At 40.0% G+C, this 273,280-nt stretch overlaps 7 protein-coding genes, 1 long non-coding RNA gene and 1 other non-coding gene across 28 annotated transcripts; 4 read left to right on the forward strand and 5 right to left on the reverse strand.

Annotated features, from left to right (window-relative positions):
• Positions 1 to 9,545: 9,545 nt before the first annotated feature.
• QPCT (glutaminyl-peptide cyclotransferase) lies at positions 9,546 to 34,861 on the reverse strand. 3 transcript variants are annotated; one of them, XM_045447119.1, is made up of 7 exons: positions 34,480 to 34,861; positions 26,463 to 26,609; positions 20,114 to 20,392; positions 14,944 to 15,120; positions 12,608 to 12,707; positions 11,101 to 11,217; positions 9,546 to 9,860 (listed from the first exon to the last, which is right to left on the reverse strand). In XM_045447119.1, exons 1-7 carry the CDS (start codon positions 34,597 to 34,599, stop codon positions 9,715 to 9,717), a joined length of 1,086 nt encoding a protein of 361 aa, XP_045303075.1. In that variant the 5' UTR covers positions 34,600 to 34,861; the 3' UTR covers positions 9,546 to 9,714. The 3 variants fall into 3 exon arrangements, with proteins under 3 accessions (XP_045303075.1, XP_045303077.1, XP_045303076.1); XM_045447120.1 differs by lacking the exon at positions 9,546 to 9,860 and adding an exon at positions 12,056 to 12,135 and having other exon boundaries at positions 11,109 to 11,217; positions 34,480 to 34,732; XM_045447121.1 differs by lacking the exon at positions 20,114 to 20,392 and having other exon boundaries at positions 34,480 to 34,741.
• Positions 34,862 to 54,940: 20,079 nt separating this feature from the next.
• PRKD3 (protein kinase D3) lies at positions 54,941 to 144,346 on the forward strand. Of its 2 annotated transcripts, none has more exons than XM_045447126.1 (19): positions 54,941 to 55,126; positions 62,192 to 63,151; positions 96,686 to 96,824; positions 98,137 to 98,268; positions 99,015 to 99,172; positions 104,345 to 104,537; positions 110,441 to 110,518; positions 114,303 to 114,486; positions 115,931 to 116,054; positions 117,734 to 117,811; positions 118,869 to 119,145; positions 122,013 to 122,065; positions 126,363 to 126,435; positions 127,490 to 127,596; positions 134,695 to 134,856; positions 135,094 to 135,192; positions 137,879 to 138,146; positions 140,293 to 140,378; positions 141,485 to 144,346. In XM_045447126.1, exons 2-19 carry the CDS (start codon positions 62,864 to 62,866, stop codon positions 141,656 to 141,658), a joined length of 2,673 nt encoding a protein of 890 aa, XP_045303082.1. In that variant the 5' UTR covers positions 54,941 to 55,126; positions 62,192 to 62,863; the 3' UTR covers positions 141,659 to 144,346. The 2 variants fall into 2 exon arrangements, with proteins under 2 accessions (XP_045303082.1, XP_045303084.1); XM_045447128.1 differs by lacking the exon at positions 54,941 to 55,126 and adding an exon at positions 61,033 to 61,138.
• A 1,487-nt stretch (positions 144,347 to 145,833) lies between these two features.
• Positions 145,834 to 170,581, reverse strand: NDUFAF7 (NADH:ubiquinone oxidoreductase complex assembly factor 7). 2 transcript variants are annotated; one of them, XM_045447137.1, is made up of 10 exons: positions 170,446 to 170,581; positions 169,993 to 170,153; positions 156,254 to 156,334; positions 155,150 to 155,260; positions 151,904 to 152,117; positions 151,005 to 151,063; positions 149,987 to 150,097; positions 147,444 to 147,587; positions 146,861 to 147,034; positions 145,834 to 146,129 (listed from the first exon to the last, which is right to left on the reverse strand). In XM_045447137.1, the coding sequence occupies exons 1-10, from the start codon at positions 170,498 to 170,500 to the stop codon at positions 145,917 to 145,919; spliced, it is 1,323 nt and encodes a 440-aa protein (XP_045303093.1). In that variant the 5' UTR covers positions 170,501 to 170,581; the 3' UTR covers positions 145,834 to 145,916. The 2 variants fall into 2 exon arrangements, with proteins under 2 accessions (XP_045303093.1, XP_045303094.1); XM_045447138.1 differs by lacking the exon at positions 169,993 to 170,153 and having other exon boundaries at positions 170,446 to 170,536.
• CEBPZ (CCAAT enhancer binding protein zeta) lies at positions 170,582 to 194,580 on the forward strand. Its single transcript, XM_045447125.1, has 16 exons — positions 170,582 to 170,796; positions 173,025 to 174,523; positions 177,585 to 177,816; positions 178,389 to 178,569; positions 179,557 to 179,645; positions 182,726 to 182,779; positions 183,346 to 183,448; positions 183,552 to 183,620; positions 185,018 to 185,084; positions 186,155 to 186,255; positions 187,062 to 187,119; positions 187,399 to 187,580; positions 188,572 to 188,658; positions 193,107 to 193,168; positions 193,372 to 193,453; positions 194,242 to 194,580. The coding sequence occupies exons 1-16, from the start codon at positions 170,641 to 170,643 to the stop codon at positions 194,379 to 194,381; spliced, it is 3,162 nt and encodes a 1,053-aa protein (XP_045303081.1). The 5' UTR covers positions 170,582 to 170,640; the 3' UTR covers positions 194,382 to 194,580.
• On the reverse strand, positions 178,353 to 202,900 carry CEBPZOS (CEBPZ opposite strand). 9 transcript variants are annotated; one of them, XM_045447142.1, is made up of 6 exons: positions 199,246 to 199,286; positions 196,364 to 196,479; positions 195,236 to 195,280; positions 194,421 to 194,505; positions 178,897 to 178,987; positions 178,353 to 178,512 (listed from the first exon to the last, which is right to left on the reverse strand). In XM_045447142.1, exons 2-4 carry the CDS (start codon positions 196,476 to 196,478, stop codon positions 194,423 to 194,425), a joined length of 243 nt encoding a protein of 80 aa, XP_045303098.1. In that variant the 5' UTR covers position 196,479; positions 199,246 to 199,286; the 3' UTR covers positions 178,353 to 178,512; positions 178,897 to 178,987; positions 194,421 to 194,422. The 9 variants fall into 9 exon arrangements, with proteins under 9 accessions (XP_045303098.1, XP_045303097.1, XP_045303103.1 ...); XM_045447141.1 differs by lacking the exon at positions 199,246 to 199,286 and adding an exon at positions 197,072 to 197,706; XM_045447147.1 differs by lacking the exons at positions 178,353 to 178,512; positions 178,897 to 178,987; positions 199,246 to 199,286 and adding exons at positions 194,043 to 194,282; positions 202,877 to 202,900.
• A 350-nt stretch (positions 202,901 to 203,250) lies between these two features.
• Positions 203,251 to 222,917, forward strand: SULT6B1 (sulfotransferase family 6B member 1). Its single transcript, XM_045447151.1, has 7 exons — positions 203,251 to 204,825; positions 206,495 to 206,607; positions 210,981 to 211,070; positions 212,198 to 212,324; positions 217,870 to 217,964; positions 221,379 to 221,535; positions 222,586 to 222,917. Exons 1-7 carry the CDS (start codon positions 204,627 to 204,629, stop codon positions 222,714 to 222,716), a joined length of 912 nt encoding a protein of 303 aa, XP_045303107.1. The 5' UTR covers positions 203,251 to 204,626; the 3' UTR covers positions 222,717 to 222,917.
• Positions 222,918 to 226,476: 3,559 nt separating this feature from the next.
• Positions 226,477 to 230,193, reverse strand: LOC123581244. Its single transcript, XR_006703684.1, has 2 exons — positions 230,027 to 230,193; positions 226,477 to 228,464 (listed from the first exon to the last, which is right to left on the reverse strand). It is a non-coding gene; the product is annotated as an uncharacterized LOC123581244 (long non-coding RNA).
• A 439-nt stretch (positions 230,194 to 230,632) lies between these two features.
• On the forward strand, positions 230,633 to 265,935 carry EIF2AK2 (eukaryotic translation initiation factor 2 alpha kinase 2). 8 transcript variants are annotated; one of them, XM_045447129.1, is made up of 16 exons: positions 230,633 to 230,770; positions 237,123 to 237,254; positions 238,116 to 238,236; positions 241,176 to 241,333; positions 243,721 to 243,847; positions 245,074 to 245,153; positions 245,314 to 245,407; positions 248,509 to 248,543; positions 250,103 to 250,165; positions 251,964 to 252,086; positions 255,513 to 255,632; positions 257,566 to 257,746; positions 260,479 to 260,607; positions 263,144 to 263,245; positions 264,240 to 264,293; positions 264,370 to 265,935. In XM_045447129.1, the coding sequence occupies exons 2-16, from the start codon at positions 237,136 to 237,138 to the stop codon at positions 264,490 to 264,492; spliced, it is 1,629 nt and encodes a 542-aa protein (XP_045303085.1). In that variant the 5' UTR covers positions 230,633 to 230,770; positions 237,123 to 237,135; the 3' UTR covers positions 264,493 to 265,935. The 8 variants fall into 8 exon arrangements, with proteins under 8 accessions (XP_045303085.1, XP_045303087.1, XP_045303089.1 ...); XM_045447131.1 differs by having other exon boundaries at positions 230,663 to 230,770; positions 255,516 to 255,632; XM_045447130.1 differs by having other exon boundaries at positions 230,756 to 230,983.
• On the reverse strand, positions 256,219 to 256,291 carry TRNAK-UUU. The gene has a single exon. It is a non-coding gene; the product is annotated as a tRNA-Lys (tRNA).
• Positions 265,936 to 273,280: the final 7,345 nt, after the last annotated feature.

Genomic DNA, 273,280 nt, shown 5'->3' on the forward strand with positions numbered 1-273,280 from the left:
CTCACGGACCGCGAGATCGTGACCTGGCTGAAGTCGGACGCTTAACCGACTGCGCCACCCAGGTGCCCCAAAACACCTTTCTTTTGAAGGACAAACGTAAGAGGAGGCAAGCAGGGTACAGAGTTCTCCAGACCCATTGAAGTTTGTTGCTGTGCTGGTTCCAAATCAGCCGCTTCTCTGAAGGCAGCTCTCTCAGAACCTGCTGGAAACTGATGGCCAGTTGCCAGCCTTGAGCCCAGAGCCTGCCTCTAGCTGCCCCTGGATAAGGAGGCCAGGCGCAGACAGCTCACGAGCCAGCATCAGGCTCCTGGCTCATGCACCATGATTTATTGCTACGTCTGCTTCCCGGGTGACTCAGGAACACGCTCAGCTTGTTTGGGAAAAGCCAGGAGGTCAGCGCGACCAAGGTGAAGCGAGTGAGAAAAAAAGTGGTGGGAGGTGAAATCAGAAAGGTACAGAGGCTGGATCACATGGGGCCTGGCCAGCCATGGAGGAGGCATGATTCTATTTCAGGTGAGGTGAGGGGCCATTGGAGGGTTTCAATCAAGCAGTAATATGATGTGATTGTAATGTAAAAGGATGGTTCTGGCTCCTGTGTGGAGAGAAAACCAAGGGAGCAAGGATGGAGTATGGAGGCCGGGTGAGAGGTGATGGGAGCAGTGCTCGAAAGTGGACAAATGCAGGACATAGTACAAAACACATAGGATTTGCTAGTGTCCTGAACAGAGAGAATGGAGTTAGCAACTGGGTCAAAAGCTTCCATTAATTGAGTCAGGAAGGAAAAGATTTAGAACCATGAGTCCAGTTTCACATGTCTTCATTTGAGGTGAGCTTGGGCCATCCCAGTGGACATGTGTGGAGTTCATGGAGAGACTGGGACTGGATATATAAATCTGAGAGTCATCTGAACATGTCAGAGCTGTCGGGGGAGGGGGGGATGCTGAATGAGATCTCCTGGGGAGTGAGTATAGGTAGAGCTGGAGACGAGGTCCAAGAACTAAGCTCCAGAATATTCCAATTTTTAAGAGTCAGAAAAACAAGGACTAGCCAACAAAGGAGATGGAAAAAAAGAGATTGATCAGGTAGGAGGATCAAAAGAAAGTGGTGACTCAGAAGCCAATAGTGAGAGAATGATCAGCCAAGTCATTTTCCCTGAGAACTGAGTTTAAAAATGGCTGAGAATGAAATCAGAGTCCCCAGGGATGCTCTGAAGTCCTGGGTTTCCTGCAGGCCCCGTGGGGGCTTAGCCAAACAGGTTCTAGGCCTTTCTCCCTGCTTCAGTTATATCTGCTCCTCTTTTAGATCTGGGATTCCATGTGAGAGTTCCTCTGAAGGAAGGGTTCTAGCACGTAAAACACAAAGCTTTAGAAACTGTTGGACACCTGCTACCATTGGGAAAGGGGCAGGAATATGGAGAGGGACTGTCTCTGCACTGCCTCCCCCAGGGAAAGAAGGAAAACCATTGAGTGGATGATTTCCAAGGCCTTTTTCAGTTCTAAAACACATGGGTTTCACTCTCTTGGTTTCAGTCCCCAGACAACAATATCACTTAAGACTCCACCCATGCTCTGGTCTGATAATAACCTTGAGGGACCTGGCTGGCCCTCCTACATGGGCTTGATAACAATTGGGGGCCTTTGAGGAGTGGTGTAAGAAACATTTATTTGAGGGACACCTGGGTGGCCCAGTAGGTCAAGCATCCAGCTCTCGATTTCAGCTCTGGTCACGATCTCACTGTTCATGAGATCGAGCCTTGCGTCAGGCTCTGTGTTGACAGCATGGAGCCTTCTTGGGATTTTCTCTCCCCCTCTCTCTGCCCTTCACTCATTTGGTGCTAAATAAATAAATAAATAAATAAATAAACATTTTAAAAAAAAAGAAAAAGAAACATTTATTTGATCCAAGGACTGCCTTGAACTCCGATTTTGAGGAGAAGTGCTGGACTGAAACTTCACAGACTTCACAGTGAGCCAACAGACCCTGCCTCCTCCTACCTCTCTGATCTTAATCAGCTTCACAGTCTGTCTGGAATCAGGCAGTGTCTGGACAAGGTCTAATCTGTGGCTGCCAGCCTCCTGGAGCAGAGCAGTTTCACTTTCCTGGTCAATTTTTAAGGATTATGAAGTTTTCTTGGTTTCTCAGATACCGTAGCCTCTTGGTCTTCTGCCAAAATGAAATGTTAACAAGTTCAGGTATTCAAAGATGCCCTTCCCTTGAATGTAATTTTCTAAGCTCTGTCGACTTGCAATCTAGGTCTAGGGAAGAAATGCAACAATGCTGAAGAAAATCCAAAGTTAGGGAAAGCAGCTTGGCTTTCCTTGGACAAACTCTCACTTCCAACACAGGATCCAACTACAAGGAAATGAAGTATAAGCAGTGGGATTCAGGAATCTCCTAATCCAGACTCAAGCCTGAGGCATAATTTAGTCTTGTAATTCCTGTGTTCCTTTTCCAAGATTTTGACCCTATATTTTAAGAACTTTGATGGAGAATCAAGTATGTCTTTATACTAAGAGATTATATAATGCCACATCCTATGCAAGGTAAGAATAAAGGCAGAGTGGTACCAGGCTTAGGATTGTGCATAAGCACAATAAGCAAACTCACTTGCTTAATGTGGTGACCATTTGTTGCCCTTGACTGTACAGCATCCTTTCTCTAGACCTTCCTTTGGGGAACCACCCCTGCCTCACACTCATCCCTGTGGTTTGGTGAGGCTAACCCTGCTCCCATCTGTAGGGTGGGCATGAGCCACAGGCCAGATTCACTCAGTGCAATCCATTCCCCGACCCAGAGACTAAGTCAGGAATGGACCTAGAACCCAACTTGGGCAATCAAGCCTACCACTTAGTGTTAGTGTTGGACAGCAGATGGATACTCTTCTTTCATTAAAACTAAAGTTAAGGGATGGGTGCCTGGGTGACTCAATTGGTGGAACGTGTGACTCTTGATCTTGGGGTTGTGAGTTCAAGCCCTACATTGGGTGTAGAGATTACTTTAAAAAAATTTGTTTTTAATCTTTAAATAAATGAGTATATCTCCTTTAAAAAAAAAAAGTAAAAATGAGAAAGCATATGGAAATATCTATAAAAAGTAAAGTTAAGGGGATATGATACTGGGGCTACTAGTCTTCATCTTGCCTCCTAGATAAAAAGCTGTCTTAAGTTTGGAGCCTATTCAGAGGTGGGAAGAGAAGAGAGTTAAGAAGGTATAGGATTCTGGATTCAGCTGTGTCTGAAACCAGAGGCACGAAATAAATTTTCTTTTGGCTTAGGTAAGTGTGAATTGAGTTTTCTGTCACTTGTAACAAAAAGAATCATAGATCTTGATATCTGAGCCTTTAGAATGAGGATATTTAAGACTAGTCAGTGTTTCTCAGTGTGGACACTAATAGCATTTGGTGGGACAATTCTTTATTGTGCGCACTGTTCTGAACATTCATCTTTTTTAATGTTTATTTCTTTATCTTGAGAAAGAGAGAGAGAGAGAGAGAGCTGAGCACAAGCAGGGGAGGGGCATAGAAAGAGGGAGAGGGAGAATCCCAAGCTGGCTCCACACACAACACAGAGCCTGATGTGTGGCTCAAACTCACGTACGTGAGATCATGACCTGAGCTGAAATCAAGAGTCAGACGCTTAACTGACCGACCCACCCAGATGCCGCTGCTCCAAACATTCATTTTTGCCCCCGCCCACAAAATACCAGAAGCACCTTTCAGTTATTATAGCAACCAAAAACCCACCACCTATCCCACTAGACACACACACACACACACACACACACACACACACATGCACATTTCCAAATGGCTCCTATGGACAAGTTATTTCCCAAGTTGAGAACAAATAAACTAGAAAATCTCTAAGCCCCTCTCAACCGAGCTGAAATTAGCCATGTCATGTACCAGAAATCAAGTTCACTAGAGTCTAGTCTTAGCATCAACTGCAAATAATAAAATTTTTGCATCCACTTATTTTTAAAATGAGGACACTAATATACAACTATAAGGGTAAACTTATCAAGGGATCATTGTGATAAATTACTTGAAGTAAATCTAGCATAACCTAAAATAGATCCATAACATTCCCAAGGGAAATATCTTAAACATTCTTTTTCCAAATTTATATGGACCACAGTTGATGTACCCATTCACTTACCGAAGGACATTTTGATTGCTTCCAAGTTCTGGCAATTATGAGTAAAGCTGCTGTAACACATGTATGCAGGTTTTCATGTGGACATAAGCATTTAGCTCCTTTGGGTAAATACCGAGGAGTCTAGAGACTTTTGAACACCATTGTAACTTATAATTGGTCCATAAAACGATAATTTTTTAGGAGCACCCACCTGCGCTAGGTGTGGAGTCTACTGAAGATTCTCTCTGTCTCTCTCCCTCTGCCCCTCCCCTGCTCACTCGTTCTTGCTCTAGCTCTCTCCATCCCCCCCACAAAAAAAAAAATTTCTAAACCCTGAAAGTTCATGGTTATATTTTCACACTCTTAATTCACCTACCAATAAAGAGTTAAAGTCAGTTCTAAAGCTATCCTGTGTTACCATCATTTTTCTAGACCTCTTTAATTGCATCTCCAGTGGGAGAGATTGGCTTAGGAAGTGGGGAGGGGTTATTTTAATCAACAAATGGGTTTCATTACTTCCCAAGTGTTACCGCAAGGATCGCTGTAGAACAAACAGTGAGGTTGATGGCTGGCAGTCAGCTAAATTCATGCACTTCTCCACACCCATCTCTTAGTTCCCATAGTTTACTACCTGTCATTCTTTGTTAGTCAACCCCACAAATGTTAAATCCTTGAATGCCAAGGTCCTCTTGTAGCCCATAGTGCTCTGTAAATGTAAGAGGATAAAGTTTTCAGTGCCTTTTAGAAGTCATCGGTTTGTAAATCGATTTTTTTATGGTACCTTTCTAATCTTTTCTCTTTTTTTTTTTTTTTTTTTTTTTTTTTTTTTTTTTTTTTTTGGTCTCTTCTTGGCAAGTTTGCGCTCTGAAGATTAATTCTCAAACAAATGGCCTCAACTCTCCACTGGCCAATTCGGAGATGTCGGGAGAGTGGGCTCAGTTCCATGTGCTGCCTTTGAAATCTGAGCACAATGAGATGACTTCACATTGCGTGAGCACAGCCAGCCAAATCCAGGCTGAGGGTTACAGCCACGACAGACCCTGCTTTCATCTCCACGCTCTTCAAAACGGCCATAAATTATTGCTGCTGAAAATAGTGCTGGGATCCTGGGGCCAATTTTCAAGTTTAGGAGGACTTGAGGGGCACCCTATCCCACTCTGCTGGCTCAACGAGCTAACGAGCTCTCCTCGCCACCTTGGCCCTTGCACAAAACATGGCGGCGACTTCTCAGGATGGTACCTGCCCCTTGAGACAAAGCAGGAGGGCAGCTATTTGAAGGCTGAGAGATGCACCATAGAAGCCAGAAAAGTGAGACAGAAGGCGAAGTAAGGGGAGGCAGTTAAACCACTTCAAAACCACTTTTTGACTCTCAGGCTGCGTAGAAAGCAGCCCTGAAACTCAGAAAAGTAACCTCAACCTTTCGCACATTCATCTTTGAAGCCAAAAGTTGGTGGGGAGGCTGGCAGGGAATGCACAGCCCCACACTTTCATGAGCAGCCAGTTTAAGCAAGTTCCCCAAATTTCCTACATAAGGATTGCTTGAAATTGCTACGGGTGCTGTAAATACTCCTCTTTGCTTTATGTCCTTCGTTCTCGCATTGAGGGTTCGCGAAGAAACGGAGATTTCGTTTTCAACAGAAGATGCCGTGACCAAGCACCACGTGGGGCCCTCTGTCCGTTAGAGAAATGGAAGAGTCTTGGGTCCTGCCCATCGCTCCTTCATACGAAGGAATTACCTCCAGCTGGGCCAAATTGATTCGGCAAATATTCCGTTTTCACATGATTTTGCTGCAGCACCATAATGAATGTACCTCTTTCATGAAAGAAAGAAGGTCCGTGAAAGAAACAGTTCAAGGATTTGGAGCAGGAGCTGGAAACATGGGCTGCTTTGTTCTTAGGGCAACGGCTTCCCCATCTAAAACATTCTCCCGTTTTGAAGGATCTGTCTTTTCTCTTCCAGCCGCAACCCTCAAGCTACAACAACAGACTCATGATTTTTTTTTTTTTTTTGATGCCAAGGTTATGAATACTCTTTCATGAATATTTTCCTTTGAACTCATTTTTCTTGCAGACGATAAATAGCCTCATGTATTGCAGGGCTGACAGTAATACACAAAACATACAAATTGTTCTCTCAGGGGCAGTAAAATGCTCCGAAATGCACATAGAAAAATTCCAAATACAACATACTGTTTATGGAGCACTGCCTTTGCAGCTATAATTTTTAAAAAGTAATATTTCTGACTGGCATATATTCCATAGAACATATTTCAGAGATTAATACCAAGATTAATAGCTTAAAATGTCTCCCTTTACGGCATCGTGATTGCTTTTCCCAAATCACTGCAAACTCTTAGTGAATAGCATTTTAGGATGTGCCATTTGGAAGGAGGGAAACCTTCATTGGATTAAGCTGCTTCTGTTTTATTTTTCCTTTTATCTCATTTCAACATATCCTCCAACTTCCTCCTCTAAAAATAATTCAACTAACGCCAACATAACAGATTATACCAGGTTTATTAATTTCATTCTGCCTCAAAAGGAAGTGATTATTGAGGCTCGTAATTACATGTGTAGTCCTGTCAACTAATGTTTACGTTCCTTATTAAACCTTCTTTTCATTCTGTGTTAGTATCATCAGTGAAATAATTTCTTTCTTTTCTGGTGTTAAAAATATATGTGCTTTCCCTGAGCCCCTTTCAAAAGTTTTATCTCATCCAAAAGTGAATCCAGAAAACCCTTAATCCTGCTTTGGGGCTTAGATTCTTTCACCCTGGAAGCATTCGTGTTGATTTCTGTTATATCCATGCTGGTGTAAAAACCTTTGCTATGGCAGAGAAATAATTCTGCGTGCAGATGATGTGCCTCTTAAGACTAACATTGTCAGGGGCGCCTGGGTGGCGCAGTCGGTTAAGCGTCCGACTTCAGCCAGGTCACGATCTCGCGGTCTGTGAGTTCGAGCCCCGCGTCGGGCTCTGGGCTGATGGCTCAGAGCCTGGAGCCTGTTTCTGATTCTGTGTCTCCCTCTCTCTCTGCCCCTCCCCCGTTCATGCTCTGTCTCTCTCTGTCCCAAAAAAAAAAAAAAAAAAAAAAAAAAAGACTAACATTGTCAGGTGAACTACGGCCAGGGTGATTTAAGAATACTTCTCCAGGGGCGCTTGGGTGGCTCAGTCCGTTAAGGGTCCAACTCTTGATCTCAGCTCAGCTCATGATCCCCCAGTTCATGGGTTCAAGCCCTGTGTTGGGCTCTACGATGACAGCATGGAGCTTGCCTGGGATTCTGTCTCTTCTCTCTCTCTCTCTCTCTCTCTCTCTCTCTCTCTCTCTCTCTCTCCTCTTTCTCTCTCCCCTTCCTCTGCTCTCTCTCTCTCAAAATAAATAAATAAACTTAAAAAAAAACCAAAAACTTCTCCAGACTGAGTGAATGACCTGTAAAAATTCCAAGATACAATTGTTGTTTGGCATTTGGCATTAAGAATATTCTACAAAGCTCTTTTCATGTGGAGAGGCAGTACTCTACAGTGGTTCAGAACATGTTCAAATCCCATTGTTGCCACTTACTAGCTGTGTGATCTTGAAGAAGACACTTAGCCACCCGCATCACAAAATAGGGTTAATTATACCACCCGCCGCTCAGGACTGTTGTGAGGGTTACGTTGGTAAAAAACACATACAGCACTTGGGACGCTGTCCAACATAGAGTTGGTACCCAGTGAGTGCTAGCTCGTAATATCATCCACCTCACAAGGCAGGACATCCTTTTATATAACTTTAGAAACAGACTTGTAAAATAAAAAGAAATCCTAGAAAAATCTAATTCCGTATAACTTACCAACATGAAATTACAGACAGAAAATGTTATATACATGATTTAATAAAACTCAGGCTATTCTTTTATATAATTGCATAGAGTCAATAGATAAAAATATATTCATCCTTTTTTTTTAACCTGGAAAAAATGTTTTCATAAGTAAATCCCTTTCCCTATGACTTCTTTTGTCCCAGAACTAAAGCTGTCATTGCTTCCTTATTCAGTTTGCCTGTCTCACATCCTACCCAGCCCCAACACATTAATTCAGTGAGTATTTAGTAAATATCTGCTCAGAAAAACACCACATGAACAAGAGGGGCACCAGCTAACTACATCTATACAGCAGGATCAATTTCCTAAACGTTTAATTGAGCAAGTTTGCTTTCTAGAGAATTGTTTCCTGTAGCTAAAGAAAAATCTGTGAATTCCTATGTTTTTCCAGCCCAAACAATTTTGCTTCCATGAATCTCTGGAAAGAAGTGTGCTATAATCAGTCCAAATTGAATGCCACATAACTTAACTACACAAAAATTATCATAAAATGCCACACTACTGTGTTACCTAATGTTAACTCTAGAGGTTACACTTAAAAGTCTTCATATTCATCTCAACCCATGATCAAAACAGCAAATAAATGTCTGGTAATTATGTAATTTAACAGAAAAAAAAAGGCTAAAATATTGTAGATACAGTTGGATTATAATCACATATTTTTAATTTGCATTGAAAATATGTGAGGTTGGGGCACCTGGGTGGCTCGGTCAGTTAAGCATTCGACTTTGGCTCAGATCACGATCTCACAGTTCATGAGTTCGAGCCCCGTGTCGGGCTCTGTGCTAACAGCTTGGAGCCTGGAGCCTGCTTCAGATTCTGTGTCTCCCTTTCTCTGACCCTCCTCTGAGAAAGTCCCCTGACAACTCGCACCCTGTCTCTCTCTCTCTTTCTAAAATAAACATTAAAAAGAAAATATGTGAGGAAAAACTAAAGAATGAATGGCGATCTTATTGGTATGAGACTGTGATTTTCTCCATTTTCTGATTTTTCACTGACTATATTCTTTTTACAATAAAAACGTTAAATTTGTAAAACGCTATCAAAATCGAACTATAGGAGTGCCTGGCTGGCTCAGTTGGTAGAACATGTGACTCTTGATCTCCGGATTGTAAGTTTGAGCCCACATTGGCTGTAGAGATTACATAAAAAATAAAATCTTTTTAAAAAATTGAACTATAAATTACATAAGTTTTTCATTTATGTATAAACAAAGGAATTCACGTGCCATTTAATTTTGATTTAATTTTTATGAAATAAAACCTACAAAGAGTTCTCAAAGAAATCTGAAGGTCTTCAAACTACATCTCTGTTTTGTATGATAAGCAAGAGATTCCCAAGTATTGAAAAAAATCATAAACCTAAGGTTACATGTTTCACATCACCATCATATTTAAGTACTATTTAGAAGACCATGATACTACATATATCAATCTGATTTAGTTTCATAGTTTCTTATCTGAGTTTTTTAAAGATACTTGTTTTCTGTTTTCCTAACATTTTTCTTCCTTTATCTCTCAATGAAAAGTAATGTGCAATTTAGGACATGATGTAAATCTAGGGTTTATTGATCACATATCCAAAGACACCTACAGAATGAATCTTTAGGATGGGAGGTTCCACATGGCATTTGTCTGGAGTAAGAATATTTTAGGTTGTGCCTTGACTTCTGAATGTGAAACTAGATATGATTACCATAAAGTTAAGACAGGATAATTACAAATGAAGATACTCTAACACAAAGACTTGTAGGATTTTGTTTAGATTGTCAACGGTTGTTTCATCCAAATTTTCTTCATTGTCATCCATGGTGTGCCAGACTTCAGGGAAAGGTGATGGTATCAGATGCAGAACTGGAACACCTAAAAAGAAAGAACCAACTTGTAATTAAGTGTTTATTTCCAGTGAGTAAAGAAGAGAGTACCATTCTTCAAGCACAAGTCTGAGTGGGAGCTCTGTACCATTTAAAGACAGCTGATAACCCATCATTTCCTGTGTACCTCCTTGTACCTTACCCTTTCACTCCAAAGTCACTTGGCCATTAAACAAATGTTCATTAATTCAGTAAATAATTATAAAGCACCTCCCACGTACCAGTCCCTATTCTAGGAATTGAGATTTCATCAGTGAAAAGACCAAGCCCTGCTCATACGGAGCCTACATTCCAGTAAAGAAAGAAGCAAGGAAACAAATATAAAAATAATTTTAGAAAATGATAAAGATTCTAAAGAATAATAAAACAAGATAAGGTAATAGAGAATGAGGGGCAGACAGCTGGGCCAAGAAATATGTATTTAAAGTCAGGGAAGGCTTCTTTGAGAATCTAACCTTTAACTAGAGACATGCAACAAAGGAGAAAGCAAGCTGTGCAAAGATCTGGGGATGAGCATTCCAGGCGGCACTATTCGCAAGTGCAAAGGTCCTGAGGTGGGAGTGTGCTTGGCCTGCTTGAGGAACAGCAGGAACACAATGTGGCTCGATCAGAGCAATAATCAGAGAGAAAAGCAGAAAGAGATGTTGGAGAAGAACAGAGTCAGAAAACGGAGGCCCTTGTAGGTCATGGTAAAGACTTTCGGTCTTATTCTACACGATGGCAAGCCACCAGAGCTTGAAAGCAGGGAAGAAATAAAATTTGATTTACATTTTTAAAAGATAACTCTAGCTCCTATGTAAAGTATGGGGAAGCAAAAGCAAAAGCTAGAGACCAACTGGGAGGCCGTGGCAAGAGTCCTTGAGTTGATTTAGACTTCCACCATCGACATCAAGGATATTGCTTCTCTATTAAGCAAAAAACACCAGAGTACACAGACTGTAAGAATATTGTCTTACTCTGTGAATGAGAAGGCAAGGTCAGTGGAATATGAGCTTTTATAAATATTCTAGAATGAGGGTGGAGGCTCAAGGATTTGGAATGACTTTCATGAAAAAATAGAAACCATAAGATGATTAGTAGATGATTTAATTTATCAAGAAATTAAATGTAGTGGCTCCTCATCCTTCTAGATTGTTGCAAATACACACAAAAGACAATAAATATAAAATAAGTAAAAAATGCATATATGCACACACATGTACACACACACACACACATATACACATTACCTCTTCTTAAAAATGGGATATGGTCATCCTGAATCACACCTCCATAACCGTAATTCTGGAAATACCACCTCTCCCACGAGTGATCCTTGAGCAAACCTAATTTGTGGAGTTCTTGTTCTGCAGATGATAGACAGCAGATGATTATCTGTTCTTATCTGATCAATACTCAGAATGCATAAGGACTTCGAACTCTTGGCACATGTGGTCATCGTTTTTTAAACAAATTACAGCAGTGGGCACAACTACAGCCATGACGGTAAACATCTAGGCTGAACTTGGGTGTGGACGTTCAGTAGTAGTTCAAGGAGAGAAGAGTCACACGTGGCTCTAACATTACAGGTGAGAACCTCCTTAGAGGTAGATACCAAGTAGGACAATGGAGAGGAATAGACAATGAGAAAACCAGAGGAAAATGGCGGCAGGCGGGGATGGGGGGTGGGGGTGGGATACATAGGTTTACCTGAGACTCTGTTCGAAGTTTCTCTTACAATATTCTAGATTTGGATATTGGCAAATTCTGAACTCACAGCAAAAGTATGAATGAGATGGCAGTGTTTTTCTCGCTTTCTCGCTGCTTAGAAAGAATACAATTCTATCCTGCTCCAGGAAGTCCATACAGCTCCTAAGGAATTCCTAGTCTGAAGTACTTGCCTCAAAAGCAGGCCTTCTGGCTTGGATTTTATCATAAAGATCTATCTCATCTACTTCATCTCTCCCTGAGGCCAATTGCCTTTTTTTTTTTATTGGTGTGTGTGTGTGTGTGTGTGTGTGTGTGTGTGTGTGTGTGTGTGTTATGGAGTAGGAAGGGATAGTGGAGGTATGAAGGGAAGAAGCTATTCCCCTTTTCCTTCTTCAAGCCCTATGCATCTGTCTTGAGCTATAGATATTTTGTTTCTTTGCCTGGCCTGGCTTGACCTGGTCTGGACTAGTCTACTCTCTTTTAATTGACACTAACCTGTCTCTAAAATGACTTTTGAAGGATCTTGGCTTTCTCTTGCATCCGATCTCTTACTTCCTTAGAAAATAGAGATTGTTCTAGATTTAAAGGAAAATCGTGTCTGAATAAGGCAGGAAATAAAAGATGACAAAGACAGAGATAAAAAAAAAAGAGAAAGAAAAATTAAAGAACATCTTTTGGTATCATAAAGACATAACATTCATCATTAGCCAGCATGCTTTGCTGACTGGTTTTCCCTAGACATGCATTCCATATGCTGCAAACAGGACTCTGGGAAAATAGTTTCAAACCATTGCTAGGGATGTGCAAATATTAAATGTAGCACTGTATGTTTCCATTTCCAAATGCAGTCTCATGCAGGAAAATAAAGGAGCCTACTAAAAAAGATAAATAGGAATAATAAACTAATAATCAACAAAGCGAGAAAAAAAGCCAGCAAAGTATATTACATCTTCAAATCACAAATTTAAATCATAACTTTTGAATTTTAAAATGTAGTTTGGTGTGTAGGAAGGAACTAAGTTGACTTTTAGTGACAGTGGTGCTTACCAATTGCTTCAAGTCTATCAAACCATCTGGCAGAGTTTGGGAAAAAATTGGGAAATGTTGGGTTGGGAGCTCCAATTAAATCCAATAAGACCAATAAATCCTAAGGGAGAAAATAACATTGTTTAATCACTGTCACCAAAACACCTTTCAGATCCACCAATGGGAGAAAAAAAAAAAAAAACAGTCAAAACTAACTGCACTTCAACAATTGAGAATAACCTAGAGAGCTGTCTAAGTGAACAAAAGGTTTAATAACATTGTAAACTAATTATTTTGAAGAACTTTAAAAAATCTTGCTTATGCCATATAGACAAATGGCAACGTGTAGATTGTTTGTGTCTGTAACCCCAGAAGGATATCACTCAAGATACATTAGAAAGAGAACATTTACATAACATTTTACAGATTAAAAAAGAATATTTATCTTTATTTTCAAGTAGGATTCCAAGCCTGTCTGATCATCTCTTCCATTCTAATTAGTCCTTGTATCCTTAGTCTGCAATGCTACAGCTGCGTATAGGAAAGCACTTGCGTAGTAACTATTTACTCCTCAAGGCAGCATCTTGGAAAAACTTCTTGACTACGAGCTCTGTGACCTTCTGTCTCTGGATCTCCATTTCCTTTTCCATCAAACCAGAAGCTCAGACTTGCTGGTCTTTAAAGGCGTCTCCTGACCATAAGCCTCCATCATTGCCCCAGGGTTTCTCATTTGAGCCATAAAACATCAGCAGGCTTGAAGACTCCCTGAAGACTACTTCCCACAGTAAGAACTCCTGATTTATATCAGTGAGAAAACATGTGGGTAGATACGTAGCACAGGTCCTGACCCACAGTACATAAATACTTGCAGAGTTTATGATTCTAAAGACATAAGATCTATTAACTTATGGATAATGATCAAATATATTCTTGGGGGGAAAATAGGTTTGTTTGAAATAAGAGTATGTTTACAAAGCATGATAAGCTACTAAGAGGTCCCTCCCCACCCCCCGCCCCCAGGGAAGAAAATAGTCTTCACCATCACTACGGATTCATAGATTTGGACTCATAAATAAATATGTTCTTCCTACTGATCAATCAGGTCTCTCTCCTCCTCCTCTGAACCCTTTTTAGCCACTTGGTCCAAAGGAATGAATGAGGTGCCAACCATATTCCCCTGACCCATTATAAGGTGCCAACAGATAACAGGATGGAGGCAATGCCAACATGATGTGTTAGAGCCACAGAGGACACTGAACGTGGCCAGTTGGACTCACAGGGTAAAGGTCAGTGATATGGCAAAGGACAAGGATGAATGGAAGGAGTTAGAAATAGACTTTCAGTTCACAGCACAGGGATGGATGAAAGCACAGGGAAGCAAGAAGTCTCAAGAGCAGGGGCGCCTGGGTGGCTCAGTCGGTTAAGCGTCCGACTTCAGCTCAGGTTACCATCTCACGGTCCGTGAGTTTGAGCCCCGCGTCGGGCTCTGGGCTGATGATGGCCTAGAGCCTGGAGCCTGCTTCCGATTCTGTGTCTCCTTCTCTCTCTGACCCTCCCCCGTTCATGCTCTGCCTCTCTCTGTCTCAAAAATAAACGTTAAAAAAAAAAATTAAAAAAAAAAAAAAAGAAGTCTCAAGAGCAGCATGAAGTTCCCAACTGGGGTTAGTGAGGACATAAGACCGAGTGAAGGTCAAATATGGGAAGAGAATCAGGATAGGAAGAGAATTCAAAGGTGGAGTGAGGGACTAGCAATGAGGTATGGGCTCAGAAATGGAATAAAAATGGGGCTGTGTGCTGCACTAATTACTTGATAATAAGAACAGGGTATTAAGGCAGCATCGCAAATGTTTCCATCCCCATGGCAACAATATTACACCAAAACAGCCACGTCCAACACAATGTCCCCTACACATTTGGAGTCATTATAACACTTTGAAGCCACCAAGGAAATTCTTCACTCCCATCCCTATACCATGTCTCACTCCCCCTCCAGTTCCCAAGACCCAAGCCTCCTCAGGCTTTGTAGAGAAGCTTCAAAGAAGGGATTTGCTCTCACCATCTCTATACAGAACCAGGGAATGTGCTCCCATTGGACCGAACTGAACCTGGGATGTTTCCTTAATCTAATTATTTTACATCATTTTAATTAAGCTCAGTCAAACGTAACTTCTAACCCAGAATCATTCTTTGTAGCTCTGGGATTCCTCAAAAGCCCAATGCCTGCCAAAGAATGTTCTATAATGAACGCTCTGTTCCAAGAATGCCGTGGCATTTTTAGGTCTTTAATTGGCTTTAGGTTTGGCTTCCTTTGACACAGAGCCCACAGCTGCAGCACCATGAAAATTCCCAGGACTGACCATGCCGTGCAGTTGGTTGGTGTCTTTGGCTCCAGGTGGGTGCGGTGTCGATGCCATCTTGGGAGCTAAGTGCCGAGATCCATACAGAGAATCTCGAGGAGACCAATGAAGAAAAGCCTCTTCCCCATCAAAGAAAATCAGCTGGAGTGAGAGATCTGGCTTGGAGTCTGAAACATTCTGGTAAAAAGAATAGTAAAAAGATAGCAAAAATACTGTGAGGGTTTAAAAAAATAGGATACGTTCTTATTCACTGGGCAAAAAAGACAGATATGCCATGAAGAAAAGGAAGATACCAAAGCAAGTGAGAATATGCCAAAATGCATTTTGTACCACTTTGCCTCCAAAAGTCATCCCATTCCCCGTGGTCTTCACCCGTGTAAGTCTCACTTTCTCCTACGCCCTCTGAAAAGAGAAGTCTTATATTTTTTTCTTACTCCTTAGAGAACTTAGAAACTATGAAACTGTCATGGACAGACGCAGAGACACCCACCCAGTTCCCTTCCAGAAGGATATGTTGCCCCTGCTACCAAGAGAGCTGTCCACAGGTCTTCGGCTATTAGTTCTTTTAGAGATTGCCTCAGCCATAGGGGTGTCCTATATCCAATGACTGATCTAAGCAGGTCCTGGCGGCTCTATGGGGTCACTCCACCTCCAGAGCTCCCCAAGGTTGGCTGAGCCTGTTGTTGAACCTGCATGGTGGATTGACTTCTGCCTCTGCCTAATCCCATTTCTCTCCCCTCCCTGCTGCGGGTGTTAAACCAGGGCCACTCCCTTAGGAATGACCTAAATGCTAAACTCCACGTCAGTGTGCATCCCAGGGAACGGAACCCGAAACAACTGCACCTTGTCCTTGCTGCCCACCTTAATTGAGTCTGCAACTTTTTCATTGAATCTAGGCTCAAGGATGCACCTTAGGAATACAACAGGGACACAAAGAATAATAATTACAGCCTCTCTTTTGAAAGAGTCTACACTTCAGCTGGGTTAGGAAAGATAAAACAACATGGACAACACGTGCCAAGGGTCACAAATGGAACACCAAAACTTTTGTGGGAACTGGATAGAAAGACAGGTCAGATCGCTGGGGTGTCAAGGAAGACTTTATGAGCCAGGATTCAAGCAGAACTTAGAAGGGTCAGGAAGATTCTGATCGATTTTATACCTTTCACTGTCTGCTCACACTTTTCAGATTAGTCCTTCTGGTACCTTAACCCCCACAGTCCTTCAGCCCCACTGAAATCCCTGATCTATTGAATCCTTCACTGGTTCACAGTCCTTCGCTCCCATGAAGTCCTCACTTCCCTCCATATCCACCTTAAATTCCACAGCCAATCATTCTAACCACTCCCTTGCATACATGCTCAGCTCCCTGGCCTCTCTCTGTCTTGGCCCAACTCACACGGCGAAAATATAACCTCTAGCCCAGCTCTCTGCCTACTCTGTGCCTGCACGCAGCCGGACCTCGCTGAAGAAAGATACACAACAATTTGGTCTCTGCACCTCAGTACAGCACTGGGGGACATGCTCCCGTCAGACCGAACTGAATCTGACATCTCCCTAATCTTTTATGGACGTAACTTCTCCTCTTATCTCTCTAAAGATATTTAAAACAGTGTCCCTTTAAGTTACCTCCTGCTCCTTACGCTCTATTTTCTCTTGAGTTCATTTTTCGTATTGTTCGTATTGTTCTACTCTTTCTTTCATGCGGGAGACTGTCCTCAAATGTCTGGTCGTCCTTTGTGTTCATTCATATCAGAGAATAAGGTACTAAAACACTGATCAGAGACAGATTGGTTGGCTTCAGCGCAGGGCAATCTGGTGCCCAGTTGGGTGTTTTTCACTGAGCACCTCCAGATCTTGCGTCTTTTTCATGAGGTAGTTCACACTCCCCAGAGAAGGAGCATCCGGTTTGCTCTCTGAGGGGCATAAGCTGCGTGCTGGCTTTCTCATGCTGAAAACAGGGAAAGGCTGGGGACCTCACTGCTCAATGCGCAGATTTTCACCTAATCTCCTTGACTTCCATGGGAAACTTCATTCCTATCCTCCTCTGTATCTGGTGTCCCCACATCCAGAACCCCCCCGGTTCAGTGTCTCCAGAAAAATTATCCTGTCCTCTCCTGCAAGGCTACTGGTGGCATACTCACCCATCTGCCAGAGATGGGGTGGGAATCTATATACCAACTGGTCCTTGTGCAGACTAACAAACACTCCCCTCCCCAGCCCCCGGCCTCACTATCTCCACCGATCCCTGAGCCACTCCAGGATTTTGTCAGGGAACCACTGGCTTTTCCACTTCCTCCTCGCTCTGGAGGCTGTGACTTCTCTCTACTTGGGTATGTCATTCTCCATTTACCTTCTGTCTTCATATTGTGGTTCCCATTAACACATGTTCCCTAGTTTCTTCAAAGATGGAACTTTCCTGATTGTTTTAGGGTGATTTCCTAAGATGGAAAAAAATGTCTTTATCGTCTGAAAACTAAGTTATCTTTGTATGCCAGTCATTGCAATTGTTTTAATATTGCCAACTGGTTGCAAAGTTCTAGTTCCAAATCAAACAGCATAATAACGAAACACCAGCACAGAATAAGACTGCCCGGTACCACAGACATTCTGCTCATGTCGGGGCAGAAACAAAAGCAGTTTTCATATTCTACAGGCTTGAAGGTTCAGATGCCTCCCTGAAATTTCAACAGCTGAGTGACTTCAGAGGTCAGCACAACGGCTCACTTTCTGTCCTCCAAGCGTCTGATCGTTAAGACAGGAGTAGACCGTGTAGACAGTGATCCTGAGTCCTGTGAGGCACTTTGCTCCTTTTGCTTCTTTTCAGGATTAGCAGGAAAATAACTGTGGCCTTCCATTTTTGGTAACTCAGTCTAGCACCTTGGAGCTAGGAAAATCTGGTTTGTGAGGGTCTTTCAGTCTTTCATGGTAATGTGATAAATCTAGTTACCAGTGTCAACGTAGCAGGTGAATTATCTGCAGGCTTTCCCCATCCAAGGTTGTATCAGCTAATGCCACAAGAAGAGGGTGTAAAAACCCACCCCTAACCCAAGTGGCTTAACACAACACTCATGTGTCCTCCCAGGTCTGTAGGTCAGCTGGAGGACTATTGATCTAGGCTGGTTGGAGGAGTTCTGCCTCACCATGCAGTCATGAAGGTTGGCTGGGCTCCACACGTCATATCCTCCCCCTGAGACTGGCAGGCCAGCCAGGGCGTGCCCTTATGGTGGCGGCAACGGCACGAGACAGCAAACCCAATTGTGCAAGCTCATTCCCAGCCTCTGCTGGTATCACATCCACTAGTATCCCATTGGCCAGGACAGGTCACATAACCAAGTCCGGAGTCAAGGAATGAGAACGTACCACCTGCTACAGTGGGAAGGCACAGCAGGGTTACAAGGGAAAAGACGGGAATGCATAACTGTAATCTTATTCCTGGAGGGGTGCATGCAGTTGGAACAATAATCCAGACTATTCTGCCATCCTCAACCAGGTCACATTCCACTCCCACGTACCCAATCCATGACAGCCGAAGAGCTTCCAACAACACCTTAGTACAAATTTAGTTAAAGTACCCCTGGAAAAATGAATCTGATACTCTTCATGTTTCCATCAAACGTGATCCATTTTTTTTAAATGCCCACATCACTGTTACTTCTATGAGAAAGAATAATTAAGAGAATGTGTGGAGCGCCTGGGTGGCTTGGTTGGTTAAGCATCCGACTTCAGCGCAGGTCGCGATCTCACGATTCCTGGGGTTAAGCCCCACGTCAGGTTCTGTGCTGACAGCTCAGAGCCTGGAGCCTGCTTCGGATTCTGTGTCTCCCTCTCTCCCTGCCCCTCCCCTACTCGTGCTCTGTCTCTGTCTCTGAAAAATGAATAAACTTTAAAAAAAAAAAAAGGAGAGAGAATGTGTGTGTGTGTGTGTGTGTGTGTGTGTGTCTGTGTGTGTCTGTGTGTGTCTGTGTGTGTTTTAATGAGGATGTCCACCTAACAACCCATTTGGTCCTTTCTGTTTCTGGTCACTATAAGCAGGTCTGAGCTCCAGAGAAAACACACCCACTATATAGACTGTGCCTTTCATTTAATGTCCTTAGAATGTAAACATGGAAAATTAAACTTTTATATCAGCTTCTGAACTCCCTCACCCAATTGCTGGGGAAGGGTACTAGTTAAAAGCAGGACAGAGGATGGGACAAAGACATTATAGAAGGTTCAGGAAACAAAACAAAACAAACTAAAAAAAAATAGTGAAAAGGATACTGAGAGGTTACAAACAATTCTTGCTTTCAAGTTCAGCATATCCAGCAAAAAAAAAAAAAAAAAAAAAAAAAAAAAAACCAAATATCTCTATTCCTTCCATTACAAGATAAACCTTTTACTTCTTTACTCCCATTGTAGCAAAGGCTGGCCCCTTCATAAAACTCTGAGGGAGAAAAATGCATTTGCTGCCTGCGAACAAAGTTTTTTGTTTTCACTTTGTTGTGTTTACTTGGTTATGAGTGATATCTGAACAAAATGTCTTCATCTAGGTTAGCACTTTTTCCCAATGTACCCTTCAGAACACAGAGACTGAAATAGCATCTGAGAGTCCCAGAAGTATTTTGAGCTGAGAACGTACAAAAGCTCTGCTATGCTACATAAAATTGAGCCGAGATTCACAGATAATAACAATAATGCATTTCTGCTCCAAGTTTTTCATCTTGATATGTCTGAAAAACCCACTCTCTACTTCAGAAGCACTTTTCAATCAACCCTTTCCCCCCAACTCAAGAGCCACACCTCTCAGATTAGGAGGTTGTGATGTTTCATGGCTACATGAACAAGAAGAAATAAACATAGTTCTCATACATACGCCTGTACCAACCATCCACCCTCTTCATTTTTTTGCAAAGAAATGTTGCATTTAATTTAATGTGCATGCAAAATTAAGCAATTAAGTGCCACTGAATAAATTCACTGTCATGTATCCTAGGTTTATCGTCCATGGTTGACATTTCAAATAGTATAATCTTCCAATTAATATTCATTCAACCTCATGTGTTTTTGCAACAAATTATTACAAAATGTACTGAAAGTCTACATTTCTAAATGGCCTTCTTACTCCCCCAAGGATTCTAGAATTCACTCTGCGTTTTATTCCCAGAATCTTCGAGACAGAAACAAATACCTTCAAGGAAAGGAGTTGCTTGTCTAAAGCCCGGGCAAGCTCCAACAACATCGCGCATGGCACTGCTGAGTCAGTGGCTCCCACAAACACCCTGTTGTCCCAAGGGGGAAAATACTTGGAGTCGTAGTGACAGGCGAGGACCAGGTGTCGTTTAGCGGTGGGATTGAGGGTGCTGATGATATTTGAGAAAGATCGGTACCCATAGGGTGTCTGACTCAAGAAGGTGTCTATTTCCAAGACCCAGTCGGCTTGAAGTCTTTGAATTCTCTGCATGATGTGCTGATCAAAACAAAAACCAAAATTTCAGATCTAGACAGTTTCCATTGGTTCACTGTATATATATATATATATATATATATATATATATATATATACACACACACACACACACACACACACACACACACACATAAATTTATGTGATGCCTTTCAACGTAAAAATGCAATACGTGGTTATAGAGTTAATAGCAAGGGTGATTAAAAGAAAAGCTATCCCTCTCCCTCTCCCTCTCCCTCAACCATACCCCTGCCAAGCAATCCCAATGCACTGTTGGTATTAACTGATGTTAATAGTCTGATGTATATCTTTCCACACCATCCTTATTGTTTATATATACATATACTAGCACACAAACATGTATTTGGCAAAGGGGTACACGTTTTTATAGGAATAGAATCTATACATTATTCCAACCCCTGCTGGTACTTAACAATACCATCGGGGTCATTTCTACATGTCAGGAGACAGAGACCAGTTCAGTATGTATTAAAGTCCACTTTCAATACTTCTAGGAGGCTGAGAAGGCATTTTGAGAAGTCAGATACACCGACGTCCTACAGATCTCAACTTCTACCCTAAGTTCTTTGAGAGCAAGAACTGCAAATGGTAACTCTTTTGTCCCAAGAGCCCAGCATGTGCCCCAAGTTCAGCAAATACTTCAAAATGTAATATACACTAACAAAAGATTCTGATGGTATAATGTCCCACAAGGGGATTTCTGGGGGATATCTGAGGTCCCGCCCACTTGAAGAATCAATAAACAATTCTGAACCATAGTGACACATCAAGTAGTTTTCCTCGGCACCAAAGGCGAGTTCAGACCCCACTACGAAAGGTAAACATAAAGAAGAATCTGTTTTCCTATCTCTCCTCATCACCTGGGAACTAATGAATCACACAGTGGCTGATAGGAAGCAGATGGAAAAGAAACACCACTTCCAAGACTGGCCGTGTCTTCCTTCAGAGTCTAGACTTCATGGTGTGGCAAGTTACAGGGAGGTCACTACCGTTCCACTCGCCCTTTCCTGCCTTCATTTCTCCTTCACTTCATGTTTCTCAACTAGGTTTCATTTATTTTATTTTATGTTGAAATATTGTGTACATCTTTGTAAGTGTGCCTTAAAGGATCTTTTAAAAAAGTCAGACGACAGGGGCGCCTGGGTGGCGCAGTCGGTTAAGCGTCCGACTTCAGCCAGGTCACGATCTTGCGGTCCGTGAGTTCGAGCCCCGCGTCGGGCTCTGGGCTGATGGCTCAGAGCCTGGAGCCTGTTTCTGATTCTGTGTCTCCCTCTCTCTCTGCCCCTCCCCGTTCATGCTGTGTCTCTCTCTGTCCCAAAAATAAATAAACGTTGAAAAAAAAAAAAAAAAGTCAGACGACAAACTAACCATCAACAGGACTGGCAATTTGTTGCACCATGAATATCCAGTAGGGAAGGACTGTGAGGTGACAAACATATAACTCATAATCACTGGAAAGGAATCGAGGCTTGGTTTTTGGTTGTTTTTTCCCCCACCCCCAAGGAAACACAAGATTTTCTAGCCTAGCCAACTCTTGTATGGCCTGTCATAACTAATGCGACAAGACACGTAGGCAAAGGCTTTGGAAAAACTGTGGCAGGAAGCTTCCAGGAAAATAACCAAACCAGAACGAGGACACTGATTCCCCATTCAATTCTGTAAAAGCCAAATAAACAAACGGTTCCCTGATACTCATTCCCTGCTTTCTGCAGTGACGCGGACTTTGGTCACAATGGCATGTGTACACAGTCCCTTACCTTTTGTATTACAAGTTCACAAGTTCTCTTTCCAAATAATAAAAAGAAATGTTAATAACCTTTCAAATAATTAAAAGAAATCGTCATTCATATCTCATTCACTTTGTTTTCATCCACAATTCTTAATACTGGGCTTTGCTCACAGTAGGCTATCACTAAGTATGGGCTGATTCTAACTAGTAAGTTATTCTCGATGAGAACAATAAAATTATATGATATCAAGCTTGGGGAGCTTGAATAGAGACAAATCACTGCGCATCCAAGATCGGCTTTCCACAGAATATGAAAATAAGTTATTCCCAGACTTTAGGGAAGAGAAATTTTTCCATAAAGGGGTCATCTTAAAAAAAAAAAAACAAAAAACAGGCGTATATTCCAGAACATCTGGTATCCAGATGATGAACGATTCCAAATCAATAGCAGCCCGTATGCTTACAGAAATGAACTGAGATTTAAAAATATGTATCTGTTAGCTTCATTCAGCTGAAGTCTCACACACAAACTCATTTCTCAACTACTAAATAAGTTGTGGACATAATTTCTGATATCTTATGTTGACACTAAAATCCACAAAAGCCTCAGCAAATGTCCCCAAAAGAGTCCTCTCTGAAGGAATCTTTTTTTTTTTACTCAGTGTAAATTTTTGTTTAATTATCTTAGCAACAAATTTCTTTATAAACAATCGTATTGGCTCCATATTCTCATTAGGTCACCAATATCCCTTGTTGTGCCTTTGGCTTTCAAGCTTAGTCTGCAAGTTCCCACTGCAATTCTCTAGAGTGGGCTCCCCAAACCACCGCTCTGCTCACTAGAATGCCCTGAAACCAGGTAGGGAGTGCTTCCTGAAACTAAGTAGCAAGAACCCAGGCCCGCCAGGAGTGCAAAGGGCAGTTCAGAATATAGATTGTATTTTGGACTATTCTAGATTTGTTTTTTGGACGGGGAAGGGAGAAAAAGACAGAGAGAAAGAGATGGACGGATAGAGAGAGAGAGAGATGAACACAGAGATAGACGGACATTGAGTAGAGCCAAAAAGAAAAGGATACAAAGATAAAGGTGGAGGCGAGGAGAGAGAGTGAGAGAGGAAGAGAAAGTCAGACATAAATATGACATTCTACTTCCAGGAGGGAAGGCCCCAGGCATTGTAGGTTAACATTAGTGAATGATCCTGGGTCTAATTTAATTTCACTTAAATTCTTATTTCCAGATTCCAAGAAACAATAACATTAGCAGCCCAGGTTTGTTTGGAGGAAGCAGATTCTACAATGTTTGTCCCAAGTCTACAAACATGTCATTCTCAGGATGCTGATTCCTGACACGGGGGACGTCAGGTACCTCCTCCTTCTTAGACATGTTGGTCTCCCAGGCTCCCTGCTGAGTGCTCTCCACACGGGGCCCTCCACTCAGGGACAGCCCCACCTTGGGCTGAAGAAGGCCAGCTGCCACTTCTCACGTGTACTGTGCATCTACAGGGAATTTTAACCCCACAGTTTGTAGCTTGCCTCTTTTAGACAAAGTTTCTGGCTTGCTCCTTACGAAGATTTCATCATCCTGATTTTTTAGTTATTTTTTTTATTCCTATCTCAGATAGAAATTACCAAAAAACCCCAAAATTTCATGCCTTCAAATTATTTATTCTACAAATAAATTATCTCCTAAAAAAATAAAACTTCTAAAACTCCAATAGGCGTCTTTAGGCTCCGTGATGAGAGGCAGTAAAAATGGAGACTCTGGGACATCGTTCTCATATTATTCTCTGAAAAAGAATCCATTGCAATGCACATCTTTATCGTCAACTGCACAGGTCAGTTCAATAACCAACTTTATACCAAGTCCACGTATCTTTAGATTTGAGGGTCTTCTCTAGCTACAACCCTGAAACGCCATAAATTATAAAACATGGAATCCAATGCTCCAAAAGGCCTCAGGAAAAAAGCAGATTTTCCACCATTCTTGTTTGGATTTAGTTCTGAGTGACAGGTCAAACTGAGTGCATTAGTGTGTAATTCCCTCATCAGAACCCAAGTGTCATCTACCTCATCTTTTTTTTTTTTAAGTTCATTTATTTTGAGAGAGAGAACTCGAGTGGAGAAGGGGCAGAGAGGAAGAGAGAGAGAATCCCAAGGAGGCTCTTCAGGTCAGCACGGAGTCCAATGTTGGGCATCGGGGCTAGGAGCTAGGATATCATGCCCTGATCTGAAGTCGGATGCTTAACCAACTGAGATGCCCAGGCACCCCTACCTCAGTTTTTTAAGTTTATTTTGAGAGAGAGAGAGAGAGAGAGAGAGAGAATCCCAAGCAGCACAGCTCTGCAGAGCCCAACACGGGCTCGAGCCCACAAACTATGAGATCATAAACTGAGCTGAAGTCAGACTCTTAACCGACTGAGCCACCCAAGTGTCCCCACCTCATCATCTAAAGTAGAAACCCCTCTCTTTCCACAGCTTAGATAGCAATCCTGGTGATTTTCAGGACACCTGGGTAGCTCAGTAGGTTAAGCTTCCAATTCTTGATTTCGGCTCAGGTTATGATCTCATGATTTGTGAGATCGAGCCCCATGTCAGGCTCTGCGCGGACAGCATGGAACCTGCATGGGATTCTCTCTCTCTCCCTCTCTCTCTCTCTCTGTCTGCCCCTCCCTGGCTTGTACTTGCTCTCTCTCAAAATAAATAAAAAATAAACTTAAGAAAAAAAGAAAATACTTGGGAGATGAAGTCCAGGAATATCATTGAAATGAGAGATATGTATCTCACTCTCCAACTTAGGCAAGAGAAGAGCCAGAGCTGGAGACGTTTATGAGCACACACTGGTTCCCCCCAGCCACCGCTTTTCAGTGATAGGATTGTGAAGTCAAGCTGATTTGGGTCCAAATTCTGGTCTCATCACTATTACGTGTATAACCTTGAACCAGTTAACTCATATACCTAAACCTCAGGCCTTTTGATCTGTAGCACTAGGATAATAATAGTACCCACACGACAGCATGGTTGTGAGGACTGAATGCAAAAGTCCATGCGAAGAACTCCATAAAGTACCTGACTTCAAAAAACAGTGCTCCATGAAAGTCAGCCATCATCATTATTATACCTCGCCCCGCCTAAAGGTTAGAAAGAACTAAGGCACTCTTTGGGTCTCCACCATCTAATTCCTTAGGAGAAACAGGTGCTTGGTTGGAAGACAGGTGCCTAATGGGGCAGCAGACAATGGCTATCTGGGTTGGATGTCAGAGGCAGAGTCATATACTGGGTACAAGGGATGAGCCCAAGGCTGTGTTGCTGGACCTTGCAGGTGTCACTCTATCACAGAAGGGGGGTGCCAAGGTCTTTTGCCTGGAGAGTTAGGCAGATGGAGTACTCTCAGAGGAGGATTTGAGGGGTCAGTCTCTCCCCATTCTTTCCTGAGCTGCCCCTTGAAATGGGGCTATTTTGAAAAACATTCATTCAGAGGTGGGATATCAGATTACTTAGGAAGACTGGCACTAAGGAGGCAGAGACACAAGGTCTAGCCCAGCTATGGTATAATTTACCCTCTATAGCAGTGTCTTTCAAACTGCAGTGGTAAAATCAGTGAATCTCGAAATCAGTTTACTGGGTCATGACCAGTATTAAAAAAAAAAATACAGAACAAACTAGTAAAGTAGAATTAACAATAATCACAGAGCAAATCACAGGTAATGCAGGTAATAAGAGTGCAGGTTTTTTTTTCATGAAACTTTGGTGTCAGTTAAATCTATTTTTATATTTGTGTGCACAAAATGTAAGTTTTTTTAACTTTGCTATTTTTTTTTTTAACATGGATCAGAATCAGAAGTTTGAGAAACACTGCACTAGAGAAAGTAGCTTATAACTGATCTTGACTTGCCCTCCAGGGAGAATACAATTTTCCAAGAGGAATGAAGGCCTCATAGGACAGTAAACCCACTCTTGGCCAGAAACTGTCAGTTAAGGACTGCTTAGGGCTAGTGACGTTGGGTGGTTAGGGTCCAAGAAAACGTGCTGGGGTGCCCGGGGGTGTATTATAGAAATGACCAAGAGTTGAATACTTAGTACCCTATCTCATGTTGTACCCCAACAGAGATTTCACACCTAAATTGATTTAGATGAACATGTATCACTCAGTTCAGAACAGACATTTACTCTCAGTTGTTTGGTTTTTTGAGTTGCTTATTTTGGTGGATGCTATGATGAGATGACAGATCTGACTATCAGACAACTCAGAACTTGGGACATAATATTATCTCCCACAGGCAAGCAAAGTGTTCAGCAACCTCCAGATTTGTGTGCTGCGTCCTCACCTGGCGAGCTGCATAGCTTCCAGGGGATCCCGGGTATCGCTCTATCAGCAACGGTCGTAAGTCATTTTGCCACATTGCTGAAATACTGGTGCCTTCTGCAACTTGTCGAAGAGACGATGAATTCAAAATGGCTGGTTGGTGATAATTCTGAGGATTAAATAACATCATTTAACTGGCTATCATTTCATAACACGGTCAGGACTTATCCTGAGACATTTGCAATAGAAAACTATTTTTTTTTTGAATCTCAAACTAAAGAGATAGGTCTTATGCCATAAAGTAAGTTAAACTACTCAACTTTTAAATTGGCCCATTAGATCTAGAAAGTTAAACTAACTGTTTTGGCAGCTTATTTTAAAAAGAAAATGGGGGCACCTGGGTGGCTCAGTCAGTTAAGCATCCAACTCTTGGCTTCAGTTCAGGTCATGATCTCACACCTCGTGGGTTTGAGCCCCACATTGGGCTCCACGCTGACAGTGCAGAGCCTGCTTGGGATTCGCTCTCTCTCCCTCTCTCTGCCCTTCCCCCTCCCCCCCATTCTCTCAAAATAAATAAATAAACTTAAAAAAGAAGAAAACCTAAAATTACATATGTACTTCTCATTATATATTTTCGTTGTAGAGCTCTAAACTAGATGATCATTGAAATTCCTTTCAGCCAGAGCTTGATGATTCTATAACCTGCTAAATAGTACACTTTTTATCTTCCCTTAAAATTATTTTAAAATTCTATTAACACTCACATTCATAGGAACATTTACATATTAGCTGAATTAACCTTAAAGAGCTAAATAAACCTAAAAATTAAATTTGCTTTTTTTTATGTATATACATATATTTTTTGAGAGAAAGAGAGACAGAGAGAGAGGGTGTACACACACACACACACACACACACACACACACACACACTCAATGTGAAAGCAGAGGAGGGGCAGAGGGAGAGGGAGAATCCCAACCAGACTCTGTGCTGGCAGCACAGAGCCCAATGCAGGGCTCCATCCCACAACCCTGGAATCATGACCTGAGCCAAAATCAAGAGTTGATCGCTCAACCAACTGAGGCACACAGGTGCCCCTCACATTTGTACTTCAGATATAACCTTACACACACTGTATTTTCTTGTGACACTAGTAATGATGAATCATCGATTCATTGCGTGTTTATCAGGCACTCAGTAATGGAATGTGTTACTCCTCCCCTAGGTAAGTGAGTGATTGATCAGCTGATTTCTGCCCTAAGGGGAATGATGAAGGTCATATAGGATATTAAGTTCTTCGGAATGCAAAACAGAAACTGAAGGAGCCTTTTCTTCTTCGCAGTTTTTTCCGGCACCAGTGTTGGTTAAATATGTCTCAGTAATCACATAGGTATTTCCTCTCCAAGTGGCTGGTGAGAAACTCTGGAATTAAAGAATGCTAATTGCCAATTACTTATACTCATCTACACTTTGCTATGTCTCAACATTACTCTCCAGTGTGATCATGCAGAGAACATGGGCTGTGGGTTCAGACAGACCCTCTCAACTCAGCCCCCCACCACTCATGAGGTGTGATTCTGGTGAGTTACTTAACCTCATTAAGGCTCAATTTCCTCATCTGTAAAGTGGAGGTAATAACACCTATATAATTACGTGAGCTAACATATATAAGCCACCATAGTAAACATTCAATAAGTTTTCATTCTATTACCTTCTATCATACATGAAAGAGGTATAGAATTTAGAGCTGGAAAGACACTTGGAGATGATCTAGTCCAACCTCCTGAATTTATGTCAGTGGAAACTGAGTTTTTCTTAGAGAGCAGATGATTTTCCCAAGGTCATAGGAGAGCTCCAGGTAAGTCCATGAAAAGATCCGGGTTCCATGGATTCCCCCTCCCATGCCCTTCTGCTCTGCCTCCCTGCCTCATCTATGAACCTCCAGTTACTCCCAAATGTGGATGCTGTGCCCAAACATCTTAAGGTTTATCTTTGTTTACTGATAATACATTTTTAAATATACGTCATAAATTTGTCACCTCAGCCTTTCAATTCCCTGGTACGTTCAGGATCTCAGTCCTTATGTTAACTCTCAGCACTTTGAAGTAGAAAGCTGAAGCTAACAGACAAAACAGAAATGTGAAAAGGGCAAAGAAGAACCCGGAGGCAAGAAGTGGGATGGTTTCTATGGTTAATTACTACTTGACCAGGCCAACAGGGGCCTGTCTGGTCTCTCCTGCTGCCTCACCACCCCCAGGCAGGGCCACTCGCCCCCAGGGCACCATGCTTCAGTCACCCTGGCCTCCATCCAGGTCCTGGGACCATCCAGGTCCCAAAGCAGTGTGAGACTCTGACCTGTTGAGGCTTTTGCCTCTGCGGTGATTTCTGGCTTCCAGGCTCTTCCCTCTCTCTTCACTTAACTCAGGTTATAATTTGGAGACCCCTTTCTTGTGTGTTTACTTGTTTTAACATCTGATTTCATATTGGATATCAGCTCCATGAGGGCGGGAACTATCTTTACTTTCTAGTCTTCCCAGGGCCACATAGTGCCCTGGGCATATTGAGTACTCGAGAAATACTGGGTGAACTCATCAAATAAGGAATTGACAGAGGAACTACCTCTCTCAAATTGTCTCCACTAAGACGATGCTTATAGAATGATAAAGTAAAATGGGCATTATACATATCAAGTCAGTTAAATGTACAAGCAATCATAAAAACAGGAAAACAAGAAGCTACCTACTGCAAAGGGCCAGGAAGTGCTATGATTCAAGTTTTGTGGTCTTTGCTCTTTTTACATTTCTAACAGTCAATGCTTGTGATGCTTTAGAGTTGGTTTGGCCCGGGGCAGTCTCTGCGATAACCAAGAACTGTTGTGTCGGGAAGGCTGTCTGACCAGTGACTCCTTTTCTGTTTAGTGTCCATTACTCTATCCCAGAGCCTACCTGGTCACCGTGGACAAGGTCCTTCACTGCATGTCCACAGCGGGAGGAAATCAAGCTCATGTTAAAATGGGCAGTTTATGGAGACTCTAGAGAGTTCTTAAGAGATTTGAGGAAAAGCAGGAACAAAATAAATAACCCTCCAGCATCACTAGCTGTAGCAGATATCCTACATGAAATATAGTTGAGAAACAGCACCAAAAAATGCTTAAGCCTTCCTCTCAGAACCCAATAAACATAAAAATCTCTGCAGAGATCAGAGGAAGGAAAGAGAGGAGAAACCTGGACAGAAAGTGTGGGCTGGACATGAGGAAAGTAAATGAGGCAAAAACAGTGTTGAGCCTAGTGCTAAATGCAAACCCCCAATTAGTCTAGGATTATTTCAGTTAAAAGGCACATCGACAAGTTTTCTTTAGTATAGGCATTCTCAGAGGAATGAGTCTCTATTACAGCCCCTGCTTTGTCTTTTCAGCCAGGCAGAAAGGACAATAAGTCTGCTTTGGGTGACAAGAATCTTTCAGCTAAAAAAGTGTGAACCAGATATCCTGAAACATCTCCTCTAGGCTAATCACATGATGCTAGGCCAAAGAGGGTTTTAATTACATAATTTGTAGCGCTGGCCCAGCTTGCAGGGGGATCTGAGGTCCCAAGCCATTGAATTAAAGAGAGATCATTACAGAAGCCCAGTGATTTCAATTCTAGTTCCCATCCCATATGAGTGTCTCCCAGACAGCACTCAGGTTAACTCCTGTGTCTACCAGTAAATTCAACCCAGCCAGCATTTACAGACACCCTTCCAGTGTGTCCGAAGCCCCTGGCATGACAAATGCAGTTGTGGAGAAGTTGAGAACCGAATAAGGTTAAGTTCTGCCTTCTTTGAATGCAATGAGCCCTCTAGCTAAAAGAAAAGCAATGTAGGCTTTGAAACGACAATTCAGAGTCAAATCCCAGGACCCTGGCTTACTAGCGGTGACAAGGAAAGGCTTACCTATCTGTAAGGATGTCAGAGTACTCACCTATCAGGTGGTAGAAACTAAAAAATGGCATATTTTGTCTTTCTTCCCCTACCAGCACCCAGCCTATCACTGACCGCCCTGTGCCCTGACTTGGAGTCTCCACTGTTGCTTCCCTAAGAATCATGGCGGGTAGATGGGAGAATGGCTAAGAGCTTTTAAAACCATGGAAGAGGGGAACCCTAAACACTCAGAATATGTGTGACTCCAGAAGCAAAAGTGTGAAGGGCTGAAGACAGCAGTAGCAGCTTGCCAGAGATGACCATGGAGGAGAACCCCTAGGTGAGGCCAACCCTCCTGTATGTCTGGCCTTGCTTCAAAAACTCTGCCCCTCCACATCCAATATAACTTGAAACTTTCTACGTCACCCTTGTTATAATAAAGGAAGATTCTACCAATACACGGAGTCCCAACTTTATGATAGAGAAAGTTTGGAAACAACCTAAATGTCCAACAATAAAAGGATAGGCAAATTATGGAATGCTGATGATTTTGCAATTATCAAGTGATGCTTTCAATGGGTTTTATCGGTTCAAGGTAACACTCATACTTTTAAGCGACATACTAAAATATAAAACCATATATGGAGCATAATCCCTAGTAAGAAATAAGTAGTCACATGTGTTATTTTAAAAATAAATATGGGGCGCCTGGGTGGCGCAGTCGGTTAGGCGTCCGACTTCAGCCAGGTCACGATCTCGCGGTCCGTGAGTTCGAGCCCCGCCTCAGGCTCTGGGCTGATGGCTCAGAGCCTGGAGCCTGTTTCCGATTCTGTGTCTCCCTCTCTCTCTGCCCCTCCCCCGTTCATGCTCTGTCTCTCTCTGTCCCAAAAATAAATAAACGTTGAAAAATAAATAAATAAATAGTGTTTATTGAGCATTTACCACATGGCAGCACTGTGCTAAGTGCTTTAGATGGCTAGCTCAATTCTCACAAAAACCTACAAGACTGATATAATTGTTGTCTATTTCTATAAATAAAAATACACACATATATACATGTGTATGTGTGTACATATAAATATGATATATATCTATAGAAGGAAAGAGGGAAGGAGAAACAGGAGGTAGGGGAGAATGAGAGAGAGAGAGAGAGAGAGAGAGAGACACTAGGAATCAAAACATCAAAACGGTTAACAGCAATCATCTCCAAATGTGGGATTATGGTCACAACAGTTTTCTTTTTAGTATACTTTTCTGTATTTTCCTGGTTTTCTAAAATGAGCACATGTTAACTTTATAATGGGGAGACTTCAATAGAAGCCATACTTTTTAACTAACAGCTTCCTTTAAAAAAAAAAAAAAATGCAACTTTCCTAACAGCCATTCATCTTCCACACCTAAGGGAGGACTGATTTAACAAGATTCCTTTTAACAGTCAGTTGACAAAGTTGTACCAAAGGAATGGGTCTGTACCAAAGAAATAGGATTGGGGATCAAGGATGGGACAGGATTCCAGAGAAGTAGTTTTGGAATAAGGCCCAAGCCCCAGATAATTAACCTTTAAGCTCCACGAGGGAGATCCGGAAAGGGGCTAAATAGGGAGAGAAGGTTCAGAAGGAAACAATCTATTCTGGAATTCCATTTAGGATCCACTCTGACCCAGGAAAAGAGAAATAAGCTCTTCCTCTGGTCCCCCCAACCCTCCCACCAGCCCCACCGTTCTTCACTCCCTGGACACTGTTCCCTGTACCCTCAGCCAGGACTCATCTACCTTGGAGAAGAGAGTGGAAGAGGAAAGATGAAGGCTCTTCAGTTCGCTGGTGTAGCCATAGTCAAGTGTCCTCACCTATAAATTGGGGATGAAACTTCTCTCCTCCCAGGGGCACTGTGAGGTTCAAGTGAGATGGTTATACATGAGCGTCCCGGAACCCAGATGCCAATGCCTCTAAATATACACCTGTGGGCCCACCTGAGAATCTAACCATTTATACTACTGCCTCTATGGGAAAATGTTTGCAGGTTTCAAACAACCCAATCACAGTCCCCCGAACTCAACCACCAAGTAGGGTTGAACTGTTTTATATAGTAGATGCCACTGAAAGAGACACGCCTTTACTTCAAAGCAAAGGAAACAGATTTCAGAATCAATGTTTTCTTTACTGTACCTCACCTTTTGGCAGACCAGTGTACCAAGGGCACACCCCAGTGATTAAAATAGTTAAATGCCATATATAGCAGGAAGGCATGTGTTTTAATATGGACCAACTCACTTCTTCCCAGGCCACAAGCTGTACTGGACATCTGAAGGACTTTATGTAGGCCTACCGAGTAAGGGAAGAAGGAACCAGAAACTGAGAACCATCATGGTTAATCTTGTCATTTGCTCACACCACTTGAATGTACTCTTTTTTTTTTTTTTAGTGTTTATTTATATTTTTGAGAGAGAGAGACAGAGTGTAAGCAGGGGAGGGGCAGAGAGAGAGGGAGACACAGAATCTGAAGCAGGCTTCAGGCTCTGAACTGTCAGCACAGAGCCCCATGCGGGGCTCGAACTCATGAGCGGTGAGATCATGACCTGAGCCGAAGTCAGACGCTTAACTAACTGAGCCACCCAGGCCCTTGCTTACATCATTTGAAAGCATCCGGTTTCCTAGTAGAACAGTATTTAGAAGCTTCTTAAAATAAACATAAAAGGGATTTACCCTTTCAAAGACTTTTCTCAAAAAGTTAGTCTCGTTAGTTTTAAACACGTCCAGAATCCAACACCTTCTCCCCCCTAGAAATACACCCTGCCTACAAATGATGCCTAAAGAACAGCTCATTCAAATACTCCCTATCTCACTTACTCACCCATTCAGATGTATCAGAAAAACACAGTTGGTGTGGCTCCACATTCCGGTTATTAACGCCCCCTTCCCAATTTCTGATCAGGAAGGTACCCAGGATGAAGTGAAGAAGGAAAGGATTTAAGTGTGTAATTCAATGTCCCTTAAGGGACCTTACTCCTTCTGAACGCCCACAGAAATTTTTTCTTATAATGCAGTTATTCTTGAGTTTGCCTTCCCACATCCTCACCAGGTTCCCTGTGGCTGGTGGTCTCCACGTGTAGGTCGGGGCACATTGTGGGGTCTGAACCGTGAAGCTAAGTAAGCATAACCCAGAGAACTCAAGCAGGCTATTCATATGCACATGCACGCGGCGGGGTGCGAGTCCACGGGTGACCACACAGGGCCCGTGCAGTCGCCAGTGTGCCCTGTATTCCCAACGTGCCAGCAAATACAAGCATACTGTAAGCATTTAAAAGTTCTGCTCAGCAACACGGTCAAGGTTTATAACCCTGGACTGCTTTTTCTTACTATTTTTAAGGGCATTTTACTCCGATATCGTTAACATATGCATAATTCCCTAGCAATTTCATGATTTCAAAACTGTTACACAAGAAAAGGAAATAATTTTGAACCTGTTTACTGCACGCAGAGGAAGCTTGCCTCCTAAGTTCCTTATATGAATTTCCACCTACAACCAGATACATTGCTCTGACAATTGCATTGACTCTCTTAAGGGGAAAAAAATTTTTTTTTAAGTGAAGCTGGTCTCCAGTTAGAGCCGCTCCGCTTAAAAAACCTAAAACAAACGGTAACACGCGTCTGTCTCGAGACTGCACGGAAAATCCAGCGTCCCAAGGGCGTCCGCGGCTGCAGCGGTGGGGGAGCAGCAGGCACACCCCCAGGCGCGCCGGGCACCCCCGCGCCAGCCGAGCGCCGCGACCGCTGGCCTCCCGGGTCCCGAGTGGGCGGCGGCGAGGCGATGCGCCCTCACCTCTCCGCTCGGCCGCCGCCGGCTAGACACACTTCCTGTGCCTATCACTACCCGCATCAGACCGCAGCCGAGGGGAGGCTGGTGACATCACCCAGCTCCCGAGGCTTCTCCAAAGCAGTCCCGAGGCCAGCGAGGCACCCCGACGAGGACGCAGAGCTCCGATTCCTCCGAGTGCCCGTTGCGGGCACGGCTGCCTGGGCCGCGGACGGCGACTCCGCCTGCCTCCCCACCCCCCCCTTGCGAAAGTGTGGTCGCCCGGTCCCCGGTCCCTGCGCGCGCGGCACGAGCCGCCCAGGTGCAGTCGCGCAGCGGCAGCCGCTCACCTTCTCCTGGGTCCAGTCTGCGGCGCCTCGGCTGACCCCCCGGGCAGCCAGGGGCAGGGCAGCCGCCAGCAGCAGCAGGTGGAGGGTGCCCACGGCGCGCCGGTCCCCGCAGCCTGCCATCTCTGAGGCTGTCTAGGCGCCGGCTCCCTGGGCCACCGGCGGTCACGAGCCCGGGAACGCGCGTCCTTCGCCGTCCCCCTTCTCCACCCTTGGGTCGACTGCGCCCGCCTCCCCATCGCCTCCCTGCCGCCTCCCCACTGCGCTGCGCAGGCCGGAGACGCAGCTCTCCTCCCCCCACCCCCAACCCCCGACCTTAGCAACCCGGGGGCTGGGCTGTCCTGGGAGGCGAAAGCTTCCGAAACAAGGGAAGGGAGCCGGCCACTTCCTTGTCTTGGAGAGGAAGGAAGAAAGGAAGAGACAGGGAAGAGGCGTTTTTATGATCTCCAGTGCCATAACTGGGAATAGAAAGGGGAGGGACAGTTCATCACACCCTATGAGGTTATGGAGTGTTTTCCCACAGCTCTGCAGGAAGGGATGGACAGGGAATCCACATTTACTGTACCAGGCACTGTCCTAGGTGCCTGGCTCTTCCCATGTCCCCTTATGTGATCTTCATAACCAACGAGGTGGGTATTAACCCCACTTTACAGATGAGAAAACCGAGACTCAAACCCTGTACAAAGCCTGAACTAGAACCCTCAAAGTATTTCCTTTACAATAGCCCATTATATCTTTTCTCTTTTCTCACAAGTAGTTGCCTTGCCTTGTAGGCAACAGATCGTCATACTCACAAACTGAGTATGGTTGAGTGAATCTCCATAATAAATGAGATCGAAAATGTTCACAGTGGCTCTTTACATAGTCATCTTCCCCAGTGCATGCTCCCAAAAGGAATACCTAAATATAATTGTATTTACTTTGTAATATCAAAGATCACTGTTATCAAGATAATCTTAGGGAAAAGAAAAACAAAATAATATTTCAATTTTGTCTGTAGGTATGTAGTCTATGTTGTCAGGACAATTATGTCACCATTCTCTTTTTCCACAGCGAGGATCAGGGTGTAACCTGCCTGAGTCATCTCCCGGTAATCTATAGATCCCAGAAAAATCAGGACAAGGACACTGAAATAGATATATTTCCCAGAGATCAAAGGTCTGAAGGTAAAGGAGGCAGTCAGAAGACTCACCTGCTCTGTCTCCTAAACTCTTTTCTTTTTTTAATGTTTATTAATTTTTTTAGAGAGAGAGAGAGAGAGAGAGCGGGGAAGGGGCAGAGAGAGAGAGGTAGACACAGAATCCGAAACAGGCTCCAGACTCTGAGCTCTCAGCACAGAGCCCCACGCGGGGCTCCAACCCAAAGCCAGGAACCATGAGATCATGACCTGAGCCGAGGTCAGACGCTTACCCGACTGAGCCACTCAGACGCCCCCCTGCCTCCTAAACTCGTGAGTTCAAAATGCCTGGGAATCCACTGTTCTGCCCTCATCTGGAGCTGTAGGGGAAGACAGGATGGTACCTACTTTCCTGTTTATGTTTAAAATTACTAATCCTATGCAGGTCTGAGACTTCTAAGTGAGTGTTGAAATCTTTAGGCTTAAAATTAAATACCTTCTTTATTATGTTCAGGGACAGTTCTTCCAATAATCAGACCACTTCGTAACTTTCTGTTAGTCTAATGTTCAGAACAAAACCACTGTCACATTTCCCAACATGTTTCCTCACTTGCTGCTTAGGCCAGCCTTGAAATCGTGGATTTCCTGAGTGGTCGGGGCAGAAACCACCTAACTGTTTTTCTTACTCTGTTACCTTTTCATCTTTCCACAGTATGATTCCTGTAGGAAAGGGGAAGTAGACATAGCAAACTGATAGGAAACAAAGTGTTAAAGTCACGCTCAGCGTAAGCAATTTAAAAATGTAAAGCAATTACAAAATGTAAAGTCACGCTCAGTGTAAGCAATTTAAAGTGAAAGACAAGTGAACCCTTGAGTTAAACGTTAACACATAATTTTATGATGATTTTCCATCCCCAAGCGTTCTCCAGTTTTCTTCAATTTTGCTTATATTTTAGTCAGTAGATGCTGGTGTAGTTTGGGATCTGCTGGAAGCTGACCCTGAGACAGAGTTTAGCATTCAGGATGTGCCCTTGGGACAAACCCCTGAGGCAGGGAGAAGGAGAGATAGGACTGGGCATGAGGGAAAAGTTAGCAGAGAAGGGGGTCTCCCTTCCACAGCCTCAGCCAACCCCACGGGGAGCCCTGGAGCTGAAAGCCGGGTCTGAGCGGTGAGCCAAAACGTCTAGGGCTTTCTCCCCCCACCTCAGTGGAGTGACTTCCTGAAAGCAGCTCTCTGCTGCCAAAGGAGCTGACAGCTCGAGGCCGTCTGCCAACAGCACTCCAACAGCTGGAGCAGAGTCCATCCCTGAAGGGGCATCCGAGCAGTGCCTCTCTGTATCTGCCACAGAGGCAGCCATGTGACGTATCTCATACCAATAAGTGAAGCTGGTTTTAGCAAACCGTTTCTTACACGTGTAGGCTTTTCTGACAACTCTGCAGAAAACTGCAAGCCTCCGTGTATCCCTACCTTCGTTATTCGTATCTTTTCTTGTGCCTTAGACACTAACTGTAAAGGGACTTTACATAAAGACACTAAATATAAAGGGACTCCTTCGCTTTTCCTTCACTCATTCTTCTTTTCTTCCTTCTTTCATTCTAGAAACTGTCAGAAATCTCTCGTATCTACTATATGTTTCCCTGTTGCAGCCTTTCCTTTCTTCACGCTCTTCTTATGGAAGAAAGCCTGTGACTATTATATCCAATAAAACCATTTCAGGCCCTGTTTTTCGTCATGGAAAATAATCAGTTGCGTACACAGTGATAGTACTAATCACAAGTGGGATGGTTATCATCTTTATTATAGTCTAGATTCTGTTCTGTGATTTGAACATATTAAGGTACCAACTGCTATAAAAGATCATATCTGTGCAGTTGCCATGGTAGGATTTTCATATTGCTATAGTCCCATCATTGGACTAATGCAGCCATAACCACAAAGTTTTGTTAAAGCAATAGTTCTTGGGTGCCTGGATGGCTCAGTCGGTTAAGCGTCCGACTCTTGGTTTCAGCTCAGGTCATGATCTCACCGTTTTGTGAGTTCGAGCCCCACATTGGGCCTTGTGCTGGCAGTGTGGAGCCTGCCTGAGATTCTCTCTCCTCTGTCTGCCCCTCCCCTGCTTGTGCTGTCTCTGTCTCTCTCAAATAAATAAACGTAAAAACATATATTTTTAAAAAATAAAAATAAATAGTTCTCAAAATGTGATTCATGGACCCTAGGGATTCTCCAAGACCCTTTGAATATCTGCATGATTGAATCAATATTTGTAATAATACTAAAGCAAAATTAGTCTATTTTACTATATTAACTCTACACTGATGATGCCAAACTGCTGGTAGCTTAGCATTTATCAAGAGAGGACACAAAACTGTACTATTAAAAACAACTGTTTACTTAGAAGTATTATTCACTGCTGCACAATAAAAAAAAAAAAAAAAAAAAAAAAAAGGAAAAGGAAAAGAACAGACAAAAGAAAGCAAAAGAGCCAATCTCACTTAAGAATATCACAATGAAGGGGCACGTGGGTGGCTCAGTAGGTTAAGCATCCAACTTCAGCTCAGGTCATCATCTCGCAATTCACAAGTTCGAGCCCCACGTGGGCTCTGTGCTGACAGCTCAGAGGCTGGAGCTGCTTCCAATTCTGTCTCCCTTTCTCTGCCCCTCCCCCACTCAAGCTGTGTGTGTGTGTGTGTGTGTGTGTGTGTGTGTGTGCACGTGCGCGCGCGCGCGCTCGCGCGCGTGAGTGTCTCAAAAATAAATTAACATTAAAAAAATAAAAAATAAAAAGAATATCACAGTGAAGCCATACAAATTGTGGTTATTATGAAATCTCAACCCTTGAGTACCGGTCATTTTTTTAAACAGCTTTATTGAGATATAATTAAAATACATTAAATTATACAAACAAAGTACATAATCTGATGAGTTTTAACATATGTTTACACCATGAAACAATCACCATCATCACGAAAATGAAAATATCCATATTTTACCCATTGGTTATTTAAATTGTGTTATTTAGTTTCCAAATACTTGAGGATTTCCCCGATATCTTTTTGTTATTGATTTCAAATTTAATTCCATCATGGTCAGGGAACAGACTTGATATGGATGAATCTTTTAAAATGTTTTGAGAATTGTTTCATAGCCCAAAATTTGATCCGTCTTGGCAAATGTTCCTTCTGCACTTGAAAAGAACATGTATTCTGCTGTTATTGGGTAGAATGTTCTATAAACATCAACGAGATAAGGCAGTTGATAATGTTCTCTGAATCTTCCAATTAATAACTGGTTTTCTTCCACTTGTTCTATTGATTACTGAGGGGCTGCAGCTTAAATCTCTGAGTATAATTGTTGATTTGCCTATTTCTTTTAGTTCTATTAATTTTTATATCATGTATTTCTAAGCTTTCTTATTGAGTGCATACATATTTAGGATTGCAGTGTCCTTTTGACAAATTGAACCCTTTATCATCATGGGATGACCCTTTTTATACTTGGTAATATTCTTTGCTCTGAAATCTACTTTTTTCCTAATATTAATGTAGCCACTCCAACTTTCTTTTGATTAGTGTTAGCATGGTATATCTTTCCCCATCCTTTTTACTTTTAAACTATTTCTCTTATTTACATATAAAGTGGGTTTCTTGTAGGCAGCATATAGTAAGTGAGGTCTCACCTTTTTTAGCCAATTGGACAATCTCTGGCTTTTAAATGGGGTATTTAGATTATGTATATTTAATGTGATTATCAATATGGTCAAATTTCAATGTACCACTATATTATTTTTTCATTTGTTCCATCTGTTCTTTGTTCATCTTTTACCACTTTCTCTGTTTATCTTGACTAACTTATTTTTTATTATTTCATTTATCTCCTTTGTTAGCTTGTCAGCATAACTGTTTTTAGTGGTTGTTTTTGGATTCATAATATATATCTTTAACGTATTACTGTCTACCATCAAGAACTATTATATCACATAATGTACAGTATGAGAATCTTAAAATAGCATACCTCTATTTCCCTTCTTAGTCTTCGTGCTCTTGTTGTCAGCTATTTTACTTCTAAATATTAACCTCACGATACACTGCAATTATCTTTGCATTAAACAATTACCTTTCAAAGAAATTGTTAAAATGAGGTTTTTAAAAGTGCTTTTCATTGACCCACATATTTGCCATTTCTGATACTCTTCCTTCCTCTGTGTAGATACATATATCCATCTGGTATCATTTCCCTTCTGCCTAAAGGACGTCCTTTAACATTTCTTGTACTGCAGGTATAGTGGCAATTTTTGTACGCTGAAAAAAAAATTTATTTTGCCTTCATTTTTGAAAGACATTTTCACTGAGTGTAGAATATTATGGTGACGTTTTCTTTTCTTTCAGTACTTTTAAGATATTGCTTCAACGTCTTCTTGCTTGCTTTGTTTCTGATGAGAAACTGACTGTCATCCTAATCTTTGTTCTTCTGTATGTAATGTGCATCAGTCTGCCTTAAGATTTCCCCTTCATCACAAGTTTTAAGCAATTTGATTTGATATTCTTTGGTGGAATTTGTGTTCTCATGTTTGGGGTTCACAGACTTTCTTGGATCAGTGGGTTTTAAGTTTTCCTCAAATTTGGAAAATGTTTACTATTGTTTCTTCAAGTACTTTTATCTGCCTCCTCCATTGGGGACTCCAATTATACACATATTAAATTGTTTCAAGTTTTCCCACAGTTCACCAGTGATCTGATAATTTTTTTGTCTGGTTCATTTGTATATATAGTTTCTATTTCTATATCTTCAAGTCCACTTCTTTTTTTTTTTTTTTTTCAGTGCTTAACCTGTTATTAGTTCCATCCGGTTATTTTTTATCCCAGACATTGCTGTCTTCCTTCTCTGGAGGTTTGATTTAGATTTTCTTTATACCATCCATGCCTCTCCTTAACATGTTCAACCTTTCCTCTACCTTCTTGAACATACAGAATATAGTTATATTAAGACAACCGGTTTTAATATCCTTAACTGCTAATTTATCATCTGTGTCATTTCTGTGTCTGTTTCTATTGATTGATTTTTGTCTTCATTATGGGTTGTATGTTGCTACTTCTTTGCATGCTTGGTAATTTTTTATTAGATATCAGATGCTGTGAATTTTACCTTTTTTGGTGCTGAGCATATTTGTTTTCCTTTAAATAATCTTGGTATACGAGACACAGTGGAGTTGGAAATAGTTTGATCCTTTGGAGACTTGCTTTTAAATTTCGTTAGGCTGGAGCAGAGCAGCTCATAATCCAGGTATAATTTGGCCCCCAGCTGAAACAATACTCTCTGGGCATTTACTTTTGCCCCTTGTATGTTGGGGTTTTTCCACTTTGACTGGTGGAAACATAAAATATTCCTGACCCCATCTGTGTCCTGGGGCTTGTTTTGTCTGCTTTTTGTTAGCTCTTTCCTCCACCTTGAGTAGTTTCCTCACCTGCAGTTGCTGTCCTGTACTCAGGTGAAGACTTATGGAGAAACCTTAAATGATCTCTGAAGTACTCTCTCTCTCTCCTCCACCCTGTACTGCAAATTCTAGCCACTTTCCCATGTTCTCAACCCCGTTCTTTCATCTCACAGAGACCACTTGGTTCTGTTGGGATTCCTCCTACCGACACTGCATCCTGGAAGCTCCTTAAGGTGGAAAGTGGGGAAAGCACCCAGCTCATTTCACTTCCTTTCCTTCTGCCATCACTCTTCTGTGATATTTGCTTCCCAACTTTGGAACAACGTTGTTTGATTTTTGTTTTTTTCAAGATGGGATGATAAATCAAGTCTCTTTTACTCCACTTTGACCGGAAGCATAAGTTCAGAGTATGAATCTTTTTCTGTTCTACATGACAAAATGGGAGGTGCAAATAAAGTACTCCTACTGCATACTGAAGGACAATTGTTGTCTCAAGGAGAAGCACTTGTACAATTGCTTGAGATGCATAGTGAACTACCTGCTTTTTCAGAAAATTCTACTTTTTCTGGTAGAATGATAAGTTACTAATAACCTATGATTATTTAGATTTGGATATTTGGCAGACATTTGTTTAAAAATGAATAAAGTATAGGGGCACCTAGGTGGCTCAGTCAGTTGAGCATCCAACTTTGGCTTAGGTCATGATTTCATGGTTCGTGGGTTTGTGTCAGGCTCTGTGCTGACAGCTCAGAGCCTGGAGCTTGCTTCAGTTCTGTATCTCCTCTCTCCCTGGCCCTCCCCCTCTCGCTCCCTCTCTCTCTCTCTCTCTCTCAAAAATAAACATTTTAAAAAAAATGAATAAAGTGTGCTTATGCCTTCAAGGAAACTAACTGGCAGTTTTTATCACCAATGAAAAAACTAGATCTTCCAAATAAACATTCGAATTTTGGAAAACTTGTATATGTTCCCATAAGCCTGACAGTTTCCTTATATGTGACAACTTTTCTGACCAAGTCAGTTATTTTAACAAATGTAATTTTTAAATAATACATAATTAAATTTCAACATTTGGAATATCTGTATAACTTAGTGAACCAATATGTTCCAAATGCTCAGTGCCTAATCACGGAGAGAAGATCGATTCAAAGTATAAGAGTGACTAACAGATTTTATTTATTTTAGAATTGCTTTTACACCTTTATTCTTCATTTCAAATATAAAAATGTTAGAAATAGCATACAGTGCTCAGAATATTATATGTGTAAGAAGGATATTATAACCTTAAATCAGTCTTACTTAACTAAGATAATCAAGATCAACAGATTTTAATGTAATGAAGTAAAAAATGTTTATTTATATGGTCTTAGATTCCACTTTGTGACTAACTTTTACAACATTACCTTCTATCATACTTGATTGAATAACAAAGATTATCCATAATTATCTAAAGAAGCTATTACAATACTTCTTTCTTTTCTGACTACATGTCAGCATGAGGCCAAATTTTCTTCATATCCTTCAACCAAAATAACGTATTACAGCAGATTGAATGCATAAATAAATCTAGTTATTTTCTAATAGGTCAGACATTCAAGAAAATTGTTAAATATTCAAGAATGTCCATTTTTTCACAAAATTATTTTTGTTTTTAAAAACAGCAAGTTTTCCATAAAAAATGTGTTACTTAACATACAGTGTTTTCGTTATTTTTTTTATTTTTATTAAAAAAAAATTTTTTTAACGTTTATTCATTTTTTTGAGAGACAGAGAGAGACAAAGTATGAGCAGGGAAGGGGCAGAGAGAGAGGGAGACACAGAATCTGAAGCAGGCTCCAGGCTCTGAGCTGTCAGCAGAGAGCCCGACACGGGGCTAGAACTCACAAACTGTGAGATCATGACCTGAGCCGGAGTCGGAAGCTCAACCGACTGAGCCACCCAGGCGCCCCTCGTTATTTTTAAATAACTCATGATTAAATATTTATAAAATGCCTGTTTTAATTTTCAATACAAGAGCTATTGATAGGCATAATTCACACAAGCAAAAGTTATTTTTGGTCTTCAATAATTGTTACTAAGGCGCAGGAGTCCTGAGACCAAAATATTTGAGAGCTGCTGTATTTAAGCTATTTCACCTGGGAAAGATAATACATTAAGCCAATGGTTCAATGGTTTTAACTTGAGCTACATAGTGAAATCATGTAGAAAGCTTTTTTTTTTTTTTTTTTTAAATAATGCTTGAGTGCCATCCCCTGAAGGTTTTGATATGATTAGTCTGGTGTGTGGCCTGGGCATCAGGTCTCTTCAAAACTTCCCAAATGATTCTAGCAGGCTAAGAACCATTGCAGTAATCCCATGCTCCGAGAAATACATTACCAAAAATCATATAATCAGATTAATGATAACATTAATCATCATGTTGTGAAAGCTCTGAGGGAAATGGTAGTGAAAAAAAAAAAAACTTGGTAAAATGGGACAATCCTAGACAAATTATGAAGTAGACAAGTTTATAATTTTTTTTTTAAATTATTTTAGAGAGAGAGAAGGCACGAGTGTGGGAGAGGGGCAAAGAGAGAATCTTAAAGAGGCTCCACACTCAGCACGGAGGAGCCCAATGCGGGGCTCCATCCCACAACTCTGGGATCATGACCTGAGCCGAAATCAAGAGTCAGATGTCAACCTACTGAGTCACCCACGTGCTCCTGAAGTAGACAAGTTTGGATCCAAACCTCCCACCCTTCCCCTCACTTTTTGCCCGTGCACAAGCCTGGTGCTAAAACACCTTGCCCTTTGTTCCTTGAATAGCCACAGCGACTATAAAGACGCCCACATTACATTCCTGCCCAAATCTGCCCACCACAGCTTTTAATAATGGAACGAAAAATTAGAACGTTTGCTTCCTCAGTACAGAGTCAGACCTTTGCTGTTCCTCAGAAATCTCAGGAATCCAGATTTCCTGTAAATCTTCCCAGCTCCCTTCACCTTATCAAAGGTCAAGTCAAGGTGGCAATAAAAGTTAGGAAAAAAAATCCCCTTTCCTCTGGTTTTCTGGCCCTCTCCCTTCCCAGCCATTTAGAATAACAACTCACTCTCCTCTCAAAGAAGGGGAGGAGAACATTCCCCTTGACCCCTGATTCCTTTCACTGACACTCATCTTGCTCCCAAACAAAATTCCTCTTACTCCTTTTTTAATTTTATCCTGCTTTTTTAAGTCAATTTTTCTCTGCAAGCTCTAAAAACCAAAAGCCTTTAAGATCCAAAGAAATGAATTTCCAGTAAGGAATTTTAATCTCCTCACAGAGATGAGAGCAGAGAGAATCAAAAGATGAAAAACCAAAAAAAAGTTCATCTCTTTACTGCTCACAGAATAGACAGCTCTGATCTGCACGCCCAAATTGACTGTGGTTTCAATTAACCGATTGTTATGAAGAGTATGTGTTCATATAGTGTATGTTTGCGTATCCATTAATTTTTTTTCTTTTTTTGCAGTTTAAGGATTAAGTAGGTGACAAGGCACCAATTTCTCGAAAATATTAATGCTACTATGTGAATGACAAAAAGCTATTAGTGCACGAACTTATTTGCATCCAAAATCACTAGCTAAATTTTTTGATGCAAGTTAAAAATATGATCAAAGGTGTCAGGCATGTCAATGATACATTTTTAAAAATTTTTTTAATGTTTATTTATTTTTGAGACAGAGCATGAACGGGGGAGGGGCAGAGAGAGAGGGAGACACAGAATCGGAAACAGAATGGTATATTTTTAAAGGTCCTCTAATTCTATATATGAGTATGATGAAAACCATTATTATCATCCTTGTTGTGAATGGTAAGAAAATAAAAGCACAAGGAGGTCACGTAACCTGCCCCCGGCGCATACAAAGCCAACCCAACTATAGGTAGTGTACTTTTGCTGTAGCCCATAGGATTTTCCAGTTTCAAAGGAGAAAATTTAAGTAGTTATAAAATCTAGTTTTTAATATGCTAAGGTAAGCTTGTCCTGAATGTAAACCCAGACACCTTTGAAATCATTTTATTTCTAAGTGTTAAGCAGAGTACTCATTTTGTATTGCTTTCTCTCCTTTCATCAGATGTCTAATACCATACCTATTAATTAGAAGGGGAAATCCTAATTTTTTTCTTAAAAAAAGATGAAATACTACAATGTAAATTAATACACTCTAAACCCAGGCACCCCTGAAGTAGACAAGTTTAGAACCAAACCTCCCACCCTTCCCCTCACTTTTTGCCCGTGCACAAGCCTCACACTAAAACACCTTGCCCTTTGTTCCTTGAATAGCCACATAGACTATAGACGCCCACATTATGTCCCTGCCCGAATCCATCCACCCCAGCTTTTAATGATGGAACGAAAAATTAGAATGTTTGCTTCCGCGGTACAGAGTCAGACCTTTGCAAAGACTAAAGCACTGGTTATCTTTTGCTTTGGGGTCATTTATGGATTTTCTAATGTTTTATATTCGATTTATTTACTTTCTAATGATAGGAAATTGTGAGAATTCTCTACTGATGAAGCTACACTGTCTGTAATCAGAGTTAATTGTAAAAGCACTCCTTTCAGTTTTGTAATCCTGCAGCAGTATTAATTGGGGCTGTTAATTAAGCCCTTCAAAAGAACAACAATTCCAAGAGTAATTTTCAAGTCAGAAACAAACAAACAAACAAACAAACAAAGAAAAATTGTTTTTCAGATTCAGGTTAGGCCCAGCGGCGTCAAATAAAGTAGGAAGAAAGGCTCTAAAATCTCTTTTTGCAGGATTCGAAAATAAAATGTTAAGAAAGCAAGTAAATATGATACAAATATACAGAAACTGGCAACAGTCATTAAACAAAAGAGTCAAGTGGACAATGCCACCATAGCTATTAATAATAATGATAGAAAGTTGCAACATGATACCATAACCCGAATTCTGCCTTAAACCACATATGTTCCTAAATATATCTTCATTTTTGCTTAAATTTAGGATGCATTCATTGTTTGTTTTATTTATATATCTGAAGACATTAGCAAAGTATTTCAAGTGTTTTAATAATTTTAAAACAGCATGGACTGTGGTCATAAAAAAATCCTTTCAACCCTACGATTTACATATACAACACTGTTCAGACCATAATAAATTAGATGAGCTAATCCACCTTCAATTTTAATGTTTGAAAACGCATTTCAAGAGAGCGGCCATTGGCACGAGGCCAAGAGTATACCTGACTTTCCCTTTAAAAGAAGCTTAAATTACGGAGCATACAGTTTTAGTAAGACTAATCCCCTTCTGTCACTCGCCAAACCTTGATTTGTGTTGTGTGTGGTTCTCACTGGGTGAAGTCCCATGCCTATTATGGGGAACACTAACGTTTGAATTCACAGATCTGTGAGAAAGTAGAAGAGATTGAATAATTGCCTTTCATAATACATTTGTTTAGTCTTTCAAGAAAATCGTTCCAACAGTCTAGGGTTGAATCTGTCTTACAAATTAGGAACAAGCAAAGTTGTAACTTTGGAAAGCAGGCTGGGAGGAAATTTTGCAGGCAAAGGAAGTGACCAGAGAAGAATGGTGCATCATCATTTCACTCTGAGGCAAGATGGTCTTCTTTCAACTCTACTCTTACAGTAGAGAAAAGGAACACCAAAGAGAAAACAAGCTAGTGGCTGAGACAGGAACTACATGACATTCAGGACCATGCTGTATATATAGGATACGGTAAAAATTATTACAGGGTTTTTAGAGACGAAAGATATGAAGGAAACATGGGATGGTGGCTAGGTAATAGCTTATTCCACGCATCTCTGTGTGACAGTGTTTCACATATTCACCTTTATTATATTTTGCAGCTAGTTATATAATACTATTATTTTATGGTACACACGCATCTTTAGCATATGCTTTATATGTGTAGAAGGCTTGATAACATAATCCTTACAAAAACAGGGACCTGGAAGCATACTAAATTCTCAGCAAAATATTGAATGTCTGAAAACAAATACCTTATGATTATTCAGAGTGGTACCTTCCAAAACATATGAGGAAATATTTGACTTGTCATAGTGCCTAAAAACACAGCCCAACCAATCACAACAGGCAATGACCTACCTTCTTTAATTATTGCCCTCTTTCCTTTAGCTTCCATTTTTAATGTAATGAACACCATTAGTTCCCAAATGCCGGTCCCATGTTAACACTTGTCCATGACTCTCCTTAATGAGAAAATTAAGAAAAATGTTTTGTCAATAAGGTAACTGTATTTAATAGTTATTATTACATTCTTCCTTCATATCTGATGCTAAATATTTTTAAATTAATGCAACAGTTGGTGTAAGTTCCTGAGTTAGTTTTGCTCTGTTATTGTTGTTTTTAACTGTGGCAAAATATATGTAACATAAAATTTGCTGTCCTCACCAATTTTAAGAGTGCAGTTTAGCATTAAGTACATTCACACTGTTGTGCAACCATCACCACTATCTATCTCCAGAACTCTTGTCATCTGGCAGAACTGAATCTCTGAATCCGTTAAATAATAATTCTCCATTCGCTCCTCCCTCCAGCCCTTGGCAACCACTATTCTATTTTCCGGTCTCTATGAATTTGACTACTCTAGGTACCTCACATAAGTGGGTATTTATATTTTTGTGACTGGCTTCTTTCACTTAGTATGATGTCCTCAAGGTTCATCCATGTTGTAGCACGTGTTAGACTTCCCTTCTGTTTCGAGATCGAATAATATTCCATTACATATAACCACATTTTGCTTTTCCATTCATCTGTCATTGGTTATTCAGGTTGCTTATGCTGCTATGAACATGGGTGTACAAATATCTCTTCAAGACTTTCATTTCTTTTGTATGTATACCCAGAAGCGGAGTTGCTGGGTCATATGGTAACTCTATTTTTAATTTTTTGAGAAACTGCTATACTGTTTTCCGTAGCAGCTGCACCATTTTGTATTTCCGTCAACAGCACCTGAGGGCTCCAGTTTCTCCACATCCTTGCCAACACTTGTTATTTTCTGTTTTTTGACAGTAGCCATCCTGATGGGTGTGACGTAGTATCTCATTATGATTTCGATTTGCGTTTCCCTAATAATTAGTGATATTGCAATCTTGCCTTATTTTAATGTTCTTAGTTGGTAAAACAAGAAGCTGGCAACTCAGCAAGGCTCTCCAGTTTTTCTTGTAAATGTCTTGGTCCTTGAAATCTGAACATCTGAGAGCCATCAATGTCCTCTCTGTCTTCTCATCTTCCATTTACCTCCTCAATTCATTACAGTATGGCTTTGGCCCCAATCTTCTCCTGACACCTCTGTCCCCAGAGTCAACACATGATGAACTTATCATTGCCAAATAGAATGGATCTTCTTCAGTCCTATTATAATTGGTGAAAAGCATAGAACTCTGGAGTCAAACTTTAGGATCCTCTCTCCTTCGACATAGTAGGACCCCAATAAGTGTAATTTCCACTCCTGGTCTTCCTGCAGGATAATTTCATCCCTTCCCATAGTTTCATTCTCCATCCTATGCACTGACTCCCAAATCTCAGGGGAGTACTAAGAGTGGGCAAAGCATACTGCAAAGAAGATAGGGATGAGTTATGTGGTCCCTGCTTTTCAGCAGCTTACAGGTGTTTGCTTGCTGAGAGACAGAGAGAAAAAGAGAGAGAGAGAGCGCACACAAGCAGGGGAGGGGCACAGGGAGAAGGAGAGAGAAAATCTCAAGCAGGTTCCAAGCCCAGTGCAGAGCCCGATGCTGGCCTTGAAATCACAACCCTGAGATCATAACCTGAGCCGAAATCAAGAGTCAGATGTGGGACGCCTGGGTGGCTTAGTCGGTTGAGCGTCTGACTTTAGCTCAGGTCATGATCTCACGGTTCGTGGGTTTGAGCCCCGCGTCGGGCTCTGTGCTGACAGCTCAGAGCCTGGAGCCTGTTTCAGATTCTGTATCTCCCTCTCTCTGCCCCTTCCCCACTCATGCCCTGTCTCTCTCTGTCTCAAAAATAAATAAACATGGTTAAAAAAATAAAGTCAGATGCTTAACCAACTGAGCCACAGGCACCCCAGGAGCTTACAGTTTAGTGAGAGAGAGGGTTGTGTGATAAAATGTCACAGGTGCTATGGAAGCAGCACGTCTGGAGCACAAGGAAAGTCATGGTGATTCCCAGTCTGTCTGAATCAGATAGGAAAGACCTCATAGATGGAGCTGGAACTGAAATAAGTTTCCAGGTGGAAACGGGGGAGACAAGTATCACATTAGCAAAAATACAGTGGGAAACTGTCAGTAGTTCACCACTGCTTGAGGTGGAGGTATGTGAGGAATTGGGGGTAAAGCAGGAAGGGGCACATTAGGCACCATGCTAAAATGTTTGCATAATGAAGGCATTGGTTAGCTCCTGAAGGACTTTAGCCACAAGGAATCATATTCTGCATTTTAGAACTATTACTCTGGTGGCAGAGTGGAGAGGGGGCTAAAGAAAAGATTCAATCAAGGGGGGAAATGTTTTAGAAATCTCTTAGATGGCTAGTGAATCAGGTGAAAGCTAATGGAGGCCTGAGTTAAGACAGTCATAGTGAAAAAGAAGAGGAATACAACACTAGAAATAGGACGGTCTGAAATTGACAGGACTTGGTCGCTAATTGGGTTTGAGAACAGGGAAAAAGAAGTCTAGGCTAACCAAGAAGTTTCTGTCTTAGATGACTAAATAGATGGTAGTACTGTGAACTAAGATTGGAAATATAGGAAGAAGAAAAGGTTTCGAGGAAAAGATGAGTTTAGTTAGGCACACTTTGAATTTGTGATCTTTCTATGGAACATTGAGGTGGTTATATAAAGGGATCAAGGCTATGGATAGAGATTTGTAAGTCTGTGATTGAAGCCATGTGAGGTGAATACAGCAGGTGTCCTGCAATATCCACCCCGCCCCCACCATTCCCCCCACCTGTCCATTTAAGGGCTTCCAACTGCAAGCACCTGTGACTCCATTGGGAGCCTCCTGGGGGGGTCCAGCCACCTCTGGGGGTCATGGGCAGTGACTGCTAACGGATACGGAGTTTCTTTTGGGGGTGATGAAAATATTCTGAAATTAGATAGTGGCAATATTGCATACCTTTGTGAGTTAACTCAAACCACTTTAAAAAGGTGAACTTTTATAGTTTGTGAATTATATCTCAGTTTTTAAATGACTGTGTGAGGACTGTCTGGTCCTATGGCTCAGCCTAACAAAACTATTTGGTCCACAACTGTGTGCCATGTTTCATACCTCTGTGCCTTTGCTCACTGTTGCTTCCACTTGGAATTTTCTTTTTTTCCCCTCATTTCCCTCCCCCATATTTTCCAATTCTACTCCTTCAAAGCTCAGCTAAAATCCTCTTTGTCCATATGTTTAGCCTTCCCCGGTCAGACATATGTCTTGTACTTCTTTGCCACCTTCTAACCTTTTATTTTGCTTCCTATTTCTTTTTTTACTCTTTTCTCTGTATGATAGATTTGACATACCTTATTAATAAATGTTAGTCCCCCAAGATCAGTAATTGTTTCACCTATAGGTCCTGTCTAATGCCTTGCACATGGCAGCCTCTCAAAAAATGTTTATTGAATAGAGGTACCTGGGTGGCTCAGTCGGTTGAGCGACCGACTTCGGCTCAGGTCATGATCTCACGGTCTGTGGGTTATAGCCCTGCGTGAGGCTCTGTGCTGACAGCTCGAAGCCTGGAGCCTGCTTTGGATTCTGTGTCTCCCTCTCTCTCTGCCCCTGCCCTGCTCTCTCTCTCAAAAATAAATGTTAAAAAATGTTTATTGAATCAATATATCAAGGACTGTAAAGTCTTTTTTTAAATTTTTTTATTAAAAAAAAATTTTTTTAACGTTTATTTATTTTTGAGACAGAGAGAGACGGGGCATGAACAGGAGAGGGTCAGAGAGAGGGAGACACAAAATCCGAAACAGGCTCCAGGCTCTGAGCTGTCAGCACAGAGCCCGATGCAGGACTCGAACATCACAGACCGCGAAATCATGACCTGAGCTGAAGTCGGCCGCTTAACTGACTAAGTCACCCAGGCGCCCCAAGGGCTGTAAAGTCTTAAGGGGGAGCTAGGAAAAAAGGCATGTAAGGCAAATTAACCTCAACTAGACTTCAGCTGCACACTTCATCATCATTTAAGGAACTATGAGTTTAAATCTAGGGTTATATAGTCAGAATTCTTTCTGGAGGTATCTGAGATTGTGAAATTTGAGATATATGATCAGAGTACAAATTATAGTAAAATGTTCATCTCAGTAGAGTCTGATTAACTTTATTAAAAACAAAACCAGGGGGCCTGAGTGGCCCAGTCAGTTAAGCGTCTGACTTGGGCTTGGGTCATGATCTCCTGGTTCGTGAGTTCAAACCCCACATCAGGCTCTCTGCCTTCAGCACAGAGCCTGCTTCAAATTGTCTGTCTCCCCCTCTCTCTGCCCCACCCCTGTTCTTTCTCTTTCTCTCTCAAAATAAATAAGCTTAAATAAATAAATAAATAAATAAATAAATAAATAAAACAAAAACAAAACCAACAAACAAAACCATGTAGTGATTTTATCCTGGACGGGACACCTGAAGCTATTAGTGGAGAAAGTGATGGTTTCTGGTCAACTGAGCACCAGTGCAGTAGGATATTCCCTTGATGAAGTGAAAAGGACTTTACTCCACGGTCACAGGGATTCCTGTGTCATTTAAACTCTTCGCTATTATTTTAAATTTCCCTTCACGGTCTCAAGCTTATTAACTTTTCTCCCTCTGTGCTCCCTCTGTGGCACTGTGAAGAGCTCTACCTCTTAACCGTAATAGCTAACATTTATTGAGCATTCACTGTGTGAATTCTTAAAAGCGTCTTCCATTTGTTATGTCATTTAGGTCTTGCACAGCTCATGGGATAAGGACCGTTATCATCCAAGTTAACTGAGGCTGAGAAGGAAGCTCACTGATGTTGGCATGCCCATGACCACACAGCCGTTCAGTGGCAGAATCGTGATGCGTACCTGGGCAGACTACCTCCGATGCTCATTGCATGTGTGGTACACTCAAGGCATCTCTTCATTCTCACGCCCCCATGGTGTACATAATTATCTCCCCTCATTTCACAGGTAAGAACACCAATTCTTAGTGAGATTGAGCGGCATGCACCTGTGACATGGCAGGGACTAGGTTGGATTCTGTCTTCTAAGTCCCATCCCAACCCTCTTCTAACTGGCTCTTTAGGGCTGGTGCAGTTTCCAGACTGTGAGTGAGGGAGCCCACTTGTCTAATTCCTTTGCTCTGACCAGTGTTGGTACAAGAGTTAATTTTTTTTTAATTTTTTTTAACGTTTATTTATTTTTGAGACAGGGACAGACAGAGCATGAACTGGGGAGGGTCAGAGAGAGGGAGACACAGAATCTGAAACAGGCTCCAGGCTCTGAGCAGTCAGCACAGAGCCCGACGCGGGGCTCGAACTCATGAACCGCGAGATCGTGACCTGAGCCGAAGTCGGCCGCTTAACCGACTGAGCCTCCCAGGCGCCCCAAGAGTTAATTTTAATACTGGCTCCTTATCCAGGTCTGTAGCACTTGTGTTCTCTTTCTCAGTTGACTTTTAAGATATATTATGGCCAGTTTACAGTATTTCAAAAGCAAGGTTTATAGTGAATATTTAATTAAAATGAAATCCAAAGGCACATTTATGCATTATTTTGTCCTTCTTGGAGAAACGTATTTTACAACCACAAAGATAAACAGGAATTACTGGGGATGAGCAAGGTAATTGGTTTTTACAAATTTTTACAAATTACCTGACTATTAAATTTTAGGGACACCATATGAAATCCTGGGTGGAGTATATGCAGTAGCTTCTCCCTATAGTTACTTGGTTTTTCTAATCCTCCTTTTAATTGGACAATCCTTTCTGCGATTCTTTGCTTATATACTATGTTCTACATATATTTGTAGATATAAACATGAATATATTTGCAGTTTATTTCTACAAATATATTAGAACATAGTATGTAATCAAACAGTAAATTATATAAAGTTAAATATAAGTGCATATAAAGAAAAGAGAGGTGTTATGTGTAATATACAGAGAAAGTGATGTAAAAATGGATGAATGTGACTGGCCCGGAGCTGATGTTCAATAAATGATAAATTTAACTTGCCTTTATATCCATGATCTTCTACAAGTTCAGTAGGGGGAAAGACACATTCCTATGAAGGGGGAATCCAGGTAGATCTGATATATACTCAGTTAAAGAAATTGTAGTTTCTGTCAAGCAAAAAATTGCAGCTACAAAGATAGTCTTATGCTAGAATGCATTGTTGAAAGATTCATCTAAAGTGGAGGAGACAATTTAGTTTTTAAAAAGAGAAGCAGAACAGTGGAAATGAAATGAATACTCTCTCTCTCTCTCTCTCTCTCTCTCACACACACACACACACACACACACACACACACACACACCCTTAAATCTCTATATAATACCAGGTTGATTCGTTTAGAAAAGTTACTTCTAGGAAGAGTAACTTCTGTCCCTTTAAGGACCACAAGAGAACATGGAAGTCACTAGTGACATGGGAATGGCTGTAAACTGCTCCAATGAGGTCCTGGGAATCTTGCTGAGAGAGAGTATTTGGGGCTGGACTAAAACGTCTGTTGGGAAGTGGAAGGAAGAAAATGGCAAAGTTAGGTAAGAGCGTTCTTTAAAAAGAATGTAAACTTGAGTGGAGTTACTTTCAATTTTAAAATAAAACAAGAGCAGAAAATAAGACTAAATATAAAATATTAGATCGAATTAGGTAGATACTACTGGATATGGGATATGGGACATTTAGCAGCTTCCAATTCCTGAGAATGTTTCAGAAAGGTCTTTTCTAAAAAATAGCTTCAGAGTACATTAGAATTATACACAAGCTTACTTGTCCCATCTTTAATATAATTTTTTTTTAATTCTCATTTCTTAAGTTTAAATACAGGGACATCGATTAAGATTGACAACTTAGTATAAAAAGAAAGGACCCACTTAACTTTTTCTTTCCGTTCTCAAAAGCTGCTTGGGAGCGTCGCCTGAGGATGGATGGATTGTTGACAGTAGCCCATCTAGCTTGTTACAAGATATTTTACTTAAGTATTTTTGAGACAAAATCTTGAGAGAAGGAGAACTAGGTCCTTTCTGGGACAACTGTCGGCTGCTCAGGGTTTTCTCTCACATTAAAGTTGTAATTTACCACGTAGTGTATTTTCCCTCTAGATCCTCATCCCTCTAGACCCACCCCTCCCTCTGCCCCTCCCCAGGCATTGTCACTCTCTTTCCCCTGGGGGTGGAAGCCGAGGTTTGTGATGCTTGACTGCACTTCAGTTTGATGGTAGGGGACCCCGTGGAGTTCCATGATGGACAGAGAGGAAACACGAAACACATGGAAAGTAGCCACTTCGATTTACTCTGTTTAGATGGAAGGCTCTTGATGTTTCTGCCTCCGGGGCGGGATGTCCGGGGCCCCGGCGCCAGGCGGCCACCTGGAAGGCAGGCCCGAGGGAGGGAAAGGCGGGGAGCAGGGAGAAGAGCTCTCAGGGGGGTAGCTGCTCTCTGCTGTGGACCTCTTGCAAGCCTCCCGTCCAAGTTGCCACCTCTTGGTTCCTTGCCCCCGTCGCCTCCGTCAGAGCGGACGACAAAAGAGCAAGAGGCAATGATGGGTATCAAGCGCCGTGTGTAACTGGTTCAAATACCCGGTGGCGCCCCGCTGCCGCGCGCCCACGGAGGCACAGGGATCTCCGAGCGCGCAGGGCCAGCCCGAAAGGACCCAGCGCTCGTGCTGCCCCTGCACCGCGCGCAGGCATAGCGTGACTGACATCCCCGCGCGGAAACTACAGCTCCCGGCAGGCCCCGCGCCGGCCGCGCGCCCCCGCCCCGCACGCCCCCGCCCCCCGCCCCCGGGCCTCAGGACGGGACAGGGAGGAGGGCGGGAGGGAGAGGGAGGAAGGGGCGCCAGCGGCGGGCGGGATCGTGCGAGGCGCGTGAAGCCTCGCTGGCGCCTCGTCCGGGACTCAGACGCTGGCGGCCGTGGAGTTTCTCACGATCGGCGGAGCTCTCCCTCTGTAAGTCGTCGCCTCGGGGAGCGCAGATCAGACACCGAAAAAGTTAGCGCCGCGGCGGCCGCCGCTTTGTTCTCGCGGCCCGTCGGGTGAGGCGGCGGCGGCCCCTCCCCCACCCGCACGCGGCGGCGGCGGGACTCCGGGCCCCGCGCGGGGCTGGGCGGCGACCGCCCGGGGCCGGGCGGGAAGTTGGCGGAGCGCTGGGCGGGAGGCACGGGCGGGGTTGGGGAGGGGGGGCGCCGCGGCGGGCGGGGGGCGCCGGCGCGGCCGCCAGATGGGGCCAAGTTCCGGCGTGGGCGCTGAGGCCAACTTGGGTCCGCGCTCCGCGGGCGACCACCGCCCGCGCGGCCGCCTCGGGAGCGGTCTGTTTCGGGGTCCCTCCAGCTGGCTTCCGACGCCAGACCCGCGACAGTCGAGCTGCCGAATTTGGGATGAGCCTTTTTTCTTTTTCATTTCATCACTCGGAGTTGCAGCCGTCTCAGAGCGGGGAGTAAATGGTGCTTAGAGCATGGGAGCCCCCACCCCAGTTTCCTGACTGTGCTTAGTTTTGCAAGTTGCAGCCTTGCTCGGAGTTGTTCTTAACCCCGGGAGGTTTTTCTTGAGATGAAACGCTGAGGAGTGCGACTGTTTCTTTGAGCAGCAACCATAACCGCGTACTACTCGATTGCCTGTTGGATATTTTATTTGAAGTCATCGCAGGCAGAAGCATAGGCCTTGCCGACTGCAGGCACGAATATAAATTCCAGGGACAGGCGTAAAACCTGCAGACTTTTCCATACACAGATTGATGGCTTGGACATAACTGTCTCTTCGACCACACCCATCCCCACAGGAAATAAGATATCGGTGTCATCTTTGATTAGGAAGAATAAGTTCCACCCTGAACTACAATTTTGTACTACCCAGCCTTCATAAGCTGTAGCCGCAAATGAAACAAAAAGTTTTCAAATGCCTTAATCTGTACCCTAGAAAATGCTATATTGTGTTACTCTTACAACTGCTTCTACTTAGTACTTAACGCTGCAGTTCTTTCCTACGTTTTTAGCGACTATGATTTTGCTTAGATCAAGCTTACTTACTTACCAACTTCTCATGCCTCGAAGGCTGGGAATACCTCTGGCTTTGCTGCCGAAGACGTCCATATAAAGTACCCCGATCTAGGTCTAGACTAGTTTAATTTTATCAAGGAACCTTTTCTTCCTCCCCTGTTAGGATCTGAATTGAGAGCAAGCATGAAAATTCAGCTAAAAAAGAAGTTACAAGTTTTAGTAAAAGTATTTTAAACATGTCACTTAAAGCCTTCACCTTACGTTTTGCTTTTTAGCAGTTAATATACATGTGGTAGACCTGATCAGATGAGTTTGGAGTATTTGACAAGCCAGTTTACATACAATAATTTGGTGGATAGCATTTCACTTTTTAGGATGATTCACATTCAAGATATCTGGAGTAATTTTTTAAGCATCTCAGATAGTAGTGAGTCTTTTAGATATACAGATTTTATAAGCTTTCAGTGTCATCAGACGACCTCTTTAAAAGAAATTTCTCTTGTGGGTTGTTTTTAATTTAACACTGGCATATGCAAAAAAAAAGGCTTTAATAAATCAAGTTTTGGGACAGTAAATTTAAAAAATTAAATTAGAATTGAAAAAACCTCATAGAGAAAAAACGAAATGATCATTTAAATGCACTTTTAAGGGACATTTTCTCATTTAAAAAAAGACATTTTAAAGGTGATGAAAATATTACCATATTGAAGTGAATTGCTCATTTTTAAAAGAAATTACTCTTACAGGCCTGGATATATGAGGAAATTATTTGCTAGTACAGATTTTAACTTGATTTAATAATCATTCTTATGGTTCACAATTTTCTGTTAGTACTTTGAGTCTCTGATTATGTAATTTAAATTGAACTTGTATGTGCCCTCTTTGGAGCAGTTGTCCTGTTCGTCAAAAAATTTGAGATGATACACTTAGGAAATGTTTTTGTTTTAATTTCATTGCAGAAAAGTTTTCTCCACTTGTGTGGTTAGTTTACAGTGACATTGTGTGAGAAATTGCTCATTGGCTGTTAGCCAGTCAGATTTCTCAGATACCACTGGGGTGAAGAGAGGCGATGAAGGCCCATCAAGCCCAGCATAGATTCCTACAGCATTGCCAGATTGGCAGTCTGTAATCTTATTACCGGATAAACTTTTCAGTGGCTGAGCAGAGAGCAGACATAGTATGCTCTCTGTCCTCTCTCTGAGAGTAGAAGGACTGAGATTCAAATGTCACTGATCCAGATCAACAGAATTTTAGCAGCAACAATTTAGTTGAATGCTGATCTCTTAGGAAAAGTATTAACCTAAGGTAATAGTTTTTGAAATTGTATTTGCCGCAAACTGTGATTTTAAAAAACCAAAAAGTTATTTGACTTTAATGCGATATACAGTATAAAAGCAACACTAGGATTATTAAGCCACATCAAGCCTGTTATCAAGGCAAAATGACCTCAGGACACTGGTCAGTATTGCACTGAAAAAGGGCACATGCTTTTTTACGTGCTAAAAGAATATGTCTGTCTACATATTAACAGGAGGGGGAAAAAAAAAAATAGCATTCCTAGCACACAAAACTAAATTGAACAAGGACAACCCATTACTAGTAGGAGTCATGGTAAATATTACGCTGTTCTGAATAAGAAAAACATTTTACCTCTTCACTTTAGCCCTGATTACAAAAAGGACACTGGCTACACTAAATAATGAGCTTCCTTTTGAAGTACTGTATGTAAGAATTGGATTTGTCTTCCTGGAATCCTCCCTTCTCTGCTTCCCTGACTCCTACTTATCCTTTAGGTCTTAGCTTAAGCACTACTTCCTTAAAGTCACCTTGCCTGAGACCCCAGTTAAAATTAGGTCCTTTTGGCATACTCAGTCATTTCACTTTTCATAATTTGTAGTTCCCTTGCTGTTTATGTGAATGGTGTTTGTTTAATGTGTGTGCCCCACATCACACTGTAAGCTCCAGAAGGAACAGTAGCCATATCTGTATTGGTTACTGCTATATAAGCACAGCGACTGTAGTTAACAGTCTGGCAAATAATAGGCACTCAGTAAATATTTGTTGAATGAAAATGCTGTTGTTAGAGCTTGTAATTAGAGGCTTTGCCAAGATAAGAGATACGTACATTCAGGGGGGAGGTAAGGGAGTGGGAGAGAAAGGTAGATCAACTTGTGATGTTACTACGAAGTCATAGGCTTTGTTTTACCTTGTCTGTAGTAATATGGCAGGTTGGGTTCACGATTCCTTTCATAGTTCATCTTTTGATTCCATTCCGCAGTGGTGATGGATCCTGTAAGCTCATTTGAATGGGATATGTGACAAATTAACTCCCCCCAAAGAATATTTGAGATGTTCCAAGTAAACGTATTAGAAATGCTTGCCAATCCATAGCTGTTAGAAATAAAGATATCTAATTGATACATAGCTTATAAATTAGTAATTGTCTTTTGTCTCTGTTTTCTAATTGAAACATAAAGACAAAGTAAATTACAGTTCTTGGATTTTTTTGATGTTTAGTGTTAATATTTTGAATCCTACGTCTTGCATCTTACAGAGAAAATCAGGGTTCCATAAAATAAAAGGAGAGAGAAAACAGTTGGGATGAATGGGCAGAAGCTTAAAGACAGCTCACTTAGTTTCTTCTATTTGTTTTCATGCTGAAACTGTAAAAAATATTTTTATACAAAACTATAACATTTATATAGTTTATTAACAGTTATCAATAGTTCTGATAAATTGGTTGATTGCATTACTAGACAGTTATAATAAAATGGAAATTTAGTGGGAAGACATCCATTGAAAATAAATTATTATTGAACACAGCAGTATCTTGTATTTTGAAGTATTTGACCTGAATACAGTATTATTCGTAGATATTTTGCTACCTTTTTCATGACAGTTGTTCAGCTTTTGAAACTACTTGTAAGTGACTGACTACTTCAGGAGAAAACCTGGTGGGTAGTTAGGCTGTTGGAGGTGGAATGCAACAGAAAGAACACGGGCTTTGGAGTCTGGCAAACTTTTGTTTGAATCCCAGTTCCATCTCACATTAGCTGTGTAGTTGTGAGCAAGCAACTATAAACTTTGGTTCCTTTTCAGTAAAACAGAGTGGAACAAATCTAGAGTGGTCTCGAGAACGTAATGAAGCATCGTATATCAATCGCAGCGGTTAGCAGCATAAAGTAGGACCTTCCTTCTTAATTTCCTTATGGAATCACTGTAAAAATCGTTAAACTTACTGAGCACTGAACTGTAAGCCGGGTACTGTTGAAAGTACTTTACATGCAGTAGCTCCGTGCTCTTGACCTCCTGTGAGGTGAGCAAGCAGTGCGGTTATCTTCATTTTACTTCTCTGCAGTGATACTGAATAAAGCCGATTATTCTCTTAACACCTTTTCAAATGTTTGAACACCATTATTCTGTTTGGCTTTGTTAAGCATGTATTTGTCACATGACATTGTTTTCACCTTTATCTAGATGCATGCTGTTACTACTATTTTTTAATCAATATGGCTCTTAAAAATGTGGACTGTAGAAATGAATACAGGGGTAAGGTAGGCTGACTGGCAACAGAGTTTACAGGTTGGTGCTGATGTGTTCTCAGTGTCCTGGGGGGTTAGATTTGCATTAGTTCTTTTAGTTACAGATTAGCAGCTCTCGTTAAACTCTTAGGTGGCTAACTCCCCTTCTGAATACCTTCTAAATCAGCACTTCTCCATTTCTTCTCCATTAACTTTTTGAAACCAAATATAAAGCTTTACACTCACTGTTGTTACATTTCACTTTAATTTTAGTTTATTTCTCCCGGATCGTACACTCTGAGGATTTTATAAGCATGTTTTCTGTGTCTTTATCTTGTGAATAATCAAAAACAATATAGGGCTGAGGACAGAGTTCTGAGGCACTCCCCTCAAGACTTCTTTCATCTAGGCTGATCTAGAGTAGTGAATTTACCCAACTACACTAACATCCAACTCACACTCAAACATATTTGCAAAAATAGTGTGAAAAACCATCGTGAATACTGTTTTGGCCAGAATACACTTTTTTCTCCCTGGCTTTGCTAATTGTGTGATCTTGGGCAAGTACTTTAATTTCTAAGCGTGTGTTTTCAACTATAAAATGGGTTGTTGCAGAGGATTAAATGAGGTAATGCATATAAAGTGCTTAGACAGTGTCTGGCAGATAGTTGGAGCTCAATGACTATAAGTTATTATTTTTTTCCCTTGCATCTGAGAAGTCTAGTAATCCTTCTTTTCCAAGATGTAAATGCAGTTGATTTGGCATTATTTGTTCTGTTTGAATTCATGCTGACATCTAGTGATTATTATATTCTTTTCTAAATATTCAGAAACCATTTCCTTTCATAATCTATTCTCAGATTTGACTAAAAATTAAGTTTATATGTCTGTGATTTCTGAAATCTACTTCCCTACTCCTCCAGCTTCAAAATTCGAAGCAACCCTGACCCATCTCCAGGCCCTGATTATTTTTTTCTGAGCTCTTTCTCTAAGATTTTAGGAGTCAGCTTTGTGATTACACTTGCTAATTGCTTTTGCAGTGTGGAATGAATTGCATCTGGAACCCAAGACTTACTACATAAAGTTGTTTTAGTCTCTCTCATTCACCAGGCTGGGGTTTCGGTTCTCATTGCCCTTCTACAACTTTAGTTTAAAAACTGAGAGAAGATCAGCAAAATACAAGTTGAGCAATTCTGCCTTCTGTACGTGCTCAACCTTAACAACATCCTCTCTGAGCAGTGATTCTCTCAGTTCCTTGTTCTCTTTGAAAAATAGTATGTTATTTTATGGAGATAGCACTTAGTAAGAAAGTATGAAACTTGGGTCCTGATTCCCACTCTGCCTCTGAATTACCTGCGTGATGCTGGGCACGTTACTTTATCTGCTTGTGCTTCTATTTTCTCATCTGCAAAAGTCATATTTGTCTCCAAAGAGGTGTGCACGAGGTAAAGTATGTAAAGCATTTATGAGATGTTAAGTGCTGTACTGTATAAGGTGGGTTAATATTTATTTGAATGTAGCTATAAAAGCTTTTGTTATCTTTAAGTAATTTTTTCTAAGCCTTAGTTTTCCCTGAGCTTTCTAATTCCTGACACTACATCTGTATGTTTTTGCTCTTCTGTTGTGTTCATCCTGATTTATTTAGCCCCATTAACTACTCTCCGGAGAGTCATTCTGCAACCACATTGGATGCTTCACTCTTTTTCATCATTGGAATTGTTTACGGTTATATATGGAAAATTTAGAAAGATCTCTTGTGAGCCATTTCACTTAGGCCATGGGGGTCATGCCTTTTGTTTTGTTTTTGAAATGTCCTTTGTAAACTGTGATACATATATAACTGAGTCTAGTGCTGTCTCTCTTTTTACTTATAGAAACCCTTTATGATAAGGTCATTTTCTCCTATGTTCCAGTCTTAAGTATGTTGTTCACATTATAACTGTGCATAGTATGTCCCCTTCTGCTTTCTTGGCCTTATGGAAGAAATCTGTCAAAAAGCAAGTCAGCAATCATATTTTGGTAGAATTAGACTTTTGATATAAAAAAGAATACTCTTAACATGTCTTTATTAGGACAGTGTTCCACTTCTTCGGTATGGCTGAGTGGTACGTGCTTTATTTCTATGACGTATCAGTTTTAACCTTCTTTTAGTCCCTTCTGTTTTTCTCTGTTTTTGTCTTACCTCAGTTGTGTATTGTGGAATAAAAGTGTTTGATCTTCAGATTTTGGGTGTTAGTGAGGGGTGCCACGGGCTTGGTGGTGGTGGTGGTAGTGGTGAGCAGAAGGCTCTCCCTAAAATTATATCTACAGTAAAAAAAAAAAAAAAACAAGACTCTGATAACTAGACCTCCAGAACGACTACCCGTTAGGATTTATTGGTGAATTGTAAACATGCAACCAAGACTTCTCATTTAAAAAAATTAAAGGGATTCTTGGCATTCTGAAAATAATGTCAAATGAATATAAAATATTAAGAGTGTTTTTAAAATTCCTTCCAGGCTGACTACATTTCAGAAAACATCAACTCTTCTCAGCGGACCAATTCTTCAAGTGAAATATACCTGTACTGTTTTAAAAAGCTTTGTGCTTCATCATGGAAAAATTTACCCCCCCCAAAAATGAAAATGAAGACATTTGAGAAGGTGATTTAAGGTGTGGATATTTGAGAAAGTATCCCATCAAATCATTGAACCTAAGGATAAGGATTAAATAGATTAATCCTAAACACTTCTCTTTTAAACCAGGAGGATTTCATCTTAACAGAAAAACAACTTTTATTCAATATGTATTTTCTGAAATTAAAAGAGAGAGACAAAAGTAGACTTAAAAGAAAATAGATGAAGATGGCTAGTAAATAAGCAGTGTCAACTCTTTTCTGATGAGGATAATTCAGTGATGTTAAATCCTTTCCAAATCCCTGGTTGTGGTCCTGAAGACAAGACTGTTTTTTGATGGGACATCTGATACTAGGGGAAGTGGGACCTTCTGTGTATTCAGCTCACAGTTGTAGAAGATGCAGTCATTGGCATGAGTGGCTTAAAAGAGGAAATACAGCAGTTTTCAATTAAATCCAAAAGTACAGTCATTTTTTTACTCCTGTGATTGTAAAAGCCTCTTCATAACCACTGAAAAAGAATTGACAACTATTTTAAAAGATTAAAGAAAGGCAGATGTCTGCAAACAATTCCCCTCCATCAGCCCAGAAGTCTGTCTTACCTGCAGCTCTTCCTGCTGTGCTTCCCACTCCTTCTCCGTGTTCAAGTCCTAAAACAGGACTCTCTGCCCGGCTCTCTAATGGAAGCTTCAGTGCACCATCACTCACCAACTCCAGAGGCTCAGAGCATACAGTTTCATTTCTGCTGCAAATTGGCCTTACACGGGAGAGTGTTACCATTGAAGCCCAGGAACTCTCTTTATCTGCTGTCAAGGATCTTGTGTGCTCCATTGTTTATCAAAAGGTACTGTGCATACTATTTGTGTCCATACTTTTTCTAATTAACGTTGTTCCTGATGCTTTTCTATAAATTATACATGCAACAATGAGTTAACACGTGAGTCAATTGATTATGTCCTAATTTTGATCATTTTGGGAAAAGTGCTAATAGGCTAGAAGCCTAAGGTCTGAAATTTCAGGTCCTAACAACTGGAGCCTATATCCTAACTTTATTTTTTATTTTATTTTATTTTATTTTTCAATGTTTATTTATTTTTGGGACAGAGAGAGACAGAGCATGAACGGGGGAGGGGCAGAGAGAGAGGGAGACACAGAATCAGAAACAGGCTCCAGGCTCTGAGCCATCAGCCCAGAGCCTGACGCGGGGCTCGAACTCACGGACCGCGAGATCGTGACCTGGCTGAAGTCGGACACTTAACCGACTGCGCCACCCAGGCGCCCCAACCTATATCCTAACTTTAAAATACTGCCTATTCAATTTTCCTTTTTAAGAGCATGAAAATCCATATTAAATCAAGAGGACTTAAGAAATCTCCTTTGTTTTTAGAGAAAACAGGAGTTAGAGGGTGCAAGCCATCCAGATGGCTTCCCTAAAGGATAAGACCCAGCTGTGGCTGAGTCCCAGGTGCATACGTGTTCTTCCTAGGTGCGCTGTTTTCCGCCCTCTTTTTTATACTCTTTTCTTTCCCTTTTGGTCTTAATTTCACCTAAACTGCCATCTGATATGAGAAGACCACTCTCTCTTGCTTAAAAAATAGGTAAATGAGTTTTGAATATATGACAATACATAAAAATTTGAAATTGAGGGTAGTTTTTGTTTCCTTTCTACCTGTCTCCTGTCCTGTACTATACCATTTTTGTTTTTGAGAGAGAGGGAGAGCGCGCGCACAAGCAAGCATGAGAGCGCTAATGGGAGAAAAGGCGGAAGCAGAGGGAGAAGGAGAGAAAGAACCTCAAGCAGGCTCCATGCCCAGATCCAAGCCCGACACAGGGCCGGATCTCACAAGTGTGAGATAGTGATCTCAGCTGAAACCAAGAGTCAGACGCTTAACCAACTGAGCCACCCAGGCACCCCTATACTATACTATTTTTTAAGGAACCTTAGCTAAATGTCTTTAATAATCTTGATTTGGTGGATAAGCAGGGACGTTCTCTATTTTGTCATGAAACTGTATATTTACATAGTGTGAATTGGGTACATTTTATTTTTGATGGACTGAGCATATGGTTCAAACAAATTAGTATATTTTTTATTTTAAAAATCATTGCACAAGATTAATATATTTGGATTCATGCTCTTTATCTTCCTGTTTTTGTTTTAATTTCTTTAAAAATTAAAAAAAAAGTTTAATGTTTATTTTTGAGAGAGACAAAGCACAAATGGGGGAGGAGCAGAGAGAGAGAGAGAGCAAGCCGGACATGGGCTCGAACTCACGAACCATGAGATCATGACCTGAGCTGAAGTCGGATGCTTAACTGACTGAGCCACCCGGGTGCCCCCCAAAGTATTTTTTTAATGTTTATTTATTTTGAGAGAGAGAGAGAGAGAGACCAAGCATGAGTGGGGGAGGGGCAGACAGAGAGGGAGACACAGAATGCGAAGCAGGCTCCAGGCTCTGAGCTGTCAGCACAGAGCCCGATGCGGGGCTCAAACCCACGAACCTGAGCCAAGATCATGACCTGAGCTGAAGTTGGACACTCAACCAATGGAGCCACCCAGGCGCCCACCCCTGTTTTTCTTTTAATTTCTTATCTTTGTTTGTTATTATCTTCTGATGTAGACGCATTTAATAGTCTAAAACATGTGATGTGGTTTGTAAAAATAATCTGTGTCTGTGTGTCAACAATAACTTGTCTGTTGAAATGTGGCCTAAAGATTCACTTTCCTTTTGTAGATCTGTAGAACTATCTGCGTGCCTTTAAGTATTTTTGCTTTTATTTTCCCTTTCATTAAATGTTACAGAGGTTTGTCACAAATATTTTTGCCACAAGGTTTTTAATTTAAAGGTAAGCTTTTAACTTAACTATAGTTTGTAACTTTAATGTTTCCTTTTTATTTGAGTGCATAGAAATTCTAAAAACTGTTTGTTTATTTTGTGAGAGAGTGTGCCAACAGGGGAGGGGGAGAGAGAGAGAGAGAGAGAGAGAGAGAGAGGGAGAAAGAAAGAAAGAGAACCCCACACAGGCTCCACACTCAGTGCAGAGTCCGACACAGGGCTCCATCACACAACCCTGGGATCATGACCCAAGTCGAAATTAAGAGTTGGACACTTAACCAACTGAGCCACCCAGGCACCCCAAACCTATAGAAATTTATAACCAATGTTTTGGCAGAGTCTGTGTTTATTGTTTTCAATCTTCTAAAATTTCACTTTGTTCTTACATTTATACAGAGGCATGCTGATTTCCTACAGGATTATTTTAGAATTCATGTTACTTCATCTTTAATATAGATGTGAGAAGTGGGTCAGATGGGTTAAATTCTTAGAAAACTTGATTAAAAATCATAATCCATGAAAAATTACAGTGATACCAAGGAAATAAACAGGATAGAGCCGAAGGAAAAAAAAGATAACTTAGGGTAAACTTTATATAGAATTATTGATTCTAGAAATATCATAGTGAACTGAATTTGAATCAGTATTATAGTGATATGGGGATGTATCTGGCAAAAATATGTAGCATATATAGGGCATAAACATACTACACATTTCTAAGAGTTTTGAGCTTGAAACTAGGTCAGCTGTATTGCTTATTTACTGTTTAACTTTGCACAAGTGATTTGACTTCTCTGGATTACAATTTCCAAATCTATCAATGACTGAGTTGGGATGATTTCTAGTGTGTAATTACAGTGCTGAGATTATGAAATATTTAATCAAAATTGGGTCTTCACTGCTAGAGACAGTTAAAGGAAAAAGGAGTTTCAAGGGATGACCTACTCCAGATCCTAACCAGAGAAAAATCTTAAGGCAACCAGCTCAGATTCTGAGATTTTATAGAGACATTTCATGGATCCCTAACTCATTTGGAGGATGGAAAAATCATGTCAGAAGTTCTTTTGTTTTTTCCTTCCCTCCTGGGTACTTGCTTATTAGTCATCCATTTTCATTACCTACATCTCTACAGCTCCAGGTTAGCTGCCAGGGCTCTGAGGGTCACATACCTGCTTTTCTTATATCTATTCTTAGGAAATGCATTTACCTGAACCTTTTAAAAGATGGGGTACTGGTTAAATTTTAGGTTGGGAAGATTAACCATATATCCCTTCTCTCAAAAAGCTTACAGTCTACTGAAGGAAACAGTAAAACATGAAAAGTAGAAAGTGAGGTTAAGGTAGAGAGTGCTCTTCTCAGGTTAATAAAGGATGTGGAAGACTTCATACAGAAAGTAGCATTTTATTTGACATTTAAAGAATGAGCGGGGGCGCCTGGGTGGCGCAGTCGGTTAAGCGACCGACTTCAGCCAGGTCACGATCTCGCGGTCCGTGAGTTCGAGCCCCGCGTCGGGCTCTGGGCTGATGGCTCAGAGCCTGGAGCCTGTTTCCGATTCTGTGTCTCCCTCTCTCTCTGCCCCTCCCCCGTTCATGCTCTGTCTCTCTCTGTCCCAAAAAAAATGAATAAACGTTGAAAAAAAAAAAAAAAAAAAAGAATGAGCAAGATTTCAATAATATAGGAGGTGAGGAATACATTCCAGGTAAAAGAATTAAGATGATTGAAGATACAGAAGGGGACAAGAGGAAGATTATAATAACATTTATTGAGTGCCTATTCTATGTTGGGAGCTTTACACACATTTTCTAGTTAATCCTCACAATAGTTTGTGGTGCATCTCAAATTTTAATGTGTATGCCAGTTATCTAGTGATTCTTCTAGAATGTAGGTTTTGAATCAGTAGGTTTGGGGTGGGTCTAAGCATTTGTAATATGGTCTTAGGGGAGGTTGATGCTCCTTCTCCAAGGACCTCACTGAGTGGGAAGAGTGTGGGTGATATAATTGCTGTTGAATAAAGGAGGAACTGAATTTCAGAGACATTTAATTACTTGCTGAAAGTTGGAATTCAAACACAGGTCTTTTTTAAACTCCAAAACCTGTGTACTCTTTTCAGTGCACCACACTGCCTTCTTCATGCAAAGGAAATTTTTGCACTTGATTCCTGTAAGAGCAGAGATTTAACTAAGGTCTGCGTGCAGCAGAGCAACATGATCAGATTTGTGTTTGGGAAAGCTTAAATGTGTAACTCAGTGTGACATAAAATAAGGAGGTCACGTAAGAAGCCACTGTAATGAGTATCTGAACTGAGATGGTTGGGAAGTGAATATATTTGAAGAGTGTTGGGCAAGTAGTGTTGGTAAAACTTGACAGCCTGTTGAAGAAGACGGGAGCGTGGGTGGCTGGATGGGTGGTGATGCTGGTAACCAAGATAGAAAATTCAGAAAGAAAAGTAAGGTTTTTCTGGGGGGAGAGAATAGGACTGATTTTTATCAAACTTTAATAAGATAGAGTTCCCGTGTTCTAGAAATTTTTAAGGATTTGGGGCCTAGTGTTCTGCTGTGACTCTTGAAATGGAATCATTATTCCTTGAGAAGAACCTTCCCAACTTTCTTTCTGTAGAGAAACCAACAAGGCGGAAAAGTGATGAAAAGAGCTCTTACTTTGTTGAAGGACCAGAGGAAAGGCCTCTAAAAGTTAGTGAAGTAAGCCTGGAGGGCAATCCTCCTTTTGAATTAGTAGAGGAGGACTGCCTGAGATATGATTTCATGTTAACGATATTTTAGATTTTTTTAAATAATCTTTTTAATCTAGTCATAATACCAAATGTGTATTCCATCTATTTTACATTTTTGCCATCCAGTGTTAACAATATACTAGTAATAATTGACCTCAGATATAAGGAATAGGAATTTGACCTCAGGTACCAGAATGGAGTTTATTAATTTGTAAGGCTTTTTAAAGTACCCCTGCAGTGATCCAAAGTGTAGTTTGTGGGATTCTATAAAAGTTTTTGCAGCTATTAAAAAAGGAAACATTTTGTGTGGACATGGTTGGGGGAGGGAGAGATCTGCAAAGTATATAGGACATATAGATAACATAATAAGTGTAGAACAGGGCATGCTGTACTATCATTTTGTACTACATACACTTACACATACATATGTACATGTATATATGATCGCTTGATTGCTTTTTGATTACCTTGGAAGGAGAGAGAGATTTCTTCCAGGAGGGGACTGGTGACTGGGAAACAAGAGTGAAAGGGAGATTTACTTTTCATTGTATACCCTTGTGTACCTTTTAGATTTTGTGTCTTCTGCATGTATTCCATATATAGAAATAATATTTCAATATTTTTTTCAAATAACAGCACAGTGATCTAAATGGAATGACCATTACATTTTTAAATTAATTTATTGGCTAAGATTGGATTTTATATTGCTTGATTTTCTAGTACCTCTCAGGCATTAAATAGAAGTATGCCATATATGTAGTTTTTTTCCCTTTAATAGCTATTTTAATAAGGTGTTTACTTTTTTTAAAATCAGACGTAATATATATAATTTACCTGTAATAAAATCCATTGATATTCACGAGTGTGGGGAGTTTTAACAATTGCAGGAAGTTTGTGCAACTATCACCCATTCAAGATATAGAGCATCTTCATTACCCCCTAAGTTCCCTCTTGCACTTTTGCAGTCTCCTTTCCTCGTCCTGGTCCTGGGCTACCACTGCACTACACTCTGTTACTATAGTTTGATTTTTTCTAGATTTTCATATAAATGAAGTCATACAGTGTGTAGTCTATTGTTCTGCTGTCTTTTGCATACCTCAGTGTTCTTTGTTTTTAATTCATCCATGCTGTTACGTATGTCGGTAGTTCTTTTTTGTTGCTGAGTACTGTTCCATTGTGTGCATATACCATAATTTGTTTATTCATCAGTTGATTGATACTAGAGTTGTTTCCAATTTGGGGGAATTTTGAATAAAGTTGCTATTAACATTCTCATACAAATCTTGCTTATAGATATGTGTTTTCATTTTCTTGGGCTAAATATGCAGGTGTATAATGGCCATATCCTTGCCAGCACTTGGTATTTCCAGTTTTTTAATTTAACCATTCTGGTTGATGTGTAATGATATCTCCTTGTGACTTTGATTTGCATTTCCCTAATGACTAACGAGATTGGTTATCTGTGCATGGGTTTATTCACTTATTTTCTTTGGTTAAATTCCATACAGATTGTTTATGTTATTGAAGTATAAAAGTTTTTTAACATCTTAGATACAAGTTCTTATCAGATACGAAATGCAGATATTTTCTTCCAGTCTGTGGCAGCTTTTCATTTTTTTTCTCTCTTTTTAATCTAAGTAATAGTGTAAATAATCATCATTTTAAAGGCTTCAGTTATATTGATGCGTAGTAGTTTACAACCAGTTTCTTATTTTAGTCGTTTATGTTGCTTCTCATTTTTTCCAGTTTTATGGAGATATAATTGATATATTTGTATTAGTTTTTTAAAAACGTTTATTTATTTATTTTGAGAGAGAGAATGTGAGCATGAGATGGGGAGGAGCGGGGAGAGAGAGAGAGAGAGAGAGAGAGAGAGAGAGAAAGAGAGACAGTCCTAAGCAAGCTATGCACTGTCATTGCTGAGCCCAAGATGGGGCTCAGTCTCATGAACCATGAGATCATGACCTGAGCTGCAATCAAGAGTTGGACACTTAACCTACCAAGCCACCCAGGCATCCTTAAATTTGGATTAGTTTAAGGTATACAACATAATGATTTGATATATGTATATTTTGCAAAATGATGACCACAATAAACTTAGATAACATACATCACCTTCCATAGTTAAATTTTTTTCTTGTGATGAGAATTTCTAAGGTCTGTTCTCTTAGCAGCTTTTAAGTATACAATAAAGAATGGTTAACTATAGGGGCGCCTGGGTGGCTCAGTCGGTTGAGTGTCCGACTTCAGCTCAGGTCACGATCTTATGATCCATGAGTTCGAGCCCCGCGTCGGGCTCTGTGCTGACAGTTTGGAGCCTGGAGCCTGCTTCAGATTCTGTGTCTCCTCTGCACCTCCCCTGCTCACACTCTGTCTCCCTCTTAAAAATAAATAACCATTCTTTTTTTTTTTTTAATTTTTTAAAAAAATGTTTAACTATAGTCACCGTGCTGTACATTACATTGCCAGAACTTATTTATCTTATAACTGGAAGTTTGTACCCTTTGACCACCTTCACTCATTTTCCCCACCTCCTGTCCTCTGCCTCTGGTAACCACCAATCTGCTCTCTGTTTCTGTGAGTTAAGTTATATGAGACTCCATATAGGTGAGATCACATGGTAGTTGTCTTTCTCTGCTTGACTTATTTCATTTAGCATAAAGCCCTCAAGGTCTATCCATGCTGTGGCAAATGGTAGGATTTCCTTATTTTATGGCTGACTAATATTCCATTGTATATATACCACAACTTCTTTATTCATCCATGGATGGACATTTAGGTTGTTTCCATGTCTTAGCTATTATAATGATGCATTGACATGGAGTGCAGATTATTAAAGGTAGTGTTTTAATTTTCTTCAGATATATGCCCAGAAATGGAGTTGGTGTGTCATATGGTAGTTCTATTTTTAATTTTTCGAGAAATGTCCATACTGTTTTCCATTGTGGCTGCACAAATTTAGATTCCCACCAGCAGTGCACAGTGTCCCTTTTCTCCACATTCTCACCAACACTTGTTATCTATTGTTGATGATAGCCATAAAGTGATATCTCCTTGTGGTTTGAATTTGCATTTTCCTGATGGTTAGTGATAATGAGGACCTTTTCATGTACCTGTTGGCCACTTATATGTCTTCTTTGGGAGAATGTCTATTCAGTTCTTCTGACCATTTTTAAATTGGATTGTTTGTTCTTGTTGTTTTGCCATTGAGTTATATGAGTTCTTTATATATTTTGGGTATTAAACCCTTATCAGATATATGATTTGCAAATACTTTTTCCCCCTTCTGTAGGTTGCCTTTTCATTTTGTCAATGGTTTCCTTTGCTGAGAAGAAGGTTTTTAATTTGATGTAGCCCTTGTTTATTTTTGCTTTGGTTGCCTTTGCTTTTGGTGTCAAATCTAAAAATCATTGCCAAGAATGATGTCAAGGAGCTTATCCCCTATTTTTTCTTCTAGGAGTTTTATGGTTTCAGGTCCATTTTGAGTTGATTTTTGTGTATGGTGTAAAACAGGGGTTCAGTTTCATTCTTTTGCATGTGGCTGTCCCAGTTCTACCAGCACTATTTGTTTAATTATTTAGATCGCACAAGTGTGGAAGGGGGCAGAGGGAGAGAAAGAGAATTTTAAGCAGGCTCCATGGTGGTCTAACATGATCTGTCCTAGAGAATGTTCCATGTTTGCTTGAGAAGAATTTGTATTCTGCTGCTTTTAGATGGAATGTTCTGTAAATGCCTGCTAAGTGTCTGATATAATGTGTAGTTTAACTCCAATGTTCCCTTTTGATTTTCTGTCTGGAAATTAGTTTAAGGGTACACATGTAGGTCAATAAAGCAAAACAACGTTCAGAAATAGACCAAAACATATGTGGTCAACTGATTTACGATAAAGGTACTAAAGTAATTCAATGAGGGAAGAACAGTCTTTTCAACAAATGGTCCTGGAAAAATTTGATGTCTGATGCAAAGAAATGAAGCTCAACCTTTATTTCACACCATATACAAATTTTTGTTTTGAAATGGATTGTAATGAGTTAAACAGTGTTCCTCCAAAAGATACAAAGTCCTAACCCCCAGTACCTGGGAATGTAATCTTTGGAAATAGGGTTTTTATACACAGATGATCAAGTTAGGATGAGGTCATTAAGCTGAGCCCTAATCCCATATGACTGTGTCCTTATAAAAAGGTGACATTTATAAACACAAATATTTATAGAAGGAAGACAATATGAAGACACGAGAATACCATCTACAAACCAAAGAATGCCTGAGACCGTTAGAAGCTGAAAGAGAGGCATGAAACAGATTCTTGTAGCCCTCAGAAGGAACAAACCCTACTGATACCTTAATTATAGACAGCCAGCCTCAAGAACTGTCAGAAAAATTTCTGTTAAGTCATGAAGCTGTGGTAGCCCCAAGAACTAACATACATATCATAAACATAAAGGAAAAGCTAAAACTATGAAACTTCCCAAAGAAAACATGGGACAAAAAAAAATCTGTTATCTTCATTTAGGCAAATACGTGTTAGACGTGAAACAAAAACACTATCTACAAAGGAAAAAATTAAGTGTACTTCATCAAAATTAGAAATTTTGGCTCTCCAGATGATACTGTTAAGAGAATGAAAAGAGTATATATAGTGTATTATAATGAAAAGTATACAAACTAATTTAGATCAGACAAAATAGACTTTAAGCCAAAGACTGTAAAGAGACAACGATCATTATATAATGATAAAGCAGTCAATCCTTCAAGTGGATATAATATTTGTAAATATTTATGCACCAAACATAGAGGCACCTAAATACATAAAATCTATAAAGTTAATATTAATAGACCCAAAAGAAGAAATAGACAGCTATGCAATAATAACCAGGGACTTCTTTTTCTTGTTTCGTAATGGAGGCTAAGCCTGCATTGTACTATATTGCATAGAAGTGATAAGAATGGACATTTGTACCTTGTTATCAGTCTTAAAAGGAAGAGCATTTGGTCTTTGATCATTAAATTTGATGTAATTTTTTAGATGTTCTTCATCAAGTTGAGGAAATTCCTGTCTGTACATAGTAGACTGAGATTTACTATCTTGAATGATTGTAAATTATATACTTTTTCTGTGTCTATGTATTTTTATCTTTTAGTCTGTTAATATGATGTATGTTGGCTTATACTTTTTTTCCATTCCTTTATTATTTATTTTTATTTTTTATTTTTTAAACTTTTTTATTAAAACAAATTTTTTTTAATGTTTATTTATTTATTTTTATTTATTTTTTTTTTAATTTTTTTTTTTTCAACGTTTATTTATTTTTGGGACAGAGAGAGACAGAGCATGAACGGGGGAGGGGCAGAGAGAGAGGGAGACACAGAATCGGAAACAGGCTCCAGGCTCTGAGCCATCAGCCCAGAGCCCGACGCGGGGCTCGAACTCACGGACCGCGAGATCGTGACCTGGCTGAAGTCGGACGCTTAACCGACTGCGCCACCCAGGCGCCCCAATGTTTATTTATTTTTGACAGAGAGAGAGACAGAGCATGAGCAGGGAAGGGGCAGAGAGAGAGGGAGACACAGAATCGGAAGCAGGCCCCAGGCCCTGAGCTATCAGCACAGAGCCCAACGTGGGGCTCGAACCCACAGACTGTGAGATCATGACCTGGGCCGAAGTTGGACAGTCAACTGACTGAGCCACCCAAGCGCCCCAACTTTATTTTTTATTTTTTAAAATTTACGTCCAAATTAGTTAGTATATAGTGAAGCAATGATTTCAGTAGATTCCTTAGTGCTCCTTACCCATTTAGCCCATCCCCCCTCCCACAACCCCTCCAGTAACCCTGTATGTTCTCCATATTTATGAGTCTCTTTTATTTTGTCCCCCTCCCTGTTTTTATATTATTTTTGTTTCCCTTCCCTTATGTTCATTGGTTTTGTCTCTTAAAGTCCTCATATGAGTGAAGTCATATGATTTTTATCTTTCTCTGATTGACTAATTTCACTTAGCATAATACCCGCCAGTTCCATCCACGTAGTTGTAAATGGCAAGATTTCATTCTTTTTGATTGCCGAGTAATACTCCATGGTATATATATACCACATTTTCTTTATCCATTCATCCATCGATGGGCATTTGGGCTCTTTCCATACTTTGGCTATTGTTGATAGTGCTGCTATAAACATGGGGGTGCTGGTGTCCCTTCGCAACAGCACATCTGTGTCCCTTGTATATATGCCTAGTAGTGCAATTGCTGGGTCGTAGGGTAGTTCTATTTTTAGTTTTTTGAGAAACCTCCTTACTGTTTTCCAGAGTGGCTGCATCAGCTTGCATTCTCACCAACAATGCAGAAGAGATCCTCTTTCTCTGCATCCTCACCAACATCTGTTGTTGCCTGAGTTGTTAATGTTAGCCATTCTGACAGGTGTAAGGTGGTATCTCATTGTGGTTTTGATTTGTATTTCCCAGATGATGAGTGATGTTGAGCATTTTTTCATGTGTTGGTTGGCCACCTGGATGTCTTCTTTGGAGAAGCGTCTATTCATGTCTTTTGCCCATTTCTTCACTGGATTATTTGATTTTTGGGTGTTGAATTTGATAAGTTCTTTGTAGATTTTGGATACTAACCCTTTATCTGATATGTCATTTGCAAATATCTTCTTCCATTCTGTTGGTTGCCTTTCAGTTTTGCTGACTGTTTCCTTCGCTGTGCAGAAGCTTTTTATTTTGATGAGGTCCCAGTAGTTCATTTTTGCTTTTGTTTCCCTTCCCTCAGGAGATGTGTTTAGTGAGAAATTGCTGCGCGCAAGATCAAAGAGGTCTTTGCCTGCTTTCTCCTCAAGGATTTTGATGGCTTCCTGTCTTACATTGAGGTCTTTCATCCACTTTGAGTTTATTTTTGTGTATGGTGTAAGAAAGTGGTCCAGGTTCATTCTTCTGCATGTCGCTGTCCAGTTTTCCCAGCACCACTTGCTGAAGAGACTGTCTTTATTCCATTGGATATTCTTTCCTGCTTTGTCAAAGATTAGTTGCCCATATGTTTGTGGGTCCATGTCTGGGTTCTCTATTCTATTCCATTGATCTGAGTGTCTGTTCTTGTGCCAGTACCATACTGTCTTGATGATTACAGCTTTGTAGTATAGCTTGAAGTCTGGGATTGTGATGCCTCCTGCTTTGGTTTTCTTTTTCAAGATTGCTTTGGCTATTCGGGGTCTTTTCTGGTTCCATACACATTTTAGGATTATTTGTTCTAGCTCTGTGAAGAATGCTGGTGTTACTTTGATAGGGATCGCGTTGACTATGTAGGTTGCTTTGGGTAGTATTGACATTTTAACAATATTTGTTCTTCCTATCCAGGAGCATGGACTCTTTTTCCATTTCTTTGTGTCTTCTTCAATTTCTTTCATCAGCTTTCTATAGTTTTCAGTGTATAGATTTTTCACTTCTTTGATTAGATTTATTCCTAGGTATTTTATGGTTTTTGGTGTGGCTTGTACTTTGAATGTTACCACCCTTGCATTCCTGGGCATCATATATTCCTTTTTATGCTTTCCTTGATTCAATATATCTCTGTTTTCTTAATATTTTTCTAAGATAATGGGAAATGTATTGGCCTATATTTTTTCCTTCTATTATCTTTGTGTGGTTTTGGTCAAGGTAATGTTGGCCTCACAAAATGAGTTTGGAGGTATTTTCTTCCTGTCTTCTGAATAAATTTGTATAAAATTGATATTATTTCTTCCTTAAATATTTTTTTTTTTAATTTTTTTTTCAATGTTTTATTTTTATTTTTGGGACAGAGAGAGACAGAGCATGAACAGGGGAGGGTCGGAGAGAGAGGGAGACACAGAATCGGAAACAGGCTCCAGGCTCTGAGCCATCAACCCAGAGCCTGACGCGGGGCTCGAACTCACGGACCGTGAGATCGTGACCTGGCTGAAGTCGGACGCTTAACCGACTGCGCCACCCAGGCGCCCCTCTTCCTTAAATATTTGATAGAATTCACCAATGAAGCCCACTGTGCCTGGAATTTTTTTATGAGAACATTTTTAAATCGCTTTCTATTTCTTTAATGAACATAGAGCTGTTCAGGTTATTTCTTTCTTTGTGTGTGCAGTTTTTATTTTGTGTCTTTAAAGGAAAATTTTCATTTCATCTAAGTTGGCTAATCTATTGCCAAAAATTGTGCTTTATGTTGTTTTATTATCCTTTAAAGTGATTTTCTTTATTGTCTGTTTTCTATTTTTTAAATTTTCTTTTTTTCTATCTTCTTTATGCATAACTTTATTTTTTCAGTTTCTTAAGGTGGAACGTCGGATCATTGATTTGAGTCTTGTCTTTTCTGATATGTGTCTAGCTCTGTAAGTTTTCCTCTAATCACTACTTTAGCTGTATGCCACAAACTTTGATATGTTGTATTTTCATCTACATTTTGTTTAAATTATTTCCTAATTACTTTTGTGATTTCATCTGCAGTCCAAGGATTGTTTAATTTGGAAGCATTTGAAAGGTTTCCAGATATTTTTCTGTTATATTGATTTCTAGTTTTATTTCAATTTTGGTCCAAGAATATACTTTAATTTCAATCTGTTTAATTTGAGGGTTTTTTTTTTTTTTTTTTATAGTGTAAGATTCTGTCTTACACTACATTCTGAATGTTACATATGCAAGTTTTTTTTTTTTTTTTAAGTGGAGTTTTCTATAAAAGTTAGGTTAAGTTGGTTGATAGTGTTTTCTGTATCTTTATGGATTTCTTTTTATTCTATTATTTATTGAAAACGGAGTATTGAAATCTTTGTAATTTTAGATTTGCCTATTAGTCCTTTCAGTTTCAATTAATTTTTGTTTTATTTTTGAAACTATTATTTACAGACACATTTAGGATTTTTACAGCCTTTGACATATTGATTTATTTTTCAGTGTAACTTTTCTTCTTTATTTTTGGTAATGTACTTTGTTCTGAAGTCATCTTTGTGTGATATTAATATAACCATTCCTACTTTTTCTAAAAAATTATTGTTTGCATTGTGGTATGTTTTTACCACATTTATGTTTTTGCTTATAACCTCTCATATGTGAAGTGTTTTGTTTTTTTTTTTTGTAGACTACATATGCTTGGGTCATTCTTTTTGAATTCAGTGTGACAACTCTGCTTTTTAAAGGTTTAGACATGGGGCGCCTGGGTGGCGCAGTCGGTTAAGCGTCCGACTTCAGCCAGGTCACGATCTCGTGGTCCGTGAGTTCGAGCCCCGCGTCGGGCTCTGGGCTGATGGCTCAGAGCCTGGAGCCTGTTTCCGATTCTGTGTCTCCCTCTCTCTCTGCCCCTCCCCTGTTCATGCTCTGTCTCTCTCTGTCCCAAAAATAAATAAACGTTGAAAAAAAAAAATTTAAATGTTTAGACCATTTATATTTAATATGATGTTTAGTATAGATGCATTTAAACATACTGTTTTCTGTTTGTCCCTTCTGGTCTTGGGTCATTTTCTCTCTTCTTTGGAATTGAGTATTTTCTGTAATCCCTTTTTATCTCTCCTATACCCTTCAAAAAGTTTTTTCAGCTATTGCTCTAGTGCCAGGGTCCGTAGACTACATCTGTGGGCCAAATCTGACCTACCTCCTCTTTTTGTGAGTAGAGTTTTATTGGGACATAGCAGGTTCATTCATTTGTATCTTGCCTGTGGCTGCTTGTATGCTACAGTAGCAAAATTAAGTAGCTATGACGGAGACCATGTGGTATACCAAGCCTAAAATATTAGTATCTGCTTTCTACAGAAAATTTTTGCCAACCCTTCCTCTAGTTTATGTGCATCTTTAACTCATCAGAGATGTCTTCAAACAGTATCGTACTACTCTGTGTATGATGTAATATATACCTTAGAATAGTATATTTCTATTTTCTTTCTGTTGTCACTTGTACTACTGTTGTCATACATTTTATTTCTGTAGACAGTTGATTCTCATTATTTGTGATAGTTATGTTCTATAAAATGACCTCAAACATTGAATTAGTGAATGCTGAACAACTGCTCCTAGGGGAAATACAGGGTTAGATTCCTGTGAGCATCTCGTTAGAAAACTTTTGTTAACTAGTAAATACGTAACCTTGTTTTATGCACGTACTTAAAAGACATTTAAAGACATTTATGCATGTACTTAAAAGACATTTAAAGACACCGTACTTAATATATATTGTTGATACGTTGATATTGCTCTCATGGCCAACAGTACTGTAACTCATGCCTGAATGAAGCTTATCTAACACATGTATTTTCTCCATAAGGCATATCATAGGCTACTTGCTCTTAGGAACATTGAATAGCACTTCAGCATGATGCTTGGGGGTCATTTTAAATAGAAAAATCACCATTGAAACCCCCAAATTCAGAACACATGACACTAAATAAATAGCCCATGAAAAGGACATGCGTTTTTGTACTATGATAGTTGAGACAAGAAGTCAGAGTATCACCTTGTTTGACTTCAGTTGGGAACGTGCACAGTGACAGATTTTTTGTCTTCTGTCCATGTCTGCAAATGACTACAAAAGCACAAAATATTGATTTTTGGTTACAAATAAATTTTAGCAAGTTCATAGATACAGAATCTGTGAATGATGAGGATCAACTGTTGCTACAGATCCCACAACACATTGTTATTCTTGCTTTTAACAGTTAACTATGTTTTAAAAAAATTAAAAGCGAGAAAAATGACCTTTTATATTTTATCACGTATTTAGCATTTGTATTACTTTGTGTTAGATCCAAAGTGTATGCAATATCTTCTTTTCTCTGCTTCATTTACAGTTTTTCTCTTCTTGGTTTTCAGCAATTTGAATATGATATGCCTTGTGGTTTTCTGTTTTTGTTGCTGGGGTTTGTTGAAGGTTATAGTTTCCTCAACTTGGGAGACTTTTTGTATTCATTAAAGCTTCCTTGAGTCTTTTCCTGTGTCCCATTTTTACTACCCTTACAAATTTTCCTGAACATGTTCTTGTTTGCTTTCCTCCTTATGTTCTTTCTAATACAGGCTTTCACTTGAAATATACAATGTAATGGAAAAGCTGTATTTGAATTACTTCTGGGTTGTGCCATGACCACATCTGAATGAATGCATTATTTTAAAACATTTTTCATTCCCAGCCTACTGTTGGAAATAGATTGAAGAAGTGTGAACCAAGCTCCTTGTTAAAGTTTTCCACGATTCAGTAATTTTTGGTAAGATAGTAAATTGTTGTAACCAATTTACTTATCTTGATTCATTCAATCAAATGAACAAGCCTAATACGTGTACTTTGATAAATGTACTTTATTTCAACGTGTGTGCCTATTTTTTTAACCTATAAAATCTTATATACAATCTACTTTTAAAAGCCCCCACAAGATACTTTGATTACTCTGACAGTGAGCATTTTCTGATAACCAGCTTTTTAAATTTTTAATTAGGAGCAAAATTTTCAAGCTTTGTTTTGTCATATGTATATGAAAAAGTGGCTACACTTCTAAAAATCTTTTATCACAGGCCACGTGCTGTGAAAGATCAAGATTCTTAAATGTTTACAAACTCTTTCAATTCTGGCTGCCCCTGAGAACAACCAGGAAACTTAGCAGACCTTTTCCCAGACCAGTTGAGTCAGCTCTCTGGGCTTGGAGAGACTAAGAGCTCTGTCTGTGGTTCTAAGAAGTATCCAGAGTTGAGAACCTCAAGTATAATGAAAATCAATAAACTTAAAGGGCCAGATAAGTAAGTAAATCTGAAGATATTTTTTCCAAATACTTAAATTGTATATTTTGTTATGAGTTTACCATTATATAAACTAAAATTATATATTTTTTGAATCTTGCATGCAAATTCAAAAATTCAGTGAGGTCTGCGTCTGATTATAGGTTAATATGATAGTTGAAAATTTTAGATAGAAGAATAAGTACTAGTGATTTCATTTCTTTTACTTGGCAGTTTGCAGAGAGCTAAATAGTGTAGTACAGTGACCCCTTACCTAGGTGCCGTTATCTGTTACGGCTTCATGCAATTGAACAAATATTTGTGGTGCACTTACTCTGTTCAGTCACTGTGCTAGAGACTGTGGAGTTACCAAGATGAAAGATAAATTTCCTGCCCCAGTGATTTATGCTTTGGAAAAAGAGAAGTTGAGTGAATGTAAAATTACTTTAGATCATGGTAAGACCTGAGGTAAAAGTACAAAATGGTAAATGACTCAAGGAAGAACTACCATCTCATTCAGGAGTTATGAAAACTTGTTTTAACCTTACTTTTTGCTTGTATTATCACCAACTATAGCCCTTCGCCTGGGGAAATAAACCTTAGCAGCTGGTACAGTTCCCTGCTACTACTTTGATAGCTTGTGGCATGGATAAAGCAAGATGCCTTTAACATCCTCAGTAGTCAGAAACCTGTGTATTTATGTACATGTGGACCTTTTTTTTTCATGGTTAAATGAATAAATCTGTATGATTGTGCTTCCTTGTGCTCTAAATTTTAGGTGAGTTAGACCTAATTATTTAAGAAATTCATGGTGATTTCTGTTCTGTTCATGGTAATCCCTTTACAATCCCCCCCATCATTTTTCTTATAGTACATTAAACTATCAGTTGCCTTTTATGGAGATTATGAGAATAGTAAAACATAACATTTTTTGTATATCCATTTAATTACCGTGTGCTATGCTCTTTACTCCTGGACAACTTATATTTAAAGTTTTGTTGTATTGATTGTGATTGTTCTTTTACTTGAATGTAAAAATCGTAAGCTCTGTAAGGTCAGACATTGTGTCCACAATAGATGTTCAACAGATATTTTTTGGTTGAATAAACAAAATAAATTCATATGAAACAGTATAGTATGGTTGTTAAAAAAAATACGAGCTTCGAGGGGCAGGCACCTGGGTGGCTCAGTCGGTTAAGCGTCCAATGTCTGCTCAGGTCATGATCTCGCAGTTCGTGAGATTGAGTCCCGCGTCAGGCTGACAGCTCGGAGCCTGGAGCCTGCTTTGGATTCTGTGTCTCCCTCTGTCTCTGCTCTTCCCCTGCTTGCACTCTGTCTCTCTCTCAAAAATAAACTTTTTTTTAATAGGAGCTTTGAGGTCAAATTTGGGTTTTATTTCTACCACTTACTAGTTGTGTAACCTTGGTTTCTTATCTTAAAAATGAGGTTTAAAAGTGCTCATTTCATGGCTTTGTGTGTGTGTATGTATACTAAATGGTACATTTATAAATCACTTAGCCCCGCACCTAGCATAGCAATCTCATTGTTAGTTCGTCAATAATATTATTTATTAATCTGATCTTAGTGGTTTCTAAAGTGAAAAAACTTTAGTCACACATACTTTGGGAACGCTTTTCTGTGAGTTTATTGGAAATTAGTAGTGATCCAGAAATGAGTGAAAACTACTAGTAGTTGAGTTTATGTTTTGCTTTTGTGCTTTACAGAATATACACGGGTCATAAACTATTTTCTGCTGTGTAGAAGGCAACTGAGTTTTTCTTAATCTGTATAGGTAAATTATTCACAATTTTCTGTTCACCCTGCAAATGCTCCTTTTAAAGGTACAGAAAATTGGAGGTTAATGGTATATCAGTTCTGTGGTTTATTTAATCACCTATTCTTGGGCTGTTAGTGTCTATTTCACGTGCATTCTTTAGCTCCTGAAAACCTGTGTTTTTGTCTTAGAATATTGTACTATATTCCTCAGGGGATGAAGTAGTTCTGTGATTCTTTAGATTAATGGTGATTACAGATGTGACTTCAGAATAATAATTGTGAGTTCAACTGATTTAACTAGTTAATTACTATTATTGAGCAGTGAGTAAACATGCCTGTCGGTGTTTCTATACCCTTAGACTGTTGTATCTAATATAATGGAATTAGGATATTCCTGTACAGTATGCACATTCCCAAGAATTAAACTGGAAGAAGGAGCCTATAGAGCTACTTTAAAGGCATAGGGATAGTTAATTGAAACTTTTGATATCAAAAGAAGGACATGTGGGGTGGTTCAGTCAGTTAAGCATCCGACTTCAGCTCAGGTCATGATCTCATGTTTCGGTTTGTGAGTTTGAACCCTGTGGTGGGCTTTGTGCTGACAGCTTGGAGCCTGGAGACTTGCTTCCGATTCTGTGTCTCCTTCTCTCTCTGCCCCTCCCCCACTCACATGCTCTCTCTGTCTCTCAAAAATGAATAAATGTTAAAAAAAAATTAAAGAAAAAAGAAGGACATGGAAACTAACCAAGAATACTATCTCCATTAGGAAAAAAAAAAAATGATCAAAGTATTTATTGATAACTGTCTTAAGAATGGATGAATCCAAATATAAATAAAATTTAAAAATTTTGTGAAATAGTTAATAAAAGACTTTGTGAAATAAATGTATACTCATATTCCTGAAAAAGGAAGACCAATCATATATAATTTTTACTTCCCGAATTAAATTAAATTTTCCATTCAAGATTTTATTGGGATTCTTTTTACCATGACAGTATTTTTCTAAAGTTTATTTAGGATAAAAAGTAATTGAAAGCATTAAGTTAAAAGTCTGAAAAATAAGAGAAAGAAAAAAAAAAGCTACAGTAATGGAAACTATATACTACTTAAACAGTAATAGAACCACAGTACTTTTAAGTATGTGGCTAAGGAAATGAGGAATAAAGGAGAATCATTTTTCAGAAATGGAGTTTAGAAGAGATGCCTAGTTGGCTCAGTCAGTTAAGCATCCAACTATTGATTTTGGCTTAGGTCATAATCTCATGGTTGTGAGACTGAGCTCCTTGTCAGACTCCTTCCTGGGTTGGGTTCTGTGCTGGGCATAGAGAGCCTGCTTAAGATTCTCTCTTCCTGGGGCGCCTGGGTGGCACAGTCGGTTAAGCGTCCGACTTCAGCCAGGTCACGATCTCGCGGTCCGTGAGTTCGAGCCCTGCGTCAGGCTCTGGGCTGATGGCTCAGAGCCTGGAGCCTGTTTCCGATTCTGTGACTCCCTCTCTCTCTGCCCCTCCCCCGTTCATGCTCTGTCTCTCTCTGTCCCAAAAATAAATAAACGTTGAAAAAAAAAAAATTAAAAAAAAAAATTAAAAAAAAAAAAAAAAAAAAGATTCTCTCTTCCTCTCTCAGATCCCCTCCCCTGCTCATGCTTGCATGCACTTTCTCTCTCTCTCAAAAAAAGTGTTTAGAAAACAAGTTAAGCAGTGAAAGGGGCATTAACATAGACCTGGCACTTAATATCTGGTACCAGGATAAATTTCAGAGGAATTAAAGGTTAAGTATGAGATTCAAATCAAAGGAAAATTAGAATAAAATGGAATTGAATATTCATCATACTTACAGATATCTCACTTTCAGATCAGGAAAAGGAAACACAAGGAAAAAGAACCATTTATGCACCAGGCTCTGTGCTGACAGCTCAGAGCCTGGAGCCTGCTTCGGATTCTGTGTCTCCCTCTCTCTCTGCCCCTCCCCTGCTCACGCTCTGTCTCTCTCTGTCTCAAAAATAAAAACATTTAAAAAAAATTTTTTTTAAAGAACCATTTATAGATTTGAGTTGAAAATTAAAATATTTACATATGTTAAAACAATATAAACAAAAATAAGATTGGGTAAATACTACACAAGTATTCTATAGGTTAATATCTTTATTCTGCAAAGAGTTCATGTATTGGCAAGAAAAACACTGATCTCTAAATATTTAGTCAAATGATAGAAAAATAAACTTCACAAAAATTTTAAATTAGTAAACAGGCATGCGGGGAAATGTTCAAAATGTAGTAATAAATACAGGTTAGTTATGTTGTTCAATCGGGAAAAATGAAATTGGTATTTCCAGTATAGATGAGGGTGTGGTAAAACTTCATAGAAATAGAGAACAATCAATGATTTCAGGATTATAATTAGAAATGGGATTGAATTGTAACTAACACAGATAATACATATACACCAAAGTTTTTTTTTGTTTGTTTGTTTCCAAGAAAATATCTAACAGATCATTTATAGTTGAGCTTTGCTTAAAACTTGGATGTGACTGAAAGTGGTCACTCTTTGAATTCAGTCCAATTTCATGACACATCCAGAGGGTGGAGTGGGTGGAGTTTCTTTTGTTGTTGTTGTTGTCTTTAACATAAGCCAAAAATTCAGCTTCCTTTCCTTGAAGATTTGAAATGCGTCCAACATTTATATTACATTGAGATTGGTCCTGTTTTATTCACCTTTCTGTCCCCGCAAATGCCTTAGTCTCAGTAGACATTTTTTAAAGGACACACTGTACTTTTACTGCTGAAAACAATACCGTAGATAATCTTTAGTGGTAGTTCCCTCTAGTGATGAAATGACTTCTAGAAAGAAATAAGCAGATAAGCACCAATATTCTTTTCTGATCCATTTCATGTATCAGTTCCTTAGTTGTGTCCAATCTGCTCTGACTAGTTTAGATTTTCAGATATTTAGTTCAAAGAACTCTTTCTTCCTGGGATTGTGCAAAAGGCCAGCTTCTTGAAATACTTGAAATTCTCAAAGTTATTCACTCTGAGGACATCAGTGAACTTTTTCCTTTTTCCTTGTAAGAATGTAGATTAGCACGATTTAAATAGCAGATATTATAGCTCCAATATCTAATTTTAATGTAAGAATGTAGATTAGCACTACTTAATTGGCAGATATTATAGTTCCAATATCTAATTTTAATATATAAGATTAAATTAAACCAGTGATTTTGATCCCTGACAACCTTTAGCAATATCTGGAGACTTTTTTTGGTTGTCACTAATGGGGAGAGAGGGAGTGCTACTGGCATCTGAAGGGTAGAGGGCAGGGATGTTACTCTGATGTACCAGGAAGCCCCTCACAGCAAAGAATTATCTGGCCCCAAATGCTAGTACTGCTGAAGTTGAAAAACCCTGAGTTAAACTATGTAGAAATAGAATTTCTGAACTTTGGAGAAATAAAAAAAAACTTCTGTTACTATTGTAGGGTCATATTAGGGGTGCCTGGGTGGCACAGTCTGTTGAGCCTAGGACTTCAGTTCAGGTCATGATCTCACGGTTCCTGTATTTGAGCCCCGAATCAGTGCTGTGCTATCAGCACTGAGCCTGCTTCAGATCCTCTGTCCCCCTCTCTCTCTGCCCCTCCCCCACTCACACTGTCTCTCAAAAATAAACAAACATTAAAAAAATTGAATAAGTAGTGAATATGAATATCTTGATGTGAATTGTAGCTTGAGAGCTTTCAGGTAGGATTTCTAGCTTGGCTTGGGTGTGTTTAAGTATAGTATACAGTTTCTGTTGTGAGCATGGAAATAATTATACAGTGTAAATCTTAATTTTTATTGAAATCTAGTTGACATGCAATTTATATTAGTTTCAGGAATGAATGTAAATTTTTAGACTTACACATTAGATTCCTCTATCTACATAGTAGCTTATAAAGCAGACTTAGCAACAGACAGTATCTCTGCCCTCTAGGAGTTTATCCACTGAAGAGAATTCTTAAACTGGTGAAACTCAGAGGGCTAGTGAGAGTGGCTATCAGGAGAACTGAGAAGGCAGACAGATCAGACAGGAGGTAGAGTTGGGGTTGAGCCAAGCAGAAACCGGACCTCTGCTAGGAGGTCACTATCAAAGAGTCAAATTACAATGAATGAGCAAATCAAAACGGAGGAAACAGGTCAAAAGCTTTGCCCATCTTACAGTGATTGTGCATGGATTCTCAATGTCAAAATTACATTAGTGTTTAAACCTGTACTGTTATTTTTTGTTATTGGCATATGTTTAAAAAAATAATCCAAGAAAGAGGTAGCACTGTTCTAAAGCCAAAGAGACAGACTCAGTTGGAGATTTTGAATTCTTTCACTTTCTTGCTTTATGATTATAGACTCTTTTCAGGTCAGGTACTTCAGATTTGTGTGTGTGTGTGTGTGTGTGTGTTTTATTTTGGGGGAGGGAAGGGCAGAGAGAAAGGGAGAGAGAGAACCTTAAGCAGGCTTCACACTGTCAGCACAGAGCCCAACACGGGGCTCGATCCTATGAACTGTGAGATCTTGATCTGAGCTGAAATCAAGAGTTAAACACTTAACCAACTGAGCCACCCAGGTGCCCCTTCAGATCTTGATCTGCAAAATGGGGATCATGATTCCTACCTTCATTAAAAAGTTATGGTGATAAATGTAAAGCCCTTAATTCAGTGTCTGGCATATAATTAGTACCCTCAAAATAGTAATACTCAGTTTTAAAATTTCTCTGATCTGGGAAGATCATCGATACTGTAGTGTTCTTAAATTTTGAGTAAATACCAAAGCATGTATAGCATTCTTTCAATACACTGACATTGCTTTACTTATGCTTTTTGATTTTAGTATTTAGCATATGACCAACTATAAAAAATAGAGATTAAGTGTTTATTAGAGGACTGGGATTACTCGTTTTAGGAGTTTTGAGGAAATTAAATGAGGTAGCCTATGATGAGTGCTTTACATGATGCCTGGTGCATAGTAACTACTCTCAGTGAGTGTTAGTTCCCCACCTTCTTGATTTCATATTGCCAAGAAGCTTAGAAAATAGCACTGTGATGCTACTGCTATTGTGTTAATTTGTTGAATGAATATAATAGATGTAATAGAAGTAGGAAAGGAAATTGGCCAACAGCAATTCATTTTAAGCTGTGATGGTGTTTACTGAAATTGAAATGAATCTTACTAGAGCAGACTCTGCTTTTAGCTGATTTAAAACATTTGTTTTTAGTTTTGACCATTTACATGACACTAGACCTAAAGAGTCTTTGGTTATGTATCCTAGTTTAGGAGTGATTTTGGTCTACTCGCCAACTGAATACATTGTTTCTGCAGACATGGATTAGGTATAATTTTCAGGTCCTGCCAAAGTAGAGCGAAAACCCCAGCTGTATCTTTTGTTTTCTGGAAACCGGTTGTCATTATGTGTTGTTGGTTTTTTTTGTTTTTTTTTTTTTTTGTTTTTTTTTTCTGCTCTATTCTTTCTACTACAGCTGTGTTGCAGTGGCTAGGTGACATCTAGCCTGCATTTTTGTCTTGGCAAAATAGTGCCAGGCAACCATTACTAATCTGGAGGCTCAAACCGGAAGAAAGATTTTTTTTTTTTTTAATTCTTCTGGATATTCAGGTTAAGATGTTGGATAGACTAAAAAGTTCCAGGAAGTTTGAATGAAAGATAATCAGAATTAATAGCAAAACAAGGAAAAAAGGAAATGGAAAAAGATCACTCTGGTTTGTGTCAAAGAGAAATGGTGTTAAATGAAGCAGCTTTTCTACTATGTCATATCCAGAAAATCCTGGGTTGGAGATTAATAATGAAAGTGAAGAAGAAGTTCAGAGTACGGGCACCTGGGTGGCTCAGTCAGTTAAGCGTCTGACTTGTGCTCAGGTCATGATCTTGGGGTTTGTGAGTTCGAGCCCTGTGTTGGTCACTGTGCTGACAGCTCAGAGCCTGGAGCCTGCTTCAGATTCTGTTTCCTTCTCTCTCTGCTTCTCCCCGCTGGAGCGCACTCTCTCTCTCTTAAAAACAAATACACATTTAAAAAAAATTTTTTTAAGAATAAATTCAGAGTAAACATTGAATAATTTTCTCATGGACTCATCTAGACCCTAGTGCCTACTATCTGTATATAAAAATAGTCATTGGGAGCCCCGGGGTGGCTCAGTCAATTAAGTGTCCTACTCTTGATCTCAGCTCAGGTCATGATGTCAGGGTTTGTGAGTTCAAGCCCCGCATTGGGCTCTGTGCTGACAGTGCAGAGCCTGCTTGGGATTCTCCCTCCCTTTCTCTCTGCCCCTTCGCTGCTTGTACTCTCTATCTCAAAAATAAATAAATAAACAAAATACATGAATAAAAGAAATAGTCTTTGAAATTCTTCAAGTACATACTTTCCCTAAAAATGATGTTAAATAGTATATTTGTTTCTGGGAATTATATTAGTGTGAAACTCGTTACCTTTGCTCTGTAATCAACAGGTTTTGTTTTTTTTTTTTTCCAGTAAGTTAAATACCAAGTTCTAGGTACTGGATGTCCAGTAGGGAGCATGAAAAGAGAATGCCCTTGCCCTTGTGGAGCTTATTTACTATGACCTGGTTTATTATTCGACTTTCTATGATTTACTTGACATCAGACTTTAAAATTACCTTAGTATTCAGCTTCTCAAATTAAGTGAATACAGATAAACCTGTGGCACTGAGAATGTTCTATATCTTGAGCTGGGTGGTAGTTACATGGGTGTGTGTGTGTGTGTGTGTGTGTGTATAGTTATCTATTCTAATTAAGATTATTGCATTTTACTCATTATGTTTCCATGTAAACTGTTTTTATTAAAATTAGATGTCCATTGAAACACTCCAGTGGTTTCCCTTTGCACCTAGAAAACCCCATAGCCCTTTAAAAAGGTGTACAGTAATAAATTTTTGTTCAGATAATGTTAAATTCTGAAGCTTGTTAACGTGTAAAAATTGTATTTGACCAAGTAGAATTAAAAACTTGAAAACTTCTACCTCATCTAACATTTTACTGATAGAACTTTATGACATGACATGACATGAATTTTATGACATGAACTTTAAACTGTTCACATTAAATATCTCTCAAGTTATAGTATTGCTTGAAGGAGTTTTATTTGCAAGTATTGGGAACTTTTAATTACAAACAAATTAATACTATCAAAAGTAGCTTCCATAAAATGGCTATCGAAAGATAAGATCTGTTTTTTATTATTTAAGTTGTCTTTACTGCAGAAGTAAAGATGTACAGAATGTGAAGTGGGCAAAGAGCAGTGCATAAGGGGTGAGAATTTCACTTACAATGAAATTCCATTACTCTCCCATATGGACGGGGAAAAGACTTCATTTGGCACAATCTGTAGAAAGCAAGTGTAGAAATGCCTGGGGCAATTTGGAATGAAGTCAAATTAAAGGCCTATTTTGCGCTACCTTGCTAGCTCTTTTGCTGTTTCTTTCGTTTCCTCTTTTCTTCTCTTAATCAAGGCTGAGGTAGGCTAGGGAAGGAAATATGGGCATGTCTAGTTTTCAGAACTTTGTTAACTTCCTTCCACATTTTCCAGTCTCTCAATATTCTTGACCCCTTTGTTGCCCAGAGCAGGGTTTCTCAGTTTCAGCACTATCAACATTTTGGGATGGATAATTCTTTGTTCTCTGAAGTGTCCTGTGCCTCAGAGGATGTTTAGCCACACCCCTGGTCTCTACCCCCTTGATGCCAGTACATCACATTGTAACAACCCAAGTGTCTCAAGACATCACCACATATTTTCTGGGGGAAAAAACTGCCCTGATTGAGAACCTTAGTTTAGGATATGCAATAGCCCTTGACAATAACTGGCAGTTACTAAGCGTGTTACCACCTCTGCTGCTCTTTTAATCTTGTTGCAAAATTGCTTTCTTCCCTATGAAAGTAGAATGCTTAGAAAGCATTATACCATTTTATTAGCTAAGACTTGCATTCTGGATGATAAAGAGAAAGCCCAATGAAAACAGTGGATCCATAAATATAGTCAAGAACTGATTTTCATTAGTTTGCTAGAATATTTCTTCCTCTTGAACTTATACAACTTTGAAAGGGAAAAAAAGTTCTCTTTTGTTCTTTATCCTGCTGGAGTCTGGCTTAGGTAAACACGCTGTTGCTTTGGTAAAGCTCCCTTTTTCTGTATAGGATGTTTTATTGCATCAGATCATTTGAGAAATTCAACATATATACTGTTAAATAAACAGGGTGTTTTTTGTGTGTGTGTTTGATATGTTGTCCAGGACTTATTAAGTATCTCCCACATAATGAGATGCATTTTGAAGAATGGTTGGATTTGGAGTTTTAAAGATCTGTCAATCCATTAGAAATGGGCAAAGAATATGAATAACCAGTGTAGAGAAAAGGAAATACAGATGTCCCTTAAACATGTAAAAAATGTTCAACTTCTTGGGGCACCTGAGTAGCTCAGTCAGTTAAGCACCTGACTTCAGCTCAGGTTGTGATCTCATGGTTCCATGAGTTCCGGCCCTGCATCAAGGCCCCACATCAACAGTGGGGAGCTCTCTGTGTCCTAAGAGTGAAGAGCCTGCTTCAGATCCTATGTCTTCTTCTCTCTCTGCCCCCTCTTGCTCGTGTGCATGCACTCTCTCTCAAAAATAAGCAAACATTTAAAATGTTCAACTTCTCATAATTAAAACTATACTGAAATACCATGTTTTACCTAATATTAACAGATTTGCTAAGGATTAAATTGTGTCTCTCCACCCCAACCCCTTACATCCATATGTTGAAGCCCTAACCTTCACCTAGTGTGACTTTGGAGATAGGACTTTTAGGAAGTAATTAAAGTTAAATGAAGTCATAGGGTTGTAGTTCGATAGGATTGGTGGCTTTATAAGAAGAGGAAGAGAGAAAGAGGTTTGTCTCTCTCTCTCTATCCCCATGTGCATTTTGGAAGGAGAGCTCATCTGAGCACTTAGCGAAGAAAGCTGCTGTCTACAAGTCCGGAAGAGGCCTCTCACTAGAACTTGACCATGCTAGTACCCTGGTCTCAGGACTCTAGCTCCCAGCAATTTGAGAAAATAAGTTTGTGTTGTTTAAGCTACTCAGTCTATATTTTGTTATGCGGCCTAAGCTAATACAACACTATAAACTAGAATGTGGAAAAAACAAGCACTCAGTTTATTACTTATGGAAATATAACTTGGTATGACCTCTATAAAGAGAATTTTGGCAATATCTAAAAATGTCAAATGTGGATATTCTTAGACCTAGCAAATCTACTTTTAGGAAGTAGTCCTAATCATATACTCAAAAAGTAGAAAAAGTAAGTATGTAAGATTATATATTGGGTGTTGTTTGTAATAAAGGATTTGAGGGACACCTGGGTGGCTGTCGGTTAAACCTCTGACTCTTGATTTTAGCTCAGGTCATGATCTCACAGTTGGTGGTTTTGAGCCCCACATTGGGCTCCACTCTGAGTGTGTAGCCTACTTGGGATTCTTTCTCCCCCTAGCTCTCTGCCCCTCCCCTGCTCGTGTGTGCACATGCACCCACACACACTCTCAAATAAACTTAAAAAAAAGATTTGAAACAGTAGCTAAGATTTATAGAGTGCCCAAAATGGATCAGGAGTTCTAACCTTTTATGTGTATTCATTCATTAATTCTGATGACAGCCTTATGAAGTGGGTACTATTTTACAGATAGAGAAACTGAGGTTAAGTAAGTTAGCCACAGTTAAATAGTAAGTGAAATGATCAGGATTTGAACTCAGCAGTTTGGGCTTAGTTTTATTCCTTGATCCATATCCCATCAGTGGGAAACTGGTAAAATAAAACTATGCAATTGTAAAAATAAATTAAAAAATAGAATAGAATAGGAAAGAAAGGAAGAAAGGAGAGAAAGAAGGAAAGAAAAAGGGAAGAGGGATGGCTGGGTGGCTCAGTTGGTTAAGTGTCCAACTTTGGCTCATGTCATGATTTAGTGGTTCATGAGCTGGAGCCCCACATCGGGCCCTCTGCTGTCAGTGCAGAGCCTGCTTTGGATCCTCTGCCTCCCTCTTTCTTTCTGCCCCTCTCCTACATGTGTGCCATGCACTCTCTCTCAAAAATAAATTTGAAAAAGAATAAGAACATTTTATACATAAAATATCTTCAGAAGGATGCTAGGGAAAACTGGCAACAGTGTTGACTATGGCAGGGATAACTGGAAACTCAGGCATAGATTTTGCACTCTACTGTACTGTAAAAATTTTGAACCATGTGAAAAAATTGCCTATTAAAAAATAAATAAAATTCTATTTTTAAAGAGTGTATATTGTATCCCAGAGTATTAGTAAATATCTGTGAGGCCGTGTGTGTGTGTGTTTAAAAATGATTAGATGAATAAATAAATGGGGGAAAATAGATAAATCTCACATGCAGAAGAACTCCTAATAATTTATATAGATACTCTGCCTTCAAGGAGAAGGAATGTAACTTGCCATTCCTTAAGGGTGGACTGCACACGGCGACTTCCTTCCAAAGAGCACAGTATTAGGGGTTCAGAGGAAATAGCTTTGCAGTGAAGAAACTTGACAAATACTACCTTAGCCAGATAATCAAGGTCGACATCAGTAGCAATAAATCATGTTGGTAGTAGGTACACTTGATATGATGTGAGGAGAATGGCACTTTACCTTTGTGGTCTTCTTCCCCAAAACTCATAATTCCATTTTAATTATGAGAAAAACATCAGATATATTTTAACGGTGGCATCCTCACACAATACAGCAAAGTCTGAGAAAGCATTGTCACAGCCAAAAGTGGCCTAAGAAGACATCACAGTGAAAGATAATGTGGTATCCTGTGTAGGATCCTGGGACATAAAAAGGAAATTGAGTAAAAACTCAGGAAACTTGAATAAAGTATGGACTTTAGTTAATGAGAATGTATCAATATTAGTTCATTAAGTTGTAATTAATGTACCATACTAATATAAGATGTTGATAATAGGGGAAACTAGGTGTGGGGTATATGAGAGCTCTATGTATTATCCCAGTTTTTCTGTAACTAAAACTGTTCTTAAAAACAAAATCTGTTTTTTAAAAAGAGTATACATAACAAATGTATTGAATAATGTAAAAGTAAACTTGAAATTCAGATGTCCATGACTCATTCCACAGAACTTAACCATAAACTTGGGAAGAGAGCCTTAGCATATTCCATTTTAAGGTCCACTGGTGATTCTAGTGTATGGTTAGAATTGAGACATGGCTTAAGAATTTACTCTTGCTTGAAAATCTTATTTCTGGGGGTGCCTGGGTGGCTCAGTTGGTTAAGCCTCTGACTCTTGATTTTGGTTCAGGTCATGATCTCACGGTGGGATTGAGCCCCATGTTGGGCTATGCACTGACGCGTGGAGCCTGATTCTCTCTCTCCCTCTCTCTGCACCGCCTCTGCTCACTCATTCACACACACACACACACACACACACTCTCTCTCTCTCTCTAAAAATAAACATTAAAAAAAATCTTATTTCTGAATTTTTAAAAATGATGAATAGTCAATACCTGTATATTCAAATCATTTGGTTGTGGGGTTTTTATGGGGGCATTTTCTCAGTATAATCTTTTTTAGATCTTTTAAACTGTGTGCTCATGGTTTATTTCCCTGTTTCTTCTTTTTAGATGTTTATCTTTAGTGTACACATGCCTTAAGACTTCAAAATGTTTTTAAAGCTTGGGTACATTGTTTCTCTGATGGTCAGTATTTAATATTCTCTTGCTTTTTTTCAGGCCCTACTTTCTGTTACTTCATTTTGTGCTGACTCTTCACTTTCAGATGATTCTTAAATATTCCACGAAACACACCTATAAGTCATAATTGGTGACTAGCAGAAATCTATTTTTTACAAGCTATTTAATACACTTTCCTCTCTTGGAACTCTGTAATTTCTCAAACATATAGATGAAGAAAGTATGTAAACATTTGCTAGTCCAGAAAATTACTTCATTCTTTATCATTGAGGGCTTTCCAACCTGGTACACAAATGCTTATTTCAAGTAAATATTCTTAATACTCCCTATCATTTTTTTTATTTGCTCTTCAGTTTCTTAATGCCAGTATGGATTCACTAGGTCATGTGTTTATCAAGAAGATTATTTTATACACATTTTTTTTTCTCAGCCGCACATTTTTAAACGTTTTTCTTCTGTCATTAATGTGTTTATTTAGCTCTTTAGTTATTGGGACTTCTGGGCTGGTCAAAACAATGCTAATGATCCCTGTAATTTGCCAAAGATAGATTTTAGAAGTGTTCTTTCTTGTCTTGCTTTCCGTCTTCTTACTGAATAGTCCAGACCCTGATGCCTCTTTCCTGACCAATGGCTTCAGCCTTCTTTAGGAGCTTGCTCTGGTCTCATCCTGTTTCTTTTTAAGATACAGATTTGATCGTGTCACTGCCTTGTTCTGGTATTCTTTCTCTCTCCTCCCCACCCCCTAACGTATGGGATATGAGCCCCTAGCATTTACTGATCATGGTACTATTTTATAACATCAAGTAATTTAATTTTAACAAGAATCCTATAAAGCCAGTACCCTTTTTATTCCAAATTTATAGACAAGAAGCTGAGCATAGGGAGGTTAAGTAGCTTATCTAAGGTTCTATAGTTAGTAGGTGGCAAAGCCTGAACCCCATTCTGTTAACTCCCGAGTTTCTTTAAGTATAGCCCCCTTTGAGCTCCTGTGTGCATTTTTGCCCTCTTTCTGCACAGCCGTCCCCCCCATTCTTCAGTCATAGGGGTCCACTTACTTTGTCCCATTTACCTTGTATTTTCTCAGCTATGACCCTTGTACTTTCACTTTCACTTCTGCCCATAGAAACCCTGCTTTTCTTTTTATGATTCTCTTCAAATATCACTGTTGGGGCGCCTGGGTGGCGCAGTCGGTTAAGCGTCCGACTTCAGCTCAGGTCACGATCTTGCGGTCCGTGAGTTCGAGCCCCGCATCAGGCTCTGGGCTGATGGCTCAGAGCCTGGAGCCTGCTTCCGATTCTGTGTCTCCTTCTCTCTCTGCCCCTCCCCCCTTCATGCTCTGTCTCTCTCTGTCTCAAAAATAAATAAACGTTAAAAAAAAAAAACAAAAAACAAAAAACAAATATCACTGTTAAAGTGACATTCCACCTTCCCAGTTAAAGTTTTTTATTCCCTCTTCTAGAATTTTATTTATTTTTCATTTTTGTCATTTCCATGATCAGGTTATATATTTGTTTTATTTCCATCTTCCTACTAGATTGTAAGTTTCTGGGAGGGGAGGGGCTGTCTTACCTTTAGAAACCATGGGGCACATAGAAGACATGCAGAAATGTGAATTTTTAAAAGGAATTTTATTCATACAAATATTTTGTTAGATATTTTTATAAGGATGGAAAGTGGAATCTTTTTTGTTAATACTTAAGAATTGTTGCAACTAATTTATGGAGATTTTCTAATTTGATGATACTTCATAAAATTTTAATTTCAAGTTTTAATATTAAATAAAACTCCATTTTTGATTCTGTACTTTTCTTTTCTTTTAAGTTTGTTTATTTTGAGAAGGGGAGTGGGGAACAGAGGATCCAAAGTGGGCTCTGTGCTGACAGCAGAGAGCCTGATGCGGGGCTTGAACCCACCAACCGTGAGATCATGACCCGAGCTGAAGTTGGGCACTCAACAAACTGAGCCACCCAGGCACCCCTACTTTTATATTTTCAGTTGAAAATTATGTACTGTTAGGTATATGTTTAAAGCATATTATAAAGTTTTGGAAGTATTATTGGTAACTCAGATAATTGAAAGGTGAACTAATATAAAGATTCTGAATATTTCTGTACTTTTTCATTATTTACTCAGGTTTAAAAAAATTCATATCAACTCAAATTTCTAATTAAGTCATTATTTTCCATTTTTTTAATTTAATATTTTCCAATAAAATTTAGACCTTTTTAGAGAAACATACAAGAATTTTTAATGGGAAAATTAAATTCAGAAGATAAGGAGAAAGTATCTCCACTTAAAACACATGCCTAAGATCCTAGACTCACACTGGAAGTGAACTACATATTTGACTTTGCTTTTTCCAGTGGGCAAAGTAAACATGATTAGTTACATGATCAAATTGTTCATATTCTAAAACCAACCAGATAAGTGTCTTTTATGAGTCCTCACAAAGAAGGGCTACCATATGAAGTAGGTCCGTATCCTCAGCAATATCCCTGCAATAGATACATTTATGGTTTAGTATGACATACATATCAGACCATTCAGTGCAGGCCAGTGACATACTATATAGTCCATCAAAGGATACTCTATGAGGAGCCAAAGTAAGTCAACGAGAGTATACAATCCTGAGATAAACTAAAGAAATTTGAAATACTTTGAGCAGCATTTCCCAAGGCACTGATATTTTAGAAGATGGTCTTGATTTTGATTTAGAAATTAAACAGTTATTTTGTGAGGCAAAGACTTACAAGTTTCCCTTACGTAACTTTATTAACTATAAAAACTTTTAGAGCTCATACCTTCATATTTTTAGTCCTTGGTATGCCAGTCCCCAAAGTGTCAGCTCTGTAGTCACAAACTGTAGAAGCCTTGAAATAATATACATAGGGTATATATGAACAGATCTGCAAGTCTCCTGCTCTGGCCAAAGGTTTTTTAAGAGGAAAGTATTAGGTAAATGCTGGAGGCTGTAGGTGCATTTGTCAAAAATGTTGGAATTGATACTTTTGTGACTATAGTTTGGGAATTGCTAACCTTCTACCAGCACTATTCAGTAGAGTTTCCTGTGATGGTGAAAGTGTTCTATATCTGCACATTCCAAAATGGTAGCCAAGCCAGTAGCCAAGGTGGTGATTGAGCACATGTAATGTAGCTAGAGTGACTGAGGAACTGAACTTTTAATTTTATTTAATTTTAATTAAAATAGCTGCATGTGGCTAGTAGCTAGAGAGAAAGCTCGGTTCTAGAGGACAGGAAAGAATGCTGATCTCTCAGGCTGTGTGAGATAGAGTAGCAGCTAAGTTCAAGATTATATTCTTCATGAATAACTGAATAAAGAAATCCTGTGTTTTTAAGAGACATGAGCTTTTACTAAAGATAATGATTATATTTAAGTTTGCTGTTTTGTTTTTGAGCTTGACAATTAACCAAGGATGCTTGAGTCCATGGTTGATCTTTTAGATATTAATACAATTGTTTTCAGACCGTGTTAGGCTAAAAACTACACTTAAAATTATTTCATAAGATTGAGACATTTACTTATAAAACTGGAAACCTGTGGGTATACTGATATAAGACTGTTTTCTTGTAGTTTCCAGAGTGTGGATTCTTTGGCATGTATGACAAAATTCTTCTCTTTCGCCATGACATGAACTCAGAAAATATTTTGCAGCTGATTACCTCAGCAGATGAAATACATGAAGGAGACCTAGTAGAAGTTGTTCTTTCAGGTAAGTAGCTTATTTTGTTGCCTTTTTTTTTTTTCCCCCCAACAATCATTATTTTTTGTGCTAAATGCCGTGTTCTGTTATACTTAGTCTTTATACTATAGTTGCTTAACTTCTTTCATCTATTGTAACAGCTACCAGGTGATTTTTACTTTCAGGAAGGTTATATCACAGATGACACAGTGGGAAAATAAGCCCTGAATTGTTTATTTGAGTGTTACTAAGCTAAGGGAATTATCATTTGAACTGGCAGAAGAATATATACTCTTTGAAATAAATTGAAATAAAACAATTATACTAAAATTCAGTTCGCTTATCCCCATTTCTATGAAGAGCATGGAAGAGAATTGAGGCTCAAAAAAGAAAATCAGGAAAAAAGGAGAAGTAATGAAGATGTGGAAGAGAAAACTGCAGTGCTGATCATTCCCATGATTTAAATAACGCTCCTTCCCTATGTGTTCTCAGTGGACATTTTCTTACCTCCCTCCTTTCCCCCCTCACCCGTTCTTGCCACCTGTTGTTCCTTAGCTCCTTCTGTTTCTGATCTCATCCAATAGCAGGTGGGCAGGATTTAGTGAGGAATGTAAAGGAACAGAGAGTGCACCTAGTAGGCCTGCAGAATTTCTTGTTTGACAGGAAAGGAGGGAGAGAGAGAAGGGTGTGAGAGGAAGGAAGAGAAGGAAAAGGAAAGCCAGCCAAGAGTTCAGAGTCCTGCCACCAATTTTTCCTCTTTTCAGACTCATCTTTGTCACCTTGAGATCCTCTCTCCCCTCATCTTTCCTTATTAGTCCTCGATCCTTCCCATTTGATAGCTGCTGTTTTTTAGAGTCTCTTTTTCTTAACTACCAGGACTATGGAGAACAGACTCTGGAAAGAGCTTATACTGAGATCCTGTTAGAACTCAGAGTGTTTACCATTGAGGTTAAGTTCCACAGTTTTATGGGTTTTTTTGTTTGTTTTTTGTTTGTTTGTTTGTTTGTTTTTACTTTAGTGTTCTATTTCCCAGTGTGTTATAAGTTAAACAGTTCTAGACCTAACAACTATTTGTGATCTTGTCACTATGAGAATATTCTTTTGGAGATTGAAATATCTACCCACAGACCTCCTTTTGGAGCTCAAATTATTTGGACCTGAGGAACCTCCTAAAATAGTTTGAAACCCACAGTATTAAATGCCGAGAATAGTTTATGATGAATGAGACTTACAAAGAGAAAAAGATTCCACATACTTTGACATAAATGAGTATGGTCAACATTCTTAATATTATTGTAATTGCAGATATACGTTTTATTTTGGTACTTGTCTTTTTTAAAAGCTTTGGCCACAGTAGAAGACTTCCAGATTCGTCCACATACTCTCTATGTACATTCTTACAAAGCTCCTACTTTTTGTGATTATTGTGGTGAGATGCTCTGGGGATTGGTACGTCAAGGACTGAAATGTGAAGGTATGTGTTCTGAGTTTTGGTGTCTTTTGAAAGGGGATTTTACATTTGCATTCTCTAATCGTTAATGAAAGAATAAGATCATTGGTTGGTGACTAGGCAGTAACCAGTGTTTAGAATTGGACAGATCTAGTTTTTCTGCATTAGAATTGCTAAGGGGTAGGAGGCAGGTGCACATTTCTGATTAGTCTTCTGAGTACTCTAAGGTGGAGGGTCAATAAAGTTTTTCTGCAGAGGGCCAGAGAGTAAATTTTTAAGTATTATTGGTTAATAGTCTCTGTCACAGCTACTTAAATCTGCTTTGGGCCAGGGAAGCTATAAACAAGATGTAGAGAAATGAACAACATGCTGTGTTTTAATAAAATTAATTATGAACACTGAAATTCGGATTTCATACAATTTTTACATATCATGGGAGGAATTTGGTACACAGTCTACAGTTTGCTGAAGTGCTTTAAGCTAATTGTTCTCAAACTTTACCATGTATCAGAATCACCTTGAGGACTTGTTAAACATACTTTGCTAGGACCTATCCCCAGAATTTCTGATTCAGTCGGTCTGGGGTGGAGCCCAATAATTTACACTGAATTTTTTGGCTTCTGCTTAGTTTGTCATTCAGGTTCTTAATTAGGATAACTATTGCTGCCAGAGAAAGTAAATTAAATAAAAGAAGCATCTATTTTTTATGTAACATACTTATATATTTAAGTTTCTTTAATCTATTTTTTTACCTTTTAAAATATATTTAGGCTGTGGATTAAATTATCATAAACGATGTGCCTTCAAGATTCCAAATAACTGTAGTGGAGTAAGAAAGAGACGTCTATCAAATGTATCTCTGCCAGGACCTGGTCTCTCAGTTCCAAGACTCCTACAGACTGAATATGTACCCCTTCCCACAGAGGAGGTGTGTATTTTAAGGCAATAAGAGGGCATTTTACTACTTGTTCCTTATGTTTCTATGAGGTATATGACATCATCCTAGGACATAAATTATACACTAAAGACTACAAACATTCCTACACTTAAGAAAATTAAAATATATTACTGCAGACAGAGTTTACCAGTAGTAATGAGTTGCGTATTATCGTCTTTGGGACCACATTATCACTTGGACCACTGTGTTAACCTCCTAACCAGTATCCTGGTTCCCATACTTTACCTCATCTTTTACACTACAGTCAGATCATCTTATTTCACTAGCTTAATACACAGCTCTGATTATATCGCTCCCCACTAGGAAACCTTTATATATTCTCTTGTTTCCAACAATCTGTTCTATTTAGCATTCCCTGAACACCCGATTGTTCCCTCTACCTTTGCTCTTATTGGTGTCCCTCCTCCATGCTTTTTTCAGACCTAGCTCAACAGCTGCCTTTCCTGAATTTTCCTCTTACCCAGAAGTTATTTTATTGGTCGAATGCCATACCACTTTTCAGACCTGTCTAATGGTGTGTATATCATTCTACCTTAACATCATGGTGTCCTCAAGGAATTCATGATCTGTTTAGAGAAGACAATGCTCATGGTCTTTTGTGTGCCCTACTGTGCCCAGCACAATATGTTATACTCTGTATATGTTATACTCACTGAATATGTTATATTCAGTGATGTAAGAATGAGTGAATGAATGAACCCAGTGATTATCACAATATTCCAGTGAGATATTTTAGTAGATCTGTACATAATGAGATAGTTGAGACTTATAATGGTTAAGTAGTAACTTGACTCAAGTCACCGAGCAAATTCGTAAGCAACATTAGAATTAAATCCAGATTTAATTATTTTTCGATCAGGGATTTTTCCTAATATATTGTACCCGTGAAGAGTAAAATAGTAGATCAAGAGAGAAAGAAATATCTCCCTTGTTCTTTTGATAGTACTTAAAGTGACCTCCATCCATAGATTGCAATCTTATCATTTAGTTGTTTCTGTAACCCCTTTGGTCTTCCATAAATTAATGGCAAAACCAAGCCTTTGGGCTATTGGCTTGATATCCTGGTCACAAGATTTTGCTATACTGAGGCACTTTAGAATAAAAGCTTCTGAAGTTCTTTCACAAAAATTCCATATTTCCCTGTTGCTTAGCACTAATGTGAGATGTTTAACTTAGAAAAAAAGAGTGCTGTGGCATAAGAACTGAGAGCAAAGAGTTATTAGAAACATATACAAGAGCTTGGGAAGAGACTGGTGATTGAAAAGTGAGTGTATTTTATACATGAACTACACAGGAAACTTAGGTCGCAATGGAGTCTGTAGGATAGAGGCGTGTTGTTTTAAGAGCCCCACAACTGATGCTGGGATGCCAGCTCCCCCTAGATGAGGAGTACTAGATTAGGAAATAGGCAGGACAGAGCAGATGAATCAGGTTAAATTTAATTCATTAGTTTCTGTTTTATCCTGAAGATGAAAATTCCTTAGGGAAGTGTATGAAGTAGAGTGACATGTTTGAATTGGTTAGATCGTGCAGAGTATTGTAGAATGAGTAGAAATTGTAGAGTGGAATGTGTGAAAAAAGGCTGCTTCTATCAGTCCACGCATGCAGTCTCAAAAAGGAAAAAGGTACAGTAAGAGAAGAGCTCATGGAGGAAAATCAGAGGGAAGCGTGGGAAAAGAGGACACACTAAAGGAATATAGGAGATACCAATGAGGAGATGAGTGCAGCCTTGAATCTGAACAAAGGTTAGAGAAGAGCTGACTCCAAATGGCTGCCCGGTGAGAGCCTCCTAAGTTCCACGTGCCAGGCTTCATGATGGATGCTTTACTCATCTTTTCTCATGTAATCCTCACCACAGTCCTGGAAGGCATAGCAGCTCTCATCCTGATTTCTTAGATAAGATGTGAGGAAGAAAAGTTTCTGAGTAGTCGAGATACTAAACTTCACTGACCACTGAGATAAGTTGGAAAAAAGGCCAGGCGGGAATAGAAACTTCTGAATCTGACTCTGGGGTTGTCATTGTTTACATGTAAGAAGGCAGTTTCTGTTGCAGTGCCTGAAGTCGTTGTAAGGGAAGTGAGTAAAGAGACAGAGGAGCAGAAGCTAGTCTTTGGGACTAGAAGATGGCCACTGAATTTGGTTACAACAGGACCACTAAGACTAGAGAGACCAGACTTGAATGATGGCTCTTTGGAGATGAGAAGGAGGAATATTCCTTGCAGTACATTTGGGCAGAGGCCTGAGGGGCCAGGACAGGACAGAATCAAGGCAGAAACTGTTGGAACTAAGCGTATGCATAAAAATGGAGGCATTTTTTTACTGCATAATATTCCAAAGTCAAATATGTCTAATTAGGGAATTTCCCCCCTTTGAATGCTTTTATTGCTTTTATTATTACATCTGATTGAGAGTTGGCAACATGTTATAAAGTTTTTGTAGGCAAATGTTCACTTTAGACATTAGTTGAAACCCATGCCATGGAAATAATCGGATTACTTTTAGAGAATTTCTGGCTTCTCATTAATAAAGAAGTAAGAATTTTAGTAGTTTGTAAAGAGGGGTCATTAAATCAAGGTAAGAGAAGAACTTTCACTCTAGTTACTCTAGTCTTAGTGGTCCCATTTTCACCAAATGTTCCACAGGTAATTTTACCAGTATCCTCCTTCCTCCAAATTCTGATTCAGTCTTCCATACCTTTCCTGCCTTCCTCACTCAAGAGAGTGGTAAACCATGGTCCCTGATGAGATTGTAGCCTATGCTCAGGTGTGTTTGACATGGGAAAAAGATGGGGCTGGACTTTCATGGAGAAGACCTGGTAGGGACGCCTGCCTAGGTGGCAGGGGGTGCGGGCAGTTAAGCGTCCAACTTTTGATTTTGGTTTACATCATGATCTCACAGTCATAAGATCAAGTCTCGTGTCAGGCTCCATGCCGTGCATGGAGCCTACTTGAAATTCATTCTTTCTCTCTCTCTGTCTCCCTATCATGTACATGTTCTCTCTCAAAAAAAAAAAACAAAAAAACAAAAAAAAAACAAAAACCACCAAAAAAACCCACAGACAGAAGACCTAGGGCTAAGTCTTGATTGTAATGCTTGCATTTAAGTAATATTAATCCCTTTGAGCCTGTTTTTTCATATTTAAGTAGCTTTGTACTAAACATGAAAAATTAGGTGGCTGCTGTAGCCCAGTCTGCTGAGTAGCTCCTTGCACACATGCTTTGTACCATGTCCCTAATACCCAGTCCCAGGAGGGCCTGACCAAAGGCAGTCAGTCACTCGCCGGCCACTGGCATATGAAGGGATTTGTTATGACAGTTCTTCCTTACAGGGGTGTCCTACATATTTGATGATGGCTGGCAAAATCGATCTTCTTCCATCTTGTGTGCTTTAAACTTGAGACAAACCGAAAGTGGTAGAAGCAGGAGCAAGAGGAGCAGAGTGTTGAATCACCACTAGAATAGGGAGCCAGGGGTGAACAAAAGCCTACAACATCTGTTTCTCGTTCCCGCTGGCTTCCATTACTAGCTTTGCAGGATCGCTGCGGTGCTCAGTACCCAGCGTCACGGTGGAAGAAAAGAGCCAGGCTAGAGCGGGAGATCCTGAGAGCTGAAGCAAGTTTGGTTTGGGTTTTAACATTGTTTTTGTAACTTTTCTTAAACTGCTTCCTAATATGCTTTGGGACATTTGTGGCTACATAGTAGTGAAAAACTATCCATCAGAGACCATTTGTGTTCTTTTTATAATGTTCTTTTCCATTTGTATGTCCTTTTCTGTTGCTTCTTAACCTTCTTCCTGCTTTCTTCCAAACAGTCTTTTTTTTTTTTTTCTTCCTCCCTTCATTTATTTCATACAGTTCTCTGTCTCTAGGTTTCTTCTGGCTTCTTTTGCTTTTATGGGTTGACTCAACTTCTCTGAGTTAGATATTACAAGTTATGGAAGGCGCATGAAAGGTCTCAGGACTTCAGTTCTGGCAGTGAAGATACAAGCAGCTACAACAAAATCTAGAATATGTCTAGATGATAGGTGTTTTGTGCTTGAGAATGTGGACTATACTGTATTCATTTTTGTTTCTGCAATACACAGCAGAGGGTCTGGGCTGTAGTATAATAATCAGTGAATGCCGAATGAATGGGATGAGCCATATTGAACTGGCCTATAATTTAACTTGATTATTTTCTTTGTACGTATAGAAAGTATCATAGTTAGAAAAATCTAGTTATCTCTCAGGTTACACAAAAATTTTTAATCAACATCTTTAATTTTCCTCTTTGCTCCTCTGGGGGAGTAAAGCCCAAATAACTAGCAAATACTTAAAATATCAAGGGACTTCCCAAAGCATCAGTACTGAGGGGTAAAGTTTTAGCTAATTTTGTATCTGCCATTTTTTATGTCATCATCATTAGACTTAAGTTTTGTGTTTTTTTTTAATTTTTTTTTTTTAACGTTTATTTTTGAGACAGAGAGAGAGCATGAACAGGGGAGGGGCAGAGAGAGAGGGAGACACAGAATCCGAAACAGGCTCCAGGCTCTGAGCTGTCAGCACAGAGCCTAACGCGGGGCTCGAACTCACGGACCTTGAAATCATGACCTGAGCCGAAGTCGGACGCTTAACCGACCAAGCCACCCAGGCGCCCCTAGACTTAAGTTTTTAACAAACATATTTTAGTATTTGTAAAAATACATTTGAAAAACCAAGACTTATTTCAAAATATTTTTAGACATCATGTTCAATAATTCAACATGAACAACAATAAACTTTCTGAATTTATTATTCAGAAAGGTTCATGATTATGATTCATTTCTTGGTTAGGTTTTTCAAGGGATTTAAACATGTCATAAATTCATTTTAAGGCTTTTGTTTTTTATTTGTAAAACGCTATATATGTCTGGCAAATAGTTCATCAATGAATATACATATGTGAGGATAAAAAAAAATTTTTTTTTGGTATAAATAATAGCAAAAAAATCTGCACTGTTCACATTCAAGTGATGGTAAGTTAAGCTTCCAGAGGAAACTGCTGAGATGCACATTTTTAGATTTTTGGCTTTAGTGTTCAAAATAAATGACTTTGATCTCAAGTCCTGCTCTTAATACTTTGTTTTTAATATACTTAATACTTATGGAAATTACTTATGTTTTAGTCACATGTTCACCAAGAACCAAGTAAGAGAATTCCTTCTTGGAGTGGTCGCCCAATCTGGATGGAAAAGATGGTAATGTGCAGAGTAAAAGTTCCACACACATTTGCTGTTCACTCTTACACCCGCCCCACAATATGTCAGTACTGCAAGCGGTTACTGAAAGGCCTCTTTCGCCAAGGAATGCAGTGTAAAGGTAGGATTGGATGTTCTTCTTAAATAAAATTCATAGGTTTTTGTTAGGAAATTTGTTTCAAAATATTTATATTTCAGAAGCATAGGCAAAGAAATTGGTTTCATAGTTTTAATTTAAAAAAAGAAAAAAATGCATGCATACACACACATTCATATTTATCAACAACTATTGCTCTCTGTAGTATATGTACTATGTACCAGGAACTACAATACAGAAAAGCTAGAATTTGGATCTGTAAGGTATGGCTGCTCTACACCTAGCAGTATGGGGCAGTTAGTAAGCAGGTGAGCAGATATTTGAGCTTAAGTCTTTCTGATTCCAGAGCTGAATGCTACCCAAAATATAAAATAATGCTTTCCTCTTTCCCTTAAACATTCACACACACACACACACACACACACACACACACACACACATACATATATTACAAGAGTTTTCTTGTTTTTATTTATAATTATGTAGCTAGGAAAGCTGTACCAAAACTGTTATTCCAGAGACTAATTATACTGAAATAGGAAGAATATAAGTAGAAGCCACTGGAAATGTGATAGGGATTATCCATATTCGGGTACTAACCCAGAACACTATCATCGTATTCTAAAAACATCTCTCATTGAACCAGGCTTTTAATAGAATAATGGAATATTTTTTCCTACAGTTGTGTTATTTTTTATGTTTTTAAAGATGATTTTAACTTTTGTTTCATATCTTCTTCACAACACTCCTGAACAATATAGTGAAAACCAAAACAGTTTAAAATGTGTTATTAATTATTGAGCCAGGATGGGGTGTAAGTAGCCTGTCTGTAATTTTATGTACTTATTTTTATGTGATTATTTTAACGGTTCTTGGTAACATACTTTTTATATAATAGAAGTGATGTGGAATTGAATTATCTAGTTTTATATAAATAAAACATTAGAATTGAAGTCTTTGCAACAATAAATCCTATTTACAATACAGAATAAAATAATTGTACATAAATTTGACTTAAGTATATGAGAAAACTCTTCTTGGCAATATATGGCAACACGGGAGAACATCAGATAGAGGACAGGTTGTGCGTTTGTTGCCAGGTAGTTAATAACTATCAGGCAGGCATAATTAAATGTTGAAATTTTATTTCAACAGCTTACTTTTAAATATGAGTTAATATATAAATTAATACTTTAAAATATCAACACTAAAGTATATTGGCAAGCAGCCACTAAGGAATGTTTTGGGAAAGAACATTAATAACAGATGTACAAATTCTAGCCAACAGATAATCTTAGAAAAGGTTGTAAGTAGTGCTGCTCTGCTGAACAGAACAGAAACATTCTAAAACCATATGCAGAGCAGTACGATAGTTTGTAGAGGACCTAACATAAATATGTAGATTGATGAATTTTGAAATAAAACCAGTTAACTCTGCCACTGGTTTATTGATTTAATTTCTTAGCTCTAAAAAAATGTTTCATGCTTGTATTGGTTCAGAAAGTAGCATGTATTGGTTCAGAAATATATATATTTCTGTATAACTAAGCTATTTTAATGATCAGTCAGAAACAATCACTTATTTCAGTGACTTCTTTTTTGTTTTTTTAGTTTTTTTAATATTTATTTAATTTTGAGAAGAACGGAGTGTGAGCAGTGGAGGGGCAGAGAGAGAGGGAGACACAGAATCCGAAGCAGGTTCCAGGCTCTGAGCTGTCCACACAGAGCCCAATGTGGAACTTGAACTCATGAACCTGAGCCAAAGTCAAACTGTTAACTGACTGACCACCCAGGCACCTCAGTGATTTCTATATTTTTAAGATATGAATTAGGATATTAAAAAGTAAAACAGTCATTTTCATTCACTTGTGAAGCTAAGAAAGAAAACAGTAATTTAGTTAAAACAGTTACGCTGGATCATTTGAGAAGATACACAGTTCCAAGAGCAGCTACTGATTCAATCACCTGCTTTTTTGTTTAAAAAAAATTTTTTTAAGTTTATTTATTTATTTAGAGAGAGAGAGAGAGAGAGCGTGGAAGGGGCAGAGAGAGAATCCCAAGCAGGCTCCGTACTGCCAGTGCAAAGCCCGATGTAGGGGCTTAAACCCACAAACTGTGTGATCATGACCTGAGCTGAAGTTGGACACTTAACTGACTGAGCCACCCACGTGCCCCATCAGCTGCTTATTTTCTACTTTGTAATATTAAAACTTCAAGACAGCTTGAAAGCATATATAAAATATAAGAAAATATGAACAAGTTAATAAGAACATGAGTGAGAGTACAGAGAAATAAAAATGCCTGCCGTTAGAACCTACCTACTTGCTGCCGACAGGCCACAAATTTGGCTCTACATTTTCAAAGCGAAAATGGAAATCTTGTTATTGTTACAGTTTGCATACCTCATGAGATAAAAAGCAAATCAATTACTTAAGATAAATGGAAGATGTTAATATTAATATCATATATGAATTTTTCTAGGGCCTTTCATTTAAAAAAAATTTTTTTTTTCAACGTTTATTTTTATTTTTGGGACAGAAAGAGACAGAGCATGAACGGGGGAGGGGCAGAGAGAGAGGGAGACACAGAATCGAAACAGGCTCCAGGCTCTGAGCCATCAGCCCAGAGCCTGACGCGGGGCTCGAACTCACGGACCGCGAGATCGTGACCTGGCTGAAGTCGGACGCTTAACCGACTGCGCCACCCAGGTGCCCCTAGGGCCTTTCATTTAAAAAGACAGTGTTATTTAATACAAGTTGGGTCACCCACCAAATTATTAATCATGGGAGTTTTTCTTATAATAACCTTTACCTTATGCCATTGGTGTGATACCCAGAACTTTCTTGAATCACAAGGGCTACAAAATCATTCTAAGTCAGGACTTGAAATTATTTTCTTCCGGATATTGCTGGAAGATGGAATTCCAAGGTGGAAGGGCGTAGTAGACAGTAGTAATAGCAGAGGGTCTCAGTTTTGGTATCACCTAAAAAACACTTTTAAAACACATTTCTCAGCCCCACTCCCAGAGCTGCTGATGTAATAAGTTTGGAGTGGCGCCCAGGAATTTGCATTTCTAACAAGTTCTTTGTAATGCTGATTCTGCTGGTCTGGGAACCAGAGTTTGAGAACCACTTAGTTACTTGTAGTATTGAATAGCTTGTACCTGACATTCATCTGCAGTGCTATCAACTCTGATGTTCTTGCAGGCTGAAGAGAACTATATATAAAGGTGGGAGACGTTGTGCATGAGAAGCTCATGCCTTTCCTTACAAGGCTGTATAGGAAAGCCCTTACTAATTCCTAATAAAAGCTTGTAGAATCTCAGTCTCTCTTCTGCATATGCACCAGGTCCTAATAATTAGGAACTGAAAGTAAGTGCTTGACATATATTGGAAAGTAGTCAGCTTGAGAAACTGTCAAGGGGAACATGGAAAGATGAGTATGAGTTAATGGAGCTGCCAGCAACATTTTGGAAATGGTTATATGAATAGTATTAGCTTCATTTTACAGATAAAGAAACTGAGCCCTAGAAGAATTGGGGAAGATGGCAGCAAAGTAGGAGGAACCTAGGTTCGCTCATCCCACAGATACAACTAGATAATTATCAAAGCATCCTAAATGTCCCAGAAATCTACCTGAAGACTGGCAGAACAAACTCTACAACTAAAGGTAGAAAAGAAGCCACAATGAAGAGGGATGGAAGTGTGGGATGTGGTTTAGGGAAGAAATGGATCTTGGCTGCTGTGGAGGAGAGGGAGCCATGGTCATGAGAAGGATGAGAGAGAATGCACAAAGGAATGCACAAGGAGAATGTTTCCTCATCCGTTGGCTTGGAAAGCAAGAGGGGCTGAATTACTTGAGTTCTTGCAGTCAACAGAGATTAAAGCCTGAAGTTTTAAGCATCAGCAGACTGGACTCTGGGAGTCTAGAGGTATTGGGGCTGCCTTCAGAGACAAGACAGGCAAACAACCTGGGGGCAGACAGTGTGGAAGCAACAATCTGAAGAATGCCTGGGGCACACAGTGAGGAGATTATTTGCTCTTCTTGGAGCATGCCCCTGAGAAGCAGAGTTCACAAAGAGCCCTTTCTGGGAACAAAGGAGCTGGTGCCATTTTTTTCTCCTGCCAATTAGTGGTCATAGATCAGTGGAATAGAATGGAAAACCCTGAAATGAACCCACAACTGTATGGTCAGTTAATCTTGGACAAAGTAGGAAAGAATATCCAGTGGGAAAAAGACAATCTTTTTAACAAATGGTGTTGGGAAAACTGGACAGCAACATGCAAAAGAATGAAACTGGACCACTGTCTTTTACCATACACAAAAATAAACTGAAAGTGGATTAAAGACCTAAGTGTGAGAACTGAAATCATAAAAGCCCTTGAAGAAAGCACAGCAATAATTTCTCTGATATGAGCCATAGCAACTTTTTTCTAGATAGGTCTCCTGACCCAAGGGAAACAGAAGCAAAAATAAACTGTTGGGACCACATCAAAATAAAAAGCTGCTGCACAGCAAAGGAAACAATCATCAAAACTAAAAGGCAGCAACCTATGGAATGGGAGAAGATATTTAAAAATGACCTATCCCATAAAGGGTCAGTACCCAAAATACATAAAAAACTTATACAACTTAACAGCCAAAAAATGAGTAAGCCAATTAGAAATGGGCAGAAGACATGAATAGACATTTTTCCAAAGAAGACATACAGATGGCCAATAGGCACATGAAAAGATGCTCAACATCACTTATCATCGGGGAAACACAAATCAAAACTACAGTGATATATCACCTCACACCTGTCAGAATGGCTAAAATCAACAACACAAGAAACAAGTTTTCGTCAGGATGTGGTGAAAGGGGTACGCTTTTGCACTTTTGGTGGGAATACAAACTGGTACAGCCTCTCTGGAGAACAGTATGGAAATACCTCAGAAAGTTAAAAATAGGGGCACCTGGGTGGCTCAGTCGGTTAAGCGTCCAACTTTTGATTTCAGCTCAGGTCATGATCCTACAAACTGTGAGATTGAGTCCCATGTTGGGCTCTGTGCTGACAGTGTTGGAGTTTGCTTGGGATTCTCTCTCTTCCTCTCTCTGCCCCTTTCCCACTCATGCTCTCTTTCTCTCTCAAAAATAAATAGACTTAAAAAAAACAAAGTTAAAAATAGAACTACCCTATCAGCAATCCCACCAGAAGTATTTACCCACAGAGTACAAAAGCACTAATTCAGAGAGGTAACATGCACTCTTATGTTTATAATAGCATTGTCTACAATATTTAAATTATGGAAACAGCCATTATCAACAGATTGATGAATGGATAAAGAAGATGCGGCATATATATACAGTGGAATATTAATCAGCCATAAGAAAGAATGAAATCTTGCCACTTGGTAGATGGGGCTAGAGAGAATTATGCTAAGCAAAATAAGTCAGAGAAAGACAAATACCATATGATTTCACTCATGTGGAATTTAAAAAACAAAACAAACGAGTAAAGGGGAAAAATAGAAACAAACCAAGAAACAGACTCTTAGCTATAGAGTTAAACATCTTAACTGATGGTTACCAGAGGGGAGGTTGGTAGGGGAAGTGTTAGAAAGGTTATAGGGATTAAGGAGTGCATTGTGATGAGCACTGGGTGATATATGGAAGTGTTGAATCACTATATTACATACCTGAAACTAATATTTCATCATGTTAACCAGCTGGAGTTTACATTAAAACTTAAAAAAAATAAATTAAAAAAAAAAGAAATGGAACCCTGAGGAGTTGAATACCTATTAAGAGGTGGCATCAGAATTTGAAACCAGACCTTTATTCCAAGACCTGAGTTCTTAGTAAAGGAAAACTTTAAAAAGTCTCTAAGCATATCTGATACTGCCTGACTTTTTACATACATTAATAAACCAAATATTTTATTTCAGATTGTAAATTCAACTGCCATAAACGCTGTGCATCAAAAGTACCAAGAGACTGTCTTGGAGAAGTCACTTTCAATGGAGGTAAAATTCTTTTTCTTAATTTGCCTAAACGATCAGAAAAGGTCACAGTTCTTTTGTGTATTATCTTTGTATAAGGTTATATTTGCATGTTTTATTTTGTTTACTTTGTTTCTTAAACTTTGGCTTTCTAAATTTAATAATCAAGGACAATACAGATAATCAGTAAAGGTACACTTATTGTATTGTATTGTATTGTATTGTATTTTATCTTATTTATGCCTTCCCATTTTTCCTATAGCCACCTACCATTTGTAGTCTAATGTTGCCAGTGGTGTTGCATGTTTTCTTCCATCCTTAGACATAAAATACTTCTTTTTACACCCTGCTGTTGTCCCTAGAGGTGTTCATAGTTCTAATACTTACTGACTGCTTCTGTGTGCCAGGCACAGTTCTATACTCTTTACATACATTGATATTTAAACCTAAGAACAGCCCTTTGAGTTAAGTATTTACAGATGAGTAAGCTTGGGCACAAAGACATTGAATAACTTGCCCAAGAAATATAGCCACCAGTTTATAGAGTTGGGATTTGAACCCCTATGATCTGGCTTCTTAGTCCATAGTCATTAGAACACATTGTGCTGCCTCACTGTCTCTTTCTCCATCAAATAATCATTTGCTAAACATATTCCCTCATATGCCTTTTTCTTTTCTTTTTTCAAGATTATATAGTGATTATGTTTTTAGAGGGAAGGAATAATGATTCCAAGCATAATTTTTTTTTATTGTTTGCCTGTAATATATATATATATTTTTCAATATATGAAGTTTATTGTCAAATTGGTTTCCATACAACACCAGTGCTCATCCCAAAAGGTGCCCTCCTCAATACCCATCATCCAAGCATAATTTTTATTTAACATTTACAGGACTGGTAAAAATTAAATGTAAGTAGTTCTGTAGGATGAAAAGTATAAGGAATGGAAATTGAATTTCTTAAGATTTTAATGTTTTCTTTTATGGCATTTTTTTTTTAACGTTTATTTATTTTTGAGACAGAGACAGAGCATGAACGGGGGAGGGTCAGAGAAAGAGGGAGACACAGAATCTGAAACAGGCTCCAGGCTCTGAGCAGTCAGCACAGAGCCCGATGTGGGGCTCGAACTCACGTACCGCGAGATCGTGACCTGAGCCGAAGTCGGACGCTCAACCGAGTGAGCCAGCCAGGCGCCCCAATGGCATTTTTTTTTTTTTTAATTTTTTTTCAACGTTTATTTATTTTTGGGACAGAGAGAGACAGAGCATGAACGGGGGAGGGGCAGAGAGAGAGGGAGACACAGAATCGGAAACAGGCTCCAGGCTCTGAGCCATCAGCCCAGAGCCCGACGCGGGGCTCGAACTCACGGACCGCGAGATCGTGACCTGGCTGAAGTCGGACGCCCAACCGACTGCACCACCCAGGTGCCCCAGGCATTTTTTTTTAAGTTTATTTATTTTGAGAGAGACAGTGCGAGGGTGGGGGGCAGAGAGAGAGGGAGATAGAGAATCACAACCTGGCTCTACGCTGTCAGTGCAGAGCCCAACTTTGGGCTCAAACTCACAAACTATGAGATTATGACTTGAGCCAAAACCAAGAGTCGGTCGCTCAACTGACTGGGCCATGCAGGCGCCCCTGTGGCATGTTTTTTTATGGTTGCTGTTTAACACCATTGACAGATCATGATTGGTTTTCTCATTTGGGTTACTCTGAATTAATGCAGCTTTGCTATAGGCTAAAGTTTCCTCCAGATTTATGGTTCATGTATTTTTGTACTTTACTACTGTTTGACAGATGGATATGAAATACTATTTATATTGGTTTTAATGTATACTAAGTAGTTTGAACATCTTTGAAATGGTTACTGGTTCTTAAGGGTTTTTTTTTCCCCCCTATAAATTATCTGTTCTGTTTATTATTGATTTGCAGGGAGTTGTTGATAATTCTACCTAATAGTTCTTTGTCAGTTATACTTGATGTAAATACCTTCTCTGAGTTCTGGATTATCATTTTTTTTTAAGCAGTGTTATTGAGAAACTTTGCATACTTGGCACATTTAGTTTATTCACAAAGTTAGGCATCTATCAGTGCAGTCCAGTGTTAGGACATTTTTCATTACCCTGAAAAGAAACTCCATACACATTAGGAGTCACTCGTCGCTCTTCCCCACTAGCCCATGGCAACCACTAATCAGCTTTCTACTGCTGTGGGTTTGTCTATTCTAAGCTTTTCGTACAGATGAAATCATAATATGTAGTCTTTTGTGACTGGTTTCTTGGACCTAGCTTAATGTGTTCAGGGTTCCTCCATGTTGTAACATGTATCAGTACTCGTTCTGCTTTGTTGATGAATAGCATTCCTCTGCATGAAGATACCACATTTTATGTATCTGTTCACCAGCCAGTTGATGGACATTTGAGCTGTATCCACTTTGGGGCTATTACGAATAATGCTGCTATGAACATTTTGAGTACAATTTCTGTGGACATATGTTTTCATTTCACTTGGGTAGATACCTAGTTGTGGAATTGTTGAGTCATGTGGTAACTCCGTGTTTTAAAATTTTGAGGACTGCCAAACTGTTTTCCAAAGCAGCTGCACTATTTTACACTCACTTTACCAGCAGTGTATGAGGATTCTAGTTTTTCTGAAAGCTCACCACCACTTGTTATTATCTGTCATTTGGATTGTTGCCATCCTACTGAGTATGAAGTAATACTTCCTTGTGGTTTTGATTTGCATTCGTGGATGGCTAATTGATATGCACATCTTTTCACATACCTGTTGGTCATTTTTACATCTGTTTTGGGAAATATCTATTACTCTGGTCCTTTGCCCATTCAACTGGTTATTTAATTTTTTATTATCGAGTCTTAAGAGTTCTTTAAACATTTGAGATACAAGTCCCTTATTTGATATATGATATGTAAATACTTTTTTCCCTTCTGTTGGGCAGACTTTTTGCTTTTTTGAGGTATCATTTGAAGCACAAAAGTTTTTAATTATAATCAAGTCCACTTTAATTTTTCTTCTGTCACTTATATTTTTGGTATTCTATCTGGAAGGCTTTGCATAACCCAAGGTCACAAAGATTTACTCCTATGTTTTCTTCTAAGAGTTTTATAGATTTAACTCTTACATTTAGATCTGTGATCCACTTTAAGTTAATTTTTGTATTTGGTTTACAAAAGAGGTCCAGTTTCACCTTTTTGCATGTAGATAATCCAGTTCTCCCAGCACCATTTTTGGAACAGACTATTTATCTTTCCCCAACAAATTGCCCTGGACCAGTTAACCCAACATACAATAGTGGTGGCTAATTTTTTGCTTTGCTTCTAATATCTTTTGTCATACAGAAATTTAAGTTCTAATTATTAAAAAAAATTTTTTTAATGTTTTTATTTATTTTTGAGAGAGAGAGAGACAGAGCAAGCGGAGTAGGAGCAGAGAGAGAGAGGGAGACACAGAATCTGAAGCAAGCTCCAGGCTCTGAGCTGTCAGCACAGAGCCTGATGCGGGGCTCGAACTCACGAGTCATGAGATCATGACCTGAGCCGAAGTCAGACGCTCAACTGACTGAGCCGCCCAGGCGCCTCTAAGTTCTGTTTAAGCAAATTAATTTTCTGCCTTAGGGTGTGTGCATTTTATATCTTCCTTAATTAAATACCTCTTTATGCATAAAGATATTTTCCTATTTTCATTAAGAGTTTTAAAACCTTTTTTTTTCACATTTAATATACTTTTTCTATTTACATGTATTGCTCTTCCATTAATATGAAACTCTGAATTCATTTAAAACTTTGCCAGAACCTTCCAGTCTGGGAACAGATACAGATATACCAATGGATATTGACAGTAGTGACATGAACAGTGATGGTAGCCGGGGCTTGGATGACATTGAAGAACCATCTCCTCCAGAAGATAAAATGTTCTTCTTGGATCCGTCTGATCTTGATGTGGAAAGAGATGAGGAAGCTGTGAAAACCATCAGGTAATGCACGTGTGTGTATTGCAAGCTACTTCCAAATGCAGGATTAGTCCAGGTGCTTCATTAAGAAAGAAAAAGCCACATTTCTTTCAATGGAACCTAGAATGTAATTTACAATCCAGTTAAAGTATTGCTACTTCCTTTACATGCACCACAGTATTTCTGAAATAAATTACACACTCTTGCCATCTACTCAAGATGGGAAAGTATGAGAATCCTTGTTAAAGAGAAAAATGCTTTATTTAAATGTAGTCTAGATATTATATCTGGCCGTGGAAGAGCCGCCACAAGGTGCCGGAATTAAACTATCAATTAAAGCAACCAGCTTCTTCATTTAGGCAAATTATCAGATGTTAGAAACACCAGTGAGAATATATACCTGCCGAATGTTGCACAGAGATGATGGTGACAAATTTGGGGGCGGTTTTCATTTTACCGCAATTAGACTGTTAGCACTTTGCAAAATGCTATTGGATTATCAAACTTATAAATATCCCCTTATGTTTATAGAAATACAGTTTTTTGTGTATACAGCTTTGTAGGATACACTACTTTGTAATAAAATGTGAATATTTTGGCAGGTTTTATTCTTCACTGGCAACAAAGAAGTATTTAGAGAAAATGGATCGTTTATCAATCTCACATAACTGAGTGCTCATTTATTCATTTTGGCTTGTCATTAGATTACAGCTATTATCATTATCATTATGAACTAAAACTTACTGTTTACCCAGTTTGGAGACTGTGAAGAGAACTTAGCTAGCTTCCTAATCATGAATATTTCATAATTTAAGAGAAAATATTTAACTGAGATTCAAATTGAAAAACCATGTATTTTTCACACATATCCTGTCAAATTGTTCTTTTACTTCCAGCTGTGCTGTTTCTGACCCATGTTTCAATATTACCTGATTTGACGCAGTACTTTATTTTATTTTCTTAATTGGTAGCTATAAGTCATTTTATTAGTATCTATTAGAAATACTTTTTGTTAACAACATGAAAAATGGAATTTGACATTTGAACCATGTGATTTTGTGAATAGGTATACTTGCTTTTTACCTTGTTACGAATTTACTAGTTAATCATGCTGCCCAGGGCAAAAGAAGCTTTCTCAACAGCAGTCCCAAATGAGACCCTCTTCCAGGCTCCAGATCTTCCAGTTGGGGAAGATTCTTTCTGCTCTGTTCATTGTTTTGTGTTGGGACCTTCCAAAAAATATTGATGACACATAATGAGGACTTTCAGGATTGTCTTAGTCTTTTATAAATCAACTGTGTATCATCATGAAAGGATTAATTTCTTTTTCTTAACGTATTTCTGTAAGAGATTTTGAAAAAATTTAGCTCAGTTATCTTTAAAAAGGCCAGTGAGCTTACAGTATTCATAGGATTTTTTAAAAATTCAAATTACCAATATTTTATCATAAATGTTAAATGTTTTGTAGTCCGTCAACAAGCAGTAATATTCCGCTGATGAGGGTTGTACAGTCCATCAAGCACACAAAGAGGAAGAGCAGCACGATGGTGAAGGAAGGGTGGATGGTCCATTACACCAGCAGGGACACCCTGGTCAGTAGTCACAGATATTTTAATATGGTAGTGAAAGTTTGTTACGTACTTTATTTTGTGCATTTTTAAAATCAAAATGAGGATGTAATATGTATTAAGACATAGTATATTGGAACTGTAGTTACATTTGTAAAGAGTTCTCAAAAGGCAGAACGTTGAAATATCTTTACAAACCAGTAGAGCAGTAGAGATTCAGAAGAGGTCTGGGGATGTAACATCAAATGCAAAATCCATGAAAGAAATAATAAGAGGGACTTCATTATAATTATAAACTCCTGCTCTGCAAAAGACAGTATCAAGAGAATAAGACAACCACTGGCTAGGAGGAAGTATTTACAAAAGAGACATCTGATGAAAGACTTCTCTAAAATATACAAAGAACACTTAAAACTCAACAGTAAGAAAACAAACAACCCAATTAAAAAATGAGTCAAAGACCTTAACATATACCTCACCAAAGAAGATCTGTACAGATGGCAAACAGGCATATGATGAAGATGTTCCATATCATATGTTGTCAGGGAGATGCAAATTAAAACAACAGTGAGATACCACTATACGCTTATTGGAATGACCAAAATCTGGAACACTGTCGACACCAAATGCTGGCAAGGATGTAGGGCAACACAAACTTTCATTCATTGCTGATGGGGATGCAGTGGTATAGATACTTTGGAAGACTGGTGGTTTCTTACAAATTATGGGCTTTGTGATTATGATGTGTCAGTGTAGGTTCATCAGTTGTAGTGGATGTACCACTCAGAAGAAGGATGTAGGTCACAGGAATGCTCTGCATGTGTGGGCACAGGGGATATATGAGAAATCTCTGTACCTTCCCTTTAATTAGGCTATGAACTAATTAAAACGGCCAAAATCTTCATTTTACAAAATTATTTTAAGAAACATAAAAAAAAAAAAAAGCCACGTGTCAAAAAAAGCAAAGACAAATGACAAACTGAAAAAAGTATTCTGAAGTCATGTTCTAGACAAGGATTCATTTCATGATATGTAAAGGATACCAACAAATTGATTAAAAAAAAATACAAACAGTCAAAGAATGGGCAAATAATATCTACAGAGTTCACAGGCAGGAAAATACAAATGACTTTTAAAGATGAGAGCTTGATCTCATATTTAATAAAAAGTACAATTTAAAACTTCACTGAATTACCTTTTTTTTTATCAGTATAGCAAAGATCAAAAAGTTTAGTGACATACTAGATTAGTGAAGGTTTGAGTAAATAGGTACTCATGTTGCTGATAAAACTATAAATTGGATCAAATCATATGTAGGATAATTAATACTGTCAAGGAGAATTTACATGTGTACATATCTTTTGACCTGGCAAGCCAATAGGTAAATTAGAAATGTAGCCTACAGATGAATTACATATCAGTGCATGTATACCACACGTGTATTTGCACGTGCTCACATAAAGTTCTCTGAAAGGATTCCCAGAAACCTACTACCGTTGCTTACGTGGGGTAGGGTGGACTCGAGTATGCTTATGACTACATATCCTTTTTCTGTTCGCAGAATTTTGACCCCTGTGAATTTTAAACCTATTCAGACATACAAACTTATGAGTATAAATGAAAGGAAAAAGAAAGAAAGGCACAGGTACTTTGGAAGAATCATTATTTTTATACCTAACAGTTGTATGCCCTTTATTTTATAGAGAAAGAGGCATTATTGGAGACTGGACAGCAAATGTCTCACATTATTTCAAAATGAATCTGGATCAAAGTATTATAAGGTAAAGATTCCACATTTAAAAAAATAACATACATTAAAATATCGTATGTTTTCCAGGTATATTAAAGTAATATTTGTTAGTTATTATATTGGCATATACTGTGTATTATGACTCTGCCTAATATCGCTTATAAGTCACTCTTGAGTTCCTTGTTGAAACAGTTTTCCCCCACCCTCCATTTCACGCCCCACAGCAGCCCTGCTACCAAAGGATGTTTTTTGTTGTGTGTTCCTTTGGTGTTGGCCTGCCTGTCAGGTTGCTGCTGATTTCCTTCTGGACACCATGATTTAGATTGGGCTGTTCATGATCATTGCCTGTCCAGAAGAGGCCGGTGTGGTATCCATGTTCTCCCTGCTCCATTTGATCTTAGGCCCTGATTCCCACATGCTGCTGCTTCGCTTTTGTATAGTCTTCTTTGCCTGGCTTGTTCCACACTTGGCCATGTCACAGACCGACACCAAACAAAATTGTAAGTGGAGCGATTGTATCCTTAAGAGAGAGATCAGAAACTGATGACTTTGAGCTGGTTGGGTTCTTTTAAATAGGTTTTTTTGGTGTGGTTTTTTTTTTTTTTTTGCCTCAGGGAGTAGACTACACATACAGAGTTGTTACAGTTGTGGGCAGAACCAGAATGGAGTGCGTGAACAACCTGTGCTAGCATTCTCCTTTTGCTGTTGTTTTTGCTTTGTTTTCCTTTGAGGGCTGCATCTTGCAGACAGCAGCTGGCAGAGAAGTAATTGTTGAGTTGATTTAATGACAGTTGGAAAGGGACAAGTGTTGGATACAGTGGCGGTTAACTCTCCCCAGTCCTCTCCTTCCTTGCATTCTAACAACCTGCTATAGGCTGGAACACTGGGTTAGTACGCTCCAGGCTCTGCCTTTGGCAGATCACTGATGGCAGATACTACTGTAAGACTTGACTGCGTGCTCCGTGTACCACATACTTGTGTTCATCTTAGTGCATTCGCTAGAAATGTGTATCTTTGATTGTTTAGCGTATTTGAAAATAAAAACAAAGATGTATTTATATTTTTTAATGCTTAATTTTTTACTGCAGGAAATTCCACTCTCAGAAATTCTCCGCATATCTTCGCCACAAGATTTCACAAACATTTCACAAGGCAGCAACCCACACTGTTTTGAAATCATCACTGATACTATGGTATACTTTGTTGGGGAGAACAATGGGGACAGTTCCCACAATCCTGTTCTTGCTGCCACTGGAATTGGAGTTGATGTAGCACAGAGCTGGGAAAAAGCAATTCGCCAAGCTCTCATGCCTGTTACCCCTCAAGCAAGTGTTTGCACTTCTCCGGGGCAAGGGAAAGATCACAGTAAGCAATAAGCTTGTTGATGGCTTTTTCCCCCTTTGGTTCTTAAACGTTTTGTGGGTGTAGTTGTGTTTATGTATTTCTAATGCTCATTTTAAGCTTCATCGTTAGTAACCAATACTGTGGGTTAATTCCTTTATACAATTCACGTTGGTTATAGTGTATACATACAACCCCCAGAGCTAGGTTCCAGAGTCAGTCTCCCTCTCCAGGCTCTGCCAACCTATTAGGTGATCTTAGGCAAAACTTCACCTCTCTGTGATAGTACCTACTTTGTGGGGTTGTCAGCATTCGAGGAAAGAGAACCAGTAAGGAATAGAACAGTCTTTGGTTTCCATGAACTCTCCGTGGATTAAAGTAAATTGCTAGTATTAGTATTTTGCTTCATGGTGGGATATAAACAGGTGATCAAGAATTACGGTTCACGTCATACTTGTGAAATCTATGAAGCCAGAAATGCTGTTTTTCTTTTAACTGAATTAAGACATTCAGAAATACTAAAAAAAATTGTTGAAACACATGTTCTTTGCACCAACAAAATTTATAAAATAAAAGCTAAATTTTGTAAAGGATCAAGTGAAAGCCATAATATAATGTCACTTTTACGCCATTGGTATTATGTTATTTCTGGAGAAACACCATTTATTAGACAGATATATTTAAATTGAAATAGGTATCAACCAGTTCCTACATGTACTTTATTTCTGTTCAACTGTATTATTTTGTGCACCTATTCTTGGCATTATGTTAGGTTCTGAGCTAGAGTATGAAAGAAACACAGAAATTAAGGGAGATAGGACACACATACATAAGTAAGTGTTAGGTAGCAGCATAAAGCAGAGGTGCGCAAAAACGAGTAATGCATTACTTGGAGGATGCGGATATGGATAGAAGGAGTAAGCAGAGACTTCATGATTTGGATCTTGACCTTGGATCCCAAGTAGGTTAGGATAGGAAAAGCTAAAAGGGAAGGGTAGAGAGCTAGTGTTATTCTAGTTAAGGAGACAGGTGTGATCAATGGGATGAAGATAATGACCGTGACCATGTTTGGTGTTTAACATTGATTCTAAGAGGATGAATTAATGGATATTTACAGTGCTGCTAAAGTTTTGGGGGATTTTAGACAGAACTCTGATAACCTAACTAAAGCCATGGACCTATTCCCCCAGAAAATAATACAGGAGCATACATACAAATTTTATGTATAACTGGATGTGGGAACCTCCTCTAGCCCATCATCCATGGACCTCCTCCCTCGGGTTGAGAATCTCGAAAAGCAGAAGGGTTGCGTGAGAGTGCTAGAGAATGATGCGCAGTCGTGCCGCTTACTGTCTGTGTGACCTTGGTCTCTACAGTCTCTCATCTAAAGTGTGAATCATAATAAATGCATACAATGCACGTAGCACAGTTCCTGATGCACTGGTAATACTGTTGTTGTTGCTGCTGCTTTTTGTGGTGTAAAGTTCTGGGAAGCAATAGAAATTAAAACTGGGTGGAGCTGGACAGTGGAGGCCTTTGAAACAATCTGCGTTGACACTAGGAAACCGGAACAATTGGAAAGCACAGTGTTAGATACTTCTGTATCGTTGATGCTGTGCCTTTTTTGTTTCATTGATATTTAATATTTTAATTACTTAAAATATTTTAAGATTGATTTAATATTTTTAAATGCAGGCTTTTACAGTCATTTTTTTGATGCATAGTTTTTGATACATAGTTTGCTTACATTTTGTTAATTTTTGTATTTGGGATTGTAAAGGAAATTTCATATTGTCTTTGAGTTGTCTCCAAGATTCTAGATGTTTGAGACCTAATCTCTTACTCACTTCCCATGCTGCCCTTTTCTCTTGTCAGTTACTTCCGTTGAGTACCAAAATAATACAAACATTTGACTTTTAGAGCATTATGGAATATAAGATGAAGAAGTCCTTCCTGTACACTTGTAACGCCCCCCCTTATTCCTGATCCTATACCTCCTCCTTCAGAAGACCATTATGAACAATTTGGTGTATTTTTCTTGCTTTGGGGAGAAGGGAAGCTTATGCTATCTGTGCTGTGTTGTTATATTTTATTTTTGTAGAAAAGTGTGGTCATACTCTGTGTTCTTTTTGGAACTGGCTTTTATCCACTATTTAATATATATCAGATATATTTCAATGCTAGTATATGTAGATTTGTCTAATTTTTAATTTTAATTTTTTAATTTTTAAAAAAGTTTTTGTAATGTTTGTTTTTGAGAGAGAGACAGAGACAGAGCATGATGGGAGGGGGGCAGAAAGAGAGGGAGACAGAATCTGAAGCAGGCTGTCAGCCCACAGCCTGACACAGGGCTTGAACTCATGAACCACGAGATCATGACCTGAGCCAAAGTCAGACGTTTAACTGACTGAAGCACCCAGGCACCCCAAATTTTATTATTACTAAAGTAATGCATGCTTTTTATGTTTTAGAAAATGAAGGCAGTATAGAAGTGTATAAAGGGCAGGCTTTGTTCCCCAACCCTACTTCTCTCACTCATCGGAAGTATCATTTTCTTCATCAAATGCTGCTACTACCTTACAACTTGCCTTTCTAACTTAATATGCTGTGGATAGCATTCTAACTCAGTATTATAGCTCTACACCATTAAATGTTTAGATAGGATTTCTTTGTGTGGATGTTTCATATTTTATTTAACCAGTTTCCTGTTACTGGGTTAGTATTGTGTGTGTGGATAAATTTTTTTAAGGAACATAATTAGCCAATTTTTAATTCAGCCAGTTTATAAAACTTAATGTACTGTGGGGCACTTGCACGTCAGCAGATGTTAATATTATTAAGTCCTATAACAATTTTGTTCTTTGCTCATACATCGTTCTTCTGTTTTACAGAAGATTTATCTACTAGTATCTCTGTATCTAACTGTCAGATCCAGGAAAATGTGGTAAGTAAAAATTGAAAATTATAGCTAAGATATGCAAATTGGATAATTAAAATAGGTAAATGAAGATGTGAAAATCAGTTCAAGAGATAAAAAACAAACTCTTAAACACAGAGAGCAAACTGGTGGTTGCCAGAGGGGAAGTGAATGGGGGGATGGGGAAATAGAGGGGATTAAGAATGCATTTATCCTGATGAGCACTGAGAAACATACAGAACTGTTGAAACTAATATACCACTGTATGCTAATTATACTTGAATTAAAAAAAAAAATATGGGGCGCCTGGGTGGCTCAGTCGGTTAAGCATCCAACTTCGGCTCAGGCCATGATCTCGCGGTTTGTGGGTTCGAGCCCCACGTTGGGCTCTGTGCTGGAAGCTGGAGCCGGGAGCCTGCTTTGGATTCTGTGTCTCCCTCTCTCTCGGCCCCTCCCCCGTTCATGCTCTGTCTCTCTCTGTCTCTCAATGATAAATAAATGTTAAAGAAAATTCAAAAAAATAATAATTCTTAGGCCAAAGTATTGACCAGTTGGCCTAAAGACACCAGGCAGGCTAGACTTCGGGGCTGATAACTTCTTTAAGGAATTCTGCCTTATGAAGGAAAGTGTGGTAGATTTTTTTAACTGTGAAAATAAAGTTAACTTTTTCATAAGTGTTAGTAGACTATTACATAGTGACAGACTAGTTCAAAGAGAAGGGAGAGACCACTTCTTGCTGGGTCATCAGAGAAAGCTTCCTACAAGAAGTGAATCCTGAGCTGTGCCCAAGTGGATGGAAAGGGATTTTGACTCAAGGGCTGAGAGGGTGAGGGCAGGGAATACTACTTCATACAAGACAGGGACCAGGATGGGCACATAGAGAGAAGTAGGACATACAGGACTTGTAAGGAATAGTGAATAGGTTCAGTTTGGCTGGTTTATATATGTAGGTATGTGCTGAGGATTGTAACAGGGATCAGCAAACTTTCTTTTTTTTTTTTTTTTTAAACATTTATTTATTTTTGAGACAGAGAGCATGAACAGGGGACGGTCAGAGAAAGAGGGAGACACAGAATCTGAAACAGGCTCCAGGCTCTGAGCTGTCAGCACAGAGCCCGACGCAGGGCTTGAACCCACGGACCGCGAGATCATGACCTGAGCTGAAGTCGGACGCTTAACCAACTGAGCCACCCAGACGCCCCAGCAAACTTTCTATAAAGGGATAGATAGTAAATATCTTAGGCTTTGTGGACCACACCCAATTACTTGATTCTGCCATGGTAGTGAGAAAGCAGCCTTAGTACAGAAAGGAATGAGCATGGCTGCATTCCAATAAACCTGCATTTATGGACGCTTGATTTTGAACTTATGTCACTTTCATGTGTCGAAAGACACCATTATTTTCTCTTTTTTAACCATTTAAAAATGTAAAATCTATTCTTTGATCAGGAGTCTGTACAAAAAGACCCAGCAGACCTACCAACTAGTTTGCCAACCATGGATTAGAAAGAAAAAAGGCTAGAAAAAGAAGTCATAAAATATTTCATTGACTATATATAAATTTCTCTGATAAAAATCTCTCACCATCTTCTACCTGGGGCATCCAGCTGTTCTAGCTCTTAGCATATAAATGTTGCCTATTCTAGGATTGCGGCGAAGACACGTTATCCAGTGGCACTATGGGAAGTAGAGGGTCTCAAGGAGATGTAATCTGTGTATCTCTTGTTGTAGTGGCAGGTACGAGAGATACCAGATTCTCGGGGAGGGAAAGAGGGGGGTAACAAGAACGTGAGGTCACTAACTTTGAAGGAGCTTGAGGGACATGCACATTCATAGCTGAAAAGGGGAAAGGTTTAGAGCTGATCTTTGTGAAAAAACCTTTTCTGGCAGCTATTATTTGAATAGCACATGTCCCCTCATCTAATTTGATTAGAACCAAAATTTGGTTGGTTAAACAAAAAGTTGATTAAAGTTAGGAAGCATATAAAAATGATTCTTACAAACCTTAAAATTTTCACTATAACTTAAAATATACCTATGCACATTCATTTGCTGTTGTCACAGGACTGAGATTCTTATGGGTCTGCTAAGCAGACTTGCACTTTGTCTTTCTTGTGTCAGTCACATCTGTAATGCAGTTCCAATGCTAACCACCCAGATTTCGTGCCGACTTCGCAGACGAAGGGTACGGTTCCCAAAAGGCTGCCCGCACTTGAGAGACCAGCCACAAGTGCAGGGGTCTCTAGGTCACCCGTACTTCTGACCAACTGGCTACAAATCCAGAGGATTCCCACGAACCCACACTGAGGTTCAATAATTCACTAGAATGACTCTGAGAACGCAGGAAAGCTCTGGACTTCTGATTACAGCTTAAGTATAAAAATCGGGACCAGCCAACTAAAGACACCTAGGGTGCGGTTTGGGAGGGTTCTGAATGTAGAGCTTCTGCATTCTCTTGCTGAAGTCCGGGTATGCAACCCTACCAGCACATAGATGTGTCACCAGCCCCGAGAGTTACCTGGATTGTGGTGTCCAAAGGTTTTTTTTGAGTTTCATTAAGTATGATTGACTGAATCATTGGCTACATGATTGAACTCCGTCTCCTGCCCCCTCGTGTCCTCCCTGAGTTTGGACTGCTCAAAGCCCCAACCCTCTAATCACGTGGTTAGTCTTTCCAGTGATATTTCCTCATCCTAAGTCATCTTGTTAGCTTAACACAGGTGTGATCCAAAGGGCTCATGTATTACATGAATGAGATATTCCTGTGACTTGGGAAATTCCCAGGATTTAAGAGTCTCTCTCTAAGAAACCAGGGAAAAAGGCCAAATTCTTATTATACAACCCCCATAATATCTATAATTTCCTATTTTTGTTTCTTTAAAGTAGAGCCAGGGATACTTGTGAAATATTCTGAGAACAGAATCCACACTCCCCCAATCTGGAGTTTGTAAAACTACTTAGTTTTCATAGAAATCTTGTGTGTTTCATTGACCTATCAAATATATTTATATTTAATTTTGTGTAATCTATAACAAGTACATTTGGCAAAATGGTTTGGGGAATAAATTCGGTTTTAAGAGCTACTCATTGGGATACCGGCCACAAGCATTTTGTTAGGCTGTGGTAGACATCAGTCAATATATGCTTTTCAGAGGGAATGGAGAGTGTAGGTTATTCTGGTGAGTTAGTAAAAGAAAAGGTGTTAGGATAGCCTCTAATGTAGTACTTATGTGACCCTGATACGGCCTGAATTCCTTATCTTTTTAATAGATTTTTCTGCTTCCCAAATACATCATAAGGCTCTTAACTAGGTCTCTTCCACAAATTAGCTACCTTTTGCAGAGCCCTGTGTACAGTTAGGGTTCAATAAATGTTGATGATAATCATAAAATCATAGGCATTTTTTAAATTAGGAGGAACCTAGGGATGTAGACCAATACTTTTTTTTTTTTACAGATGAGAAAACGTCCCAGGGGAGTCAACAATTTAAGATTATCTAATTAAAACAAATTAGGAAATCAGATTGTTGGAATTGCTGATTTTTATATGCTAAGCACTGGACCTGACACTTTGTAGATATCTTTATTTAATTTGCTTAAAAATCCAGTGAAATAGGTGTTAATATATTCCCTTTGCCAATTGAGAAAATTGAGGCCTATGTGATTCTATTTGAGTTACTACCGTGAGACAGGCACTGGCTGGGAATGTAAGAGCCACAGAGATCGAGCCCCTGACTTGATGCAGACTGGCACAGACCCCAGACCAAAGGGAGACCAGGATCGAAGAGCTGCGGAGGGGACCGGGGATTGCCCTCCCAAGAATATTCCGACAGCAGCAACCACCACCGAGAGAGCGGGGCAGGGGAGAAGATTGGGGAGTGGGTCTCACTGACAGACTTTCTCTCACATACGCTGTCACCAGCCTTTCAAAATCAGCCTAATTTCGATAATATGAACCTTGTGAGTTTTTCTCTCAAATCAAAGATAGCAAATTTCTTTGATGGTGAAATAAGTAAAATACTGTTCTTAATTTTTTATGTTAATTTACTGTTTATAGATGATTACTTAATAAATGCATGATTTCTTTTATTCAAGGCATTTCCCCCCCCAAAGATCTTGCTGAATATATTATACTTGCATATTAAGAGTCATAGTATTAAAACTGGGCTTTTCTAGGACATGGAAAGTCTATATTCATAAAATATTTGTTATGAAAATTAGCTGCCTCATAAAAATAAAAATGTGTTTAAGTGTTAGAATGAAGAGTTAGAGATGCTGACCGTGTTTCATAGGGCAAATAATGCTGCTTACTCCTTCCCAAATAGGACATTAGTACTGTTTACCAGATCTTTGCCGATGAGGTGCTTGGTTCAGGCCAGTTTGGCATCGTCTATGGAGGTGAGTGACTGCTGCCTGCTGCAGATTATACATACGCCAGAAAATTGTGAAATTTGAAAACCTCTGCTAGCTGTTAAGTCTTGTCACAATTTTGTCCAGTGGCTTGTTTCTGCAGGGTTGACTTGCATTCTTTCAGCTAAGCCCTTTTCACTGTAATTGAGTATTCATTCTTCATTTCAACCACAAACGTTACAAAGTAACAAAGAATCAGGAAATTAGTTCCACGGTAGTCTTACTTTATCTCTTCTTGTAGCATAAAGATGTTTGTGAGGGAAAAATCAATGGCTCACAGCTTTGTTGGGCGGCGTGTGAGGAGGTTATGCCCTACTGGATGTCCAACACAAATGGCCCCGTTCATCTGCTGTTGGATGAATGTTATATCACATCTGAGGACCTGAGATCTCACTGTGACTTATGATATTGGCAGAGTCATTTAAGCTCACCGTGCCTTTGTATCTTCATCTGTTGAATGGAGTTAATAAACCTTTACCTGCATAGTTCACAGGGTTGTTAATTAAACCTAATTGTACATAAAAGTACTTTTATGAGCTATCATCCGAGGTATAAAAGGAAGGTAATGTTAAATCCTAGTCCTCACTTGCTGACACTGTTTAAGTAGTCTCCTCCTCGGCCTTTCTGCCTCCAGGCTTGCTCTCAGGTGTGGTTAAATAACTTTGTGCTGACTCAGTGAACCTAGTAAAATTAATTCATTGATACAGTGTTTCTATCTTGACAGTCTCTGAAGACTAAGAGTAGTTAACTAATAAGGTAAAGATTATTTTTCAGCACCCAAGTTCATTCAAATTTCCTGCTGTTTTGAGTAATGAAGCTGTCATTAGGGACAGCTACTATTAAGGGAAAACAATTTGCTTCTTAAAATTAAAGGTGAGTGAAGGAGAACAAAATCAGCCAAAGAAAAGAAATATAAGAGTAAATACATATCAGTTTTGGTCTGTGGACAACTTCCTGATAAAGCTTTTATGTTGTAGATGAGCTGACAGTTTGCTGCTTCTTACTTTTCTATACTTTTTTTTTTTTTTTTTTTTTTAAATAGGAAAACACAGAAAGACTGGAAGGGATGTGGCTATTAAAGTAATTGATAAGATGAGATTCCCCACAAAACAGGAAAGTCAACTCCGTAATGAAGTGGCTATTTTACAGGTAAAGAACAAAAAACCAAGTTGCTTTGTATTGGTTTTAATTTTGATTTATGAGTTTTTAAATACAGGTCTGTTTACTGTGCTGATAAGAATAAGGCTTGTTTTCTGTTTTGTTTTCATATTATGCCCTTTTGGCTTAGTGAGAGGTTGGTGGACATCTGCATTAAATCCTTAAGTCTTTTTTTAATTTTTTTTTAAAGGAAAAATTAAGTTACAGTAACCTAGGAGTTACAAGAACTGCCATTATGGTAGCAGTTTGTTTAGAACACATTTTCATAAGTAAAATCTTAACAACAAAACTCTTAATTCGTCTCTCCAGAAGCTCAAAACACTTGATAGTTCTGTATCACCACATTTGATTAGGAGATCAGTGCTATACCTGTTCAGTTCTCACAGATGATCTGCTTGATGATTATAGCAATTGCTATAAAAAAAAAAAAAAAGTCTGCTTAAAAATTGTGGACTTTTTAACAGTAGCATTTGCTATTTTATTAATTCACAACTCCAAAGGTTTAATTTTATAATGGTTTAGTCCACTAAGGTGTATTTTTAAAGATATACTGACAATGACTTAACTCCCATAAAATAAATTACTGTCTTCTTATTTTCATGTAACATTTTTACCTCTTTTGGGGGTCATCTAGAAGACTAAAATGTAGCTTTATCTTTATTTTTATGAATATCCTAAATCATTTATAATATGCAAATATCTATTTACTGTGTAGCTTTTGCATAATATTTAAGAAATCATGGTGATATAATAGTTAATGCTGTCAGAGCCCCCATTTGCTTGTGGGTGAAGTTCAAGAAGATAGTCTACTGAACTTAGGCTTCCTTGAAGAAGCAGGTAAGAAATGTATAAACAAAGGATTAATTTTACATGTATTACATTATCAGTTACTAGCAGTAATGTTTGCCTCACTTCTTTTTCAGAGGCGTGATAATCAAAAGATTATGATCAACAAGCTACCTGTGGTCCTTTCAAGTTGCTTCCTCCTATAAAACTACCTTCATACAGAATATTAATAGCATTCAGACTATATTAGGATATGGTTAGAAATCTTTTTCACATCTAATTTTGGAATCTTGCTCATTGTCCAACTAGTATGCAAAAAAAAAAAAAAAAACCATTAAGGATATATATTTTTTAAGGGTTTTTTTTTTTAATGTTTATTTACTTTTGAGAGAGACAGAGACAGAGCGTGAGCAGGGGAGGGGCAGAGAGCGAGGGAGACCCAGAATCTGAAGCAGGCTCCAGGCTCTGAGCTGTCAGCACAGAGCTGACGTGGGACTCGAACTCACGGACAGTGAGATCATGACCTGAGTTGGACACCCAACTGACTGAGCCACCCAGGTGCCCCAAGGATATATTCTTAAGACTTGATTCATCCTTGGGGCGCCTGGGTGGCTCAGTCGGCTAAGCATCCGACTTCAGCTCAGGTCACGATCTCACAGTTCGTGGGTTCGAGCCCCGCGTTGGGTTCTGTGCTGACAGCTCAAAGCCTGGAGCCTGTTTCAGATTCTGTGTCTCCCTCTGTCTCTGACCCTCCCCCATTCATGCTCTATCTCTCTCTGTCTCAAAAATAAATAAACGTTAAAAAAAAAATTTTTTTTTTAAAAAAAGACTTGATTCATCCTTGTCGCTTTGATCACGAACACATCTTTGAATTAAACACTGAAGCTTTTTTTCGTCGTGTTATGAACTGTGGCTCATAATAGCTAAATTTAGGGGTTTCCAGGTAATGCACAGTGCAAAAGCTGTATTCTGTCCTTCTGGGTTTTTTCATTGATCTTGCCCTATGGGGAATACAGTTAAGTGATTATAGTATGTCTCCAAATATACTATTTTCATCTTAAATTTAATACCATATTCTTTGTTATAGATTCTGTTCAAATCGTATGTCGTGAATGGCTTACTTTGTGCCAGAAACTAAATTTAATTAACATCATCCAGCAGGAAGAAGACAGGTTCAGAGTGTGAATCTAAGTCTGTGTCCACACCACATGCTCTTTCTTCTCTGCCACATTGGATCTCCTGTGTGTGTGTGTGTGTGTGTGTGTGTGTGTGTGTGTGTGTGTGTAAAATTGTGACTTCAGTTTCTTTTCAATGTGTAGGTTCAGCGAATGTTGAGTGTGAGGACCAGCTTTAGGCTATTTGAATTACAGTTCTTTTAGAACAATGTGAATATGGTAAATACATTTTTTTAAAGCAGACTTCTTTCAGATAGTAACTCATTTGCTGAAATTTATTCCGCAAGATTTGGTTGTATGAGCATTTCAGCGAGACCCTTCCACACGGGTCGCGAGGCACTCCTGTACTCGCTCACTCGCTCCACCCTTTGGTTCCCGCCTCCCCTGGCAGCCCGGTCATCCTTACTTTCCAGTCACTGCCCCTGATTCTTCTTGTACGTAGTCCCCCTTAAACAAATCTAAAGGTCTGGGTGAACGCAGCCTGGTAGTTGATCCTGGTACTGTAAGTCCCCTGCAGCTCCGCCGACAGCCATAGTTTTTCTTCCCCACGTCCTCATCTTTTTTTTTTTTTATGAAAATTTTTTTTAATGTTTTTATTTATTTTTGGGACAGGGACAGCATGAGCAGGGGAGGGGGCAGAGAGAGAGGGAGACACAGAATCTGAAGCAGGCTCCAGGCTCCGAGCTGTAAGCACAGAGCCCAACGTGGGGCTCAAACTCACGGACCGTGAGATCGTGACCTGAGCTGAAGTCGGACACTTAACCGACTGAGCCACCCAGGCGCCCACCGTGTCCTCATCTTTATAAAGAAAGGATGGGGTGGGGGCGCCTGGGTGGCACAGTCGGTTAAGCATCCGACTTCAGCCAGGTCACGATCTCGCGGTCCGTGAGTTCGAGTCCCGCGTCGGGCTCTGGGCTGATGGCTCGGAGCCTGGAGCCTGTTTCAGATTCTGTGTCTCCCTCTCTCTCTGCCCCTCCCCTGTTCATGCTCTGTCTCTCTCTGTCCCAAAAATAAATAAACGTTGAAAAAAAAAAAAAAAGAAAGGATGGGGTGAAGACCAAGCATATTATTGAGACCATACTTTTGGCCTTTCCAATGGCAGGGAGAGACAATTATAGAATCATTGACTTAGGAGTGACCTTACAGTTTACCCAGGAACATCCAGCCTCTCTCTTGAGTGCCTGCTGATAAGCTCTGTATTTCTATCAATTTAATAGAAATGAGAACGTGACATTTTTGGACATCTGCACATATTCTATTCAGCTAAATCAAAATCTCTTTAAAAAGGTTCCATCATAGACACCACACTCAACACATTGAGTCTCTTTTCCAGATGGTGGCCACACTGACTTTCTTTCTGTTCCTCAAACTTGCCAGATATGGTCCTGCCTCAAGGACTTTGCTTTAGCTATTCCCTGTGCCTAGAATGCTGGCACGCCCCATATCTGCATGGCATATTCCTTTATCTCCTTCAAGACTTTGCCCAGATGTTATTTCCTCGTGAGGCCCTTGCATTCCGTTCAGCATTATCCACCCATCTACCCCCAGCGCCCCTTCCTCTTCTTTCCATAGCATTTACCACCTTCACACTGGGTCATTTGCTAGTTTATTACCTAGTGTCTACCCAACCTTGCTAGAATTAATAAGCTCAGTGAGATGAGACATATTTGTCAATTTTGTGTACTCATGAATCCAGACTACCAGCATAGTACTGGCACATAGCAAATACTCATTTAATATTTATTGAATAAATGTGTTTATGTGGGGAATTAACCCATAACACATTGTTAAAATTTTGAATGGAAGCGTGGAATGGTTTCACTTGTATAGTTCCTTAAGGTAATGTGTTACTTTGTAGATGTGTACAAGCGGTTATGCAGAGAAAAGGTCCGTACCTACGTAAACTGTTAACACGGCCACATCTGGGGAGCGTGTTGTGGGGCAGGAAGGAAACGGAGGATTTTTACCTTTGTTTCATGGGGATAAGGTAATATAAAATGTCTTTTGCCCCTGCCTGAAGAGGGTAGGTATAGAGTAGTAGTGGGGGAAAATGTGTGGCACTCTCACGGCTACTGTGTTAATGGGAAAATGTCATCAGAAACTTCAGAGAGAAATTTCTGGTTATATGCTGTGGTATAAATTCAGCATTTCCCCCACCTCTTCTTGGAAATTACCCAAAAGCTACAAGAAAAATGATAAACAGAAATATATACTGTGTCTTTAATAAAAATAGAAGAGTTCAGACCTACAAAACAGGTAGGAGTTTTCCAGAAACACTGCAGGGGGAGCCAGGGGTGCGTGCAGGAAGAGGGGCCGCAGTCAGAGCAGGTTTTGCTGGCTCTTTCTGACCTCTCCAGTCGTGATATCCTCTCCAGGTCCCTCCTCACATAGAAGGCCAAGGGGGTCATGATCTGGTAAGATTTAATTCAAGGGAAAACAGTAAGTGAACTGAAGAAGGGCACTTTGACAGTGGAAGAATGCAGATCACAGCAGATTGACAGTGGCAAGATTTATAAAAGGAAACTAGAGCCAGGGAGGAACTGGCAAGCACTTAGTGGTCCTGGCAGATGAAGTAGCCAAAACTAACAACGTAGAAGGCCTAAACAGTAGAAGCTAATCTAACCACTTGATACTGACATCTGTGTCCTAAAAACAGAGAACAAAGAATACCTCATTAATTCAAAAAAGCCATAGGATAGTGTTCTTTGATCCTAATGCAATAAAACTAGAAATAAATTACAATAGCAGAAAACAAAAAGCTCCCACTTTTTTTTCTTAAGTAGGCTCCACAGCCTGCGCAAAGCCCAGTGTGGGCCCGAACTCCCAACCCTGAGGTGATGACCTGAGCTGAGATCAAGAGTCAGCCGCTCAACCGACCGAGCCACCCAGGTGCCCTCTGAAACAAATTTTTTAATATCTTAATTCTTAAAGAGCAAAGTCAAGATGTCAGAGTATTTAGACAATAATCATGAAAATACTGTATATCAGCTTTTAGACTATTGCTCAGAAAAAAAAAAAAAACTATAAGCTCAAGTATTTACACAAGAAAGAATGAAAATAAATGAATTAAGAATCCAACTTGAGAAGTTAGAGAATGACGGGGGCCTGGCTGGCTCAAGTGGGAGAGTGTGCGACTGACTCTTGATCTCGGGGTCGTGAGTTGAAGCCCCACATTGGGTGTAGAGATTACTTTAAAAAAAAAAAAGTTAAAAAAGGAACAATAAACTTAAGGAAAGCAAAAAATAAGAAATATGACCACAAATACTGAAAAAAATGTAAAGGCATTTTGAGATTTTAAGATGCTGCTGTGACCAACTTGATCAGATAAATTTGAAAACCTGGAGAAAATGATTCTCTATGAACGTATAACTTCCCAAAACAGACTCCAGAGGAAACAGGACATCTAAACAAATAGAAGTTAAGAGACAATAATGTTACAGCGTACTTCTGGTTTTGTATGTGTATACATATGGCTTTACAGGAGAGTGGGAGACAGACAACTACAGCATGGGGACAGCCAGCCACACTACCAACTCTTAAGTTGATCAGAGTTGTGATATTCTGAGTCTTCCCCTTGCTTACCACTATTATCACATGCATTTCACTTTTGTTTATTTATAAAGCTGTGACACTTTATATTTTGCTATATTTTTAGGACACAGAATACCACCTCATTAAGTTGTTTTAAACTGATTAGTAAACAGTATTTATTTCGTGCTTGCTAGTCATTTTTTAAAACACCAACCATGATTCAGACATTGACCTAAAATGACTAAGACAGAGTCTCTGCTCCCAGGGAACTTCCTAGGCTACAGAGTAAGATACACATGACATAGTAGCATGGGGTAAGTATTGCTACATGGATAGACGGTGTTTGGTGGAAACTACTGCAGTCGTCCCAAAGAGAGGTAACGTGAGCTGAAATTAAAGCAGTTACAGTGGGAATTGAGAGATGGCGGCAGGTTCAAAAAACAGAGATGGCACTCAGCCTCACATAAGCCAAAAAGAAGTTTGCCCTCTTGGCATAATTAGGTACCCATAATAAGGAAAACAGCGTAAGAAAAATAGATTTCTATAAATAAAGAATAAAAGTTAAATCACTTGGACCAATAAAGCATATTTAAAATTGAATAGGGTAGGGGCGCCTGGGTGGTGCAGTCGGTTAAGCGTCCGACTTCAGCCAGGTCACGATCTCGCGGTCCGGGAGTTCGAGCCCCGCGTCAGGCTCTGGGCTGATGGCTCGGAGCCTGGAGCCTGTTTCCGATTCTGTGTCTCCCTCTCTCTCTGCCCCTACCCCGTTCATGCTCTGTCTCTCTCTGTCCCAAAAATAAATAAACATTGAAAAAAAAATTTTTTTTTAATTGAATAGGGCAAATGAAGCCTTGTTATTGAAGATGTGAAAATACAAGCAGAGGAATAGATTTATGTCCAGAGTAAAAAGCCATTGAATGTTTTTGAGCATGACTGACTTCTCAAATTTACCTTTGAGGAAAGTTTTTTGGGTTTTTGGCTTTTTTTTAAACCGGTAAGATAGATTGCTTTTTTTTATTAGCAGAAACCGTATCACATTCAGCTTTCTATTTCACTAGCCCTGGTAACGTAGTGGTGCTCAAGAAACCTGAGGTGATGGAGGTAGAGATGCTGAGCCCGAAAGAGGGAAGACCAAATCGAGGCATGATTGAAGATCCGGGCTTAGACAAAAAACTACCTTAAAAACAGAACCATTTCTTGAGCAGAGATACAGCCCCAAAGAGCCACAGCTCTGCGTAATTGACCATAAAGTTTGATTGGCAGTTGGTGCCCACTCGTGGACAACATAAACTTAGAGTAGAGGCAGAAGACAAAAGATGAGAAGGAAAAGGAGTAGTAATGGACAAGGGCAATTATGTAATCAGTTAGGAGGACCTTCCTTCCCCTCAGTGCATCCACTCTCCACTCTCCACCACAGATCTTGGCAAATCAGAATCCGTGATGCTGTTTGTTTGCTTTTAGTGCCTGTTGCCCTAAGCTGGTTTTCTTCCCATACCATGTGTTGCATACAGTTAATCGTAGCACATTGCTAGATATTTGCATAGTAAAACCATTTCTCTACTTAAGTTGGTCATATAAACATCCTGCAACTCTTCAGAATTTGCACCATCCTGGGATTGTAAACCTGGAATGCATGTTTGAAACTCCGGAACGAGTTTTTGTAGTAATGGAAAAGCTGCATGGCGATATGTTGGAAATGATTCTGTCCAGTGAGAAAAGTCGACTTCCAGAACGAATTACTAAATTCATGGTGACGCAGGTATTTTAACTCTTTTTTGAAACGAGAATACTTTAAAATGAAGAGAATTAAATAGCAGTGCTTTTACATAAAGGGATATGGTGGGAACTATTAACCGTGGAGAACAGAGTAACTAACACTTTGGTTAAATCTTGACGAACTGTGGTGGACTTCTCCAATTAGGCCATTCGAGAGGTCAGGTGGGGGTGAACTATGATTTTTTCCAGGCACTGAAAAAACTGTTTTCTTCAATAACAGATCCTTGTTGCCTTGAGGAATCTACATTTTAAAAATATTGTGCACTGTGATTTAAAGCCAGAAAATGTGCTGCTCGCATCAGCAGAGCCATTTCCTCAGGTGAGATACTCTCCGGAACCTTGAGCATCTGACGTTACAAAGCACCCGTATAATGAAAGGCGGTGGTGTCGGTTCGGATACATAAACATGTTGACAGAAGTAATTAGCCTGTAACTGCCAGTGAGGATTAATCCTTGAATAATTTGAACTCAGAACTTACTCATATTGTTTATTTTCATGAAGACTTTTTAGACTTCAGCAGACCTTAAGGAGTATCTTTTTTGCATGTAGACTGTTTGCAGGTCACTTCTCCTCGTGGGCAGGGAATGAAGTTAGGAGAGGCCACCTTGGTTGGTGCCTGGTGCTCAGGACAAACTCCCCATAAAATGAGGCAGAGGGGTGACCCTACGTTGGGGGACATAGATTTTGAGGCAGGCAGCCAGCTCCTCTTCCTCTTTAGGGTACTTTATTTCAAACATTTTCACCAAAACCTATGTCAGAATTACATTTCCCATCACTGCCATCACTCACATGCGTATCCCCTTTGTGTGTGTGTGTCCTGGGTGTGATGCACTGATTGTTTTACTTGGTGAAATTTCATTTCACTGAAGAGTGTTGACCTTGATCCAAAATTATTTAATAACCTACAAAATGGTTCATAAACCCAAAGTTTGAAATATTTTCCTGTGGAATATGTGTTGGCAGTGCCCGTAACTATCAGCTAGACTCTCTCCTTCAAACTATTGTTTATGTAGATTTGAAACACGCACAATTAGTTGGCTACACTAAGGACAAGTAGCTGTTTCACTTGAGTCAAATACAACTCAGATCGTCTTTCAAAGAAAAAGACGTATTTTTAAAAATTACTCAACTCTTTTAAGGAGGTAATCCTATTCTTTTACAATGCCTGTGTGCTTAAAAGTGATTCCCTATCATTGTGAGGCCAAAAAAGGTTCCCTGATAGTTGGCATGATATTTTAAATAAAGTGCTTCCATACGTCGTTACCTCATTTGATCTTCAGAATAGTTTGGGCAAAGGATGCACACCCCTACAGTGAGGCTAAAACTCCGTCTCTCTTACCTCTGTTAGGAACAAAGGGAAAATCACATCATTTACTTGACGTGCCTTTTTGCCTAAGTGCTAGCCATGGCCACACTTTATTCAGTTGCCAAACTGCCAAGGCAACTTTTCTTTATCAAGATGTTAGCTGAAATGCGGCATCTAACAACAGAAGAGTTCATATGTCTTCATGGTCGATAATCCTATTCTTCCAATACTCAAAGAGGGAATCACATTCAATAATGGCGCGGAACAGTTACCATAAAAACGTGCGTGAGGGTCCATGTCCTGGAAAGCCAGCAGCATTTGAATACACCTTCATCATACACTCTCCAGGCACTGTTGGTACCGTTGGTTTGTAGAGGCCAGATCTCTTTTTTCTCAATGTATCATAATGCTTTTTGTGAAGACAGTTTATGAGGCAGGGCATTTCCTCCGGAAAGTACTTGGCATTTGCTTGTTCAGCATGGATGCATCATTAATCACCAAAATCTGAACATCACTAGAAGATGGGCAGCAGAAGTGCTCTGAGCTCTGCCAAGCTCATCACACTTCCAGAACTTTCTTCCCAAAAGGACATTATAGTAACCGTGACTACCTTCAGACAGAACTTTTTTCAAATCTAAACATCTCACTAGTAATAATTTATTCCACAGTCACAGGAAACACCTTTGCTCCTCTTTCAAGCAGCCTCGTAGTTCTTTACTACACTCAAGTTATTTGCCAATTGACAGTATCCTTGGGAATATAGGTTCTAGGATTAAACAAAATAAAGGGTAAGTTTTAAAATATCAACTTATTTTTCATTCAGCAAACATTTACTGAGGGCCTTTATGTTTTCAGGCGCTGTGAAGTCACTGAGGATTTAAAAACGAAACCTATAATTCCTTTTCACAGAAAATTATCTCCTTTAAAGTCAGATGCCTCCATTTCATCAAAAAACTTTGTGACCAGGGGCGCCTGGGTGGCTCAGTCGGTTAAGCAGCCGACTTTGGCTCAGGTCACGATCTCACCGTTTGTGAGTTCGAGCCCCGCATCCGGCTCTGTGCTGACAGCTCAGAGCCTGGAGCCTGCTTGGCATTCTGTGTCTCCCCCTCTCTTTACCCTTCCCCTGCTCATGCTCTGTGTCTGTCTCCCAATAGTAAATAAATGTTAAAAACAGACGAACAAAACTTTGTGACCACTTACAGCACCCAGCTGGTATTTGACATTGTGGAAGCTAAAACTTCAAAGTGGTTTTTTGAAATAGGCACTAGGGAAGTTTTTCATACCATGTTGGCAGAAGATCACAGGATCATAAATGTATCTGCCTTTTGGGAAAAGCATATTTTACAATTTCCCTATTGACAATCATTTGACATTCGTGATCAGTACAGTTGGCAAGTGTGTTGAAATGATACGGTATCGGGGAGCTTGGGTGGCTCATTTGGTTAAGGGTCCAACTCTTGATTTTGGCTCAGGTTATGAGCTCACCATTTGTGGGATCGAGCCCCACCTAGGGCTCTGCACTGACAGCGCAGAGCCTGCTTGGGATTGTCTCCCTCTCTCTGCCCTCCCCTGCTTGCTCGCTCTCTCAAAATAAAAAAAACATAACTTTTAAAAATGAAATGATACAGTATCATTTAGGGAGAGGCAGAATAGATTGACACATAGATAATACAAAACTAACATTTTTTTAATTTGCAGGTGAAGCTATGTGACTTTGGTTTTGCACGCATCATTGGTGAAAAGTCATTCAGGAGGTCTGTGGTGGGGACTCCAGCATACTTAGCCCCTGAAGTGCTCAGGAGCAAAGGTTACAACCGTTCTCTAGATATGTGGTCAGTGGGAGTTATCGTCTATGTGAGCCTCAGTGGCACATTTCCTTTTAATGAAGATGAAGATATAAATGACCAAATCCAAAATGCTGCGTTTATGTACCCACCAAATCCGTGGAGAGAAATTTCTGGTGAAGGTAAAAAAAAAAAGAAAAAAAAAAAATTATAGCTCTGTGCCCTTTAGTCTAAAAATCTTTGTGATCCCAGATCAGCCTATTTCTTCTGACTTCTCTTTTTAATTTCTCATACTCCTCTTCCAAATTCAACCAGTTACCAGTTTGTGAGCACTCTTCCTCCTGACGGTCTCGTCTCTAACTTCCTTAAAGTTCCCACGCCTAGCACTAACCCAGGACCCAATTTCCTCCCTTTGAAGCTACTAAAATACCTAGGGTTCTACCCGTTAGACTCTTTGACGGTGCTTCCCAGTCACCACTGCTGCCAGATCGGTCTTCAGGAAACCCTCCTTCCATCTTAACTGTGCCCTTACATCTCGGCCTCACTTTAACCACATTGCATCTGTAGGTCTCTCAGAGATAGCCCAAGTTCACCTTCTGCCCTCCCCTCCACTGCTCCCGATCTAAAGCCTAGCTGCTGACTCTTCTCAGCTGCTTTCTGCATTTTGCTTAGACCTTTCCCTGCCTTCAGTCCCTCCTCACTATTGAAATCCTTCCAGTCCTTCAGGGACCCCTTAGCCTGTGGCTTATCTGTGAAGTCTTCCCGGAGCCCCTCCTCTGAACTGTGTAAGATCTACTTAGGCTACTAGGAGGAGATATTCTCCCTGAAGTATTCTTTCTTTTCATAATTACTTATTTTCAGAGACCTGTATTTCAGGTTCTTTATACCTACAATGAATGATATAGACATTCTTCAGTTTTCAGCTCCCCTGTGGACCAATCCTAGGAGGCATGGTAACATTTATTTTCCCTGCCTGGTGAAGGTTTTTGAGCTTGCGGGCCCTGGTTCTGTACCCATCAAGAATGCCTTGGTTGGGTCTCTTTAGTTTACGGACACTGACAGGAAAGGCACACACTTCTTTGACAGCCCCATACTGAATAGAACCCTACTGGGGAATGCCCCCACCTGGATTTAGCCAACCTTTGGAACACGGGCCTTTTTTGTTTTCCAAAAGTACCAGACCTAATCTTGGGGATTTGACAGTCCATTAAACTAGGAACGTTTGAGGAACAACATGTAAAGGCAGTAGCAGGCTTTCTTTGTAATGAATACCTAATTGAAGAATATAGGAGAGTCTGGGTGTTACCAGAATCTTCTTAGAGTTCCTGGGGCAGTGTGGTCTGTAGACTTTAGAATAATCAGTTGGTGAGCATACTAAAGCAAAAACCTGTGGCTAGATCTCAGAGATTCCAGTTCACCAGTTGGAATGACACCCAGGAATGCATTTTAATAAACACCCCAAATGACTGTGATGCACATGGTGGACAACCATTTAAGGAACAATGGATACAAGTTTGAAGTATGGAACCCAGGGAAGTTCATACTTAAATACTGTGGTGTGCAGAAGAGAAACAGAACTGGTATAATGGGACTCTTCCCCTTGGTTCAGCCCTGGGTCCAGGCCTTAGTGTCGGTATTTCACACGTATCGTCATACAAGTGGAAGTCAGTATGTAGCTACATGGTGGTTTTGGTTTTGTGGTATTCTGTTTCTTCAATAAGTGGGCAAAATAAGTATGCCAAGATCTCCCCACTCCACCAAAACACCACGAACATATTTGTATAAAACCTGTTAAGTATGCACTTTTGATGAGAAGTGATCGTGCAAGTCCGGCCACATGTGTAGAGGCAAGGCAGTGGCTTTGGCTCCCTTGCAGACCAAGCCGGGGACTAGAGAACGGTGTCACTGGAGGACAGCAACAACACGTCAGTCTGTAATCAGTTTTTTAATTCATTTGGAAATAATAATACTAACACTTACGTGCTAAGTAAGCACCGTTCTAAGCCCTTTATGTGTGTTATTTCATCTTCTCAATAACCTCGTGTTACAGAAGAGGAAAGTGACCCTCTGGCACATGCAGTAAGTCAGTCTACACTGTTAACCTGTACTCGACACCGCCTCTGTAACAAAACAGGCACACTTCATAAAATTGGTGCTCTAAATTCAGTGAACGTTTACGGGCCACTAACGTGTCAGCGGGAAGGCCATGTTCTTGAGAAAAGTCGCCCACCCTGTATTTCTGTGGCTTGAATGCCTTCCAGGCAGAGTCACGGTATGCGTGGGTGCCCCATACACCCAATTCACCGGTTGGATTTTCTCTCCTCTTAGCAATTGACTTGATAAACAACCTCCTTCAAGTGAAGATGAGAAAGCGCTACAGTGTGGACAAATCTCTCAGCCATCCCTGGCTGCAGGTAAAAAAACAACTCTCTCTCTGGTGATCCCCATTGGAGCCATTCATTGTAATGTGTCTCACCTAATCAAACTACTCTAAGATCAGATTCTACACGTTTTAGAATATTGTAAGTGTTCTTCAGTGATTACTTTGTACTATGGCTTAATCTCTGGAAGGTTTGCTGTATACCATTCACATGCAGAACTGATAGGCAGTTCAACTCCCATAAACTGAGAGCAATGATTTAGCCTTTATATAGGGCCTTTTATGCTTCATTTCCCCTTTCTGCAAAATAAGCATGTTATTTTGTCAAATAGATTTTGCTTTTAAGATACCCACTTAAAAGATTCATATTTGCGTTAATGATATATGAAATGCCATTTAAAATGTTTGGCTCAGGGGCGCCTGGGTGGCTCAGTCGGTTGAGCATCCGACTTCAGCTCAGGTCATGATCTTGCAGTCTGTGAGTTCAAGCCCCACATCGGGTTCTGTGCTGACAGCTCAGAGCCTGGAGCCTGTTTCAGATTCTGTGTCTCCCTCTCTCTCTGCCCCTCCCCCACTCATGCTCTGTCTCTCTCTCTCTGTCAAAAATAAACAAACATTTAAAAAAATAAAATAGTTTGGCTTAATTCCCCCAAAAGCTATTGCATAGATTTCTTAAAAGGAACCCCCCAGCTTCAGAGTAAAGAGAAGCTTTAGAACTACTCTAAAGGGGACTGGGGTGGAGGTTGGCAGGTAGAATTAACTTCACAACAAATGCACAGTTGCAGTGATGATTAAATTATCCTGATAGTAGATTCTAAGTACTTTCCCCTATTTTGAGGAGTAAGGTGGGGCATAAGGTCAGAATTTAGAACAGAATGTTTTAGTGATTATTATTAGCCATCTCAGAAGCCTCAGGCAGTTTTGTTTTAGTTTTAGTTTTAGAAACTAGTTACTTCCTTCATTAGAGACTCTAAATTTGAAAAAGTATCTTAACATTGCTAATTTAAAATATTACGAATGGAACTTACTGTATAGCAAGTACTCATAGTAGAGACTGTCAATTTTGCAGCTATGGGGTTAGGAAAAAAAAGTTCAACGTATTTTATTTCTTTTATAGTTTATAATTCCATTTTTTTCTAGGACTATCAGACTTGGCTTGACCTTAGAGAATTTGAAACTCGCATTGGTGAACGTTACATTACGCACGAAAGTGACGATGCCCGCTGGGAAATACATGCATACACCCACAATCTTGTGTACCCAAAGCACTTCATTATGGCTCCCAATCCAGATGATATGGAAGAAGATCCTTAGTTGTCAGTGAGCTAACGTCAGTAAGGAAGGATTTCACATTATGGACTGATACTTTGCCGCACAACTGTTGTTCTTTGTAGGTTATCATCTGCAAGGATGCGAAGATACGGGGAAATGTGATAAGGAATCCGTGACACCAATACTGTAGTTCATCGTGAGAAGGTACAAGAGGGGAAACTGAGTAATAAGAACACATAATGGAACCAAGATGAAGCTTTTCATAAATTTTTATAGCATAAGCAATGACTGGTTTTTATATTTTTTTCCTAATCCTTCACTTTAATACTATAGTGGCATTTAATTTATCTTCCCTTTCCTGTTACATTATTTTTTAAAAAGGCAGGCTTAGAGTCCAGCCATTGTATAGCTTGACCAAATCACACAAGAGTTTTAAAGTTGATTATTAAATAGGTTTGCATTTAAAGAGAGAACTGAGGAAGGGCTCCCAGCATGCGATTTCCTGTGAGAACTCTAAATATTTGACCACAGAGGCATTGAGGGGGTTTTCCTGCATGCCTAGAAGAGGAGCTCTAGACTCTTGTACCTTTTTCTTTTTCTTTAGGTCAGTCGACTCCAAAACAGTGATCCCTAACATTTTGGAGTTGAAATTCTTAACGTGCTCTCTACAAGATAGAAATTAAGTTGTCACCTTTTGTGAGTATATTGGAAGGCCCTCTAAGATAATTTTGGGGTCAAATGATACTACAAACCTGGGGGGAGAACCCACTGGTCTAAGTGCGGAGGTAGTATGTCTTTTCGGAGCCCAGCCCCCCTATTGCATACTCGAACTCCCGTATCTGTGACCCACAGCTCTGTGACACCATGGTTGGTTTCTGACATTCAGTAGGTTTAGGTGGGAACTTTCATTACACAGTTTATCTTTACACAGAGTTGAATAATTTGAGGAAGAAAATTACTAAAAGTAAGGCCAGTGCAGGATCAGTTAATGCTGCAGGAAACAGCAAAGAGCATATCCAGTTTTTCTTCCCTTAGCTTATTGGAAGGTTTTACAGATATCCAGAATGTTTGTAAATCAATCATCTCAAGCAGTTTGGGAGAGTGGGTGGGGTAGAGCATGAAACACTTATTCTTTCATCTGCTCTGCTGATCACATAGCCCTGCCCTTATAAATTGGGGGGGGGGGTTGTTTTTTTTACATTTCAGCACTGGCAACCAGCTAACGAAATGTTTTTCTACTCAGATATAATATTTAAGAGGTTAGATTTTTCCATAGCTTTTAACAAGTTACTAATAGTTCCCCCCCCCCCCCCGCAAAAAAGTTTAAGATCTAGCACCACCCACTTATTAAAAAACTAGCGGCTTTTTGTTTTTTCACTCCTCAGTAATCACTGTAAGTTTTTTTCCTACAAAAAGAGCAACAAAAGATTGGGAGTCAGAAAATCCAGTCTTTTACGTCTTGGCTCCAATCTAAGCCTCAAGTTCCTCATCAGTCTAAAAAACGAAGATTATAACCCATGCCTCTACTTTCCTCACAGTGTTGTGATGATCAGATATATAAGAACATATCCATATTCAATAAACTAAAAACCATAAAAGCGTTAACTATCACTGCCCACTGAATTTGAGGTGGCAAAGGAAAAGAATGTCCCTGTATACAGTGTAAGAGAGGGTCTTAAGAGATCCCTGAAGCTACTCCCTTATCTAGGACTAAAATTACTGTGGAGATAGTAGCAAACGTGGTTCCCATGCTTTCAACTCTACATGTCTTTACTTCCCCTCATGACAGCCACGAGGGGGAGTATGTTATGGACTCCATCTCACAGATAAGGAAACTGAGGCACAGGAAAATTAAGTACCTAGATGCTGGAGGTCACAGTTGGTATGTGGATTTGAACTCAGGCAGTGTGGCTCTAGTCCATTTCCTCCCTCCTAACCATGTTGCTGCACTGCCTCCCATAAACCTCTCCAGGAAACATTCCACAGTGTCTCCTGGTATTTTCTTCTCCTACAGGAGTTTAAAAAATTAATCCAAATTAATTTCACAAAACCTTTTAGAACTATAATTTCCCTGTGGGAAAGGATGGCTTCCCAAATGTGTCCAAACTAAGTCTGTTTATATCAACGTGCTAAAATGGAGTAGTTCTAAGTCACTAGGCACCCTATTGTGGTTTTACTACAGAAGGTGAAAATTAACTGGAATGGTTTGCTCTACTTATGTAATCAAACTACAAGCCATGAAATTAATTGCACTCTTTGTGTCTGTGTTGTTGAATGCCTAAGAAGTTTTCTTAAAAAATTTGTAAAGGCACTGTCAGATAATTTGGAGTAATTTACTCCAGATACTGTATAACCTGCATAACCTTTTTGTCTTGAAGTTGTTTTTGTATAAGAAATAATTGTTAGAAAGATTTGGTAATGTACAAAGTAGTCTATAATGACACTGTTCAGTACATTTTTATATTTTTTGTTACATCCCACTTTTGTAAATATCCTCAAAGAAACCTGATAATAAAATGTATTTCCATATCACCATACTTTTCTATGTGAAAACCTGAGCTTATCTCTAGTAGAGGTATCCAAAGAAAATTTTATTAGATTGTGTTGTTTTCCCAGGCCTTGGTAAAAGAACTATTTTGGAAATAGTATTTGTAAATGGAACTAATGCTATATTTAAAACACTGATTTTTTTTTTTTAACTACCTAAAATAAAAAACTCATTTCAATTTATATGAAACCTGAGGTAATTATCTGGAGGTCTCATTTCTTGGAATGAAAGTTTAGAGTAATTACAACTACAGATTTTTCGGGAACTATCAAATATTCAACTACTGCCACTGCTAGAAGACTTACCATTCAAAGTAAATGTTCTAAGTTTTAAGATACAAGGCATTGCCTGATTCCTCCCATTAAATGTAAAACTACTAGATAATTGAGAGGGGCCAATATGAGGCATTTTCACCTTCCAAATTCTCCCAACCAAGTTTTTGAGAAAAGAAAATGCGGGGGGAAAAAAAAATAAGGGTGGCTATGAATGGCCCAAGGCTGGGCAGCACGTGAAAAATAAGGCCTCCATCTTCATTTTAAGAGTGAGATTCAGAATGTTGGTCCTGTTCTGAGGGAAGCCAGAGGAGCAATAAAAAACCAAGAGTTGATCACTCCACCAGCAAACTTCAAATACAGTTAAGCTGTAAGTTCAAAACATGGCTGGTATTCTTTTCCTTTAATCTCATAGGGTAAAAAATTTTAAATACCACAAAGGAGAATGAATTTCTACCCCTCAAACCCACTTCCATGTTGGGTTTTTTGTTTTTTATTTTGAGTGAGCGAGCACATGTGCACATACAGCAGAGGAGGGGCAGGGGGATGGAGAGAAACTTAAGCAGGCACCATTCTCGGCGCAGAGCCTGACGTTGAGTTCTGGCTCACCACCGTGCGAGCAGGACTTGAGCCAAAATCAAGAGCCAGAGAGGCTACGTTGGCATATTTGATAGTAATTACTGGCATCCTTTCCTCACTTTTTATATATAAGTAACTATCACAGAAAACCACCAGTCTGCATTATTAATTTCTATGAAATTAAGCATTTCTTTAAATGCAGCTTCTCCCCAACAAAAATGGAATCATAACCAAAAAACATTTTTACTTGACTACATTTTTCATTTACTACCTTCTTAGAGGTAAGGACGTACTACTCTACCTCTTTTTTTAAAAATACTTTATGGATAGTTCTATTTAACCCATCCCCTGTGAAAGGCCACTTAGATTTCCAGTTTTTACTAAACCAATCAGTGTTCATGTTTACTTTTTAAAATAAAAATACAGCAACTAGCCTTATTAATTAAAGGATATTCATTTCAAGGTGCCTGAGTGGCTCAGTTGGTTAAGTGTCCAACTCTTGATACGGCTCAGATCACGATCTCACAGTTGTGGGATCGAGCCCTGCATCAGGCTCTGTCTGCACTGATGGCATGAAGGCCGCTTGGGATCCTGTCTCTCCGCCCCTCCCCAATATGTTCACATGTACGCTCTCTTCCACAAAATAAACTTTAAAAAAATTAAGGATACTCTGTTTCATGGTAACTTGTTTCATTAAGCTGAAAGCACACAATCGTGCCAAAAGCCACACACAACCTTAAAAGATCAAAGTTTAGTTGTATTGTATATAAAATGGGCTATTTTTATTGGCTGTGAGACATAAAATACTGCGATATGGATTTTACCTGTGATATATGTGAATGGGTTCCCTTTATTTTGCTTTCTTAGGCAGACTTAGGGGTAAAATGTCCACATTGAGATATCACCTCCAGGCAAGTTCACCAAACCCAGCTACAGGTGACGGAGAAGGTTTTGACTGACATGCATTCATCGGATGGCTTCCACCATGAAGTCTCTGATGAGGTAGCAAGGCAAAAAAGTGAAATCTTTCTCCCATCTTCTTAGGATTCATCAACATATCATACCCCTGAAGTAACTGCTGCCTGGATGGCTCATCTGATTTGTCTGCAAGAACCTGAAAGGAAAAACTTCTTAGAAGAAATAACCAGAAGGATTCCTAGTTACATGCAGCAACACTCATGACTGTTAGCCACTCAGTAAAGCACTACTTAAGATGGGATTTCTGATCACCTGCCTCAAGAGTCATGGGGTGCTCACTAAAAGCCCAGGTTGCTGGGGCGCTGGGGTGGCTTAGTCGGTTAAGCGTCCAACTTTTGATTTTGGCTCAGGTCATGAGATCGAGTCCCGTGTCAGACCCTACACTGAGCATGGAGCCTAGAATTTTCTCTCCCTCGCCCTCTACTCTCTCTCATAATAAAATAAAAAATAAAAATTACTGGGGGGGCGGGGGGAACGTAGGTTGCCAAGACCCAAACCTGTGGACTTGTAGGTTTAGCAAATATTCCCAGGTGGTTTGATCTACCGATAAACACAGTCAAGTTTTCTTAACAAACACGAACACCATTTGGAAGTCTTAAATCTACCTCACACGGAGACGCAGTAACTTACAAGGCTCCCCCGCCATGACAGGCGATCTGGTTCCACCATACCCTACAATAGCAATACCAAGCATCTGGCTAACAATAGGAGCGCTGAGGCCAGACATACTTATTATTTTAAAGGTTTTGAAATACTACAAAATTTTTTGTTTCAAGTTTTTACTTGAATCCCAGTTAGTTAACACATAGTGTAACATTAGAAATACTACAAAATTGAAATATTTAAGATAGTGAAATAAATCATTACCTTCAGCCGGACATCAATGCCCATGTTTTTTAAAAACGTCTGTTGTTTTATTGGACCCAAAGAAGCTACTTTTCCCTCTGCCATTCTGCGCAAATAACTGAAGTCTACATCAGCTGTTAGGTCTGCAGTTCCCGGGGCGATAAGGACATCATGAAGCTTATGGCCACAAAATCCCTTGAAAATAATTTTAAAATGATGAATTTTTGTCCTTTTGTGGTTATCAAGATTAAGGAAATGCTATCATTTTAGTACATTTTACATAACAGCTGTTAAAAAGAAAAACGTAGCCTGAATCAGTGGTTTCCAAACTCTTAAAACAGCACCCTTTCTTCAAATGAGATGCTATGTGGAAAACCCAATATAAAGTGCCGCCTGGAGTGCCTGAAGATGCTGCCCACAGTGATGGAATAGAGAAGGACAATTATAATACTATAAATGAATATTCATGACAAAATAATGTGATATTACAATGCTAGCCACTGTAGAAGCCAAAGATAAAGATCTTCAATGAGTTTCAAACCTAAAAACTTAATAGAGCATGCCAATTAACTTTTGAGAAGTCATCTTGCTGAATTATACGTACTCTGAAGGTGTCTGTCTTAGTCCCATCATGACCATAATCGGCAATCAGCGCAGCCCCTCCAGTCAGCGCAATGCGTTGAGAAAGTTCCTGAATAATTACACCAGCTTCAGGACACACTTCCACGTGATCCCTCGTTTCATCACTCTGGTAAAGGAACAGCTGCATCAAAATGCATCACTGAAAAGAACGGTTTCCTTAGGGTTTTTCTATAATGAGCATTTCTTGGTTACAATACACTCCTTCTCAATACGCATTATGTTGTCCACACTCAACTTTCCACATGACGTCCTCTTTATTATATGGAACTCCCTAGTGCTTTGATGCCGTCCACTAAGTTTACAAAGATATTTTAATTTTAATCCCTCTTATAAAAAGGCATATGCCTCCCAAACCCCTAGATGGCTGGTTCATTATAGTTTTATTTATGGTGATATTATGCTCGTAATTCATATAAATATATTCCCCTGGGCTGAATGCATGGGAAAGGAATTTTTGTCTGCCTAGAATAGTGCCTGGCAAATAACAGATGCTCTAAAATTTGTGCTGAAAGAACAAATGATATAAATCCAATATAACAAGATAGACCCTAGCAAGTAAGTATGTTTTGATACCTTCTTTTAGGGCAAAAGATACTCCAATGATATGCCCTCTGTCTAGAAACCTCAGCTCATGACCTTGTACCTGAGGCCGTAATTTCCCAAGATATTCAACTATTTACTAAGGGTCCTTAATAAGTGCCTAATAGTCTAGATGATTCTTTTGATGTTTATTTATTTTAGTGCCCATTAGTCTAAAAAGTGAAATGACAGTATTAGAACTTGTCAACTTGACTAGTATATATGACATTACACTAACTCCTGAGAAAATGGGAAAAAGCGTTGGTCTTTATTATGAAAACCTGTATTAACTTTTGCTCCTTCCTAATATACTCTTAAAAATGAAGTTTTGGGGTGCCTGGGTGGCTCAGTCAGGCCCACGTCATGATCCTGCACTTCTTGGGTTTGAGCCCCACGTTGGGCTCTGTGCTGACAGCTTAGAGCCTGGAGCCTGCTTCGGATTCTGTGTCTCCCTCTCCCTCTGCCTCTGCCCCTCCCCTGCTTGTACTCTGTCTCCCAAAAATAAATAAATATTAAAAAAAAAAAAAAATGAAGTACTGACCTGCCCTGATCTTGCCTCTAATGGCACAGAGCTAACAGGCATGGAGTCACACACACTTAGCAATTGAGTCTCTGCTCTTCGTACTGCTTACTAGAAACAAGTTACTTCAACTTGCAGAGTGCTTCCTCCTCATGTACACAAAAGGCTTATTGTGAGGCTTAAATCAAACAATAAAGCACTTAGCCCCCAGCTTTATTATTTTTTTAATGTTTATTTTTGAGAGAGAGAGAGAGCACGCGCCCATGCACGAGTCGGGGAGGGGCAGAGAGAGAGGGAGACACAGAATCGGAAGCAGGCTCCAGGCTCTGAGCTGTCAGCACAGAACCCAACGCGGGGCTTGAAGTCATGAAGTGCAAGATCATGACCTGAACTGAAGTTGGACACTTAACCAACTGAGCCACCCAGGTGCCCCATCCCCCAGCTTTATAAAATACATTACTGTGGTTGAACTGTAACCCCATGAGATTAGCCACTTCAGGCATAAACTGACACCTCGGGGTGCTGTGGTGACATACCTACCATCTTCGACCACTCTTCAAGATGGCAGATTCCGTCACCATTTGCCCCACTCAAATGAGAGGGAAAGTCATCGCTCCCTCTCTCGTGAATACCACTCACTCAAGTCAAGAACTGAAAACAATTGTATTTCCCAGGAGCAGAGGGTTAGCTCTTGGTAGCTATGAATTTGCTTCTCACTCAGGTAAAACTGGGAAGCTAGAATATGAAAAAACAGAAATGCCCCCAAGCACTCAGGTTGCTATTTGAATTTAATTATGCTCTGGAAAAAAAAAAAATTTAATTGATAGGTTCATGTTTAAAAGCTCCTGTGATTTTGAAACAAGTAACTTCTGAGGAAAAAGTACTTAGTTATGGCCCAAAAAGTAGACCTTTTTACAACATGCAATCCAAAACCTAAACGTTCCTCACAAGTATAGGGTTTTTTGAACCCTAAACACAAGAATGGCTCTTGTGATTACTCCTTGAGGGCAAAAGCAGCAGCAGCACATGAACCATCTTGGCCGTGTAGAATGAAGCTTACATAATCGTTTGAGAATTAAATGAGAAAATACAGAGTCACATATACAAAGTACTCATTAAACAGTTGTTGCATTACTGTACCATCAGGTAGGCAATACTATCACCGCGTGGTAGGGAAGTGAGTGAAGGGAGAAGGTGAAGAACTTGCAGAGTAAGCGCTTACTAACTTCCCTGTTACGTCAAGGTCACGCACCCAAGAAAGGATTTTACCCCAGGCTCCTGACTCGATAGCCTCTGCACTTCCCACTCATAAAATGCACCGCATATGTTAAGAGCAAATCTCTCCTGGCCCCTGTAAAGCAGTAACTCAGAAAACAAGACTATGAGGATTCGCGTGGTATTCCTACTTGTATGAAGACTTCCGCTGGGGTGACACAAGGCGCCAAAACAAACCGCAGTTTATCAGAAGCTTGGGGATCAATATCGATGAATACTTCTCGCCATCCTTGCGGAGTTTTCTAAACACAAAATAACACATAAAAACTAATTCTTACAAGTTTTTTCCTCAAAACTGCCTCCCAAAAATAACTATTAATTTTCTCCTGCCATATACAAGATAGATGACTAACATTTACAAAGGATTTTACCACTTAAAATCACTTGAAGTCATTACTTCAATTCCTTCAAACAGTAAGACGGACAGATGAAAACTACTAGTATTGGTTAGATAAGTGATGGAGCTGAAGATAAACTAAGCAGCATGGAAAGTGCCCCCTAACATGGAAAACAGACTCTGAAGGACTAATAAAAAGCTTTTGCTAACAAATCAATGCATGCTCTTAGCCTTAAAAATTACCAGGACACATACATTACCACCAAATCTTAAGTCTGCTCACTTCAGTTTCAATGAGGAAAAATTTTCATCTTTGGATATCAAAACTATTGGCTAAAACGTAATCCTTCCTTGCAATAAAGCCATTTACCATGTTATATTCTCACATATCTTTGTCCTTGGAAAAATAAGCTTTTTTATTGAAATTCAAATTAGTTAACATACAGTGGAGTCCTGACTTCAGGAGTAGATTCCAGTGATTCATCTCTTACCTATGACACCCAGTGCTCATCCCAAAATGTGCCCTCCTTACTGCCCATCCCCGATTTAACCCATCCCCCCCCCACCTCCCCTCCAGCAACCCTCCATTTGTTCTCTGTGTTTAAGAGTCTCTTATGGGAAATAAACATTCTTAATAGTTATCCTAAGACAATTAAGATTCTACTTAACCTTTTACTTTTGCTTTTCAATTATTTATATTCATCAGAATTCCAGAGTTAACTTTAACAGTAATCAAATACCATTCACGTTTATTCTTCCAACATAAGCCCCTTTGTTATTCAATTATAAATATGACTTTATCCCATCAATACCTGAAACTTATGCACAGGAAGAACATCAAAAAATTCATGCGCAAGATAAAAGCTGTACCCTATTTAAAAACAGAAGGAAAAAATAGTTTCAGCATTAAGGCAATATCTAATCGTTCTTTTGAACATCAACAAAAGAAAGCGCCTAGCGGATCGAGTAGGAACCTGAGGTGGCTTCCACAACCATCGCTACCAGAGAATCATCCACCTCAGGCACTGCTTTGCCTACTCTGAGAACGCGCTCAAGAACAATTACTACCGTCCTCATTTTCCACATATCCGGACCCGACGGCCAAAACATCCCAATTATCAATTTAACCCTTTATTCATCACAGGGCATGAAAGAAATTAGAACCCAAATTTGTTAGCTAAAAGAGGCTTTCAACTTCCTAAAATCATCTGAGACAGCTGAGCCCAGGACTCGCCGAGGTGGCTTGCCAAGGTCAGACCACCACTTTAGGTGGGAGCAGAGGTCCATCAACATAGTGGATGGTCCCTGCCGAGTGCAGGGATTTTCCCACCTCTCTGAAGGTAAGCAAGGATGTTCAAAAGATGAGACAGTTAAACTCAAACCACCTAACTCTGCTTCCATCAGTCCCCACCGCCTTGGACTGCCTCAGCGTCAGTGCTATCTTAGGGGTCAGGAAAAACTTAAAGGTACAATAGGGATCTATCTACATTTTTGTGCAAAACCATATGAAAGGCATTTCTCCTTATTATTAGGCATGTTATTTTTTTAATACAATGCTACTTTCTAGAAACAAATTTGCTATTCCCTATGAGTAAGGGTTCTGGTGGCATTGCGTCAACGTACTATAGTGCTCTACACGTTTGTAGTCGCCTACCATCGCTGGGATGGGTGGTAATCAAAATTAGCTCATCACGCAGTGTAAACTAATTACCTTTTGGAACATCTTGCAGATCTCGGTACCAGGAAATTGGAATCCCAGATTTAGTAACACCTTTCATATACGCGGGGGATCCAGGATTTCGCTCTAGAGGGACCTTCTCTTCAGTCAGTGTTAATGCTTGAATCTCACTCAGTTTTTCGCTCACCTCTACCAGATGTATTGAAATGTCACAGTTTTTCAGCACAGATCCCAGCTGACTGAACACCTAAATACAAAAAGAAAGAAAAAAATGGCAAAATACAATGTGTTGAGTAGATTTTAGGTTTTCTTTTTTTTTTTTTTTAATTTTTTTTTTTCAACGTTTATTTATTTTTGGGACAGAGAGAGACAGAGCATGAACAGGGGAGGGGCAGAGAGAGAGGCAGACACAGAATCGGAAACAGGCTCCAGGCTCTGAGCCATCAGCCCAGAGCCTGACGCGGGGCTCGAACTCACGGACCGCGAGATCGTGACCTGGCTGAAGTCGGACGCTTAACCGACTGCGCCACCCAGGCGCCCCAGATTTTAGGTTTTCTAATCATTTCCCTTAATGCTTTGCTCATGTCACAGAAGTAAAATTTGGTTTCAGAGGAACTTCACACAAGCCACTCTCCAGCAGTCCGTGAGATTCATTAGCTATCAGTTATTACAGTCTACATGAAAGACGAACAATGCATAATTTGGTTTCCTAATGAGAAAAATTAGAATTAAGACTAACAAAAAAACATTAAAGATTTAGCATCCAGTAAATAATCAGACTAGGGAGTCTAAAGAGAGAACAAAAACATGAAATGTATATATCCCCCTGATTTTATGAAGCTGCTATGTCTATGAAATAATCTCATCTTTGAGATGTTTCAACTGTGTTCCCAGGAAATCAAATTCGAAGGGCACTAAAAACTTGACAGTTTAACTTCGCAGTTCTTTCAATTTTTAATTTTTTTTAGCCACACACATTTATAACTGTTGTAAACATGAAGAAAAAAGGAGTACACTGATATTTTATCAATATCTCAATGCTAAAAATTCAATGCCAACGCATAAAGTATGCCAATAGTATTTTTCATTTGAATGTAATTTTCACTGCTGATTTGCCTCCTATTTTTGAGATCTGAATAAGCAGGTATAGGCTAATAATAAGACAATTTTTCCAAATTTCATTTGGAAATGAAACTACCAATGGAAAACTTCCCAAGAGAAAAATCCTTCAGAAATTATGATCAAAAAATGAAAACAAGTCCGTAATTACGTCTTTGTCCATTTTCTTAACATTCTTTTAAATTCTTTAGCTTTTTAAAGTTCTTAGGACTTCATCTAAAGAAGCATCCTGTATGCATTTTAAGAGCTGTGGGCTTGATTTTTATTGTACCTGAAACAAGACAATATTATTTGAGAACCTTATTAAGTATTTTGTATTCAAATGACTTTGCCAATTTAAAGCGATAAAATAGAACACTGGAAACCTAAAACAGTGGTTCATTTCTTTTACCCCCAAATATGATATAATCAGGATTATCTGTCAGATGTTATACGTTTTTAAAAATCCTTTGATTCCAAATTTCAAGCAAAAATCATACTGCATCAAGACATTCAAATGTATACTGAATATGTGTTTTTGTTTTTAAAAGCCTAATGGATTCCAAAACAGTGTAACTACAAAAGTTTAACAAACACAATTACTTATCACGTACTATAAACAATATTCCTCCTCTTTAGTGTTTTTACAAAACATTAGGTACAGTGCTAGAAACAACAATACATGGAAAGATACCGCATCTTTGGTTAAAGTGACACGACCCTTCCCTTCGAAAACGTGTCCTCCCTCACCCTCAGATGCCACCACCATCATTTCCTGCTCTTTCTTTATAAATGTTCCTAATTGCATTTGTATCACCAAACACAAATTGTTGAATGTTGACATTTGGGGATTTTATATAGATACAATCATATGATCCGGATTCTTTTACAAATTGTTATTTTCACTCACAAGACACTGAGGTCCGAGTGTTGTGCATTCTGCTGTGATTTCATGCAGTTTCACAACCCTTGATGTTCCACTGTATGACTGACTGTACCACAATTTACTGATCTATTTTCCCATTGAAAGGCATTTGGGTTGTTTCCATTTTTTTTGCTCTTCTAAACAATGCTGCTGTCTTCTTGACCATGTCTCCTGGTACACATCTGCACTAGCTCCTGTAGGGCACACGTCTAGCAGTAAAAGTGCTGCTGGCTCATACAGTGTAAGTTACTGTGACGTTAGCAGACGATGCCCAATAAGCACATCTCAAAGTGCTTACCCCAAATTACACTCTTACAGTGTCTGCGAGTCTCCATTGCTCCCCATCTCTCCATCTTCAACAACCCTTGGTGATGCCAAATGTGCTAATCTTGCGGACACGGTGGTATCTCACTCTGATTTTAACTTTCATTTCCTTGACTACCAATCAGTCTGAGCATCTTTTTGTTTTTACTGCCCATGAGGACTTCCTCTTTCATGAAGGGCCTGTTCACATCTTTAGCCTGACTTTTCTATTGAGTTATCTGTCACCTTCTTAATGATTGAAAGGAATTCTTCATGTATGCCAACTACCAGTTCTTTATGTGTTGCAAATAACTACTCCCACTTTGCAGCTTGTCTTATCACTCTCTTTATGTGTCTTTTGAAAATTTTTTTTAATGCTTGTTTATTTGGGAGAGAGAACCAGAGCATGAGCGGGCGAGGGCTCCAGGCTCTGAGCTGTCAGCACAGAACCTGATGCGGGGCTGGAACTCACAGACCATGAGATCATGACCTGAGCTGAAGTCGGACGCTAAACCAACTGAGCCACCCAGGCGCCCCTACAGTGTCTTTGAAGAATAAAAAATTCCTAATTTCTTTAAAGAACAATAACTTCTTAAATTTAATGTAGTTGAAATTATCCCTCTATTCATCTTTACCTTTATGGCTTCTACCCTTTACATAATTCACAAATTCTTTTCCCACCTAGAAGACAAATATATTCTCCCATGATGTCTTCTAAAGGTTTTAAACTTTTCCCTTTCACGTTCTCCCCTACACTCACTTTTTAGATTACAAACAGACAACAATAAGTAATGATTCATTATATCATTCTGACATTGTATTTTAGCAGAGAAAGAGGAGGTAAGGAGGGAGGACCGAAAGCCACTGAAGTCAATGAAGTTTGCAAACAAATCAAAAGAACAAAGGTTCAGGCAAGTACACGAGACTCTGAAGACGTTCCTTTTATTACTTACCCTCAAAATATCTCCCAAGAGGGTACCCCTGCCTGGGCCCAGTTCCACCAGTTGGAAAGCTGCATTTTTTCCAGTGGCCATCCATTCACTAATGAACCATATACCTAGCAGCTGCAACAAGGAAAAAAAAACTGTACTGAAATATTATAGCGTAAAAGTATATAAAACTCCAAGGAAATATGCACTTTACGCCAGAAAGCAAAATATTTGCCAACGACCACATGTATGTCATTTACTATGTACATATATGTATGCACACCCAGAAGCCTCATGGAGGCGGCATTACAAAAGACACCACTTAGGAAGCCTAGTAACAGAGCACCATTAAAAGGCAGCCCCACTGTAAGAGGTCCCCTGACACAAGGAAGAGGCTAGCACTTCCAGAAAGGTGCTGCTGTTGGGACAGCAGACAGACATGAAATAAGATGATGCCATTTCTTTACATTCATATGACTGATACGATTACATGGCTTTTTAGGCACAATTACCATTTTTAATACCTGGATTCCACTTCCTCTTGTGTACTACTTTCTATTTCTAAATTCATCAGGGGTTTTTATGTGGAAATCAATGAACTGGAATTCCTGAGGAGAACTGAAAATTTGTGAGGGGGTTTCCACTGGAACTACGGTACAACCACGGCAGGGTGGGGCCTGAGAGCACATCTCGCCCCACGGACTCCTCAGGGTTTTGCAACTTTTCTCCCTTCACTTTTCTCTCTCTCTCTTCTCTATTATTCTGTATTCCTCCAGCATATAAATGATTAAAAATTAAAACTTTTGATGAATCACAAAAGCAAAGGTGTAAAACACTACTTATTACAGAAGAATACAACCTGATCTGCTCTCAAGTGTTTGTGATACTAGCTTTTTAAATTAATGTTTGTTTTGAGAGAGAGAGAGAAAGAGAGGTGTGCAAAGACAGAGGGACAGAGAATCCCAAGCAGGCTTTTTTTGCACCTTTAGCACACAGCCCAACACAGGGCTCGAGCTCATGAACTATTAGATCATAACCTGAGCCAAAATCAAGAGTCGGACACTTAACCAACTGAGCCACCTAGGCGCCCAGATATTAGCTTCTTTTATAGTTGAAACTGACGATTACCTCCCCAAAGATCTGACTTATTTCCGGTGAAGTAATGAAATCTCCTTTTTCTCCTAGCATGTCACGATACACGTAATATCCCTGAGTAAAAAGAGAAAGTGGAGAAAACGGATTAACTTTCAAGTAAGTTTTGTAAAACACCCCTCCAGAATCTTACATAATGTATACAATGACATAATCATTTGGTAAGAAAGTTCCGTCTTCTAAATAAACATGATAAGCACAGTGACTTGATTTAAACTTTACACAGCACCAATCACATTGCAGAACTATACTATCCCAACATGACCCCTCCTTGACCATCAAGGCAGAAGCCATGCCACGTCCATCTCCACACCCGCCAGCCCCTCCCTGCTCCCAACACCCAACACAGTGAGATCCTGCCTGCCCCTCCCTCCAGCCTCCTCTCCCCAATTCTCACTGTTTCAAATTAGCCACGCCTGCTGGTGATGTTGTTGCCTGACCTGGATGCTTGGGAAAAGGGAGTGTTCATTTTGTGAAAACTTACCAAGTTACATACCTGTGGTTTATGCATTTTTCTATATGAAGTTTATATGTCCATGAAAAGTTTTTGTTTGTTTTTTTTAATTAGCCCTCTTTGTCCACAAATCCAAGCCATTGCAGATGCTCTCCTTTCTCCCTGCCTGTTTCTCCCTGGCAATCTTACACTCAATAAAAGTGAGTATCTGCTCAAATGTCACCTTCCCTGACCTCCTCCTCCAGCCCTCCAACTTCAGACTAAATGCAGTGCTTCCTTTTATGTGCTTATTTATTTATGTATCTGTGTTCCTCACCAAGAAACACAGTTATTCGGGATAGAGAACTATCTTATTTACCATACTATTCCAAGTTTCAGCATACTGTCTAAACTTCATGAAATACTCAAGAATTCTGTTAAAAATTCCTCTATACTCCTCAAGCCCCTTCTTTCACCATCTTACTCTTTGCAGGTGACCTGGGATCCAGTCTACACAGGAAGTAAAGAATGTTACAAAATAGGACTGACTCAGCTTCCTGACCCCAACTGGCCTCCACCTGCTCCCATTCGTTCCTCAGAACTCAAAGGATGAAATGCCTTCACCTTCTGCTCTTACCCAAACCTAACCCCACCACCTGTGCTCTGGACCACTGCCTCTCCTCACACAGCCCTCATAGGCCAGGATCTTGTTATCATCCCCTTCTCTTATAGCTTTAACTTCCCTCTCTCAGCAGCAGAAATATATTTGAGTCACACTCAACTTAAAAAAAAAAAAAAAAAAAAAAAAAAAAACAACTTTTCACTTCATACAGCATCTCCCCCTCTAGCCTTTCTCTTCATAAGTGAAGATTGCAGGGATGTTTTTGTGGTGCATTACAAACCACTCTGGTAGCCTAATGAAGGCTATGGATCCCTTCATACAATGTTTTTAAATGCAAGACTTTAAAACACATAGGGTTAAAAAAAAAAAAAAGAAAAATACTTATCCAATATTTAAAAACTAAACTGATGTTATAATAGTATATATGCAGCTTTAGAAGTATGTTAATAAAGCCAAACTTAAGGTCCAATAAGTAACAAAGTTTTGAAATATGGATGAGCACAATGGTACCTCACATTGGTACCTCACAATGGTACCTTGTGAGATACCTACAATCACTCTGTTGGGTATGACAACATCAGTGATTTCCACTAATGTTAAAGTTACAGGTATTACTGATGCCACAGGATGTCTCCTCTATTCATAATGAGAGAAATGCTAAATTTCAGAAGCTAAGGAGGTAAATGCAAATTAAACCCATGAGATACCACCTCATGTTAGGTCACCATCAAAAACACAAGAGATGACAAATGTTGGTGTGGATGTGGAAAAAGGGAACCCTTGTGCACTGTTGGTGGGACTGTAAAATGGTACAGCCACCATGGAAAACAGTATGGAAGATCCTCAAAAACTTTAAAATAGAATACCATATGATTCAGCAATTCCACTTCTAGAATATATCCAAAGAAAATGAAAACACTACCTCGAAAAGAGACCTGCACCTCCATGTTCGCAGCAGCATTGTCTATAACAGGCAAGACATGGGAACAGCCTGTGTCCATCAATGGATGAATGGATAAAGAAACTGTGGTATATAAACAGGAGGGCACATGCAGCCACACAAGGGATATCCCTGGAGCATCTGGTTCTGGTGACCAGGGGAGACCGCACATAAGGTACCACAAGATCTGTTTTACACAAGGCCACTACTTTCAAGACCAAAAGATGTAGCTGGTTTAACAAATACATATATACACAGAGAGTGAAACAAAATGAGGGGACAGAGGACTATGTCCCAAATGAAAGAACAAGGCAAAATCACAGAAACAGCTAAATGAAACTCAGATAAGCAATAACCCTAATAATAAAGAGTTCAAAGTAATGACCATAAAGAAACTCAGCAGGCTTAAGAGTGAATGAATGCAGTGAGAACTTCACAAGAAGATAGAAAATATTCAAAAAGAACCAGTCAGAGCTGAAGAATATAATAACTAAAATGAAAAATATCCTAGAGGGACTCAACAGCAGATTAGAGGATGCAGGACAGATTAGTAATCCAACAGGGTAATGAAAAGCAAACAAACTGAAGACCAAAAAGAAAAAGAATTTAGGGGTGCCTGGGTGGTTCAGTTGGTTGAGCATCCAACTTAGGTTCAGGTCATGATCTCACAGCTCATAGGTTTAAGCCCCACATCAGGCTCTGTGCTGACAGCTCAGAGTCTGAAGCCTGTTTAGATTCTGTGTCTCCCTCTCTCTCTCTCTCTCTCTCTCTGCCCCTCCCCTGCTCATGCTCTGTCTCTCTCTCTTTCAAAATAAATAAACCTTTAAAAAATTTTTTTTAAAAATGAGAATAAGTTAAAGGAATTCTGCAACATCTTCAGGCATAATAGCATTCACATTATTAGGAATCCCAGAAGGATGAGAGAGAGAGGTTGGCAAAAATCTTATTTCAAGAAATAATAGTTGAAAACTTCCCTAATCTGAGGAAGAAAGCAGACATCCAGGAAGCACACAGAACACCTAACAAGACAAACCAGGGAGGTACACAACAAGACACATAATAATTAAAACCGCATAAAGTAATGATAAAGACAGTCTTTTCTTTTTTCATTTTTTTAAAATCTTTCTTTATTTTTGAGAGAGAGAGAGACACAGAGTGAGAGCAGGGAAGGAACAGAGAGAGAGGGAGGTGCAGAATCCGGAGCAGGCTCCAGGCTTCAAGCTGTCAGCACAGAGCCCAACGTGGGGCTTGAACCCATGAACCATGAGATCATGACCTAAGCTGAAGTCAGACGCTTAACCGACTGAGCCACCCAGGTGCCCCGATAGAGACAGTCTTCAAAGCAGCAAGAGGGGCCCCTGGGTAGCTCAGTCAGTTAACCATCCGACTTTGGCTCAGGTCACCATCTTGCATTTCATGACTTTGAGCCCCGTATTGGGCTCTGTGCTGACACTTCAGAGCCTGAAGTCTGCTTTGGATTCTGTGTCTCCCTCTCTCTGCTCCTACCCAGCTCAATCTCTCTTAAAACTAAACAAACATTTAAAAAAAAAAATTTTTTTTTTTTTAAAGAAGAGAAAACTGTAACATACAAGGGAAACCTCATAAGGCTACGAGCTGATTTTTCAGCAGAAACTTTACAGGGAACAAAGGAGTGCTATATTAAAAGCACTGAAAAGAAAAGACCTACAACCAAGAATACTCTACCATGCAAGATTAAAATTCAGAATAGAAGGAGAGACAAAGAACTTCCAAAACAAGATAAAGGAGATCATCATTACCAAACCGGCCTGACAAGAAATGTTAAAGAGAGGGGAGGAGGCAAGATGGCGGAAGTGCATGGAAGCTTTTTGCGTGTCTCGTGTCCACGAAATACAGCCAGACCAACACTAAACCATTCTACACACCTAGAAAACTGATTGGATTAACACAACAATCTGCACAGCCTGAACGACAGAATTCAGCAGGCACACGGCATGGAGAGCTGAACTTGGGAAGCGAGAAGCTGCGAAAGGTAGGGAACCACTTTTGCGGGTGGAGAGAGGATGGAGACCGGGGACGGGGGGAGGTGGGGGATACGGGAAAAGTATCTAAAAGTATCTAAAAGCAGCTAGAGGAAAAAGTGGAAAATTGGAAACAGCTGCAGGGACTAAATTAAAAAGGGAGAAAGGAGAGGGTTTAAATTCCATTAAGACTGTAAACAAGGGGAGCACAAAGGCTGCAACTCAGCTGCTCAATACCTGGCGGTGCTCTGGTGGGAAAGGCGAATCCCCAGGAACAGAGTGGGGTCCAGGAGGTTCTTGGGCCACACAGGGAAAAGTGGTTCCACTGATGAAAGGACATTTGGTAGAGACTGTTGAAGCCACCTGGTCCCAGTAGACCCCAGAAGGCAGCCACATTCGCTGGTGCTGGGGCAAGGCCATTGAGAGTGAAGCCTGGTGCCAGATGTGTGTTGTGATTTTCCATAATCCCTGAAATGCTGCTGCTACACTGTCTTGCGACCATTTTCTGGGACAGGCTTGCACCTGGCTGCAGCCTCAGGACATCGGCAGCAGCAGGGTACAGCAGGCGTTCCTGGGTGCAGATGACGTTCGGCCATTGCTCATTCGGCTATTGCTCAGTGAGACCATCCTGCAGAGGGGCACAATGGGTCAAAGCCACAGTCCTTCAGAAGTAAGGGGCCAGGGAAAACAGCCGCATCTGAGACAAAACTTGGGAGAGAGGTACTGCCTGGGGCCTGATCATGGAGAGTGAAAAAACGGGGAGTGGACAAGCGCTGAAGACAGAGGATGGGTGTGCGATTGCTGATCCGGGAGAACAGACTGGGTAGCTGCAAGGCACCATTTTCTCCACTCCCACGCATGCACATATGCACCTGCAAGTGCCGCAACAATCCACCCCAATAGGCTAGCAGCGCCATCTAGTGGAGAGTAGAGCTGTTACACTGAGCCCCACCCAACTGGGCCAACCTTGTTCTTCAAGAACACAAGTCTCACCACCGGCCTAATTTATGGACTATAAAGAGCTACATAGACTGACTTCTAGGGGAAAATGAAACAATTTCAGTCCTACTTCAATCTGTTAGCAGGTTCATCTATTCAATTTTCTTTCTTTTTTTTTTTTTTTTCTCTTTTACGATTCTTTTTCTTGAATACAGAAAGAGAAAAAACTCATTTTTATTTTCAATTCTTATTAAAAATATCTTTAATTTTTATTGGTATACTTTTTACTTTTGTGTAAATTTTTTCAAATTCTGTTTTACTTCTATCATTTTAGTCTACTTCAGTGTATTCATACAATCTTTCAAATTTTCATACAATCTTTTTTTTCTTTTTCTCTTTTCCATTTCTTTTCTTTTTCTTGAATGCAGAAAAACTTCATTTTTACTCTCAATTTCTATTAAAAATATTCTTATTTAATTTTCATTACTATATTTTTGGCTTTTATGTAAATTTTGTCAAATTCTATTTTACTTCCACCATTTTATTTTAGTCTACTACAGTGTATTCACTTTTTCAAATTTTCAAACGATTTTTTTTTTCATTTCTTTTTTCTTAAATACAGAAAATGAAAAAATTCATATTTATTTTTAACTTTTATTAAAAATATTTTAATTTTTTTCTACTATATTCTTGATTTTTGTGCATATTATTTCAAATTCTATTTTACCCCCATCATCTCATTTTAGTCTACTTCAGTGTATTCATTTTTTCAAATTCTCAAACAATTTCCTTCCCTCCCTTTTTTTTTTCTCTAATCTGTCAAACCACTTTCAACACCCAGACCAAAACACACCTAGGATCTAGCATTATCTATTTGATTTGTGTGTATGTGTGTGTTTTTAATGTTTAACTTTAATATTTTTTTAATTTTAATTTTTTTAATTTCAATTTTTCTACCTCATTAATTCCTTTTCTCCCTTCAAAATGACAAAACAAAGGAATTCACCCCAAAAGAAAGAGCACAAAGAAACAACAGCCAGGGATCTAGCATTATCTATTTGATTTGTGTGTATGTGTGTGTTTTTAATGTTTAACTTTAATATTTTTTTAATTTTAATTTTTTTAATTTCAATTTTTCTACCTCATTAATTCCTTTTCTCCCTTCAAAATGACAAAACAAAGGAATTCACCCCAAAAGAAAGAGCACGAAGAAACAACAGCCAGGGATTCAACCAACACAGATACAAGCAAGATGTCTGAACCAGAATTTAGAATCATGATAATAAGAATACTAACTGGAGTCGAAAATAGATTAGAATCCCTTTCTGCAGAGATAAGCGAAGTAAAAAACAGCCAGAATGAAATTAAAAATGCTTTAACTGAGCCGCAATCATGGATAGATGCAGCAGTGGCGAGGATGGACAAGGCAGAACAGAGAATCAGCGATATAGAGGTCAAACTTATAGAGAACAATGAAGCAGAAAAAAAGAGGGAGATTAAGGCAAAAGAGCATGATTTAAGAATTAGAGAAATCAGTGACTCATTAAAAAGGAACAACATCAGAATCATAGGGGTCCCAGAAAAGGAAGAGAGAGAAACAGGGGTAGAAGGGTTATGTGAGCAAATAATAGTGGAAAACTTTCCTAACCTGGGGAAAGACACAGACATCAAAATCCAGGAAGCACAGAGGACTCCCATTAGATTCAACAAAAACCGACCATCAATAAGGCATATATATCATAGCCAAAGTCACAAAATACTCAGGGAAGGAGAGAATCATGAAAGCAGCAAGGGAAAAAAAGTCCCTAACACACAAGGGAAGACAGATCAGGTTTGCAGCAGACCTATTCACAGAAACTTGGCAGGCCAGAAAGGAGTGGCGGGATATATTCAGTGTGCTGAATCAGAAAAATATGCAGCCAAGAATTCTTTATCCAGCAAGGCTGTCATTCAAAATAGAGAGATAAAAAGTTTCCCAGACAAACAAAAATTAAAGGAGTTTGTGACCATTAAACCAGCCCTGCAAGAAATTTTAAGGGGGACTTTCTGAGAGGAGAAAAGATGAAAAAAAAAAAAATATATATATATATATATACACACACACGCACACACACACACACCAGAAACAACAAAAGATTAGAAAGGACCACAGAACACCACCAGAAACTCCAACTCTACAAGCATCAAAATGGCAATAAATTCATATCTTTCAGTACTCACTCTAAATGTCAATGGACTCAATGCTCCAATCAAAATACATAGGGTAACAGAATGGATAAGAAAACAAGACCCATCTATATGCTGTTTACAAGAGACCCACTTTAGACCTAAAGACACCTACAGATTGAAAATAAGGGTATGGAGAACCATCTACCATGCTAATGGTCAACAAAAGAAAGCCGGAGTAGCCATATTTATATCAGACAAGCTAGACTTTAAAATAAAGACTGTATCAAGAGATGCAGAAGGGCATTATATCATAATCAAGGGGTCTACAGAGCAAGAAGACCTAACAATTGTAAACAGTTATGTGCCAAATGTGGAAGCACCCAAATATATAAATCAATTAATCACAAACATAAAGAAACTCATTGATAGTAATACCATAATAGTAGGAGACTTCAGCACCCCACTCACAACATTGGACAGATCATCTAATCAAAAAATCAACAAGGAGGGGTGCCTGGGTGGCTCAGTCGGTTGAGCGTCTGACTTCAGCTCAGGTCATGATCTCACAGTTCATGAGTTTGAGCCCTGCATCGGGCTCTGTGCTGACAGCTCAGAGCCTGGAGCCTGCTTCAGATTCTGTGTCTCCCTCTCTCTCTGCCCCTTCCCCGCTCATGCTCTGTCTCTGTCTCCCAAAAATGAATAAATGTTAAAAAAATTTTTTTTAAAAATCATCAAGGAAACAATGGCTTTGAATGACACACTGGACCAGATGGACTTAACAGATATATTCTGAACATTTCATCCTAAAGCAGTAGAATATACATTCTTCTCCAGTGTACATGGAATGTTCTCCAGAATAGACCATATACTGGGACACAAATCAGCCCAAAGTAAGTACAAAAAGATCAAGATCATACCGTGCATATTTTCAGACCACAATGCTATGAAACTCAAAATCAACCACAAGAAAAAATTTGGAAAGGTAACAAATACTTGGAGACTGAAGAACATCCTACTAAAGAATGAATGGGCTAACTAAGCAGTTAAAGAGGAAATTAAAAAGTATATGGAAGCCAATGAAAATGATAGCACCACAACCCAAAACCTCTGGGATGCAGCAAAGGCAGTCATAAGAGGAAAGTATATAGCAATCCAGGCCTTCCTAAAGAAGGAAGAAAGATCTCAGATACACAACCTAATCTTACACCTTAAGGAGCTGGAAAAAGAACAGCAAATAAAACCCCAAACCAGCAGAAGACAAGAAATAATAAAAATTAGAGCCGAAATTAATGCTATCGAAACCAAAAAAACAGTAGAACAGATCAATGAAATCAGAATTAACAAAATTTGATCAACAAAATTCTTTGAAAGAATTAACAAAATTGATAAACCACTAGCCAGTCTGATCAAGAAGAAAAAGGACCCAAATAAATAAAATCAAGAATGAAAGAGGAGAGATCACAATCAACACAACAGAAATAAAAACAATAATAAGAGAATATTATGAGCAATTATATGCCAATCAAATGGGTAATCTGGAAGAAATGGACAAATTCCTAGAAACATATACACTACCAAAACTGAAACAGGAAGAAATAGAAAATTTGAACAGACCCTTAACCAGTAAGGAAATCGAATTAGTAATCAAAAATCTGTCAAAAAACAAGAGTCCAGGGCCAGATGGCTTTCCAGGGGAATTCTACCAAACATTTAAGGAAGAGTTAACACCTATTCTCTTGAAGCTTTTCCAAAAAATAGAAATGGAAGGAAAACTTCCAAACTCTTCCTATGATGCCAGCATTACCTTGATTCCAAAACCAGACAGAGACCCCACTAAAAAGGAGAACTATAGACCAATTTCCCTGATGAATATGGATACAAAAATCCTCAACAAGATATTAGCCAACCGGATCCAACAATACGTTAAAAAAAATTAGTCACTACAACCAAGTGGGATTTATACCTGGGATGCAGAGCTGGTTCAATATCCACAAAACAACATGATTCATCACATCAATAAAAGAAAGGATAAGAACCATATGATCCTCTCAGTAGATGCAGAGAAAGCATTTGACAAAACACAGCATCTTTTCTTGATAAAAACCCTCAAGAAAGTAGGGATAGAAGGATCATACCTCAAGATCATAAAAGCCATATATGAACGACCCAATGCTAATATCGTCCTCAATGGGGAAAAACTGAGAGCTTTCCCCCCAAGGTCAGGAACAAAATAAGGATATCCACTCTCACCAGTGTTGTTCAACATAGTATTGGAAGTCTTAGCCTCTGCAATCAGACAACACAAAGAAATAAAAGGCATCTAGATCAGCCAGGAAGAGGTCAAACTTTCACTCTTCGCAGATGGCATGATAGTCTATATGGAAAACCCAAAAGATTCCACCAGAAAACTGCTAGAACTGATTCATGAATTCAGCAAAGTTGCAGGATATAAAATCAATGCACAGAAATCGGTTGCATTCCTATACACCAACAATGAAGCGACAGAAAATCAAGGAATCGATCCCATTTACAGTTGCACAAAAAAAACACAAAATACCTAGGAATAAATCTCACCAAAGAGGTGAAAACTATAGAAAGCTTATGAAAGAAATTGAAGAAGACACAAAGAAATGTAAAAAGATTCCATGCTCCTGGATAGGAAGAACAAATATTGCTAAAATGTCAATACTATGCAAAGCAATCTACATATTCAATGCAATCCCTATCAAAACAACACCAGCATTCTTCACAGAGCTAGGGCAAACAATCCTAAAATTTGTATGGAACCAGAAAAGACCCCAAATAGCCAAAGCAATCTTGAAAAAGAAAACCAAAGAAGGAGGCATCACAATCTCAGACTTCAAGCTATACTACAAAACTGTAATCATCAAGACAGTATGGTATTGGCACAAGAACAGACACTCAGATCAATGGAACAGAATAGAGAACCCAGACATGGACCCACAAACGTATGGGCAACTAATCTTTGACAAAGCAGGAAAGAATATCCAATGGAATAAAGACAGTCTCTTCAGCAAGTGGTGCTGGGAAAACCAGACAGCGACATGCAGAAGAATGAACATGGACCACTTTCTTACACCATACACAAAAATAAACTCAAAGTGGATGAAAGACCTCAATGTAAGACAGGAAGCCATCAAGATCCTCGAGGAGAAAGCAGGCAAAAACCTCTTTGATCTTGCCCGCAGCAACTTCTTACTCAACACGTCTCCAGAGGCAATGGAAACAACAGCAAAAATGAACTACTGGGACCTCATCAAAATAAAAACCTTCTGCACAGCAAAGGAAACAATCAGCAAAACTGAAAGGCAACCGACAGAATGGAAGAAGATATTTGCAAATGACATATCAGATAAAGGGTTAGTATCGAAAATCTACAAAGTTTTCTACAATCTATCAAACTCAACACCCAAGAAACAAATAAGCCAATGAAGAAATGGGCAAAAGACATGAATAGACACTTCTCCAAGGAAGACATCCAGATGGCCAACCGACACATGAAAAAATGCTCAATATCACTCATCATCAGGGAAATACAAATGAAAACCACAATGAGATACCACCTTACACCTGTCAGAATGGCTAATATTAACAACTCAGGCAACAACAGATGTTGGCGAGGATGTGGAGAAAGAGGATCTCTTTTGCATTGTTGGTGGCAATGCAAGCTGGTGCAGTCACTCTGGAAAACAGTATGGAGGTTCCTCAAAAAACTAAAAATAGAACTACCCACGACCCAGCAATTGCACTACTAGGCATTTATCCACAGGATACAGGTGTGCTGTTTCAAAGGGACACATGCAACCTCATGTTTATAGCAGCACTATCAACAATAGCCAAAGTATGGAAAGAGCCCAAATGTCCATCAAAGGATGAATGGATAAAGAAGATGTGGTAAAAAAAAAAAAAAAAATGTGGTATATGTATTCAATGGAGTATTACTCGGCAATCAAAAAGAATGAAATCTTGCCATTTACAACTACATGGATGGAACTGGAGGGTACTATGCTAAGTGAAATTAGTCAGAGAAAGACAAAAATCATAGGACCTCACTCACATGAGGACTTTAAGAGACAAAACAGATGAACATAAGGGAAGGGAAACAAAAATAATTTAAAATAGGGAGGGGGACAAAACAGAAGAGACTCATAAATATGGAGAACAAACTGAGGGTTGCTGGAGGGGTTGTGGGAGGGCGGATGGGCTAAATGGGTAAGGGGCACTAAGGAATCTACTGAAATCATTGTTTCACTATATGCTAACTAGTTTGGATGTAAATTTTAAAAAACAAAAAATTAAATAAAAAAAAAAAGAAAGTAAATCCTAAGAGTTCTCATTACAAGAAAAAAATTTTTCTCCCTTTTTGTTTCCTTTCTTCTTAATGTATCTACATAAGGTGGATATTAACTGAAGTCACTGTGGTAATGTCACAACATGTGCAAATCAAGCCATCATGCTGTACCCCTTAAGCTTATACAGTGACGTACATCAATTATTTCTCAGTAAAAATGGGGGGAAAAAAAGAAGCTAATGCAAATGGTGTAATTCTTATTCCCATCCAAGGTCACAGCCCCGTTTCTATTCAAGGATCCCTAGGTTAAGAAACTCTACTTTCAAATGGTAGCTACGTTTGTGGTGAGCATAGTATAAGGTACAGTCATCGAAATCACCATGTTGTACACCTGAAACTACTGTGACATTGTATCAACTATGCTCCAATTAAAAAAAAAGGTTTAACAGGGGCGCCTGGGTGGCGCAGTCGGTTAAGCGTCCGACTTCAGCCAGGTCACGATCTCGCGGTCCGTGAGTTCGAGCCCCGCATCGGGCTCTGGGCTGATGGCTCAGAGCCTGGAGCCTGTTTCCGATTCTGTGTCTCTCTCTCTCTCTGCCCCTCCCCCGTTCATGCTCTGTCTCTCTCTGTCCCAAAAATAAATAAACGTTGAAAAAAAAAGGTTTAACAAATTTTAAATAAAAATTAAGGCTGATTAAAAAAAAAAAAAAAAAGCCTCTACTCTAAATTCAAAGAGTTTCCTCAAGGCTTAACCCGGGGTAACCTTCGGTTCTCTAAATATATTCTTTCAGATTCCTTGGATTTTAACACCATCCATACGCTGGTGAACAAATTAATATATGCATATCCAATCTTTCTCAAGAACTCTAGACCCTTACAGCCAGCTGCTCACTTGCTGTCTCCGCCTGGATGTCATCACCAATATGCATCAAATGCACCTCCTGATGTTCTCCCCTTGCACTAACACAAAAGTCTAAATTCCAGGAAAGCCTTGAATGAACTGGCTCCTCCCTCAAACTCATCTACTTTCCTCACTATTACCTGCCACCCCCAGTCACCACCCACCAGCCATACTGGTGCCTTTTTTTTCTCTGTGAATGCAAAGACATTTGCCAGCTCCAAAACTTTGTACTTCCCCTTCCTCCATCGGGGACTCACTCCCAGTTCTTTGCCAGGCTGGCCCATCTCAACCATCTGGCCTTTCCTGGCCACCTACCTACCAAGGGAACTTTTACAACCCCTACTCCCACTGCACCACTTATTTTCAACCCCACCAATCTGTTGAGGTTTTTTTTTTTTCTTCTTTTCCTTGCCTTCAGAAGCACTTGCAACAATTTATAATTATCTTGTTTCCTTATTTATAGATCATTTCCTCACTAGAACATAAGTGCCATGTTCCACTGTCCACTGCAGTATTCCCAGTGCCTGAGATAGTGCCTGGCCCTTTTGGAGCCTGAATCAATGATGAATGAACCCTCACTCTAACACACAGATGTTTGTTCTAAAGTTTCTCCCTATGTGAACTGTTGGTATGTGGTAGCACTGAGTACAGGTATGAAAGGATCCCTGCCTTCACCACATCCAACAGCAATAGGCCAAACAAACCCCAGAAGTCCAGATTTCATATTTCGACCCACCAACAGGTGAAACATTCTAAACCAAAAGGACCCCAGCTTTCACCAAGTGGCTTTGTTGAGCAGAGAAGGAAATCCAGGACAGAGAGCAGGGGCAGTGCTTAATCCTTGAAGCATAAAGACCTAGACCTTCCATTCCCAAAAAGGAAACCCAGAATATGCTTCCAATGCCTGCTAATGCCATCCCAACACAGACAACGCTCCAGGACTAAATTCATAATTCCAGATGCCTATTGTAGATTTCCACTTAAGTCCTGTCTGCACTTCAGGTTCATATTTTGGATTGAATTCTGTCCTTTTCCTCCCTCTTAAAGAGGCTACTGCTCTTTCTCCTTCTACATTCCCTTCTCCCAGAGAAATGATACCACCAGCTACCATCAATCAGCCCAGGTAGGAAAGACATCCTCATTTCCTAAATTCAGTGGGTTACATTGCCTCCTGAACAGCTTTGGAATTCGTTCTCCCTTCTTTATGGCACTGCCACTGACTTGATCCATCCCTAACCACCTGACACTAATTCTCCATCTCCAGGTCCGTGGGAGTGGCTCTTCCCCTGCAGAAGGCCCACCGCTGCCTGGACTTGGGGCTTCCCTGTACACACCCCTCCTGGCTCACACCTCAAGGCCGCTAGAGCAGGGCCTGGTCCTCGGGCTCCCCGACTGGTACCTTGGTGGGGTTGGTCAAGACCTCCTTCATGTACTCAGCCACAGTGATGGGGCCAGTTGCTTTGATTTTGTACACAAGATGCCGCAGCATTGGTGTCACCTGGTTTTCTGCCGGCTCTCTCCCGGAACTGAAGTATTTCCCTCTCCAAAAACAGGGAATGACTGCGAAAAACAGTTAAACGGGACCATGAAAAAATCTTAGTTTCTTTGCAAGTGCAAGCAGCCTGAGTGCTTCCGAAGCAGCTGCGTTAACTCTTAACCTCGCACGAAGCAAGCCCACCAGGCGCCGGCAGGAACGCACAGTGCCCGCGACCAACCAATTGGGATCTGAGGCTGGACTCGTCTGCACCTCAAAACCCCCAAGAGGCGTCCTACACCCCAGGAGCGCCCAACTGAGGAAGGCACCCCAGACAGTCTCTACCGCAACCGGGGCTCTGGCGAGGCGAACGCTTACCCGCGCGAGCCGCGGAGCACAGCGGCCCCGCGCCTAACCTTGCAAGGACTCTCATGCCGAGCTTTGCAGGCTGCAGCGCGCAGTCCCCGGGTGTGGAGTAAAGCCATTTCCGGGAGAGGGCCCGCCCCTGCAGGAAGTACGTCACTCAGGCAAACGAAAGGAGGCCCTGGGCTGTTTGCGCGTGCAGTGCTGGTAATGGCGGCCGCCAGGAAGCCTTTGGAGTTCCATGCCAAGCGGCCCTGGGGCGGAGAGGAGGCGGTAGAAGATCCGGACGAGGACAGCGAAGAGGATAACGATGAAGCCGAAAATGGGTTCTCTCTGGAGGAAGTATTACGGCTTGGAGGCACCAAGGTAATGGCCTCGGACTCAGACAAGGGGACAGAGGCGCCCGGGGTGGTCTCGCAAGTGATCCGGCGAGTGACGTGGGAGGGTGTCCTGAACCCCGATTCCATCTTCGAAACTGTGTTGTGCCCTTCCTGCACTTCTTTTCTACTGCTCTCTACGAGAGAAGAGTGCTTTAGAATTGAACGTGTTTACGCTGTGGCCTTTCTTAGGATGTAGGTCACTCATTTTCACTGATGGATAATTGGCACTCCATAAGGTCAGAGAGGACTGACCTTTTTTGGGTCCTGATATCGTGGCATCAGTGTGCTGTACTCCAGTGCGGTTGGAACGTTAACTTCTGTCCTCACGGAGTACATGCACGTGTTTACCGTGCGCTCTAGAAGCCGCCTGCGCTCTTGGAATTTACATCCTAATTAAGGAAAAGAAACAGTAACCAACTTTTGAATGCATAGAACGTCGGATGCTGAGTAGTGCCACGGAGAAAAAGAAAATCAGAAAAGAGGGTGATGAGTGGGAAGGGCGTAACAGTTTCACATGAGGTGATCGGGGAACTCATCACGGAGATGTTTAGGCATAAAACTAGGAAAGAAAAGGAGTGAGCCATGCTGCTCTCTGAACAACAAAAATGTCAAGTGTAGCTGAGGCCCAGTAAGGTAAGGAGAGAGTGTAAGAAATGAAGTAAGAGAGGTAAGAATGTAGGCCTGTCTCTGGGTTTGATGGAAAACCTTAAAAGGTTTGGAGCAAATACCTGGCAGAATGTAGCTTATTTTTTTAGTAAATGTTTGAGACTATAGCTTGGGGAGGGGGAGACATGGGGGCAGGAGAAATGCACTTTACAGGGGCAGATTCACAATTTTCCCTGTACTTAATTTTTGAATATGTAATATTTCCGATGTTACAAAAAGGTTCTCTTAAAAAGGAGGAGTACACGGTAAAAAGTCGTCTTTCCCACTTTTATGTCCAGCCATGCAATTTCCTTTCCATTATTTTTATGTGTCTTGGATATCTTACAAGCAAACACACAACACAGGTTCTTTTTTACACAGAAGATACCATATTGTATAATATTGTGCGTGTCTTTTTTTTCTTGCTGTCTTGAAGATTTTTCCCTATCAGTATATGCAGTTGTGTCACTGGTTTTATTGGTTTTATGCCTGCATAAATCGTTGTTTAATCTGTCTAACCAGCCATTTATTGTGGGTTGTCAACTTTTTGCTATCTTAAATAATGCTTCAGTGAATACCTTGAAAATAAATCCTTTCCCACATTGTAAGTGTTATGTATAACCTAAATTGATAGAAATGGAACTGCTGGATCGAAGGAAGTGTGTCTTGTATTTTGATTTGAAGGTAGCAAATTGCCCTCTATAGAGGTTGTGCTAGTTTGCATTTCCAGCGACCATGTAGGAAAATGCCTGTTCCTCACACTCTCCCCAGCACCAGCTGTCATAATTTTATCTTTGCTCATCTGACACATTAGAAAATCGTGGTGGTTTTAAATCCTATTTTTCTTTTAATGTTTTATTCATTTTGGGGAGAGAGTGCACACAAGCAGGGTAGAGGCAGAGAGGGAGACAGGATCTGAAGCAGGCTGTGTGCTGACAGTACAGATTCATTTGACGTGGGGCTCGAATCCATGAACCGTGAAACCATGACCTGAGCCAAAGCCAGATACCCAACAAACTGAGCCACCCAGGCGCCCCATAATTTGGATTTTTCTTAATGTCAGTGAGGTTGAGCATCCTTTCATATTTTGAAAAAAGTACATTTTTCTCTGTGAACCATTTGTTTATATCCTTTGCAAATCTTTCTTTTTGGTTGTCACTTCCTTAATTGACATGTAGGAACTTTTGTATTAAATATTAAGCCCAATTACTTTGATGTCAGTTGCCATTACTTTTTTCCCCGTATTTGTGTTTTGACTTTTGTATGTTTTCTGTGAATGACAATCATACCCATCTTTGCCTTTAAAGGCCTGCAGTTTATGTCAGATTTGGAAAGATTTTCTCTACTCTGAAATTATTTGAATTACAGTGTGCATCCTCCTATTTACGGTTTTATTTTTCACATAAATCTTTAATTCATCAAGTATTTATTTGGTTGTGGGGTGGGAGCCCAGGCAATACCATGGTAATTGAATTTTATTGCTTTTGAAGATACAGATTTCAAATTAACTTTTGAAACTTACCTAAACTGTTGGATTTGTAATTTAAACTTTCTTATGTTTTAATGCAGCAAGATTACCTTATGCTGGCTACCTTGGATGAAAATGAGGAAGTGGTGGATGGAGGCAAAAAAGGAGCAATTGACGACCTTCAGCAAGGTGAATTAGAAGCATTTATTCAAAATCTTAGTTTGGCCAAGTATGCAAAAACTTTCTTAGTTGAAGAAGATGAACCAGCTAAAAAAGAAAATGCCAGCAAAAAAGCAAGCGAATCTAAAGTAGATAAAAAAAAGCAAAACGCAGCAGAAAGTGAAAGGACATCACTCGGTAAGGTGAAGAATAAGAAGAGGCCAGAACAGCATTCTGGTGAGAACAACAGTGCCACACCAAAAGTTAAGAAAGATAAACAACGGGACATCTTTGAATTTTGTGAGAGACAGACATTGTTGCTCAAGCCTGGAGGCAAATGGTATGATCTAGAATACAGCAATGAGTATTCTTTGGAACCCCAGCCTCGGGATGTTGTGTCTCAGTACAAAACCTTAGCTCAGAAATTGTATGAGCATGAAATCAACTTATTCAAAAATAAGACAAATAATCAAAAGGGAGCTGCTTCTACCTGGATGAAGGCAATTGTGTCGTCAGGGACGCTAGGTGACAGGATGGCAGCCATGATTCTTCTTATTCAGGATGATGCTATTCACACACTGCAGTTTGTAGAAACTCTTGTGAGCCTTGTTAAAAAGAAGGGTAGCAAACAGCAGTGCCTCATGGCTTTGGATACTTTCAAAGAGTTACTGATTACAGACCTTTTGCCAGACAGTCGGAAACTACGGATTTTCAGCCAGCATCCTTTCAACAAACTGGAACAGTTGTCCAGTGGCAACAAGGACTCAAGAGATAGAAGGCTGATATTATGGTATTTTGAACACCAGCTGAAACATTTAGTGGCTGAATTTGTGCAGGTCTTAGAAACTTTAAGTCATGATTCATTAGTGGCCACTAAAACTCGAGCCCTTGTGGTAGCTCATGAACTTCTCTGCAACAAACCAGAGGAAGAAAAGGCTCTTCTTGTGCAGGTGGTAAATAAACTGGGAGATCCTCAGAACAGAATAGCCACAAAAGCCTCCCATCTGTTAGAGACCTTGCTTTCTAAACATCCAAATATGAAAGGAATTGTATGTGGCGAAGTAGAAAGACTGCTCTTTCGCTCAAATATCAGCTCCAAAGCACAATATTATGCAATTTGCTTTTTAAATCAAATGGTCCTTTCCCATGAAGAAAGTGAATTAGCTAATAAATTAATTACTCTTTATTTTTGTTTTTTTCGGACTTGTATCAAGAAAAAAGATATTGAATCAAAAATGCTTAGTGCCCTTTTAACAGGAGTAAATAGAGCATACCCTTATGCCCAGACTGGTGATGACAAAGTGAGGGAGCAGGTTGACACGCTCTTTAAAGTGCTACATGTTGTGAATTTTAATACCAGCGTCCAGGCTTTAATGTTGCTTTTTCAAGTAATGAATTCTCAGCAGACAATATCAGATCGATATTATGCAGCACTATATAGGTAAGTATATACCATTAATAACATGATTTAATAATAATGTGATTTAATATACAGCACCTACTGTGCCCCACTTTGGGGAAAAAGACTTAGAAAACTGGATTTTGGGTCCCCCTCCTCAGCAACTTGCTAATCACCGACTTTGAGTAAGTCACTTAATCTTTGTTTCCTTCTTGGAAAACTGTTAAATGTTTTGCATACATTACTTTTTGTTTTAAGAAGTTGTTAAAATTCATAAGAATACCCTCCCCAAAGAAAGCATCCATATCCTACCACCTAATATTTCAACTTTAACATTTTGCTGTATTTGTTTTAAATCTTTCAAATATTAAAAAATTAGAACTGCTGGGGCACCTGAGTAGCTCAGTCCATTAAGTATCCTGCTCTTGGTTTTGGCTCAGGTCATGATCTTGTGGTTCATTGAGATCAAGCCCCATGTCAGGCTCTGTGCTGACAGGGAGGAACCTGCTTGGGATTCTCTCTGCCCTTCCCCAGTTCACATGCATACCCTCTCTGTCTCAAAAATAAACTTTAAAAAATAAAGGAAATTTAAAAAATTAGAACTGCAGTTAAAATTTCCTGCCACTCCCATCCTCAGCCCTATATTTCTTCCCCCTGCCCTTCACACAGCCATTTAGTAATTCATTCAACAGGAATTTTTTTTTTTTTTTGAGTGCCATCTATATGCTGGACATTGTTATAAGTGCTCCAGCTATAGCACTGAACAAAATTCCTACCCCTAGAGGTGCTTACGTTTATAATGGGGAAGACAGATGGTACATGAGCAAGTCTGTTAGGGAGGGTTAGGGTTGCATTTTTGGAATTTTTTAGTTATTAGAATTAAGATTTTGTTTACTGAATTTTGCAATTGTCCTGACACCTATTGAGGGATGGTATTTTGAACAGTGTATAAACAAACACTTTGGAACTGTTCAAGTATACCAACAAGCTATATGTTCCTTTTTTTTCTTTTTTTTTTTTTTTCTTTTTAGAGAAAAAGTGTGAGTGGGGGAGCAGGGCAGAGAGAAGGAGAGACAGAAACTTAAGGAGGCTCGACACCCAGCACGGAGCCTGACGCATGGCTCAGTCCTGCGACCCTGGGATTAGGACCTGAACCGAAATCAAGAGTCGGACACTTAACCGACTGAGCCATCCAGGCACCCCTATGTTCCTTTCTAATTCATTTTACTAATTTTACATACATGTATTTTATAAGAAATACAATGTGCTAATTAATATTTTGAACTTAAGACCCAGCGCCTGGCTTTGAATCCCAGCCATTAGTTTGCTGTGTAACTTTGGACAAATTACTTAATCCTCTTTAAAACCCTGTTGGTAAACATGATTGATCCCATTTTACTGTGGCCCAGTTTGTCTGTAAAATGGAAAGGAGTGCACCTATCTTGTAGGGTTAATTGTTCTAAAACTTCCCAAGGTTACATAGCTAAAAAACAACAGAACTGGGGCTTTATTGAGTCCATGTATATGTTAACCCATGTAATCTTCACATGTATGTTGTGTTTAATAATGCCTCATATACAATAAGTGCTCTGCAAGTGTTGGCTGCTATTGTTATTAATGTTACTCACATGAATTTCTTCCCTTTAACACCTCTCCAGTCTGTGAGGTACAGTGATTTGTGCAAAATCACACAGACATGACAAGGCCAATTGAGATGGCAAATCCTGGACTTCGAGCTCTGGGAATTCATAATGTTGCACGGTACTGACTGCACTGGTAAACTAAAGAAAATCTAAGAGTCCTTTCTATAACTCCTAACAGTTTACAATTTTTTTAAGTAATAAAAACTTCTTTACTTTGGAAAGAGTTCCAGGACTGAAAATGTAGAGGTTTCAGGGTCCTAGGGGTTTTTTTTTTTGTAACTTTTGATGGTCACAAGAACCTTTTGGACAACATTTAGAGTCTATTGGAAACATACTTTTCTAATATCCATTTACTATCTCAGTGTTTAACACAACAGTCTAATATCTGAGGAGTACATTCTTAAATTCTTTAAATTATTGCTTGCCAGGAGCTCTCACAGATGTATCTCCTCAAAGGGCATCTAAGCCTTCTTATAGTATTTTGTTTAAGCAGAATTCCCTATAAACAAAAATTCCCTAATATTATTTGAAGGATAAAGGAAACAGATGATTTCGTTTACAAAAATATGATTTATCAAAAACTTCCAGAGCATGTTCTCTGCCAAGTGGACCTATCTAAACTCTCAAGTGTTTTAAAAAATGAGTCATAAAACAGATGGAAATACTGACAATTTTAAATGTGCAGAGAGAAAATTGAATATCAAAGATTAGATAATATAGGAGATCTCAGAATATCACCAGAATTACAGAACTGACAAATGGGGAAAACTGGGATGCAGAGCAATATGAAAATGTTTCACAAGATGAAATATTTCCATTTCTAGTATTAACGGGAAAAAGTTAATAGAAGTGCTTAGAATAAGAAGTAATACTGCACATGAGCATATACCAAGGATTGTGTTAATTCTGGATACCCTAATGTCTGAAGCATCTCTAGGATTCAGCAACTAGGATAAAGAAAATTTTAAAAGTACCATGTTCGGTTTTCTACTCTACATGTGTGTTTTTCATTAGAAATATGTCGAGGCTGCCTCTGGTCCCCAGGTAGGAAGTAGTACTACAAGGATAGGAAGAGCCCTTGTCTAGTCCACTGCTTTCATAAGTCAGTTTTCATTATTTGGTTTTGGATTAGCCTTTCATGTACGGTTTTGTATCCATATAAAAATTAGGCTGTTATCCTAGAGAATGGAGAAACACTTGGAAAAGAAACCCACAAAAAGCCTCTTTCTCCTGTGATAACTCCTGCCCCTCCCCCCCCCCCCCCCCCCCACATACCCGACACCCCCAAGATAATCATTCTTTCTGTTTTGGTCATTGACTTCCATTTTACCAGAAATGGTCTCTTGTTGTAAAATAAACAGGAAGGTTATCCCTAACTAAGATGAGGTTAGCAGCTGCCTCTGCTGCTGGTTGTGGAGGTATTTTATGAATAAATATTTGATCTTGTTTTTGTTTTATAGGAAGATGTTGGATCCAGGGTTGATGTTGTGTTCTAAGCAAGCCATGTTTCTTAATCTTGTCTACAAGTCTCTGAAAGCGGACATCGTGTTGCGCAGGGTCAAGGCTTTTGTGAAGAGGTTACTCCAAGTTACTTGCGAACAGATGCCACCATTCATATGTGGAGCTTTATATCTTGTGTCGGAGATCCTTAAAGCAAAACCAGGTTTAAGAAGCCAACTAGATGATCATCCGGTATATTTCACAACTGCTTTTTAAATCGAGTGGGTTCTGAAATATATTGGTATTTTCTTCTTTGCTTCAGTAACTTAGTTCTCTGGAATATGAATAAGTGTGAGTCCTGGATTTGGACAGATTTTAATCCCAGGTGTACAGTTTACTAGGTGGGCATGTTGCTTGGTCCCTTTACTCATAATAAACTGTACTAAACTAAGATTATATGAGGTGGTTACAGGTAGTTACAGAGCTAGTAGATCTCTTAAACCTGTTTCCTTGGTTGTGAAATGGACATATCAGCACCTACTTCATAGGGTTATTTATAACATGTCAGAAATTTGAGGGCTGAATGTTTTCATGTAAAAAAAAAACAAAAAAAATCCCCAAAGTCTTCAGGGAATTGTGGCTGAAAACTTAATTCCTTTTACATTTAGGAAAAAGAACATGGAATCCTCTCATTATCAATTTGATTGATGGAACTTTCATGTTTCACCATTATTGCAATAAGTGGATCTTCTTCAGAACTCCCTCACTTAACTAAATACAGACTTTCAGCTGATTAATGTAGATTTATTAAAACATTGTTTTAGGAGTCTGATGAAGAGAATTTTATTGACATAGGAGATGATGAAGACACAGAACAATTCACTGATGCAGATAAAGAAACAGATACAGTAAAAAAAGCTGAGATAGAAGAAACTGTGTCTGACGGACCTGTGGGGACAAAAAAATCAGAGTCTGCTTCTTGGGTGCACTTTGATAATTTGAAAGGTGAGTTTCTTAATCTTCAAATTTTTCTCTTGAACTTTTAAACCAGGGAATTGGATTCCCCTTTGATCTTAATAGAAATTAATAGTATACCATTTTAGAAGACCTCAGTATTTCTTTCTTTTTTTTTTTTTTAAATAGAGCTTTTATAACCAGATATATTCAGGAACTTAGAACTAAATTTTTAATATAGTGAATCACTGATCTGTTTATTAATAATATTATAGATAATAGCACATTTTAAAGTAATTTAGATCTTAAAAAATAAAGCAAATACCTTTTGGAAATGCAGCTTCTTCATTTGAGGCCCTAAAAGAAAAGCACACTAACCTTGGAGATCAAGAAATGGGCCAGATCCATTTCTTCAAACTTGTCATGGGACTCTTAGTCAAATTATTTCATCTCCCCAGATTCAGTTTGCCTGTGAAATATAAAAGAGAAGTATGATAGCAAGCAGGAAAGTTTTTAAAAGAATCCATCAGAAAGATGATGAGCATGTACATTGTGAAGTAGAGACATTGTGATCTGTTCTGAAAGTTCTCTTAAATTTTTCATCCTGAGTTTCTGCAAACATGAAGATAATGTAAAACTTGTTTGAAATGAGAATTATTTCTGCACATAATTTAATAACAAATATTCAGTGCTCTTAAAGTTCTGAAAGAATTTAGATGTATTTCATCATCAGGTTATTTGCCATTTTAACACTAACGACCTAATTGACCCAGATTTGGGTACCTTTTGCTGCCTGGTTTATTCAGTTTGCTATTTCAAGGTAGCAAATGCTATTTTGGGTACCATAACTAATTCTCGTTGGGGCTTAGAATTTTTAATCTAGGTAGATACCTGGCTAACTAAGAATGTTGAAAATTGTAGTTACATTACATATACACATACATATTATAGTTATTGGAGACATTAATGGTGATAGCTTTTAGTGAACTCTTGGGCTGGGAATAAAGCATTTGAGAAATAGTATTTTTTTATTCTCAGGTGGCAAAAAGTTAAAGACCTATGATCCATTCAGTAGAAACCCTTTGTTCTGTGGAGCTGAAAACACAAGTCTTTGGGAACTCAAAAAGGTAAAGTAATTTTAAATTGTCTTTTAATTCAATAGTGCTTTCTATTTGCCCTCATGGATTTAACACTTTGAAGTTTCCATTTTTCTTGTAAATGATAGTGTTTACTTGCTTAGACATTAGTTAATTGGCATAAGGAACCAATTTGAAGTATGTCACCCAGCTGTAATGCTTTATAACTCATACTTCTGTGGCCTCTACTAAACATTAAATTTACACATTTATTTATTTGTTTGTTTGAAGTTTATTTAAGAGAGCGTGCATGTGCGCGCGGGAGGGGCATAGAGAGGGGAGAGAGAGAATCCCAAGCAGACTCTGCACTGTCAGCGCAGAGCCCACTGCAGGGCTGAAACTCATGAACTGTGAGATCATGACCTAAGCTGCAATGAAGAGCCGGACGCTTAACCGACTGAGCTATCCAGGCACCCCTAAATTTACGCATTTATACGTTTCTACATTCACATGTAGAAAATCTTAAATAATGCGCATGCAAAATTAATAAATAATAAATATAACATCTTAATACTAATAAAAGAAATTGTGTTTTTAGCAGGTTATTGCATATAAGGACTCTATATAAAGGGTAAATTTTGCTTCATGCATTAGATCTCCCTGAGAAGTTTTGTGTAGATAGAACTATTTACAAATATAGTTACTTTTTATTTTTCAACGTTTATTTATTTTTGGGACAGAGAGAGACAGAGCATGAACGGGGGAGGGGCAGCGAGAGAGGGAGACACAGAATCGGAAACAGGCTCCAGGCTCTGAGCCATCAGCCCAGAGCCTGACGCGGGGCTCAAACTCACGGACCGTGAGATCGTGACCTGGCTGAAGTCGGACGCTCAACCGACTGCGCCACCCAGGCGCCCCGAATATAGTTACTTTTTAAATGGCATTAGAGAAGGGGCACCTGGGTGGCTCAATCTGTTAAGTGTCCAACTTCGGCTCAGGTCATGATCTCACAGTTTTTGAGTTCAAGCCCCGTGTCCGGCTCTGTGCTGACAGCTCAGAGCCTGGAGTGTGCTTCAGATTATGTTTCCATCTCTCTCTGCCCCTCCCCTGCTCACACACTCTCTCTCTCAAAAATAAATAAACGTTAAAAAAAGGTTTTTTTAAATAAATGCATTAGAGGAATTAATATATCCAGTAAACTTTCTATGATACCTTTGGTTAAACAAGTGCTTCATTATAGACTCTTGTGTGTCCTTCACACCTTTTCAATGAGTCTACAAGGTCACAGCTACTTTCATAGTGATACCAAGGCACATTATTTGCCTTTGTAACTGTGTTGACCATGGTACTGATGATATTAAAATGGATAAAATTGTTTGTGCCTTAGCACACATAGGGACAGTAGCACCATACTGCATTCATGGCCATTATATTCTTCATTACCACTTACTTTCCAAGAAAAACCAAAAAAGCCAGTATCACATAGGAATGATGAAACAGGAAAAATTAGTGATCTTTACCCTAGAGTACATGTCTTTTTATATTCTGTGTGCATATACAGCAAGAATCCATAACATACTTGTGCATACCTAAGTAAGTATGAAGGTTTTCTCATGTCTTAGGAAAAGTGCATGTGTAGTTTGTTGTAAGCTCAACTAGCTGCTTTTTTCATGAAAGACTGGCTGACTGATCAACCAGTTATTCAGATTTGGGTATTTGGGAGACATTTTCTTGAAAGTGAATGAAGTGAATCTCTTATTTCAAGTGAAACAGCTGACAGTATTTATGGTCAATGATAAAATTCAAGCTTTTTTTTTTTTTTTTTTTTTTTAATGTTTATTCACTTTTGAGAGAGAGATAGTGCAGGCGGGGAGGGGCAGAGAGAGAAGGCGACACAGAAACTGAAGCAGTTTCCAGGCTCTGAGCTGTCAGCACAGAGCCCAACATGGGTCTCAAACTCATGAACCGCAAGATCATGACCTGAGCTGAAGTCGGATGCTTAGCTGACTGAGCCACCCAGGCACCCTTAAAATTCAAGCCTTTAAGCAAAGACTAAAAGTTTAGAAATCTTGTAACCACCACCTTGAACTAGACATTTTCTCAATATGTAAAAACTTTTCTGATAAAATCAGTGGGATACCACCAGTGTAATTTTTGTGATAATGTAACCAGCATTTGGAAGAACTGCATAACTCAATCAGTATTTTCCAAATGACTGATGCACAGTGTTACAAAGTCATGAATAAGAGATCTATTTTCAAAGTTGGCTAATTAATTTTAAGTAGCAAGTACGAAAAGCTGATTGATAATGGTTTCAGATTCCATATTGCAACTAATCTTCAGTTTGGGTGTAGTAGCAAAGAAGAAAATCCACAATTATGTGAAAGACTATTAGTTAACCTTCCTATTTCCAACTATGTATCTGTGTGAAGAAAGACCATTCATATACTTCCAACTAAAAATAACATGGACTACAGAAGCATGTATGCGAATCTACTGTCTTCTATTAAGCCAGCCATTGAGTAGTTTTACAAAACTGTGAAATAATTCTGCTCTTCTAATAGTTACTTATCCTGAAAAACTTACTTTTGGTAAATCCTGTTATTTACATTACTGTATAATAGGCTCATTGTTATTTTAAGTTGACTGTAAATAGTTGTTTAAAATTTTTCTGTTGTGGGGCACCCGGCTGGCTCAGTCAGAAGAGCGTGTGACTCTTGATCTCCGGGTCGAGTTTGAGCCCCCCTTTGGCTGTACAGATTATTTATTTAAGTAAATAAAAACTTAAAATTCTTTTGCCGGTGGCTGGGTGGCTCAGTTGGTTAAGCATCTGACTCTTGGTTTCAGCTCAGGTCATGATCTCACAGTTCCAATCCCGCATCTGACTTTCTCTCAAAATTAATAAATAAACTTAAAAAAATGTTTTCTGTTGTAATTTCTAATTAGGTAAATAACAGTAGATATATCCCACTTAAATTAAGGAAGCTCTTGAGATCCCTGACTTTTAAATGTATAAAGTACTCCTGAGACCAAAATTTTGAGAATCATTCTTCTCTAATGTATTGGCTCAAGTTTCAGTTTTTTGGATTTACTGTAGTAAAAGTTGACTTTGCTCACATTTTTCTTTTTAGCTATCTGAGCATTTTCATCCCTCTGTGGCCCTTTTTGCAAAGACTATCCTTCAGGTAAGTCTAAAATACTACAAAGATAAGAAATAAGAATAAATAATCTAGTTTTAGATAATCAATAATTGGTCATACACTGTTTTCTGTCTACCACATAGAATCATAAACATTTTCTGCTGTCGTAAAGGAGCAGTGGCTTGGCTAATACAGTGCAGCAGATAAGTCTTCCCACTCTGAGGTGAATGGAAATACAGGATATTAAAAAACTTCAGCCATTACTTAACTACATTCTGGCTTGTCTCCTGAGGAAAGAGTGCCCATTCCTTTCCCATTTGCTGTGTTTGCCACGTCAGTGTTCCTGGTTAATAGTTAGATGACCTATAGTATTAATATCATTGGCCTATTGATAAAGTCAGCAGTGCATCATAAAGTACATATGTGTATATATGAGTGTGTGTGTAATTCTTCAAGTAAAGAGGGATGAGACGGATATTTGAACCATCATTTATGGCATATTTGTGCCTTTGTGCATTGTGTTTTTCCTTTTTTTTTTTTTTTTTCTTATCTGGATGCATCTATATAACTTGAGTTAAGCTCTTAATCCTCCCACCCTGTCCGCCTTTCAGGGAAATCATATTCAGTATTCAGGGGATCCACTCCAGGATTTTACATTAATGAGATTCTTAGATCGATTTGTGTACCGAAATCCAAAGCCACATAAAGGCAAAGGTATGCTTCTATTTAATTATTTGGTTTTCAGTGTTGATATTTAATAAATAAAATGAGCATACAACTAGGTTTTACATTGCACTGTCTTGATTTTACATTTCAGAAAACACAGATAGTGTTGTGATGCAGCCAAAAAGAAAACATTTTATGAAGGATGTTCGTAGTCTTGCTGGTAAGCATCAAGCCTGGACAGTTGAAATGAACAAGTCAATAACACATAAGTTGTGTTATTCTTTCCTCCACTTTACCAGAATAAAACTGAGCACCAGAGACATTATCCATCTCTTACTCCCAAAAATGTGTATGCATTTGCGAGTTTACCATGTCTGACTGGGCTTTTTCTTTTCTTTTTTTTTTTACATTACAGAAAGTTTCAAACATATCCAGAGTAAATACACATATAGTATAATGAACCCCCATAACTATCACCAGCTTGACCAATATTTTGCCATTTCTGTATCATCTATAGCTTTATTGGTGATGACCCCACACACACACACACACACACACAACTATCTTTCATAGTTGAATACCATCTTAAGCTCTCTAATATGGGTTCAGCAGAAAACCCACAACTGCTTTTGTCACAAAGCATCATTTCTTTTTAATAGATTTCTCCCCTTTTTTTTAATGTTTATTATTTTGAAAGAGAGTGAGCATGTGCGCACGCATGCGAGAGTAGGGGAGGGAAGGGGCAGAGAGAGAATCCCCAAGCAGCAGAGCCCAACATGGGGCTCTATCCCACAAACTGAGATCATGACCTAAGCTGAGATCAAGAGTCAGATGTTTAACCAACTGAGCCACCCTGGCGCCCCACAAAGCATCATTTTAAACTAGCTGATAACCTTCTGTGGGTTTTGAGTACCCATCTTGTGGACCTGAATCTGTTTCTGTATTCAGATATTTCTTTATATAATAAGTCACAGCTTTTTGTTCAGAGACTAGGGTTAATTTGCACCTTATAAATCATTTAATTCCCAACTGATTTCACAGAGACCCAGAGATGTAAATGGACTTGCCCAAAGTTAATAGTTAGAATTCACCCAAATCTGCTTTTAATCAAGAGGAGTTAGAAAATTTTATTGTGAAGAGGGAAAACTAATATTCCTATAGTGCCTTGTTCTTGTTCCTTAGTTTCCGTCTTAGTATTATATAAAATTGTGGATAATTCTGTTTACGTTTACTTCCTGTTCCAGAATGGCAGGCATTATTGTCTTTTTTCTGAGATGAAAATGTCAAGTTTAAAGTGATTATTAAGAGAACTCTAATTTTCTCTTGAAATTGGGATCCTGGATGCAGTTGGAGGACAATGAGAGAACCATGTTCTTTCTCTGTGATGCACTGGTGGCTGCATACTTCATTGTAGCTGACAAATAGTTTCAAATGTTGGGTCTTTTGCACTCAGACTTTTCCAGAGATTGTCCTATGCACTAGAAGATGCCTTCTGTCCATCTTCCTTAACATTTTGAGACTTTAGAGTTATAGGTATGCTGTATGTAGTCTTAAGAGCTTGAATAACATAAAAAAGGATTACTTTAATAAAATTTTTGTCTTAATCTGTTTTCCTAGTGAACAGTAAGGAGTTCCTTGCAAAAGAAGAAAGCCAAATACCAGTGGATGAACTATTTTTCTACAGGTAATATACTTAATACAGTTTCATTTGGGGTACTATTAAAATTGAAATTTTTAAATTCCATAAAATGTTTCATTAACATAGGTGTGTCTTGAAAAGATTAGAAGGTAGGTTTTTTGTTGTTTTGCAAAGGGAATTTATAAATCATTCAGTTTGCTAATCTTAAGATATCTAAGTGAAATCTGGGGCACCTGTGTGTCTCAGTTGGCTGAACGTCTGACTCTTGATTTTGTCTTAAGCCTTGCCTCAGGCTCTGCTGAGTGTCAAGTCTACTTGGGATTCTCTCTCTCCCTCTACCCCTTTCCCCAGCTTATGTGCATTCTGTCTCACTCGCTTTTTCTCTCTCTCAAATTAAAAAAAAAGGATATGTAAGTGAAACTTAAGAACAAGTAAATTTGGGGGAATTTTTTATGACTCTTGACTTTATGAAACTTATCTTTCTTATTTTTTTAATATAGTAATTGTCTTATAGGCTTTAAATCTGTTACCAGTCTAACATAATAAGCAACTCATGAGTAAGTTGTCTAAAACATGGTTCTAAGCAGAATTAGCAAAATTCACTGTGCTGCTATAGAGAGAAGTCCTAAACCTACTAGTACTGTTATCATTATCTGATTGGTTAATTCCATTTGATTTGATTTACTTTTTAAAAAACATTTTGTGTGAAGAATTTTGAGGGTATGATCCCATTTGCAGAATGCCAAGTTTCACCGTACCCTTGTAAGAGGATGCGTCTGACTGATAAAATACTGTGATTAGATATTCTCTAGAGTCACAGTTGGTCTTATTCTAACACTTAGATCGTTAGTGTTGATGCTAAAACAACTTTTTACTATGCCGTTTAATTAAGATGAAGTGTTTTTATGAAATCTTTGAAATGTATTATACTTCACATCCAGAGGCTTCTATTTTAATTCAAAACTTTTTCTACAATAAATGCAAATTTTAGTCATTTATATCCAGCTGAGTTAAGTTTTTACATTTGTTTGTGTCACTGGTCATAGGTGCTTTAATTATAGTTAAATGGGCTCTTTCATAAAATTATCAAATATATAACATCTATTTTATTTTAGATACTATAAAAAGGTTGCTATTGTTAAGGAGAAACAAAAACGGAATGCAGATGAAGAAAGTATAGAAGATGTGGACGATGAGGAATTTGAAAAGATGATTGGTAATTTGTTTTTGTCAGCTCTTCAATTTGTAAAATAATCTATTTCTATTTCCTTTTAGAATATTGGAATATTAGTTGTAGTAATAATCCTAGTTTTAGAAAAATCATTTAGCTAAGAATGCCATGAAAGTGACAACAGAGGATTGAGAAGTACCTTGATGGCATATGGTAGTTCACCTACACTTGCTCCAGAGAAATGTATTGGATTGTGCATGAACTATTAATGGGAAAAATAAGTTTGTATTTACATGGTATGTATTCCTTCTTAAGGCCTAATCTCTTATAAAAGAGAAGCCATTGTTACTTTTACTAATAATCTCCTTGCACTATTCGTAGCAATAGTCTGCTGTTTCATCTGTTTTACCTTTGTGATCCACAGAGCTAGAAAAATTTTAATCTATACTTGGCTAAAACAAAAAATGGGAAATTAGAAAAGCTTACATTGAGTTTGTTTTTCTTGTGCATCGTATAGATAGAATACCGTAAGCGCTTAAACAACAACCACTTAAAAGGACTACAAATTGCTAAGTATTTTGATATTTACCCTCTTTCCATAAAAGAGTTGTAGAAAGAAGTTGAAATTAACTGGAATCCACTTTAGTTTGGGGATTTAATTAAGGTCAGTATATTCATAGGTTTATGTAGATTAATCAAACACACCAGCAGTAATCAGATTTATATCGTTTTGGTGTTTACTTGTCATAACTAGCACAATCATGACTGTGTTAATTGATTCAAATAGAAGACATAGGTCAACTTTGTTATTCCTTGCTATATCTGACAATTTGTATATTGTTCTCTGACAGACACATTTGAAGATGATAATTGTTTCACCTCTGGAAAGGATGACCTTGATTTTGCTGGGTAAAATACTTCAATTTTTTTGGTCTTTTCTTAACTTTGTTGTTTTCTCAGCATTTCCCAAATTGTCCTCAGAACAGTAAAGTACAGGACTATGATGTGTAGGAGAAGTTTACTGAAATAAGTTTGGGAAATGGATTTGTACTTTCCTTTTAGACCTTTATAATACACATTAGTGTATTAAATAGAGATTCTGTGCTCTTATTAGCCTAGTACCCTCTGGTCACCAAAAAACACTTAGGAAAACAATGTTCTCCATTACAAGTTTTTGGTTTTCTTCAGCAACATGAAAAAGAAAAAAAAAGGTGCTAAGGAAGACCCAGAAGATGAAGATTCAGAAGGCAGTGATGATGACCTATTTGATAACTTAGATGATGATGAAGTTTCTTTAGGAAGTCTGAATGAAGAATTTACTGAAATTGATGAAGATGGAGGAACATTCATGGATGTGTCGGATGATGAAAGTAAGGGCATTTTTTAAATATGGGCCAAAAAAACACCTTCCTTTATTCCTCAGTGTAAGCTAGTTTTTCTACTACAGTGTTTTTTTTTTTTACATATTATCCTGTATTCAAATTAATGAGATCGGCCAAAAATTTAAATAGGACCTTTTCCCCTCTTATTTTTATTTGGAACTGAAGGGTTGTTTTTTGTTTTTTTTTTTTCTTTTAAAGAGTTGAGTTTTGGGCATTTATTTATATATGTATATATATTATATATATACACACACACATATATATACATATATACACATATATATATATACATACATATTATTTTATTTTAAGGAGCATGAGCTGGGGAAGAGGGGCAGAAGGAAAGGGAGGGAGGGAGGGAGAGCGAGAGAGAGAGAGAGAGAGAGAGAGAGAAAGAAATCTGAATCCCAAGCAAGCTCCATGCTCAGCGCAGAGCCCGATGCAGAGCTTGATCCCACCACCCTGGGATCATGACCTGTGCCAGAATCAGGAATTGGACACCCAACCTACTGAGTCACCCAGGTGTTTGGGCTTTTATTTTAATCAGCACTTAAGCTGTCTCTTCAATACCTGTTGAGCTGTTACGTTCCCCTTTTTAAATTTTAGAATAGTAATTATTTCTAAAAGTTAGTCAAAATAATCATTTTTCTTAGCCCAGTGGCAGTTCTGTTTTTTATTTTTATTTTATTATTTTTTTTAATTTTTTTTTTTTTCAACGTTTATTTATTTTTGGGACAGAGAGAGACAGAGCATGAACGGGGGAGGGGCAGAGAGAGAGGGAGACACAGAATCGGAAACAGGCTCCAGGCTCTGAACCATCAGCCCAGAGCCTGACGCAGGGCTCGAACTCACGGAGCGCGAGATCGTGACCTGGCTGAAGTCGGACGCTTAACCGACTGAGCCACCCAGGCGCCCCAGTTCTGTTTTTTAAATTGCTTAATAGCATGGTGTTGTTTTTGTTTTGGGTTTTTTGAAATAGAAGTTGATGACGTCAGCTCCAAAATCAATACAAAGAGAAGCAAAAGGAAAGGTGCAAATGATTTGGACTTTGCCGGATCATTTCAAGGTAAGGAATGCATTTACTCTCTTTTAAACCTAAACAGTGGTTATGGGAAAGTTACCACTCATTATTATTTTGGGAAACTTAATTGGTTAGTACAATTTAGTTTTTGTTTTTATAATGGATGGTAACAGTTTTCTCTATTTTTAATATGTGAAAGTTGTTTGCCACATATGCCTTCAATTATTTTCTCTTCATAACTTTTTTCTTATTTAAATCTCTCGATCATCTATAAAGTATATCATAACAGATTATGCCTTTTAATGTTAACACTTGTAAAGTGGTAATAAAAGAAAAAGGTACTGTATCAGGTGACAATTTTAACTTTTTGATAAATGTATAGAAAGCAAGGGGCTCCTGGGTGGCTCAGTGGGTTAAGCGTCTGACTTTGGCTCAGGTCATGATCTCACAGTTTGTGTGTTCAAGCCCCACATCAGGCTCTGTGCTGACAGCTCAGAGCCTGGAGCCCATTTCACATTCTGTGTCTCCTCTCTCTGCCCCTCCCCTGCTTGTGCGCTCTCACTCTCTGTCTCTCTCAAAACTAAATAAACATTAAAAAATTTTTTGTGATGTAGAAAGCATTATATTTTATTCCTGAAATCTGTGATAAATTCATAGGCTTAGTTTTTTTCTGTGCTTTGCTTCTAATGTCTTGTTTCTGCTGACTAATAAATACTGATAACGAATAAAAATAGATTTGCAAAGTTAAAAATAATTAAAATGCTTGACAACATTTCTTTTAAAATTAAATGTTAAAATATTTTGGACATTAAATATTTTTGCTAATAAGTATCAAAAATAATAACTATATTTTGGTAGTAGTCTCTCAGACATTTATACCTACAAAACTTTTATAAGCCCTTTCAAGTACTGACAACCATAGTCCTCTTAATTAGATTGACTTACCTGATATGTAAATGATAACATTATCTTTCAGATTTTGTCATCCGCTGAGTGGTGTAAGGTCACAATTTAATACTAGCCTGTGCTCAAATATAAGACAGCTTCCCCCAAAATCATCTCCAAAAAGAAACGTTGGGGCTCCTGGCTGTCTCAGTCAGCAGAGCATGCAACTTGGAGTTCTAAGTTTAAGCCCCATGTTGGGTGTAGAGATTACTTAAAATTACAAAAACGGCACCTGGGTGGCTCAGTCGGCTAAGCATGCAACTGTTTTGGCTTAGGTCATCGTCTCACAGCATTCCTGAGTTCAAGCTCCATGTCAGGCTCTGCACTGAGTACAGAGCATGCTTGGGATCTCTCTCTCACTCTCCACCCCTCCCCCCTGTGCTCTCTCAAATAAGTAAACTTAAAAATGTTGCTTTATCGTAAGTCCTACTGAGACTTTCATTAAAAGATGCTCTCTCAGTGACCTTACTATTATTTCTGAAGACCAGAGCCTGAAAGATGTTAGATCTCAGCTGACAATAGTTTTGAATTAAAGGATACCTGACATAATTGATTAAAACAAAAGAAGGCAAAGGAATTTCAAACATTGATAAATTGCAGAGGGAGAGGTGGGTGGTATTCACCCTATATTTGCAAATGTTGGATATCCTTAAGGATAAACAAACCTTAAGGCAACTTTAAGAGGGCAGTAACAGGGCTCACCAGTTGAAGTTATAGATATATACATATAAGGTGAGTGAACACCAAAAACGCGTTTCCAAGTGCTATACACAAATGGGAATTTTAGCTAAAGAGAAAATATTCAATAACACTATCCCATTTAAGGATACACAAAATTTGAGATGAAATGCTGTAGAAACTATTTTATCAAAAGTGGCTTTGGTATCAATGCACAGACTTTACATGATTGTTAGTAGCACCATTATTATTAACCGCCAAAAAGTGGGAACAGTTTAAATGTCTGTTGACTTAAGAATAGATAATGGAGGGGCGCCTGGGTGGCGCAGTCGGTTAAGTGTCCGACTTCAGCCAGGTCACGATCTCGCGGTCTGTGAGTTCGAGCCCCGCGTCGGGCTCTGGGCTGATGGCTCAGAGCCTGGAGCCTGTTTCCGATTCTGTGTCTCCCTCTCTCTGCCCCTCCCCCGTTCATGCTCTGTCTCTCTCTGTCCCAAAAAAAATAAATAAACGTTGAAAAAAAAAAATTTAAAAAAAAAAAAAAAAAAAAAAAAGAATAGATAATGGAATATTATTCAGCAATAAAATGGTATTAAGTACTGATCTGTTACATGTTATAACATGGATGAACTTCAGAAATACTACGCTAAGTGAAAGTAGCCAAATACAGAATACCACATAATGATCCCACTTACATGAAATAACCAGAAAAGGCAAAAGCCTTCTTGGGAAGAGGGCACATGACTGCAGATGGGCACCAGGATCTACTGGAGTTGATGGAATTGTCCTAAAATTGCATTGTGATGACGTTGCACAACTCTGTAAATTTACTAAAACATACTGAATTACACACTTAAAAACAGCTGAGTTTTATTATGAATTTTATTCCCTAATAAAGCTATTTTAAAAATTGGCCCACTATTGGGGCGCCTGGGTGGCGCAGTCGGTTAAGCGTCCGACTTCAGCCAGGTCACGATCTCGCGGTCCGGGAGTTCGAGCCCCGCGTCAGGCTCTGGGCTGATGGCTCGGAGCCTGGACCCTGTTTCCGATTCTGTGTCTCCCTCTCTCTCTGCCCCTCCCCCGTTCATGCTCTGTCTCTCTCTGTCCCAAAAATAAATAAACGTTAAAAAAAAAAAAAAAAAAAAATTGGCCCACTATGGGGTGTCTGAGTCTTGATTTTGCTTCAGGTCATGATCTCATGGTACATGGGATCAAGCCCCATGTCAGGTTCTGTGCTGACAATGTGGAGCCTAATTGGGATTCTCTCTCTCTCCCCTCTCTCTCTGTCCCTCCCCCACTCACACATGCATATTCTCTCTCAAAAAATAAAAGTAAATAAAAATCAAAAAAAGGTTTTTTTAATGTTTATTTTTGAGAGGGAGAGAGAGACAGAATGTGAATGGGGGAGGGGCAGAGAGAGGGAGACAGGATCTGAAGCAGACTCCAGGCTCTGAGCTGTCAGCACAGACCCTGACCTGGGGCTTGAACTCATGCACTGAGATCATGACCTGAGCCAAAGTTGGATGCTTAGCCAACTGAGTCACCCAGGTGCCCCATAGTTAATAAAAATTTTTTAAAAATGGCTCTACTAGATGCAAAGAATTTGAGTAATACTGTTTCAGAAAAAGTGAAAATGGATAAAAACAGTATTTCTAGTTAAAATCACATTATCTAAAATATATTAACTAGAAATACTGTTTTTATCCATTTTCACTTTTTCTGAAACAATATTACTCAAATTCTTTGCATCTAGTAGAGCCATTTTTTAAAAATTTTTATTAGTGTATGAATTAAAATTTAATGAGTATTAGAAATAGATGTTCTAGTTTTTTATTTTGAAAAGTTTATGTTCAGAACGTGGGTAGCTCAGTCAGTTAAGCGTCCCAATTCTTGATTTCAGCCTAGGTCATGATCTCGCATTCATGAGTTGGAAGTCCTGTGTCATGCTCTGTGCTGGTAACGCAGAGCCTGCTTGGGATTCTCTGTGCCCCTCCCCCTCTCTTGCGCCCAATGTCTCTCAAAATAAATAAATAAACAAACTTAAAAAAAAGTCTATATTCACAATTATAAGTTGAGTTATTTTTTCTAAGGAGAACCATTTTGAGAAGTGTAAACAAAAATTTCATTTACAACATAATATACCTTCCATCACTTTCTTCACTGTTAGTCCAAAGAATAAAACCTCTGACTTAATGAGAATTTACAGTTTGCCTTAAAAATTCCAAAATTCATCCATGTCACCCTTAGAATTAATCTTGCCTGATACTATGAAATTAGGTAAACCTTGATCAGTGGCCAAATTGGAAAGGCAGTCAAGAAGACACTATTTGTCATCTAAACAATTTTATTAGGATACAATTTTAAAAGTACTATATACCAACTCTTAAATAAAATATATTTATTTTAAAATGCCAGCTACTTGGGGCGCCTGGGTGGCTCAGTCAGTTAAGTGGCCGACTTCGGCCCAGGTCATGATCTCGCGGTCTGTGAGTTTGAGCCCCGCGTTGGGCTCTGTGCTGACAGCTCAGAGCCTGGAGCCTGTTTCAGATTCTGTGTTTCCCTCTCTCTGGCCCTCCCCCATTCATGCTTTGTCTCTCTGTGTCTCAAAAATAAATAAACGCTAAAAAAAAAAAAAAAAAAAAATTAAAAAAAAAGCCAGCTACTTCATGGTGCTATGAGGAAACTGTAATTCTGTATTTTAACCCAAATACAACTTTTTTACAACAAAACTATGTTGAAAGATTGTTGAATCACTGTGTCGTATACTTGAAATTAATGTAACGTGTGCCCACTATACTTCAATTTAAAAATGTTGTATTTTTCCAAAATTAATGGATTTACAATTTAATAACCTACACTTACACTTTTTTTAGGACCAAGGAAAAAAAAGAAAGGAAATTTCAATGACTCCAGCCTATTTGTATCAGCTGAAGAGGTAAGGTTAAAATACTGCTTCATGATGTTAGCTACTCTGGGGGTAACTAGCTGGCTCAGTCGGTAGAGTATAGGACTCTTGATCTAAGGGTTGTGAGTTCAAGCCCCACGTTGGGTGGAGAGATTAAAAAATAAAATTTTTTTAAAAAAAGCTAGCTATTCTACACTGCTTTGAGTTTTCTAAGAAATGTATCTCTTTTTAAGTTTGGCCACCTACTGGATGAAAATATGGGATCCAAGTTTGATAACATTGGCATGAATGCCATGGCTAACAAAGACAATGCAAGTAAGTAACTTGAATTTTTATGGAGGTTTTTAAATAGCCTTAACTTACAACTTCCGAAGACGTATTTTTAGACAACCTTTTTTAGTAAGGATAAATAAAATGGTTCCTTACAACCCTGAAGGAATGGCTTTTTTCATCAGTGTCTGGGGAGCATGTAGGATTAAAAAGCATTTAGACTACAGCAGTAAAGACTGTAGTTACGTTTGGGGCCCCTGGGTGATGCAGTCAGTTAGGCATCCAACTCTTCATTTCGGCTCAGGTCATGATCCCATGATTTGTGGTCATGATCCCATGGTTTGTGGATCCTGCGGAGCCTGCTTGGGATTCTGTCTCTCCTTCTCTCTGCCCCTCCCCGACTTGTGTACTCTGTCTCCCTCTCTCTTTCAAAATAAATATAAAAAACATTTTTTAATAAAGACTGTAGTTACTTTAAACTGTTTAATTCTTTTAGAAAGGCAGTTTTTATATATTGTGAATATGCTTAGTAGCTTTATAAGTACTTTATAGACATTATTTGTGATATTGTTACTGGCTTCTGTTCTTTTGCCAATAAAAGCGTTCAGGGGAAATAAAATCTTTAGGGTATTTGTTCCTTTGTTGACCTAGTCTTTTATTTGTTAAACAGTAATCTTTAACAATAAATGCAGAAGGAAAGCAACAAATAAGAGCAGGGGATTTGCATAGTGGATGGAAATGACTAAGCCATAGCAGACCAGAAGTTCCTGTTTTGTTCTGTGGGGCCAGGAGTCTGCAACATGGTGTGTTCATCTTTCTTCTTCCCCACAAAGGTCTCAAACAGCTTAGATGGGAGGCTGAACGTGATGACTGGCTACACAACAGAGATGTAAAAAGTATCATCAAGAAAAAGAAAAATTTCAAAAAGAAGAGGCCAAAAACCACTCAGAAAATTAAAAAGCAAAGAAATTGATTGTTTTCTAAATAAACTATAAGTTAAAATTGTACTTACTCTTAATTTTTGCTATTCAGCCATTTTTCTTGATCTTGCTCTCTGACTCCATACATTCCAGACTGTTCAATGGATTTGTAATAAACTATAAATAAAGACAGCTGTCATTTATAAAATCATGTAAAAGTGTCAAAATTAAACTATATTGAAAGAAATCAAACCTCTTTTCCTTATTTCTTAATAGTAAAGTAAAAAAGACAGTAGGATACGTATTTCACTTACAAGCCCTCTAGCATCTGTACTGTTATAATAAGCACTATTTATTAAGCATTTTATTAAGCATTACTTTTATTAAGCATTACTTTTTAGCATTTATTTAGCATTACTTTATTTAGCATTTATTAAGCATTTATTTATTTAGCATTTATTAAGCATTTTAATTAAGCATTACTTTATAGCAGTAATTATTAAGCATTACTTTATAGCAGATACTGTGCTAAGTGATTACACAATGTCATCTTGTTTAATCCTTACAACAGTTCATAAAGATGGCCATTATTATCACTACTGTATGGAGAAACAGCTTCCAAGAAATTAGCAAACCAGAGGTCACTCAAGTTTTAGGTTGTGATTTGATTCCATCACCACCTCAGATAGATTTCATTCCAAAGTCTACATTTTTAACCACTGGCTAACTACTCTCATCTCCAAATGAGAATTTTCTCCACCCTGTGTTCTCAGAGGAGCTAAAATCGGGATAGGCAGTAATTCTTGGAAATTGACACCACAAAATTAAAGTCTTAACCATTAATTGGTCATTTAAAAAATTACTTAAAGGGTACCTGAAAAAGTTTTTGTATACTCTTAAAACATACCTTCCAAGATGAAGGGGAATTTTTTGCTCATTGTTTGCCTGAAATCTGATGGAGAAAAAGTGTTAAAATTAAATATTAAAGCATAGAGTCCATAATTAGTGCTAGCTTTAGGGTTTATGAGATAAGAATCTGTGTTAAGGTCCTTCTGGCAATCAGGAACTATATCCTTTTGGACAGGGTGTAAGTTGTACTTGCCTTACATGTTGCCTCCCATAGTTCCTTTTGGAGTTTTTCAAATTTGGCTTGTATACATGATGTAATTTATTTAGAAAAGGGACAAAAAGCAACTTTTCAGTGTTAATGTGTTTGAGACACATTAGCTATGACGTTTGAGATAAAAAACTGAGTAGACGTATTTCTAATTCCATAGTAAGGCAAAATGGAATCCATAAAAATTCATTGTTCGATGGATTCTATTTTACCCTCTTAATATAATTAGAAACTTTATTGCTCTTAAATTCCATGTCGATGTTTTCTTTTACACCCTTACACTTGAAAAGTGTAGAGACTTTGTGAGATTGAATAGCATCCAGAACACAGTGTTGCACTAAAATACTTTAAGAAGACACATGATAAGTTTCAAAGATGGCCACCACCCAGGACTACTATTACCTGCTTTAGGGAAAGAAAGCAGCACTCAATAATTCAAAAAGTTGAGGACTCTAAAATTTCCCCCCACAAAATGTCAAGCACTTTCAGTGATAGCCGGTGGCATGGGAAAGGTTTTTAGTGTCCAATATTGACACACAGGAAGAACTCAGATATGATAGCCTTTGAGAGTGGTTATTTGATGATTCAGCTATGCCACCACTACTCTACTAGACGATAAGGTATAATTGGCAGGCTGAATTTCTTCCACCCATGTTCCCAAACTAAGCCAGACCAAAAATACTTGCTCTATGCCCCGACTAGTAAAATCCATAGAAGTGTGAAACATTCTCTTTCATCTACAAACAACATTTAGGAAGAAGAGTCATTAGGTCCATAATTAACACCAAGTGTTCCTCTTATACCCATAAAAATGCCCAATACCTGGAAGAAGCAATTTCTCTAAAACTGTTTAGCACCTAAATGCATTAACAGACTGTACACCCCTCTAGAAAACATTAACTTCTGAATTAGGATTACCTTGACTTGTGTTCATCTTATTAAACAAAAAATATGCTCCAAAAACGCCCACAAGTTCAACCACTAAAACTCCTTTAAAGATCTTCTTTGCCAGTGGTTCCATAGTGCGGGCCATCCTAAGTTTAACAATAACAACATGTAAACCTGAGTGAACACATACAAACTTAATACCACTTCCATAAAAATAATTCATTCCCAGTTTGAATGATGTATACTGTATACTTATTTGTATTAGATGTCCCACATTCCTAGTTTTCAATCTCCACCCCTAAGGGGCACAATGAACCAAAGACACCATTGGATAAAGCACGGGCAGGAGGTAAAACTGAAAAAAGCACTGTAAAAAGAACTAACAATTTATGGAACTAAGATTTTTAATTACCTAAGAATATAGAATGTTGAGAGAGAGGGTAAATCCTTTCTTTTTAACCAAAAAAATATTAAGATGATCTAAATGGGCAGCATATGTGAAAGCCCTTTGTAAGTACCCTACAAAAGTAAGGCCATTCTGTAAGTGGTTGTACATGTTTCATAGCTGGAGGTTTTCATTTATTTATACAGCATATAGTGAACTAGGTGCCACAGCCAAAGCATTTCAAAGTTGAGCAACAAATCAACTTGTTCTGGGGAGGTGCTATTCTAACAGTACTTTCAAACTAAGTACATCACCCACAAGGCTTCTTAAAAATGCACATTCCTGGGCCTCACCCTGCAGTTCCCGAGTTCCCAGCTTTCTGATTCAGCAAGTTGAGGGTTAGCATCCCAGTAAGGTGCCCATTTGCACACAACTCCAATGACTTGTATACAAGAGGCCCCTGTACATTAGGAAAACTGATCACCACCATCCAGTAAGTGGCAACCTAGACTTCAGATCTTGATCGCTTCAATTAAAATAAAAGCCAATCAAAAAGGGTTTGAGTCTTCATTCTCTTTCTCTAATGTAAAAGCTAAACAAGGGAAAGGGGCTATATAAGTCAAGAAAATAACATGACTCTTACCGAGTATATGAAACATAAACTCAAGTTATTACTCTGCCTCCCTAGAACCCCAACAACAGGAGAAACCAGTCGTTTTTAATCTTAGGATTTTGATATCGTCAATGTATGCTGTGTCATAGTGTTTGTTCTCTAACACCTGTGCAGAGATGGTAAGCTCTGTGATACTCTACAGTCCCAGCTCTCTGCTCACGGTCACGCGTTTGCACCATTTCCTTTTGACTCCTTTTTATAATGCCTCAGACAGGGTAATTAAATACCCTACTTTATGGGATTATCCTATTAATCTCTTTACCAGGTGTCCCTTCCCTCCAAAATTCCTTTCCCTCATTTTGATAATATGATCACCCTGGGGACTATAAGATTAAAACTTTATTATTCGTATCTTTATTTATTTTTTATTTTTTTTTTTAACGTTAATTTATTTTTGAGACAGAGAGAGACAGAGCATGAACGGGGGAGGGGCAGAGAGAGAGGGAGACACAGAATCGGAAACAGGCTCCAGGCTCTGAGCCATCAGCCCAGAGCCCGACGCGGGTCTCGAACTCACAGACCGTGAGATCGTGACCTGAGCTGAAGTCGGAGGCTTAACCGACTGAGCCACCCAGGCGCCCCTATTATTCGTATTTTTAAAAACCGAAGCAGAGGAAGTTAATAAAGAACTTGCATGTAACCAACAGGCAGCTGAGTGGGTGGGAATGGAGAACCGTTTTGTTTACAATGCTGTACCTGACACCAAGTAAGTCATGATCGGTACAGGGACCTCTCGTGGGGTAAATTTTAATGTTCAACGGGTGAAAAAAATATTTTTTTTTTTAACTTAAAAATAAAGCCTGCCTGCAGCCATAACCACAGTTAAGGAATCCAAGTAAAATCTGGTTTTGTTCTGTTGGGAGAAAGTGAGGTTAAGGGTTCAAAACATAAAGTACAAGTAACACTGTATAATTCAGCGTTCATCTTTTTGAAAAATATATATACATTTTACATTACAAGTCCCTCGACTTCGGTAAAGGTGTTTATAACGACTGATAAAGCCTAGTTGACAAAGACCACCAAAGGCATACCTGTCCACGACGAAGTTAGGTTACTAACTAGCAGCGGAGGAACAAGATTAGACAAGATTTTGGAGAAGGACAGAACTTAGGCGAAGTTTAAAAGAAAGCAGTCCCCGAATGGGCTCAAAGGAAAGCAGGGCTGTGCGTCATGGGGGTTCACAAAGCACCGGACTGAGAAGCTGATTCAGGGTGCACAAGCTTAAACGTGCAAATGTTGCGTCTGAAAACCCTCATCCGTCCACTACAGCTGGAAACCGACACGGCTCAGCATCTGCAGGCAACACGATTTATCACACAGCAAGGTCTCTCACACGCACGCTAGATGTTGGAGAGCAAGGTTTCTCAGCTACGTCCCTGGGTTTGATTAGCTAAAGCACTTTGTCCAGATTCCCACGGTCAAGAACCAAGGAACCAGGGAGGCCTCCGGGAGCTGCCTCAGGCTGGCTACCCACGATCCTCAGGCCCTCGCGCGGCCCCCAGGCCCCCGGGTCTCCGGTGTATCTCGGCGGCCCCCCCCCGCGCTCTCCCGCCTGCCCGGGCTCCCCGGACGCTCCCGCCCGGCCCGCAGCCGACTCCCGCGGGCATCATCGCAGGCTGCACTCTCTGGTCACGGGGCCAAGGTCGCTGAGCGACCCGGAAACACTCGGTCCTCTCCCGCGACTCTCCCGCTGAATGGATGGATATAGCGACACCCAACTTTCCTCCGTATGAACCCAGAACTTTAGCGCGCACCCACCCCCACCTCCTACCCCCGCCAAAGAAAACCTGCCCGGCTCAGCGTTCCGAGGATCAAGAGTCAGGACTCTCAACTAGAGTCAGCCCTCGCTCTTACCGGAGGCGCTTACTGCGGACTGCGCATGCGCGAGTGTTGCCAAAGCCCCGCCCCTCCCGGCGTTGGGCCCGCCCCTTCTCGTGATTACTTTTTATTGCGCTCCTTTAAAAAAAAAAAATTTTTTTTTTTTTTTACATTTATTTATTTTTAAGAAACAGAGTGAGACAAAGCGTGAGCGGGGGAAGGGCAGAGAGAAGGAGACACAGAATCCGAAGCAGGCTCCAGGCTCTGAGCAAGTGGTCAGCACAGAGCCTGATGCGGGCCTCAAACCCACGAACTGTGAGACTGTGACCTGAGCCCAAGTCGGACGCTCAACTGACTGAGCCACCCAGGCGCCCCTATTGTGCTCCTTTTATTTTTTTTTTTTTTAAGTTTTATTTATTTCAATAATTTCTACACTCCATGTGGAACTGGAACTCACGACCCCTAGATCAAGGAACACATACATGTTCTTCCGACTGAGCCAGCCAAGTGCCCCGTTATTGTGCTTTCCTTACAGAAAGTAGATCCTGACTGCCGCCTATGTACGTTAATTTATTTAATCCTCAGAAAAACCCTATGTCATACTAAGTGGTATGAGAATCTCATTTTACAGAGAAGGCGGGAGTTTTACCCTGCCCACAAGCACAGAGTTAACAAGAGTTAAAATTGGATTTGAACTCGGGACACTGACTGGAAAACCTGTGCTCAATTATTTTTCTACACTCTGCAACCCAAAGTGTGATAGAATCAGCAACCTGGGAGCTTCTTAGAAATGCAGACCTACGGGGGCACCTGGCTAGCACAGTCCGGTAGAGCAAGCAACTCAGAGACATGAGCTTGAGCCCCATGCTGGTCATGGAGCCTACTTAAAAAACAAAACAAAGTTGTAGGAAATGCAGACCTACTGAATCAGAATCTGCATTTTAGCCAGATCCCTAGACAATGCGCTTGTAAATTGAATTTTGAGATGCACTGCCTATACTACCCAAAAGGAAGAGAAGGAGAAGCAAAAGGGGAGAAGGAGGAAGAGGAGAAAAGGAATATAAAGGTCTATTATGGTACTATGTACAAGAGGAAGACTGTGCTACCCAAAATAGTCACACAGATCTACCTTCATTGAGGTTATAGTCTACTGGGGGGAAAATACATTCACAAATAGCCAATGAAAAGTACACAGCGATTAGGGTCTTGCTTCTGACTGAGCCAGCCAGGAGCCCCTAGGGTCTTGGTACTAATCTGAAGGACCCCTGAGGTTTTAGAGAAGGGATGAGTTGTCTTTGGCAAGCTAGTTGTAGCTGTCTTTGTCAAAGCCAGGTAAAGGAAGTGCCTCTGAGGAGCTCTTTGTGATGTCCCCAGTTTTCCTGTACAACCCCACAGTGCCGCATACATGGTTCATTTACACAACTAAACCATCATAAGTTGTGAGAAATGTGGATCTGCAAACTACTAATTTAAAGCATGTCATTAGTCAAGATCACTCAGATCCCTACAGATACAGATCCCCAACTTCCACAACATGGCTTTATCAGTATCCGCTTAATGTCTGGGCTTTGTATAGTCTCTATCTCTTCTATCTGCTCTATAGTAACTATCTCTGGCTTGAACCCACATTCTATTAATATTATATATACGACTTTCTCTCCAGTTTTTCTCCCAAGATCTCTTTTTTTTTTTTTTTGGTCTGTTTTTTTTAATCTTGTCAGTTATTGTTTTTGCTGTCATGATGTTTTTCTCAAAACTTTTCAGAACTCCACCCCCAGCTATTACCTACTCTGTTAATGTTCTTCTTTTTCCTCCAGCCGAGACATGTGCAGTCTTTAGAGATTCATTTCTATTCAAAGATTCACCCAGGATAAATATTTCCCATTTCAAAAGCAGCCCCAATGACTTCCAGGAGTTTGTTTAATATATATTGTATTTAATACACAATATGATATAATATATAATTTATATTTATATTTGTTATATACATACATACATAGATATATGAACCAGAGTGACAAAACAAGACGAAAAGGTAAATCGGAATGGTTCAGATTGAGAAAAGAAAAGAAGGGCGCCTGGGCGTCTCAGGTGGTTGAGCATCTGGCCCTTGATTTTGGCTCAGGTCATGATCCTAGGGTTGTGGGATCAAGCCCAGAGTTGGGCTCTGTGCTAAGCATGGAGCCTGCTTAAGATTCTCCCTCTCTCTCTCTTTCTCTCTCTCTCAAATTAAAAAAAAAAAAGAAAAGAAAAAACTTGATAACAAAGGCTGAAATAATTGCACAGAGACGCAATCACTTCCACTGAGAGTGTATATAAACTAATTAAAGGAGGCTGTCCATTAGAGTGGGAGTTTCCTGGTATTACACAAAACTTATATGGCATCCTCATATTCATTTTTTACACATCCTGGACCCCATCATAGATTTCACAAACATGTTTGCAGGTAAGGACCATTTGCCCACAAGGTTTAGAACAGGAGATATATACACTCCAATGGAGACTTGTGTTAAATTAATACAATCAGTGAATTGGGGGAGAGGGCAGAGGGTATTGGGGGTGGTGGGAAAGACTCTGATGGCAGATTTTCAAAGTGGCACCAATTCCCACCAGCGTCAATTGGAAAGACTCACAAGTAGCAGGTGTAAGGCAGCAGGGATCTCTTCACTAATAAATACATAGGAGGTTTGCTGACCATTCTCCCATGGTTATCTCAGAGAAAGAGCAGCTACCCAACCTGTCTGGGATCCTCCAAATAAAGCTCTTTCAATTAAATGGCATGAGGTTACAGAGATTAGATGACCCATGGCCACTGGTGCCAAAGGCACCTACTGGAAAAGAGAGGCCCAGGATCTTGGTGACAACCCAGCCTTCCCTTAGGAGGGCCACAGAACACAGAACAGTGGGTGACTGAGCCTCTGGTGGCACTGTCCCTGAAACACGGGCAGTGGAGACAGGACCTTGCCAGCTGCCCAGGGCTGGAGTGGAGTGGTTCTTCATTGTCCCCATTCTAGGATGTCAAAGTGTCACCAGATAAACCATCCTGGATCCTGAATGTTTTCAGCATCCACTAACTCATACACATCATCCCTGACTTTCTGGTGTTCAAGTTCTAAAGAGGGAAGCCAATTTTTAAATTTTTTTTTTCAACGTTTATTTATTTTTGGGACAGAGAGAGACAGAGCATGAACGGGGGAGGGGCAGAGAGAGAGGGAGACACAGAATCGGAAACAGGCTCCAGGCTCTGAGCCATCAGCCCAGAGCCCGACGCGGGGCTCGAACTCACGGACCACGAGATCGTGACCTGGCTGAAGTCGGACGCTTAACCGACTGCGCCACCCAGGCGCCCCAAGGGAAGCCAATTTTTAATAAACTCCCCCAAATACCAAGAGGCTATGCCCTCTCCCTGCATGTAGGATTCCAAAGTAAATTTCAATCCTGTACTACACTAGCAAGTAGGACTTCTCTTGCTAAAGAAGACAAAAAAATCACAATTTAATCCTGAAGGGGCATCCCACTCCATAAAGGGAGGGATGGCACAGGAGGGGCCGATTTACCTGCCCCTAAAAATCAGCCTTCGGCCAATGGGCACATATGCTTCTTAATCCTCACTTGCTTGCTTTACTAACCAGACTTGAGTTCAATCACCCTAGACATTTTTTGTCACCTGTTTTCTCAATCTCTCTTTCCAGGATTCTCTCTGTCTCTCTCTGTCATCTGGCGTAAGTCCATAGCCTAGAGAAAAAAATAAAAAGAAAAGAAGTTAAGAGGGAACAATGTCTCGGGGCGCCTGGGTGGCTCAGTCAGTTAAGTATCCAACTTCCGCTCAGGTCATGATCTTGTGGTTTGTGAGTTTGAGCCATGTGTCAGGCTCTGTGCTGACAGCTCAGACAGAGCCTGGAGTCTGCTTCAGATTCTGTGTCTCCCTCTCTCTCTGCCCCTCCCCTGCTCACAATCTGTCTCTCTCTATCTCTCTCTCTCTCAAAAATAAATAAACATTAAAAAAAATTTTTTTTAAAAGAGGGAGCAATGTGTGTAATCTCAAGAAAAGGAGCTTTGAACAAACCTTCTGTGCTGCTCCCACCAAGGAGCGTGAACCAAGCCTGGGCAGTGCCGTCTGAGAGGTCCCCCACCACTTATCTCCAGCCTAGGTGGATCCAGGAGCTAAACAGAAGCTGGGGTTGCACAGAACCTGGGGCCTACCCGCACTCAAAAGCACACCAGTGCACACGAGCATATAATCTAGGTTATTTTACAATCATTCATGCTGTTTCCCTGCATCATGCATGTAGACACTTAAGAGTCAAGTAGGGGGGCACCTGGCTGGCTCAGTCAATGGAGCATGCGACTCTTGATCTTGGAGTTGTGAGTTCAAGCCCCACATTGGGTGTAGAGGATACTTTAAAAAATAAAATCTTGCAGATAAAACAGAGTCAAGGAGGTAGAACTGTAAGACTGACCATTTGCCCTGAGCCTAGGGAGACTAAGAAGAATCAGAGCTCACATTACCAAGTCCAAACAGTCCTCCAAATCCTCCTATAATTACAGGCATTACTGTCAAAACAGGATCCAGGCATATTGTCTTTTTTTAACATTTTACTCACTAAGAAGCAAGCTAAGGACAACAGCAGTATTTGAATTAATACCTTAAATTCTACCTTCCCCAGGTAAACAAAGACTCTTTATAAGGTAAGGGACAATCCCACTAAGCAGCTTGGCAGGGAGTCCAGTCTTACCTCCCTTTTTGGCCGGGAGGGGGTGGGGAGGGAGATTCTGAAATACACCACCTTCCCACCTACAGTGAATAGCATCCCGTTGTTACGTAAGGAAATACAAAAATAGTAAGACAGTTGGACATTCCAATTCTACCTTTTTACCAACATTTTAAAAAGACATTATTATAAATAAAGTGAAACCCAGAACCCTATCTAACTGGGAACCCTCTTTGGTCAGCTCTTTTTTCCCTCTGTAAAACAGAGATTGAAAGTTGCTCCCCTACGTGTACTACCTGCCTCAGTAAGATATGTTCTGCTGACTTCTAAAATTTCCTCAATTCGGTGATGGAAAATTGTATGTCTGATGCAATTAAAGAACTATTTGCTAGATAGTTATTATCTATTATCGTCTGGTCAGAGATTCTACTCTTCCTTTCCTTGGGAGGATTGTCCATAATGGTAATATAATCAACCCCTGGGGTAATACTCCCTGATCCTCAGCCTGTTTTTGCACCTGTGGTTTGCCTTTTGTCAGAGGTGGGCGTGCAAACAGGCAGGTGGGGGGAGGAAGGCGTGAGAATGAAATGACTTGTTTCTCATGTGAATGGGAGGACTCCTTTATTCCACCTCCTGAAAAACTCCTTTAAAAGCGATGGCTGCCGCTGGACAACCACAGAACAGGTTCATTAGCAGAAAGCCAGCATGGCCAACAAGTCGAAATTTATTGACTACATTGATGAAGCTCTGGAAAAATCAAAAGAAACTGCACTTTCTCGCTTGTTTTTCACCCATCAGGGGATTCCGTACCCCATCACCATGTGCACTTCAGAAACTTTCCAGGCCTTGGACACCTTTGAAGCCAGAAGCAATGACATAGTGCTTGCATCTTATCCAAAGTGTGGTAAATAACAAGTCATTTTCTACAAGGGCGTTTTTTCTTAAGGAGTAGGTTGGGCAGGGTGCAAGGCAAAGGTGGGAGGAAGGCGGTTCCTCTCCACATGAAGCTGGCCAGAAGTCAGGGAGGAGGACGACCAAGATGGTTAAGAACATAGCTTGTGAAATCAATAACCAGAACTGCTAGATTTAGAAATCCTGGGGTCTGAGGGAAGGATGATGGATGCAAAAAGGGAGTCAAGGTGGGGCTAGCAACCAGAAAGAGAAATGCAAGAAAGTCCATTTGCCATCGGCCACTGAGAGCAGGAAAGATTTTCATCTTGGTTTTTGACTGAGGAGCATGGCCATATCTATAACGTATATGATGATTTCCATGTAATTATTTTTCAGGATCAAACATCATCAATCCTCCAGCTTCTCAAACCAGTGTTAACAATGGTCATTCATCAATGGAGGATAAATTAAGAATCTGTGGGGCACCGGGGTGACATAGTCAGGCATCTGACTCTTGATTTCAGATCAGGTCATGATCTCATGGTTCGTGGGGTCGAGCCCTGCATGGGGCTCAGTGCTGTCAGCACAGAGCCTGCTTGGGATTCTTTCTCTCCCTTTCTCTCTGCCCCTCCCCCATGAGCTCTCTCTCTCTCTCTCTCTCTCTCTCCCCCTCTCTCTTTCCCTCTCAAAATAAGTAAATACATTTAAAAAAAAAACAGAATCAGGGGCGCCTGGGTGGCTCAGTCGGTTGGGTGGCCGACTTCGGCTCAGGTCATGATCTCATGGTCCGTGAGTTCGAGTCCCGCATCGGGCTCTGTGCTGACAGCTCAGAGCCTGGAGCCTGTTTCAGATTCCATGTCTCCCTCTCTCTGACCCTCCCCCGTTCATGCTCTGTCTCTCTCTGTCTCAAAAATAAATAAACGATAAAAAAAAAACAGAATCTAAATCCCTATTTTACACAATCTGATTTTTTAAACTGTTATTTCATCTCTAAGTGTTTACTAAAGTCATCTTTATTTGATATTTTTCTATTATTTGATGCTGAGTTTTTATAAATTCAAAATTATATATACTTTTTTAGAAAATATTCACTGGGGCACCTGGGTGGCTCAGTCAGTTAAGCGTCTGACTTTGACTCAGGTCATGATCATACGGTTCGTGGGTTCGAGCCCCGCATCGGGGCTCTGCACTGACAGCTCAGAACCTGGAGCCTGCTTCATATTCTGTGTCTCCCACTCTCTCTGCCCCCCTGCCCCCTGCTTAGGCTCTGTCTGTCTGTCTGTCTGTCTCTCTCCCAAAAATAAACATTAAAAAATTTTTTTCAAAGAAAATATTTACTAATGTAAGGTACAATAATATGTGATATATAATAAACAATCATTTCTATAACATAACATTGTTCTATAAGGAACATATTGTAGATTTAAGAAGAATTGCCTCTTGTTAAAAGAGAAATCTGAAAAATAAGGTAACCTGAATTTATACTAATGTAAGTACATTCTATTTTCCACAAAACTCTATTTCTTTCCATAGCCCAGTTTATTTAAAATGCAGAAGAACCAATTGTACACACCACAGAGTGGCTACAGATTTTAATTTTTATGATGTATATGCACAAGTAACATGCCTTTGCTATACCAAGGTTCTTTTAATGAGCTTTGATTCTCTGATTTTTCTTATAGGTTCAAATTGGATACTACATATCATTAGTGAGTTAATATTTGTTGAATCTAACAAAAAGTACGAATATCCAGAATTTCCAATTCTTGAATGTGGGGACCCAGAAAAATATCAGGTTAGTACAAAACAGCCTTTAAACTTATAGTAAATTATCATAGAAAGACTTCTTCTATTTGGGGGATTTTTTTAGTTTTGGGTTCAGAAAGTACTAACACTAATAATCATTGCAACTTATTTTGTGCGTACCATCTAAGCCCAGCACCTTTCAAGGATTGTCTCATTTCAGGGCAAAAAAACCTCATCACCGTTTCTCAAAAGATCAAACCGTCAGAGACTTGCCCAAGGTCAAGGGGCTTATAAATGTCAGGGCCAAGATTTGAACCCAAATTGTCCAATTTGAGCTTCTTAACCTCTGCGCAATATAGACAGCCTACTTATTAAAGAGAACTAGGAGGAAAAGTAAGCCAAGAAACCTGAAGAAAAAAATTAAAATGAGGGGCACGTGACTGGCTTAGTCAGTAAAGCATGCTACTCTTGATCTTGGCGTTGTACGACCAAGCCCCATGTTGGGTGTAGAGATTACTTAAAAAATAAGATCTCTTTAAAAAAATTAAAACCATAAAAACTTTGTCTCTGAAGACAGAAACTTGGTGGGATGGCAAGAGAAAGGTTCCTCTAAGGCCTGGATCATTCTGCCTTCAGTTTATGTCATCACTCCCCAGTCTTTTCCTAATAAGACATTATCTTTGGTGTCCCTGTATCAGTGATGGCTCTGGTGTGTGGGGGGATGGGAAAGGGTAGTAGCTGAGAGAGTAAGCCACTGATGTGCATAAAGGTTCTTTTTTTTTTTTTAATTTTTATTTTTGAGAGAGACAGAGAGGGACAGAGTGCAAGCAGGGGAGGTGCAGAGTGAGAGAGGGAGACAGAATCCGAAGCAGGCTCCAGGCTCTGAGCTGTCAGCACAGAGCCTGACGCGGGGCTAGAACTCACGAGCTATGAGATCATGACCTGAGCCAAAGTCAGACGCTTAACCGACTGAGCCACCCAGGCACCCTAAGGTTCTTTTTTTTTTTTTTTTAATGTTTATTTATTTATTTTCAGGGAGAGAGAGAGAGAGAGAGAGAGAGAGAGCATGCATGAGCAAGGAAAGGCCAGAGAGAAATAGAGAACACCAAGCAGGCTCCATGCTATCACTACAGAGCCCGATGCAGGGCTCGATCTCACAAACTGTGAGATCATGACCTGACCCAAAATGAAGAGTTGGACACTTAACCGATTGAGCCACCCAGGCGCCCCCTTACCTGTTCTAATTCACTTTACTACACGTTATTGCTCCCACTATCAATATAACCAGGTGAGGCTTGGGTGTGAGACAGAAAGTTCTGTTCCCAGGCAGGAAAGGAAAGGATAGGGAGGGAGGAAGGATCTGCCTCAAGACTTCAGTGCCTGGACAGGACAGGTGGGAGGAGGGCCAGCCCCAGCCCCGCCAGAAACGCATTTGGGGGCGGGGGGGGGGGAACACAGTCTCAGCAAAACTTTCAGAGATGCTTACCGCCAGGACTCCCAACAAGCAGACAGAAGAACTCAGTTACTGAGAATTAAGTCACTGGATCGGGACTGACGAAGGGGTTTCTGGACAACGACAGAGACACATGGCATGATGACAAATACAAACTGAAAAGTTGGATCCTAGGGGGAAGGAAGCCCATTTCCATGGATTGGGTTAAAGTAACAGAAAAACACAGGCAGGTAAGGTATTCAGGGACTTGGGGCTGGGCTGGAGTGGGGAGCTAAGCATGCATCCTGGATCTGGTGGGCTGCAATGTCAGGAGGAAGCAGAGGCCTAGCAGCCACAGCAGGGCCCAGAGGTGGGACGTCAGGACCAGCTCAGGATGTGGGGACAGGAGTTTTAAGAAACTTTCCTAGGTAGAGATGAACGGGCTAATGAAAAGCCCCATTGATTTTTCCTCTCCAGGCCACTGCATAACCTTTTATCTAAAGAGGGTGTGTATCATCACCTTTAAAATTTATGCTAACATTTCTCTAGCTTTCCAACTTTTTTTAAAAGTAATTTTTATTTAAAATTTCTTCATTTTTGAGAGACAGAGTGAGACAGAGCATGACTGGGGAGGGGCAGAGAGAGAGAGAGAGGGAGACACAGAATCCAAAGCAGGCTCCAGTCTCTGAGAGCACAGAGCCCGATGCAGGGCTTGAACTCACGAATTTGAACTCGTGAGATCATGACCTGAGCCAAAGTCAGACACTTAACCGGCTGAGCCACCCAGGTGCCCCTCCAACTTTTTTTAAAGTAAACTCTACATCCGAATTGGGACTCAGATTCACGATCTGGAGATGAAGAGTTGCATGCTCTGACTGAGCCAGCCAGGCGCCCCTCCAACTCCCCTTTTATTTATAATTTTTTACATTTATTTATTTACTTTGAGAGAGAGAGGGAGAGTGCATGAGCAGGGGAGGGACAGAGAGAGAGGGAGACGGAGAATCCTAAGCAGGCTCCGTGCCTCAGCACAGAGCCCAATGAGGGGCTCAGACCCACAAACTGTGAGATCTTGGCCTGAGCCAAAACCAAGAGTCAGATGCTCAACAGACTGAGCTACCCAGGTACCCCATGGGAGCTCTTGATCTCTGGGTTGTGGGTTTGAGCCCCACATTGGGCATAGAGATTACTTACAAAAATAAATAAAATTAAATACATGTATTTTCTTAAAATATGTCTATATCCAGTCTTTACATTGCTTATAGTTTGGCCCCATCACACACTTTCGTTGACACATCAGTTTTGTTACAGTTATTTCCCGTTTTCTCCCTGGATATTTCTTTAATCCTATTAGGAACTTTACCATTTCTCATATGTCTTTTTGTGATTTTTGGCCATGCAGTGCAGTGGAAACTGCATTCTATAACTTAATCTGAAAATTACCATCTGTGCGATTTTGCACAAAGCCCTTAAAACCTCAAAGTCATTTGTTAATCTCTAAAATGGGGGTTATAATATCCACCTGAGGGGATTGCTGTGAATGAACGTAAAAGTGATGTTCAAAACTAAAAATTAGGGCAATTTGATGTAAATCAAGTATTACGACTATTCTATTCTCTTCTTTTTTAATGTTTATTTATTTGTGAGAGAGAGAGAGAGAGAGAGCAAGCAAGGGAGAGGCAGAGAGAGAAGGACACGGAGGATCCAAAGCAGGCTCTAGTCTCTGAGCTGTCAGCCCAGAGCCAGATGCAGGGCTCACACTCACAAACTGTGAGATCATGATCTGAGCTTAACTGACTGAGCCACCCAGATGCCCCTCAAGTATTATGACTATTAATTGCCACTGGAAGCCATATCATTGACTTAAATTGGTTTTTCATTTTTAAAATCTCAGGTGTTTTTTTTTTTCCTTTTTTTTTTTTTTTTTTTTTTTTTGGCTCTTGCTTGAGTTGAGATGTTCACTAAGTTTCTTTCTTTTTTTTTTCCAAAAATTTTTATGTTTATTTTATTTTTGAGAGAGAGAAAGAGAGAGAGAGACAGCGTGCAGGGGAGGGGCAGAGAGAGAGAGGGAGACACAGAATCTGAAGCAAGCTCCAGGCTCTGAGCTGTCAGCACAGAACCCAAGGCAGGGCTCCAACTCATGGACTGCGAGATCATGACACAAGCTGGTGTCTAATGTCCACTAAGTTTCTACAGAAACATTGGCTATAAACGTCTAAATAGCATTTTACCACTTGAAATAATGTGCCCCAGCTGTGAGTGACCTCTACAAGTGTGGAAATGAAACTTGAGTCTTTAGCCCATATAACGTACTAAAACCCTGAACCCTGGCAGATTAAACAGGTAACTTCATTTTCAAAATTATCAGGAGAAGCAGACACATACACACACATACACACACACACACACACACACACACACACACACACACACACAAAGAATCAATCGCTGAGTCCTTACATTGACAAGAATTTCTCTAGTAAAATATTTCTCAGATATTCAAGTGACTGTGCACTTCCAGGTTCTGTTAGGATATTTGATTGCATGGAATTTTGTTGGCAAAAAAAAAAAAAAGTCTAGATATTAAAAGTGGGTTTGGGAGACCAATGGAAAAACTTGAATATTTCTGGTAAAGACCTTGACTATAGAAGAGAGCCAAATGAAGACAGAATAGATCACAAATTATGAGCTGCAAAGAATCAATTCTAAAAAGAATTTAGTATGATTGTAGAAAAGGTAAAATTTTCAAAAAAAAAGACCCCTCCAAAATGGTAAGCCAAACCCTGTAAGGCGGTCCAAAAGGATGATTTAAATTATTTATGACTTTTTCCATTCCTCATCCCCACAAATTAAGAAAACAGAAATAAATTTTTAAAAATTGGAGGGGGAAATAGAAAAGGCACAGTAATGATACTTGGAACTACCATTCAGATACTAAAGAGCGATTCACCATAAGACATACACGCTTTTACTTTACCATGTCTGTTTTTAAGAGAATGAAACAGTTTCCATCCCCAAGGATTCTGGCAACTCATCTCCATTATGACAAATTACCTGGGTCCATCTTCAAGAATAAAGCCAAGGTGAGTGTCCCTCCCTACTCGTATTTCAGTTTGAAGTTTTAAATGTCTAGATATTGCCTTTCTGAGCTATGTGATGAAGTCTGCATCTTATCATAGAATTTTGAGAAATGAAACGTGTGATTTAGCATTTCTTCTGTTGTTTCTTTCTTCAAATATATTTGCTATTGTTGTGCTCAAAGCGAATGCATTTTCAGCTAGGATATAAAACATATACCTAGAATTGAACATATTTTAAAATCTGTTTTATAGTGAATAGATTCCAGAATCCCACTAAGATATTTAGAGAGTTTAACAAAAGAATGCGATAGGAAAACGAGAAGTTGTGTTTTTTTGTTCTTTCTGGTGAGCATTATTTATGTGAGGTCTGAAGCAATTTTATTTCTAAATTTCACGTATAATAGCAAACTTCATGTCCTGCAAACATAACTATAGGTGCTTTGGCTACTCTTATCATTGTTTGATCTTCGCTGACCAAACTCTGAACATTATTTTCATTGTCCTTAATATTACTTTTTCTTTAATATTATTTTGCAATTTTTACTTTGTGGTTTACCCTTCCAGATCATGCCCTTATGACTATTCTAACGAGCTTGCCCTTTTTTCCTTTTTGGTATCTTTTTTTTTTTTAACGTTTATTTATTTATTTTGAGAAAGAGAGAGAGTGTGTGCACTGCTCACGCATGAACACATGCTAGCTGAGGGAGGGGCAAAGAGAGAGAGAGAGAGAGAGGGAGAATCTCAAGCCGGCTCTGCACTGTCAGTGCAGAACCTGGCTTGGGGCTCGATCCCACAAACCATGAGATCGTGACCTAAGCCGCCCTCAAGAGTCAGACACTTAACCGACTGAGCCACCCAGGCACCTTGCTTTTTTCATATCTTCTACACATGCCTTCTTAATGTCTAAGTTCATTAGCAAAAGTTCTCTGCTACAACATCAGTCTGCTTTTTCTTCTTTTCTCTCCCCTCTCCCCAGACTTCCCCATCTGCCACCCCCGCTTCTTCAGTTTCTCTGTATGTTAACAAAATTATGTCGTATACAAGATTACACAATGATATTGTTCACCCCTTCACTTTTCCAAAGTTCAAAATATAGACCTGAATAAATTAACTTAATTTTCACTTTCTAGATTTTGGTGATATTTCGAAACCCTAAAGATACGGCAGTATCTTTTTTCCATTTCCACAACGATGTCCCTGATATTCCAAGCTATGGCTCCTGGGATGAATTCTTCAGACAGTTCATGAAAGGCCAAGGTATGGCTGTTGGTGAAAGAATTCTTACTTTGACAGATGACCACAAAAGTACAAAAAAATCAAATGTATTTTAAGGTAAAGAAAGAAGACTAGGGAGGATCCAGGAACCAAAAAGTTGCTTTTATTTAAAATTTTTTTTAACGTTTATTTATTTTTGAGACAGAGAGAGACAGAGCATGAACGGGGGAGGGTCAGAGAGAGGGAGACACAGAATCGGAAACAGGCTCCAGGCTCTGAGCTGTCAGCACAGAGCCTGAAGCGGGGCTCGAGCTCACGGACCGCGAGATCGTGACCTGAGCTGAAGTCGTTCGCTCATCCGACTGAGCCACCCAGGCGCCCCCCAAAAAGTTGCTTTTAATGAAATTTTAATGAAGTTTTATAGCACCACTAGTTCTGCACATCAAACAATAATACATTACTGTTTTTAAAAATAATTTGGGCAATTCACATGTTGCCTATAAGTATGAGGTGGCCATAGAACAGACATAGGACCAAGAGGCCTATACAGAGTCATGTGGAAAAGCATCTCTGGTTAATTTCCCCTAAGTCTCTATATAACACAATGATAAAAAAAAAAAAAAAAGAGAGAGAGAGAGATAAAACCATGACATTGAGCAAACACATCTAAGATATTTGTTTGCCAGAAAGGAAAAGGCTTTGTTAGACCATGTTGATGTTTACCTCTGGTTATTGATAACTGCAATTTTGTAGGTGCCTACTGAGGCTTCTGGCTGGCTCAGTCAGCAGAGCACGCAACCCTTGATCTTGGGGTTGTGAGTTCGAGCCCCACATTAGGTGTAGAGATTACTTAAAAAAAAACTCTTGTGGGGCGCGTGGGTGGCTTAGTCGGTTAAGCGGCCGACTTCGGCTCAGGTCATGATCTCGCGGTCCGTGAGTTCGAGCCCCGCGTCGGGCTCTGTGCTGACAGCTCAGAGCCTGGAGCCTGTTTCAGATTCTGTGTCTCCCTCTCTCTGACCCTCCCCCGTTCATTCTCTGTCTCTCTCTGTCTCAAAAATAAATAAATGTAAAAAAAAAAAAATTAAAAAAAAAAAAAAAAACTCTTGTAAGTGCCTACTGATGCTCCAATGTACTAAAGGAGGTGTTGTATGTGCATGATTTCATTTAAGACTATAACAAACTATGAATAAAGTATTTCCAGCCCCTTGCACAGATGAGAAAACTAATCCAAAAAGTTAAAACACTTGCCAGTGGTCCCACTGCTTGTAAGCCCCAGTGACTCTACTTCCATGGGTATAATGGCCAGAGATTAAAGATGCCTCCTTTAGTTGGTGGCTCTTTTCAGTCTTGGCAGTGTCATAGAAGGCAGAATTAATGCCACATGATCCTTGAGAAGTTGTTGACAGGTCACTCTAAGAGAACCACTTTTATTTTATTTTATTGGCTAACAAACAGCGTGTACAGTCTGCTCTTGGTTCTGGGGGTAGATTCCCGTGGTTCATCGCTTACATACAACACCCAGTGCTCATCCTAACATGATTTTTCAAGTTTTATTTATTTATTTATTTATTTATTTATTTATTTATTTACTCACAGACTTATTTATTATTTTGAGAGAGACAGAGCAGCGCAAGTGTGGGAGGGGCAGAGAGAGAGGGAGAATCCCAAGCAGGCTCTGCACTGTCAAAGCAGAGATCGATGTGGGACTTAAACACATGAAACTGTGAGATCATGACCTGAGCTGAAATCGAGAGTGGGATGTTTAACTGACTGAGGCACCCGAGAGCCCAAAGAGGACCACTTCTAAAGGTGACCAGCACAGCAACGCCACGCCCCACATGCATGGCCACTGGGTACAGTATTGGTTCCTAAGCACAGATTAAGTATTGGGATTGGCGGGGTGGGGGGAAGTGCACAGAGGGTGCTTATGAAGCACCACGATCAAAGTTTTGTTTGTCTGGAAACCACTCACTAAGTGGTGCAAAGTTTCTGCTTTGCACGCTTTGTTACGTTCAAGTTATGAAGGAAGCTCAATGTACTGGAAAACTGCAGGATTTGGAATGAGAGGACTGGATTGGCTTCATCACTTATTATTATATATTAGTAATTAATATTAGATAGAATAGTTACCACTTACTGAGCAATTACTACATGACAGGCACTATATACTATCTCTCACGTACATTTTAACATTTCATTTTTTTTTTAAGTTTATTTATTTTGAGAGACAGAGAGCAGAGGAGGAGGGGCAGAGAGAGATGGAGAGAGAGAATCCCAGGCAGGCTCTGTGCTGTCAGCGTGGAGCCCGATGAGGGACTTGAATACACGAACCATGAAATCATGACCTGAACCGAAACCAAGAGTTGGACACTTAACCGACTAAGCCACCCAGATGCTCCCCAAAATTTCCATTTCTCTTAAGAACCCCATGGGGACAAATACTATACTTGTCCCCTTTTGTAAAGATGGAAATAGAGGCATAAAAAGGTCACACAGCCACTAAGTAGCAGAGCTTGAATTTAAATTCAGGTTCAAATCACTCACACCGGGGTTATGTTGAGCAAGACATCTGATTTTTTTTTATTTTTTTTTTAACGTTTATTTATTTTTGAGACAGAGAGAGACAGAGCATGAATGGGGGAGGGTCAGAGAGAGAGGGAGACACAGAATCTGAAGCAGGCTCCAGGCTCTGAGCTGTCAGCACAGAGCCCAACGTAGGGCTTGAACTCACGGACCGCGAGATTGTGACCTGAGCCAAAGTCGGACGCTTAACCGACTGAGCCACCCAGGGGCCCCAAGACATTTGATCTTCATGAACATTGGTTTCCTGACTTATAAAGGAAAGGTAAGAATATCTGACCTGCAGGGAGTAGGACAGTAGAGCATTTTGTTTGGCAGCACTACAGCTCTGGTGTCAGACAGATGTTGAAAGACAGCAAAACCCATAACTTGCTGTGTGACCTTAAAGCGGTTATTTCCCCACCAACAAAATAGGTATAAAACCTGTACCTATCACCCTGGATTGCTTTAAAGATCCCAGGATCAAATGTGTAACTATCAATTAACAGTGCATGGGGAAGAACAGAAAACCTGACCGCAGTGGCCCAAACAGATTAGGTTTAATTTTTCTCACTAAACAAGAAGCCTGAAGAGAGACAGCTGGTTCAGTTGCCCAGTGATGGCAAAGCCAATGCCTCTGCCATTCCCTTGGCCTTTCCCTTCTGCCTTTTGCAACATACTCTCAGGCTGGCTACTGTGCCTCCAAGCATCACTTTCAGATCCTGAAGGAGGCTCATCAAGACCGCAACGGTTTTACTAGAAACCTTCCAGCAGACTTCTGCTTGTGTCTTGCTGGCCAGAACCATATCCTGAGACCAATCACAGCTCAAAGGGAGGCTGAGAAACAGGAACCAGAATTCCCATAACTGGCTTAGACCCAAGTAACTAACCAGAGTTTGGTTAGCAGCAAAAACAGGAATATATTGGATATTGGGTATGAAACGTACAGTGTCTGCCTCAACAAAGAAAACATGTGGAAATAGCCTGGCTCAAAGCAAGGGCTTCCATGATAACGATGATGATGATAAGAATTATGAGAATATTATTATTACTAGCGATTACAGTAACGGCTAAAATTTGCTGAGTGGGTACTATTAATCAGGCACTGTTTTAACCATTTGATGTGTGTTAATTCATTTAAGTCTGACAACAATGCCATTTTACTAATGAGGTAACTAAGGTTTCGGTTGTTGCTCAAAGTCACACAGTTAATAAGCAGCACAGCTAATCAGTGTCTAGATGTTCACTGTCCAGTGTAGTAGCCACTAGCTACGTGTGGCAAATGAGCGCGTGAATTGTGACTGGTGCAATCGAGGAGGTAAATTTTACATCTTACTTAATTAGTTTAAATTTAAAAACAGATACTCAGGGCACCTGGGTGGCTCAGTCGGTTAAGCGTCCGCCTTTGGCTCAGGTCATGATCTCACAGCTCATGAGTTCGAGCCCTGTATCTGGCTCTGTGCTGACAGCTCAGAGCCTGGAGCCTGCTTCCGATTCTGTGTCTCCCTCCCTCTCTGTTCCTCCCCTGCTTGCTCTCTCTCTCAAAAACAAATAAACATTAAAAACAAAACAACCCAGATACTCAATTCAGTTATTGGAAACTTTTAAATGAATTTGGTACAAGTTGAGTATATGAATCTACTTTTTCAACTTAAGTTGTAAACGTCTAAAAATACATCAGGGCACCTGGGTGGCTCAGTCGGTTAAGGGTCTGACTCTTGATTTCAGCTCAGGTCACAATCTCACGGGTTTGTGAATTTGAGCCCCGCATCAGGCTCTGCACTGACAGTGCAGAGCCTGCTTTGGATTCTCTCTCTCTCTCTCTCTCTCTCTCTTCCTATCTCTATGCCTTTCCCCTACTTGTGGTCTCTCTCTCACAGAATAAACAAATTAACTTTAAAAAAGGTCTAAAAATACATCAAGTGTTTTTGATAAAGAATTTGGCATTCAAATTGAGATTCTCTGTAAGTGTAAAATGCCCACTGGCTTTTGAAGACTTAGAAACAAAGTGTGATGGTTCCTTAGTAATTTTTTATATTGATTATATTCTGAAATGATAATATTTTGGGATATATTTGGTTAAACAAAATAAAATATTAAAGTTAATTTCACCTGTTTCTTTTGCTTTTCCTTTTTTTAAATTTTTTTTAACGTTTATTTATTTTTGAGACAGAGACAGACAGATCATGAACAGGGGAGGGGCAGAGAGAGAGGGAGACACAGAATCTGAAACAGGCTCCAGGCTCTGAGCTGTTAGCACAGAGCCCGACACGGGGCTTGAACTCAGGGACCGTGAGATCATGACCTGAGCCAAAGTCGGACGCTTAACCGACCAAGTCACCCAGGCGCCCCTCTTTTTGCTTTTCTTAATGTGGCTATTGGAATATTTAAAATTACAGATGTGGTCGGGGGATGCCGGGGTGGTTCAGTCAGTTAAGCCTCTGACTCTGGCTCAGGTCATGATCTTTCGGTTCATGAGTTCGAGCCGCAAACCGGGCTCTGTGCTCTCAGCACAGATCCTGCTTTGGATCCTGTCTCCCTTTATCTCTGTCCCTCCCTTGCTTCTGCTTTCTCTCTCTCTCAAAAATAAATAAATAAGCATTTTTTAAAATTTACAGATGTGGCTTTCATTAAATTTCTATTGGACAATGCTGATTGAGAAAACATCTGTCTCATCATTTCTTTTCTTTCTGGTACTATCTGTCGTTTTTCGTGTACCTTTCACTATTTCTGAATCATTTTATTCACCTAAATACTCATGAATGTCTGGTAGTTTTTATCAAACAACTTTTGCAACTTGCTTAGTTATTATTTATGAAAATAATAAAATGAATAGAAATCTGACACAGGAATGGCCGTATGCCAGTTCTTCTGGAGCAGGGATTTATAATGACATACAAACATCTTGTCTGAGCATATACACACACACACATATATATAGTTTATATTTTAAAGCATAAATTAACCATCTATAATTTTAACCTCAATTATTTGAAATTCCCTAAGAATTTTTTCCTTATATTTTTAGTTTCCTGGGGAAGCTATTTTGATTTTGCCATTAACTGGAACAAACATCTTGATGATGAAAATGTTAAGTTCATATTATATGAAGACCTGAAAAAGGTAAGATTTTGATTATTGACATTCTATAGCAAGATTTATTATAAAATATCACATAGAGAACCTACTTTTAATGTCTGGTTGTGTGAACAAATATTGCATTCAATTAAAAAAATAAATATTCCAGATTTGTGGTACAATGCTAGGAAAAAAAAAACACAGTGCATAGGGGCTTAGGTTGTTTATTTTACAGAAATAAAATAATGCTTAGCAACTTATTACTAACAGTGGCTGCTTTATTTTCCTTCTGTGATAGATAGCCCAACTTAAGAATGGCAGAAATAGGTAGGTTTCAACTGAGATGGACTTGAACGTGCATTTGGCTGTGAATTGATTTTTCCATATAATGTTATTTTTTAAATTGGTATTCATGAACATTTATTTATTTTTTTATTTTTTATTTATTTATTTTAACGTTTTTTTATTTATTTTTGGGACAGAGAGAGACAGAGCATGAACGGGGGAGGGGCAGAGAGAGAGGGAGACACAGAATCGGAAACAGGCTCCAGGCTCTGAGCCATCAGCCCAGAGCCTGACGCGGGGCTCGAACTCACGGACCGCGAGATCGTGACCTGGCTGAAGTCGGACGCTTAACCGACTGCGCCACCCAGGCGCCCCTATTTATTTTTTTAATATATGAAATTTATTGTCAAATTGGTTTCCATACAACACCCAGTGCTCATCCCAAAAGATGCCCTCTTCAATACCCATCACCTACCCTTCCCTCCCTCCTACCCCCCATCAACCCTCAGTTTGTTCGCAGTTTTTAAGAGTCTCTTATGCTTTGGCTGTCTCCCACTCTAACCTCTTTTTTTTTTTCCTTCCCCTCCGCCATTCATGAACATTTAGTGCTGCCCAGCATTGTTCTAGGCCCTTGTGATACATCAGTGAACAGACCAGACAAAATTCACTGCCCTGGAGAAGCTTACCTTCTAGCTGGAGGAGGGAGGGAGAGAGAAAAACAATAAATATAACATTTTAAAAATGTTTATAATATGTGAGAAAAAAGAAATGGTATAACTGATTAAGGAAAACTGGAAATGTCAGGGGTAGGGAATTGGGATGTTGGACAAATCCCCATATAAGATAGCTGGTAGAAACCTCATGGAATGGATGTGATTTGAGCAAAGATCTAAAGAAGATGAGGGAGTAAGCAGAGTAGGTAACTGGAATAAGAATTTTCCAGGCATACAGAACCAACTGGAGCAAACGCCCTGAGGTAGGAGTGTTCATGGTATGGTTAAGTGACATGAAGGAGGCGGATGTGGCTGGGTCAGTAGGGGTGAACCAGGGGAGATTAACCAATGAGAACAGAGGCAAGGGAGTGGGGTAGAGAGGAGTGTGGGGAATAATGTGGCCAGCCATTGAAATTACTTTGGCCTCCACTCTGAGTGAAATAGAAAACCATTATGGGATTTGAGCAGAAAAGTGATAGGAGTTGTATTTTTAACAGGTTCATTCTGGTTGGTGTATGAAAACGTACTAGAGAGAAGCAAAGATTGTGTAGAGAAACCCATGAGGAGAGTGCTATAGTAGTCCAGGCAAAGAAGATTGTGGCTTAGACCAGAAGTGGCAATGGAAGTAATAAGTAGTTAAATTCTGAATATTTGTTGAAGGAGAGCTATTAGGATTTGCTGCTGGATTGGATGGGAGAAAGAGCAGCGAGAGAAAAATGAAGTCAAGTAAGACTCCAATATCATTGGCCTGACCAACTGAGAGGACTGAATTGTCGTCCCTTGAGTACGAGATGCCAGCAGGTGAAGTGAGATTGTGGGAAAGATCAGGGGTTTGGCTTTGCACATGCTTAGTCTGAGATGTGTATTAGTCATCCAAATGGAGAGGTCAAGTTGACTATAAACTCGTTGAATGGAGAGAGTGCTGGGCTGTATATATAAATTTGGCACATAGATGGCATTTAAAGCCATGAGATTACATACTTACATGTATGTAAGTATATACATAGGGAAGAGAAGGAGACCAAGAACTGAGCCCTAGAGTCCCCCATATAGACTGTTTGGGAAACAGGAGGAACCAGCAAAGGAGATGGAGGAGGGGCTAATGAGGCAGGAGGGAAGCCAGAGTCCTGGACTCCAGTAGAGAAAGTATGTTAAAAAGGGAGCGTGCTGAGCACTGGGTGTTGTATGGAAACCAATCTGACAATAAATTTCATATATTGGAAAAAAAAAAAAAAAGGGGGAGCGTGCCAAATGCTTTCTAGAGGAATTGGGTTATTAACACCAGTCTCCTCTGACATTCTTATCAAAGGGAAGTATGAATGAATCCATCCCTTCTGTTTCTCGAGTGCATTTATGTAACATGAGAGAACATACTAATTTAGTCTTTTATCCTTCTAGTCTACAATGATGTTTCTGAAACTTGTGTTCCATGGAATGCCATGTTGCCCAGATGTTAATAATTCTTGCTTGGAGGTTGCCTATTCAAACTGATTTGGGGACTGTGGGTCTTTTGGGACATTCACATTGCAAGCTGACATACTCAAGAGTGAGAGATCCTGTAGGAAAAACAAAACAAACTTCTCTTTATTTAACCAAAAGGATTCCAAACTTATTTGACCTCACCCTTCACTCTCCTTTTTTTTTTTCTTTTTTCACAAAACATCTCTAGCCACCTTGAAGTAAATTAGTGTTTTGTAGAATACAGTTTAAGAAACTGTTCTAGAAGATTATGAATCTTCATTGGTAGGGATACTGGTTACAAGGGTATTCAGACAAGATTAATTTCAAGATTCCTTCTAGTTTTCAGGATTCTAAAAATTAGACTTTCTGGATAGAATTAAACATTAGCTATAAATAGGATTCAGAAGAAAAGAGAATTGGAATGGGCATGTACAAATACATTGATTTCCTCAGCTCATTTAGACTGGTGCTTTTTTTAATTATTTTTTTTTAATGTTTATTTTTGAGAGAGAGATAGCAAGAGCCAGGGAGAAGCAGAGAGGGGGGGGGGGGTAGATACAGATTCTGAAACAAGCTCCAGGCTCTGAGCTGTCAGCACACAGCCCGATGCAAGGCTTGCTCACAAACTGGGAGATCATAACCTGAGCCAAAGTCGGATGCTTAATCGACTGAGCCACCCAGGTGCCCCTAGACTGGTGCTTTTTAATAAAATGAGTATCATCTTAGATAAGACCTACTACTTAATGCTTGCTATCATTATTTGTATCCTGAGGAGTTTAATAAGAGTCACCCATTGAAACTACAAAGTAAAAACAATACAGAATATTTTGCAGGGCTATCTCAAATATTGATACAGAAGTATCAAAGAAAGTCTAAAGAGAGAGATGAAAAGGTGAGTTGGAGAGGTAGGCTTAGTAAATCCATTCTGGCTAAGAAACCTGTCTTTGCTCGGGCACAATTCCCATAGAAAGAAGTTTATCCTTGAAAATGTTGTTTTCAGAACCTGACTGCTGGAATAAAACAAATTGCTGAGTTCTTTGGATTCTCTTTAACTGGGGAGCAGATCCAAACCATCTCAGCCCAGAGTACCTTCCAAGCAATGCGAGCAAAGTCCCAGGAAACACACGGTGCCGTTGGGCCCTTCCTGTTCCGCAAAGGTAAAGTCGCATTGGTTTCTGGGACATCCATTGGTTTGCATGTAACAGGCAATCCAAATACTTTATTTTTTATAATTTTTTAAATGTATATTTATTTTTGTGAGACAGAGAGACGGGCAGAGCACCAGAAGGGGAGGGGCAGAGAGAGAGGGAGACCCCAAATCCAAAGCAGGTTCCAGGCTCTGAGCTGTCAGCACAGAGCCCGATGTGGGGCTCAAACTCACAAACCGTGAGATCATGACCTGAGCCAAAGTTGGTCGCTCAACTGACTGAGCCACCCAGGCGCCCCAACTTCCTTTGTTTTTAAAAGGAATAAGAAAAACATATCCTAATCTCAGGCAAAGTAGTAACTTTTTGCAAAATTATCAGCATCTGAGGTCTTAACCAAAACCTGTTGTAAAATGATAACTTCTCAAGGGGTGAGGTATTTAAAAGACTTTACAGAGGGGGAAAAAAGAATGACTCTCAAAAAGTGGAATTTTAGGTCCCAAGTGTTGAGACAGGGGTGGGGCTAGGAGATGACTGAGGCCAACAGTCCCTTCGGTGATATAAAGAAAGCACATCACCTACTATGCCACAGATGGGGAGGCCCCAATGGATACCATTAACTTTACAGGAGGAATTACATTCATTTTTAAGACTGCTTAATTTTCTTCATGTCTCCATTTCACATTTCAAAGTGAAATGCTGCACTGAAAAAATGGTAAAATCAAGAAGAAATAGGGGGATGGGTAAAATGGGTGAAGGGAAGTAAGAGGTACAGGCTTCCAGTTAAGTAAGGAACAAGTCACGGGACTAAAAGGCACAGCACAGGTAACGGTATTATAAATGGCGTTGTATGGTGACAGATGGTAGCTATACTTGTGAGCACAGCACAGTGTGTCTAATTGTCGAACCACTATGTGATAGCCCTGAAACGAATGTAACACTGTGTGCCAACCATACTCAAATAAAAATAAAATGAAATAAATAGCTAAAAAAAAAAAAAAAAAAATCAGGAAGCTCTCTTCTAACAGGTGGCCGGGTCTGTTATTTTTGTGTGTGTTGTAGGTGAAGTTGGTGATTGGAAAAATTTGTTCAGTGAAACTCAGAACCAGGAAATGGATGAAAAATTCAAACAGTGCTTGGCAGGCACTTCCCTAGGAGCAAAGTTGAAGTATGAATCCTACTGCCACCCTTGAAGTAGGAATCCTACTGCCATCCTATTGCCCATTCAGCAGGCATGGGTATTTTCTTTTCCTGAATGATTATTAAATAATGAAATAAGAAGTTGATCAAATAATCAACTAATGATAATTAAATAACGTTTAGATATACATAATATGAATTTAATAATAATGATAACATTGGGGCGCCTGGGTGGCTCAGTCGGTTGGGCATCCGACTTCGGTTCAGGTCATGATCTCGCGGTCTGTGACATCTAGCCCCGCGTCGGGCTCTGTGCTGACAGCTCAGGGCCTGGAGCCTGCTTCGGATTCTGTGTCTTCTTCTCACTCTCTCTGCCCCTCCCCTGCTCATGCTCTGTCTCTCTCTGTCTCAAAAATAAATAAAACATTAATAATAATGATAACATTGAAGTTTTTGAGTGCAGAGTTGTTTGTTCACTTTTTTTTTTAATATTTATTTATTTTTGAGGGAGAGAGAGAACGTGAGTGGGCAAGGGGCAGAGAGAGAGAGGGAGACACAGAATCTGAAGCAGACTCCAGCCTCCGCACTGTCAGCACAGAGCCTGATGCGGGGCTCGAACCCACAGACCACAAGACCATGACCAGAGCTGAAGTCAGATGTCCAACCGACTGAGCCACCTAGGTGCCCCTTTAAACTTTTTTTAATGTTTATTATTTATTTTTGAGAGAGAGAGAGAGAGAAAGCATCAGCGGGGGAGGGGTAGAGAGAGAGGGAGACACAGAATCCGAAGCAGGCTCCAGGCTCCGAGCTGTCAGCACAGAGCCCGACGTGGGGCTCAAACCCACAAACTGTGAGATCATGACCTGAGCCGAAGTCGGACGCTTAACCGACTGAGCCACCCAGGCGCCCATTTGCTTTTTGGGGAAAGACCATTTAGCTGTCCAAAGGGGATACTCTTGCTCATGTGTCATGCTGGGGATGTAACTTCTTTCATGCTCTGGGTTCACATAAGAGCATAAGCAGATACTATCAGAGACACACGTAAATTGGCGTCTGAATGGTGTGTAGATGAGACAGGCCTCCCAGTGATGCACAATTTTTTGTCCTCCCAGAACAATTCCTCTGTCCCTTACTACAGACCAAAGCACTTGTGGTTATCTCAGACTTACTGTTGGGGGGAATTTAATTCCAACTCTGCACTGAATTAAGATGAATAAATCCTATCCTCATATAATTCAAGGAAAATGCATTCACTGCTCATCTACTCTGTGTATGTCCCTGCAGTGAGCCCCGTGGAGGCCCCACTCTCAAGGGGCATTATATGTCTATTTAACACAACCTTTAATTCAAAGCTAAATATTAGAGATTGTGTCATTCTGGCATAAAGGCTTTTCGATCACAGAACCCTAGGTAGTAAGGTGGAACTTACGAGAGAAGGTAAAGAAAGTTTTGGACGAACCCTCTCAACAGTCCCTAATCTTTACACCATAGCTAGTCACAGTGAAGAATAGAAGGGTTCATTGAAAGTTAAATAAAATTGCTTTGAGAGGGGTGCCTAGATGGCTCAGTCAGTTAAGCATTTGAGTTCGGCTCAGGTCATGATCTTATGGTCTGTGAGTTTGAGTCCTGCATCAGGCTCTGTGCTGACAGCTCGGAGCGTGGAGCCTGCTTCGGATTCTGTGTCTCCCTCTCTCTCTCTGCACCTCCCCCACTTGCACTCTGTCTCTCTCTCTCCCTCTCTCAAAAATAAATAAATATTAAATTTTTTTTAAAAATTTGCATTGAGAAAGACTGCAGGACTACTATTTCTGGTAGTATGGTGGATTACATAACCTGGAAACCCTTCCCTCAGAACACCAAGAAAGTCTGGATAAAAATTCTTAAAAATTTTTTTAGTTGAATTTCTCAGCCCCCCAGTAGAGTAAGTGGACTCATCAGGGCCCAAAACCACAGATGGAACAGAGAAGGAGACCAAGTAATAATCAGAGATGACATTAAGCCACCATTTACTGAGAGACTTGTCAGCAACAGAGGCTTGGGTTTTAATGCCCAGACCCCCATGACTGGTGCAGGAGTAGACAAATAGAGCAAAACAGAGCTGTTGAACTGACCCATAGAGGACAGGGCTGCCGTTGCATATCTAGGAAGAAATTACACTCTTCCATATTTGCTCCTAAGACAATTGGTTATGATACAGAAGAAGTAAAATCAGATTCTCACATTCTATCACTCACAAAAATGAATTTCTTGCAAATTAAACAACCATATGTTTAAAAAAGATGTTAAAGCTTTAGTTTTTTGGAAGCAAATACAAGATAATATTTTTATAACTAGAGTGAGATTTCTTAAAGAAGAAACAGAAAGCACAAAGAGGACACAATTTATGTTTTCGGCTACATTAAAATCTAAACATCTTTGTGGGGTGTCTGGCTGGCTCAGTCCTGACTCTTGATCTCAGAGTTGTCAATTCTAGCCCCAGGCTGGATGTAGTTTAAAAAGTAAAAAAAAAAAAAAAAAAAAAAAAAAAAAAAAAAATCTTAAAAAGTAAAACTGTGTCATTAAGAAAGTAAAACCCAAAAATGTAAAATGGCAGGGCAGAGACTTGAAGAAGTTACTAAATAAAAGGCTACTATTTAGAGTATATAAAGAACAACCAAGAGGTGCTTGGGTGGCTCAGTCAGTTAAGCGTCCAACTACGGCTCAGGTCACAATCTCATGGTTCGTGAGTTTGAGCCCCGCCTCAGGCTTTCTGCTGTCAGCACAAAGCCCGCTTTGGATCCTCTGTCCCCCTCTCTCTCTGACTCTCCTCCACTCATTCTCTCTCTTTCTCACGAAATAAATAAATAAACTTAAAAAAAAAAAACAAACTTAAAGGGTACCTGGGTGGCTCAGTTGGTTGAGCGTTGAACTTCGGCTCAGGTCATGGTCTCACAGTTCGTGGGTTTGAGCCCCACATCGGGCTCTGGAGCCCACTTCGGATTCCGTGTCTCCCTCTCACTCTGCCCCTCCCTGCTCACTGTCTCTCAAAAATAAATAAACATTAAAAAATTTTTTAAAAAACTTAAAAAAATAAAGATCAACTGAATGGCTGCTTCGTTTCTTATACTCTATCTTTTTGAAACTAATTTCTACATAAACACTTAAGGACATAGTGCCATCATCGTGTATCCAGTACAATGCTGCACATAGTAGGCACTCAATAAATATTTATTGAATAAATTAATGAACGAAGGGACTTTTTTTTAAAAAAAACCAAGAAGCGTTACTTAGAATATAAATCAGTCAGGATCCTTCTGATGTAATAAACAGAAAATCAAACACATACTGGTTTATAGTAGAAAGAAGAGGAGGGGAGAAGTCTTACAACTGACTGGCCTAGGATGGGTCTGGTTCAGATTAGTCTTGATCCAGAGCTCAAAGAAGGGCCCGATTCTCAACCTTCACTTCTCAACTCTACCCCCTCAGTGTAGCCTCCATTTTGGGGGAGATTTCTCTTTGGGAAGTACTGGAAACAGAAACCACTATAAGCATGTCAAGCATAAGGATTCAGTGGGAAATGAATGCATATATGTCGGAAAGGTTGGCAGAATGAAAACCAGGAGACTTCCACTGCACCTGCCACGCAGAGCTCAGGACCTTGTCACTGACACTGCTTCTACCACGGCTGCCGCCACGGATGCACCATACCCTTGGAGAACTGACAAGGGTACCTGGAGTCATGAGCACAGAAGTTTGCTCATCAGCTCATTCTATCACATGAGGATGGCCTTCTCCTTCCTTCCATCTTCCAAATCTTGCACCATGGCTCATCAGTCATTAGCAGAACTCCAGAATTTTAATTCCGTAAAAATCTGGCAATGTGATTTTAACTTTCCATACTTTATAATCCAGGAGGCAGGGAGACATAGAAAGGAGTGAGATTAGAAGCTAAATAAAAACGAACAATATCGTGCAGTCCACTGCTTGCACTAATAATCTTTCAAGCAGACAACAGAACTATGTTCCCACCTAATGCACCCATTCCCTTCTTCAAATGAAAACATGCTTATCCGAGCCCCTAGTCTTTATACCCATGGCTATGTGATATTCCTCCCTCTTCTCTTTTAGTCACAAATTCTACCGTAAGACACTCTAACCAGAAGATTATCTTATAAAATTAACCACTACCAGCAAATCTCATAGAAAAGGAAAGGGAAAAGCAATGAAAAGAAGTTTATTAATACAAAAACAAAGCAAGGAAGAAAAATGCAACAGGTCATGAAACTGTAGTTGGTGTTTATTACTTCCTTATTCCTTATTACTTATTCTCTTTGCCCTCAGAAATCTTCCCAGCCAGTAGGGTGACATAAACCTTCAATCCTGAAGGATCTGAGCCCTAAACAGTCCTGTCTTGTTGAACAGCTGTAGATTTCTACTAACATGTATCATTGAGCAGGGAGTTACTAGAAGGAACTCAAGAGAAACTCCTGAGTTAAAGACATGCTTGTCTCTAACTCCGTTGTGTGGCTACATCACTATTTTCCCATAAATCAGCCCAGCTGGTTTGGTAACTTCCTTATTTCCTTGATGGCCTGATGGCATCATGAACCTGAAATGTCCAGATGCAGTTTCAAATTCCTATTCAAGGAACTATGTGTCTCCTACTGGAAACACAGCCCAATGTCATAGGAACAGGGAGCACTATTTTGCAAGAGCATGACTAGGTTTCATTGTGGAACACAACCCTCTCACTTCTACTGTTTCCTGAGTTCAGGTGTACTGGCCATGAAAGAAACAGCAATCTGGTTTAGAACATCCACTGCCCATGAAGGACAGTACACTCAGCTGAGTATACACTCAGTATACTCCTGCTTGGGGCTGCACCTGAGCCTTCCATACTCCACCCTACTGCCCTGTACAGCCAGCTGCTTTGGGGTGACGAGGTTCATAGTAAAACTACTGAATTCTACAGCAGTCAGTATACTGCCTCATTTTTCTGTAAAACGGGTTTCTTAGCAAGACAGGCTGTGATGGTGAGCAAGTATACAGAATATCCAACAATGATGATGCTGGCAGAAGCACTGCAGGAAGGAAATGCAAATCCGTACCTGAAATAAACGCTCACTCCCCACAGGGCAAATCCCTGTGCACTCCAGATGGAAGGGCTCCTGTGTAACCTGTCTGCCACCAAGTGGTCGCTTGGTCTACCTTGGGGTATGGTACTTGACACTGGGGCTCAGAGTTGGTCCCTGATGGGAGACTGCTGGGTGCTCAGCAGCCAGATGAGCCTTGATGAGAATTTCGCGTCGATGAACTCACACATTCCATACCTTGCTACTGCTGTCGTCTCCTTATTCGTCGTGAACAAACACTGGGTGTGCTGGGGAAAAGCTGACTGACCTCTACAGAAGTCTTCCTGGCCACCTGCTCCTCAAAAGCCTCCTCAGAAGTAGTAGATGCCTTTGATGAACATTCACTATATGCTCATAGTGTCCAAGGGGTTCACCCACACCATTTTCCTCAGACCGCTTATGACCAACCCTCTGATCTTCTTCCTTCCAAATCTCTGAATCTCCAGCTAGCCTGCGAGACACTGGGTGTGTTCAAGCCACTGGCTTGCTCTCCTTCCAAGTGACAACGAAATGTACTGCTCAAAGTTCTGCCTGCTGGATTTCCTTTCTCCCAATACCCTTTAGGGCCACCTTCCAGAGGGGCTGTTTTAATACATCAATCCACTTCTGATTAACGCCAGTATACTGTGCTTCATTTGATTTTTTCTTTCTCAGTCATCTGGTCACAGGGAACTCTCCATGAGCTCAGTGCTGTGGGTTGACAGAGCAGGGGTGAGTGCCATGGGGGTCTTAGATACCTGCCATAATACCCACTGAAATTAGGGAGCTTTTCCAATGGCAGCACCTCCCACTGACATTCCCTAAACCTACAGTGGTCAGGCATTACAGAGTTTTTCAAGGATACATCAAGGATACATCACTCCAATGGATCCTCACTCCAATATTTTCCTCAATGCCTGAGGAAGAAGGGTCCTTTGGATCTTCTTGGGGAACATGGCTAGGGAGTGAATGAATGCCATCATTCTACTCCAATATTCCTGACTCCCTGAGTATTTTTGATTTATCTGTATTAGTTGGCATCACAATTTCATTTAATGGGGGCCACCCCTGAGCCCAGGTTGCAGTAACATTTCTAATGAGCCATTTCCAGCTGCTGGAGCCAGCACACTGAGTGCATAATCTGAATTACATTCATTTCTAAATGCCACCTTTTGAATCATTTCCATGCATATTTCCTGGGTTTCTGCTGATAAAAATTAGTGGAGGTTTGCAAATTTTTTGTTCCATAAACTATCTCCTCTGGATCAGATCTTGTCCGTATCCTCTTGGGGCATGCTAGCATCTGATTCTAGTTCTAGGAGTGAAAGTATGAGGTAGGGATGGGGCATTTGGAGAATCAGCACCTCCCTGCAAGGTGACTACTTTATAATCTTCAAACCAGGCTGTACCACTCTTACCAAACATGGGCAGAGGGCTGTTGAAGGCTCAGCAGTATTTGGGAGGGCAGTAGTACTTGGATTCACTCAAATCCCCCCAAATTCCCAGGGCCTCATTCTTTCCCATTCAATGCCCTCAATGTTCATAGAAGAGACCTGGGGAGGCTGCAAATTAAATTTGTATTGCAAAATTCTGTTACCTGCAGCTGCAGACTCTGCACCTAATTTCTGCAACATCAGCCCTGAGTCTACATGAAATAAGAGGTCCTTCTGGGCATTTATTAAAGCTTGTATCTCTGACCACGCTTGAGATTGTCATTTCCTGTCTTTAAACTCTCTTGGGCAGTTCAGGGCCTTCAGAAAACCTGTCACTGCTACTGCTGTTGCTGCTGTCACAGACACCACACACCCACAAACCTGGTAAATGGTCTCATGCAAATCCCTGCTATTTCTGGAGCTTTCCGTCATCTGGAAATCCCACAGAAAGATGGCTCTGTCTCCTATCTATCTTTCAAACTTTCCACCAGTACTTCACATTTGCAGAATTTAAATCCTCTGCCCAGGACCTGGGCTCTAAAGAAAATATAGCGTTTAACCACCGAAAATTAAGCCATTCAGTTTAGCCACTGAAACTCCGGAGGGATGGAGAAGAGGAGTGGGCAATGACTCCTAGAGCCAATGCCCAATACCAATAGTATATCGGAGGTCCATCTTGGGACCACCTCACTCGCTCACTCTAGCTCAGATGTTGAGGGTACAGACTTGTAATTCTAATTCTAGCTCTCCGGCTTACTTAACTTGTGTGTTACTGAACTTCTCTGTGCCCCAGACCTCAGTTTTCTTATCTGCTGAATGGGTACAGTAATGGGTACCTACTTTGCTGTATCGTAAGTCCTCAGGACTCCTCAATCGCTGTGTCAGTTTCTTATAAACCGAGGACTACCCGTAGGGGCTTCGGGAGCAAAACTCCACGAGGTCCCACAGGGAGCAGGTAGCTCTCCTAATGGCTGGACCTGCGGCCGGTGTTTAGAACAGCGCTGGCAAGTACCCGTTGAATGAATAGACAAATGGGTGGAAACTGACTGAAGGAAGGCTAGGCCTTCAGGTCTCTTCATCCCCAGCCTCGTGAAAGTGAGGAGGCAGAAGGGAACGGGGACGGAGTCCTTCGGTGTTTACAGGCCTGACCCTGAGTTGACTCCTGACTTTGCCACTTATCAGCAGCAGGACTTTGGACGAGTTAATTTACTCAGTTTCCTCGATCCTGAAATGGGGCGAATAATACCCACCCTGGCACGCCACGGGCGCTTGGAGACCTCTCTGTCCTCCCTTCCTCCCGACGGACCCTTCCGGCCACAAACACACCTGGAAGCCGGAGGGCTTGGAGCGGGGGGTGCCGCAGGAGGGTCCCCGCGCGCCCCGCGGGCAGCCGGCTGCACGTGGGCGGCAGCGCGCGCGGCGCGGACTCGGAAGGAGACTCGAGTTTCCCGCGATCCCGAGTCGGTGCGGGAGGGGCCGCGCGCGGTCATAGAAGGCGGAGCCGGCGGGGAAAAGGAAAGCGAGAGCGAGCCGCCGGACCTGGCAGGCGGGCAGCGGCAGCGGCAGCGGCAGCGGCGGTGCACGGTGAGCAGCGGGGCTCCGGGCGCGCGGCGAGCGCGCGGGGCGGTGCTGGGCGCGGCGAGGGGCGCGGCCCCGGCCCGGGAAGTGGCTGCGCGGATAGAGGCCGCCGACCCCCGGCCTGGCCGCGCGGAAGCGCTGTCCGAGGCCCGCAGCTGGGGAGGGGATCCCTCAGCGCACTGGCGACTGAGAGCTGTTTTTTTTCCGCGAAGAATTTCGGTCAGAGCAAGTAACGAATTTCCCAGGCCGGGGTGGCGGGGTGGTGGGGTGGGGGTGCGGGAGCGGGGGGATCTAGTGGAAAACAGATACGTGGGGAATGTGACTTATCGGAAATACGGAGGCCTGGACTTCTTATAGATTGGCTAAATAGGCCCTGGCTAAAAATCTCTTGCCTAGACAGTTCTAATTGTTTCCCAATTACTTGGCCTTAGCCCTCCCCCACCCTCTTCCCCCCCCCCCCCGCCCCGTCCCCTCCTCTCCCCTTCCCCCGCCCCCATCCCTTCCTCCTTCCCCTGCCCCAACTCCCTACCGCCCTTTCCCCCTTGTCTTTTTTCAACACTGCCGCTGGCCCAGGGGTCCTTTTAATCAGAACAGGACACTCCTTTGCTCGGATCATCCCAATGGCTTACCGTCTCATCAGAATTCCGTAAATGGCACAGACAAGGCCCCTTGCTCTCTCCACTCCGGCCATGCAGGCCCCATTGCTGTTCTTGGGATACAGCCAAGCATATGCTTGCCTCTGGGCCTTTGCACGGCCTGTTTACCCTTCCTGGAAGGCTCTTCCCCCGATACCTTCTTGGGCGGCCGTTCTTTTACCTTACCCTGCACTTCTTCTTTTTTAGTGTATTTGTTTTTGAGAGAGAGAGAATGAGAACAAGTTGGGGAGGGGCAGAGAGCGAGGGAGAGAGAGAGAATCCCAAGCAGGCTCCCCACTATCAGCATAGAGCCTGATGCGGGGCTCCAACCCAGCCACGGTGAGATCATGACCTATGTATGAGATTATGACCTGAGCCAAAGTTGGACCCCCACCCCACTGAGCCATCCAGACTCCCCTGTTTTACCCTGTGCTTCCTGCAATGTCACTTATGTCAGAGTAGCTTTCCCTGAATACTGTCTATTATTAACAAACAAAACACCTCCCTTCCCTGGCAGTCCCCCCTTACTCTGGTTCAGTTTTCAACATGGTAGTTTTCAGCCTGTGACATTTTTTATGGATTTGTCTGAGTTCCTCCATTAGTAAGTTCACAAAAGTATTGTTCACTGGTACTGCCTGGGCACCTAGTACATAATAGTTCTCATTAAATATCTGTTTAATGAATGGCAATTCATAAATTCTCTTTTGAATTACAGAATAACGAGACTTCCTATTGCCTGTTTTTTTTAATTTATTTTTAAAATTTACATCCCAGTTAATTAGCATATAGTGCAACAATGATTTCAGGAGTAGATTCCTTAATACCCCTTACCCATTTAGCCCATCCCCCCCACAATCCCTCCAGCAACCCTGTTTGTTCTCCATATTTAAGAGTCTCTTATGTTTTGCCCCCCTCCATGTTTTTATATTATTTTTGCTTCCCTTCCCTTATGTTCATCTGTTTTGTATCTTAAAGTCCTCATATGAGTGAAGTCTTATGATATTTGTCCTTCTCTGACTAATTTCACTTAGCATAATAACCTCCAGTTCCATCCACGTAGTTGCAAATGTCAAGATTTCATTCTTTTTGGTTGCCGAGTAATACTCCATTGTATATATACCACATCTCTTTATCCATTCATCCATCGATGGACATTTGGGCTCTTTCCATACTTTGGCTATTATTGATAGTGCTGCTATAAACATGGGGGTATATGTGCCCCTTTGAAACAGCACACCTGTATCCCTTGGATAAATACCTAGTAGTGCAATTGCTGGGTTGTAGGGTAGTTCTATTTTTAATTTTTTGAGGAACCTCCATACTGTTTTCTAGAGTGGCTGCACCAGTTTGCATTCCCAGCCTGTGATTTCTTAAGCACTAAAAAATGTCTTGCCGAAGGAGGGCTGAAGGATAGACTTTGCTGTCACTTAGGAGTTTTGAATTTGGGGCAGATTATGCTCTTCTTCCATTTCCTTATTTGACCCTGAGGATCCATACCCTGGACCTATAGTTTACTCATTTCATTAGTCAGATACTAGATGATATGTGTTGTGTGGCAAGCATTGTGGAGGCCCGGGAGGGGGCTGGGCCCACAAGGAGCTAACAGTCTGCCAGAAGGGGCAAAGGCACGGTCATAGTGACTTCCGGGCATGAGTAAGATGGATACATAACACTCATCAGTGATTTAGGTGGGGATTTCTTTTAGGAAAATGATGACATAGATTTAAAACAAGATTAATTTACAGTAGTTGGAAAAGAAACCTGCTGCTTCTTTTTTCCAGGCTTGTAAGTACTTTTGCAAACATGTTAATTCAGCACTTTCTTAGGTTGCACATATATTTCACTTAAATTCTGATGATGGGCAGTTACTTAAAATTAAGAGTACAGAGGGTTTAGAGCATTTGAGAGAACTTACGGTCTCTTCCATAACTGCTATTTTGAAGTCTGTGATCCCCTCCCAATCTGACATATGGTCTCATAGTTGTGACCAAAGTAAATGACACTGTTCTGTTCCTACGGTACGTCTACAGATCCTTATCAAAAACCCTTGGGCCTCGGGGCGCCTGGGTGGCTCAGTCGGTTAAGTGGCCGACTTCGGCTCAGGTCATGATCTCGCGGTCCGTGAGTTCAAGCCCCGCGTCGGGCTCTGTGCTGACAGCTCAGAGCCTGGAGCCTGTTTCAGATTCTGTGTCTCCCTCTCTCTGACCTTCCCCCGTTCATGCTCTGTTTCTCTCTGTCTCAAAAATAAATAAACGTTAAAAAAAAAATTAAAAAAAAAACAAACCCTTGGGCCAGATGTGTTCTGATATTCAGAGGTTTTTGGATTTTAGGAAGGTAAGGCGGCATACATCCTGTCTATTATACCATGCTCTCAGCGGGATTTGGGGGCAGCACTCTCTAATAAAACAGTTTCTGTAGTGAACTGTATAAGTGGACAACAAAGTATCATAAAGCTAGCTTGTGTAGGGGCGCCTGGGTGGCGCAGTCGGTTAAGCGTCCGACTTCAGCCAGGTCACGATCTCGCGGTCCGTGAGTTCGAGCCCCGCGTCAGGCTCTGGGCTGATGGCTCAGAGCCTGGAGCCTGTTTCCGATTCTGTGTCTCCCTCTCTCTCTGCCCCTCCCCCGTTCATGCTCTGTCTCTCTCTGTCCCAAAAATAAATAAACGTTGAAAAAAAAAAATTAAAAAAAAAAAAAAAAAAAAAGCTAGCTTGTGTCATTTCAGGTCTAGACAGCGGGCTACACACCTATCAAAAACAAAACAAACAAATGAAAACAAAATAAACCTCAATTTTCAGTGCCTTTTGGATTTTAGAATTGCAGACCAGGAGCACCATTGATTGAAGGTTAATGGTGTGGGAAGAACTCTGCTGGATGCTTTTCATCTGATTTATTCCCCACAACGTTGAACTCAGGTGCTTTTATTCCTGTCTTCAAGTCATAAATAAAAGGTTCAGAGAGGGTATAGCCCAGATCCGTGTGGCTGTAAAGCCTGTCTCTACGACACTAAGCAGTCATGTGAGGGCTTTACCTTTGCTCGGGCTCCAGGCACTGGGAGCCACCAGCACCGCTCACCCAAACCACTGCAGCCGCCTCTGTTTGGTCTCCTTACTTCTGCACGTGCTCTGCTTCCCTTTCCACACCTGTCCCTGCCAGCATACCTAGTTCTTTACATAGTATCAGAGTAATCCTTTAAAACGTAAATCCAATCACATCCCCCCACTACTTAAAGAACCTTCTGTAACTAACTTCCTATTGCAATTGTAGTAACATCCACCAGTTCTGACCGTGAACCACAAGGTCTATGTGGGTGGCACTGGCCCACTTCTCTGTCTCACTTCCTACTCTTTCCCCCTCATTCAATGTGCAGCAGTCCCCTTGGTCTTTTTGTTATCCCTTCAAAGGCCATGCTGGTTCCTGAGATACTCTTCCCTCATATCTTAATATGATGGACTTTCTCATTACTCAGTCTTCATTTAAATATTGCCTCCTAAGAAAGGTCTTTCCTGACCACTGTGTCTACAACCACCTCCCTCTGTCCCCACCAACAGAGCTCATCCTCTATGCCGCACCCCTATTTAATTTCACCGTGGCACTTTCAGCCATCCGATCATCATATTATCCATTCCTTTTATTTGTTTCTGTACATGATCATTTTCTGTCTTCCCTCAGTGGAATGCAGGTAGGGTTATAATCTGTCCTGTGCACATCTGTATACTCATGGTCAGAACAGTGCCTGACATTTGATAAACATTTACTGAATAAATGAAGAAAGGATACACAGAAAACAGCAGATGAAGAAAAAGGAGAAGACGAAGGGATTGAACGTGCAGTATTTAATTTTAATGAGTCATTCTTTCATTCTCCTGTATACCGTTCAACTGTTCAGCACTTACCACTGCCCACTGGGTGTTGATATACAAAGATGAGTAAGACATAGAACCTACTTCCCAAAGAACTCACTGGGCTGTTATCAGAGCTGGGCAAAGTGGAGTGGCCGGGCGTTGGAGGAATACTAGTGGGCCCTCCAACATCAAAGAAGACTTGTGGAGCCTCACAGATGAGTGGGAGTTGCCTGGTAGACAGAGGGCTCACATATTGCATTCATAGCAAAGAGAAAATCATGTGACAAGTCATGGCGGGGGAGGTCTGGGGTGGGGGGGAGGTCTGCAGATACTTTGGCATCCAGTCATTGATTATTGAGCCACTACTATAACAGCCTGCCCCCTTCCCTTTTACAGCTTGTGAACTCTTTTGGCGCACAGTTATATAAGCAATTGTAGTAAAGGGGACAAGAGCTGTGATAGAGCACCAAACCAGGACCTCTTCAAGGGTGTCTGAGAAGTAACATTTGAGCCGAGATCTATAGGAAATAGGAGTTGACCAGGCAAAGGTAGTGGAAGGGGTAGAGCCAAGAACATTTCAGGAGGCAGCGTGTTGGACAGGAGTTAGGAGTCAGGAAGGAGGGGTAGAAGTGTTCTTTTGCACACCACCATTGTGTAGATGGAATTTAAAGCCATAATTCTAGAGGCGATCACCAGGGGAGTGAGTGTTAGAAGAGAGAGGAGATCCAAGGACTGGACCCTGGGGTACTAGAATATTTACAAGCAATGTCTGTTCAAGTCCTTTGCCAGTTTTTAATTAGGTTGTCTTTTTGTTGTTGGGTTGTAAAAGTTCTTTATATATTCTGGATATTAGACCCTTATCAGCATATGATTTATAGATATCCCATTCTGTACATTCATTTTCTTCATAGTGGCCTGTGTCACACAAATGATTTTACTTTTGATAAAACCCAGTATATCTGTGTTTTCTTTTGCTGCTTGTGCTTTTGCTGTGATAACAAAGATTCCATTGCCAAATCCAAGATCATGAAGATTTACCCTTATGTCTTTTTTCTAAGAGTTTTATAGTTTGAGCTCCTGTATTTAGATTCTGTATATTTTTTAGATTTTTCTTATGATTTAAGTCATTGCTACTCTCTTGGTCCAATGAGACCCATAAACTGGGGTCATAATTCACCCAGGTAAATTTACCTAAAATTGACTTTTCAAAGAAAGATTTTGGAGATTTCATATGGAAGTCTATTTCTGTATTGCAAAGTGTTTAATGATTTCATAAACTTCACTTTATGTATGTACTCTCGACCTTTTTCTTCTCAGCATGAAGAATTCTGATTCTACTCCTGTAGCCTTTTTACCTTCTCAGGCAGGTAGATAAACTTGTACCTGACATTCACTAGAAACAGAGAGTGGAGTGGAAGAGAGAGATCCCTTTCCTTTTTTGGCCAGTTGAGTTATGAAAGTAGAAAGTTTTGGTATGCAGTTCATGAGAGAAAAAGATTTTGTAACAAAGTCTTCTCTGTATTTATGTGGGGCTGAAATGAGTCTCTTTTTTTAATGTTAGTTATTTTTGAGAGAGAGAGAGAGCACGCGTGCGCATGCGAGTGGGGGAGGAGCAGAGAGGGAGACACGGAATCGGAATCGGAAGCAGGCTCCAGGCTCTGAGCTGTCAGCACAGAACCCAACGCGGGGCTTGAACTCATGAGGTGCAAGATCATGACCTGAGCTGAAGTTGGACACTTAACCAACTTAGCCACCCAGGTGCCCAGAGATGAGTCTTCTAAAGAAGGTTCTTCTTACCCTGTTTTGTCTCCTAAACTGGACTGGGAAAATCAGATTAAATATGTTCTGTGTTACTTTTTTCAAACATCTCTTCTGTTCTAGGTTACTAGAAGAAATGGCCAATCATCGTCCACCAAGTTTTTTTATAGAAGAACTTAACGTATATTGTCAGAAGCACAACATGGTACTTAAGTACCAGGAACTGTCTAAGACAGGACCTCCACATAACTTAAGGTACATTGCTTTTTTCTTTTTTAAGGTTGTATTTTTTTAGTAATTTCTGTATCCAATGTGGGGCTTGAACTTACAACCTCGAGAGCAAGAGTCACATGCTCAACTGACTGGGCCAACTAGGTCCCTCAAATTGCTGGGGGTTTTTTTGTTGTTTTTGTTTGTTTTTTTTAACATTTATTTATTTTTGATAGAGACACAGCACAAGTGGGGGAGGGGCACAGAGAGACAGGGAGACACAGAATCTGAAGCAGGCTCCCGGCTCTGTACTGTCAGCACAGAGCCCGACGCGGGGCTCAAACTCACAAACCTTGAGATCATGACCTGCGCCAAAGTCAGATGCTTAACCGACTGAGCCACCCAAGCACATCTGATGGCTGGGGTTTTTAAAAGGTATATCTCCATAAAATATGAACTGGGAAAATGGCCACTCTGGCACAATTTTGAAGTCAATAATTTAGCTATGGGGGCACCTGGGCGGCTCAGTCGTTGAGCATCCAACTCTTGATTCCTGCTCAGGTCACGATCTCACAGATTGTGAGTTCAAGCCCCATGTCAGGCTCTGCACTAACAGTACAGAGCCTGTTTGGGATTCTCTCTCTTTCTTTCTCTCTCTCTGCCCCTTGCCTGTTGTCTCTCTGTCTCTGTCTCAAAATAAATAAATAAACTTAAAAAAAAGAAAAAATAATTTAGCTTTAGAACAAAGATGATGTGCTGTTTGGTGTTTGGGGGTGACTGTTTAAATTCTATGTGGAATGGGTTAAAACCTTCAGGGTAGTCACAGGAGGCAGTGTAATTAGAACACTTGTCTTTAGATAATGCATGAATTTTATAATATTTTATGAATATTGTCTTTGTAATCAGGTTTAAATACCAAGTTATCATAGATGAGAGAGAATATCCAGAAGCTGAAGGTAAATCGAAGAAGGAGGCCAGAAATGCTGCAGCCAAATTGGCGATTGAAATACTTAATAAAGAAAACAAGGTGAGTAAATGCCCCTTTTAACTTTTCTCTGTGAGAAAATACCCATACAGAGTAAAGCCATTCACAAGTTCTTTTTTTTTAAATTAATTAATTAATTTTTTAGTTTTTAAAACAAAATTTTTTTTAATATTTATTTATTATTGAGAGACAGAGAGACACAGAGCATGAGCAGGGAAGGGGCAGAGAGAGGGGGAGACACAGAATCCGAAGCAGGCTCCAGGCTCTGAGCTGTCAGCACAGAGCCCGACATGGGGCTCGAGCTCACGAACTGTGAGATCATGAGCCAAGCCGAAGTCGGATGCTTAACTGACTGAGCCACCCAGGCGCCCCTATTTTTTAAAGTTTTAAAAAATGTTTTATTTATTTTTGAAAGAGAGAGAGAGACAAAGTGCAAGCGGGGGAGGGGCAGAGAGACAGGGAGACACAGAATCGAAGCAGGCTCCAGGTTCCGCTCTGTCAGCGCAGAGCCTGATGCGGGGCTTGAACTCACGAACCGTGAGATCATGACCTGAGCCGAAGTCGGACGCTTAACTGACTGAGCCACCCAGGCACCCCATCTTTTTCTTTTTTTAAGTTTATTTATTTATTTTGAGAGAGAGAGCGAGGGCAAGTGGGGGAGGAGCTTAGGAAGAAGGAGAGAGAGAATCCCAAGCAGGCTCCACGCTATCAGCACAGAGTCCGACAAGGGGCTCAGTCTCACAACTGAGAGATCACTACCTTAGCTGATATCAAGAGTCGGTCTCTTCACCAACTGAGCCACTCAGGTGCTCCCACAAGTTCTTTTACATTCAGAAGTTCCGCGCCCCCCCCCCCGCCCCGTCTCCATTTCTGTAAAGCCCTGAATGAAAGCTATATCTAGGAGATAGTGGGCAAAGCTTGGCCATACCTATTTAGAATGCTAATGGTAGTGGTAGCCTCTGAAGTTGGAAGAATGGGGAAAGGAAACAGTGTGAAATGAGCCGACAGGTCCTGGCAGGACCCCTCCACCTAAGTGAGCAGTGCAGTGGGAAAGGACAAAGAGGTGGAGGGACTGTGAGGAGGGTGATGTATCAGGAGGGCGGATGATCCAGAGCCTGATCAAGAGCTCTGTTCTAGGTGAGAACAGAGTAAAGAGTACAGAAAAAGCTGTCTGAAGAGATTCCAGTCGAAAATGTTTCTGAAATAAAGGAAGACCTGCATCCAGATTAAAACAACAGATCGTAGAAAAATACGGAGTCACCAAGAACAAGATCGATCAATCATTGGGAAAGTCCTGAGCTCTAGGCGTGATGACAAAATCCTGCAAGCATCTAGGCAGAAAAGAAATTTTTTTTTTTTAATTTAAAAAAAATTTTTATTTTTAAAAAATTTTTTTTCAAAATTTCTTTTAATGTTTATTCATTTTTTGAGAGAGAGAGAGAGAGAGAGAGAGAAAGACAGATCATGAGCAGGGGAGGGCCAGAGAGAGACAGATACACAGAATCTGAAGCAGGTTCCAGGCTCCAAGCTGTCAGCACAGAGCCTAATGCGGGGCTCGAACTCACGAACCTCGAGATCATGACCTGAGCCAAAGCTGGACACTTAACCGACTGAGCCATCCAGGCACCCCCAAAAGTAAATTATTTAAAATGTAAAAATGGGGGCACCTGGGTGGCCCAGTCAGTTAAGCGTCCGACTTCGGCTTGGCTCATGATCTCACAGTTCGTGAGCTCGAGCCCCGCGTAGGGCTCTGTGCTGACAGCTTGGAGCCTGGAGCCTGCTTCAGATTCTGTGTCTCCCCCTCTCTCTGCTCTTCCCTGCTCACGCTCTGTCTCTCTCGGTCTCAAAAATAAATAAGCATTAAAAACAATTTTTTTTTAATGTAAAAATGAAGGGGTGCCTGGTGGCTTAGTTGGTTAGCTATCCGAATTCAGCTTCACAAGTTTGAGCCCTACATCAAACTCTGTGCTGTGAGCGTGGAGCCTGCTTCAGATCCTCTTGTGTCCTTTACTCTCTGCCCCTCCCCTGATTGTGCTCTCTCTTTCTCAAAGATAAATAAATACTTTAAAAGTATATAAAAATGAAAAAAAATCATACTGTCCATAGCAACGTTAAAAGCCAAGGGACAGTCGAGAAATGGCTGTAACATGAGACAAGAGCTGGTTTATATGTGGGACAAGAGAGGATCATTCTCACATATTGAACATTTGAAAACATTGACTTTCAAGATACTTTCCTGAAAAGTCTTACTCGATGATGTCTCCCTGGTAACTCAAGTTGGGAAAAGTAAATCAGGCAAAATTGTAAACTCATGAATTGTTAATGAGCCAGAAAATCGAATCAAGAAGTTAGAAAAAGAACAATAGAATGCCTTCCCCTAATGAAGCAGAAGAAAATAATAACAAGATCAGACGTTAATGTACAAGAAAACAAAGAAATAATAAAGATGGTCAATAAAACCAAAAGTTAGTTCTCTGACAAGATTAATTAAATAGAAAAACTTTGGACAAGCTTTCATCAGATTAAAAAAAGTACATTCCATTCTTATAATGGAAGGAATGTGCTATTATATTCATCTTTCCCACTAAGGTGTGATCCAGGATATGGCTTTACTTCAATTTTGGTTGTCTTCATTTTTGAGATTTACAAAGGGTGAGTGAGACAGTGTTATAGTATTTTGCGTGGATAAACAAGAAAGTTAACTACTTTGTTTTTCTTTAGGAAACTATCAAAGGAAAATGGTGGCTCCTATGGTTAACACTTACCCTTGTGGATTTTTTCTGGTAGAAAAAGATACATACTTAGACTTGTACTCAAGGTAGTAGAGTAGGACAACACATAAGATCTAAATTGTCTTTCAAATTATTCTTCTAGTAATCTTATTAAATTTTATTAAATAAACTAAATTTTATTTAGTATTTATCAAAATAGTTCAACTTCTGTTTTCATGTATATTAAGCAAGATTTTTCTTTCTTTGTAGGCAGTTAGTTCTGTATCACTGCCAACAACACATTCATCAGAAGGATTAGGATTAGGATCCACTGGGAATTTCATAGGCTGTATCAATAGGCTTGCCCAGAAGGAACAACTGTCTGTAAATTATGAACAATGTGAATTGAAAGAACCTGGGCCTGAAAGGTGAGACGTAATTCAGCTTTTCCTTCTGTTTCATTGTATCTAAGCAATATAACAGCAATATAATGGGCTTGTTTCATGTCTAATTTTCCAGAAATATTTGTCTTCCTTTTTTGTATATTCTGCAGGGAAAGTTTTATAGAACTCATACGCAATTGGACATCTTTGTAATTGAAATATTAAAATGCTTACTTGCTGAAGACTTGGGACCCATGTACCATAATAGATCAAATCTGGGGAATCCTTTGTTTCTGAGGTATATCTGGATGGTTTAGTCTGCAGGAGACCTATGAGAGTGTGAGGTGCCCCTGCTTGGGAGTGTGGGGGTGCAGAGATATTTCCATCCCAGGGGTCACAGCGGGAGTGGCTAGATGAAAATGGCTGTGCCACACGTGTAGGCAAAATGACTCTCCTACCATCATCAGATTAGAGAGCTGTTTGTCCAGGTGTTTGTCCTACAAATTCAGTTAAATGGTGTCACTCCCTAGACAAATACCAGGTATTAAAAGAAATGGGTTTTAGTCGTAGACTGTGAGGAGACCAGGATTTTAGGAATATGATTGGAGGGATGGAGTAGAGCTTCAGAGCTGCCAAGACTTTGGAAGTAAGGATAAAGAATAGATAAGAACTAGGAAAAGCAGAAAGCAAATGAGTCTGAAGGGGATTGTTTCTTGGCTACAACCAACCAGGTAAATGAGAGAAAAAAAATCTGACAAATAACCCAAATAACTACCTTAGGATACTGTCCTCTGAATTTTTCTTTAATGTTTGTTTATTTTGGGGAGACAGACAGAGTGCAAGCAGGGGAGGGGCAGAGACAGAGGGTGACACAGATCTGAAGCAGGCTCCAGGGTCTGAGCTGTCAGCACAGAGACCGATGGGGGGCTTGAACCCACAAAGCACGGGATCATGACTTGGGCAGAGGTCGGACGCTCAACCGACTGAGCCACCCAGGTGCCCCACTGTCCTCTGAATTGACTCAGCTATTGACTATTTTACTCTGATGGCTTTTAGGCCAGAACCAGGATGAGAAAAGCAGCATAGTATTCACTGGCATGAAATAGTGAAGTGTGTGGTCAATCTCAATAAAGTAAGAGGCTATTTTATTTTTTCATAGCTCACCTGTTTGGTTCCTTTGGCTTAAGTGCTCTAATGTCAGTTCCCTAAAAGAGACAAGTCTAGTTAGAGGTGCCTGAGAGAATAAGAGCCATAGAAACCCTCCAGTCATTCAACCTAATTCTGCTTTCAGGGCCCAGCAGCGAAGACTCACCCTGGTTGGATGTATCTGCCTCTATGGCAAATAATACTAGAATAATTTTGCGGTAATATATAGTAACTCGACGATACTTACCATGTCCATTGCTTTGCTACCTTAAATATAGTTCTCATGTAATTGTCCAAGTATCCTTGCCTAACCACAAATATTCTTACATATAATATGAGGGGTGTGTGGACTTCAGCATGGGGCTTTTGTCTTTTGTACTGTGGGGATTTTCTTAGGTTTGGGGGCACATGAGCAGGGGACAGAAAATGCTGAAGTTAGAACAAATCTATGATTTTCCCATTCCCTACAAAACACTATAACCTTATTGTTTCTACTGTAGATGTCCTACTTTCCCTACTCAGGCTTTTTCTTTCCATTTGAGCATCTCTGAAAAATTTACCAGATCTCTCTCATCCTTCTTTTCCTCCATATCTTTTGATCTTTGAGGAATTAAAAAAATGTTTTTAATGTTTATTTATTTTTGAGAGAGAGTGAGAGCACAGGGGAGGTGCAGACAGAAAGAGGGACAAAGGATCTGAAGCGGGCTCTGCATTGACAGCAGAGAGCCCGATGTGGGGCTTGAACTCACGAATGCTGAGATCATGACCTGGGCTGAAGTCAGAAGCTTAACCGACTGAGCCACCCAGGTGCCCCAAGGAATTTTTTTTAAGTTTTTTAAAAAAATTGTATCTATTTATTTTGAGAAAGAAAGAGAACATGAGGGGGGAGGGGCAAAGAGAGAGGTAGAAAGAGAGAATCCCAGACAGACTCCACACTGTCAGCACGGAGTCTGATGCAGGGCTAAAACTCACATGACCTGAGCTGAAGTCAAGAGCTGGATGCTTAACAAACTGAGCCACTCAGGTGCCCCAACCTTTGCAGAATTTTCAGTGAAGCAACAAAGAGAAGTTGGCTGGAAAATGCAAGCTAGGATGTCAACCAATCCTGGTTATTCTGGGAAACTGGTCAGCCAGTTTAGAAGATTTATATCATACAAGCTACCAACTGTAAATCTACCTATCACATCATATTTAGGTATTTGTTAATATGTGTTTGTTTCCACATCATAAATTAGATTCACTGTTTTTTGGTATTTGGGTTACATATTCTCCATCATTTCTCCTAGATTTCATTATAGATGCAAAATTGGACAGAAAGAATACGGTATTGGTGTAGGTAGTACTAAGCAAGAAGCCAAACAGTCAGCCGCTAAGCTTGCGTATGAGCAGATACTTTCAGAGAAAACCTCAATGGTATGTACTGCCTTTGGATTTAACTTTTAAATTTTAAAATTCCCTTTGAAGAGTGCAAGTTTGACTTCCTCCTTGATGATTTGGATGGCTTTTATTCCTTTGTGTTGCCTAATTGTTGAGGCTAGGACTTCCAATACTATGTTGAATAACAGAGGTGAGAGTGGACATCCCTATCGTGTTCCTGACCTTAGGGGGAAAGTTCTCAGCTTTTCCCCATTGAGGATGATATTAGCAATGGGTCTTTCATATATGGCTTTTATGATCCTGAGGTATGATCCTTCTATTTCTACTTTCTTGAGGGTTTTTATCAAGAAAGGATGCTGTATTTTGTCAAATGCTTTCTCTGCATCTATTGAGAGGATCGTATGGGTCTTGTCCTTTCTTTTATTGATGTGACGTAGCACATTGATTGTTTTGTGGATATTGAACCAGCCCTGCATCCCAGGTATAAATCCCACTTGGTTGTGGTGAATAATTATTTTAACGTATTGTTGGATCTGGTTGGCTAATATCTTGAGGATTTTTGCATCCATGTTCATCAGAGAAATTGGTCTATTCTTTTTAGTGGGGTCTTTGGTTTTGGAATCAAGGTAATGCTGGTTTCATAGAATGAGTTTGGAAGTTTTCTTTCCATTTATATTTTTGGAAGAGCTTCAAAAGAATAGGGGTTAACTCTTCTTTAAGTGTTTGGTAGAATTCCCCTGGAAAGGTTAGACTGTGTTTAGATGATGCCAGGACAGCCAGTAACATAGCAAAAGGATTCCTCCATTCTGTGTTTCACCAATGAGCCATGAGCCATGAGCCATGGGGCCATGAGGCCCCAGAGATCAAAGTTCTGTTGGCAGTTCAGGGTTTGTTTGTTTGTTTGTTTGTTTGTTTGTTTGTTTGAATATTTATTTATTTATTTTGGGAGAGAGGGAGAGCACGTGCATGAGTGGGGGAAGGGCAGAGAGAGGGAGAGAGAATGAGTCTCAAGCAGGCTCTGCACTTGTAGCACAGCCTGATGCAGGGCTGGAACTCACAAACTGTGAGATCATGACCTGACTGGAAATCAAGAGTTGGTCGTCCAACCAACTGAGCCACCCAGGCGCCCCCCTCAGGGTTGTTTTGTAAATCCAGATCAAGCATTCATAAATAAATGTGGTAGTTAGCACACAGAGACTGAGTCAGTATGGAGCAATAACTTAATTGCTCTTCAAACTCCTAAGGGGTACTCTTTCTTTCAGAAAGCTGACTCGGTATTAGCTGGTTCTTTGATTACTTCACCTGGTGACTCTGGAAGCAACACTTTGGTGAAAAGCATATCGTAAGTATGAGCAAACAGCTGTGATATTTAACAAATTAAGATTGCTGCCTGAAAGTGCACATTTTATGCAAATGTTGAAGGAGACTTTAGAGAAAGAAATTACTGATCAACAAAAAATAGGCAGAGTTCACAAATTAACAATTATTCCCCCTTCTTCCAGTGCTTCTGAATCACCATCTGAAAATGATTTCTTGGAAAATTCATCAGGAGGAAGTTGTGACAGGGGCCGTGTAAACAATTCTTCATCTCCTATGGTATAGTATTAGCCTCTAGCTTCCTAATTAGTTTCCTTATTTTCTTTGTATTTCCTCATTTAAAAAGTATCTCCCATACCCAACCGTAATTTTTCTATGATCTGGTGCACTCTTATTTCATATTGATATGTGGCAGCATTTGACTTCCTCCTTTATTAACTCCCATTCCTCACATGCAAAATTCCTCCACTATTCACTCTCATCTTCTCCCTACTCACCTTCATGTTTTCATATATTCCTATGATCATGCTTATCTTCTATCAATTAGTACTTGAAAGGTCCATTAATATAATTCTGCTCCTGTTTTATTTTCAAGAGAGAGAGAGAGAACACGAACATGTGTGGGGGAGAGGGGCAGAGGGAGAGAGAGAGAAATCTTTTTTTTTTTTAATATGAAATTTATTGTCAAATTGGTTTCCATACAATACCCAGTGCTCATCCCAACAGGTGCCCTCCTCAATGCCCATCACCCAACCCCCCTCCCTCCCACCTCCCCCTCCAATCAACCCTCAGTTTATTCTCAGTTTTTAAGAGTCTCTTACGGTTTGGCTTGAGAGAGAGAAATCTTAAGCAGCCTCCACACTCAGCACGGAGCTTAACACAGGGCTCAATCCCAAGACCCTAGGATCATGACTTGAGCTGAAATTAAGAGTCAGATGCTCAACTGACTGAGCCACCCAGGCACCCCAGTTCTGCTCTTGTTTTAAAAAATCAGAACTGGGGCGCCTGGGTGGCGCAGTCAGTTAAGCTTCCAACTTCAGCCAGGTCACGATCTCGCGGTCCGGGAGTTCGAGCCCCGCGTCAGGCTCTGGGCTGATGGCTCAGAGCCTGGAGCCTGTTTCTGATTCTGTGTCTCCCTCTCTCTCTGCCCCTCCCCCGTTCATGCTCTGTCTCTCTCTGTCCCAAAAATAAATAAACGTTGAAAAAAAAAATTAAAAAAAAAATCAGAACTAATGTTAAAAATCAGATAATTTGGGGGGCGTCTGGATGGCTTAGTTGGTTAAGAATCTGACTTCAGCTCAGGTCATGATATCGCAGTTCACAAGTTCAAGCCCTGTATGGGGCTCTGTGCTGACAGCTCAGAGTCTGGAGCCTGCTTCAGATTCTGTGTCTCACTCACTCTCTGCCCCTCCCCACTCATGCTCTGTCTCTCTCTCTGTCTCTGTCTCTCTCTCTCAAAAGTAAATTAAAAAATCAGATAATTTTTGTGGTGATGATTAGTGTTATAAAAGTGTCCTGTTTATAACCAGCGATGAACAAATCAATAAGAAAAAGAAAAGTGGCTCAGTATAAAGATGTGCAAAATATCTGAACAAACAGGTCAGAGAAGAGATACCCAAATAGGCCCCAACATATGAAAAGATGCTTCACTGCATAGTAATCGTGAACATGCAAATCAAAACACAGTTAGGTATCATTTTAAGCCCGTTACCATGGCAAAATTTGAGTCTGGCAGTACTAAACATTGGCACAGCTGTGTTCCAGTTATGACCACTATACGCTGCTGCTGGTGGAAGCGTAAGTTGGTGCAGTCATTGTGGAGAACGGTTTGGCGACACGTAGTGAAGTGGACGGTGTGTGTGCCGTGCCTTCAGGCAGTTCCCTTCCTGGGGAATGTGTACTAGAGAAACACTCATACGTATGTACAGAGACATTGGATAAGCACGTTCTTTGCAACAGCATTGGTAACAGGAGGAGATTAGAAAAAAACATTGTCCATTAACAGAATGGCTAAATTTTTTTTTTATAACGTTTATTTATTTTTGAGACAGAGAGAGACAGAGCATGAACGGGGGAGGGTCAGAGAGAGGGAGACACAGATTCTGAAACAGGCTCCAGGCTCTGAGCTGTCAGCACTGAGCCCGACGCGGGGCTCGAACTCACAAACTGCGAGATCATGACCTGAGCTGAAGTCGGCCGACCAACCGACTGAGCCACCCGGGCGCCCCCAGAATGGCTAAATTAAGCATAGCTTAGTCATCACACAGTACTGAGGCTGGTAGGTGCTATGAGCTCAAAAGTTCTTAGTTCGATGCTCCCCACTCTGTGTCAACATACTCAATTTGGTAAAACTACAAAGTTACCAAACCTACCAGAATAAAAGTGAATATGAATAAAGAATAGCTATGTGAAATTAGTTTTTGAGATATATCCAGGACTCCTCTTTTTTTCTTAACTATTAAAATTAAATTGTTGGGGCGCCTGGGTGGCTCAGTTGGTTGAGCGGCCGGCTTCGGCTCAGGTCATGATCTCTCGGTCCGTGGGTTCGAGCACCGTGTTGGGCTCTGTGCTGACAGCTCAGAGCCTGGAGCCTGTATCAGATTCTGTGTCTCCCTCTCTCTGACCCTCCCCCGTTCATGCTCTGTCTCTCTCTGTCTCAAAAATAAATAAACGTTAAAAAAATTTTTTTAATTAAATTGTTAATTTTTGCTAAAAATGAATATTTCAGCATTGCCATTTTTTAAAACAGTTTGGATTTTTTAAAAATTTTATTTATTTTTGAGAGAGAGAGAGAGAGAACGAGCAGGGGAGGGGCAGAGAGAGAGGGAGACAGAGGAGCCCCAGCAGGCACTGCACCGTGAGCCCAGAGCCCGACGCCAGGCTCAAACCCACGATCTGCAAGATCGTGACCTGAGCTGAAGTCAGACGCTTAACCGACTGAGCCACCCAGGCGCCCCAGCATTGCCATTTTTAACTGATCAGATCAGAAACACTTGGGGAATTACTTTAAAGTAGTCCCTGAGCTCCATTTCTTCTTCATTAGCACTGTGGATGACTTGGTGAGACCCACCAGCCCGGGGCGTCGCCAGGGAGGCCACGTTCTGTACCACGGGAATCTGTGCTTCTGCTGAACATGCCCTAGGACTACCTTTTTGCCCTTCCCACCATGTCTATCTGGTTGCTATAATAGATGAGAACACTGATGTAGCCAACCTCAGAAGCAGGGCGTGACGAGAATACACAAGTTGATGATGCTGTTCATCTAAGGGACCAAAAAAATGTCACAGAACCATCTAGAAGTACAGCAGGAAGAAGAGCAAGGTCAAGCAAGAGAATTGATTTAATCATCTGAAACTATTTTTCATTTTCTTTTATTATAGGACAATGTCAGAAATAGTGAAAAGAAGGTGAAAAGGTGAGCATCATTATGCAGTGACTGTATTTTGAAACGAAGTTTTATTTCAGACTTCGTTTGTCAGCCTTATTTACTAAGTCTTTAGTATTTGCAGAATACTATACATCGTCATTTGTGTGGAGTTTCAGAGGTGGAAAGCATGGTTGAGGATCACAGAAAGCTTGACATCTACAAACGAATAATTGTAAATATGTAGAGAAATCTTTGAATGGATGTACATACTGCACTGTGGACATAAAGCCTGTAGGGGGTCACTAAAGTCATTGGTTAAGGGCATTATTTTGGATGAGGCTGACAGATGTGGGCTTAGGGAAGTACTCTCCCGTGATGTGTGTTATTTTACAGACAGCCAGGTAGGGTAGAGATGGTGTAATGACTTGGGCAAGAAAAGAAAAAGACCAAATGTTACATAAATGATGGTGGATTGGTTTCTTTCTTCTTCTTCTTCTTCTTCTTCTTCTTCTTCTTCTTCTTCTTCTTCTTCTTCTTTGATGTTTATTTTTGAGACAGAGATAGAATGTGAGCAGGGGAGGGGCAGAGAGAGGGAGACACAGAATCTGAAACAGGCTCCAGGCTCTGAGTTGTGAGCACAGAGCCCGACATGGGGCTCGAACTCATGTACTGTGAGATCATGACCTGAGTCGAAGTTAGACACTTAACCAACTGAGCCACCCAGGCGCCCCACGTGGATTGTTTTTTTTGACCTGAAGAGAAAAACGAGGACGTAATTATAAGTCAGCCGTGAGGGTGAAGTGGCAGTAGGAGCCATTAGGAGCCACTGATATATTCTGAAGAGTAGGAGGTGTGTCAAGGAAAGATGATTCCTGATGTGGGTGTTTGGGTGGAGAGAAGAGAGATGTACATGTAAGGTGATCCAGACATCAGCCATTGGTTATCGTGGCAGTGAGGAGGGTGAGGAGAATTTGCAAGACAGACCATACGAGAAGAGTGGGCAGGGTTTGAGGGAGTATGGTTCCAGTAACTGGGGGAAGAAGCAATGGAGAAAGGATTTTAAGACTATTCCTTGTGGGTGAGATGTACACGGGAATCAGGCATCATGGCTGATGGCCTAACAGCTGATGGTGTTAGGAACCTGAGGGCTTAAAGGGAAGATAGCAATTTCAAGAGGTTTAGTTTTAAGTGGGGTTTGAACTTCCAAAAGCAGGTGTCATGGCCAGTAGGGAATAAAGTACAAAGGGTAAAATGACCGGAATGACAGTGCAAGCAGATAGAAGTCCTTTGGTTCTGAGTCTGGAGGGAGAAAAAGGGAGGCTGGGGCACACCAGCAATAAATGTGTTCAGGCAAAAATAATAAATAAATAAATAAATAAATAAATAAATAAATAAATAAGGAATCAGAAAAGGAATGAAAAATCAGTTGACAGAGGAGAGCTGTTAAGTTTATTGTTTTATAAAGGAAAAGGTGAATGCTTTCAACCCTGTAATTTTAATAGTTGACTGAATATATAAAAAAAACTAGTGCGTGACATAAAACTTCTTCTAACGTTATATTTGATTTCAGTTTTATTTGAGTTTCATATTCTTGTCTTAAATCTTAGAAGTTTGGCACCTACATTTAACTCTCCTGTGACAAAAGACAGCAGGTGTTCTGTGGAACTCAGGTAAGAGGGAAAGCTGTGACAAAGAATCTGGTTACAGATATGTTCGCCCCTTCGACAAAAGTTTCTTAAGGGACTGTTGTTCATCAGTCAGGCTAAATAATATTTCTACCTGAACAGTTTAATTTTTTAGTACACTCAGATCCTCAAAGGATCATTGTCTCCTGGAGACGGAAAGTTTAGATGAATCCAGATGGAATGTGGTAAGTGTAGATCTACTGGATAGTTATGTGAATTTTTCTCACATCCATGGACGTTTTTAATATTGAAGGTAAATATTTCTATAAACCAATGATTTCTTAGAAAAGACTCTTGCAGGAATCCGAACAGCTCCACTTGAATCTGTTTTCCACTTTCCAGCTCCATTCCAGATTTCACTTTGGAAAAAGGTTCCCCTTGTGGTAGATTGCATGTTTGGGTTTGAATAAAGTATCTAAAACAAATGAAGCCTATTTGCAATAGGAGGACACTGAATACAAGTTTAAAAGAATCCGCAAACATTTCATAAGTCCCTAATACACACCTAGCACACTTTTGGGCATTGGATTTAGAGTGGAACAAATAGAAACATCTTCCGCCCTCACAGTTTTGTGGGGAGAATAATTCCATGAAAAATCTGTAATTACCATGTATGGTCTTAGAAGCAATGGCATGGTAAGAAGTGGAAATAGGAACCTTGGGTTTAGTGTGAGGGGTGAAGCAAGGCTTCCTGTAGGGTCACCGGTGTGGGGGCGCCTGGAGGATGAGTTACAACAGGGAGGTGGAGAAGCTCTGTGACTCTGCAAAAGAGCCACATGTGGAAAAGTAAAGGTAGGAAAGGTAGGTGAGTGTTCAAGGAGCAGAGGCTGTGTGCTTGGAGTGCAGGGAACAAGGACACGGTGCCATGAGACAGGCTGGGCAGGAAAGTAGGAGACTCCTTATAGGCCATCTAAGGACTTTCTGGCTTTGGCTTAATGAAAAGGAGGCTATTGGAGAATTTAGGCAATAGAGAGACATGATCATCCTCCATTTTTTCACAGTGGTTGCTGTGTGGCTCATGAAGGAGCCTGATAGAAGGTTGGACTAGTGTATAGCTGTTGGAGATGAGGAAAGTGGGTGCATACCAGTGATAGGTTTTGGAAGTAGAATTGGCAGGGCTTAATGATGGAATGCAGGACAGGAGAGAGAGGGGAACCCCAGGTAGTTACAGACCTAGGCAGGCTCAGAGAACATGCTCATTTCTCTTATGACAGCTTGGTGATAGCTGTGGAACATAATGCAGCACTTCTCTCTATTTTTTTTATTAAAAAATTTTTTTTTAATCTTTATTTATTTTTAGGGAGAAAGACAGGGACAGAGCTCAAGCAGGGGAGGGAGAGAAAGAGAGAGACGCAGAATCCAAAGCAGGCTCCAGGCTCCGAGCTGTCAGCACAGAGCCCGACGTGGGGCTTGAACTCACGAACCATGAGATCATGACCTGAGCTGAAGTCGGACACTTAACACACTGAGCCACCCAGGCGCCCCATGGCACTTCTTTCTGAAGTTTTATACTTGAGATAAAATTATCATGGCTTTTGTACCAGCCAGAAGTTGAACGTAATGCCAGAGGTGGTCTGTTATTTTGGGAGCAGGAGCAGGCGTAGCTATCCTTTGTGATTCAAGAGTTTCTGTGGAGTAGACTCTTCTCATTTAGAAGGAGAGAGCCATGTTTCTTGTAGAGTCCATTTTGCCAGTGACATTAAGGGAAAGTGGAAGGGTTGGGAGGCTGGGTGGGCAGTGACCATTGAACCTCAGAATAACCATGTATTTTTTATCTTTCAAGGTTTACCAGCGATTTTACAGAAATAGAACCGATTGGCTCAGGTGGATATGGCCAAGTTTTCAAAGCAAAACACAGAATTGATAGGAAGACTTACGTTGTTAAACGTGTTAAATATGATAGTGAGTAAGTAGTAAATGTTTTATTTCTTTGAATGAGGTGTGTGAACCTGCACTATTCTTTTTTTATGTTTCTCTCTTCTTCATTAGCATATTATTTAGTTTTTTCTAGTCTTCCTTAAAAATGTTGCTCTATCATCAGGGGTTTGGCTTACTGTGAAATGACCTCACTTTACTGTGGTTATTAAAAAAAAAAAAAGAATATACCATTGATCATTCTTTTGAGCTTGTCTTGATGAAAACAGAAGTAATAGAATCATCTAGCTTATAGTGACCTTTGAGATTTTCTGGTCTCCTCTCCTTTATTGGAAGGACTAGGAGACTGAGACCCAAAGCTGGGAACTGATTTGTCAAAGGTAAATAGGTAACTGTTTGTCTATTATTGCATCATACACCACTCCAAAATGTAGTGGCTTAAAAACAACAGATATTATTATCTCTCATGGTCCTCTGAGTTGGCTGTGGCCATCTGGGCCATCCTCACACGGGGTCTTTCACGCATTTGCTGTCAGAAGTCATCTGACAGCTTGGCTAGTGATGGCTGTCGCACGTGGCTAGCAGTTGATGCTGGCTGTGGGCTGGAATTTCAGCTGTTAACCAGAGCGCCTCTACGTGGCCTCTTTATGTCACCTGGGCTTCTCACAACCTAGTCGCTGCGTTCCAAGAAGGATTGTCCTCAGAGAAAATCATCCCAAGAGGGAACAGCAAAGGCTACTTTTGACCTAGTCTTGGAAGTTCCACATAATATTGGTTAAACAACATCACTAAGGCCAGCTCAGACTCAGGTAGAGGGCAAATAGACTCTACCGCTTAATCTGAGGAGTGGATGTATGTATGGGGAGGACATGAATTGATGACCATCTTTGGATGCTACCTACTATGGTAACAAGGTGGAGATTTAGAACTTGTTTTCTGGAATGCTGATCCATTGTGTTCCCACTGTAACCCCTTGCTCCCCATGTTTGTTTCATGTATTATCTGCACCCACTTACTCCCACCCTTCCCACTTACTGGATAGAACTCCTTCAGAAAAGAGAACATGTGGAAAGGAAGTATTAAATCACAAGCTCACCGGTTCACCAATCTTGCTTGTTGGTTTCTGACAGTTGGATTATGTATAACTTGGTAGACCTATCCCTCAAGGACTAGGGAAGGATATGGGAAACAGATACGAGCTATGGAAAATGACATGAGTAAAGGAGAAGCAGGCATGGAGTCCTGGCCATTCCTCATCTCAGCCAGACACACCTACTTCCCTTCCCACGGACAATGCCTTGCCTTGTCCACCTGGCATCAAAACAAGGCTTTTTTTTCCATTACATTATTTTGCTTAACATGAATGAAGTGTTGTTCTTTCCATTCAGTAGCATTTTTCTTTTTTTTTTTTTAATTTTTTTTTTTTTTTTTAGCATTTATTTTTATTTTTGAGACAGAGAGAGACAGAGCATGAATGGGGGAGGGTCAGAGAGAGGGAGACACAGAATCCGAAACAGGCTCCAGGCTCCAGGCTCCGAGCTGTCAGCACAGAGCCCGACGTGGGGCTCGAACTCACGGACCGCGAGATCATGACCTGAGCCGAAGTCGGCCGCTTAACCGACTGAGCCACCCAGGCGCCCCAGTAGCATTTTTCTTAATGGTAATATGTAATGATGATAAGAGTACAGTATCTTGGACATTTTTAGTAGCTTCATAAATTGGTATAACACAGTTAAAAATATACGTGGAGGGGCACCTGGGTGGCTCAGTCGATTAAGCATTCAACCTCAGCTCAGGTCACGATCTCATGGTTCGTGAGTTCAAGCCCCACATCAGGCTCTGTGCTGACAGCTCAAGCCTGGAGACTGCTTCAGATTCTGTGTCTCCCTCTCTGTTTGCGCCTCTCCATGCTTGTGTTCTCTGTCTCTCAGAAATAATTATTAAATTAAAAAAAATATACTTGGAATATTTATACACCTTGACCCATGGACTTCCCATCTGGGAACCTATTCTAAGGATATTATCCAAATTATGGAAAAAGTTATACAAGAAGATGTAAATCACTGTGTCATTATAACAGTGAAAAATTAGAACAAACTAAAGGTCCAGCAACGAAGAAATGATTAAGTATGTTTTGTTCTCTCCCCTGTTCGATGGCTAAGCTTACATACGGAAAATATTCAGACATGAAATGATATGATGCTGGAATTTGCTTCAGAATAATCCAGGGAAGATGAGGAAGCGGGTGAGAGTATAGATGAAACGAGATTGGCCAGGAGTTAATAACAGTTTCATTTGGGTAATGGCTAGGTAGCAGTTCATGAATCTATTTGCTCTACTTTTTTATACTTTAGAAATCTTACATTAAAAAGTTTACATGAGGGGCGCCTGGGTGGCGCAGTCGGTTAAGCATCCGACTTCAGCCAGGTCACGATCTCGCGGTCCGTGAGTTCGAGCCCCGCGTCAGGCTCTGGGCTGATGGCTTAGAGCCTGGAGCCTGTTTCCGATTCTGTGTCTCCCTCTCTCTCTGCCCCTTCCCCGTTCATGCTCTCTCTCTGTCCCAAAAATAAATAAACGTTGAAAAACAAAAAAAAAAAATTAAAAAAAAAAAAGTTTACATGATGGTTATACAAATTGTGTAACAAGGAAAATGGTAAAGATAACCTGTTATATGGAGAAATAGGTTAAAAACTATATACTATTATTACAAGTATATAAAAATGTATAGGAAGAAAGACTATAAGAAACGATCCAAAACGATAACTGATTGTGTTAGGACTGTTGATGGATGAGTACTTTTTTTCCCTTTATTTTTATAAATGTTATGTCATGTAGTTATGGAACTTTGCGAATTAGAAAATGGAATTGTAAAATGTTTGCTTATCTTTTCTCCTCATTGAAATCTCAAATTTATTTATTCCATGTAGCATAGCATTTTCTCAGCTCTTGACTCCAGATCACTATAAAGCTCCCACATGTACAGTGAAGTCTTGGTTTCTCTGCGTAGATATCTCCTTTGTGTATTTCTGTTATACATTTAAATTTTTGAGTTAGGTTCATCATGTTGCCTGGGTTACCCTTGCTGCCCTATTAGGGTTTGCTTATGAAATCCAAAGTGATTTCAACACAAGGTTAAACAAAATATGATGTATGAATTAGCAACCAAAAATGCTTGACTGGCATTTCAAAGACGACTACAAATGGCTTTTAAAATGTCTGATGCTTGAACTTGAATAAGTCACTGCTTTTTCTCATGTTGAGAGTGAGGACAGCCATGTTTTTTCTGTGTGTTCAGTTTTTCCTTTCGAGTACTCCTGGCCTCCATTCTAAAAACTCAGGGTGTGGGAACCACGGCAACTGTTTCATAAGGGAGCGTAGGTAGTTGTCTTCTGTCACCTGACTTGTAGTTCATAGCAGGGATGATGCTGACACTTTTATGTTCCCTGTTTCTTTAAAGCAGGAAGGCAGAGCGTGAAGTAAAAGCTTTGGCAGCTCTCAATCACCCAAATATCGTTCACTACTACAGCTGCTGGTTTGGCGATGATTGCCATTCTGTGGACAGCATTAACACTTCAAGGTAACTAAAAAGAATTCTCATAGCCCTAACAGGATGGAAGAAACTGTTGTTTACTAGGCGTAGGCCAGAAGATAAGGCCATTAGTTATTACATTTAATAATCACCAACCACAAACACCGTTTGAGACAATAATCTTGTCCTTGCTTCTATCCCTTGCTCCACACTTGCTTAAAAAAATTTTTTTATTGTCCTCAACTGTTTTATTTTTTTTAATTTATACGTTTTTTTTTTTAGTTTATTTTTTATTTTTAGTAACCTCTACACCCAGTGTAGATCAAGAGTTGCATGCTTTTCTGACTGAGCCAGCCAGGTATCCCTGTCCTCATCTGTTTTGAAAATCTCAGGTTTAGCTTTTTTGTCTCCATTGTTTAATTTGTAGGCTTGCTCACTTACCCCGGCTTCAGGCTAGGCTGTACATGCAGTCTTAGGAAGAAGGTTTGAACACTATGGATGCTACAGCTGGAAACCCCTCCTCAGCTGCCAACACTTTTCTGTCCCTCTCAGAGACTCCTGATTGTTGGGGTGCAGTTAAGTGGTCTGTCTCTCTCTGTCTCTCTTTTTTTTTAATATTTTAAGTTAAGCTCCATGTCCAACGTGGGGCTTGAACCCATGACCCTGAGGTCAAAAGTTACATGCTCTACCAACTGAGCCAGCCAGACACCCCAAGGGGTCCCTTTTGAATACAACCACACCACTTACAGTGGAGTGGTGGGCATTGAAGATAATTTAAGACCAAGGAGGTACCCCACCTTGCATCACTCATGCTTTGTCTCAGGTAAGACCCTGACAAAGGACTGGAGGTCTCTAAAGACCTGGCATCTGCTTCTGAAAAGTCAGCCAGTGTTTCTTGGGGACTGTCCTCACTGAAATCCTGAGGACAATGAGGGTCTGTTCATTCATCGACTCCCACCCCCAGCACCAGCTCCATCCACCCCATGTGATTGAGAGCTTTATCATTAGTTTCAGGACTCATTCACCATCGGCATACAGACAGGACTTCTTCAGCTTTCAGCAGATTTTTGGCTTTCTTTTTCTATTTTCTAACCAACATAAGTTCGAAGAAAATAAATTAATATTGAAGCCAACTTAGTTTATAAAGCAAGATAAAAACATGGTTAGCAGAATTAGTCCTCGCAAGTATATGTCATAGCAATTTGTTGGCATTCCTCTTTGAGAAACGATCCTTACACTATTGTTTTCGATTTGTTTTTCCTGTATTTCTCTCTCATTAAACTAATAACCCCCATGACAGCAAGGATAGTATCTAACTTGTTTCCTCATCTCTAGGTGACTGTTCTGGGCCTTTCACAAAACAGATGCTCAGTAGGCCAATAGTGAATTAAAATGTTCCAGAATTACTTTATGTAGTAATGCAATTTGGTTTTCCTTAATTCCATTGTATTGGTGTTCCTATTCCTTTCTACTAGCAAAGGTGATCAAGGACCCTTACCATTAGAGAATGGGCAGTCTCATACTTTGTAAATTACTTAACAAATAAAACTCTGGACATTTGGGAACTTACAATTTAAATCAAAAATGATTTACTGTATTTTGATTCAAGTTTATTACATTTAGATTTTCATGTTTTTTTAAGTTTATTTACTTATTTTGAGAAAGAGAGAGCATGTGTGTGCACATATGTGAGTAAGGGAGGGGCAGAGAAAGAGGTGAGAGAGAATCCTAACCAGGTTCTGTGCTGACAGCTCAGAGCCAGATGGTAGCAAGATCTCATGAACTGTGAGATCATGACCTGAGCCAAAATCAAGAGTCAGATGCTTAACCGACTGAGCCACCCAGGCATCCCTAGATTTCTGCCTTCAGACATGTTTTGGGATTCTTAAGAAGATGGAGTGTAATTTTAAAAAGAAATGTTATTTTTTTTATAAATTTCTTTTTATTGCTATTTGTAATATACTGTGAATTTTATATCCAGACCAAAGACTAAGTGCCTTTTCATCCAAATGGAATTCTGTGGTAAAGGGACATTGGAGCAATGGATTGACAGCAGAAGAGGCCAGACACCAGACAAACATTTGGCTTTGGAATTGTATGAACAAATAACAGCAGGTGTGGATTATATACATTGCAAACAGTTAATCCATAGAGACCTTAAGGTAAATGAAAATGTACTTTGTTAGGAATTGATAAATATGATTTAGTAATTTTATTTTTTTTTAATTTTTTTAATGTCTGTTTTATTCTTGAGAGAGAGAGAGAGAGACGGAGTGCTAGCGGGGGATGGGCAGAGAGAGAGGGAGCACAGAATCCGAAGCAGGCTCCAGGCTCTGAGCTGTCAGCACAGAGCCTGACGCAGGGCTCGAACTCACGGACCGCGAGATCGTGACCTGAGCTGATGTCAGATGCTCAACCGACTGAGCCACCCAGGCGCCCCTATGGTTTAGTCATTCTAAAAAGTGTCTTCTGTAGTTTTAGAATTGATTAACAGTCCTGAGGAAATAATATCTCTGATCCTCTGAAGTTAGAATGGATCTAGATCTTGCCCCAAATACCATTCCATAGGACCATTCAGAGGATCTTCAGGACAAATCAATTTATTGAGACAGTGAGCCCTATAGGAAGAAGCTCATTCACTTCTGGTCCTATCTGGCTGCTCTGTATACTCCGCTTGCAAACACTGCTTCAGTAAACTACCTTTGCATGCAAAGAATTACTGTGGCTACCACAGCCAGTGGGCTGCTTTGTCATTGCCTCTGCTGCTACTCAGGCTTGTTTGAGAAGCAGAAGGGACTCTGATGACTGGCTTTGGGAACATGATTATCCCAATTTCTCAGTCATTACTCTTTTTTTAAATATTTATTTTTGAGAGAGAGAGAGAGAAAGTGGGGGAGGGGCTGACAGCAGGGGGCCAGGAGATCCAAAGCAGGCTCCGTGATGACCGCGGAGAACCCAATGTGGGGCTTGAGATCATGACCTGAGATGCAGTTGGCTGCTTAACCAAAGGAGCCACCCAGGCGCCCCTATCAGTCATTATTCATGACGGCAATCATAGCTACTGGGTCCAGAGTCTAGAACTTTCCTGGCATTTGGTTAGACATTTCTACCCCGTGATTGGAAAATTGTGATCCAAAACTTGTAACACACAGCATACCTTTGTATTTTTATTTTCTGCTGGCTTTCTAGCTTCTTTCATGGTTGAGATGAGCTGTTTTCCCATTTTACCTCCTCATCAAAATCAAAGAAGACAGAACAGCTTTTCACAGCCTCCCTCACTCTCTCTTCCCTGTAATTGGCCTACTTCCATCACACTTTGGCCATGCTGAATCCTATCACGGAGGCTTTGCTCCTCTTCCTCTTGCGTGGAACATTCTCCTGCTTGTCTTCTTTGGTCTCAGGCTCTTCATGTAGCCTTTCCTGATGACTCTGGATCCAGGAGAAGCACCTTTTCTGTGTAGATCTTGGCTGTTTGCTTACCCCACCCATCTAAAATAGTCAAGAATAAGGATGAAACAAAAGAGTTTCTTGAGTAAAAGAAGGACCCATAGTTGTAGTTGTTGGGCCTACATAGGAATAATTGGCCCATAAAAGATATTGTGTCTTTGGTCTGCCCAGGAGCTGGATGGCCAAGGCCTTTGTGTTGGAGTCCACCTACTTTCATCTGCTTTAATATCTGAAGGTGCTCTTTGAAGTTGGAATGTTGTAAGAACTGTGTTCAGAAAAATACATTTCGATTGGCTATGCCTTCACCTTGGAATAGGTGATATATATATATATAGTTAAATAACAAATTAAGCACATTTATTTACTTATAAAGTAACCTGCAAATAAATGCAGAAGTTTGGGTATTAACTCCCAGGCTCCCCTGCTCTGGATGAATTCTCGAAACTGACTGGTGCTGACTGGATGTTCCTTTCTCTAGCACGTCTCTTGCCCGTTCTCTCCTGTACCCCATACTTCCTGTTGCCCTGTGTCACAGTGTTCTTTTCTTGTGTCTGTTTGCAGACGATGTTTGCTCCGTGTCTGTAGTTGCTCAGAGATCCTTCTTTCCATCTTTTTTTTTTTTTTTTTAATTTTTTTTTTTTTTCAACATTTATTTATTTTTGGGACAGAGAGAGACAGAGCATGAACGGGGGAGGGGCAGAGAGAGAGGGAGACACAGAATCGGAAACAGGCTCCAGGCTCTGAGCCATCAGCCCAGAGCCCGACGCGGGGCTCGAACTCACGGACCGCGAGATCGTGACCTGGCTGAAGTCGGACGCTTAACCGACTGCGCCACCCAGGCGCCCCCTTCTTTCCATCTTCCAACTTCTCTAGCTTCTCTACTACGGTTGCTGCATGCGCTATCTTACAACATCATTGACAAGAGACTCATTCTGAGAATCTCAAACTTAGAAGAGATCTTAAAGGTGTCGACTTCAATCCCCAACAGATCCTGGACTCATATTTGCAACATTTCTAACAAGTGGGTGTCCAGCCCCACCTTGAATACTCTCTGACATGGGGACTCTCAAATTCCCATTCCTTGGACCACACTGTTAGTTTATAAGGATATATTAAAGCAAACCTTTTGGTTTTTTCTACCCACCAGTCCTGGATCCATCCCTTTGTACCGTACAGAGTGAATCCACCTCACATTAAACATGTCTTCAGAGATTTGAAGGCAGCAATGCCCAAAGCCTTCTCTTAGACAGAGAAATCCTTACTTCTTCAACTGGCATTTTAAAGACCTGTGATATTAAATATCCTGTTTGGGGCTACCTGTGTAAGGGTAAATGTCTTATAAGGAAATATAAAAATAGCCCTTGTTAAATGTGATTTGGATATGTGTTAACAGTCTGTCAAATTGGTGCTTATAAATTCAATATTGGGTTTTTTTCTTTTTTTGTAGCCAGGTAACGTGTTTTTGGTAGATACAAAACAAGTAAAGATAGGAGACTTTGGACTTGTGACATCCCTGAAAAATTACGCAAATCGGACAAGGAATACAGGAACTCTTCGATACATGAGCCCAGAACAGGTGAGGTCCCTTTCCTTTCTGTCTATATAGTTTTCATTTCTTTTGTATTTTTAATTAGAAAGATAACAGACACCTCTTATAAAATTAAAACATCACGGAAGGATATAGGAAGAAAGTGGAAAATTCCCTTTAACCCAACTTTCTATTCCTACTCTTCTCATAGAGTCTGTTGTTTATCCTTTCGGATCATTTTCTGTGAGTTATAGACATTTATAAACACACATTTATATATATATATGCAGACTTTTTGCACAAAAATATGAAGAGATGTTTCTATAACTGACTGTACTGTTATTTTGTGGCTTTTTTTTCACTCAACAATGTATCATCATCTTTCCATACCAGCACAGACGGATCTGACATCCATTTTAGCGACTGTATTGTATACTGAAGTATAGCTATACCATCATTTATTTAACGGTTCTCTTATTGATGAGTGTTTATTTAGGCTGTTACCAACTTTTTACGTGTTTTCCTCCTTATCTTTGACTCTAAAAACACATATTTCTTTTTTATTTATTTATTTATTTTGAGAGAGAGTGTGCTAGTGAGCAGGAAGAGGGGCAGAGAGAGAGAGGGAGAGAGAGAGAGAGGGAGAGAATCCCAAGCAGGCTCCGTGCTCAGTGTGGAGCCCGACACGGGGCTCGATCCCACAATCATGAGATCATGACTTGAGGCAAAATCAAGAGTCCACCACTTAACCAACTGAGTCACCCAGGTGCCCCTAAAAATGAGTATTTCCATGATAATCTGTAATAGATTCCTTTAAGTGAAATTACTGAGTAGGCTGACAGGTGCATTTCAAATTTGGTAAATACTGTGAAATTGTCATTCAGAAAAAAGTGATTCTATTATGCCCTCCTCCCAAAGTGTAGGACAATGCTGCTTTCTCCTTCACACTCCCAACCAGACTAGGGTGCTAGCAGACTGCATTTTGGCCTCAGTGATGAATGAGTATCCTGATGTTTTAGTTTGCATTTTTCAGATTTTTAGTAAGGTAGGCCATCTATATATGTATGTACTTACAGCTTTTCTGCAGATTTTCTATTCATGTGCTCTCCTCATTTTTCTTAATTAGGTTATCTGTTCCTAATTTCTTTGTAAGGAATATTTATATATTTTGGATTTTGATTCTGTATCTGTTAACCATATTACAGAAATGTTCTTGTATGACAACTTAAAATCTTCTATGCTACATTTTAAACAAAGAAATAACAAGAAACCATCATCAAGGAGAACATTTGAATGTTTGTCTTATGTGTAGTTTCATTACTCTAATAGTCTCCATTTTTGGTTGATAGCTTATTGTCTGTTTTCATCTTTTTGATGTTTGAGAGGAAATCCACCTTTTCCCCTTGGGGACCACGTGGCATAAAAACATAATTTAATTTTTTTTGTGTGGAATAGGAAAGTGGAAGACAAACTTTAACTCCTGCACCCTGTATTGTCACCCTAAAATTTTTTTTTTTTTCAACGTTTATTTATTTTTGGGACAGAGAGAGACAGAGCATGAACGGGGGAGGGGCAGAGAGAGAGGGAGACACAGAATCGGAAACAGGCTCCAGGCTCTGAGCCATCAGCCCAGAGCCTGACGCGGGGCTCGAACTCACGGACCGCGAGATCGTGACCTGGCTGAAGTCGGACGTTTAACCGACTGCGCCACCCAGGCGCCCCACCCTAAAATATTTTTGAAAAAATCATTCCTCATTGTGCTTTTCATTTCCTTAGTGGTTTTTAAACTGAAAAACATTTTATTGAGAAATAATTTATACATCATGAAGTGTATGTATTTTAAAGGTACATTTGTCATTTGACAAAGCCATATATACCTGGGAAACCCATACACTTGTGAAAATGTAGGACATCTCCCTCGCCTGTGAAAATTCCCTCAGGCCCTTTCCAGTCCCTCCTTCCTTCCCAGAGGCAGCCAGTGCTCTGATTTCTGTCACCACAGATTAGTTTTCCCTGTCTTGAGCTTCATATGAGTGGAATCATATTTTATGTATGATTTTTATGTTGTATTTGATTACTTCAGTCAAACTAATCTCTGCTGGAGAACCTCTAGTGGTTGTTTATACCAGCAGATTATTCCTTTTCATTACTGAGTACTATTCCATTGCCTGAATATACCACAGTGTGCTTCTCTATTCTTCTGATGGTCATTTGGATTGTTTCCAGTTATAGAACATTATGAATACATATGAACATTTGCATGAAAGCCACTTACTGGGAACCCTTAACTATTTCGCCTCCTGCATCTTATTTAACACTACTGTCAAGCTCTGAGGCTGAAATTTTTGTTATCCCCATTTTATGGCTGAGATTATCCCACCATTGATGGTTAATTTACATGAGTGATGCAGCCAGTTAGTGACACATTTGAACCAGGGCAGTGAGACTCCTCAGATCTTGCTAATAAACACGCATTGTTACATGATACAAGATAGTTTGGTCAAATAGCTGTTTTGGTTTCAGAAGCCATGGATGTTTATATCAGGTATCAGTAACAAATATAAACATATTTTGGTCTCTTTAGATTTCTTTACAAGAATATGGAAACGAAGTGGACATCTTTGCTTTGGGGCTAATTCTCGCGGAACTCCTTTACATATGTCCCACTGTTTCAGAAACATTACAGGTAAATAATATCACAAAAAAGAATTAAGCAACAAAAATTATTAGCAGTCATCTCCAAAGTGCTGCTACAGTAACTGCCCTTATGTGAGGATAGACTTGAATATATTAGTATTGACCGAGAAGGAAATATGGATTTAATCTTTCACACAGTTGGGCAACCAAAACTTTTTACTTCAGACCAGAAACTTTGGTCTTCTTTTGAAGGTGTGTACATCTCACAAAACTAAAGCTGTTTCTTCTTATTTGAGTCAGTCAGTAAAATTTTATTGATTGCCTGCTTTGCCTAAGACACTGTGCTAAGTGCTACAGGGTTTTAAATGTGAATAAGCCTCGTTCTCATGGAGCTTTTATTTTAGAAGGGAAGATACTATAAGAGAATGCTCTACATGTTTTTGGGAAAAGACATGAAGTCTTGGGGAAACAGGACAGAGATCTTTCTAACTGTAGCGATTTAGGTTTCATGGGGTATTTAAGTTGGGCTTTGAAGGATTGGTTGGCTTCTAATAGGCCAAAATAGAAGAAAGATCATTCCAGCCTTCCTTGTGCAGAGGGTGGGACTAGCAGACAGAATCATTTCTCTTGGAGTAGTAAGTGACAAGGAAGGGATGGTTGGTACACTGGAGAGACGTGTTGGGACTAAATTAAGGCAAGATTATGGACTTTCTTATGGGGGCAGTGGGGAGCTGCTAAAGGTATTAGGCAACCGGAGGGATATCTTGGTCTGAAGCTCAGTAAACCGACTTGCTGGAGCCAACAGCCTTCTCTGGACAGCAGGGATAATGAAAATACCTAGCACGTAGGATGCCAAAAAGGATGAAGGGAAGTAATGCAGATGACGCTCTTAGCACTTCAACATGTTGACGTTAAGGATGGGGAAAGGTGGGAGAGGAGAGTCCTGCTTGCTTCTGGGCCAAGAAGCAAGTTTGGTTTTCCTCCTGAGTGAATAACTTCCTCATGTATATATATATATGTGCGTGTGTGTGTTTTATTTTCAGATTTTTAAAGAGCTAAGAGACGGCAAGTTCTCAGATGTATTTGATGGCAGAGAAGTAAGTACTTGAAAATAATCAGACTTTTATTCATTTCAGTGTTCTATTTATTAGTATTGACTCACTATCATTACAGAAAATTCTTCTGCAAAAATTACTGTCACCCGAACCCACGAAACGGCCTCATGCATCTGAAATACTGGAGACTTTGAAGGAGTGGAGGAATGTAAAAGAGAATAAGAACCGAAGCACATGTTAGAGCTCTTCTAAAAAAAGTATCCTGCCTTGGATATTCAATTTTTCTATAACTGTCTAAAATCTTCTAGGGACACCTATTGGGTATTTACCTTCTATTTTTATTTTCCTCTTAATTTTTCACTAAATTTTAAGAAGGTTTGAATCTTTTTTTTTTTTTTTTACTTCAAAAACATTCAGACACTTTTCTTTTCCTGAGCTTATCTTCTTATTATAAACATAGGGGAGAATATCTCTCAAATTTTTAAAATATTAGCAAATCAATTAATATTCATTAAATGTCCACTGTTTCTAGGCCAAAAATATATGAGATATCTCACTGTTTGAAATAGCTAATTTAGAGAAATATGGTAGTCATAAGAAGATAAGTGATATACAATCACTTTGGAAAACAATTTGGTATGATCTGATAAAGTTGAAGGTGTATATACCCTCAAAGCCATCAATTTGGTTCCTACATGCTTGCCTACCAGAATGTTCATAGAAACCTTGTTCATAACAGCCAAAAGAACAAAAAACAATGTACATCACGAGAAGAATGGATAAACTGTATTTTTTCATACATTGTAATACTATATAGCAGTGAAAATGAACGAATTATATAGCTAAGTGCAATAACATGATACATCTCTGAGGAACATAATGTTAAGCCAACAAAGCCAGTTACAGAAAACATATACAGAATGATTCTATTTACATAAAGTTGCAGACCACGCTAAATGAAATACTTTGTTTAGAAATCCAAACAAATGTGGTAAAACAATAAAGGGAAAGAAAGGAATAAGAAATTCTACATTTTGATGGTGGTTTTCTGAGGAGGGATGGAAGTGGTGTGATAGGGGAAGTAAACTTCAAAGATAACAGTTCACTTTGTTTTAAGTTTATTTATTTATTTACTTTGGAGAGAGAGAGAGGAGAGAGAATTCCAAGCAGGCTCTACACTTACAGCATGGAGCCAGATGTGGGGCTCGAACTCCTGAGACACGAGATCATGACCTGAGCCAAAGTCAAGAGTTGGATGCTTAAGCATCATGACTGAGTCACCCAGGCACTCCTCACTTTTTTCGTCTTAAACCAGATGTTGCATTCACTACTGTTTACTGTGTACTCTTTTTATCTTAAATACATTTTGTATCTATTAGAACACTTTAAAGAGATAACTGTGCTAGAAGGCAGTAGGTAAGCACAGAGAAGAATCAATCTGGAGAAGTTTCCAGGAGATCACTTTCTACTGAGGTACCATGGCATACAGCTTAGAAGTGGCATTCCAGTGAGACTTCTAAGTAGGCTAGGGATTTAGACAGGTAGTGAGGAGCAAATATGGGCAGGAGTCTGGACAAGAGCCATGGCTTGAGTTCTGGAAAAGATATACCTAAGAATGTTGGGTATACTTTGTTTCCCTGAATTGCTGGAGAGAATACCAGAAGATAATTTGGGTGACATCTTGGAAAAAAACCTGAGGGAAAAAACCTGTCATATAATTTTACAGTTTTTAAAGTGAGCCAAGTTTAGGCTAGGCAGAAAAGTCACAGAGAAAGGCTTTTATGAAGGCTATAGCTATTTCTAAAAAGTTATTGAAGGCAGTTAATATGGTTTTCAACTCTCAATGCAGTATTTGATCAAGGCAAGGTTTATCAATGGAGGGTAAAACCATTGGTTGAAAAGATGTTGGGGAACAAGATCTTCAAAGGATTTAAATATAATCCCACAGATGATATATCAGTTACAAGGGGGAAAGGGAAATGTACCTTTACAATGGAAAGACCTCCTGGTCTCCTAAATAATCATGTGATTAAATCAACATCACTGAAGGTGGGACTGACTACCTAATATTATGCCTCTCCTGATGTAAGAGTTATGTACTATCACCTGTTTAGTTTTCTTGCCAAAGCATTTAACTGGAACTCAATCATGAAGAAATTATTAGACAAATCCTGAATTAAGTCATTCTATAAGATAATTACCTTGGGCTTCTCAGAAAGTCAATATCACACACAAAAAAGTAGAGGAAGTATTCTAAATAGAGACTAGAGAGGTATAACGACCAAATGTGATACTTGAACCTTGATTGTATCTTGGATGTTAAAAAAAAAAGAAATAAAAAAAAAAAAACAAAAACCTGGAGCGCCTGGGTGGCTCAGTGGGTTAAGTGTCTGACTTTGGCTCAGGTCATGATCTCATGGTCCATGAGTTCAAGCCCTGCATCGGGCTCTGTGCTGACAGCTCAGAGCCTGGACCCTGCTTCAGATTCTGTGTCTCCCTCTCTCTCTGCCCCTCCCCCACTCACACTCCCTCTCTGTCTCTCAAAAATAAACATTAAAAAAAAAACCCATCAAATTATAAAAGACGTTTTGGGGACAGTTAACATTTGGGTATGGACTGCATATGAGATGGCATTATAGAATAATTTTTAACTTTCTTAGGTGTGATAATGATATTGCAGTCATGCAGGAAGAGGTCTTATTCTTAGGCAGTGCATGAGGAAATATTTAGGGGTGAAGTGGCATGATAGGGACAACTTTCAAATGTGTAGTGAAAATCACTATGTATGTGAAGGGAGAAAAAGCAAATGGGGCAAAATGTTAACAACTGAATGACTGATAAATCCAGGAGGAGGATAAAGTTATTTATGCACATATGTGATTTAGCTTTTATATATACACATATACATAGATAAGTGTGTGTGTATGGGCAGCTACATAATTTGGGACCCAGTGAAATGAACACATGGGGACTTTGTTCAGTAATTAAGCATGGGTCACTTCTTGAATACGGAGCTTTGTACAGCTGCACAGGTTCCACAGCCGTAAAGCCAGACATGTGTGAAGATATATATGTATACACACATATATATATGCACATGCATATGTATCTGAGATGAAATGTTTAGAAGTCTAAATACCAGCTTCTCCAAGACTCAAATTATCCAGGACCCTCACTAGAAACAAACTCACAACATCCATTCCCTACTGGAGTGTCCACCGTAACTTGAGGTTCCTGGCATGTTAACTTTTCATTATGGAATATTGGAACATTTCATTGTGGAATATTTCATTATGGGATATTATGGAATATTGAATGATTCTAATATTATTCATATTTAATTTAATAAATTTTATGTTAAAGCATACACAAAAACAGAATAATGAAACTCTATGTTTCATTCATTCATTCAAATATCAGTATTATGCCTTCTTTGTTATATATACCTCCTTCCTTTTTTTTTTTTAATGTTTAATCATTTATTTTGAAAGAGAGAATGAGCTAGCTTGTACAAGCAGGGCAGGGGCAAAGAGAAAGGTAGCGAGAGACTCCCAAGCAGCTGTGCACTGTCAGTGCAGAGCCAGACATGGGGCTCGATCTCATGAACTGTGAGGTGACCTGAACCAAAATCAAGAGTCAGATGCTTAACCGACTGAGCCACACAAGTGTCCCAACCCCCCTTCCTTTTTTAAATTTTCTTCTACTGGAGTATTTTAAAGCAAATCTCAGTCCTTGTATCATTTCACTTGTAAGTACTTACAAATGTATTTCTGACATAAGATCTTTTGAATTTTAACAAAGCCATGATACATTGTCATTCGACAAAATTAATATTTCCTTGATGGTTGTATAGTAACCAGTCTGTATTCAGTTTTCTTCACAAAAATATATTTTGGCCAGTTGTTTAAATCAGGATCCAACATTGCATTTAGCTGATGTCTCTTCTGCTTTGTAACATTTACCCCTGTTTTATTTTTTTTTTTTTAATTTTTTTTTTCAATGTTTATTTTTGGGACAGAGAGAGACAGAGCATGAACGGGGGAGGGGCAGAGAGAGAGGGAGACACAGAATCGGAAACAGGCTCCAGGCTCTGAGCCATCAGCCCAGAGCCTGACGCGGGGCTCAAACTCACGGACCACGAGATCGTGACCTGGCTGAAGTCGGACGCTTAACCGACTGAGCCACCCAGGCGCCCCTCCCTGTTTTAAATTTCTTTCCTCTTGCCATTTATTTGAGGAAGGAACTAGATCATGTATCCTGTGGAATTTCCTTCATTCAGGACTTGACTGATGGTATCCCCATGGTGTCTAGTTAGGACTAGAAGCTTGATTTGATTCTGGTTCAAGTTTTTTCCCCAAGAATACTGCATAGAGATGCTGTATACTTTCCTTGACATCCCTTCAGGAGTAACATAATGTTTGGTTGTTTCATTTTCAGTGATCTTCAGATTGATCCGTGGGTTCTGGTGGTGTAATCTACTATAAAGTTTCTTTCCAATCTTCCACCTAATGGTTGGAGATTGTTGTTTGGATCCATTATTTCATTAGGGGTTGCAAAATAGAGATTTTTGGATTCTGTAATCTTTATCATCTGTGGTTATTCTATAAAGAACTTCCTTTAAAGCAGAATGGAATAGATGGAATAAATATTTTAGAATGAGTTGGTGCCCTGGTAACCCCCAAAGGCAACAAATAAGGCTTTCGTTTTTTGAGCAGCGGTATGACCCAGCCAGCTCTTTGAAACAGTTGTGTTTAGAATGGGTTGGAGCAGGAGGAGACTGTATTTGAAAGACCAGAAGGCTGAGAGGCTAAGACGGCCTGAAAGATACTGGGGACTGAACCAAGAGGAGTCGGTGACTAGTTGTGAGGATTCAGGAGAAAGTACCGCCAGAGATTACCTCCAGGTTTGTTTGAAGGTGAGTAGCCAGATTAGGATGTAGGCTTCAATCGGATTAACCCCCAAAGAGCCACACATATTTGAGAGATATTTCGTCTCACACTTTTATCTATTATACAATTTTTCGTTAGGATTTTAGCCAATGGGAAGGCCACCGCACATCTGTCCACGTGATGAGGGGAGCACGTATGGGGTGTAAAATGTTAGCTCTCATTTGGAGATGCTGTTTGTGTTGCTGCCAGAATATTGAGGTGAAGAGGTCGAGCAGACCGTAGAAAACACAGGAGAGAGAGGATGGATTCATACACAGAGTGATGTGTATGTTATCTGGAAGCAACCCCTGAGGCTCAACTTTGAATCCAGGGGAGATTATGCAGAGGAAGGCAGACTAAGGAACAAAGTATGGCAAACACTCCATTTAGGTATTTACTCTTTATATCTAAATGTCCACCCTGTCCTTGACGTCTGCGTGATTCTCTATCTGTAACTATGGCCTGTCCCAACCCTGCATGTCCTCAGAACAGTCTCAGATGAAGGGACTACAGTTGATAGATGTACAGTGTTCTCACTATTGGTTTAAACTCTGACTAAAAACAGTAGAAGAGATAAAACTGTGAGGCAAATACCTCTCAAATATGTGTGACTCTTCAGGGGTTGAGACCTGTATTAGTTTTCTATGGCTGCTTTGAAAAACTACCACACACTTGGGGGCTTAAAACAACACTCATTTATTCTCTTACACTTCTGGAGGCCAGAAGCCTGAAGTGAGTTTCACTGGGCTAAAGCCGAGGTGTTGGCAGGGCCACGTTCCTCTGGAGGTTCCCACTCTGTGACCCATGTTCACTGACTTACTTAACTAAGCCTCTGCCACACAGGTCAGCTGTGTTACCTGAATAAGGTTTTGCACTCAATGGCTCTCAACTATGGTTTCTACCTAAAATCTCCTTCTTTTTTTAATAACAATTTTACTGAGATAGAATACATACCATACATTTCACCCATTTAAACTATACATTTCAGTGACGTCATGTATGTTGAGAGTGCAACCATCACCAAGATGTTATCTTTTTAATCTTTAAATTTTTTTTTTTTTTTTTTTTTAGAGAGATAGTGCACAGAGGAAGGCAGAGACAGAGACAGAGAGACAGAGAGAATCCCAAAGAGATTTTTTGCCCAATCTCGACTTTCATTTAAATGGAATCATACAATATGTGGTCTTTTCCATTTAGCATAATGTTTTTGAGGTTCATCCATGTTGTGGCATGGATCAGGACCTCCTTCCTTTTTATGGCCAACTAATAATCAATTCTATGGCTCTATCACAATTTATTTATCCATTCATCAGTTGATGGACATTGGGTTGTTTCTACTTTCCTGCTATTATGAACAATGCTACTATGAATATTCATGTGCAAGTTTTATGTGGATGTATGTTTTCATTTCTCTTGGGTAAATACTGGGAGTGAAAGTGCTGGGTTATATTGTAACCCTTTCCTCATAACTTCGTGTATTGAAATGACATTCAGAATCAAATTCAGTGTGACTTCATCATGTTCCACTGTCCCCCACCCAGAATGGAACTGTTTCCTAGTTCTGCTCTTGTCCAGTGCCTCAGTATTATGCTTACCAATTTGCCTTGGGAGCTCAGTTTTTCCTGTGTGGCTCTTTCGATGAATTTCTGGAAAGCAGGGACAGGCTCTCTCATTTTTGTTTACCCCAAGGCAGTGAGCCTACTGACCTTCATAAAGCAGGAACTCTGTGCGTGCTTTTGAATCGGTGGGAAATAAAAGTATTAAGGATTTCATATGCTTGATCCTACAAAATGTGTCTAATACTAAATAATAATGTTCACTTTCAAATTTCAACAGTTAAATGGCAAATAACACTAAAAAAAAGGGTATTTAAGGGAAACAAATTTTGTATATTAAAGTCTATTCATTTTGAATTGTAGAAGCTCCAGTATTTTGGATTTATATTTTAGGAAAATGAAAGACTTTAGAAATTATAGATCGGACTTTGAAAATAAACAAAGCACTCAAAAAAAAAAAAAAAAAAAAAGGAAACAAAGCACAATATAAATAAAAGTAAATAACACGACATAATTATGTTTCAAATTTTACATAAATTTCACTGAAGCAAATTCAAATTCCCTAACGCAAATTTAAAAATTCTAATGTTTTGCTTATCTTGGTTTTCATTATTGTCTAGTTTTGAAATCAGTAAAGGCTTATGTTAATAAAAATAAATTTTTACTCATATTGGAAGCCTGTATTTTTTTTTTTAAGTTTATTATGTATTTTTGAGAGGAAAAGAAAGTACAAGCAGGGGAAGAACAGAGAGAGAGGGAGAGAGAATCCCAAGCAGGCTCCGTGATGTCAGTGCAGAGCCAGATGCAGGGCTCCATTTCATGATGACCTGAGCCAAAATCAATAGTTGGACGCTTAACTGACTGAGCCACGCAGGCGCCCTGGAAGCCTGTATTTTTAATTGTCAATGGATAAGAATAAGGAATGTTTCCCACTCTCCAAGGTAAGCCTAGTTTTAAGCCTTGACCTGGAAATGTGAACCACAAATCTGGTGGAGTCATGGATTCTATCAAAGTTATTCCCGTATTCTGAACATGAACGTATTAAAAATATTCTTGGCCATTAGGCAGGTGGATGGTTGTCCCCACAGTCAGTAGTAGAAAAGGAAGCTGGTGACTAACTCCATTCCATCTGAAACAACCCACATGGCTTTGGAAATGACTGCATGGATGTCAGTATACTGGCTGAAATGACGGGAGAGTATCTGACTGTAATTCCCAGGAAAGATGAACTCCTTTGTTTCAGCTATTAATACAATTTTATTGTTAAGTGAAAAAGTAAATAATACTATTATACAACAGTATAAGCTCTAGTATTTTATATGTGTGTTTATATTCATAAAAATAATGCTACATTTTCTGGATGAAATGAAGAAGAACTGAGGCCCAGAAGTTAACTAGTGTAGTGATTCTCAAGTTTTGCTGCATCTCAGAGTCAAAGGTGGTCACTCTCAGGCCACAGTGACCAATTACGTCAGAACCTCTGCCGATGGGAAACTGTCAGCGCAGAGCCTGATGTGGGGCTTCAACTCACGAAATTGTGATGATGAAGAGTCAAACACTTAACCGACTGAGCCACCCAGGCACCCCTTGTATTATCATTTTTAAAGCTCCCCAAGCTAAACTTGAGAACAAATGAATTAGGTTATATTAGGGCAAAGGCTGATACAAGTTGTGCTATTGATTATCTTAACTTATGCAAATACAGGTTATGCTTTTGCTCTGTTCTTGTGTATACTGTTTCTAATAAAAGAGGCTGATCTCTTGCTCAGTGGTACTGAGAGAGAGGTTAGCTATAAAACTGGATCCCCAAGAATGTAACAGTGTCTGTATTTAACCTGTAGCACTAGTCCTAACGCACAGGTGCTTATCAGATGTATTCTTAGCACTTTATACAAATACAGATATCTAGAAACTACCCTAGACTAGCCGAATCAAAATCACTAGGGTTGGTACCTGAGCTTGTGAACTTTAAAAAAAGTTCATGATTTTTGATGCCCAATTTTGTCTGAAGATATCTACAGGTGTGCTACATGGTATGTCCTTAGCTATATGTGGTGACATTATAGAGAAGCAGATTTTAGAAAAATAACTTTAAAAATCACTTATAGCTACCCAGCAATGGAACAATCCATTTTAAGGCAGTGAGCTCTCTGTGGCTGGAGACATAAAGGCAGAGGTTAGATTGCAAACTGCTGGGAATGTTGTCCAAGGGCTCCCAAATTTAGGAAGTACTTGGATAACCTGATAGTTAAGATTACTTCCAATTCTAAAGTTTCTTTAGCTAAAACTTGCAATCTTCACTTATAGTGGATATACACACTGTCATGAAAACTCATGATTTTCCCACAAGTATCATAATTATTTTGTTTCTGAAATTGGCTAGAATGAAGTAGTGTTAATGGAACATGGCCTGACATCAGTCTTATTGAGGGGGATGCTTTTCCTTCCTCCTATCTGCATGGAGGGAAGGGACTTTTTCTTGCTCCTTGGGAGAGAGAAGTATGGGAGCAAGCTCTGTGAACCGTCGTTCATTCCCTCTCAACAG

This window comes from Leopardus geoffroyi, chromosome A3, assembly GCF_018350155.1.
Source record: "Leopardus geoffroyi isolate Oge1 chromosome A3, O.geoffroyi_Oge1_pat1.0, whole genome shotgun sequence".
Lineage (NCBI taxonomy): Eukaryota > Metazoa > Chordata > Mammalia > Carnivora > Felidae > Leopardus > Leopardus geoffroyi.

What these genes read in the sequence shown, in the direction of transcription:
- QPCT (XM_045447119.1), bottom strand. Translation starts at nt 34,599, where the DNA reads ATGGCAGGCTGCGGGGACCGGCGCGCCGTGGGCACCCTCCACCTGCTG. An exon ending in GAAGCTATGCAGCTCGCCAG is followed by an intron (nt 20,393 to 26,462) that starts GTGAGGACGCAG and finishes TGTTTTGATCAG; the next exon opens with CACATCATGCAGAGAATTCA. An exon ending in CCAACCAACTGCACGGCATG is followed by an intron (nt 12,708 to 14,943) that starts GTCAGTCCTGGG and finishes TTTCTCCCTTAG; the next exon opens with GATTTATTGGTCTTATTGGA.
- PRKD3 (XM_045447126.1), top strand. Translation starts at nt 62,864, where the DNA reads ATGTCTGCAAACAATTCCCCTCCATCAGCCCAGAAGTCTGTCTTACCT. An exon ending in GAAGCTGTGAAAACCATCAG is followed by an intron (nt 114,487 to 115,930) that starts GTAATGCACGTG and finishes AATGTTTTGTAG; the next exon opens with TCCGTCAACAAGCAGTAATA. An exon ending in GTTTGGCATCGTCTATGGAG is followed by an intron (nt 126,436 to 127,489) that starts GTGAGTGACTGC and finishes TTTTTTAAATAG; the next exon opens with GAAAACACAGAAAGACTGGA.
- NDUFAF7 (XM_045447137.1), bottom strand. Translation starts at nt 170,500, where the DNA reads ATGAGAGTCCTTGCAAGGTTAGGCGCGGGGCCGCTGTGCTCCGCGGCT. An exon ending in TCTTGGGAGATATTTTGAGG is followed by an intron (nt 152,118 to 155,149) that starts GTAAGTAATAAA and finishes TTTTGTATTTAG; the next exon opens with GTGTTCAGTCAGCTGGGATC. An exon ending in TCTGCAAGATGTTCCAAAAG is followed by an intron (nt 151,064 to 151,903) that starts GTAATTAGTTTA and finishes GTTTTTAAATAG; the next exon opens with GGTACAGCTTTTATCTTGCG.
- CEBPZ (XM_045447125.1), top strand. Translation starts at nt 170,641, where the DNA reads ATGGCGGCCGCCAGGAAGCCTTTGGAGTTCCATGCCAAGCGGCCCTGG. An exon ending in GCCAACTAGATGATCATCCG is followed by an intron (nt 177,817 to 178,388) that starts GTATATTTCACA and finishes ACATTGTTTTAG; the next exon opens with GAGTCTGATGAAGAGAATTT. An exon ending in GATGAACTATTTTTCTACAG is followed by an intron (nt 185,085 to 186,154) that starts GTAATATACTTA and finishes ATTTTATTTTAG; the next exon opens with ATACTATAAAAAGGTTGCTA.
- CEBPZOS (XM_045447141.1), bottom strand. Translation starts at nt 197,208, where the DNA reads ATGGTGGTGATCAGTTTTCCTAATGTACAGGGGCCTCTTGTATACAAG. An exon ending in GGGAACTCGGGAACTGCAGG is followed by an intron (nt 196,480 to 197,071) that starts GTGAGGCCCAGG and finishes TGTTAAACTTAG; the next exon opens with GATGGCCCGCACTATGGAAC. An exon ending in ATTCCCCTTCATCTTGGAAG is followed by an intron (nt 194,506 to 195,235) that starts GTATGTTTTAAG and finishes CTTTATTTATAG; the next exon opens with TTTATTACAAATCCATTGAA.
- SULT6B1 (XM_045447151.1), top strand. Translation starts at nt 204,627, where the DNA reads ATGGCCAACAAGTCGAAATTTATTGACTACATTGATGAAGCTCTGGAA. An exon ending in GGGACCCAGAAAAATATCAG is followed by an intron (nt 206,608 to 210,980) that starts GTTAGTACAAAA and finishes TCTGTTTTTAAG; the next exon opens with AGAATGAAACAGTTTCCATC. An exon ending in TCTTCAAGAATAAAGCCAAG is followed by an intron (nt 211,071 to 212,197) that starts GTGAGTGTCCCT and finishes TTCACTTTCTAG; the next exon opens with ATTTTGGTGATATTTCGAAA.
- EIF2AK2 (XM_045447129.1), top strand. Translation starts at nt 237,136, where the DNA reads ATGGCCAATCATCGTCCACCAAGTTTTTTTATAGAAGAACTTAACGTA. An exon ending in AGTGAAAAGAAGGTGAAAAG is followed by an intron (nt 248,544 to 250,102) that starts GTGAGCATCATT and finishes CTTAAATCTTAG; the next exon opens with AAGTTTGGCACCTACATTTA. An exon ending in CTGTTTCAGAAACATTACAG is followed by an intron (nt 263,246 to 264,239) that starts GTAAATAATATC and finishes TTTTATTTTCAG; the next exon opens with ATTTTTAAAGAGCTAAGAGA.